The following is a 288,358-nucleotide window of genomic DNA, read 5'->3' as shown; positions in this document are numbered from 1 at the left end:
AGCTTAGCTTAGCCTAGAATAGCCTAGGTTAGTTAGGGAGAGGAGACCTTTGAGGACCTAGCATACCCTAGAGTAGCCTAGGTTAGTTAGGGAGAGGAGACCTTTGAGGACATAGCTAAGCTTAGCCTAGAGTAGCCTAGGTTAGTTAGGTAGAGGAGACCTTCGAGGACCTAGCTTAGCTTAGCCTAGAGTAGCCTAGATAGTTAGGGAGAGGAGACCTTCGAGGAACTAGCTTAGCTTAGCCTCGAGTAGCCTAGGTTAGTTAGGGAGAGGAGACCTTCGAGGACCTAGCATACCCTAGAGTAGCCTAGGTTAGTTAGGGAGAGGAGACCTTCGAGGACCTAGCATACCCTAGAGTATCCTAGGTTAGTTAGGGAGAGGAGACCTTTGAGGACGTAGCTAAGCTTAGCCTAGAGTAGCCTAGGTTAGTTAGGTAGAGGAGACCATCGAGGACCTAGCTTAGCTTAGCCTAGAGTAGCCTAGGTTAGTTAGGGAGAGGAGACCTTTGAGGACATAGCTTAGCATAGCCTAGAGTAGCCTAGGTTAGTTAGGGAGAGGAGACCTTCGAGGAACTAGCTTAGCTTAGCCTCGAGTAGCCTGGGATAGTTAGGGAGAGGAGACCTTTGTGGACGTAGCTTAGCTTAGCCTAGAATAGCCTAGGTTAGTTAGGGAGAGGAGACCTTTGAGGACGTAGCTAAGCTTAGCCTAGAGTAGCCTAGATTAGTTAAAAGAGAGGAGACCTTTGAGGACGTAGCTTAGCTTAGCCCAGAGTAGCCTAGATAGTTAGGGAGAGGTGACCTTCGAGGAACTAGCTTAGCTTAGCCTCGAGTAGCCTAGGATAGTTAGGGAGAGGAGACCTTCGAGGACCTAGCTTAGCTTCGCCTAGAGCGGCCTAGGTTAGCTAGGAAGAGGAGACCTTCGAGGAACTAGCTTAGCTTAGCCTCGAGTAGCCTGGGATAGTTAGGGAGAGGAGACCTTCGAGGACCAGGCTTAGCTTAGCCTAGAGTAGCCAAGGTTAGTTAGGGAGAGGAGACCTTCGAGGACCGAGCTTAGCTTAGGTTAGCCTAGAGTAGATTACCTTAGTGAGGCAGAGGAGACCTTTGAGGACATAGCTTAGCTTAGCCTAGAGTAGCCTAGGTTAGTTAGGGAGAGGAGACCTTCGAGGACCTAGTATAGCCTAGAGTAGCCTAGGTTAGTTAGGGAGAGGAGACCTTCGAGGACCTAGCTTAGCTTAGCCTAGAGTAGCCTAGGTTAGCTAGGAAGAGGAGACCTTCGAGGACCTAGCTTAGCTTGGCCTAGAGCAGCCTAGGTTAGCTAGGAAGAGGAGACCTTCGAGGACCTAGGTTAGCTTAGCCTAGAGTAGACTAGGTTAGTTAGGGAGAGGAGACCTTTGAGGACCTAGCTTAGCTTAGTTTAGCCTAGAGTACATTAGCTTAGTGAGGCAGACAAGACCTTCGAGGACCTGACTTAGCTTAGCCTAGACTAGCCTAGGTTAGTTAGGGAGAGGAGACCTTCGAGGAACTAGCTTAGCTTAGACTCGAATAGCCTAGGTTAGTTAGGGAGAGGAGACCTTCGAGGACCTAGCATACCCTAGAGTAGCCTAGGTTAGTTAGGGAGAGGAGACCTTTGAGGACGTAGCTAAGCTTAGACTAGAGTAGCCTAGGTTAGTTAGGTAGAGGAGACCTTCGAGGACCTAGCTTAGCTTAGCCTAGAGTAGCCTAGTTTAGTTAGGGAGAGGAGACCTTCGAGGACCTAGCTTAGCTTAGCCTAGAATAGCCTAGGTTAGTTAGGGAGAAGAGACCTTCGAGGACCTAGCTTAGCTTAGCCTAGAATAGCCTAGGTTAGTTAGGGAGAGGAGACCTTCGAGGACCTAGCTTAGCTTAGCCTAGAATAGCCTAGGTTATGTTAGGGAGAGGAGACCTTTGAGGACGTAGCTAAGCTTAGCCTAGAGTAGCCTAGGTTAGTTAGGTAGAGGAGACCTTCAAGGACCTAGCTTAGCTTAGCCTAGAGTAGCCTAGGTTAGTTAGGGAGAGGAGACCATCGAGGACCTAGCTTAGCTAAGGTTAGCCTAAAGTAGATTACCTTAGTGAGGCAGAGGAGACCTTTGAGGACATAGCTTAGCTTAGCCTAGAGTAGCCTAGGTTAGATAGGGAGAGGAGACCTTCGAGGACCTAGCATAGCTTAATTTAGCCTAGAGTAGTTTAGCTTAGTGAAGCAGAGGAGACCTTCGAGGACCAGGCTTAGCTTAGCCTAGAATAGCCTAGGTTAGTTAGGGAGAAGAGACCTTCGAGGACCTAGCATACCCTAGAGTAGCCTAAGTTAGTTAGGGAGAGGAGACCTTAGAGGACCTAGCATACCCTAGAGTAGCCTAGGTTAGTTAGGGAGAGGAGACCTTTGAGGACGTAGCTAAGCTTAGCCTAGAGTAGCCTAGGTTAGTTAGGTAGAGGAGACCTTCGAGGACCTAGCTTAGCTTAGCCTAGAGTAGCCTAGGTTAGTTAGGGAGAAGAGACCTTCGAGGACCTAGCATACCCTAGAGTAGCCTAGGTTAGTTAGGGAGAGGAGACCTTCGAGGACCTAGCATACCCTAGAGTATCCTAGGTTAGTTAGGGAGAGGAGACCTTCGAGGACCTAGCTTAGCTTAGCCTAGAGTAGCCTAGATAGTTAGGGAGAGGAGACCTTCGAGGAACTAGTTTAGCTTAGCTTCGAGTAGCCTAGGATAGTTAGGGAGAGGAGACCTTCGAGGACCTAGCTTAGCTTAGCCTAGAATAGCCTAGGTTAGTTAGGTAGAGGAGACCTTCGAGGACCTAGCTTAGCTTAGCCTAGAGTAGCCTAGGTTAGTTAGGGAGAGGAGACCTTCGAGGACCTAGCTTAGCTAAGGTTAGCCTAGAGTAGATTACCTTAGTGAGGCAGAGGAGACCTTTGAGGACATAGCTTAGCTTAGCCTAGAGTAGCCTAGGTTAGTTAGGGAGAGGAGACCTTCGAGGACCTAGCATAGCTTAATTTAGCCTAGAGTAGTTTAGCTTAGTGAGGCAGAGGAGACCTTCGAGGACCAGGATTAGCTTAGCCTAGAATAGCCTAGGTTAGTTACGGAGAGGAGACCTTTGAGGACGTAGCTTAGCTTAGCCTAGAGTAGCCTAGGTTAGTTAGGGAGAGGAGACCTTCGAGGACCTAGCATACCCTAGAGTATCCTAGGTTAGTTAGGGAGAGGAGACCTTTGAGGACGTAGCTAAGCTTAGCCTAGAGTAGCCTAGGTTAGTTAGGTAGAGGAGACCATCGAGGACCTAGCTTAGCTTAGCCTAGAGTAGCCTAGGTTAGTTAGGGAGAGGAGACCTTTGAGGACATAGCTTAGCATAGCCTAGAGTAGCCTAGGTTAGTTAGGGAGAGGAGACCTTCGAGGAACTAGCTTAGCTTAGCCTCGAGTAGCCTGGGATAGTTAGGGAGAGGAGACCTTCGAGGACCTAGCTTAGCTTAGCCTAGAATAGCCTAGGTTAGTTAGGGAGAGGAGACCTTTGAGGACGTAGCTAAGCTTAGCCTAGAGTAGCCTAGGTTAGTTAGGTAGAGGAGACCTTCGAGGACCTAGCTTAGCTTAGCCTAGAGTAGCCTAGGTTAGTTAGGGAGAAGAGACCTTCGAGGACCTAGCTTAGCTTAGGTTAGCCTAGAGTAGATTACCTTAGTGAGGCAGAGGAGACCTTTGAGGACATAGCTTAGCTTAGCCTAGAGTAGCCTAGGTTAGTTAGGGAGAGGAGACTTTCGAGGACCTAGCTTAGCTTAGCCTAGAATAGCCTAGGTTAGTTAGGGAGAGGAGACCTTCGAGGACCTAGCATACCCTAGAGTAGCCTAGGTTAGTTAGGGAGAGGAGACCTTTGAGGACCTAGCATACCCTAGAGTAGCCTAGGTTAGTTAGGGAGAGGAGACCTTTGAGGACATAGCTAAGCTTAGCCTAGAGTAGCCTAGGTTAGTTAGGTAGAGGAGACCTTCGAGGACCTAGCTTAGCTTAGCCTAGAGTAGCCTAGATAGTTAGGGAGAGGAGACCTTCGAGGAACTAGCTTAGCTTAGCCTCGAGTAGCCTAGGTTAGTTAGGGAGAGGAGACCTTCGAGGACCTAGCTTAGCTTAGCCTAGAATAGCCTAGGTTAGTTAGGGAGAAGAGACCTTCGAGGACCTAGCATACCCTAGAGTAGCCTAGGTTAGTTAGGGAGAGGAGACCTTCGAGGACCTAGCATACCCTAGAGTATCCTAGGTTAGTTAGGGAGAGGAGACCTTTGAGGACGTAGCAAACTTAGACTAGAGTAGCCTAGGTTAGTTAGGTAGAGGAGACCATCGAGGACCTAGCTTAGCTTAGCCTAGAGTAGCCTAGGTTAGTTAGGGAGAGGAGACCTTTGAGGACATAGCTTAGCATAGCCTAGAGTAGCCTAGGTTAGTTAGGGAGAGGAGACCTTCGAGGAACTAGCTTAGCTTAGCCTCGAGTAGCCTGGGATAGTTAGGGAGAGGAGACCTTTGAGGACGTAGCTTAGCTTAGCCTAGAATAGCCTAGGTTAGTTAGGGAGAGGAGACCTTTGAGGACGTAGCTAAGCTTAGCCTAGAGTATCCTAGATTAGTTAAAAGAGAGGAGACCTTTGAGGACGTAGCTTAGCTTGGCCTAGAGCGGCCTAGGTTAGCTAGGAAGAGGAGACCTTCGAGGAACTAGCTTAGCTTAGCCTCGAGTAGCCTGGGATAGTTAGGGAGAGGAGACCTTCGAGGACCAGGCTTAGTTTAGCCTAGAGTAGCCAAGGTTAGTTAGGGAGAGGAGACCTTCGAGGACCGAGCTTAGCTTAGGTTAGCCTAGAGTAGATTACCTTAGTGAGGCAGAGGAGACCTTTGAGGACATAGCTTAGCTTAGCCTAGAGTAGCCTAGGTTAGTTAGGGAGAGGAGACCTTCGAGGACCTAGTATAGCCTAGAGTAGCCTAGGTTAGTTAGGGAGAGGAGACCTTCGAGGACCTAGCTTAGCTTAGCCTAGAGTAGCCTAGGTTAGCTAGGAAGAGGAGACATTCGAGGACCTAGCTTAGCTTGGCCTAGAGCAGCCTAGGTTAGCTAGGAAGAGGAGACCTTCGAGGACCTAGGTTAGCTTAGCCTAGAGTAGACTAGGTTAGTTAGGGAGAGGAGACCTTTGAGGACCTAGATTAGCTTAGTTTAGCCTAGAGTACATTAGCTTAGTGAGGCAGACAAGACCTTCGAGGACCTGACTTAGCTTAGCCTAGACTAGCCTAGGTTAGTTAGGGAGAGGAGACCTTCGAGGAACTAGCTTAGCTTAGCCTAGAGTAGCCTAGTTTAGTTAGGGAGAGGAGACCTTCGAGGACCTAGCATACCCTAGAGTAGCCTAAGTTAGTTAGGGAGAGGAGACCTTAGAGGACCTAGCATACCCTAGAGTAGCCTAGGTTAGTTAGGGAGAGGAGACCTTTGAGGACGTAGCTAAGCTTAGCCTAGAGTAGCCTAGGTTAGTTAGGTAGAGGAGACCTTCGAGGACCTAGCTTAGCTTAGCCTAGAGTAGCCTAGGTTAGTTAGGGAGAAGAGACCTTCGAGGACCTAGCATACCCTAGAGTAGCCTAGGGTAGTTAGGGAGAGGAGACCTTCGAGGACCTAGCATACCCTAGAGTATCCTAGGTTAGTTAGGGAGAGGAGACCTTCGAGGACCTAGCTTAGCTTAGCCTAGAGTAGCCTAGATAGTTAGGGAGAGGAGACCTTCGAGGAACTAGTTTAGCTTAGCTTCGAGTAGCCTAGGATAGTTAGGGAGAGGAGACCTTCGAGAACCTAGCTTAGCTTAGCCTAGAATAGCCTAGGTTAGTTAGGGAGAAGAGACCTTCGAGGACCTAGCATACCCTAGAGTAGCCTAGGGTAGTTAGGGAGAGGAGACCTTCGAGGACATAGCATACCCTAGAGTATCCTAGGTTAATTAGGGAGAGGAGACCTTTGAAGACGTAGCTAAGCTTAGCATAGAGTAGCCTAGGTTAGTTAGGTAGAGGAGACCTTCGAGGACCTAGCTTAGCTTAGCCTAGAGTAGCCTAGGTTAGTTAGGGAGAGGAGACCTTCGAGGACCTAGCTTAGCTAAGGTTAGCCTAGAGTAGATTACCTTAGTGAGGCAGAGGAGACCTTTGAGGACATAGCTTAGCTTAGCCTAGAGTAGCCTAGGTTAGTTAGGGAGAGGAGACCTTCGAGGACCTAGCATAGCTTAATTTAGCCTAGAGTAGTTTAGCTTAGTGAGGCAGAGGAGACCTTCGAGGACCAGGATTAGCTTAGCCTAGAATAGCCTAGGTTAGTTAGGGAGAGGAGACCTTTGAGGACGTAGCTTAGCTTAGCCTAGAGTAGCCTAGGTTAGTTAGGGAGAGGAGACCTTCGAGGACCTAGCATACCCTAGAGTATCCTAGGTTAGTTAGGGAGAGGAGACCTTTGAGGACGTAGCTAAGCTTAGCCTAGAGTAGCCTAGGTTAGTTAGGTAGAGGAGACCATCGAGGACCTAGCTTAGCTTAGCCTAGAGTAGCCTAGGTTAGTTAGGGAGAGGAGACCTTTGAGGACATAGCTTAGCATAGCCTAGAGTAGCCTAGGTTAGTTAGGGAGAGGAGACCTTTGAGGACATAGCTTAGCTTAGCCTAGAATAGCCTAGGTTAGTTAGGGAGAGGAGACCTTTGAGGACGTAGCTAAGCTTAGCCTAGAGTAGCCTAGGTTAGTTAGGTAGAGGAGACCTTCGAGGACCTAGCTTAGCTTAGCCTAGAGTAGCCTAGGTTAGTTAGGGAGAAGAGACCTTCGAGGACCTAGCTTAGCTTAGGTTAGCCTAGAGTAGATTACCTTAGTGAGGCAGAGGAGACCTTTGAGGTCATAGCTTAGGTTAGCCTAGAGTAGCCTAGGTTAGTTAGGGAGAGGAGACCTTCGAGGACCTAGCTTAGCTTAGCCTAGAATAGCCTAGGTAAAAGGGAGAGGAGACCTTCGAGGACCTAGCATACCCTAGAGTAGCCTAGGTTAGTTAGGGAGAGGAGACCTTTGAGGACCTAGCATACCCTAGAGTAGCCTAGGTTAGTTAGGGAGAGGAGACCTTTGAGGACATAGCTAAGCTTAGCCTAGAGTAGCCTAGGTTAGTTAGGTAGAGGAGACCTTCGAGGACCTAGCTTAGCTTAGCCTAGAGTAGCCTAGATAGTTAGGGAGAGGAGACCTTCGAGGAACTAGCTTAGCTTAGCCTCGAGTAGCCTAGGTTAGTTAGGGAGAGGAGACCTTCGAGGACCTAGCTTAGCTTAGCCTAGAATAGCCTAGGTTAGTTAGGGAGAAGAGACCTTCGAGGACCTAGCATACCCTAGAGTAGCCTAGGTTAGTTAGGGAGAGGAGACCTTCGAGGACCTAGCATACCCTAGAGTATCCTAGGTTAGTTAGGGAGAGGAGACCTTTGAGGACGTAGCTAAGCTTAGACTAGAGTAGCCTAGGTTAGTTAGGTAGAGGAGACCATCGAGGACCTAGCTTAGCTTAGCCTAGAGTAGCCTAGGTTAGTTAGGGAGAGGAGACCTTTGAGGACATAGCTTAGCATAGCCTAGAGTAGCCTAGGTTAGTTAGGGAGAGGAGACCTTCGAGGAACTAGCTTAGCTTAGCCTCGAGTAGCCTGGGATAGTTAGGGAGAGGAGACCTTTGAGGACGTAGCTAAGCTTAGCCTAGAGTATCCTAGATTAGTTAAAAGAGAGGAGACCTTTGAGGACATAGCTTAGCTTAGCCCAGAGTAGCCTAGATAGTTAGGGAGAGGTGACCTTCGAGGAACTAGCTTAGCTTAGCCTCGAGTAGCCTAGGATAGTTAGGGAGAGGAGACCTTCGAGGACCTAGCTTAGCTTGGCATAGAGCGGCCTAGGTTAGCTAGGAAGAGGAGACCTTCGAGGAACTAGCTTAGCTTAGCCTCGAGTAGCCTGGGATAGTTAGGGAGAGGAGACCTTCGAGGACCAGGCTTAGCTTAGCCTAGAGTAGCCAAGGTTAGTTAGGGAGAGGAGACCTTCGAGGACCGAGCTTAGCTTAGGTTAGCCTAGAGTAGATTACCTTAGTGAGGCAGAGGAGACCTTTGAGGACATAGCTTAGCTTAGCCTAGAGTAGCCTAGGTTAGTTAGGGAGAGGAGAACTTCGAGGACCTAGTATAGCCTAGAGTAGCCTAGGTTAGTTAGGGAGAGGAGACCTTCGAGGACCTAGCTTAGCTTAGCCTAGAGTAGCCTAGGTTAGCTAGGAAGAGGAGACCTTCGAGGACCTAGCTTAGCTTGGCCTAGAGCAGCCTAGGTTAGCTAGGAAGAGGAGACCTTCGAGGACCTAGGTTAGCTTAGCCTAGAGTAGACTAGGTTAGTTAGGGAGAGGAGACCTTTGAGGACCTAGCTTAGCTTAGTTTAGCCTAGAGTACATTAGCTTAGTGAGGCAGACAAGACCTTCGAGGACCTGACTTAGCTTAGCCTAGACTAGCCTAGGTTAGTTAGGTAGAGGAGACCTTCGAGGAACTAGCTTAGCTTAGCCTAGAATAGCCTAGGTTAGTTAGGGAGAGGAGACCTTCGAGGAACTAGCTTAGCTTAGCCTCGAGTAGCCTAGGTTAGTTAGGGAGAGGAGACCTTCGAGGACCTAGCTTAGCTTAGCCTAGAATAGCCTAGGTTAGTTAGGGAGAAGAGACCTTCGAGGACCTAGCATACCCTAGAGTAGCCTAGGTTAGTTAGGGAGAGGAGACCTTCGAGGACCTAGCATACCCTAGAGTATCCTAGGTTAGTTAGGGAGAGGAGACCTTTGAGGACGTAGCAAACTTAGACTAGAGTAGCCTAGGTTAGTTAGGTAGAGGAGACCATCGAGGACCTAGCTTAGCTTAGCCTAGAGTAGCCTAGGTTAGTTAGGGAGAGGAGACCTTTGAGGACATAGCTTAGCATAGCCTAGAGTAGCCTAGGTTAGTTAGGGAGAGGAGACCTTCGAGGAACTAGCTTAGCTTAGCCTCGAGTAGCCTGGGATAGTTAGGGAGAGGAGACCTTTGAGGACGTAGCTTAGCTTAGCCTAGAATAGCCTAGGTTAGTTAGGGAGAGGAGACCTTTGAGGACGTAGCTAAGCTTAGCCTAGAGTATCCTAGATTAGTTAAAAGAGAGGAGACCTTTGAGGACGTAGCTTAGCTTAGCCCAGAGTAGCCTAGATAGTTAGGGAGAGGTGACCTTCGAGGAACTAGCTTAGCTTAGCCTCGAGTAGCCTAGGATAGTTAGGGAGAGGAGACCTTCGAGGACCTAGCTTAGCTTGGCCTAGAGCGGCCTAGGTTAGCTAGGAAGAGGAGACCTTCGAGGAACTAGCTTAGCTTAGCCTCGAGTAGCCTGGGATAGTTAGGGAGAGGAGACCTTCGAGGACCAGGCTTAGTTTAGCCTAGAGTAGCCAAGGTTAGTTAGGGAGAGGAGACCTTCGAGGACCGAGCTTAGCTTAGGTTAGCCTAGAGTAGATTACCTTAGTGAGGCAGAGGAGACCTTTGAGGACATAGCTTAGCTTAGCCTAGAGTAGCCTAGGTTAGTTAGGGAGAGGAGACCTTCGAGGACCTAGTATAGCCTAGAGTAGCCTAGGTTAGTTAGGGAGAGGAGACCTTCGAGGACCTAGCTTAGCTTAGCCTAGAGTAGCCTAGGTTAGCTAGGAAGAGGAGACCTTCGAGGACCTAGCTTAGCTTGGCCTAGAGCAGCCTAGGTTAGCTAGGAAGAGGAGACCTTCGAGGACCTAGGTTAGCTTAGCCTAGAGTAGACTAGGTTAGTTAGGGAGAGGAGACCTTTGAGGACCTAGATTAGCTTAGTTTAGCCTAGAGTACATTAGCTTAGTGAGGCAGACAAGACCTTCGAGGACCTGACTTAGCTTAGCCTAGACTAGCCTAGGTTAGTTAGGGAGAGGAGACCTTCGAGGAACTAGCTTAGCTTAGCCTAGAGTAGCCTAGTTTAGTTAGGGAGAGGAGACCTTCGAGGACCTAGCATACCCTAGAGTAGCCTAAGTTAGTTAGGGAGAGGAGACCTTAGAGGACCTAGCATACCCTAGAGTAGCCTAGGTTAGTTAGGGAGAGGAGACCTTTGAGGACGTAGCTAAGCTTAGCCTAGAGTAGCCTAGGTTAGTTAGGTAGAGGAGACCTTCGAGAACCTAGCTTAGCTTAGCCTAGAGTAGCCTAGGTTAGTTAGGGAGAAGAGACCTTCGAGGACCTAGCATACCCTAGAGTAGCCTAGGGTAGTTAGGGAGAGGAGACCTTCGAGGACCTAGCATACCCTAGAGTATCCTAGGTTAGTTAGGGAGAGGAGACCTTCAAGGACCTAGCTTAGCTTAGCCTAGAGTAGCCTAGATAGTTAGGGAGAGGAGACCTTCGAGGAACTAGTTTAGCTTAGCTTCGAGTAGCCTAGGATAGTTAGGGAGAGGAGACCTTCGAGAACCTAGCTTAGCTTAGCCTAGAATAGCCTAGGTTAGTTAGGGAGAAGAGACCTTCGAGGACCTAGCATACCCTAGAGTAGCCTAGGGTAGTTAGGGAGAGGAGACCTTTGAAGACGTAGCTAAGCTTAGCATAGAGTAGCCTAGGTTAGTTAGGTAGAGGAGACCTTCGAGGACCTAGCTTAGCTTAGCCTAGAGTAGCCTAGGTTAGTTAGGGAGAGGAGACCTTCGAGGACCTAGCTTAGCTAAGGTTAGCCTAGAGTAGATTACCTTAGTGAGGCAGAGGAGACCTTTGAGGACATAGCTTAGCTTAGCCTAGAGTAGCCTAGGTTAGTTAGGGAGAGGAGACCTTCGAGGACCTAGCATAGCTTAATTTAGCCTAGAGTAGTTTAGCTTAGTGAGGCAGAGGAGACCTTCGAGGACCAGGATTACCTTAGCCTAGAATAGCCTAGGTTAGTTAGGGAGAGGAGACCTTTGAGGACGTAGCTTAGCTTAGCCTAGAGTAGCCTAGGTTAGTTAGGGAGAGGAGACCTTCGAGGACCTAGCATACCCTAGAGTATCCTAGGTTAGTTAGGGAGAGGAGACCTTTGAGGACGTAGCTAAGCTTAGCCTAGAGTAGCCTAGGTTAGTTAGGTAGAGGAGACCATCGAGGACCTAGCTTAGCTTAGCCTAGAGTAGCCTAGGTTAGTTAGGGAGAGGAGACCTTTGAGGACATAGCTTAGCATAGCCTAGAGTAGCCTAGGTTAGTTAGGGAGAGGAGACCTTCGAGGAACTAGCTTAGCTTAGCCTCGAGTAGCCTGGGATAGTTAGGGAGAGGAGACCTTCGAGGACCTAGCTTAGCTTAGCCTAGAATAGCCTAGGTTAGTTAGGGAGAGGAGACCTTTGAGGACGTAGCTAAGCTTAGCCTAGAGTAGCCTAGGTTAGTTAGGTAGAGGAGACCTTCGAGGACCTAGCTTAGCTTAGCCTAGAGTAGCCTAGGTTAGTTAGGGAGAAGAGACCTTCGAGGACCTAGCTTAGCTTAGGTTAGCCTAGAGTAGATTACCTTAGTGAGGCAGAGGAGACCTTTGAGGTCATAGCTTAGGTTAGCCTAGAGTAGCCTAGGTTAGTTAGGGAGAGGAGACCTTCGAGGACCTAGCTTAGCTTAGCCTAGAATAGCCTAGGTTAGTTAGGGAGAGGAGACCTTCGAGGACCTAGCATACCCTAGAGTAGCCTAGGTTAGTTAGGGAGAGGTGACCTTTGAGGACCTAGCATACCCTAGAGTAGCCTAGGTTAGTTAGGGAGAGGAGACCTTTGAGGACATAGCTAAGCTTAGCCTAGAGTAGCCTAGGTTAGTTAGGTAGAGGAGACCTTCGAGGACCTAGCTTAGCTTAGCCTAGAGTAGCCTAGATAGTTAGGGAGAGGAGACCTTCGAGGAACTAGCTTAGCTTAGCCTCGAGTAGCCTAGGTTAGTTAGGGAGAGGAGACCTTCGAGGACCTAGCTTAGCTTAGCCTAGAATAGCCTAGGTTAGTTAGGGAGAAGAGACCTTCGAGGACCTAGCATACCCTAGAGTAGCCTAGGTTAGTTAGGGAGAGGAGACCTTCGAGGACCTAGCATACCCTAGAGTATCCTAGGTTAGTTAGGGAGAGGAGACCTTTGAGGACGTAGCTAAGCTTAGACTAGAGTAGCCTAGGTTAGTTAGGTAGAGGAGACCATCGAGGACCTAGCTTAGCTTAGCCTAGAGTAGCCTAGGTTAGTTAGGGAGAGGAGACCTTTGAGGACATAGCTTAGCATAGCCTAGAGTAGCCTAGGTTAGTTAGGGAGAGGAGACCTTCGAGGAACTAGCTTAGCTTAGCCTCGAGTAGCCTGGGATAGTTAGGGAGAGGAGACCTTTGAGGACGTAGCTTAGCTTAGCCTAGAATAGCCTAGGTTAGTTAGGGAGAGGAGACCTTTGAGGACGTAGCTAAGCTTAGCCTAGAGTATCCTAGATTAGTTAAAAGAGAGGAGACCTTTGAGGACATAGCTTAGCTTAGCCCAGAGTAGCCTAGATAGTTAGGGAGAGGTGACCTTCGAGGAACTAGCTTAGCTTAGCCTCGAGTAGCCTAGGATAGTTAGGGAGAGGAGACCTTCGAGGACCTAGCTTAGCTTGGCATAGAGCGGCCTAGGTTAGCTAGGAAGAGGAGACCTTCGAGGAACTAGCTTAGCTTAGCCTCGAGTAGCCTGGGATAGTTAGGGAGAGGAGACCTTCGAGGACCAGGCTTAGCTTAGCCTAGAGTAGCCAAGGTTAGTTAGGGAGAGGAGACCTTCGAGGACCGAGCTTAGCTTAGGTTAGCCTAGAGTAGATTACCTTAGTGAGGCAGAGGAGACCTTTGAGGACATAGCTTAGCTTAGCCTAGAGTAGCCTAGGTTAGTTAGGGAGAGGAGACCTTCGAGGACCTAGTATAGCCTAGAGTAGCCTAGGTTAGTTAGGGAGAGGAGACCTTCGAGGACCTAGCTTAGCTTAGCCTAGAATAGCCTAGGTTAGTTAGGGAGAGGAGACCTTCGAGGACCTAGCATACCCTAGAGTAGCCTAGGTTAGTTAGGGAGAGGATTCCTTTGAGGACGAAGCTTAGCTTAGCCTAGAGTAGCCTAGTTTAGTTAGGGAGAGGAGACCTTTGAGGACGTAGCTTAACTTAGCCTAGAGTAGCCTAGGTTAGTTAGGGAGAGGAGACCTTCGAGGACCTAGCTTAGCTTAGCCTAGAATAGCCTAGGTTAGTTAGGGAGAGGAGACCTTCGAGGACCTAGCATACCCTAGAGTAGCCTAGGTTAGTTAGGGAGAGGAGACCTTTGAGGACCTAGCATACCCTAGAGTAGCCTAGGTTAGTTAGGGAGAGGAGACCTTCGAGGAACTAGCTTAGCTTAGCCTCGAGTAGCCTGGGATAGTTAGGGAGAGGAGACCTTCGAGGACCTAGCTTAGCTTAGCCTAGAATAGCCTAGGTTAGTTAGGGAGAGGAGACCTTTGAGGACGTAGCTAAGCTTAGCCTAGAGTAGCCTAGGTTAGTTAGGTAGAGGAGACCTTCAAGGACCTAGCTTAGCTTAGCCTAGAGTAGCCTAGGTTAGTTAGGGAGAGGAGACCATCGAGGACCTAGCTTAGCTAAGGTTAGCCTAAAGTAGATTACCTTAGTGAGGCAGAGGAGACCTTTGAGGACATAGCTTAGCTTAGCCTAGAGTAGCCTAGGTTAGTTAGGGAGAGGAGACCTTCGAGGACCTAGCATAGCTTAATTTAGCCTAGAGTAGTTTAGCTTAGTGAGGCAGAGGAGACCTTCGAGGACCAGGCTTAGCTTAGCCTAGAATAGCCTAGGTTAGTTAGGGAGAAGAGACCTTCGAGGACCTAGCATACCCTAGAGTAGCCTAAGTTAGTTAGGGAGAGGAGACCTTAGAGGACCTAGCATACCCTAGAGTAGCCTAGGTTAGTTAGGGAGAGGAGACCTTTGAGGACGTAGCTAAGCTTAGCCTAGAGTAGCCTAGGTTAGTTAGGTAGAGGAGACCTTCGAGGACCTAGCTTAGCTTAGCCTGGAGTAGCCTAGGTTAGTTAGGGAGAAGAGACCTTCGAGGACCTAGCATACCCTAGAGTAGCCTAGGGTAGTTAGGGAGAGGAGACCTTCGAGGACCTAGCATACCCTAGAGTATCCTAGGTTAGTTAGGGAGAGGAGACCTTCGAGGACCTAGCTTACCTTAGCCTAGAGTAGCCTAGATAGTTAGGGAGAGGACACCTTCGAGGAACTAGCTTAGCTTAGCTTCGAGTAGCCTAGGATAGTTAGGGAGAGGAGACCTTCGAGGACCTAGCTTAGCTTAGCCTAGAATAGCCTAGGTTAGTTAGGGAGAAGAGACCTTCGAGGACCTAGCATACCCTAGAGTAGCCTAGGGTAGTTAGGGAGAGGAGACCTTCGAGGACCTAGCATACCCTAGAGTATCCTAGGTTAATTAGGGAGAGGAGACCTTTGAGGACGTAGATAAGCTTAGCATAGAGTAGCCTAGGTTAGTTAGGTAGAGGATACCTTCGAGGACCTAGCTTAGCTTAGCCTAGAGTAGCCTAGGTTAGTTAGGGAGAGGAGACCTTCGAGGACCTAGCTTAGCTAAGGTTAGCCTAGAGTAGATTACCTTAGTGAGGCAGAGGAAACCTTTGAGGACATAGCGTAGCTTAGCCTAGAGTAGACTAGGTTAGTTAGGGAGAGGAGACCTTCGAGGACCTAGCTTAGCATAGCCTACAGTAGCCTAGGTTAGTTAGGGAAATGAGACTTCAAGGACCTAGCGTAGCTTAATTTAGCCTAGAGTAGTTTAGCTTAGTGAGGCAGAGGAGACCTTCGATGACCAGGCTTAGCTTATCCTAGAGTAGCCTAGGTTAGTTAGGGAGAGAAGACCTTCGAGGAACTAGCTTAGCTTAGCCTCGAGTAGCCTGGGATAGTTAGGGAGAGGAGACCTTCGAGGACCAGGCTTAGCTTAGCTTAGAATAGGCTAGGTTTGTTAGGGAGAGGAGACCTTCGAGGACCTAGCATACCCTAGAGTAGCCTAGGTTAGTTAGGGAGAATATTCCTTTGAGGATGAAGCTTAGCTTAGCCTAGAGTAGCCTAGTTTAGTAAGGGAGAGGAGACCTTTGAGGACGTAGCTTAACTTAGCCTAGAGTAGCCTAGGTTAGTTAGGGAGAGGAGACCTTTGAGGACCTAGCTTAGCTTAGCCTAGAATAGCCTAGGTTAGTTAGGGAGAGGAGACCTTCGAGGACCTAGCATACCCTATAGTAGCCTAGGTTAGTTAGGGAGAGGAGACCTTTGAGGACCTAGCATACCCTAGAGTAGCCTAGGTTAGTTAGGGAGAGGAGACCTTTGAGGACGTATCTAAGCTTAGCCTAGAGTAGCCTAGGTTAGTTGGGGAGTGGAGACCTTTGAGGACGTAGCTAAGCTTAGCCTAGAGTAGCCTAGGTTAGTTAGGTAGAGGAGACCTTCGAGGACCTAGCTTAGCTTAGCCTAGAGTAGCCTAGATAGTTAGGGAGAGGAGACCTTCGAGGAACTAGCTTAGCTTAGCCTCGAGTAGCCTAGGTTAGTTAGGGAGAGGAGACCTTCGAGGACCTAGCTTAGCTTAGCCTAGAATAGCCTAGGTTAGTTAGGGAGAAGAGACCTTCGAGGACCTAGCATACCCTAGAGTAGCCTAGGTTAGTTAGGGAGAGGAGACCTTCGAGGACCTAGCATACCCTAGAGTATCCTAGGTTAGTTAGGGAGAGGAGACCTTTGAGGACGTAGCTAAGCTTAGCCTAGAGTAGCCTAGGTTAGTTAGGGAGAGGAGACCTTTGAGGACATAGCTTAGCATAGCCTAGAGTAGCCTAGGTTAGTTAGGGAGAGGAGACCTTCGAGGAACTAGCTTAGCTTAGCCTCGAGTAGCCTGGGATAGTTAGGGAGAGGAGACCTTCGAGGACCTAGCTTAGCTTAGCCTAGAATAGCCTAGGTTAGTTAGGGAGAGGAGACCTTTGAGGACGTAGCTAAGCTTAGCCTAGAGTAGACTAGGTTAGTTAGGTAGAGGAGACCTTCAAGGACCTAGCTTAGCTTAGCCTAGAGTAGCCTAGGTTAGTTAGGGAGAGGAGACCATCGAGGACCTAGCTTAGCTAAGGTTAGCCTAAAGTAGATTACCTTAGTGAGGCAGAGGAGACCTTTGAGGACATAGCTTAGCTTAGCCTAGAGTAGCCTAGGTTAGTTAGGGAGAGGAGACCTTCGAGGACCTAGCATAGCTTAATTTAGCCTAGAGTAGTTTAGCTTAGTGAGGCAGAGGAGACCTTCGAGGACCAGGATTAGCTTAGCCTAGAATAGCCTAGGTTAGTTAGGGAGAGGAGACCTTTGAGGACGTAGCTTAGCTTAGCCTAGAGTAGCCTAGGTTAGTTAGGGAGAGGAGACCTTCGAGGACCTAGCATACCCTAGAGTAGCCTAGGTTAGTTAGGGAGAGGAGACCTTTGAGGACCTAGCATACCCTAGAGTAGCCTAGGTTAGTTAGGGAGAGGAGACCTTTGAGGACGTAGCTAAGCTTAGCCTAGAGTAGCCTAGGTTAGTTAGGTAGAGGAGACCTTCGAGGACCTAGCTTAGCTTAGCCTAGAGTAGCCTAGGTTAGTTAGGGAGAGGAGACCTTCGAGGACCTAGCTTAGCTTAGCCTAGAATAGCCTAGGTTAGTTAGGGAGAAGAGACCTTCGAGGACCTAGCATACCCTAGAGTAGCCTAGGTTAGTTAGGGAGAGGAGACCTTTGAGGACCTAGCATACCCTAGAGTAGCCTAGGTTAGTTAGGGAGAGGAGACCTTTGAGGACGTAGCTAAGCTTAGCCTAGACTTGCCTAGGTTAGTTAGGTAGAGGAGACCTTCGAGGACCTAGCTTAGCTTAGCCTAGAGTAGCCTAGATAGTTAGGGAGAGGAGACCTTCGAGGAACTAGCTTAGCTTAGCCTCGAGTAGCCTAGGATAGTTAGGGAGAGGAGACCTTCGAGGACCTAGCTTAGCTTAGCCTAGAATAGCCTAGGTTAGTTAGGGAGAGGAGACCTTTGAGTACGTAGCTAAGCTTAGCCTAGAGTAGCCTAGGTTAGTTAGGTAGAGGAGACCTTCGAGGACCTAGCTTAGCTTAGCCTAGAGTAGCCTAGGTTAGTTAGGGAGAGGAGACCTTCGAGGACCTAGCTTAGCTAAGGTTAGCCTAAAGTAGATTACCTTAGTGAGGCAGAGGAGACCTTTGAGGACATAGCTTAGCTTAGCCTAGAGTAGCCTAGGTTAGTTAGGGTGAGGAGACCTTCGAGGACCTACCATAGCTTAATTTAGCCTAGAGTAGTTTAGCTTAGTGAGGCAGAGGAGACCTTCGAGGACCAGGCTTAGCTTAGCCTAGAATAGCCTAGGTTAGTTAGGGAGAGGAGACCTTTGAGGACGTAGCTTAACTTAGCCTAGAGTAGCCTAGGTTAGTTAGGGAGAGGAGACCTTCGAGGACCTAGCTTAGCTTGGCCTAGAGCAGCCTAGGTTAGCTAGGAAGAGGAGACCTTCCAGGACCTAGGTTAGCTTAGCCTAGAGTAAACTAGGTTAGTTAGGGAGAGGAGACCTTTCAGGACCTAGCTTAGCTTACTTTAGCCTAGAGTACATTAGCTTAGTGAGGCAGACAAGCCCTTCGAGGACCTGACTTAGCTTAGCCTAGAGTAGCCTAGAATAGCTAGGGAGAGGAGACCTTCGAGGACCTAGCTTAGCTTAGCCTAGAATAGCATAGGTTAGTTAGGGAGAGGAGACCTTCGAGGACCTAGCATAGCCTAGAGTAGCCTAGATTAGTTAGGGAGAGGAGACCTTTGAGGACGTAGCTTAGCTTAGCCTAGAGTAGCCTAGATAGTTAGGGAGAGGAGACCTTCGAGGAACTAGCTTAGCTTAGCCTCGAGTAGCCTAGGGTAGTTAGGGAGAGGAGACCTTCGAGGACATAGCTTAGCTTAGCCTAGAATAGCCTAGGTTAGTTAGGGAGAGGAGACCTTCGAGGACCTAGCATACTCTAGAGTAGCCTAGGTTAGTTAGGGAGAGGAGACCTTTGAGGACGTAGCTAAGCTTAGCCTAGAGTATCCTAGGTTATTTAGGTAGAGGAGACCTTCGAGGACCTAGCTTAGCTTAGGTTAGCCTAGAGTAGATTACCTTATTGAGGCAGAGGAGACCTTTGAGGACATAGCTTAGCTTAGCCTAGAGTAGCCTAGGTTAGTTAGGTAGAGGAGACCTTCGAGGACCTAGCGTAGCTTAATTTAGCCTAGAGTAGTTTAGCTTAGTGAGGCAGAGGAGACCTTCAATGAGCATGCTTAGCTTATCCTAGAGTAGCCTAGGTTAGTTAGGGAGAGGAGACCTTCGAGGAACTAGCTTAGCTTATCCTCGAGTAGCCTGGGATAGTTAGGGAGAGGAGACCTTCGAGGACCTAGCATAGCCTAGAGTAGCCTAGGTTAGTTAGGGAGAGGTTTCCTTTGAGGACGAAGCTTAGCTTAGCCTAGAGTAGCCTAGTTTAATTAGGGAGAGGAGACCTTTGAGGACGTAGCTTAACTTAGCCTAGAGTAGCCTAGGTTAGTTAGGGAGAGGAGACCTTCGAGGACCTAGCTTAGCTTAGCCTAGAATAGCCTAGGTTAGTTAGGGAGAGGAGACCTTCGAGGACCTAGCATATCCTAGAGTAGCCTAGGTTAGTTAGGGAGAGGAGACCTTTGAGGACCTAGCATACCCTAGAGTAGCCTAGGTTAGTTAGGGAGAGGAGACCTTTGAGGACGTAGCTAAGCTTAGCCTAGAGTAGCCTAGGTTAGTTAGGTAGAGGAGACCTTCCAGGACCTAGCTTAGCTTAGCCTAGAGTATCCTAGGTTAGTTAGGGAGAGGAGACCTTCGAGGACCTAGCTTAGCTTAGCCTAGAATAGCCTAGGTTAGTTAGGGAGAAGAGACCTTCGAGGACCTAGCATACCCTTGAATAGCCTAGGTTAGTTAGGGAGAGGAAACCTTCGAGGACCTAGCATACCCTAGAGTAGCCTAGGTGAGTTAGGGAGAGGAGACCTTCGAGGAACTAGCTTAGCTTAGCCTAGAGTAGCCTGGGATAGTTAGGGAGAGGAGACCTTCGAGGACCAGGCTTAGCTTAGCCTAGAATAGCCTAGGTTAGTTAGGGAGAGGAGACCTTCGAGGACCTAGCATAGCCTAGAAGCCTAGATTAGTTAGGGAGAGGAGACCTTTGAGGAGGTAGCTTAGCTTAGCCTAGAGTAGCCTAGATAGTTAGGGAGAGGAGTCCTTCGAGGAACTAGCTTAGCTTAGCCTCGAGTAGCCTGGGATAGTTAGGGAGAGGAGACGTTCGAGGAACTAGCTTAGCTTAGCCTCGAGTAGCCTGGGATAGTTAGGGAGAGGAGACCTTCGAGGAACTAGCTTAGCTTAGCCTAGAGTAGCCTAGGTTAGTTAGGGAGAGGAGACCTTTGAGGACGTAGCTTAACTTAGCCTAGAGTAGCCTAGGTTAGTTAGGGAGAGGAGACCTTCGAGGACCTAGCTTAGCTTGGCCTAGAGCAGCCTAGGTTAGCTAGGAAGAGGAGACCTTCGAGGACCTAGGTTAGCTTAGCCTGGAGTAGACTATGTTAGGGAGAGGAGACCTTTGAGGACCTAGCTCAGCTTAGTTTAGCCTAGAGTACATTAGCTTAGTGAGGCAGACAAGCCCTTCGAGGACCTGACTTAGCTTAGCCTAGATTAGCCTAGAATAGCTAGGGAGAGGAGACCTTCGAGGACCTAGCGTAGCTAATTTAGCCTAGAGTAGTTTAGCTTAGTGAGGCAGAGGAGACCTTCGATGACCAGGCTTAGCTTATCCTCGAGTAGCCTAGGTTAGTTAGTGAGAGGAGACCTTCGAGGAACTAGCTTAGCTTAGCCTCGAGTAGCCTGGGATAGTTAGGGAGAAGAGACCTTCGAGGACCTAGCATAGCCTAGAGTAGCCTAGAAAGGTAGGGAGAGGAGACCTTCTAGGAACTAGCTTAGCTTAGCCTAGAATATCCTAGGTTAGTTAGGGAGAGGAGACCTTCGAGGACCTAGCATACCCTAGAGTAGCCTAGGTTAGTTAGGGAGAGGAGACCTTTGAGGACCTAGCATAACCTAGAGTAGCCTAGATTAGTTAGGGAGAGGAGACCTTCGAGGACCTAGCTTAGCTTAGCCTAGAATATCCTAGGTTAGTTAGGGAGAGGAGACCTTCGAGGACCTAGCATACCCTAGAGTAGCCTAGGTTAGTTAGGGAGAGGAGACCTTTGAGGACCTAGCATAACGTAGAGTAGCCTAGATTAGTTAGGGAGAGGAGACCTTCGAGGACCTAGCTTAGCTTAGCCTAGAATAGCCTAGGTTAGTTAGAGAGAAGAGACCTTCGAGGACCTAGCATACCCTAGAGTATCCAAGGTTAGTTAGGGAGAGGAGACCTTCGAGGACCTAGCATACCCTAGAGTATCCTAGGTTAGTTAGGGAGAGGAGACCTTTGAGGACGTAGCTAAGCTTAGCCTAGAGTAGCCTAGGTTAGTTAGGGAGAGGAGACCTTCGAGGACCTACCTTAGCTTACATTAGCCTAGAGTAGTTTAGCTTAGTGAGGCAGAGGAGACCTTCGAGGACCAGGCTTAGCTTAGCCTATGACAGCCTAGGTTAGTTAGGGAGAGGAGACCCTCGAGGACCTAGCATAGCCTAGAGTTGCCTAGGTTAGTTAGGGAGAGGAGACCTTTGAGGACGTAGCTTAGCTTAGCCTAGAGTAGCCTAGGTTAGTTAGGGAGAGGAGACCTTCGAGGACCTAGCTTAGCTTGGCCTAGAGCAGCCTAGGTTAGCTAGGAAGAGGAGACCTTCGAGGACCTAGGTTAGCTTAGCCTAGAGTAGACTAGGTTAGTTAGGGAGAGGAGACCTTTGAGAACCTAGCTTAGCTTACTTTAGCCTAGAGTATATTAGCTTAGTGAGGCAGACAAGCCCTTCGATGACCTGACTTAGCTTAGCCTAGAGTAGCCTAGAATAGCTAGGGAGAGGAGACCTTCGAGGACCTAGCATAGCCTAGAGTAGCCTACATTAGTTAGGGAGAGGAGACCTTTGAGGCCGTAGCTTAGCTTAGCCTAGAGTAGCCTAGATAGTTAGGGAGAGGAGACCTTCGAGGAACTAGCTTAGCTTAGCCTCGAGTAGCCTAGGATAGTTAGGGAGAGGAGACCTTCGAGGAACTAGCTTAGCTTAGCCTAGAATAGCCTAGGTTAGTTAGGGAGAGGAGACCTTCGAGGACCTAGCATACCCTAGAGTAGCCTAGGTTAGTTAGGTAGAGGAGACCTTCGAGGACCTAGCTTAGCTTAGCTTAGAGTAGCCTAGGTTAGTTAGGGAGAGGAGACCTTTGAGGACCTAGCTTAGCTTAGGTTAGCCTAGAGTAGATTACCTTAGTGAGGCAGAGGAGACCTTTGAGGACATAGCTTAGCTTAGCCTAGAGTAGCCTAGGTTAGTTAGGGAGAGGAGACCTTCGAGGAACTAGCTTAGCTTAGCCTAGAATAGCCTAGGGTAGTTAGGGAGAGGAGACCTTCGAGGAACTAGCTTAGCTTAGCCTCGAGTAGCCTGGGATAGTTAGGGAGAGGAGACCTTCGAGGACCAGGCTTAGCTTAGCTTAGAATAGCCTAGGTTTGTTAGGGAGAGGAGACCTTCGAGGACCTAGCATAGCCTAGAGTAGCCTAGGTTAGTTAGGGAGAGGATTCCTTTGAGGACGTAGCTTAGCTTAGCCTAGAGTAGCCTAGTTTAGTTAGGGAGAGGAGACCTTTGAGGACGTAGCTTAACTTAGCCTAGAGTAGCCTAGGTTAGTTAGGGAGAGGAGAACTTCGAGGACCTAGCTTAGCTTAGCCTAGAATAGCCTAGTTTAGTTAGAGAGAGGAGACCTTCGAGGACCTAGCATACCCTAGAGTAGCCTAGGTTAGTTAGGGAGAGGAGACCTTTGAGGACGTAGCTAAGCTTAGCCTAGAGAAGCGTAGGTTAGTTAGGTAGAGGAGACCTTCGAGGACCTAGCTTAGCTTAGCCTAGAGTAGCCTAGGTTAGTTAGGGAGAGGAGACCTTCGAGGACCTAGCTTATATTAGCCTAGAATAGCCTAGGTTAGTTAGGGAGAAGAGACCTTCGAGGACCTAGCATACCCTAGAGTAGCCTAGGTTAGTTAGGGAGAGGAGACCTTCGAGGACCTAGCTTAGCTTAGGTTAGCCTAGAGTAGATTACCTTATTGAGGCAGAGGAGACCTTTGAGGACATAGCTTAGCTTAGCCTAGAGTATCCTAGGTTAGTTAGGGAGAGGAGACCTTTGAGGACGTAGCTAAGCTTAGCCTAGAGTAGCCTAGGTTAGTTAGGTAGAGGAGACCTTCGAGGACCTAGCTTAGCTTAGTCTAGAGTAGCCTAGGTTAGTTAGGGAGAGGAGACCTTCGAGGACCTAGCTTAGCTAAGGTTAGCCTAATGTAGATTACCTTAGTGAGGCAGAGGAGACCTTTGAGGAGATAGCTTAGCTTAGCCTAGAGTAGCCTAGGTTAGTTAGGGAGAGGAGACCTTCGAGGACCTAGCTTAGCTTAGCCTAGAATAGCCTAGGTTAGTTAGGGAGAAGAGACCTTCGAGGACCTAGCATACCCTAGAGTAGCCTAGGTTAGTTAGGGAGAGGAGACCTTCGAGGACCTAGCATACCCTAGAGTATCCTAGGTTAGTTAGGGAGAGGAGACCTTTGAGGACGTAGCTAAGCTTAGCCTAGAGTAGCCTAGGTTAGTTAGGTAGAGGAGACCTTCGAGGACCTAGCTTAGCTTAGCCTAGAGTAGCCTAGGTTAGTTAGGGAGAGGAGACCTTCGACGACCTAGCATAGCCTAGAGTAGCCTAGGTTAGTTAGGGAGAGGAGACCTTTGAGGACGTAGCTTAGCTTAGCCTAGAGTAGCCTAGGTTAGTTAGGGAGAGGAGACCTTTGAGGACGTAGCTTAACTTAGCCTAGAGTAGCCTAGGTTAGTTAGGTAGAGGAGACCTTCGAGGACCTAGCTTAGCTTAGCCTAGAGTAGCCTAGGTTAGTTAGGGAGAGGAGACCTTCGAGGACCTAGCTTAGCTAAGGTTAGCCTAAAGTAGATTACCTTAGTGAGGCAGAGGAGACCTTTGAGGACATAGGTTAGCTTAGCCTAGAGTAGCCTAGGTTAGTTAGGGAGAGGAGACCTTCGAGGACCTAGCGTAGCTTAATTTAGCCTAGAGTAGTTTAGCTTAGTGAGGCAGAGGAGACCTTCGAGGACCAGGCTTAGCTTAGCCTAGAGTAGCCTAGGTTAGTTAGGGAGAGGAGACCTTCGACGACCTAGCATAGCCTAGAGTAGCCTAGGTTAGTTAGGGAGAGGAGACCTTTGAGGACGTAGCTTAGCTTAGCCTAGAGTAGCCTAGGTTAGTTAGGGAGAGGAGACCTTTGAGGACGTAGCTTATCTTAGCCTAGAGTAGCCTAGGTTAGTTAGGGAGAGGAGACCTTCGAGGACCTAGCTTAGCTTGGCCTAGAGCAGCCTAGGTTAGCTAGGAAGAGGAGACCTTCGAGGACCTAGGTTAGCTTAGCCTAGAGTAGACTAGGTTAGTTAGGGAGAGGAGACCTTTGAGAACCTAGCTTAGCTTACTTTAGCCTAGAGTACATTAGCTTAGTGAGGTAGACAAGCCCTTCGAGGACCTGACTTAGCTTAGCCTAGATTAGCCTAGAATAGCTAGGGAGAGGAGACCTTCGTGGACCTAGCTTAGCTTAGCCTATAATAGCCTAGATTAGTTAGGGGAGGAGACTTTTGAGGACGTAGCTTAGCTTAGCCTAGGGTAGCCTAGATAGTTAGGGAGAGGAGACCTTCGAGGACCTAGCATACCCTAGAGTAGCCTAGGTTAGTTAGGGAGAGGAGACCTTTGAGGACCTAGCTTAGCTTAGCCTAGAATAGCCTAAGTTAGTTATGGAGAGGAGACCTTCGAGGACCTAGCATAACCTAGAGTAGCCTAGGTTAGTTAGGTTGAGGAGACCTTCGAGGACCTAGCTTAGCTTGGCCTAGAGTAGCCTAGGTTAGTTAGGGAGAGGAGACCTTCGAGGACCTAGCTTAGCTTGGCCTAGAGTAGCCTAGGTTAGTTAGGGTTAGGAGACCTTTGAGGACCTAGCTTAGCTTAGTTTAGCCTAGAGTAGATTAGCTTAGTGAGGCAGACCAGACCTTCGAGGACCTGGCCTAGCTTAGCCTAGAGTAGCCTAGAATAGCTAGGGAGAGGAGTCTGTTGAGGACCTGGCTTTGGTTAGCCTAGAATAGCCTAGGTTAGTCAGTGAGAGGAGACATTTGAGGACCTGGCTTAGGTTAGCCTAGAGTAGCCTAGGTTACTTAGGTAGAGTAGACCTTTGAGGACCTGGCTAAGCTTGGCCTAGGGTAGCCTAGGTTAGTTAGGGATAGGAGACCTTCGAGGACCTAGGTTAGCTTAGCCTAGAGTAGACTAGGTTAGTTAGGTAGAGGAGACCTTTGAGGACCTAGCTTAGCTTAGTTTAGCCTAGAGTAGTTTAGCTTATTGAGGCAGACGAGACCTTCAAGGACCTAGCTTACCTTAGCCTAGAGTAGATTTGTTTAGTGAGGCTGCGGAGACCTTTGACGACCTAGCTTAGCATAGTTTGGCATAGAGTAGAGTAGGTTACTGAGGTATATGAGACCTTTGAGGAACTAGGTTAGCTTAGGTCAGCTCAGCTGGGCTAGATCCTCGAAGGTCTCCTCTCCCTAACTAACCCAGGCTACTCTAGCCAAAGCTAAGCCAAGTCCTCAAGGGTCTCCTCTCCCTAACTAACCTAGGCTACTCTAGGCTAAGCTAAGCCAAGTCCTCGAAGGTCTCTCCCTAACTAACCTAGGCTACTCTAGGCTAAGCTAAGCTAGGTCCTCGAAGGTCTCCTCTCCCTAACTAACCTAGGCTATTCTAGGCTGAGCTAAGCTAGGTCCTCGAAGGTTTCGTCTGCCTCACTAAGCTAATCTACTCTAGGCTAAACTTCGCTATCCAGGTCCTTGACGGTCTCCTCTCCCTAACTAACCTAGGCTACTCTAGGCTAAGCTAAACCAGGTTCTATGAGGTCTCCTCTCCCTAACTAACCTAGGCTATCTAGGCTATACTAAGCTCGGTCCTCAATTGTCACATGTCCCTAACTAAGTTAAACTCCTGTAGGCCCAGCTAACTGAGGCTCCGCTCAGCTGGGTCCTGAAAGGTTCCATCTCCCTCAGTACCCCAGCGCAGCCTAGGTTAGTGAGGGAGCCGAGTCCTTAGGGGACCGAGTTTAGCTTCTCTACGCGTAGCTGAGCCTAGAGCAGTGTAGGTTAGTGTGGGTGATGGGACCTGGAGAACATATCTTACCTGAGCTCAGTCTGATGAGTAACAGAACCAGATGGGTGGACACATGCGACAGGCTGATGCTTCTCGGAGGGATGAGGGAAATGATTCATGTGAGCTCTTATGCCTTCCCTGTGGGCACAGACAGGAGCTTGAAGGCATGGGTGGGGCGGGAAGTGCTTGGAGAGGGGCAATGGGGGATAAAAGGGGCATATCTAATGCAACAATAAAGATTTTAAAAAGTGGGGAAACCCGCTGATTTCCTTCATTCCACAAGGAAATCTGTATGCAGCTCATCTGTTGGACTAAAAAACAAAAAAAAAGAAGAGGCGGGATTTGTGCCTCAGCGGAGTGAGTGTAGGTAGCCCTGTGGACCAGGAGGTCAGGGCGCTTCCGGGTCAGGGCACATGCCCGGGTTGCGGGCTTGAACCCCAGTGTGGGACATGCAGGAGGCAGCCCACCCACGATTCTCTCATCATTGATGTTTCTCTCTCTGTCTTCCCTCTCCCTTCCTGTCTGAAATCAATAAAAATATATCTTTATGAAAATGCAAGGATAAGGATTTTGTCTGGCCTGGGCGTGGAGATGGACGGGGAATCCCAGGGAGAGGGTGGGCGTGGGGGGGGGCTGGGGCCCATCTCTGCTGTGGTCCCAGGGGAAGAGGTCTCCAGTCACCCAGGCCCACCCAGGCCTTGCTTCTGAGCAGAACCTGGGTTTGCCTTTGCCTCCCTCCGGGCTCTGAGGCCCCTTCTGCTGTGGGCGCCTCCTGGCCCTCCCCTGGCCGCAGGTAGAGGCAGAGGCGGGCCAGGCCTGTTGCATCCTGGGAAGACCGAGGTGCAAGTCGCAGACCCAGAGAGAAACCGGGTCCAGATGCTGAGGGCGGGCCTGCTTCCTCCTGTGCTCACGGAGCCTGGTCCGTGTCCCCCAACACGGCCCTGAGCTGCGACTGCCCTCCCCAGCCTTAACCTGCGGCCCCGGAGGACGAGGCGCCAGGGAGCACCCCTACACCTACCCCCCCACACACCCCCATCGTCTTCTGGCCACGCGGGAAGGCACTTGGTTTCGCAGAAAAGTAGGTGGAGGCTCGGGCGCTGGGGGAGCAGCCCAGGTCTCAGGACCGCAGCTCCTTCCTGGCTCAGGTGCGGGATGCCTCCCAGAGCAAGCCACCTGTTGGTTCCCAAGGCAACGGTTACATCCGGGAGGCAGCGGCCGTCCTGGAGAGAGAGGACCAAGTGGAGCCACAGTGATGGGCGGTGCCTGCCATTCCGAGTCCCACATCCTGCCTTCCTCTCGCCAGCCCCCGACCCAGGGCGGCTCCTCCTGGCCTGTTATGCCCTCCCTCGGGTTTCAGCCCCCCCCCCCCCCCGCAGTGCCGTGGAGCCTCCCCGATTTGTGCCCCGCCCCGTTCTAGGCGCAGGAGTGGAGGCGCCCCTGTGCCCCCGAAAATCTCAGCCTTCATGGGCTGACCTGCCCCGGGGAGATGGGGAGATGCCCAATTCCCGGGACCCCCTCGGGGCTCAGTGCGCTGGTCCCAGCCTCAGCCTCACTCTGACACCGCCCCCCCCCCCCGCCTCCCAGGGCGGGTGAAGCAGCCCCCTGTACCCACCTTTCCTTCGGGGGGACCTTGAACTAGCCACGGGGATCGCATTCCAGGCAGCGGGGTGGGGAGGTCTCAACCTGCTGCGCTCCTGGACCCGTCAGAGGCTGTGCTGGAAGCCGGGGACCCTGGCTGGGGCGGGGGGGGGGGGGGGGGGGGGGAGATGGGAGGATGAGTCTGAAGTTTGCTCTCTGCTGGCAAAGTTGTGCGGAGCCACCACCGGCCACATGGAGGGAGGAAGGGCAGAGCGTGGAGCTGGCCCTCGGGTCACAGCCAGCGCACCCCTGGGGGAGGGGACACAGGCCACGAGAGAGAAGGGGTGCAGAGAGTCCACAGGCCCAGGCAGGAGGCCAGGCTGGCTCTCGAATCCCCGGGGCTGACCTCCGAGGCCGCGGAGGTCCCTGAGCCTGAGCGGGGTGGAGGGGGCGGCCAGCCTCGGACTCCCACCTCCGGCTCCTGCCCTGGTGCAGGAGCCCATTCCCTGGGGCAGTGGGTGCCCAGAGGCCAGACCTGGCAGAGCGGGGTGGGGTGGGGTGGCGCTGTGGAGCCACCCAAGCGTTGGGCGGCGGGAGAATGCGCGTTTACGGACACCCCAGGGCGCAGGCCTTGGAGGGCGGAGTTTACCCAAGGACCGCGTTTTGATTTTCCAAGTTTCTGCCATTCTGGCTCCTATGCCCATCCCTTCTTTCCTCTCAGCTGCCACTGAAGGCCGGTGGGGAAAGACCGCAGCCACAGGCACCTGCAGGCACCCCGCCCCCGGCGGGCAGCTGTGCCCCCAAAGGTGTTAGCGCAGCAGGTCAATCCCAGCGGCTGGCGTGGGCCTCGCGGCTGGGAAGGCGGTAACTGCCCGCGACCGACCTGCGCCAGGCGTGCGGCTCCCACACGGGCGTCACCGCACTCGTTACTTTGTATTTCCCTCTCTTCCCTCCAGTTCCCCGTCCTCTCTCCGCTATGCAGCGACTGTGGCTGGCTCTCAGGTTCATTGACGCCAAGCAGTTCAGTCTGTCTGGGCAGAAGCACACGGAGAGATTGGCGAGAAACCCTAAAACTGCACGTGGCGTCGTAAAGATCGCCGTCCCCGCGCGGGTGTGGCTCAGTGGTTGAGCCTCGACCTAGAAACCTGGAGGCCAGGGCACAGGCCCGGGTTGGGGGCCCAAACCCCAGTGTGGGGCGTGCAGGAGGCAGCCGATCCACGATCCTCTCTCACCATTGATGTTTCTCTCCCTCTCCCTTCCTCTCTGAAACCAATAAAAGTAAATTAAAAGGGGGGAGGGGGGTGGGGGGAAGGTCGCCTTCCTCGCGTTTCTTTCCCTTCCTGGCGGTCCCAGGTGCAAGGCCGCCTGGGAGCTGGGAGTGTGGTCACCTGGACGCTGGACTCCCCACGTCTGGGGCGCCTCGAGCCACGAGTTGGGGCTCATGACTCTCATATGGCCCGGCCTGCGGGCACTCAGCACCCAAAAAAGGCCGGTCCTCCTGGTGTGTCGCCACCTCGAAGTCATTGGCGCTAACCCACGCACTCGCCCACGGCGTCCAGCCCGCGAGCATTTCAAGCTAATTTTCAACTGCGGCCCCTGCAATGAGTAACACCCACCTAAAGGAGACCAGACGCCTGGAGGGGGCTCGGGGCGCTGTCCTCGTCCATTAAAACCCAGGGGGAGGGGGAGGAGAGGGGGAGGGAGGGAGGACTCTCCCCTGCCAGCCTGCGCGATCGCTGCAATGAAGGTGAAATTAACACGCGCGCCTTTGAAGTGAGCGCGGAGAGGACTTGAAAGAGGACTGCGTTTAGTTAATGTCCCATCGAAGCGGGAAGAAAGGCGTTGCGTGGCCTGGAGTGTTCAGTGTCGTGATTGAAAAAAACAGTAATTTCAGAAAAGGCCAAGACGCGAACACACGGGGGTTCCCGTTCCCGTGCGTTCTCGCGGCCCGTGGAGTCGCCTCTGCGGGCAGCCGGGGGCTTCCCACGCGGGCAACACCGTTTCCCCGCGCCGGTGGAAACGCGGCGGTTGGCGGGGTGGGGGGGGGGCGATCGCCCCGCTTCTCCCTCCGCAGACCCCGCCAGGCCCGGGAGTGTTCAGCGTTTGCGTCCTGAAGAGGCAGCGCGCGCGCGGCATAGGGGATGGGAAGGGGGCCAGCAGCCCAGGGTCCCTGAGCTCCCCACCGGGCCCCGCGCCCTCCTTCCCCGGTTGGCGCCCCCACAGGGTCCAGCAGATGCAAAGAAGGGTGCAGGCCGGTCCCCTGACTCGGGCCAGCCAGGAGGGGCGCGCGGGGTCCAGGCCAGGGTTTGGGGTCTGGATTATCCGGGGACAGAGCGCTCGGCTCCCAGGCGGCCCTAGACGCTCCGAGCTCGGGCCCAGGCGCGGCCGGGGGAGGGGGGGGGGGGCGTTCGGGCTGTTTGGGGTTTTCTTTGCTTTAAAACACGGAGGCTCGTTCTTCTCTCGAGGTTTGGGAAGCCCGTGACCTGCAGTTTGCAAATGCGTGTGGGTATCTGTTCGTTGTACAGCGAGGCTGGGACGGAGCCAGGAAGGGAAGTCGCGGTCCGCAGCGCCCAGGGCCCCGCAGTGCGCCCGGAGGCCACCGGCAGCCTGTGGCCTGGAGTTGGCGCCCCGGCCTGGGTTCCCGGCTCAGAGGTTCCGGGGGGACATGCGGCGCCCCGACGCTGGCCGGCGAGTTGCCGGGTTTCACTTCCCCTCTGGCCCAGGAAACCCTGGTCGTGGGCAAGGCGGCGGCGCTCGGGCCGTTTGGTGCTGAGGTTCTCACGGAGCCGCAGGCCAGGGAGGGGCCCCAGGGCCTCCGCATCCCACCGGGGGCCTCGGATCGGACCCTTCGCTCTCCCGCCCGGCGCTGGGGCCCGTCCCGCCTCGGGCGCGCCCGCCCCGGCCCGCGGTGGCGCGGATCTCGGCCGAACCCTCGGCGGCTCAGGCTCGGAGGCGGCTCAGTCCCCATGGGCCGAGGGCCCCCGCCTGCCGGTCGCCGCTTTCTTAGGGTTCTCCCGCCGCCCCCTTTCCCTCCAGTCTCTCCGGGCTCCTGCGTCTTTAATGCACAAAACCCCGCCCGGAAAGCCCAGTGGGGCGCCTCGGTCCTGCGAGGAGACGGAAGAAGAGCGAGGCCGAGAGAGAGCCCTGCGCGCGGCCCCTTCGCTCGCATCTCTGCTCAAGTTTTACCAAGTGTATCCCTAGGGCCTGCTCCCTGCGCCCCACTTTACTGTGGGCCTGAAAATGCACGTATCTGTGCGGGAACGGGTCTGAGGGCCGGGGCCGCCCTGGAGACCCCCCTCTCCGAAGCCTGGGCACGTCGGCGGCTGCGATCGGCCGCTGGGGTGTCTGCGGGGCTGGAGGGCCCCACACCGCGCACTTGCCCACCTTCCTCCCGGGTCCGCCCAACCCGGGCGCCAGCCCCCAGCTCCCCGCCGCAGGGCACTCCAAAGCCGGGGCAGCTGGGGCCTGTGGGGTCCCGTCCCAGCGCCCCAAGTCGCCGCGGCTGCCCCAACCGGCAGACAATAGGGGAATCAAAGCTCGGGACGTGTAACAGCAGCCAGAGTCACCCCGCGTTGCCCTTGCTGCGCCGGTAAGAGCGCGTGGATAACGCAGGCCGCAGGCCGCACTGCGCAGCGAAGTCTCCGAACACAGTTCTCGGCCCAACCTCCGCTCCCGGGCTCCGAGTTCATGAAACGCAACTGCAATTCAGAACGTTCCCCCCAGCACCTTGTTTGTGTGAGGCGGCCAGGTAGGCGTGACAGCTGGCGAAGGGGTGATACATTTATCATCCCCCCTCCCCAGCTTCCTCTAGAGTTTGCCAAGCCAGGAGAAATGAGCGTAGATGGGACCCACTTGGGGCCCAACTGGCATGAGTTCTTGGTGCTGGGAAAGTGGCCTCCAGCCCTGGCGGCCCTGAGTCGCTTCCTTTTTTTTTCTTCTTTTTTTTGTATCAACTCAGTCTAGTCCCATTTCTGAGTTCCTTGGTTTGATTTGTGTTCATAGAAACGCCCTCCCTCCCTTCCTTCCCAGTTTTTCTTTAAAAAAAATTTTTTTTTGTTAGTTTCAAAGAGGAAGGGAGAGGAAGAGAGAGAGAAACATCAATGATGAGAGAGAATCACTGATCAGCTGTCCCCCTCAAGTCCCCACACTGGGGATGGGGCCCGCAACCCGGGCATGTGCCCTGACCAGGAATCGAACCGTGACCTCCTGGTTCATAGGTCAATGCTCAACCACTGAGCCACACTGGCCGGGCCCCAGTTTCTCTTCTGTTCTCTCCCCGGTGGATCCATCCCAGAGACACTGACTTCCCTGTGTCCTTTTAGAAGCAGGAAGTGCTGCATGTTGCTGGGGGCTGGTGGTCACAGCCCTGCGCGCACACACACGGGTGAGTGTACAGACCCAGAACTTGCGCGCTGTGGGCCGTGGTAAGAGATTTCAGCGTGAGGCAAGCACCCGAAGGGAACGGGAATTCATCTCCACACTCCGGATCCACGCGGAGAGGAAGGGGACCTGAATATCTAGGAGCGGGTCATTCATGATGGAATCAGAAACCGTTTTGAGCTCTGGTCCCAGGCGTGTTCACAAATGATCATTCCGCCCCCCCCCCCCCCGCCCCATCATGGGCAATGAGCCCCTAAATTCCTTCTGACTGAAAGGGAGTTAGGAGACATGATGCAATTCTCTCTTCTCTGAGGACTGTCATCCAGGGGATCACAGCCGTGTCAGGGGCAGAGAGAGAGAGAGAGAGAGAGAGAGAGAGAGAGAGAGAGAGAGAGAGAGGGAGAGAGAGAGGGACCTGCAGCCTGTGGCCACCTCCACACCAGAATCGTCCAGACCTCTATTTCTGATCCCACTGATCTGAGTTTGAAATGCGAGCGCAGCCAAGCCCCTAAGCCCTAGCCTTCAATCGGGTGAAATTTTCAAAAGATCTCTACAAGCAATCGCGGCCGCCTGACCCCTGGCCGGTCCCTTTATTCCTCCCGCAGCCAGCACCTCGCCTCCCGAGGATCTTTCAAACCCGGTGCCTGTGATGTGGCCACGAAGGGGAGATCTCCGAGCTGCACAGAAAGCACCGTCTGAAACACAATATTTAATTTCCCGGCCCGAGTGCCTGCTTCTTTATTTGCTTTTCATTAGCTTAAATATTTTTCCACGTCTCCCCAGGTGGCACTTTGATATTTACATGATTCTCACTTTTAATCAGCTCCCCCCCACCCGCCGAAAAACCCCCCGCAATGTCACTGGTTACTGTGTCACTCGCTGGTCACTGGCAGTGGGCTCAGAGGCCGGGGCAGGCGAGGGTGACACAGCCGCTGGCTTTTACCCCGGGGCCTGGGCTGGGTCGGGACCAGTGACCAATCTCCATCTCCTTCCACCTCTCCTCCTGCGGGCCCTTTAGATGTTTTCTTATATTATTATGATTTTTTAAAATATGTTTTTATTGATTTCAGAGAGGAAGGGAGAGGGAGAGAGAGATAGAAACATCAGTGATGAGAATCATGGATCCGCTGCCTCCTGCACGCCCCACACTGGGGACCGAGCCCACTGCCCGGTTCCTAGGTTGATGTTTAACCACTGAGCCATGCTGGCCGGGCCTGATATCATTATTATTATTATTTTAAACAAAAACAAAGCCTTTAGCATAGGCGCCGGGGCAGCCTTAGCTGCTGGGAGTTGCCCCACTGCTGACGTCTCTGGCCTGGCCTCAGGCTCACACCCCCCACCCCCACCCCCATCCCCCATCACTCCGGCCTGCTTTCCTCCCCAGCGTCCCTTCCCACCGCCTTTCTGGGGATCCCACAATCCTGCTTTGTTAAAATGTCTCCTGCCAAATAATTTCCTTGACACCATTTGGGGGAGGGGAGACGGCCCACCCCTCGCCCCATCTCAGCCCAGGTCTGGGGCTCGGGATTCCAGAGGGGCACCAGGTGGGCCTGGTGGAGACAGAGCCGCACCCCACCCTGCGTCAGCGGGAAGTGACTCACCCTCATTCCCAAGCCCGGGGCGCGGGCCGAGGTGGGAGGCTGCAGCCTCGCCCTCCCCGCCCTTCTGTGTCTGGATGGGGCCGCGATGCTCTGATGAACTTATTAAACCCCCTTCATCGTTATTTTAATTCGCCTCGAAAAAAACAGTTTGGGCGGCCTGGCGGCTGTGTGTATCCATCTCCCCCCCCCCATCAAACCTGTGTTACAACAAATGTTACTTTTCTGTCTCCCGCACACGGCCCCTCCCTTTCTGAAGCCATTAGATCGAATGGCAAGTCTTTATGGAAAGCGCTTTGCATAATTACATACCAAAGCCAGAACAGCCACCCCCACGTTTTATGGGTCACAAACCAGCCACAATCGCCACATTATGGTCCGGGAAACCTTAGTCCCTTCAGCGGCGCAGCGGCTCCGGGGCCTAGTCTAGAACCGGGGAGGATGGACATCTCTCCTACGAAGAACCCAGGCCGCGTCCCCCCTGGCCACGGGTTCACATAGAAAGGCCGGGGCCGGGCCAGCGCCCTCCGGAGAGCCAGCCCCCCGCCGCCTCCCGCGGTAATTAAGATCTTCTCCTCCGGCCACTGAATAATATTCGCTCCTTTGATGTCCAACTTTTGACAGTTATCACACCAGCGCTGGGCAATTTAGCACAAAAGCGCTCCTTTGAAAAAAAATAAAGAAAAAAGCAAGCAAGCCCCCACGGCTTTGAAGAAGCCTAATAAGTGTGATCCGATCACCCAGCGATGGGAACCAGCGCGCCCAGGGCCGCGGGCTGGGCCTGGCGTTCCTTCGGTTGTGACAGAACGGAGCCCAAGTGGGGTTGGAGCTCCTGCAGAAGGGAGCCCCACAATACGGGCGCCCCCTTTCCCTGCCTCGGAGCGGAGGCCAGGAGGGAAACCGGCGGGAAGTCTAGGGGATCGGGGCAGGGATGGGGATCGCGGGGTGCGGGCAGGTGCCCCTCGCCCCAGCCCGGGAGCCGGGCAGCCGGGGCCACCCACACCCGCCGACGCGCCGTCGCTTCCCGAGCTCAGTCGCCAAATTTGGGAAGTGCCAGATGGCAGGCTTATCTGGGCGTCTGTTACCCGATGCGCGCGCGGTGGGGGCGGGGATGGAGGAAAGGCAGGAAGCCCCGGGACCACGCTGATGCCCCAAAACACACGCGCGCCCCGGGCCCGAGCCCTTCGGCAGGCGGCGGGCAGGGTCCGCGCCACCCCCGCCCCGCGCGCCTCTCCAGCGCCCACCGGAGCGCAGACGCGGAGCCGGGGAGGGAGGCGAGAGGAGAACCGGGAGGAGGCGGGGGAGCTGGAAGGGAAGGGGCAGGGAGGGCGGGCTGGGAGGGGTGAGGCTGTGACAGCGACACCTGGAAGGCATTGTCCCGGGAGCGACACCTGTCAATCTCCGCTCGGGGGTCTGGGCCGGGGGCGGGGAGGCCGCGGGCTCCGTGGTGATGTCACCGCCGAGTCCCAGCCCCGCGGCGGGAAGGCAGGGGGGGAGGGGGTGCGGGAAAGGGGGGGAGGGAGAGAGAAATAAACAGCCTGAATCCCACCGCGGGGCTGTGTCCAACCTGGAGGCCCGCTCGCCTTTTCACGGGGGAAGGAGCATGAGCGCTCCAGCCTCCGATCCCACCCAACCCACCACCCTCGGGGAGCCCGGGCACCCCAAAGCCTGGGAGGGTCTGACCCTCCGTCCAGACCCAGCGCCCGATTTTCCTGGCGGGTTTTCGGGGCGCGGGCTGCAGGCTTAAGGGGGCGCCCTCGGCGACGAGTTTGCAAAGTCCTGCCACGTTGCAGGGGCGAGGGGACAGGGAGCGAGGGCGGGGCGCGCGTCCTGGAGGCCCCTGTGGAGGCTGGGCTGGGGGGCTGGGGCGCCCTCAGAGGTTGGGCCCTGAAATGCTGCTCCCCCACCTACTGCGCCCCCCCCCCCAGCACCCCTGGACGCTCCATCCTCCCATTCTTCCCGGGAGCTCAGTAGCAGCTGCCGGATTCGTGGAAACGCTGGGGCGGGCGGAGGAGGAGTCTCCGGCCCCTCTGGGGGTCCCTGTGCCCTCGGGGAACTGAACGCTGCCGTCCCTCTACCCACTCTCCACCGGGGCTGCCCCGGGCCCCCCGCGCCCTCGATGCCCCGGCCTGGGATGTGGGAACCATGGCGGGGGGGGGGGGGGGGGGGGATGGCAGGTTCCAGCTCCCGCTGACCCCGGGGGCAAGCGGGGGCGATGCACCCTTGCCACGTCCCAGTCTCCGAAGCAGGAGGGGTGGTTACCCAGGTTGGCATCCCGCCCCCAGGCCTGGGGAAGGGGGGCTTCGCAGGCCAGGGTGGGGCGCAATGGAGCCGCCAGCTCAGTGTCCCCAAGTCGCTATGATCACCCCAGGGGAGGGCGTGGCTGACTCCCCCCCCCCCCCCCCAACACACACCGACACTGTTTCCTCCTAATCCAGCCTCCCGCCAGATTCGGGGAATTTCTAGCTGAGAGAACTCGGGCCACAGACCAGACCTTCTCCAGAGCCACCAGCTGGGCACTTGCCCCCAAACCAGCCGGGTCTCCCCGCCTTCCACGGACTGCTCTCTACCGGCGAGGAGGAGAGGAGGCTGAAGGTGCCCCCCTTTCCTGTGGACCCCAGAAATGAAGATGGGAAGGGAAGGGGTGCAGGGGTCAGGGGAGGACGCCCGCAGGACCTGGTGCTGGGGACCCTGTGAGGTGCCATGTGGGGTTGCAGGCGCTGGGAAGACACCCCCCCATGTCTGGCTATGACCTCATTGCAACTGTGGGGGAGCTGAGACCTCCAAGAAAATGTAAATTTTATTTTTTAAACCTTTATAAATATCTGTAGTGATGTCAGAGCGGGAGGGAGAGGGAGAGGGAGAGAAACATCCATGATGAGAGTGAATCACTGATCAGCTGCCGCCTGCACGCCCCCCACGGGGATGGAGCCCACAGCCCAGGCGTGTGCCCTGATGGGGGATCAAACCGTGACCTCCTGGTTCGTAGGTCACGCCGGGGGCCACCAAGGGTATTTTAAAGCAGCTGACCTCCTCAAGAGCCGTATCTGAGCTCCGTGAGCGGGCCGGTGCCCACGGAAACCCCGTCACACCCCCAGTGCTGCCGGGCCCATCCTGCCCTGGGCTCCCTCCCGACCAGGGCCCCTGATGTCACCGAGACCCGACCCCCAGGGCCGCCAGGGCCCCCGGAAAATGACATTTCCCGCGCATCTTTCTCGCCTTCCTCCCTGCCGTTGCCGCCACCATTTCCAAAAGGTTAGAAAGAGTCAGATGGGGGCGCCCCACCCCTGCGGGCCTGGCCCCTCGCTGGGAGCGGGGCTGCGGACCCGGCTAGATTGCAGCCTGGGTGTCAGCCCTGAGGCCCCATCTGTGCTGAGCGCTGGGGGCACCTGGCCAGGCACAGACACCCCGCGGTGGCCCAAGTTCACAGCTACGTCTACATCAGTGGGTCCCCCGTGGGGCACACACCCCTCAGGGGCGGTGGGGGGGCAGTTTGATGTTTAAGGGGGGCAATTCAAGAATGAGTCATTAACTTAATTTTTTTGCATTTCTTATGGTTCTAGGGGCCTCATGTACAGTCTATAAATACATATTGTGACATATGCATGCATTTCAGTTCTCTGTTACATGTTTTGAAACTTTATCTGCTATTTTTTCATGTCGCTTCATATTATTATTATAATTTTAACCATTTCTTAGTGATTTCTTCCTCAGTCCTTCCCCTGTCCTTCCATTCTTTCATTTCTCTCTCTCATGGATGCCATGTTCTATGGAAGCTTGTTTAGACCAAGTTCATGGCCTTTGAGGCTTCCTCCACGTGAATATGAGCTCACTTTTTGAATAATAAGAATTACAGGTCACGGGGGAGTGGGGGGGATCAGGATGTTAGAGATGCTTAGCTGGGGCGTGGCCAAAGAGAGGTTGGGGACCACTGGGCCACATGGGGACCTGCCCCCACCAAACTGTCACCTACAGGCAATGCCCCCGCCCTGCTCAGACGCCGGGATTTGAGGACCCTCCTCTCACACAGCAAACGCAGGCTCTCCTGAGCCCAAGGAGTTTTCCCCCTTCCTCTTTTTCGAAGTTGATTGATGGCCAGGGACAGGTCAGCCTCACCTGACTTCATGACTCCTAAAGCTGACTCACAGCCGTCCCCTTTCATCACTAAACCCCAGAAATGCTCCACGGGAGGGATTGGAAGAGACTTGCAGATCCTGCCTGTGATTCTCCGGCCCCGTCAGCGCTTCTAGGGGCCTTAACCCCCCTGCTCCCGCAGACTCCTAAAGGGCCCAAAATGTTTGCATTTTTCCTGGAAAACCTCGGGGAAGGTGCGGCGGCAGGGAATTGGGGGTGGGGGGTGGGGGGGGGGAGGAAGCCGGCTCCAAGGGGCTGCCCCCTGCGGCCCCGTGCAGGCTCAGCAAAGCTCTCCAGCTCCAGCTCCAGCTCCAGCCGGGGTCCAGGCCAAGTTCCCCGCCCCCCCCCCCCCCCCCCCGATCGGGGGGTCAGGGAAACTGCGGAACAGGGAGCCCAGCCCACAGCCCACCTCTCGCCCGGCTGCCGCCACAAGGGAACTCACAAGGAAATTCACGGGGCTGTCCTAGGACTGTCTCCCAAGTGGCTTTACAGGCCCCACCGGCCGCAGCCGAGAGGCGCCCAGAGGGGGCCGCCCCTTGGGGTGTTGGATGCGGAGCCTGGGAGGCGCCGGGGAAAGCGAAAGTGGACGCGCCCGCAAGGGCCTGGTGGCGCGGGGTCCACAGACCCAAGGCGCTTCCTCGGCAGGTTGGCTGCCACCCGCCCAGTGCCGGGCCTCGCAGGGCTGATGCTACTCTCTCTCTCTCTCTCTCTCTCTCTCTCTCCCTCCCCCACCCACCCACACAGAACCAGCTCTGGGAAGGTAGCCACAGAGAAAAGAAAAACAGAAAAGAAAAGGAAAAAAAAGGAGAAAAACAGAACAAAAAGGGATGTAAATTTACAGGAAAGGAAAGGGGAAAAAACCTTATCAAATAGGAAAACCGCCTAGTCTGGGGGGACAGCAATAAGATTTTCTATCCTTTTTTCCCCCTCTTTAAGCAGAAAAAGGTAGAAAGGAAAATAAAATTAAAAAAGAAGCGAAGTGTCCCGAACAGGGGTTGCAAGACTTGGGGACTTCCTCGGTGTGCTGGGCCCGGCCCTCCACGCTAGTGTCGAGCCTGACCCCCGCACTCCAGTCCCCAAGCCTCGGAAGGGGGTGGGGGGGTCCCGCACCCCCTTATCAGCTCCATCCTGGTCCCAACGCGACTGGAACTTCGCAGATTCCCCGGGAGTCCCCGCGCCCGGAGTGTGCCCCGCCTCCGCCGCAGCCGCCAGCCGCCAGCCTCCCCGGCCGTGGCCTCGGGCCTTTGCCCACCCGCCGCCCAACCTGCGGGTCCGAGCGCTCCCCGATTTCGCGCCCCGGCGTGGGAAGCCGGGGTGCACCTTGCTGGGTGGCCGCGGCCTCGCTGCGGGAACGAGGCCACAGCCGGGCGCGCTGCCGTGCCCTGGAGCGCCACCTCGCTGCGGAAACTGGAATTGCACGGCCATGCCTCCCAGCCTAACCGCACCATCCTGGGACTGTCCCCCCAAACCCCTAGAAAGACGTCAGTGCCCAGGCCTGCTCCCCACCGGCTGCAACCCGTGATGCACCGTGGCGTAGTGTCTGCATTGTGGAAGGGGGACAGAGCAGGACAAAGAGAAAAAAATATGCAGCCACAACTTCACCAAGTCTAAAGGAAATAGAGAAGAAATGTCTATCGGAGGCTATAGGTTCGCGCAGCCGGGTCGGGCCACTCCGCTGTGGCCAATGCAAATATCTGCCTATGAAGCGCCCCCCCTTTCCATTTAGGGTGCCACCGAAATCCACTCATCTGCCAGTCAGGCGTCCCAGCTGCCCTGCCCAGTAGCCAGGCTCCCCCCACAGCCCTTGGTTCTGCAGGCAAAATAACCCCAAAACGGGGCCCCCTAAGCCTGCGCACACCTCGGCGGGGCAGGCAGCCGCAGGAGCTACAAGGTCCATCGTGCGTTATTTCTCCGCAAAGCGCCACAGGCTGGGCGGCGGCCCTGCTTTACCCCTCGCCCCTTCAGCCCCTGAACTGAAAATACAGGCAGAACGTCAATCAGCTGCTCGGCGAGTCTCTGCTTCGATTCCTTGGAAAACTCGCTCCCCCCCCCCTCCCCCAGAGAGGTGTTGTAAGTAAAAGCAAATTCCCCAAAACAAGATTTCTCCTGCAAAGGTGCCCAACCTTATGTTAAAACTGGAGTGTCTGTCTTGTGGCCCCCTAAGGATTTGTGTGTTGTGGGGTTGGGGGGGGAGGTGGCTTTTTGGGGGGGAGGAGGTGCACAGAATCTTTTTCAAATGTAGTTCTGACTGCGTTTGTTTTGAGTGAAGGGGCTCCGGGGATCCCCCTATAATGCGGACCGAGCTGGGAACTGTGGGGCAGAGCGGGGTCCCGGCTCAGTCCTTGCATTTCACAGCCGGAGCCAGCTCAGCACCCAGGCCCTTCTGGAAATTCTGCGGCCATGGAGGGAGTTTCTCCTCTTGTAAGCAACACTCATTGCACTCTGCTCAGAAATTACAGGGCTGCGCCCGGAAAATAGCCAGGTTGGCGTTCTGGGTGGTTTGTCTCTTCTCCATCAGGCTGGGAGAGAGGGGGAGAGAGAGAGAGAGAGAGAGAGAGAGAGAGAGAGAGAGAGAGAGAGAGAGAGAGAACCAAATAGGACGGAGGCCTCAATTTCCTGCCAGGGACTGAATGCAGACCTCTCACCCCAGCCAACTGAGGAGGGGTGGCCAGGCCCCTGGGGGGGGGTGTCCTGGGGTTCGTGGCTGGAAGGGACACTGTGTTGGGGACAAGGAGGCTGCGGAGAGATACGGGGTCTAGAAAGTCCTGGTCCTCAACCGAGAGAAGCAGAGACAAACGCAGAAGAGAGTGGAAGCACAGAAAATGCTAAGCTTGTATCTACATGTCTCCGGTTTGGAGAAGTCTCTCAACTGGAAAGGTTTCGCTTCTCTCTCTCTCTCTCTCTCTCTCTCTCTCTCTCTCCCCTTTCCCTCCCTCCTCCTCCCTGCCTTCATTTTTATCTCCTCCACCCCTCCCTCTTCTCACGTTCAGATTTTCTCCCCCCCCCCACGAATAATGCCTGAAGATGAAAAATGATTTTTATTGCTATTACACTTCCTACCGCAAGACGCAGTGCAAGGCGGCGGAGTTTGTATTACAACTATGTCACAATGTTTCATTGATGAAAAACATGTAGCCAGAGGGTGTTGCTAATGACGCCTGGATCAGAGAGAGGGAGACTGGGAGCCGGAGAGGAGGAAGGGAGGAGAGAGGAATTTCATTAGAGAAGGGGGGGGGGTGTCACCATATAATCAGGCCTAATAATCTAATCAGGACGTTTGCAGATTTCACGAGATTTTTCCACGCTTGAGAGTGTGAACTAGAGAGAAACCAATCTCCTTTTAAAGGCCACAAAGCTTTTTTTGGTGGTCTTTTTTTTTTTTGCATGTTAATAACTATTAATTATGTTTACAGCTAGTTAACGGAAGAACTCTTCTTTGGAAAGAATCAAACTTCGGAAAAACGCTTCACATACATTAAAGGCTTTTGGGGGAACCCAGGCCGTTTGGAGGGAGGCGGGGACCAGTAGTCACCCTAGGAGGGTGTTGGGGTGCAATGCGGCCTGCGAAGCCTCCAGCCCCGCCCGCGGCCGTGCACACGCGTGTACACGCGCCCGGGACCGCCTGGTGGGGCCCCAGGGTTTGGTTTGGGCGCAACTGTCCCTGCGGATCCGGATCCGAACTCCCCGGGCGCCCTCCCCCAGGACCAGCCCTCCTTAGGGGGTCGGGCGGTTTCGCGGTCGGTTCCTACCGTGGCCCAGGCCGGTCCCACCGCCCTGCAGTCCGCTTCGGCCCCGGGCACGGCACAGCGAGGAGGGCACTCCCTGGGGCTGCGGCCCTTTGGACCGGACGCGCGGAGCTGGCTGGGGCCAGGCTGCGGAGCAGAGTGTGGGCGGCAGGTGGGGTGGAGGGGACGGGGGAGCGGGCGGGGTGGAGGGGCGGGGGCGGGCGCCGGGCATTTCAGCTTGGCTGTTTACCCAAACGAGTTTCCTTTCAGGCCCAGACGCCAATGAGACAAGATCAAACTCCCCTCTGCGGTGTGTGCGTGTGTGTGCGTGTGTGTGTGTGTGCGCGCGTGTGTGTGTCGCCTCCTCCGAGTGGGGCTTTGTGAATCGGGGCTCGGGGACCATGGCTGGGAGGAACCAGCCGACCCGACCCGGGCACCAGCGCCTCCTCCCGGGGGCTGAGCGCAGGGAAGGGCGCCCGGACGCACAGGAGCGCGGAACCCGGGCAGCCGGCGCCGGGACACCAAGGGCCGCGTCCCCCAAGGCCCAGCTCGGAGGCGCACGTGGGGGTGGGGGGATCCTGTGAATCACAGCCTCCTTCCAGGCCCTGACTTTCCCCCAAAAAAGCTGCCATCTGGCTCCTGAGGCCACTGGCTTCTTCCCGACTCCCTCGCTCCAGACCTGTTAGCTTCAAATTAAGCCAAGGTTTTGGCCGTGACAGCACAACGCGGGGCCGTGACACGCGCCGCCCGCCTGCGCCGGGGCCCTCCTCCGCTGAAGAATGATGGGAAAGGAAGAGGGACGGGATGGTCTGCATTGACAAGACATGTGTCATTTTTAAAGGGGTCCCTTTCCGAGAGGATCCCTCAGCCTGGGGGGAGGACCCGGGGAGGGGGACAGTCCCAGGGGCCCGCAGCAGGTGGGCCCGGCCTGGGCGTGGCTCCTGGACCGCCTCAGGGGCCGCCCCGCACTGATGTGCCATTTGCAAAATAATAAAAACAGTAACAGTGGTAATAGTGTTGTTGATGAGAAGAATATCGAAGGTGGAGTTTTATTTATTTTTTTTGGGGGGGGGGAGCTAAGACCCTGCTATCTGGCCTTGAACGTGGCACCTGTATTTTTTTAGTGGCTCCGTCTCCCCACACCGGTCCCCCTCGGCCCAGGCCCGGGAAAGGTTTCTCCAAATAACCATTTCTGGAAGAACTTGTCGTTCAGATGCTCCTGACTCAGCGGCTACCTGGGCCTGCCCTCCCCCCCACCCTCTCCAGCACACAAGCCTTTTCTCACAACAGGTCCCCTTTTTAAAAAATATGCATTTTTATTGATTTCAGAGAGGAAGGGAGAGGAAGAGAAACATCCATGATGAGAGAGAATCATGGATCGGCTGCCTCCTGCACGCCCCCCACTGGGGATCGAGCCCACAACCCAGGCATGTGCCCTGATGGGAATCGAACCCGGGACCCATCAGTCCACAGGCCGAGGCTCTATCCACTGAGCCAAACCGGCTAGAGCATAAGGTCCCCTTTTTGTTGTATTTAAAGTGTGGACCCACTATCCACTTTCAGGATGTTATTGACGGACAGGGCCCTCCTGGCTGACGGGGCAGGGCCAGCGAGGGCCACAGCGTCTGGGGCTCCGGGAGGCCTGGGCCTGGGCAAGCACCTGGGCCTCCTGGGTGCCACCCCCGTCAGGGGTGGAGCGGGCAGAGGCTGCTGGGGGGCCCTAGAGAGGAGACCAGCTGTGCCTAGGGTAACAAAGCGAGCATTTATTGAGTGCTTACTGTGTACCATTGTGTCCGGACCCCTGGGAGCTTCCAACCCTGAGAACCAACCACCGTGGAGGGCGGGCAGGTGGCAGGAAGGAGGCATGGTGTGTCTGGGGGTGGAGGTTTCAGAAGCGGGGGTGGGGGTGGGGGTGGGGAAAGCCAGGAGCCAGGCCGAGGTGGTCAGCACCCAACAACCCGCCGGCCCGCCCAGTGTGGCCACGCGCTGTGCGGGCCAAGGTCCCGAGTGGGGGAGCCCCCCTCGCGATGCCAGCGGGCGCTTGCCTGACCCGAGGCCTGGGCAGCTGAGCAGGGAGCTTGGGCCTTGGCGGCCTGATGTGCCCGGGACAGGGACAGGGACAGGGGCAGGGACAGGGGCAGGGACCGGCCAGGCCAGTGCCGCACCCCAGGCAGCAGTTGGGTTCCAGGCACGGCCCCTCCCGGGCCCTCCCTCCCATCCCCCCAAAGCGGGGCTCAGATGCCCGTGACCCCTGCCGCCCCCGGGAGGGTGGAGAGGCAGGAGGGGCGCTCCGTCTGGAGACAAAAGGCCGAGGGGGCGCGGGCAGGTGAGCGCCCTTGTAGGGGTGCCTTGCAGGAGCTGGACACCTCCAAGGGGAAGGACGTAGGCAGGCAAACAGCCCGGACATCTGCTCCAAAATAACAGTCTGCCCCCCCGCCCCCACTCACGGCCAGTTCCGCATCCAGCCGCCCCCCACAAAAGGGGGCCCTGGGCCCTGCGAGTCTCATTGCAAATGGCCAGGCGGCTAGAAAGCCCTCGTTTCCCAGCGACCTGCAAAGGTTACCTCTTTCCCTAAAAAAACAAACAAAACACCGACTCTGGTTTTTCTGCCACTAGATCCGAACGGGGATTCATGGTTTAAACATTAAAAAAAGAAATCCTTAAACTCTCCCCGGGTGTGAGATGTGGTTGGAGCTAATCTGCGAAGAAGAAATGGCCTTTTCCTACGGTCTATCGGGTCGGGATTCCAAACCACCGCCGGGAGCCCGCAATACCCCCGCCCCCAGAATATTGATAGATGATAGTAGCGATATTCACGATCGATCCTCTAATAGGCAGACGTCATCAATCATGTTCAATCCCCTGACAGCGCAGTACTTCACTTAATAATATAATTAAGATGAAAACTCCAGAGGTATCGGAGGCAGTGGGCATTGATGGCGGCAAAAATTGCATTCTGGACATGACGGTGGGGGGAAAAGGACCTCAGGGATACATCACCCCCTCCTCCCAACAGGGGATCTCCAGGGTCCCCTGTCGCCAGAGCTCCTGTGGCCACACACCGTGCCCTCCCCACCCACCACCAGCAATCCCATCTCCCGCTCAGCACAGGGATCCAGGAATAGGAGAGACAGGGCTGGGTGTGGGTGCATTTTCTGGGTTTAGGAATTTAAAAAAAAAAAAAATCCCATTCCTGTAGCCTTGAATCTGGAGGAAAAATATATCAGGAGACCTGGGAACTGATGGCTTTGGTTCTTTCCACACAATTCATTCGCTCCACCTTGTTTTCAGAATGACACAGAAGTCCGAGCACCCCGGCAGGTCTGCCAGCCGGCTGGCTCCTGGCGTGCAAGTGCCCCGTGGACTGTTGGGGCGTCGCTGGCCAGGCCCAGTCCTGGGCCTCGGGGACGGAAAGCAAAAGTTCACGGTGCAGAGGGAAGCCGGGCCGGCCGGGCAGGTCCGTGCAGGGGTGAGGGGCGAGGAGTGGAGCTGCTTGTCAGCAGCGGCTCAAATGATCTCAGAGAGCGGAATCTGAATCAAATCAATCAAAGCTGACAAATGGGAAATATCTGAAAGTCGGCGGTAATTTACAACTTTGTTATTAGCGCGAGGCGGCCGCCTTGTAGCGGTAATTAATAACACTTAGTGAGGAGCCATTTGGAAATCCCCTCCCGTTTTGTTTGTTGTTTGTTTGTTTTTTCCTCTGTCCCTTAAGGAAGGAAAGGGAGAAAGGAAGCAAATGGGTGAGCGGGAGAAATCAGGAAGATCCCCGAGACGGTGGGGCCACGGAACAAAACTGGAAAATAGAAAAGAAAGGGGGGGGGAAAGGTTAGCCCCCCTCCGGGGAGGCCATCAGGAAATCGAGAAAATGTAGGAGGCGGGGTGGCAACTGAGAAAATGAATTCTCTGGCCATATCCCACGAGCTAAAGGTTGCATTTCCAATGGCCCAGAAACCCCATCCAAACGAACAGTGTTGTTGCTGAAAAAAATCTTGAAAGTAGCTCAGCTCTGAATCCAAGCAGAGCTCGGGGCATCGCGTGTGTCCTTGTTGTTAACCATGTATTTCTTGATGGCCCGGGAGCGGGCGTGTGCGGCCTCTCTCCCAAATTCCATCCCCGGAGACCCAGTAGCTTTCATGTTCTGCTGTGAAGTATCTTCCCCGGCAGCGGCGACCCCTCCCCCAGGCCCGCACTGATGATTACATTGTCTCGGCCCCACCTAAACAACACGCCGAAATGATGACTTGTTGAAAAAACGATAAATCATGGCAGGGTCTGAGCCTGGAGAGCCACTTCAGGCAACAGGCTCGCTGTGGGGAGGGAAAGGGACCCCCTGGCATGGCCTCTCCAGGGAGAGCCGCCGCTTCCCTGCACTTCCATTTGCTGGATGGGGGGATTTTCCCGGGTTGGTGGGGAAAGGGTGCAGGGGAGGGGGAAAAAAAAAAAGAATCGGTTTGGCAAACTTTATCTGGTCTTTGTCATAAGCCCCCGTCTCGTCTCCTCGGACGCAGGCTGGGTTTGGGAAAGGTAGCTGTGTGGGTCCCCACGTGAACAGATTCGTTTGATAGAGGAGGTTAACTCAGAGTCCCCACAGCGTCCGGCTTGGGCAAATGCCTCTCTGTCTGCACAAAAGTGGTTCAAAGAAATCTTACACACACACACAGACACAGACACACACACACACACACACAGACACACACACACACAGAGACACACACAGACACAGACACACACACACAAACACACTCGCCTACTTAAGCCCCAAACGCCACTCTCTTTTCTTTGTTGCTGCGGCTGTTGCAAACCTCCCGCTTCTTTCTGGGCGGCTGGGTTGCCTGGCTTCCCCCTGAACTTTGCCATTTTGTATCTTTTGCGTTCACCAGCAGCCCAGGAGAAAGGAGGGGGAGGGGAGGACAAGGGAAGAGGTGAACTCATTCTAGGAAGGCGGCGGCAGCACCCACCAGGGTGGGGAACAGAGAGATGTGCGGGGGAGATGTGCTCTAGGGGAAAAAAAAAAAAACACAAAAAAACCCCCAAAACAGGCAAAGTGGAAATTGACGAGATGAGTTTTCAGGGCTCAGCCTAAGGATCCCAAGAAAACCTGGCAGAATGTAGGCCTCGGGGAGGAGGCTGTGAGGGGAGCAGGGAGAAGCCAGGCTAGAACCCCAGATCCCAAGCAGGGAGCGAGCTATGCAGATGCTAATGGGGGGATAAACCTTGGGGTTGGGTCGGTCTGAAGGCCCCATCCAGCGCCTGCAGGCCGCTAGCTCTGCACCAGAGAAATGAGATCATCGCTCTGAAGCCCCCAGCCTGGGTGCAGAGAGCCCAGCACACAGCTCCCCCGCCCCCCAAAACAAACAAACAAACAAACAAAAAACGCAGAAAAACAAACGCAGAGCACCCAGAACTTGGAGCAGGGGCAGATGTGGGGCACCTGGGCTTGAACTCGGAACCCCCTGCAGGCGGGCTCCGTGAAGGAAAGGGGTGCAGAGCCTGGGCACTGAGAAACGGCCTCATTCCTGCCCTCCAGCCTGGGAGGAAGGCCCCATAACCGGCCTCCTCAGGGCACCCCGGGGATAAATGGATTTGAGCTCCAGGATCCCCGGGAGATTACTGCTCAGCCAGAGAAAATATGGGGGTGCGGTGGGGGAGGGGTACAGAACAGAGATGAAGAGGACAGACACCCCCAAACAAACAAATTCTAAGAGGCATTTTGGAAGTGGAGTGGCTGTGGAGGAGTTAAAAACACACACACAGGGATTTTATTAACCAAGCAAGCCACCGGCCCAATGCACATGCAGAATGCAGTCCGAGGAAAGGGGGTTTGGGCAGATTGTGGGGTGCTGGTGGGGACCCTCCTGGCCTTTATTACCGTGGTCTCTCTTCCTCTCTCTCTTCCCAGAAACCCTGACTTCCCTGCGGACACGGGGCCTCCCAGGGGCTGGGCAGGGAGGGCTGCCTGTCGGAGGCGCGGGGCTCATATTTCCAAGTGGAGACATCACCAAACCACAACCTTAGTGACAGTGACAGCCCAAAATTATGTTTAATGTTGCCAGGGGGAAGGGGAAATATAAAATTAGCGCGAGAAAATGTTTCCCAGACCTCCCTCCCCAGGAGGGCAGCGGTGGAGGGATGGGCACGCGGTGGGCGGTGGGCGTGGAAGCCAGAGGCCCCGGCAGGGCAGGGCCGGGGCACCGGGTGGAGGCCAGGCTCCTCCTGACACCTCCCCCCCCCAGGAGGCCTCCTCCCTTAGGAGGCAAAGGAAGCTTCTGGAAAGAGGTTAATGCCACCGGGACCCATCACTTCACTTTCTTGGAGGAGAGAAGATGGAGAAGTCCATCCCGGTGTCTAAATGGTGATGAGGGTGGTGGAGGGGTGGCCGGGACTGGGAAGCAGAGAAGGAAATGGGGGGCGGGTGGATGCAAACCCCTGGACTTCTCCCCCCTTCTTTGGGAAGCTATGGCTGTAGGGAGAAGATGCTAAGGGGGACTAAATCACTGGATAAATTAGCTAGCCCCCTTCTGGAACGTGCTGTCAGACCTGGTCAGCTGCCCCGTCCAGGTGGGTAGGATCTCACAGCATTTAAAGATCCTGTCTCCATAGGTGTACCCCCCAACCCCGTCCCCACCCCTCACCCGCCCCCAGCCAGGGCCAAGGGCAGGCACAGGCCGCCAGGCAGCCCAGGGGATTGGCTTGGAGAGAGCCGGGGAGGTGGGGACCGTGGCATTTTCAAGGAGGAAGCAGTTTCTGTTCGCAGGAGATTATTTCTTAAGATGCTTATTTAAAGAGACAGAGACGAGAAAGAGAGTGGGGAGTGGGGGCGCAGAGAGAAGAGAGCCTGTATCCCCCTATCCTCATCCTGGTTATAAAGAATATAGTTTTGCTTTGTCTGGACACTGTATTGCTGTGATTATTAAACGACACACTTTCGCTTCTCAGTCGCAGGCAAGGGGAGGAGGGATGAGGGAGGGTGATGGGAAATTCATTTTCAAACGATACAAATGAGAAAGACATGCATTGGAAAGTAGCAACCTGGCTGAGGGAGGCCAGGAGGGAGACAGAGCGCCCAGGGGAGACATAGCACCCAGGGCGGTTGTTCTAGGTTGTTCTAAAGACCAATCCAGGCAGCATAATCCAGTAAAACCATGGGGGAGGCCACTATCGCTTTCCATGTGGTCACCCCACAATTTTTGGGGGGAAAGGGGAAGCAGCTATCTGTGGAGGCTGCTTTCAGCAACAAGTATCAAAAGATCCAAACGAATGGATGTGTCGAGTCCCTTGGCCCATCTCCAAAGAGCAATATAGATGTAATTGTATGTTGCTTCAAACTCCACTTCTCCACCAGCGTGAGACGTGTAATAAAAGTCATAAATCCTACCGGGCGCGTTCCCCCTCCCCCCGCACAAGCATGAACACCCCGATGACACTTGCAAACCACAGCTCTCAGGAATGGGTTAAACACACACTCACAACAGGCACCTGGGCGGGGCGGCCACATCTAAAACCTCAACTGTGTCAGCCACTTGAACTCCTGCAGGAAGGACCTGCGGGTGCGGGTGCGGTGCGGGTGGGACGCTTGGCAGAGGAGGGGGGTCGGGTGAAGAGACCCCCCCCCGCCCCCGCATCAGACACCAGACTTGTGCTAACGCGCACGCGCTCCGGCTAAACCCCACTCCCTTGGAGCGAAGCAAGTCGTGGCCTTGCACACACACCAGCACTATCTCCATCCGGGAAAAAGCAGCTCAAAGTTGCAGCCGAATTGCCTGCCTCCAAGCGCGCTCGCTCTCTCGCTCTCTCTCTCTCTCTGTGTCTCTCTCTCACCGAGAGGAGAGACCAAGAGCCTGGGAAGCCACTCGGAGGCCGCCTGCGCTCAGCCCAGCTTCCCCAGGAAAGCGAAGGGGCAGGAGCCGGGCAGGAGCGCTCCCAATCGGCTGCACCGCTCCCCCCTCGGCCCCTCCCCGGCAGCCTCCCCGCTGTCCTCCGTTTGATCCCCGAGACCCACAGTGGCTGGTGGCGTCTACAACCAGCCCCCTGCGCCCCCCTGCCCGGGCCTGGGGCGTCTGGGAGCAGGGCCGCGCCTCAGCCCCGCCTGGGCTTCGGCCCCCGATCGGCCGCTGTCGCCAATTTCTCGGCCACGCGGCGCGGCTGCAGGCGGGGACCCGCAGGAGCCCACGTGAGCCGCCCCCGCCCCGCCCCCGCCCCCGACACGGCGGCACGGAAGCCGGCGGAGGTCCCCCGAGGTCTCCGAGTGTGACAGTACTCGGCGTAGCGGGTAGATGGCACAATTTTCTAACATTTAGAGAGAGGAGCCCACGCTGGGAGCAATAAGTCCATTTAAAAGCCCTTTATTTAAAAGGAACAAAGATAACTGACAGGCGAAGTACAGAGACATCTCAATGAAATGTCCAAAGAAGAAAGAGAAATCCGAGGCCGGGGCGAATGCGAACCCGGGCCTGGCGGAGCAGGCGGGCACTTTGCTCCCCGCGGGAAGAGAGGGGACAAAAAGGAAGAGGCGGGGGGCGCAGGCGCCCCTTGCCATCCGCCGATCGCCGCCCCAACCCCCGATTTAAACACCCACGGCCACGCGCGAACTTCACAGCGGCCGGTGCGCTCTGCTGGGGCGGAAGCCAGCTGGGTTTAGGGGTTAGAGACTTGGAAGGCTGGCCCCCACCTCCAGGCTATACCCCAAATTTGGACAACAGCAGCCCCTGCTTTAACTCAGCGGGGTCCAGTGGACCCCAGGAGGGCGGGCACCCACTCTGGGCACCCACAGCCCCTCATAGTGTCAAGGGCACCCAGCCTCGGCCCTCCAGCCGCCTCCCTTGCAATGGTGCCCAGGGCTGGGCTGCAGGCCCAGCGGGGATCCCACGCCCCCAGATTTGGTGAAAGCCAGGGCCCTCCAGAGCCCCCTGGCAGACGCGAGGCGGAATCATCGCTGCCCCTTGCAAACCAAGAGGGCAGGGCAGGAGGGTGGCCATGGACGGCTCCTGGCAAAGCCCTTAGCCGGCCACCAGCTGCTCCCCGCCCCCAAACCGACGTGGCAGGCCCCCCTCAAGCCCTCCAAGAGCGGAGACCCCAAGGCACAGAGGAGGGGGCCGGAGAGGGGCGGCGCTGTGGCCCCCCAGCCCGGCCCAGGCCCAGGCCCGCCAGGCGGGTGGGGAAGGGGTGAGGTGGCGGCGCCCGCAGGGGACCCCGTGATTGTATTTGGGTGGGTCCTCCAGGCCGTATTTGCTGAGTAAACCTCCCTCGCTGTGCGGAAGGCGAATCCCCCGTTGATAAATCCATCATTACCGTTTGGATTCAGGGAGGCCGCAGCGCCACTAAATTCATCTTACATTTGTAGCGCTTTAATAGACATTTATTAAATGCTTTTAGAGAGAGGCATGGGGCGCGTGATTACATCCTAGTTATAGACAGAACATAAAGACCCGCGTTAACACCCATTTGCAGGAAGGAAGGAAGAGGTGGGGAGGGGGTGGGGGGCAGAGGGGTGCGGCCGGGAGCGGCGGGGCGGGCAGGGCAGGCGGGGGCGCCGAGCCTGGGCGGTTAGTCAGGGCTGCCTGGCGCGAGCGAGCCAGGCGAGAGCCGGGAGTGGCGGGCCGCTGAGCCCTGTCCCCCCGCAAACCTCGCAGTTCCCTGGGCGACCCCTTCCCTGGCACCCCTGTCCCCTCTCCGCGTGGGGGGCTCCTGTTCTGGACGCCAGGGCGCCAGGCAGGGGCGCGCTGCCTCCGATGACCCCGTTCTGCCCTCACTCCTGCTTTGATTCCAGGCCTTTCCGCCTGAGCCCCTGTGGATCGGCCAAACCGGAGAGGGAAGGGTGGCCCGCAGGTGAGGACCCCCCCGGAGCTTTCTTACAGCATCCTTTCTGCTCACCCCCCACACCCCCACCCCAAGCCAGTGAGCCAGGGACCCCCGCCGGCGCTCCCACCGCACAAAACACACAGACGCCTTGGCCACGGCGGGAATGGCCTCGCGGGCGCGCGTCCCAAGGGCTCCTGGGCCAGACAGGGTCTGCCTCTGGGTCCCCAAGCCCCGTGCCAGGAGGGACCCAAGCCACCAGGCACCTCTGGCCATCTCGCGCCTTCAAGATCTGCGCTGGGCTGGCCCCGCGCCCCTCGACCTCAAGCTCAGGGAGCTGGGCCTGCAGGCGGGTCTGAGCCTCCGAAGGGCTAGGGCCTGCCTCATCGCCCCGGGGCCTCGCTTAAAGGCCCAGCTGCCTGCGATCGGTCAGTTCTGTGCGCGCCCTCGCTCCCCCCTCCTCCCCCGGGGATGCAGCCAACGACCCGGGCCGCCAGACAGTCGTGGCCAGGACTCCTGGCCCCCTCCCTGGCTCTCCGCTCCCTCCAAGTTGCCCTAAGAAAATAAATACAAGTGACACGGTGCGAGGCCAAAGCTCATTAGTTCGTTGTCCAGGCCTAATAAACGAACAGAAGCGCAAATTAGAGAGCTCAGCCTGCACACACGCTCTGTCACCCGACATCAACGGACCTCCAGCCTGATTCCGGGGGCTCCGAACTTGCTGCGCGGCCCGCCCCACCCCCTCCTCCCCTCAGGCAGGAGGTGGGGTGGAGAAATATAGTTCCAAAGGGGGTAATGATCAAGCTTTTCCTCTCGGAAGCCTGCGCCACCTCATTTCCCATCAGTAATCCCAATAAAATTAACGTCGTGGCTGCGATTGAAAAGAGGAGGGCCCGCGACACCCCTGAAATAACACACTCTCCCCCCCCCCCCCCGCAGCCAAAGGTAAAAACCCAAACGGCCCTTTGTTCGTCTAATTAGCGAAGGCCCAGCTCCGAAAGCAGATGTGTTTTCTTAGCTAATCACAAGCATGATTCTTTCAAGGAACTCACTTTCAGGGGGCCGCTTGGGGGGGGCGGGAGGGATGACATAGCACCCCCCCACCCAGGCCCTCTCTGCCTCAGGGGTGTCTCACCCCAGACTAAGATTCAGAGGCTGAACCCAGGCAGCCCATCTCCCACACCCTTGACCCCACCTACCCCCACCCCCCAGAGGCCCAATAGACGCACCTCGCCACTGGCCCCAATTCCAGACCTGCAAGACTCGAGGGGGGAAAATAATAAAAGTTTTAACGACACAGATGCCATATTAAATGAGGCAGCTTTACAATTCCCTTTGAATAGGACGCTAACTTATTGCAATTGTGTTATCAGAAGGACGGTAACGTTTGTAACTCCAAGAGTCAGCTTTTCGCCTTAATGACAGTGCGTGTTCAGCGAGGGAATCTGTTCTCTCTGAGACACCAGGGCCCCTTCCCTGTTTGGGGGCACCCACTGATATGTTTGGGGGGGCAGACCCCAAGCCCCCTTTGTGTCCTTTGCCCTTTGGTTCTGAAGCCGGGTCTCCTGGCTGATTAAGTACCTGGCTCAGCTTTACAGGGTGAGTTTGGGAGAGAGAGAAAAAAAAGGGGGGGGGGGTCCTAGAAGAGGGATGGAGTTGGAGGTGAGAGGGGGACAGTTCTCAGCCCTGGGGTTCACGCAGCCAGCCAAACTGTTCCCCAGTCTCACTCTCTGCCCTGCAAGAGATGGCTTTCCCCTGCAGTAAGCAAACTTGGAAAAACTGGGGTCCTATTACCAACCAACGCCCAATACTAACTGCTTTAAAATTACTGCATAATTAGATTTAGCTGAATTTCACCATTAATTAGGCAGCCGCGCTGCAGGGAGCCTTTGAAATCTGAGAAAATGGGAAAAAATCATCTGAAGCACGTTTTGAGAAACCCAACTTCAACAAATCTTGACGAGGCCCAGCATTCAGCCAGTCCCCACCTCCGTCCCCTCCCAGGCGGCTGAGGGTCGGGGCTGGGGCTGGAATTGGACCGACGGGGCGGTTTGGCCCGCGGCTTGCGAGCTCGGCCCGGGCCCAGCCCCTGCACAGGGCCTGGCAAGCCCCTCTCCCGGAGGGCAGGTTCGTCCCAGGAGCGGCTTCGCGGGTCCACACGTTTCTAGGGCCTGCGACCACCCGGTCCCTCGGCCCCGGCGCGCCCCCCGTCAGCCGTCGCCCCGAAAGCCACCTTACCTAGAGCCCGGACCTGCCCGCAGCAAGTTCTGCCCGCGTCCAGCGGCGTCCGCGGCGCGGCCCCCACCCCCCAGCGCGGCCCGCACCGAGCGCGCGCGGCCCCTGCGTTAATGAGCGAAACCACCTACGGGTGTGTGTGCACAGCCTTCCCCCCGACCATGAAAACATTCAAGATCTGCTGAGGATCCAGACTTTTGCTTCCCCTACATGGATGCTCGAAGGGAGGGGAGACGTGAAATCAACTCCCCTGATTGCTGGGGAGGGGGGCGCAGAGAGAAGGGGGCCCGGCGTTGCCACGACCCCCCCCCCCCAATCCTGCTGCTTTAATTACAGATCATCGCGCACCGATCGCACTGCCCGGCCGGGCAGAGTTTAGCAGAGGGTTTTCTGCCTGCAGATGGAATGGCCTTTGGCCGCCCCCCTCCCCCCCCTTTTTTTTTCTTTTTGGGAATCAATGTGTTTCCTATTACCCGGCCCTGCCGTGCCCGGCAGCCGGGCGCGCGGAGCAATGGGAGACGCCATGTTGGCTCAGCTCACAGGATCGAGCAAAGCAGCTTCGAGGCAGTTTCACACGCTCGGGCTCCCCGACCGCCCCCCGGCCCCTACCCCCGCCCCGCCCGCCGCCGCCGCGCGGTGCACAGCCCCGCGAGCAGCTCCGCGCGCCCGCACCCCGGACCTCCCGGGGGCGCGGGCGGGATTCCGCCACCGCCGCGCGTAAGCGGGGGGCGGGGGCAGGGGGCCGGCACTTTCCGCGGCGGCTGCCAACTCCAGGCCCCCGTCCCCGCGGCCGCCGGATGCTCCCCCGGCGGCTCCGCGGAACCAGCCCCGGACGCCGCCCGCTAACTCTGGGACCAGCCCCTGGCGGCCCGGGGACCGCTCGCGGTGCAAGGCCGAGGCTGGGCGAGCGCGCGCCCAGCGATCTGGCCAGGAGCCCCCCAGCGCAGGGTTCCCCCGGGTTTGTTTGAAAGTGGCGATCGCCCCCTCCCCGCCCCCCCGCTCGGACTATTGTTGCATTTCGCGTCTAACTGGGTTCTCTTACACCCCCGAGCGCCGCGAGGAGGAGGGGGAGCGGGGCTGGGAGAAGAAATAAAGCGAGCTCAGATCGGATGAAAAAAAAAAAAAAAAGCAGCAAGGAAAAAGAGACACTTAAAGGGAAAGAGTCGCCATGTTTAGCAGCTTTTTTAAAGATCTCGTCAAATTCACACAGAACACACCCGCTCGGTTCCAGCCCTCGCCTTTTGTCCAATTCAGTCGCAGCAAAGATCTTTTGTTCTAACTCAGCGTGAAAAGAAAAACTTTCTTTAAATGCAATAAACTTAAACCAAGCTCAAGAATCTAAACAGATCCTCCTCCGGCCACTCTAAACATATACAAGAGGTTTGGTTTTGACCGTTTGGAAAATGTTGGGTCCTGTGTGGCTGCCTCGCAGACCCCAGTCTGCTGCAACTTAGAGAGAGAGAGAGATAATAGGAGCCCGGTGCCCAGGGCACATGCTGGAAGCAGAATAACACAGGGACCGTCTTTTGCTTTGAAAATCATAAATTACAATTTAATGCCAATAATCATGTACAACAAATGGCTGTTTGCAATAAGCTCACACATAACAAGGAAGGAAGCGGGCCTGAGCTGGACTCACTGGGCAAACTTCACACACTCGCACGGGCAGCACTTGCTGGGAGAGGAGAAAGGAGACACCGACCCACAGAGCCTCGACCCAAGAGGTCAGGGCTGTCCTGCGTCAGAACATGCTTATGCTCATGCATGTGCACATCTACACACGGGAGCGGAGGGTGGGATGGGGCACTGCCCAGATGCACACATCACACGAGAGAGTCCTGCTCTACATGTATGGCCTGGAACCTGAGTCTCCAAGTTTCATCGACTTTGCAAAATGACCCCTTTTCTTCCTCCTCCCCTCCCCACCCCGTTTTTAAATTAAACCACAACACAGGGAAATAGGGGGTGGGGTGGGGTGCTGGAGAGCCTCAAGAAGAACAAAATTGCAAGCTCCCAGGAGCTGAGCTTTCTCCACGCTGGGGGGGTGGGGGAAGGGGGTGGGGTGGGGAGGAGGGAAGAGACCCCAAACAAAATAGCTCCTACTTCCACCTCAGCACACCCTGTCACGTTTCCTTCCTTCCTCCTTTCTGTCTCTCTCTCTGTCTCTCTCCCTCCTTTAATTTCGCTCCTCAGGACCAAGGATCCCAAGAGCAGTGCAGACTGACTCCACACCATCCGAAATGCCAGAGGGTCCATGTGTTTTATGTACAGAACGCCAGTGGCAAAGCCTCCCTGGCCCTGTCAGGGTCCCCCAGGAGCGGGGAGGGGACAGGCAGTTGTCACATACACATTCAAAGCAGACCCTTCGCCCTGCACACCGCCTCCCTGCACTGGAACCCTCTCAACCACCACGCTAGAGAAGAACCACAGAATACATCTATTTGAAATCACACCTACTTCAGGAAAAACTCCTTGCACACAGACTCCCGCCTACCTGTCAGAAATGTACAAAACACTGTTTTTTTTTCTGATCATAAAATAGATACTGATCTCCAGATTTCTAATACTTTGCACAATACCTTCTCTTTCCTAAGCAGGCACTTAAGTGTGACAAATATAAGGGCCTTTTTTTTTTCCCTGGAAAATCCATTTTTAATTAAAAGGAGGATTAGGTGAATGGGGGTGGTTTACCAAATCAGTATGGCACTTCCTAACCATAGATAAACCATTAACTTCAGATTTCCCCTCCCCCCCCATACCCAAATTAAAGCAGGCAAAGACACTAGTCCACTTTGGAACAAACCGAAGATCGTCAACAAATGGCCCCCAGCCCCACTGGGGACAGCTCTTAGGGGCTCTCGCCCATAGCAAGTCAGGAGTGAGTGGGGACAGCCAAACAGGTTTCAGATATCAAATAATATTTTAATTTCTGAATACTTTCAAATTTTCCTTGGAATAGAACACACAAAGACTCGACCAAACAGTTCAGTTATTATAACTTTTACAGTATACAGAAATGTTGCACTTTAAAAAAAAAAACCTTCAGTTTTTTTTAAAACACAAACTGTAAACTCTAAGATACTGAATCAATCACATTATCTATAAGTGCCAACTGTTATTTTGTCATGCTGATTTCAATGGGTATTTTTTTTAAAAAGGGAATATCAACAGTTATAATACAAAGGGTTTGCAAATATACAAACAGATAGAGGGTTCTTCATAACAATTCAAGAACTAAACGGGACCCAATTCAAATTACAAAAGTTCACTTTTTATTCAAAACCTCAGCATATGTGTCTCAGACACATTCCTTGGCTGCCAATAAATTCCACAGTTCATTCTCTTTCTTAAAATATTTTTTAAAAAGCTAGGTTTGTCTTGGTGTCTTTTTTTTGGGGGGGGGGTAGGGAGGGAGAGTTAAGTGTTGTATGTGGTTCCTGCAGAACTCAAATTAGCTCAACTTCACCTAAAATTTTTGGCCACCACCTATAAGTGCGTTCCCATCATCTCTGTTTCCTTTTAAAAAGTTTTATGTCTTCCTATGATATTCTCATGGACTCAGTTTTAATTCTTGCAGAACATATATTTTAAGGATACACAGTTTTTAAGAAGCCAAGATTATATCAAAACTTATTATAGAACCACAGAATAAACTGGTTTAGAACCAGGAAAATACAAAAAAGAACAGCTAGAGGTACAGACACAGGACAATGAATAATTTGGAAAAAAAAAAAGACTTACTTTCTCCATTCTGCTAATTTTCTCCCAATCTCCTTAAATGCACTTTTAGCAATATTTTTCAAAAATTTACCAAAAAAAGAAAAAAGACTAATTTCCTTTTTATACAAAAAAAAAAAATGATAAGTAGCAAGTTGTTCTGACCGACACAGGACTTTTTTTTTTTAATGCATTCTGTAAAAGTTCATTTGACAGTCTCTTAATTTTTTGGAAATTCACAGTCCATTAAGTTCGTCCCCTCTCTTCTTTTTTAGCAAACGTGTAACATCCTTTTACATCCTTTCTTAACAGGAGGAATTAAGCAAACAAACCAGTCTTTCGCCTTCGCTTTCTCTGTTTCACTCCCCCTTCTTATTTCCATTTTTTTTTTTTTTATTGAATTGCCATATACGGCCAGTTAAAGCTGCTGCCGGACAGTAACATATCCCGGATGAGGGTTTCGATGGGGGTTTTACCTACCAAACGGACGAAAAACAATTGCTCTATGACTGAGGAGGACACGGTGCGCAGGGAAGGGAGGCGAAGCAGAAGCTTCCCGAAACGCGTTGGCTGGTTGGGGTACTGGCTCCGAACGTACTCTTCCAAAGCACACTGGGACTTTTCCTGCAAGCTCTCCACGTGGGCTACATCAGACAGACCACAGGCATCTGCAAGAAAGTTAGGGGAAAAAAAAAAAAAAAAAAGGAAAGGAAAAAGAAGAATTCAGTCATCAGATTAAGAGGTTTGCAATGGGTCACATGAGGTGTGTATACATTGCTCCGTCAAGCTGCCCCCACCTCCAACTCCCCCAACAGGAGTTGGAGGAAATGCCTAGGACTGAAAACCTGGGGGGTAGGGGGGGTGAGAGGGGAGCTGGACATGGTCTTGGGGTATCTGCGTAGAGAGAAATCCCAGCTCTCTAACCCCCCAGGCTTCCCTGCCCCAGCCCAGGCTTGGGCACCGAGGCCCAGGCACAGTGCACTGGGTGAAATCTGGCTCAAGTCAGTAAACAGAAAGACAAACAGAAGAAATCAGAAGTGCCAGTGCTCCTCCCCCCCTCCTCTGTAAATAATAGTTAGGCTTATAATTATAGAGTGGGGGGGGGGGCGACAGCCTGGCCCGGCGCGGAGGAATGGCGGCCACGACCCAGCCTCAGATTGTCCCCAAAGAGGGCGACTCATTTTTCTCCGGTCTTTGAAACTGATTTAAGTGGCCCTTTAAAACTGATCTTGTCAGTTTAGCCCATTGAAGGGCAGCCATGCAAACTGTGATCTCTCTGTTCATTTGAGCTGTTTCTTTCCCCCCTTTCTTCTCTCTCCCCTTTTCTCTTACCCCCTTTATTTATTTTTTTTTAAAAAACTCAGGCCCCTCCAAAGAGAACCCCCCCCCTTCCCCGTTATCTTCAGGAAAACACTTTTCTTTTTCTGATACGTAAAGAAATACAATAAGTGCCTTTGAAATGAGAGGCTGCTCGGTGGAGGCGGTGCAGGTTGTGACCTGACCTTAGGGGGCTCCCCAGACAAGACTGGGGCTGACACACACACATTGTGCATCTTAAAACGGGGCTTGGAAATCGGCCTCCTCCACCCCAAGACCCAGAACACACATGCAATGTTCTCCTGTGTGTCTCGGGGACCCTGCCTGCCTGCCTGCGCCCCGACTCGGTGCCTGTGGGCAGGAATGAGAAGATGTTTGCCTGAGACTCCTCCCTGAGCATCCGCACCTGTGGTCCCCCTGTGCGCAGATAAGAGGAACCTTTATCTCCTGGTGGGTGATTTGCATTCCCCACACAGGCCTGTACGTTTTACAAATAGTAATAAATTAAACTGTTACGGCAGTATCAGGCATTCCTTCCCTTGAAAGACCAAGGGGGGAGGCGAAGACTAACAATGATAGCAAGAAATTCACAGCCACCCCCATGGTCTGGGAACGGGTTTGGGGGTGGGGGACTGGTGGAAGGAGGGTTCGGGGCAGGGGGCCATCCTGCTTGTAGGTTTGCATCAGGCAAACGGTCCAGTTCTGACAGGTCCCCCTAGGGAAAAGAATCCAGATTCAAGCCTCTGACATCGCCATTCCTTGCCCAGACACTGCCCTTTAATTGATCACCTACGGACTTCTGAAGGCACCGTCTGGGGCGGCCGTGAGGGGGTTTTAGGAAAAAAGCAGCAATATAGAAAAGACTCAGAACCTGTCATAGACTGGGTCCCCAGCTTTCCTTCCGACAATGAGGAAGAGACTGCATCTTTTTGTCTGCCACCCCAACCACAAAGCTCTCCTGTCCCGACTGGCAGCTGAAAACACAGTGGGTGACCAGGTCCCCAGCCCCAAACCCCCGTCCAAGGGGTTGGTGTGCTGAATTGGGAACTCCTTCCCCCCCTCCTCGGCCTTGACAAAGGGATCAGCTGACAACTTAGCACACAACAAGGTGGAGAGGCCAGAAGGCTCAGGTGTGGGCCAAAGTGGAAAGGCAGGCACTTGCAAAAATCATTTGGCCTCAAGAGTTAATTAATATGAGATCTATTACTCACACAGGTTAAACTACATGCAAACTAATTAGATTTCATCATGCAGCCAGTGATGGTTTTATACCGCCAGCAACCTGCACACGCAGCCCAAGTTGGCAGCCACTCGGAGTTGTTTGAAAATTGCCTTAAGTGTTTGCCTGGACGGGGGGGAGCAAGAGGTCGGACTCCCCAACCCCACCCCCCTCCCCTGCCCCGAGACACTCTGAAGAGTTATGATGGCCCCTTCTCCCTCCTGCCCCTGCCTGGCGGCTGGCTCCCCTCCCCTGGCCGTCTGCATTGTCTTCGTAAGAATCTGATTTTCAAAATTGGTGCCCTCGAGTTGGGTTCGCCTGGAGCTGCAACTCCTACTGAGTTACCAGGCAAACTTGGCCCTGCCAGAGGCTGCCAGGACCGCCCCCGTGCCCAGGGCATCTCCGGGAGGCGAAGCCAGGGTGACAGAGAGGAGACCCCACAGGCTCAGCGGGCCCAGGGGGCCTGGGCTAGGGGAGGGTGGCAGGTGCTCACAGCCCAGCCTGGCAGGAGGGCAGCAGGCCCCGAGGGCGGCCCCTTGGCCCACTTGGAGAGCGTGTGTCTGCAGCATCCTGCCTGCAGCCCAGCCTTCCTCTCCTCCCCAGACGGGCCTGCTGGGACCCCGCAGGGACTCCAAGTTCTCCTCCAAGCAGCACCCAACAGCCTGGCCTTTCGAGGGGGAGGTGGGGCTCACTCGGGGGGCTCCCTGGCGGCCTGGGCCCTCACTCCGGGCGCGAGAAGGCGAGGTCCCTTCCTACCTGAGGTGAACAGGACTATGGCCTTGAGGCAGCTGTACTCGGCGGAGTCCACGTGCAGGGCCTTGAGCTTCTCCACTTGCTCCTGGAAGATGCGTATGTGGTCCATAAAGGCGACCACCCGGTCGGCGGACATGGGCGAGGCGTGGAGGCCGGCGGCGGCCAGGAGCGGGGCGACGTGGAGGGGCATGGAGCACTGGGCCGCGTTGAGCACGAACAGCTCGCTCCAGGTGAGGCGGAGCAGGGCCACCTGGTCGGTGATCTGCAGGTCGGGGAAGAAGGGGATGTTCCGGGCCCACTCCACGGCGCTGAAGAGCATCCGGGCGGCCAGTTCGCAAATGTTCTCGATGCCCATGATGTTGTTGGGCTGCATGCACTGGCTGCCGAAGCGCGACGTGGGGTACGGCTCGGCGCGCAGCAGCAGAGAAATATATCCCGACAGGTACGAGTGGCAGTTGAGGGGGTCCCCGTTGGTCAGCGCGAACTGCCCGTGGGTCGGCTGGGTGGGCGGCATCCGGCCCCTCTGCACCGCTGTGGGGGGGAGAGAAGACACTCGGGTTAATGCCCGGCCGTGGTCCCCGGCGCCCCTCGCAGGGCCTGCCCCCAGCCCGACCCCCACCTGACCCAGACCCCGCGCCGCGCCGCAAGACCCGGCAGGCCTGCCCCTCCGGCGAGTGCGCCCCGGAGTCGCCGGAGCCGCAGCTCCCCTCTGCCATCAGCTCCCCTCTGCCATCCGCGCCCAGGCCGGCTCGGCAGCCACAGGCACACTCGCCTCCCAGGCCCGCTCGGAGCTGGGCCCGGAGCACCCGGGACTGGCCGCTCTGCCTCGGGGTCCTGGCGCGGCGGGCGGGATGGAGCATTCTGGGGGCATCTTTCTTCTTTATTGCTAAACAGCTGATATTTCTTATTGATTGGAGGAGAGGCAGCGGGAGGGGCGAGTCTGGGGTGAGGTGGGGAGGGAGAGACGCTTTTGCAAAAGACACAAGGTTCATTCACCCCAGACGGCCTGTGGCCGCCCCGGAATGACTCTCCCCCAAACCCCAAAGCCTCGGCCCCAGCTCCGGCTCCGGCCCCAGCTCCGGCCCCGGCCCCAGCCCGGAGGGGGACTCCCGGCGAGAAACGAGCCGAGAGCCGAGATCCGCCGGCAGCCTGATCAGAGTGCTGGGAGAGAGGAGAGGGAGAGGGCGGAGAGAGAGGCCGGCTGCGGCGGGAGGAAGCCGGGGAGAGGCGGGAGCAAGCGGCCGGCGCAGCCCGCGTAGGGCCCGGGAGGGCCGGGGAGAGCCGGCGGGGCTCGGGCTGGGGCTGTTGTCTGCCGCCGGACGGGGAGATCCGCTCTCCGGAAACACAAAGAAACCCCGGCGGCCGCTCGCCCCGGCCCGGAGCCCGCGCCGGGCGCCCAGCGCGCCATTGGCCGAGCCTGGCTCGCGGCGCTCGGCGAATTTTCTATCACAAAGACCCAACTCGCGCAGAGCGAAAGCAGCCGCCCAGGGCCCTCGCCCACCCTGCCTTGACTCCCTGTCGCGCTCTCCTCCTTTCAAAAGTGAAAGGAAAAAAGAAAACGGAGGATTTTTTTTTTTTTTAGCAGAATGTTAATCCACGGAGGGTCACATGAGCGCAGCCCGGGCGGCAGCGTTAATACGGCGAAGTGCATAAAATTGCCATTTGTAATTTGAACCTCCTGCACAAAAGTAAATCTCAGGTTGGGTTTTTTTTGAGAGGGTGGGGGCTGGGGAGAGGTGGGGAGGAGGGACATGTGTTGAACATGCAGGAAAAACCGGGAGAGAGAGAGGAACGGAGAGGAGAGAGAGGGGAGAAGTAAAGGCGGCTTTAAAACAACAACAACAAGCAAACACCACCCCATCCCTTGCAGAAAGGCGACTCGAAGGAACTCGCAATCCACGCCAAGAACAGGAAACCGGGCCAAAGGAGAGAGTGAGGAGCAGATCAGCCGGCCAAAGCATGCGGATCTGGGGGGTCTGGGTTCCGGTGCAGAACGGGCTCCTAGCAGCAGCCCCCTCGGAGCTGCAATGGCAAAGCAGAGCCTGGGGCTCCGGCGTCCTGACCCAGAGCAGGCTAGCCACACGCACCCAGGGCCCCCACCCCGGGCGAGGGGGGAGAAATGAGAGGCCGATACCTTCCCGTCTCATGCCCACTTTGAGGCACTTTTTGAGGCGACAGTACTGGCACTGGTTGCGGTGGTGCTGGTCGATGGGACAGTTCCGGTTGGCGCGGCACGTGTAGCTCAGGTTCCTCCGCACGCTGCGCTTGAAGAAGCTCTTGCAGCCCTCGCACGTGAACTGGCCGTAGTGCTTGCCGCTCGACTTGTCCCCGCACACCACGCACTCGATGTGCTGCTGCTGCTGCTGCTTGTCGCCGCCGGGACCGCCGGGGCCCCCCTGGCCGCCGCCCGCCGTCTGGGCCGGGGTGCTGGCGGGACCCCCTTGGCCGGGCGTCTGCGGCGTGTGCGGGGCGCCGGGTGGCGGGCCGGGCACGGGCGGCGCCTGCGAGGCCTGGCTGCCCTGCGAGCCGGGCACCTCGTCCTGGGGGTCGCGCCACGTGCTGACTACCATTGCCATATCTATGGGGGCCGCGTCCGGACTTCCTGCTCCCCTGGCTGCGGGCGGGGGCGGCTCCCGGGTCGCGGGCTCCGGTGCGCCGCCTTTTGTGTGCGCGAGGGTGCGGGAGGGCGCCCCGGGTGGCTCGGGGGGCTGGTTGGTTGAGGTTGATGAGTTTTTCCTTTTTTGTTTCTGCTTTTGCAAAGTTTGGTCGATGGCTTGTCTGGCCGGTGTGTTTGTTTTGTTTGTGTCCCTCGGCTCAGCTTTGTCGGTTTCGGGGGGCTTTCCTCCAGGAGGGGCGGGGAAGGGCCAGGGAGAGCGAGTGGGAGCAGAACGTGGAGAGAGGGAGGGGAGGGAGAGCTGCAAGTCGATTGTCTGGCTTCACGAGAGAAGTAGGAGGCAAAAAAAAAAAAAAATCTCTCCAAAGATCTCGCTCGCTCTCACTCTCTCCTCCCTCTCTCACTCTCAGAGCTGGTGTGCCTAGGAGTTGGAGGAGGAGGTAGAGGAGGAGGAAGAGAAGGAGGAGAGGCGACTGTCCGGGGGCCAAGTCCAGGGCAGCCCACAGTCAGCCATTCAGGAAAGCCATCGAAATCAGGAGGACTGGGAGAGCGGAGGCGCCGGTCGCAGGCGCGCCCAGAGAGCCGGGCAGGCCGGGGCGGAGGCCGGCGGCCCGCGGAGTGGCCGGAGCGCTGCCCGGGTCCGGGGGAATCAGCATGAAAGTGGTCCGCGTCGGGCGCTGCGCGGCGTCGTCCTGGCGCTGGGCCGCCGCCGCCGCCGCCGCCGCCGCCTGCCCCGGGCGCCCGGCTCGCTCCGGCCGCCGCCGCCCGCTCGCGCCGGATGGAGGCCGCTCGCCGATCCCTGCGGGCCGCCCGGGCCGCCGCCGCCGCCGCCGGAGTCGCCGCCGAAGCCGCGGGGTCGGGCCCGGAGCCGCCGCGTCTAGCGCCGCCGCCGCCGCTGAAGCCGCTGCTGCCGCTGCTGCCACCGCCGGAGCCGCTGCTGCTGCTGCCGCCGCCGCCTCACACACATAGGGAAAGAGTCAACTCGCCGGCGGCGGGGGAGAAAGGATAAAAGAGAGAGAGGAGGGCAGATCACCACCTAGAAGCACATCCTTCGTGCGCAGCGCGGGGAGGAAAAAAGACGGAGAGAAAGAATGAAAGAGGGAAAAAAAGCCAGCACGGCACCCGGAGAAAGGAGGCAACTCGGGGAGAGGAGGAGGTGGAGAGGAAAACACACACGCGCGCACGCACACACACCGCGGAGAGAAAAGAACAGAGAATCAAAGTGATCAAATATGCTAAAAAGGGGGGCGCGGGAGGGAATGCGATTTATAGGCGCCGGGGCTGGCAGAAGTGGCTTCTCCGCGATCAGCTCACTGAGCTCTCTATATAGTGAACTTTGACACGACTGCTGCAACTTAGCGCACGTTGCCATGGCGACGGCGCGCCTTATAAGGCAGCCGCCGGGGTTGGCCTGGCCCGGCGCGCGCGCGCCGCCCCCTCGCCGTCATTGGCCGGAGCGCGGCGGCCCCGCCATGGCGGCCGCGGGTTCAGCTCGGTCCTAGCGCGAGCGTCGTCGCGGCCGCGGCTCGGGGCGCGCGGGGGGAAACGGGGGGACCGGGTGAGGGCGGCCACGTCCCCGCCGCCGCCTGGCGGGGGATGGGTCCCGGCGGCCCCGGGCGCGCGGCCCCCGCGCACCCCGCATCGCGCACCCCGCACCCGAGGTTTCCGCCCCGGCGCGGAGAGGAGCGCGGCGCGCAGACAAAACGCCTCTTAAAGGCTCCGCGAGAGGCTGGGGATGGGAGCGAGGACTTCGCCTCTTTGCAACTTGGCGATGCCACGAAATGCGCCGCGCGCGCACCACCCGGGACTCCCGGCGCATCTGTGTGCCCGCGACGCCCGAGAGAGAGAAAAGTCCCCCGTTTCTTCGCAGAGGGGTAGTGGGTGGGGGTGGCAAGGCGCCGCGGACCCAGCTCGCGGGCAATTTTTAAACGAAAGATTTGGCCAAATCCGGGTGGCGGCAGACCCTTCTCTTAATCAACTCCGATCACTTGCTTGGGTTGGTGGCTTTTTTTTTTTTTTTTTTTTTTTTTTAAGAGGGGAAAAAGCTCTTTAGGGTCTGTCTTTTCCTTGTAGGGTTAACATTTCACAGGTATGTGGCCTGACATTTTAATTGCTCAAATAAAGCATCTCGGATGCTGAGAAGCAGGAATAGACTTCATCTCATTGTCATGACGCAATTAAAATAAATTTTCCTCAACTTTATCCTCTCTCCTTAGTTTTGACTAACTCGCAAGCCAACATCCTGCCTCACACCCAGTCAGGGCGAGAGGGGAAAAGACCGATTTTTGCCCGCTGATGGGCAAGCAGAGGCCGCCTCCAGCCTCCCCTGTGTGTACCCTCTGCACACACATGTAAGTGTACATGTATGAGATGCACATTTGTCAATGTACACAGACAAAGACTTCAGCCACTACACTTCTAGGTCCTGGAACAGTTAAGTGCGGACTTCATTGTTCCTTAAGTTTCCTTAAAAGCATTCACATAGCCATTAAAACACACCCAGAGATTCTGCCCCAAATTGGGAGTAAGACCAGTACACTCACAGGAGCCACCCACCAGCCATATTCTATCCCAGGAAATCGAGTGCAGTAAGGCCAACTTCACGGTTTCTGCCATCCTGTTCCACACGCTGTGTCTCTGAATTCCAGGGCGCTGGGTTTTACACATCTAACATCTAGAATTGCAACCCCCCCACCTCCCAGAACACACACTATTCCCACACACCTCTGTGTGATTAGGAGAAGTTAGTGGATGATGGTTACTCCATATTTATGAAAGAAAACTGTCACTCCGTCATACACACTTCGCACCAGGGAAAAAACTGTACACTGGTCAGCCAACCAGGTTTCTGAACAATTAAAATGGTTCACACACAACATGCCGAGCTGCAGTAAACGTGGACACACAGAAATAGTCAGGAGCGACCACAAGAAAGCATCCTTGATCACTCAAAAAAAATAAAAAGGATGGAGAATGGTTTAGAGAAATTCGCCACACGTGAAACTGACATGTGTAGGTTGCATTTTGCATTCCATACCCTTTACACACACAGGCAGAAGACAAGGTGGGGACTAAGTGGAGATGTAGGCAGACAAGGGCTAGTTTTAAGGGAAGAAAAAAAAAATCCTCTTTCCGCTTCATTTCTGAAACCTTCTTAGCTCTCACCCTTTCTCCGCTGAAACCACATATTTCACGAAACAGTGAATGTTCTGGAAGGTGTGGGGGGGCAATTCTCGATGTTGGACGCAGGTGCTGGGATTATTTGAAAGTTGTAAAAAAAAAACAAACAAAAAACCCCCCACTAACCTATGGTGGACAGTGAACTGTCCTAAACCTGGTGTGTAATGAGGTTGCCACAGAGCTAAGGCAGGCTGAGGATTTCAGGCTGATTACAGGCACAATGTAACTTTCTCCTGAAGGGAGCAAGAAGCATGGAAAAGAAATTATTCCAGGGAAATAGCCCCCCCTTTTCAACCTCTGTGATTCCAGAAACTGCCTAATGCGGCCAATGTCAGTGGATCAGGGACACACTCAGTAGAGTTGTGGTGGGACTGGGGTTGAATAGGCGATCTGAGGGGCATTCCCATCTCGGTTTAATGGATGATAGAATAATTGATGATGGGGAATCTTAATCTCGCCTCTTGTCCAGACACTTGCACAGCAAGAGCCACCTTTTACAAACAGGCAGGGGGGTGGATTCTGAGGGGGAAGGGCTTCCCCAGTCCAGTTAGAGAAACTGGGTGTTTGAAGTCCAGTTTGATGTCCTCAGATTTAAAATGGAGAATTTCCCAACCGGCCCCAACAGAACCAGAGCCTGCTGGGCGCAGGACCTCAGGGCTACCAGAAAGTCAGAAGTGTTTTCACTCTGTATTTTGGGACCCATTATAGTTATGCAGAGGCTATTAACAAGCAAAAAAAAAAAAAAGTATTAATTGCAGTTAATTTTACTGTATGAAAGGACTGCAGACCGAGAAGGAAAAAAAAAGAGAAATAATTAAAAATGTCTTCCTTGGAGATGCTCATTTCTCTGAAATACAACAGCTCTAAGACTAACCGATAAACATCAATATATTGTGACCGTTTGGGAAAAAAAAAAATAAACCCAGCCCAGGCTTTTATTGCAGATGTAAATTTATTTTAATGAGAGGAATGGCAAGCGTTCACTTGGCCGGGGGAAAGTTGGAAAAACACTTGTCTTACTCTGGGAACCCGAAGCCAAGCAAAGGGAACCCACCCAGGAATATGATTTCATTACAGCAAGTGGCCTGACGACTGTAACTCTCCACAGACGCAGTCACAATGTGCAGACAGACCCCAGCAAACGCCGCGTTTCACTCCGCACTCAGCAGCGGCCAGCCCTGTCCACCAGGATGCATTGAATCCCTCCTTCCCCTCAATGTACTCCTGTGTGTTTTTCCCTTCCACCACACTGGAGCTCCCTGAATGGGAGAAGGGGCTTCCATTGTGTGCCTCTCAACTTCCAAGTCAATGCAATTTTTAACCACTGGCTTGTGGTACTTTGAAAATCACCAGGGGCTGTCAGAGTTGGATCCCCTGAAAAATTTACAGTGCTAAATCAGAGCATATGCCGGGAGGGAAAAAATTGCTGGAGATTGGAGCAAGTGCAGTATCCGTCTGCCCCCTAGTGTAAGAGTCCTCGCTGCCTAAAATCCAACTTTAAGAGAAAAGGGGTTCTTAAAGGGAAACGACTTGAGGCTCACGTAGGCGCAGGAGAATGAAACTTCTGGGCGTTTTAATCGGAATCATTTCCCGGGATTTAAAATTAATTGGCTCTGGCTTGCTTCGACCGGACCCTCATCTCGCCACCTCTTGCGCCTCCCGTGTCACTGGCGGCGAGGTGATGATTTTTCTCCCTCCCCCCTGAACTGGGTTTCTGTGCGTCCCTCTCACCCCCTCCTCTCTTTTTCTTTCTCTGTCTCTGTCGTCTCTCTCGCTGGCTTTTTAAAAATGAGGACCCGTGCCTTGAACGTTCTGGACACAGCCCAGAACGGCTTCCTTAAGTCAGCCCGCCGCGGTTGCAATAGACAGCAAAAAGGTACACGTTTGCCTGAAACCCGCGCGCCAGCTCCACCACCCTGCCGGCCGGATGGTGAGTACCCTGCTTCGTCGCGATTGTCCTCCTAGCTTAGCCGAGCGCTGCCTCCCCAGCGGCGGCCGAGCTCGCCTCCCTCCCCGCCCGCCCGCCCGCCGCCGCCGGCTGTCAGTTGCACAAGGTTGCAAAATGCGGCTCAGCGGCCGATCGACCGGGAAATTCTGAGCTCCTTTGCTAGCAAACCGAGGCACCTCCTGCCCGGGAGAGCAGCTCCCAGGACTGGCTCGCTCTCCCGGAGGCAATGGGTTGGAGCAGGCAGGAGGAGGCGAGGGGAGGCTCCGCAGTCTGTCCCCTTCGGTTTAATCATATTTTGGCACCGTCGCGATCGTATTTTTCCCCCTCGCTCCCCCCACCACCACACACATGTAATAAAATATGGCAATGCATTGAATTGACTGTCCCCCCCTTCCCCAGACCCCTTAGACCACAACCCGAGGCATTTCATACACGTTAGCAAGACGGTTTTTTGAGAAAAAAATCCCCAAGTCATCCCCAACCCCACACGGCACAAGGAGAAAAGTGAGAAAGCAGAGAGAGAGGGAGAGAGAGAGAAAGAGAGAGAGAGAGAGAAGGGAAAAAAAAAATACTGTAAGCAAACATACCAAAACCATATTTGCCTTGTTCAAGATCCCAAATCGCTTGCATCTTCCTTCTAAAACTGCAAGAACTCTCCTTTAGTTTGGCGGGTGGAATACGCGCTTTGTTGGACCCCTGAAATGATGTGTCTTTGATAATTAAAGAGACTCTCTTCCTCGGTGTTTATCTAAGCGATTGTGCAAACTGATAAAACAGTAGGCGCTCGCCTGCAGGGAACCGGAGGAGAGGTGAAGGGAGCGCTGGTCCACCCCGGGGGGGAAGTGCCTGCCGCGTCTCAGGCGCGCCGAGCCTTCGGAGAACCCTGCACACCAACTTTAGAGAGAGGAGCTTTCAGGGAGCTGGTACATAGCTGCTGAGGAATGCGAGCCTCGCCTTTAAGAAAAAAAAACCCCCAAACCGTAGGTAGGAGATGTCTAGAGTGATCCTTGTCTCTCATCTCATTCCTTAGAAGGAAGAGTGCGTTGTTACACCTTGTTTGGGGCTGGAAAGACGAGACTTTCAAAACACCCGTCCAATTGGGAAAAAAAAAAAAAAATCTCCCAACTTAATGAGTTTAGTCGGAGGCTGGGAGAAGACTGCTCAGCCCCAGAGAAGCGCCAGCAACTCCAGGCGATACTGCGAGGCAGGGGCGAGCGAGGCGCAGCCAGACTCCACTGTTTTGGGGTCGAGAGGGATGCAGGCTAAAGCAAGTTGGGAGAAAACAGAGGTGGGAGAGGAGGGGGGCAAGGCAGCAGCCTCCTGGGTCAAAGATGGGGCTGGAAATAGGAAGGCGATGTTTTTCCTAGGAATCTGGGGGAACCCTCATTTTCCTACTTCTCACTCCCCACTGATTTTCCCCTCTCCCCTGCAGATCCGTGCCCCCACCCCCCCACCCCATTCCCAGTCCCCATTCTAGAACTTTCCTAAAGAGGAAACCTGTTCCTTTGGGGGGGAGGGGTTCCCCATGTCTTGTCATCAGATAATGAATGCTTGATTCACCCCCTCCAGGCCCCCACCCTCCCCAGAATGAATAAAGGAAGCAGGAAAACAGTGACTAGAGAAAGCGAGAGTAACGTATGCCGCCGCTTGCAGTTTAATACAGTTTGAACTAATGGATTTTTGTGTTTTGTTTTAAGAGAAGAATAATGGGAAACACGGATCCTTTATTTTAGGAAACTGTACGGTGAGATGTATGTCAGACTTGACAAATGGAACGCAAGCTTTTCGGCTGCTTCTTGTCCTTGACTTAAACAGGAATTAAGTTAAACACAGCGCTGAGTGTTAATTACATGTTTACTGGCTAATGGAAATTACAAATGGGTTTGCACCTCAAAAACAACGATGAAAACCCAGAAGACACTGTAATTATATACTTTGAGGGAAATAACTCCGAATATTGATCATAAGAAGTGTAAATCTTTTTTTAACTATTCATTAATACCATAAATAGGGGCTACAGAAGTTTTGCCTTGCGGTTTAGCTCATCCGTTACACCGAGTGGATGGATGGATGGGGAGGTTCCTTGCGGAGGTGGTGAACTCATTCTCTCCAAGAAGGAGGCCACTTGTGTAATGGGGGGGGGGCCCTCCTTTTCACCCCCGCCCCCTTTAACCCCAGCACAAGGTCGAGGGAGAGTTGAACAGGGGGGCTGGGCTGGGGCAGGTGAAGGTGATCCCAACCCAGCCTCTCCCCTCCCCTCCCCTCTCCCCCCTCCCCCCTCCCCTCTCAGCCAGGTCTGATGGATGACCGCCTTCTCCGGCCCAGGCGCCTGGCGGATCAACTGGCATTCAGGCCCCTAATGGAGGACAACTCGCTGCAGCCGGGCCACAGGCGGCCCTGACAGTTCCCCCCTCTGCGGGCGGCCAGGGCCGTTCCTTGCAAACAGAGGAAAAGAAAGTTGCGGGCGGAGGTGGCTTACCGGGGAAGGTGGCCCAGGCGGGGAAGCAGACCTGGCCTCCCTGGGTTTGGCAGTGGAGACATATTTGGGGGGGGGGGGCTTTGTTTTGTTTTAACTTCGGCCTGAGGGATAGCTCCGCACCCTCTGGCAGCCACTGCGATCTTGGGGGTCAAAGGTGAGGGCTGCACTAACCCTAAAAGGCTGGGCTGGCCGGAAGGCCCAGGCAGGAGGAGGAGGGGGCGGTGAGCCACGCAGCCTGGCGCTTCCGAAGGGGGTGCCTGCCAACCCCCGCGCTGGGGGGCACACCATCGAGAGCGGCTTTGAGGGCAATATCCAGGATTTTTTACAAGTGCCCTAGGCTTGTGGGACTGGAGTCCCCTTTTCCCCTGAGAATTCCCAAGCGCCGGTCTTTGTCTTAGAAGGAATGGGGTTTCTGAATGGTGTGAAAGGGACAGAGAGGGTCGCTTCAAATCGATTTTACTTGTCCTTTCTGTCTTTTCGGATCAACGCCCTTCAATGGGCACAGAGGTGCTCTTTCAGCCAAAAACTTGTGCTACATTTTCTGCCTGTATTGGCGCTAACGACAGTGCGCGCCGGGCAGATTCCTTTCTTTGCTCTGCAAGGCAAGAAAGAGCCCTAATTAAATTGTTTTATATGGACAGTCAGGACGGGCCAATTAAGTATGCATTAGTCTAAAGATATAGTCTGCAGATAAGGCGGTTTGGAAAATCACGTGTAAGACAAAGGAGAGGGCGCGGCGCCGGGGAGGGTGCGTGGACCCAGCAGGGTCGCTCACCTTCTCCCCGGGGCCAGGGATCGCCCAGGCCCGGCCTCAGGTGAGAAGGGAGCAGGCCCGCTAACAGGTGGGTGGCAGCTGGCGCCCCAGGCCCGCGCCTCTGGCCGAGGCAGCTCGGGGGAAGCCCAGGCGGTTAGTACGGCGCACACCCTCCTCCCTGGACTCTGTATCCGGCAGGGGTGGCGGGTCCCGCAGGGGGTGGCGAGTGCGTGCTTACCCCACTTTGGGTCGCGCCCTTTGCTGGGTGGCAGGCCTGGGATAAGGAAAGAGTGTGCGCTCGGGGGAGGCAGGGAGGGCCCGAGGGGCACAGACGCTGGCCCTGTCGCGGCCGCAGCCCCCTGGAAACCAAGATCTGGGTAGGAGGCCCCCCTCCAACACCTCCCGACTAAGCGCCTTTTCGCTCCTAAGGAAACGGACGCTTCTCGGCGTGGAAAGTCAAGTTTCCATCCGACGCCACCCGGCCCGAGGGCGTCGAGGCCCAGCTGGGGAAATGGGGGAATGACCGAGGGCAGGAAACGAGGGGTCCAGGAGAGGAGCTCCGGGTTCTGCGAAGGCGGCTCAGGGGTTTCTGCACCCCTCTGCGCCCTCTGAGTGTGGGCGGGCGGAGTGCTTCTGGCCCGAAGGCGACGACCCCCGGAGCAGGGGCCTGGGCCTCCCCAGTCGCGGCGCAGGGCTGTGATAGGTGGTCCCCGGGCGCGGAGGCGCGAGCGCAGCGCGCGGCTGCACCGAGGGCGCACGGGGCGCCCCGGGTCGGGGCGGGCTCGGGGGGAGCAGGGGCGCGACTTGGCGCCGGGGGAGGCGGCTGAATGTCAAAAGTAAAAAGGTTGAAAAGCCAATTTTCCAGGCGCGTCTTCGCCCCCCTTTGCTGGTTGCGGAGGCCGTAAATCAGCGGCCGGCGGCCAGGGCGGGAGGAGCCCCCTCGGGCCCCGCCCGGGCCGTGCGCACCTCCCGGTGGGCCCCGCATCGATCGGGAGCCGAGCCGAGGATGTCACCGCACTAAATATTTACTGATCACACACAAATAGCCGCGGCTCGAACGATTTTCCTCTGTGCGGAGCGCGCGGAGAGAAGGGTAAATCATTTTATTAGTGTGGATAAAGCCCGGAGCACACTCCAAGTGTTTTAAGATGTGTCTTCAACGGGATGAGCAGAGTTAGGGAAATCGATACCGGGTGATTAGGAGCCCCTGGGGTGACGAAGGGGGCCCGGGCTTTCAGGGGTTTGGCAAGGCGGGAGGGGGGGAGCCAGCCCCGAAGGGGGCGGCCCGACCACCGCCGGAGAGCCACCGGGCGCAGGCCTGTGTCCTTCCCTCCTCGACGGGCGACGCCGGGGCGCAGGCAGCGGCAGGGCCTCCGCACCGGCCGGATGAGGGCTGCACGGGGGCCACAGACTCCCCGCCGTGAGTGGCAGGGCCAGGTGGCTACGGGAGCGGAGCGCAGGCCCGGCGCGGGGACCCGGGCAGGTTCCGCCACCGCGCAGCCCCTGGGGCCGCCTCCTGGAGTCGAGCTGTGGCCCAGACGCGGGTATTTCCCGCACACCGCCCCCCCCCCCCCCCCGCCGCATCCTGGCGCGTTCTCCTTGACATCCCTGGCCCTTGGCTCCTTGAATGTTTCTAGAGAGGATCCGGCGGCCCGGCCGGAATGGCTGCTTCTCCCTGCCGCCCACCCAGTGTCCAGAGCGGCCGCGGGGTGGCGGGACCAGCTGGGGAGCGCAGGGCCCGTGGATTCCAGGTTCCGGGCTCCTGGGCAGGTGGGAGGAAGGCTGAGGAGGAAGGCAGGGACAGGGTGACACACACCAACAATGCCCCCAGGCTGGGAATCTAGGCTTAGGGGTATCAGAGCCACCCCCCAGCGATGGCATCACGCTGGGGCCCCAAGGCTGGGTGCAGGCGCCCGAAAAGCCAGAGGGTTGGTGGTGGTGGGGGGGGAGTTTGTTCCCCAAACTCAAGCAGCAACTGGCTTTGCAGTTCTGGAAGCGGGAGTCTCTCTCGCTACTGTGGACCAACCTTGAGGTTGGAGGCAGCTGTACAGAATCCAGAGGGCACTGATTTTGGGGGGGAAGGAGGGGTGCAAAGTGAGGAAAGGGGAGCATCTTCTTTCTTTCCCCTCCCCTGACTTTTTCCCAAAAATCTGCTTTTCCTGGAGAAACTGATAGCTTGATTATCTATCAATCAATCAATCAATCAATCAGTCAGTCATCTCCTCACTCCCCCAGTTGGCAGCTGGGAGAATGCAGAACAGGCTCCTCCGTGCAGCAGGAACTAAGACTGCAGATCCAATGAGTCGTTTTCCAGAAGGGAGGATTTTTAAAAACATCTGTGAAACCCAAAGCACTGGAGCAACATGTCATGTGTGAGGCGACCGGGACCTCCAGGCCCAAGCTCAGTCACCTAACGCCTGGCATGGAGGCTCCGGCCGGAGCAGCCTGCGCTGACCTGACCGGGAGGCTGCAGGGCCGGGGCTCCATTAACCCTTCTCCGTCTGGACCAGCGAAGGTTAACTGCACTAATAGACCAAAGGGGCTGCAGAAAAAAAAAAAAAAAAAAAAAAAAAAGGAAAGAAAGAAAGAAAAAAGGGAAGGCAGGCAGGCAGGCAGGGAGATGCCCTTTAGTTGAAGGCGTTTAGAGCTCTCTCCTCTTCCCTGCCCGCCCCCCGCCCCCCTTCCTGGGAAAGCAGGTTTCCATTCAGAAAGACAACAGTCTGGCCCATGACGGCGGCCACTTCCTGCACATGGGCTTTGGGAAATATGGAAACACGACGTGGCGAAGCGTTTTCTTCCATGTACCTGACCCCCCGGTTCGCTTTAGCTACATGCACACAATAGATGGTTGTGGGAGGGGGTTCCCCCAGGCCCCACACCCAATATCTAGTTCACCCGCCTTCATTTAGGCTCACTGAGAGCCTTGTCAGTCGCCCCATGACAGCCATGCACGTTGGATGAAAGCAGGGAAGTACATGCTGCTGACTTCAAACCTGGTGGCGTTGGAACAGCAGCCACGCCATGCGCGTGAAGGTGTGCGCGCCTGGGTGCGAGAGGGCCACGCTGGGTTCCAGGTTCAGCCGCGCCGGCTGCAGGGAGAGGCGGTCACTCGTGTCCATGTGGAGGTCTGGCAGAAGGCAGAGCGGAAAGGAGCTTTGCATGAGCTGTGGGGGGACAGCCTGGAGCCACTCGGGGAGGGCCAAGCCATTGTGCCGGGCACAGCCACAGAGAGCCCCGTGGAAGGGACACGCTGGTTCCAGCCTGGTAGCTTTGCCAGGGCATTTAGACACACGGTGAGAATCTTTTGCCTAGCGTATTTATTTTTAAATTCCGGAGTATGCTACTCTGTTTATTTTACTTTTCAGTGAATTGAAGGATATGCAGAGAGTAGGCTCTGGGTAAAGATGGTAGTGTAACGGGCTTGCTAACCATGTAGCCGAGTCTGAGGTGGGCTGGCCAGGCTTTTCATGTCCTATTCCCCTGCTGAGAAAGTTCTACAGACGCCCACAGCCAGGTGGACATCAGTTCTTATTTGGAAGTGAACAGCGTGAGGAAAGATTGTCTCATTCTATATGCTTTCTCTTTCTCAAGAGCCTGGTGATGAAATCTTTAAAGTGACAGTTCATTTTCGGTCTGTGAGAAAAAAGCCTGGATCAAATGGTATCGGGGCCAGTCCTTTAAGTGGGAAGGTGTTCGCAAGGCAAACATCCAGATCAATTAATATTGCTCATTAGCTGTATCCAGGCACTTAAATAAGACATAAACAGCACAACAGAAGAAGTTACCTGATTTAACTGCCATTAACCACAGACTCAAGGTGAATTTCAGGAGAGAAAGAATTAAAATAGGGTTGCTTTTCAGAAGACTCCAAGTGCCCCAGTTTCAATATAAAGCATATGATTAGAGAAGTTAAGTCCATGGACAAAGACAGACACACTGACAGAGCAGAAAAACATTACGCAGGGATTTAGGAAACAGAACTAATTATTTAATTACCAACTGCATCTCTCCTCTTAAAAGGCTAATTGCTTGAAATGTTGAAGGTACACAAGCCAAAATAAAGGACCTGGACGGAAAATGAAGAGGAGGGGGTTGAATATCATAGTCAGCTTCTTGACCAAAGGAAGTACCCGTTTGAGAGGTTACGAAGTGTAACGTTTGAATAAAATGGACACTAGGGTTTTTTTCTTAATTTTTATTTTGAATACAGGATAGAGAAAGGCACCTTTCCTCTTTATCCCTGGCAATTTTGAATATATTAATGGTCATCATTGGAGAGATTACGATGTGCTTGGCGGAGGGAAATAGATGGAGATGATATCACTTAAAATAGTTGAAAGCAAAAGTGAAAACGTGGAAGGCAGGGAAGAGTGATTCCTGACAAGGGCACGTTGGGTATTTCTCTACACCACGGCCCACGTCAGGGGGAGGAAGTTACAAAAATCAGGCCCCCCGATTTCTCTGCAGAATGTGCAGTAATAGCTTACTTATTGGCTTCCCATGGTATGCTGCACGTTTTCACCTCGCATATACTTTTGTGGCCATGTTACCAAGCAAGCGAGAGGAGCTGGCTAGCGCTGTGAAATCTACATGGGGGGGGGGGGGGAGTGCTTTAAAAAGGTATTTTTCTCCATAGAATCCTCTGAGTAGTAAGGATTCTATGTTTGTTTATTCATTGATTTTTCATACGACGTTGGTTAATTAAATGGATTTTAAAATGATCTACTATTTTGCCAAAGTCTCTAGCGTTTATGAGATGAAAACAAATTCCAAGGCCAGAGACCTTGTTCACAAAGTGTAACTGGCCAGACGTTAAAGAGCTACTATCTAAGTCTCCCAGGTCCCATTACACACAAAGACACCCATCAACACCCAAACCTAGTTTTCTTTCCTAACAACATTGCAACTGGGTGCCTGTGGATGAATATTTGATGTGGGAGTTTTTAACTCTCTACCTGTTTAGCCTGGAAATGCCTTCAATTTGCCTTTTACGCTTACAAACTTAAGAAAGCATTAGCTGATATGCAGGTCCTATTCACCCCTTTTAAAAAACCAGGGAATAAAAAAATCTAATTATAGAAAAGAGGTGTGATGTTTACTCTAAAGTTACAGGAACATATAAAGTTTTCTTAATAAACTGGAAGAAACTCTATCCTAGATAAACTGGAATCGGGCAGTTTTATATCCTTGTTCTCTGCCTTCTGGACGTTGGCTCCTGTCGTCATACACTGCCTATTGTTAAGAGGGTGAATTTCTGATTAAAAATTATTAAAAATTATTTTCCAATTGTCCGGCCTTTATAGCTTGTTGATGCCTTATTAAACGGAAATGCAATACTCATTTCTGTGTTTAAGTTTTGTATGTACAGGCAGTAATGAGGAGGTGAGATTCTCCACCCCCCCCCCCAAAAAAAAAGAAAAGAAAAGCAAGAAAAACATTCTCTATATAAGTTAAAGAGGAAAAAAAAACCCCTTAGGATTCAGTCTGTTGAAAATACACACACACACTGTTTGCCCAGTGGAGCTCTTAATAAGGTTTTTTTCATCTTAACCATCTACCAAGACGGATGGCTTCAGTTTTAAATAGAATTTTTGACTCTTAAGCAAGTTTGAACAACTTGCAGGCTTTCAGAAGTGAAGGAAGGGCTGAAAAAGGAGCGTCCGAAAGAAAGACCCGGGAAAGTGACGGGGCGGGAGGGCGCGCCTCCGTTTTCAGTGATGTGACACCATCTTTACTTTCAAAATGACAGCAGCATGCTTTTCGGAGAGCCTCCAACAAGGTGATCGCAGGAGAAGAAAAGCCAAAAAGAGATTTGGCCCTCTCCCCCCCCCCAAAAAAAAAAAAACCAACCAAAGCAACAAAACTAAAATCAAGCCCCCACCCTACACCGCGCCTCCTAAGCCCCTTGCCACGGTGGGAAAACTCCTGTGTACGTTTCCGGTGCATTTCCCAGTTGATGTACTTTCCAAAGGCCCCGGTTAGACGGCTCTGAGCAGCCTGGCAGCCAGGAGAGGAGGCAGGCTGGCAGGGGACCGGCCTCTTAGAGAGAAACTTGGGAAATCAACTGTTGCAGGTCCACCTCTCCGCTCCAAAGGAGGGCTGCAGGGGCTGGGCCCCGAGAGCTGATCCAGCCACTCTCATTCTTTGCCAAGGCGCCCCTAACTTTTATGATGACCCGCCCCCCCCTCCTTCCTCTCCTATCTGTCTCTGTGCCTCCGGGGCCAGGGGGAGAGCAGGGCGAGGACTAGATTGCTTTCAGAGTTTGCCTTCTCTGATGATGGATTACCATGTCAATTTAAACGGCATAGGATTAATTTGTTTCAATGATTTCTCTTTAGGCTGAATGCCAGCCGGTTTTCTCTCTCTCCCCTTGCTCTTCAGAACCACCACTACCAAAAGAAGGAAAAAAAAAAGGAAGAAAAGGAAAAAAAAAAAAGCCTTCTTCCCATATACTAAGTTCGGAGACAATAATAGAACTAGACAGGTTAGGTGTAATGTTGCAACACAGTCATAGGTCTGAGTGTTTTTATCTCTGCCTAAGAGGCCGGAACGTACAGTCAGTCACATTAAAATGAAATTGGACTCAACATTTATTCAATAAATACTTGTCTTGTAGATAATCCAGTGCCGAGTGCTTTTGACACATAAGGACTTAATTTGTCTTGGATAACAAGTTATTAATATGGTACATTTAAACCTGCCGACTACAATCAGGTTCCTAAGATCTGTGACACACTCCCATGATCATCGGGGAAAATCATTTGTATGAGGAGACATTTTTGAGACTGTCTGTCTTGGTCACATGAATGGGTACACATACACACGTGCTAGTAACATGTATATCTCATATCACATAGGGACAAAAAAGTCCAATGAAGTTAAAAAATCTGATTATTATATATTATATAAATCTGATTATTATATTATATATTACATGATACTATATATTATATTGCATATTATATATATCATATTATATATATTATATATTACATTATATTATTCATTGTATAGCTGTGCCTAATCTTTCCAAAAACGAGCGTGTGTCAAGGAGTTTTGTCTTTGGTAAGATTTCGAAAGTGCACGAGAAAAACGCCGTGTGAACCCTATTTCTCTGCAAGACCAAACGCAGAGGAGCTTGGAAATAGCACAACGAGGCAGGCCCCTGCACATTTCTCACCTGGGCTCGCCTCGCGGCCGGAGAGACCCGCTGCTGGTACCAGCAAGGCCTCTGAGGGCAATAATCTCTCTCTAGTGGATCAATAACCTATCCCTGAAGTGGTTCCTGTGTTTCCCTCTCTGACGGAGGTCCTGGCCAGATGCGGTGGAGTCTGGATAGCTAAACCCAGGGCGTTGCTTTCTCATCCACCCCCTTTTCCTAAATGCCTCTCTTCTTCCCAGCAGTCCCTGCGCCGAAATTAACATCCCAGTTGAAGGTAATGAATTGCCTTGTGCCTAGGAAGCCGGGGGGGGGGGGGGGGGGACGCTGCGGCCTCCCCCCTTTCCTGAGCCCTCCCGGTGCACAGGCGGGCTTTATGGACACATGCACTCCGGGGCCGGCGACTGTCAGGCCTGGAGTCCTGGCCATTTTAATTTGTCGAGAAGTTGGTGGTGGTTAACCTTGGGGGAGACGGAGCATCGCCAGGAAACCGACTCCCTGAGAGCTCCCTCTTGGAAACGCCAGGCAAGGGAGGCTAATTGAATGAAGAGGGAGAATTAGGTTAAAAAATGGAGGACACTCCAGTATCACGTTTGCACGGGTGTCGCTGGAAATGAAGGTGTCCCCGAGTCGCGGTGATGCCAGAGTGTTTAGATGTTGGCCACAGATGGGGACACCTATTGAAATGTGTCTCAGGAAGATTAATAGGGCTTGTCACTGTTGGGAAAGCATGCTTTGCTGTAAATTTCTACCGGCGCAAGATGAATTACCGATGAATGCTCACTTATCAACCCCATCACTATCGTTCGACACTAAATCAAATTGAGGAGTTATCTGCAATCAGAAAATTTCTTTTTAAAATAGACACACACCTTTGGGCCCCAGACTCTTTAATAATCCCGCTCTGAAAACAATTCCCCACCCCTGATGCTTCTGTAGCTTAAACAAAATGACACCTCAATAATGAACATGTGTTTTTTAATTATATTTTTCTTGATTTCAGAGAGGAAGGGAGAGGGAGAGAGAGAAACGTCAATGATGAGAGAGAATCATTGATTGGCTGCCTCCTGCACGCCCCCCACTGGGGATCATGTGCCCTGACCGGAAATCGAACCGTGACCTCCTGGTTCCTAGGTCAATGCTCAACTACTGAGCCCTGCTGGCTGGGTAATAATGAATGTTTTTATTTTATTTTTTATTTTTTTTTATTTTTTAAAATATATTTTATTGATTTTTTACAGAGAGGAAGGGAGAGGGATAGAGAGCTAGAAACAGCGATGAGAGAGAAACATCGATCAGCTGCCTCCTGCACACCTCCCACTGGGGATGTGCCCGCAACCAAGGTACATGCCCTTGACCGGAATCGAACCCGGGACCCTTCAGTCCGCAGGCCGACGCTCTATCCACTGAGCCAAACCGGTTTTGGCAATAATGAATGTTTTTAAGTTCGCACCAGGGACAGCTGGTTAATAGCAAAGTTTGACAGCGTTTTAGGCTTGGAAGCCATTATTTAATGTTTCATAAAATGTGTTTTCTTTCCTCTGAGATATTTCTCTCTTTTCCTGGAAGGCAGAGAAGAAAGTAGGCTGCATCTTCCCGTTCCCAACCCTGCCCCTTGACCCAACTGTCATCTAATTCTCTCGTAAAATACGACTAGGAGAGGATGGCCAGCTCAGGTAGAGACCAGTAGAATAGGATGAAAGGAATGACGACAGTCAAGGAAATGCATGTTTTCTTTTACGATTTCACGGTGTTGGGCGTATCTCATTTCGAAGGTGGTTTGTTTCAGAAATAGATCGGTGGTATCATCTCTGCTAAGCACCCACAGACCTTTCAATGTGGGAAGAATCATCTTTTGATAAACCACCACCCCTGTATTTCCATAGGGTTTAAAAAGCTATCTCCCGTGCCCGATGCATTTGATTTTTACTGAAATCCTGTACATGCAGATATTCTGAATGCCCATTTTGCTGATGAGTACACTGAGGCTCGGAGAATTATCCGAGGCCATGGAGGTAACAGGAACACAGTCAGAATTTGTACCTAGGTCTCCCAGGTTCCTTGCTTCAAAAAAAAAATTTTTTTTAATTGATGTCAGAGAGCAAGGGAGAAGGAGAGATGGAAACATCAATGATGAGAGAGAATCATGGATCCGCTGCCTTTTGCACACCCACACTGGGGATCGAGCCCGCAACCCGGGCATGTACCCTGAACCGTGACCTCTTGGTTCATAGGTTGATGCTCAACCACTGAGCTCAGGGTCTTCCTACTCCAAGTCATTATGTAAATGAAGAAGATGATGGTGGTACTAACAGCAACTAACCTTTACTATACTGTATGTCAGAACTGTGGTCAACATGTTACTTTATTTAATCTCTGCACAACTCTCCAAGCTACGTAGATACTGTTATTACTTCCATTATTTAAGATAAAAACCCAGCAATACTCCTGGCGTTTAGGGACTTGTCTGAAGGCGACATGGCCACCAAGTTGCGGACGTGATATTCACATGCAGGAAGTCTGAATTGGGAGCCACTGCCCATGCTATGCCCTTTCCAACTGCCACAAGAAACCCCGCTTCTTCCTGGGATCTGAAAATCGGGGCCAGTGTGTCACAGCACAACAGAGCTTGGCTGGGAGGCCTGGGTTTCAGCTGTGGTTTTGCTGGCTCCGAAGTCTGGGCTCAGCCTCTCTGGCCTTTATTCGCCTGATCTCTAAAAGGGGGCGGTGTGCCAAAGGCGACTGTTGCTTTGGGGTGCTTCCTTCTAAGAGGGAGCAGAGGCCCAGGGAGGCCACGCTGCCTCTGAGGATGTGTGGGGCGCGTGGAGAAGGGGTGGTTTCTGTCTCAGGGACTGGCCTGCGGACACTCGGCATGGGGGGCGGGGGGGCCGTTGCCTTCTGCTCTGCAGCCCGCGGCAGTTCTTAAGAAAAGCCAGAGCCTTGAACACTCACGGAAAAGGCTTACCTTTCTCGTTTCCCAGGTAGAAAGCTAGAGGAGCCGGCCGGTGTGGCTCAGTGGTTGAGCATTGACCTAGGAACCAGGAGGTCACGGTTCGATTCCCTGTCAGGGCACATGCTGGGGTTGTGGGCTCGATCCTCAGTGGGGGGCATGCAGGAGGCAGCCCCGATCCATGATTCTGTCTCATCATGGATGTTTCTCTCTCTCTCCCTCCCCCTTCCTCTCTGAAATCAATAAAAATACATTAAAAAAAAAAAGCAAGAGGAAAAATCAGAGGCCTGCAGAGGTCAGGTGACCGATGGAATGTCCATCACCCAGCTCTTTGGTGACCAAGTTGAAACTAGACCCCCTTTCTCTTGGCCCCCAAACCAAGTACCCACCCCACTCCCCCAAACGTCCCCCCGCACTATGTCATGTCCAGATTATAGCTAAGCCACTGCTCTATTTTCACCTTGTATGTGTTATTGTTGGTTGCAATATGAAATCTTCCTCAATCCCTCCCACCACCGTTTTTCATAAAATCGAGGAAGCTAACGAAAGAGTCAAAACCGCAATGAAGAATCGCACGAGGATAAGAATATTCCCTCATCTCGCCAGGCCGCTCCGCTATTCCAATCTGTATTTATTACCACCCTCCGTGGATACTTCCACAGCCCAGACTGCTAGATCTGGACTGTCTAATGGTTCCCCAATGGGAAAATCGGTTTTATTTTATTTTTTTTATCTTCCTTTTCCTGTCCTAAATCACCCTCCCATACCCACTGCCGGCGATGGGAACCCCCGTCTGGGTTTAATCAGAAGTTGCGAGGCAAAATGTGCATTATTAAGAAATATAAATATTTTCAGAAGCAATCAAAGGGATGAAAGATTGATTCAGCGTGTAGATTGGGCCTAATTCGAAGCAGCTTTTTTCTAATGAGGGCTACTGGGGTAGAGTCGGGCTCCGTGGCGGCTGCCCGTCGGGGAGGGCGCACGTCACAATGTCAGGCTTCTCTTGGTAGGTAGGGGTGCGGAAGTCATTTTTGCGGGGTGCCTTCTCCAGTCTTGGGGGTAGGTCACCTTTTCTGCTGCCCTTAGGGACTTGGAGTGGTTATCTTTTTTATGTTTTAATGTATTTGTATTGATTTCAGAGAGGAAGGGGGAGAGAGAGAGAGAGAGAGAGAGAGAGAGAAACATCACTGATGAGAGAGAATCATGGACTGGCTGCCTCCTGCACGCCCCACACTGGGGATCGAGCCTGCAACCCGGGCCTGTGCCCTGATGGGGAATCGAACCGTGACCTCCTGGTTCATAGGTTGCTGCTCAACCACTGAGCCACGCCGGCCCGCTGAGCTGGAGTGGTTATCTGAGAAATTATGACTAATGCCTTCTCTTTAGAATTTACATCAGGGAGTCCCTCCCCTTTCGCAACTGGGGAAGTTGGTTTAGCGTTGACTTCCATAAGAACACCGTGGCCGGGAGGCACAGGCGGTATTAGAATCGCTTTCTTGGCTTAATAAAAGGTATCGCTTTATCTACCTGGTCCATCTCTACTGGCTTTCAACACAGAGACATGGCAAAACCTAATAAGCCTCATTAGGGTATCTGCTTTAAAAACAACGGGCTGCCTCATTTAGCATGTTGCTTTGAAATGTCCCCGAGGGAGCTGGGTGGTCACTGCTCGAATATAGGTATTGCTAATTTGGGATCTTTGTCAGTCCCGCTAGCTCTGGGAGGGGGGGAAAAAAAAAGCAAAAAAAAAAAAAAAAAAAAAGCAGCCTAATGTGTCGGTGGAATTTTAATACACAAGGGATCAAACCCCGATTGTTGTCTTTTGTTTTTGCTTGCTTTCTTTCTTCCCTTTAATCCCACTTTTTGTCCACATGGCCGTGTGCGAGAGAGGGCTCGATTTCCCTGATACGGCTCCCCGGCCACAGCTGGATGGGTTGCCAGAGCGGCCTGGAACTGTCCTGAAAACCCACCCAGCCCCGGAGCCTGAGAGAGCAAGTTTTCCTTTGTTGTCGGCTAGAGTATTATTTGCTGTAGGTTTTTTTTTTTTTGATATACATTCTAAATTAGGCCTGCAAAAGCAGGCTTCATCTTTAATTCATCACTCTCAGCTGAAAGAGATTAGCGATGTCTAGCACACCCTCCCCCCCCCCCCCCCCCCCCGTTCCGTGCTGACCTCACCAAGTATGGCCTGAAATTAAGTAGCCTCATTCATTCCGAATGGAGAAGGATAATGGAGCAGCATTTTCGCGATGACCATCACAAATTGTAGGCAGCATATTTAAAAGGCCCCTATTTTCAAACCGTGTAGATTACAATTCTCTCCCGGGCTCACAATATGCCCGTCAGGAGCAGCCGGGGCAGGGCCTGGCAGGTTTCGTGTGGCATGTTCGTGTGCGCGCATGCGTGTGCGAGCGTGGGGTGCTGGCTGTGTGTGTGCTAGAGCCGTGGTTAGCGGCTCCGCTGTCTACGAGGACACCTTGGAACACGTACCCACGGAAATCTGACGATACCTGGGCTTTTTTCTGGTTCTTACCATGAAGACATTTTTCCCAACCTCTTCATTTAGACACAGAAAAGCCCCCTTCAAAAATGCTCGGTTTTGCTATTTTGAGATATTTTTGAAACAGTCTGTTTTTTTTTTTTTTTTCCCCCCTCGGTCCCTGCTGTTTGATCATATTTTAAAACATGATGGAGGGCTAACTTGGATTACAGAATTAATTAAAATCGCCATCTAAGATTAGCTGGCTTCGCCCCTATGGGGACTGAGCCAGGGAGGCCAACTTTTTGAATAGCAAAACTGCTTTCTTTTCCGGCCAAAACAAATCTTGACCGGGGTTCTTTGAGATTCTCCAAGATGTTGTAAAGTTTATTTTTGTGAGCAGTCGTTTGGGGACTTACAGATTAGAAGAAGGGGGGTACCCTACCCCCCCCCCCCGACTTTTTGGGTTTCAGATTTTAATTTGTAAACTAATATAAAATGAAGTCAATTTATAAAAAGCTATCAGGATAGTTTGGGGGAATTTCACTCAGTGCAGATTTCTTAAGAATAAAAATTACCCCAGAATAACTTTGTTTAGTTATTTAAAAAGTAAATATTCAAAGTAATATTTCACTTAACTGTTGGAAGGAAAAAATGTCATTTTAGGCAAGAAATCTTTGTAGAGCTCACTGATATATTAATCTCCGCATTAAGTTACTTAAGATTAGTTTGTCTTATAATTAAACTGGAAGCGTGTTGCCTATATTTCCGCAAGCGGAGGCGTTGGAAATTTCTCGAAGCTCACTTTGGCCTAATCGTCTCACCCCAGAAGGCCCGCTGATCTAATGGGCATACATCACTTATATGAACAAGATCGTCAATCACGAACCGTGAACCTATCATTTGGACGTACAAGATGCAGTCTGAAGTCTCCCCAACCTCTAGCATATAATTTCAGGAAATTAGCCAGCTTAAAGTCTGGGCGCCTGACTTCTAGGGGATGAAACGCGAAAACGGAGACAGCTTCAATATTACAAATTTGATTTTTAAAAGTCACAGTTTAACGGAGCCAGGATTAAAAGATGAGGCGCTGCAGGTCTTTCAATGTTGGCAGAAAGAAATACTTTCTGTTAAGTATAATTTGGAATTTCCTGGCTAATATGCAGGGTATGAAATAAAGGCGATTAGTTGCAAAAATACGTAGCTTGACTCATTAAAGCACACGTTACCAGAAGTATATTTCCCTAATTTACTATCGAGACAGAAATGTATACATTGTAGAGTATTTCAATTTGCTCAAATACTAACCAGCAAGTCTTAATTTTTAATAAATTTTTTTTTTATCCACTGAGGTGAAAATGGCAGAAAACCCATAAATATAAGGATTAAGGCTGCATGCAATTCGAGTTCATTCCAATGACAAACCCGAAGTAAAACTCAGATGAACTTAGCAAATTTCGTTTGGTACCTGCCTGAAACGATAAATCCTCGTTGGGAGCTTCGGAGTCGAAGGAGGTTCAACGAAAATTCAAACCAGGTTTCCCCAAACCGAACCCAGACTCGCTCCGTTTAGGGTAAACTACAGTTGTGTTTGGGGTTCATAAATAATAAAGCTTTCATCCCACTTTAGCTAATGATGGATAGATGAGGGGCTGGGGGAGAGCACTGGAAGATGTGTTTGGAATGACTGTGTTTGCCTATTTGATTTCATATTTCCTGTAATACCCTGAAGTACGGAAAGAACAGTATATGAAGCCAATTTCCAATGATGTATGTGAAAGGTGACATGTGAGAGCCCGGTGAGGACAGTGACAGTTAAGTACACACAAAGGTTTTGTGTGTGTGTGTGTGTGTGTTTGAAGAGAGAGAGAGAGAGAGAGAAACATCCATTTGTTATTCCATTTATTTATGCATTCACTGGTTTTTAAAAAATATATTTTTATTGATTTCAGAGAGGAAGGGAGAGGGAGAGATAGAAACATCAATGATGAGAGAGAATCATGGATCGGCTGCCTCCTACACTCCCCCTATTGGGGATCGAGCCTGCACCCAGCCATGTGCCCTTGACCAGAATCAAACCCGGGACCCTTCAGTCCACAGGCTGATACTCTATCCACTGAGCCAAACCAGTCAGGGCTGGCTGGTTCTTTTTAAACATTTTTTAAAAATATTTTTTAAATTGATTTTTTAGAGCGAGAAGAAGGGAAAGGGAGTGAGTCATTGGTTGATTCTTGTATGTGTTCTGACCCAGGGATCAAACCCACAACCTTGGTGTATTACAACCGAGTACCCGGCTGGGCATCCGTAGTTTTTTTTTTAATCAAGGAGAGCCTAGATGAAATACTAACGAACATTTCTGGAGTGCTTACTGTTTTAAGCTCTGTCTTAGCTCAATTCAGTTGACAGTAACACTAGCAGGCAGTCCGGCTGGTGTGGCTCAGTGGTTGAGCGCTGACCTATGAACCAGGAGGTCACGGTTCGATTCCCGGTCAGGACACATGCCCGGGTTGTGGGCTCGGTCCCCAGTGTGGGGTGTGCAGGAGGCAGCCGATCAGTGCTTCTCTTTCATCACCGATGTTTCTCTCTCCCTCTCCCTTCCTCTCTGAGATCAATACAAACACATTTAACGAAATAAAAGCGGTGGCAGGCAAACACTGCTATTTCCACTCGGCAGCTGAGAAAGACGAGGCCCAGGGAAGCGCCATCACTCGTCCAAGGTCACCCTGCTCCTTCGAGGGAGCTGAGCCCCGGGATGTCTTGTTCTGGAATCTCTGTAGAATGCGGTCACGGTGTTGTCCGGGGAACACGTTGCTACACACCGGGAATGAGACAGACGTTTCCCAATTTATTTATTTTTCTTTAACTCTGGAGGACAGTGAGTAGTAAACGCGATGGGAGAAGCCCAGGGAGAGAACGCTCACTCCTGTCTAACCTTCTTCCCCAGAAGGAGGGAGCTGGCTTCCCAAATCTCCCAGAAGCCTTTGCTGTCTCCCCTTAGAATGCCACCTATGTGGGCCACGGCAGGGCAACAGGGGCAGAGGTAAGCCGGGTGGCATTCAGAGGAAAAAAGGACAGAAATGACAGGGCGAGAGTGTGACTTGGGAGGAAAGGTCAAAGGAACGAACCTGGCAGGACGCAGAGAAGCAGTGGCTAATGTAGAGCTCAAGGCCATTCTGGAAGTATTCAGGAGGACAGCGAAGGCCGGGCAGTGTCAGGAGGAGAGCGGAGGGATGCGAGGAGGAAGGTCTAAGAGAAGAACAAACGATGGAACCTTGGACTTCGTCCTGGTCTTCCAAGACCCATGATCAAGGCTATGTTTTCTTGGATCTCGAAAGCCCAAACCAGCACTTCCCCAGGAAAAAAAATTTGTGCCCCGACTTGTGTAGGTCGAAGCGGAAAAATAGCCTTCAGAAACAGGGTTTCAAAAATGCTTTCATCAGAGTAATATGTGCAATACCCTCACAGCCTTTATTTTGTTATTTTTTATTTTTTGTTAATCCTCGCCCAAGGATATTTTCCCATTGATTTTTAGGGAGAGAGGGAAAGACAGAGAGAAACATCGATGTGAGGGAAACACATCGATCGGTTGCCTCCTGCACGAGCCCCAACCAGGGCCCGGGCCAGGGAGGAGCCTGCAACTGAGGTACATGCCGTTGACCGGAATCGAACCCAGGATGCTTTGGTCCACAGCCCGACGCTCTATCCACTGAGCCAAACCGGCTAGGGTTCTCATAACCTTTATAGTCACTTTCTCATTTCATCCTCATGCTGAGTTTGCAAGGGATGTATTACGTCCACTTTACAGACATGCAAACTGAGGCTCAGGGAGGTTGTTACAGGCCCAGGGTCCTCCGTAAGCCTGGACCCCTCCCGGAATACCACCCTGTCTTTTCTCACAACATCCCCGTGGCTTTGCCCTGAAGACAGTGTCACTGAACATCTGGTTTGCAGCCAGGTTTCATTAAGCTGCGTTAACCCTCAAGGAACATACCGATAAGAACACATTACACGGGAATGAGGCCCGGCCCCGCTTCTGCAACCTGGCTGCCATCCTGCAAGAGGCGGCTCAGTCCCCCGGCTCTTGAAGAAGCTGGTTATGTTAAGGAAAGCTGGTCGAGGGAACATCCCACCGTCGGCTGGGATGGGGGAGCCACCTATAGATGGTTAAACACCCCCCTCCCCACCGCCCAGCAGCGAGGCCCCCAGTGAAACCGCCTGCCTGTTTACAGGAGTCTCGGTGCTGATGAAAACACTGACTTATGCCCCAAACTTCTCCCTGCCAGAGGAGAGAAGTTCCAGGTTCTTTCAAAGTATGTGAAGCATCCGATCTGAAGAGTGGCAACAGCATTTGGGACCAATTACCCAGATTAAGAGGCAACCATGTTCTGTTTACAATGTGAAGCCAAGAGCTGTTTTGCCCTGGCCCACAGGCTGGAGACTGTAAATTACAGACATTTCAGCCTCACGCTGACTCCTCTTTTGACCCGTGTGTCTGAGCGTGGAGCAGAGCAGGTAGGAAAAGCCTGTTGTTATTTGCCCTGAAATTGCAATGAATAGGGAGCTGAATATTCTCTTCCAAGTAAGACGCCCACCGCACCGATTCCTGCCCTGGCAGCCTGGACTTCTCACCCAGGGAGAGTCTAATTGTATCTGACGTGTCAGGATGTGGTTCTGCCGTTTGCCACTACTGGTAAAATGATTTTTTTGCGACAGAAGTTAGAAAATAAAGGCTTTCTGGCACCTTTTGCTTAATTACCTTGCACTCCAATAGCACCCCGTTTTTCAATAGACAGTGGGTTAGTCAGTAAAAATGATAGCTCGTCTGGTGTGGCTCAGTGGTTGAGTGTCGACCTATGAACCAGGAGGTCACAGTTCGATTCCCAGTCTGGGCACATGCCTAGGTTACGGGCTTGGTCCCCAGTGTGGGGGCGTGCAGGAGGCAGCCGATCCATGATTCTCTCTCATCATTGATGTTTCTCTCTCTCTCTCTCCCTCTCCCTGTCTGAAATCAATACAAATATATTTTTAAAAAATGATAGAGTGGAGTTAGTATCGGAGAAGCTGTGCTGCTGAGAGTGGTTAGACCTAGATCATGGCAAATACAGTCAAGTGGGCAAAAAAAACCCCAACCCCATAATTTGGCCCAAACTTGGAGGCTGATAGGGGTTTGGATTTGGGCCTCAGATTAGGGCCTCAGATTAGGTTTCCTTTTACAAAGAAAGACCAGTCCCCACTTCGTGCAACGCGGATCATTCCCAGATGAGTATTTGGGAAAATATTCATCTTAAATCTTTGAACAGAATCCTGATGGCCAGGGCTTGACCTTGGCAGGGGGGAAGGAACCAGAGGTCAAACAGCAAGGGGGAGCAATGAGACAGGCCGGCCAGACGCCGCCAAGTGGGAAAGGCTAGTCTTATCTCCCCGCTGGCTGTGGTGCCTACGTGTTCAGAGATTCGACGAGCCACCCTCAACACCACGTCTACACCCGTGAGCTGGGTAACGCACAGGCAGGGAGCGAACGCCTCTGTTCAATGTTCTATAGGTCGGAGGTCATTTAGATGAAACCGTGACTGAGGTTCTGAGGGTGGCGTGGGATGGAATCTTGGAAAGTATTTTTATCCAAGAATCCAGTGTCCACTTAATGGAGGGAGGGCTGCCCTCTGAGGGCGCTCATATTTGATGTCATTCCAGTCCCTTCCCATGCCAACATATTTTCCTGATAGAAACCGATCGAAAAGCCAACTCCACTCAATTCTGGAGTTCTCTAACCTGGGTGTATCTCCCCATCATGGACATTTTCTGCCGTGCCGGAGCCTCCTGACACTTACAATTAACTCACAAATTAACTTAGAGATGACAGTAAGCTCCCAGCTAAATGATCCCGTGGCCACTGGGGAGCAGACCAATTTTCTAGAATAAGGTTAGGACTGAGTCGCTCGGTAGCAGTGCTGAGGTTGGTTGTATAGAGGGAAGAAGGAATCCAGGTGTGAGAGGGGAGATCGTATCTGCCTGTAATTCTGTCCTTGCTCAGCCCTCTGATATTTCTTCAGCCATGAAACAGGGACAACCGGTTTTGAAAACATTCTGGAATTCAAGGCTCCGGAATAGAATCAGGAAGTCTTGGGCCCGGCCGGGGTGGCGCAGTGGTTGAGCGATGACCTATGAACCAGGAGGTCATGGTTCCATTCCCGGTCAGGGCACATGCCCGGGTTGCGGGCTCCATCCCCAGTGTGGGGCGTGCAGGAGGCAGCCGATCCATGATTCCCTCTCATCATTGATGTTTCTCTCTCTCTCCCTCTCCCTTCCTCTCTGAAATCAATAAAAATATATTAAAAAAAAAAAAAAAAAGAAGTCACAGATTCTTCCCCTCAAAAGACCTTGGAGAACCAGGGGGCCAACTTCCCCCTGAGCTGGGATGGGCAGATGGCTAGGCAGACACAGCGGCAGAAACTTCCAGGAGGTGTAAATTCGAGGCAGGTGACATACACATAGGAAGGTCTGGGGGAAGGCCGCCAGGTGGGCCAGGGCCAGCCACCCCAAGAGAGGGGCGGGTCAGGGCTCAGGGTCCCCAAGGTTACCGCTCTTGGGGAGCATTGCTTTTAGGAAGTGGGGTTCCTTCGATGAAAGCAGAAATCTGTGTCTGGGGCATCTTTCTGGAGCAGCTGTCTCCTTTAGCACCCGGCGGACTTTCAAACACTCAACAACTTTCCTTCTCCCCAGCCCTCAAGCGACCGCGCTTGTTTTACTGGCTAAACCCCCCAGGTGCCCAGATGATGTGGACATAGAGGTTTTGCTTTCCTGGGTTTGCCAGAGTCTCTCTCTCTCTCTCTCTCTTTTAATATATTTTTATTGATTTCAGAGAGGAAGGGAGAGATAGAAACATCAATGATGAGAGAAACATCGATCGGCTGCCTCCTGCATGCCCCACACTGGGGAGAGAGTCCGCACTCCGGGCAGGTGCCCTGACCAGGAATTGAACCAGTGACCTCCTGGTTCATAGGTCGATACTCAGCCACTGAGCCACGCCGGCCAGGCTGCCAGAGTCTCTTAAGAAATGCCCAGGAACAAATAAAATACTGAGAGTGACCAGGACCGTCCACCAGGCCTCGTGACTGGCTGCAGACAGAGACAGGGAGGAGCCCACACAGGGGAGTCAGAGCTCAGTCATCCGGGTCTCGCACAAGGGGGTTACTGCATTGAAGAATGTCTCATGTTTGTCCCCGTTAAATGGCATTTTGTTTTGGCTTTTTGGTAGCTTTCAGAGTCTGTGTGTCATCTTTTACTTTTTTTAAAAACAAACTGACTAGTGTGTCTTTTACAGTTTTGCCCAATCATCGATCTAAATAGCGCAGAAGCCAGCCTTTCTGGGGTCTTAGGGTCTTTGATGTCACCAGTGATTATGTGGGAAATTGTTATGGGTTTATTCCTTCAATTAGCTCATAAGCAGCGGCTAATTGTAGCGTCTCTGGAACTGGGTTAAACCCTGGTCCTGCCAATATACCAGGTGTGTGGCCTTGCGCATGCTGGTTTGTCTGAGTCTCAAGTTTCCTCATCTGTAAAATGGGGATCATAATGCAACTACAGCATTTATGTTTCTTTGGATGGTTAAATGAGTTAATACAGTGAAATACTTAGACTGGTGGCAGGCACATAGCAGGCACCAGTTATTATACAAAGCAAATAAATCAAGACAAGACCCCTAAAGACAGTGTCGAGAAGACTATGGAAACTCATCCATTCATATGCCCAATATATTAGCCCCAAAGATGCTCTAGGCCAGCCGTGGGCAAACTACGGCCCACGGGCCGGATCCGACCTGTTCGGCTGTTCTATCCGGCCCGCGGAGCCGAAAGAGCGGAGCGTTCTCTTGCTCTCCCCTCCGCTCCTTTACTTTGAATTTATATTCGTTCACACAAACACTCCATCCATGCTTTTGTTCCGGCCCTCCGGTCCAGTTTAAGAACCCATTGTGGCCCTCGAGTCAAAAAGTTTGCCCACCCCTGGTCTAGGCACAGTGTTAGTCTCCAGAGAAACAAATATTTAAAAAAACATGTTTTTAATTGATTTTTGGAGAGAGAGAAAGGGAGGGGGAGAGAGATATAGAAACATTAATGAGAGAGAAAAATAATGGAGCAGCTGCCTCCTGCACCCCCCCACCAGGGACTGAGCCCACAACCTGGGCATGTGCCCTGCCCGGGAATCAAACTGGTGCCCTCTTGGTTCCTGGGTCGAGGCTCAACCACTGAGCCACACCGGCCAGGCGTCCATGCTAACCTAAACACGTTCGCTCTTTTCCTCCTGTATTAACACAGGCGAGCTCCAAGAAGCAAATCCACCAGGGGTTTCTTTTTGTGTGTGTGTTCACCAGCTCCCCGTGAGGCCATTACCCACTGGGAGCGGTGGGAGGAGCACTGGGGGGGCCGGTGGGGGGGCACGGGTAATGTGATCGCTGGGTGTGGAGAGTGGGAAGGGCTCACACTTTTGACAGCGGCCGTCCTAAAGGGTGTAGCGAGTCATCTGGAATTTGTACACAGCCTGCCCTCTCCATTCCGCACCGCCCGTATCAGACCCGTGCTCTCCGAGGAAGATATGCTGTTACACTCAGCGGGCCAAGGGCTGCCCCAGCTTACACACACAACCCCCCGACCCCGCGCCACGGGGGCGCTTCGGTGGGCGGTGTCAGGGGCACACATTCAGCCCAGTCGCGCCACAGCGGGCGCAGCCAAACACGGAGACCTGGCCGCGTGTGAAAAAGGCCGAGGGCGGATTAAAAAGCTGCCGGTTTTCCGAAGAAAGCCTCTCCCTGGAGCAGGAAGCACGGAACCTGATCCTCTCCACGCGGTCCTCGTCCCGCAACCCGCTGATCTCAGGAGGTGGCCAGGAGGCAACTCAGGAAGATGGGCATGAGACAGGCGGGCTGCTACCGGGCATCAACCGGTGTCTGCACCCAGGGCGAGGGCAACTCCTCCTCGGAGATCCTCAGACCTTTATTTATCAAACCTTAAAGGGCTCTCTTGGATCCAATGACCCTCTCTTAGAGTGTTTAAAATGCACGAAAGCCCGGCCGGTGTGGCTCAGTGGCTAAGCGTCGACCTAGGAACCAGGCGGTCACGGTTCGATTCCCGGTCAGGGCACATGCCCGGGGTTGCGGGCTTGATCCCCAGTGTGGAGCGGGCAGGAGGCCGCCGATCAATGATTCTCTCTCATCATTGATGTTTCTATCTCTCTATCCCTCTCCCTTCCTCTCTGAAATCAATAAAAATAAATCAATAAAGAAAGAAAGAAATAAAGCACACGAAAGAAAGGCACAGAGATGCCACGCTTTTCAAAGTCACTAGTCTATTCTGAACCTCTGCGTGTCATGGGCGTTCTACCACATAACATGGTATTGTCATGCGAATAGGACAATATACAAATCAGTCCTTTCTTCATGTTTTCCACAATGTTATCTAATGAGACTGTCTGGGTCTTCTTTGGCCTCTCAGACACCCCCAGATCAGACCTCAGAAGCGAGCAGGTATCACTGACCGCAGGCCCAGCCCGCAGCAAACTCCAGATTTCATCTTACTTTGAGCCCTCAGCGTCGTAAAAAAAAACCAAGTCTCTTCGTGATCATCAGCTTCGCCGTAGGTTGCAGGGCAGAGCCTGGGTTTGACTCCTGGCTCTCACTGTGTGTCTCAGGCATGTTACCCAACATCCCCAAGCCCCCGTTTTCCCACTGCTCCTTGAGGTTAACAACATCTTATTTTCCCATTGATTTTTACAGAGCATGGAAGAGAGAGGGAAAGAGAGAGAGAGACATCGATGTGAGAGAAACACATCGATGGGTTGCCTCCTGCATGCCCCTGACCAGGGCCCGGGCCAGGGAGGAGCCTGCAACCGAGGTACGTGTCCTTGACCGGAATCGAACCCGGGCCTCTTCAGTCCCTCTTTAGTCTGCAGGCCGACGCTCTATCCACTGAGCTAAACCGGCTAGGGCTCACACATCTTCTTCACTGCGATGCTGTACAAACGGCACCAGTGAAGATGTGGAGACATGGAGCACAACAGAAAGGCTCTATGAACAAATGATGCAGATGTCATCCCCTCTGGTACATAGTAGGCGCTCAATTAAACTTCTTCCTCCTCCTCCTCCCCCTCCCCCTCCTCCTCTTCCTCCTCCTCCTCCCCCTCCCCCTCCTCCTCTTCCTCCTCCTCCTCCTCCTTCTAATCTTTCCCACTACAGCCCAGTAAGTCCACACTCACGCAAGCCTGTGTACAGTAGCAAAAACACTGCCCTTAAAGAAGGTGACTTAATTAAGTATTCTCCCATGAATGACAAATGCCACAGACCCACAGAACACATTTAAAGGTATAGCCACCCCTTGATGGTTATTATGGAAAGAAAATAATGAGCTCTTCGAAAAGGAGAAAAAAAAAAGAGTAAGCAAGGAATGGAATTAGACACTCACCAAGGCTGATGAACGGCTAGTCGCAATGGAGATTTTAGCTGAGTTTAGCATCCCTGCCTCTCTGTGCCGCGAAGGGGTGACCATTTAAACAAGTCAAATGTTGAATTCATTCAAAGTCACATCGCTTTTCTTTCTTAGTTTGGGAAGACCAAAAGCCAGGCGTAATTTCTGTTAATGCTATAAAACGATTATGTTTCAGGATAATGAATTCAGATATAGAAAACTCTTTCTTCTGAATAAATTAAATTCCTTGTCATTTCTTTATTTTTTTTCCCATTTCTACAATACGGGGGCTGTAGCTCAGACTAGAATGACTCCTGTGTTCAAAAATGACATCACTCTAGATGATGCCCCTCGTGCTAGGAAAGGTGGGCTAGGTCACATTACAGAAAGAATGCGTTCCCGAGCGGGGAAAGTACAATAGGTTAATTTGAAAAGGATGAATAATTCAACAAAGAACCACGCATAGCTTGTTACCTATTTCCCCACGTTCAGAAAAATGCTGCTCTCCGGCACTCGGAGCTTCCTGAGCGCTCTCAGGGAGGAGGGGCGGGTTTGTGTTTATTAGAGGACAAAGAGAACGGAAATTTCATAAATTTGGGAAAAGCACATGCAAATTGGTGTGTGTGTGTGTGTGTGTGTGTGTGTGAGTGAGTGTGTGAGTGAGCACGCGTAGGAGGTGACTTTTCTTGTTCACAGTTATCTCTGGTTTGAAGTTGCAGTTGGAAAATGTCAAAGTGAAAAGAAATTGGACAGGATCTGCATCAAGTGCAGGGCTTTACAGAGCGTGCGTGTGTGTGAGTGTGTGAGAGAGTGTGTAAGTGTGTGTGTGTGTGTGAGTGTGTGTGTGTGTGAGAGAGAGTGTGTGTGTGTGAGTGTGTGAGAGTGTGTGTGTGTGAGTGTGTGTGTGAGTGTGTGTGTGAGTGTGTGTGTGAGAGTGTGTGTGTGTGAGTGTATGTGTGTCAGTGTGTGTGTGTGAGTGTGTGTGTGTGTGTGTGTGTGTGTGAGAGAGGGTATGTGTGTGTGAGTGTGTGTGTGTGTGTGTGTGAGAGAGGGTATGTGTGTGTGAGTGTGTGTGTGAGTGTGTGTGTGTGAGTGTGTGTGTATGTGTGAGTGTGTGTGAGTGTGTGTGTGTGTATGTGTGAGTGTGTGTGAGTGTATGTGTGTGTGTGTGAGTGTATGTGTGTGTGAGTGTGTGTGTGTGAGAGTGTGTGTGTGTGCAAGAATTTGGTAGTGGTGACAATGAGGCCACTTCTTTTTTTTTTTTAACCCTCACCCGAGGATATTTTTCCACTGATTTTTTTAGAGAGAGTGGAAAAGAGAGGGAGAGACAGAGAAAGAAACACTGATGTGAGAGAGACACATCCATTGGTTGCCTCCTGCATGCGCCCTGATCAGAGCTGGAGATTGAGCCTGCAACCGAGGTAATGCCCTTGCCCAGAATAGAGGCCATGAAAGGTGCTAAGAAAGGTGGGCTAGACACACAGCTGGCCGACGCTCTATCCACTGGGCCACTTCCATTTGTGTAAAACAATCAGCAAAAACAAAACAAAAAACAACAACAACCAAGATGTACTCTAAAGAGAAGTTTAGGATGTAAGTCAAGCTCTAAATCGGGTAACAAAATTGATACACACACATCCCAACGTGCATGATCAACTCTTAAAATTCTTTTTGTTTCTGAAAACCTACAGGAAAATAATAAAATTCAGAGCCGCTTCCTTTTCTAGGGCTGATCGCAGTCGCCTCTCAAGTCTGGCTCATTCTGTGGCCCATGAATCTAGTTGAACAGAAATTCTTTTTAAAAAAACAGGGTATCCCCCCGCCCCCCGCCCCCACGCTCATCCACATTTTGTCTCCATTTTGCTTATTCCCTCCACCCTCCAGCACATGTCAGATCCCAGTATCGTATCAACCTGCATCGAATCGATTTAGGACACTAAGCATCTCACCCACGTTTAAACGCCCCATGAAAACGTAACAGCACCACCAACACGAGCGCAGCACCATGGGAAACGGGCCAGCGGGGAGCTGGAAGGAAGGGCGAATTTTTTTTTTTTTTTTTTATCAGAAAGACGGGCAAAAGGGTCAGGCAGAACGAGGAGCGAAAGAAAAAGCAGGGCAGGAGCAGAGACGGGACCTAAATTAGAACAAGAGGCTATGTTTATTAATAACCCTGCTGACCCACAGGCCCCTGACACGAAATACATTAAGTATTGTTGGGACACTCTGCTCTGTCACTCAAAGGAGGAGTGAAGAAAAGGGTGTTGGGAAGTTTTCGAGAACAGCCTTTCCAAAAAAATAAAAAATAAAAAATAAAAAATAGAAATAAAATAAAATAAGGAGAAGGCATAGACTCACAAGGTTGAGAAGGCCCGTGGTCTGGGTTCCGCTTTAGTCTTGTTCTCTCCGGTCGCATTCTCTGCGGGCAGCCTTCTGTATGTTTCTACACTCTCAGCACACTAGGATTTAAAACACAGAAGAAGAAGAAAAAAAAAATATATATATATATATACACATTTTAAAAATGTATTTTTATTGAATTCAGAGGAGAAAGGAAGGGGAGAGAGAAATAGAAACATCAATGATGAGAGAGAATCATTGACTGGCTGCCTCCTGCACGCCCCACACTGGGGGTCGAGCCCGCAACCCGGGCATGTGCCCTGACCGGGAATCAGACTGTGACCTCCTGGTTCATAGGTTGATGCGCAACCACTGAGTCAAGCCAGTCGGGTGTGGCTCTTTGTTTTTTTTTTTTAAACATTTAAATTTCTAAATTATTTGAAATTTATTCTAGTCTTTGTTAAATAAGAATCTCTTTTCGAAAATCCCTTTTTCTTACTGATCTCAATATTGTATGTCACTGGGCCTGTTTCCTTGTTTTTAAATTTTATGTCAACATCTTTTTGGTCTCATCACTCCGTTTGCCAAAACCCTCTTTTTTTGTTACAATTTATGAAGATGCTTTTGTATCTAGTAATGCAAATTCTTCCTCATTGCAGTTCACTTTCTGGATTATACTCCCTGTTTGTTAATCCGTAAGAACTTATCAAATCCCAAATAGAAGAGAATACAATTTATACACGAATATGTGGGAATTTGAGGTATTTTAATACTGAGTTTTCTCATGTAGAAATAAAGCATGCCTTTTCATTTCTTTCCATATAAACTTCTGTGCAGTTGTGGTTTCCCTATGGAATAGAGTCTCAAATTCTCAATATAGTCTTAAATTTATTCACTGCTACTGAGAGCAGAATTCCTCTATTAAATTTTATAAGTGTTTGCCGAGGGAAGGTATTCACTTAAGCATTTTTATTTTGTATTTGCCACTTTACTGGTTTCTTATTCAAATAGTTTGCCCGTTGATTCTAGCCATTCATTGTCATCTGCCAATAATGATACATTTGTCCCCTTCCTCTAAATCAGGGGTCCTCAAACCACGGCCCGCGGGCCACATGCGGCCCGCCGAGGACATTTACCCGGCCCGCTGGGTGCCGCTGCCTGTCCTGCTTAGCAGCCGACTCATCCTGGGCCCGCAGTGCGCATAGGAATTTGTTCATAGTTTTTTTTTTTAAAAACTATAGTCTGGCCCTCCAATGGTCTGAGGGATAGTGAACTGGCCCCCTGTTTAAAAAGTTTGAGGACCCCTACTCTAAATTATATAATTTCCCCATTTCCCCCCATCTTATAGCAAAAGATGAGAACTTGCAAATTGTTTAAAAATATTCTTTACTCAGAATGCCTCCAATACTTCACTACCAAGTATAATGGCATGATTACAATGTGTTTCTGAGAAGTTCTGGTTATTTTTCAAAGGTTTATTCTTTAAAAAAAATTATTTTTAGCCCTAACCAGTTTGGCTCAGTGGATAGAGCGTCGGCGTGCGGACTCATGGGTCCCGGGTTCGATTCCGGTCAAGGGCACGTACCTTGGTTGCGGGCACATCCCTGGTGGGGTGTGTGCAGGAGGCAGCTGATAAATGTTTCTCTCTCATTGATGTTTCTAACTCTCTCGCCCTCTCCCTTCCTCTCTGTAAAAAAAATCAATAAAATATACTAAAAATTATTTTTAATCGGTTTGAGAGAGAGTCACACACATCAATTGGTTGTTCCACTTATTGATGCATTCATTGATTGATCCTTGGATGTGCCCTGACCGGCGATCAAACCTGAAACCTTGGCGTAGTTGACGATGCTCTAACCAACTGGCCTAGCCGGCCAGGGCCTGAAAAGTTCTGACTTGTACAATGTGTTTTTGGCCTCAGATTTTTTTTTTAAAATATATTTTATTGATTTTTTACAGAGAGGAAGGGAGAGGGATAGAGAGTTAGAAACATCGATGAGAGAGAAACATCCATCAGCTGCCTCCTGCACACCTCCCACTGGGGATGTGCCCGCAACCAAGGTACGTGCCCTTGACCGGAATCGAACCTGGGACCCTTCAGTCCACAGGCCGATGCTCTATCCACTGAGCCAAACCGGTTTCGGCTGGCCTCAGATTTTAATCAGCCTCCCTGAATCCTCCGGCCACTGGGCCCCTGTCTATCTCCCAGGGGGCACAGCCCTTCTGCCCAGTATTGACGAATCTGACCCTTTTACCATATGAGAGTCCTATCTCTATACAGAAACCCCCATCACGTGCCCACTGATGCTTCCTGTCTAGTCGAAACCCCTCCGGTTTACTGTAGAAAGGCCCTCTTCCCATTCTCAGACCAGCACATTACAAATCGGAACCACAATGGTTTTATTTGTACATCAGATGCAACTGCAAGGCTATATTCTGCCAACTGAAAACTCCGATTTTTTTTATATATTTGCATTTTAACAAAATGCCAAACTATTTTCTCACATAGAAATTATCACTGCACTTGAGACGGCTGACTTTTTGCCAGCCCAAAGTAAAAATAACCGGTTTGATTTTGCCTGTGCCGTGCAGGCAGGATCGGTCCCATGGGTTGGAGTGGTTAGAACAATATGTGAACAGAGGTTGAGGAAGTTCGCCTTAGTGCCAAGTCACCTACGGGGAGGGGGAATGGTGTTGCGGTGGGCCAGACCTCATCAGGTGGGACTATGGACACAGCTCTGTGTCAGCCGAGCTTCGTGTCCTCATCTCTACACGGAGGCTCACCACCAGCCTTGGAAGCATAATGTAAGCCTGAGAGACCACGTGTGTCAGGCGTTTGTTAGGACACGTGGCACCTAGCAGGTGCACTAAGAGGACCTGTGGGCTCCTGGCTAGGTGTGACGGCAGGAATATGGGCCGTAATGTAGATAACAAAATGGAAGAAAGATAGCTTTCTCTACTATAACTTTCTACGGAGAATTAATCCCGTACATTAAAATACATAATATTTTTTTTTTCTGGTTAAACCTCACCCGAGGATATATTTCCATTGATTTTTAGGGAGAGTGGAAGAGAGAGGGAAAGACAAGAGAAACATCGATGTGAGAGAAACACATCGATTGGTTGCCTCCGACCAGGGCCAGGGAACCTGCAATTGTGGTATGTGCCCTTGACCAGAATCAAACCCACAAGCCTTCAGTCCTCGGGCTGATGCTCTATCCACTGAGCCAAACCGGCTAAGGCGAGACCTGCAGGATTTATCCAATGAGGTGCACTGCTAAGGGACTCCCTCTCACCCCTGCCTCTGCCCCACCTCCCCCCGATCCTCCTCTGTCAGGCTTGGCCTTGGCCGTGAATGCCAAGCATCACCGGACCCGGTTTCTGTCTCACATCCTGAGGGACCATGGTTTTGTCTTCCTCAGGGCGGGGGGACTGGAAAGACTCCTCATGTTGGATTATAATGAAAGAGTCACCGTGGCCATCAGCCTGGCATTTGAAAGCTTCCTTCTCAGCACGCCTTCATGTTTCCAATCTGTCAGCCTGGAAAACATCCTCACTGGCCTCACACTTAGGCCGTGACCAGGCTGTTTTCTTCTGTCTTCCCGGAAGCGAATAGAGTTGTTTTCTTTGGTCTTTCCGGAAGTGAAGATACAAACCTGGATTTTTTGGTTTTCACTTGGTGGGAGGTTTCGTGTTATTATAGTTTCAAATCAATTATCCTTTACTCCCCATTCCTCGTCTGCTGTTTATTTGATCTGCCCCGATGTCCCAGAGGGGCAGAATCAAGGCCCCATTTGGCTTTTATTAGCGTCGTCCGTTAATAGGTGTCCCATAATGCTTTACTTATTGTGTTAATTTTCTGTAGTTATGTCCAGAGGCAGCTTTCTGGAATATCACATAAAAAAAAAAATAGAGGATCTAACTTATTTCTTCTTTAATGGGTCCACTTACCATTTATAGTTTCAGTTAAGGTTATTGAACACTATTGATTTACAAGGTCACGGAAAATGTATATTCACGGCAGCTATTATTTGAAATAGACCTATGGTAAGCCTGAAAGTTCTACCAGTTGGTAAAGGCACGAATATGAACTTGAGTGTCTCGGTCGACACTGGTGTGTCACACCAGTTCTTTGTGCTGATTATGTCAAAGGCATGGACATGCGCTGTGCCGTGTATGACCTGCCAGTCACTGTGCTGGGTTGCAGAGGTGGCTAACTTCCGCCCCAGGGACCATTAGCCAGTTGCTTCTGGGAGTTTTGTGTTTTTTTTTTAAATAAATTTTTATTAATTTTGGAGAGGAAGGGACAGGGAGAGAGGAAGAGAAACATCAATGATGAGAGAGAATCATGGATGGGCTGCCTCCTGCACACCCCACACTGGGGATCGAGCCCACAGCGCGGCATGTGCCCTGACCGGGAATCGGACCGGGGACCTCCTGGTTCATAGGCTGATGCTCAACCACTGAGCCACACCATCCGGCTGTGGGAGTTTTAATGGTAATAATGTACCTTACATGATCATTAGTATCCATGGGAGTGGTCCTCAAATTACAACGGGGCGTCAGAGTGGGGCATAGGGATGAAGTAATTTGCCTGAAGAATAACAGAAGCGATATTAACTCAATGTGGTAGGTTGAGCCCGATGTTAGGGTGTGTTTCTCCTTATTTTTTTCAGCCTGAAATTCTTCATAATTCATGTGTATAAACGCTTGATTGTCAGTTCCCTGATGCTGAAGGATGAATACTATTCTTTATTTTGCATTCACAATGCCTGGCACAAGTACTCAACATTTAATAGATTTCCACTAAGTGTTTATGAAATGGAATAAAGATAGTTTGTTAATTAAAAAAGAGTTGTGGGCCCATCCAGCGTGGCTCAGTGGTTGAGCATCGATCTATGAACCGGGAGGTCATGATTCGATTCCCAGTCAGGGCACAAGCCCGGGTTACGGGCTCGATCCCCAGTGAGGGGTGTGCAGGAGGCAGCTGATCAGTGATTCTCATCATTCATGTTTCTATTTCTCTCTCCCTCTCTGAAATCAATAAAAATATACAAAAAAAACCAAACAAACAAAAGAAAACACACAATACATTCACTTCATCAAAGAGGGTGCATCAGTCCATCTGCCTATAGTTCCTTTCTGACAGTAACTCTGTCCGGAGCCTTTGGAAAGTGACATCGCCTACCCACACTCCTTTACGCAGTGAATAAACACGTGGGAACACGGCAGAATAAGGCGCACCGGTGAAAGTCCTATAACTGAAATCATTATTGCTTCAGACCCCATTGCTTTCCTCAGTCCGATCATAAATCAATGCTCTGCACAGGGAGGGTTGCACTAAAGTGCCGTTCAGTAGATTGGGCCCCTGAAGAGGCATGACGCAATCGGGAGGCTCCTGGAATGGACAAGACAGTGGTTTCTGAATGGATACACTGGTTCTTGCTTTTTTATCTTCCACTCAATTAAAAAAAAATATTCCCTGGTCTCTTCTTAGGAATGGCAGATCGGAGGTCTCTAACGGCCACGCCTGTCCCCCATTAAAAACATCTACTCCCGGGAACAGTTCCTATTGGGCATTTAATTGCTCTTTCTGGTTGGAGAGGAAAATGTGTTTTTCTCCTTCCTTTCTCGTTTTAATATATTTTGGTTGATTTCAGAGAGGAAGGGAGAGGGAGGGAGAGACAGAAACATCAATGACGAGAGAGAGTCATTGATCGGCTGCCTCCTGTACGCCCCCCTCCCACTGGGGATTGAGCCAGCAACCCGGGCATGTGCCCTGACTGGCAATCGAACCTTGAGCTCCTGGTTCATAGGTTGATGCTCAACCACTGAGTCAAGCCAGCCGGGCTTCCTTCCTTTCTTGACTGACTTTTCAGAAATCACCTACTTTATAAAGATGGAGCTGATTTTCAGTGGGTCAAGTATTTACACACGCGTGTGTGTGCGCGTACGAGGCCACAGAAACCTCCCCAGTCCTTTCCTCAGGAGAAGTCTACAAGGCAGGTGCTACGATGTCCCCTCCACAAAGAAAGCTGCGAGGCTCAGAGAGGCCGATCGCTTGCATAAGGTCACACAGCTAGCAAGCGATGGGAAGCTGTCATTCCTTCTGCATCCGGGTGTGCCGCGTACCAGGTGTGCAGAGAGCCACGGCGCCAGGACCAAACATCACGCCAGCGTCCCTGTGGGTGGAGGGATTCATTGTCTCCGCAGCACTAGAATCTGGACCAGGGGTCCTCAAACTTTTTAAACAGGGGGCCAGTTCACTGTCCCTCAGACTGTTGGAGGGCCGGACTATAGTTTAAAAAAAAAACTATGAACAAATTCCTATGAGCACTGCGGGCCCGGGACGCGTTGGCTGCTAAGCAGGACAGGCAGCGGCACCCGGCGGGCTGGATAAATGTCCTCGGCGGGCCGCCTGTGGCCCGCGGGCCGTAGTTTGAGGACCCCTGATTCTGGACTTTAGCAAATGACGCCACGCCACCCGCAAATGCAGAAAGGGCCCCACCACGGCTTGTGCCTTTTCGGCGAGCACTCCGTTGTGAAGGAGCCGGGAGCGGAGCTGAACTAGGCTCCTAAGTGACAGCAACTTACACGCGGTTTCTCACCAGAGACTTCGAAGTGGACGAGGAGGGAGGTCAGGCGTTGTCTGATTAGAACATGGCCACACAGATTTCAAACGCGGGGCTCCTCAGAACTTGCATCAAGAGAAAGAAGGGATGAGCCCTGGCCGGTTTGGCTCAGTGGGTAGAGCGTCGGCCTGCGGACTGAAGGGTCCCGGGTTCAATTCTGTCAAGGGCACGTACCTCGGTTGCAGGCCCCATCCCCATCCCTGGTCGGGGAGCACGTGGGAGGCAACCCATGGATGTGTCTCTTCCCATCCATGTGTCTCTCTCACATCGATGTTTCTCTCCCCCTCCCTTCCACTCCTCTAAAAAAATCAGGGGAGAAATATCCTTGGGAGAGAATTAACGACAACAGTAACAACAACAACCAACAAGAGGAAGAGGGGCCAGAAGGACATGGGTGTGGAAAGGGTGGACAAAGGCCCCTGTGGGTCCCCGGCAGTTAGAACACTGCCGGTGCAACCGTGTCCGTTCCCCGCCTTTCACGTGCCGTAAATTCACCACCAAACGCCAAGGTGTTCTCTTTCTTCTCTTTCCTTTTTTTCTCTCCCCACAAAACCGGGTATTATTCAGGTCTCTGGCAAAGCTGCCCAAACCAACGGCTCCTCCTGGGATTATCGCTCTCAGAGCTCAGGGATCGGGCGCATTGGGTTACACCGTCTATGTTCTGTGGTCAGAGGTGGGCTGTGCTGTTCCAGTGAATCCCCCTTCAAGAAAATATTTGTGCATTAGCCTCCCAGGCCCCATGTCCTCTGGGAATGGTCCTGCGTGCACGGTCCCCACGCCGGGGGCGGGCAGCTGGGTCGCCGGCCTTCCCGGGACCGCTGGCCATCTGCCAGGAAACCAGGAGCCATCCCTTCCCCTCTGTGGCTCCCCTCGCCAGGGAACTACACGGTGTGACTGCGGGTTGCATTTTGGAGACGGTAAGGGTTTGGAAGGAAACTGGCTGATGTTGAGGGAATAGACATTGGCACCATTCACACGATGTCTTTTTTTCGAGATCTGGAAACACCAACGCTTACTTGTTATTTCTGTTATTTTTTTCTCCCCCTTTTTATTCCTGGAAAATAGCAATTTCCATTGTTCACCCAGGCACGGTGAAACCGGTACTCATATGGCTGGGGTAGGGTATGTGGGCAATACCATTTCTGGAAACCCATTGGGCAGAGTGCATAAAGAGCCTGAACACTTTTTACAACCCTTGGCCAACTACTAGTAACTGTACTCCTGGGCATCCATTCTCAGGACCAAAAAATGATGCACAAAGATGTTCATTGGGCTATTGTTTACAGTAACTGGAAACTAAATATGAACCTAACAAGATGGGAAATGGAACTATAAAATATTTTCCTGATGTTGATTGCTATGTGAACGATGTAATAATATGAAAATTGGGAGTATATATATATATATATATATATATATATATATACTCCCAATGGTTATCAATATGTAGGCGAAATATGTACCATCCTAATAATAGGTAACGTATTATCTACTTAATCGATGATTGCTAGTGTGTCAAATACTTCATACTCACTGTCTCCTTTAATCTGCTCACCAGAGTAAGCCAGATTTTATTTTATCGCCATTTTATAGATGAGGAAAGGGAGTCACAAAAAGATTACACTGCTAGTTTGAACTTTGACCCAATCCTGATGGACTACGGAGCTGACGCTCGTAATTCCTCTGACTACGTGGTTCATTTGAAGTAAAAATCAAACATTAACCACCACCACCAAAACCCTAACCAAAACCAACTCCACACCCACCAACAAAAATCTGCCAATGCCCTAACCGGTTTGGCTGAGGGGGATAGAGCGTCGGCCTGCGGACTGAAGGGTCCCAGGTTCGATTCCGGTCAAGGGCACGTACCTTGGTTGCGGGCACATCCCCAGTAGGAGGTGTGCAGGAGGCAGCTGATCGATGTTTCTCTCTCATCGATGTTTCTAACTCTCTATCCCTCTCCCTTCCTCTCTGTAAAAAAATCAATAAAATATATATTAAAAAAAAAATCTGCCAAGTTCTACTTGATGATAATCACAGGAAAAAGCAAGGAGGAAAGCTCGCCCGGAGAAAGCAGCCGGCTTGCAAAGGCTTATCGAAGAGCAGCTGATAGAATGACAGGTTAGCTGTGTGAAGCAGCACTCACATGTTGTACGCTCTGTTCTCTGGGTGGGGATGGGGTGCTCTATGTGTGATCTTACACGGAGAGGATCTAATTCATATTACGCCGTCAATGTAAGGAAGCAAATCCTACACGCATATGGGGAGCACATTGTTCTGAACGACTTGAGACTTTTCCCGTGGACTGGGCCCCAGACCACTGGCTCTTAGCTTTTTCTGTGTGATAACGTATTTGAAAATATTAATGGCATCTATAGTCTCTTTCTCTCTCCCTCCCCCTCTCTCATTTCTGTCTCTCTCTCCAGAAAATAAAAGCACATCTATTAACATCAATACACCATTTTGTGGGATATCTGTTGACTTTTATTCAGGCATCTTTGAAATCTTTCGGATACACTGTTGGTTGTGACTTAAATGTCCCTTTTGCAGAATGTTCCTTTTTAAAAATATTTTTTATTGATTTCAGAGAGGAAGGGAGAGGGAGAGAGAGAGAGAGAAACAGCAATGGTGAGAGAGAATCATGGATCGGCTGCCTCCTGCACGCCCCACACTGGGGATCGAGCCCACAACCCAGGCATGTGCCCTGACTGGGAACTGAACTGTGACCTCCTGGTTCATAGGTCGATGCTCAACCACTGAGCCATGCCAGCCAGGAGTGAAATATCTCCATCATCAGCAAGAAGCACATTATTTCGACTATTTCTGTTTTCTGCTATTTAGAGTCCTTTCAGGCAAGAATCCCAGAAGGCTTTGTGTGATCCCCTCCCTCTTACTGGGGACTGCGCAACAGGAAGACAGAAATGCCACGTTCAAGCCCGTCCACACGGGGACGTCCCCTGGGCAGTGGTCTCTGCCTACGTTACCAATGAGCACGGAAAATAAAAAGCAAGAAAGAAAGAAAGGAAAAAAATAGCCACCACCCATCTGGCCAGCATCTGCACTGCTTTATGGCAGGGAAATGCCTTCCTCGCCCCGGCTGCTGACCAGCTATGCCCCGGAGCCTGGGACGGAGGACTCTTTGCCTGGTCACTCTTTAACCCAGACCGTGGGCCTGCCAACATCATTCCTATTCACATACATGTCTAATCCGCTCTTGAATCTTGCTGCGCTATTTGCCTCAATAATATCCCGCGGCAGTGAATTCCACAGGTAGATTATACGCCGTTTTAGAAAACCATTCGCTCTTATTCGTTTTAAATTTGTTACCTTTTAACATCACAAGATGGCCCTTGTTCTGGCAGTAAGCAGCCCAGGGCATGGCATTGCAAACGGCGCTTTAATTCGTTTCAGCACTTTCTTTGCCGTGATCCAAACCCGATCTCCTTTGTGTGTTTTCTTTTTTAAAATATATTTTTTACTGATTTCAGAGAAGAAAAAGGGAGAGGGAGAGAGAGAGAGAGGGACACATCAATGATAAGAGAGAATCACTGATCGGCTGCCTCCTGCACGCCCCCTACTGGGAATTGAGCCCACAACCTGGGTCTGTGCCCTTGATCAGAATCGAACCCGGGACCCTTCAGTCCACAGGCCGATGCTCTATCCACTGAGCCAAACCAGCTAGGGCTGTGTATTTTCTATTGGGCATATACACCCTTCCTTAAGTCAGACGATTGGTGTAAACACATAGTAGGACTGGAGAAAAGGCTCTCCTTGAGACAAGTAGTTACTGAGCACCTACTGTGTGCAAGAACTGTTTTATGTATTGGAGAGACAGCTTTGTTCTGAAGGAACTAATTTTATTTTCTTGTTTTAAAAAATATATTTTTATTGATTTCAGAGAGGAAAGGGGAGGGAGAGAGAGACAGAAATATCAGTGATGAGAGAGAATCACCGATCGGCTGCCTCCTGCACGCCCCACACTGGGGATGGAGCCCGCCACCCGGGCATGTGCCCTGACTGGGAATCGAACCGTGACCTCCTGGTTCATAGGTCGACGCTCAACCACTGAGCCACGCTGGCCAGGTTGAAGGAACTAATTTTCGACAGAGAAGACAAGCAGTAAAATAGTGAATAAAGATATAAACTACATGGCTTCGGATGGTCTTAAGGAATATTGGGAAATTAGAAATGGATGCAGGCTTTCTGGGAAAGGGGACAGTGGGCGGCATCGATGTGAAATCGCAGTAAAGGTGAACCCCGGCTTCCAGAAGCATGCCTGGCCCCAGCCCCGGCTCCATCATCATTCGCCGAGTGAAGGAATGAATCGAGGTTGAGGAGGAAAACCGTCGTTACAGAAATCGTTTAGTGAGTTACCCAAAGACCCAGGAGTAACACGGCTGGGGTCTCTGGGTTCTGTAGCTCTGAAGGCCGTTTGGAACTGAAAACACAACAACCAGGGATTTAGTTAATTAGACTCGGTTTCAAGACCTGCCCGCATCCCCAGCTGTCTGACCTTGGCCAAGGCACCGCATCTCTCGCCCAGGTGCTCTGTTCGTAGAAAGGGGAGGGGAGCGGCCTTCCTCCCGAGGGCTGGGAGGGCTGGAGGTCGAGTTGTGGGGCCGATCTTCATAAACGGCCAAATGGTGGAGAGACCGTCGTTTTTAGGGGAACCAGTTCTCAGAACTAGTTTCACCCTTTCTGTTCTGCTTCCTTCTTTTCTCTGCTCCCTACTGGACGCCCGCCTCCGTCTAAACCAGCCGTGGGCAAACTACGGCCCGCGGGCCGGATCCGGCTGTTCTATCCGGTTCTCTTGCTCTCCCCTCCGCTCCTTTACTTTGAATTTATATTAGTTCACACAAACACTCCATCCATGCTTTTGTTCCGGCCCTCCGGTCCAGTTTAAGAACCCATTGTGGCCCTCGAGTCAAAAAGTTTGCCCACCCCTGGTCTAAACTCATCAGCGGCATCATGGCACTTCGCTTTCCGCCCCCGAGGTGGCTTCAGCAGCGGGGATGGGCCTTCAGGACATTTTGGTACATTTCTTAAGAATTTTAAAAATGGGAACAGAAGGCACCATTGCCGGTTAAAACCGTGGACCGGTCTGGCTCAGTGGGTAGAGCGTTCAACCTGCGGACCAAAGGGTCCCGGGTTCGATTCCGGTCAAGGGCACGTACCTTGGTTGCAGGCTCCTCCCCGGTTTGGGCCCTGGTCGGGGCACGTGCAGGAGGCAACCAATCCGTGTGTTTCTCTCACATCGATGCTTCTGTCTCTCCCTCTCTCTTCCACTCTCCGTAAAAATCAATGGAAAAATATCCTCGGGGGAGGATTTAAAAACAAACAACAGTGGCCCGGAGGCCTGTTTCCAGTGTGATCACTTGCTTTTCTTCAGTTTACTGCTCACTCTCTGGGGCAGGATAACCTCCACCCCCCCCCCCCCACCACCACCACCATAGAGACAGCGGCCTGGCCTGCATTTCTGCGGGAATCGGCCCCACAGCGGACACTGGCTGGAATGCGCGGGTCACACGGCGGATGGCAGGTGCCGCTTCCTCCCGCTGCATCTGGTTATTTCTGTTTAAATGCCCCTTAATTCCCCTTTCTCCCCCGTGCAGGCAGTGTGAAGTGCTCAGCTCTGCATCGCAACGTCTTAGGAAGGCATTTCAAGGAATACAGGATCAGAATTGTTTGCGCGCATGGTTCACATTTACTGGCGAATGGCTCGGCCTCGGTGTCACCAAGTGGCTGCCAGCGAGGCTGCTCCGGGGAAAGTGAAATAGGAGAAGCTGCTCGTCGGTGCCCTCGCCAGCACTTCCTGTGCCCCGTTCCTCTCCTTGCAAACCACCCCCCCTCCTGCCCCGCGCAGCTCCCAGAGGCTGGCACGCCTTTGGCATGTCCATCTGAAGGCATTTCCTGGGTCCCCCACCCCGATCGGCCCCCAATGAAAACGAGGTGCGCTCGGGGATCAGTCTTCCCGGGATAATTTTAGAGCCTGCGGCAACTGGGCAGGGCGGCTATTTTGGGCTGTGGGGCTTCTCCTTGACCTGAGATGAGGTGACACCCGGGCGCGGCCGGCCTGGGCTGCTTCTCCTTCTCCGGGGCTCTCGGAGCGTGAGCAGGGCGGCCTCTTCCAAAGCAGCAGTGCCAGGGTGTGGGTGGTCGGTGCGCACCCACCGGGGGACAGCACAGGTGGGACGCACTCCCCTCCACGTGTGCGGGGACAATTTCTGGTCTGGTTTTTGCTGGCCCTCAGCCTCCAGGCTTGATCCGTTGCTCAGTGACCCGGGTCACCGCCTCTCTGAGCAAAGTGAGCCGGGCGGGCTCCAGGCCTCTGTGTGTGAGCAGCCCTCATCCAAGGCCTCTCTCTCTCTCTCTCTCTTTTGGTTAATCCTCACGCGAGGATATTTTCCCATTGATTTTTAGAGTGGAAGGGAGGGGGAGGAGGAGAGAGAGAGAAACATCGATGTGCTAGAGACACATTGATTGGTTGCCTCCCCAAATGCGTGTGTCCCCTCTGGGCCGGGGATCAAAGCTGCCCTTGACAGAGAATCCAACCAACATGCACAGGCCGATGCTCTAACCACTGACCCACGCCAGCCAGGCCTAAGGTCTCTCTCTTTTTTATAATATAATAGAAGCCCGATGCATGAAGATTCGTGCAACAATGGGCCTTCCTTTCCCTGGCTGCCAGCACTGCCTTCGCTCCGGCCACAGAGCCGCCTCTTTCCGCTCCGGCCCCGCCTTCCCACGCTGCCCAGAGGCCCTGAGCGGCTGGGCCAGTGCGGAACACCTGCATCATCGCCATGGCGATGACACAAGCATCCCACCCCGCCCCGGCCGCTTGGCGCCTGCATATGCAAATTAACCCACCATCTTCGTTGGGTTAGTTTGCATATTTATTCCTGACTGGCTGATGGGCGTCGCGAAGGTACGGTCAATTTGCATCTTTCTCTTTTATTAGTGTAGATTTTGATTGATTTCAGAGAGGAAGGGCGAGAGAGAGAGAGAGGAACATCAATGATGAGAGAGAAGCATGGACTGGCTGCCTCCTGCATGCCCCTTACTGGGGATCGAACCCACACACAGGCATGTGCCCTGACTGGGAATCAAACCATGACCTCCTGGTTCATAGGTCAATGCTCAACCACTGAGTCACCTCGGCCAGGCTGTACTCAATATCTTATTTTCCTGTCACCTGTGTCATTTCCCCTGACCTACCTTGGTGCCACCAACCTTTCTTTCAACTACATGCTTCCATAGTCCTAAATCTCTCAATCTTTTCATCTGGCCTGAACGTCACTCGATCCTTTCTGTGCATGAGAAGAATTACTTCTATTCTCCTTCCTGGTTTATTTGCTACTCCACTGACATTTTTTCAGTCCAGTGATCTCTCCCAGCCCTTCCCTGTCCACTCCTCACTTGAAGTATCTGTTTTCATTTCATTTTCCTTCTTATGGCCACTGTCTCTTGCCTTCTACAACCATCCTATCTAATAAAAGAGTAATATGCAAATTAACCACCACTCCGCTACACCCACCAGCCACGCCCACCAGCTATGCTCACCAGCCAATCAGGAGCGAGTATGCAAATTAACCCAACCAAGATGGCTGCAGCCATGGAGAGAGCAGGAGGGAGGCTTGGGTTTCCCCTGGGTCACTGGGGGGCGTGGCCGGCCTGCAAACCACCACAGGCCCCTCGCCCAGGCCGCCCCATGCCCCAAGGGAACCCCCACCCTGATCTGGGACACCCTTCAGGGCAAACCAGCTGGCCCCCACCTATGCACCAGGCCTCTATCCTATCTAATAAAAGAGTAATATGCAGATTGACCATCACTCCAACACACAAGATGGCTGCCCATGTGGTCAAAGATCCTGCCCCCATGTGGACACAAGATGGCCAGCAGGGCAGGGCAGTTGGGAGGGACCAGGCCTGCAAGGGAGGGCAGTTGGGGGCGGTCAGGCCAGCAGCGGAGGGCAGTTAGGGGCAATCAGGCTGGCAGGGGAGGGCAGTTAGGGGCAATGAGGCTGGCAGGGGAGGGCAGTTAGGGGCAATGAGGCCTGCAGGGGAGGACAGTTAGGGGCAAACAGGCTGGCAGGGGAGCAGTTAAGCATTAATCAGGCTGGCAGGGGAGTGGTTAGGGGGTGATCAGGCTGGCAGATGGAAGCAGTTAGGGGCAATCAGGAAGGCAGGCAGGCGAGCAGTTGGGAGCCAGCAGTCCTGGATTGTGAGAGGGCAGTCGGACATCCCTCGAGGGGTCCCAGATTGGAGAGGGTGCAGGCTGGGCTGAGGGACACACAGCCTCGTGCACTAATTTCGTGCACCGGGCCTCTAGTCTATAATAATAAAAGTGTAATATGCTAATTAGACCAGATGTCCTTCCAGATGAAGCCAGGGCTGCAAGGAAAGCCTGGGTGCTGGGTGCCAGAGGGAAGCCAGTGCCGGCAGCCGGGGGAAGGAAGTCCTACTCTTGTACGAATTTTGTGCATCGGGCCTCTAGTTTCTATATAATTGATTTCAGAGAGAAAGGGAAAGACAGAGAGAGAAACATCAATGATGGGAATCATTGATCAGCTGTCTCCTGCACACCCCACACGGGGGATGGAGCCCACAACCCGGGCATGTGCCCTGACCAGGAATCAAACCCTGACCTCCTGGTTCCTAGGTTGACACTCAACCACTGAGCCTCACAGGCCAGGCAAGAACCATTTCTTATATTCCATGTGGCTTACGTCTTTCTTTCTGCTCTGACTTGTCTTGTTTTAGGTGCTGTTTGCCCAGCCAAGTGTCACAGGGCAATGGGCCCTGGGGACCGAACACCCAGCATCTCCATCAGATGCAGCAGGGACACCCTCATGGCGGGGCCCGCACCACATCCAAGGACTTGTCAGTGGGGTTTGCCGTTTAGCTGCTAACCTTCCTTAGGTAAGCCTTTCCTACATCCCATCATCACTAAAGATACTTGTTCTCTTCATCCGGGCCTTCTGTCTCCAACTAGCACCCATTCTAGACATTCATTTTTTAATTTAAAAAATTATTTTTATTTTTAAAAATATATTTTTATTGACTTGAGAGGCAGGGAGAGGGAGAGAGAGAGAGAGAAACATCAATGATGAGGGAATCATTGATCAGCTTGCCTCCTGCACACCCCCTTCTGGGGATCGAGCCTGCAACCTGGGTATGTGCCCTTGACCGGAATCAAACCCAGGACTCTTCAGTCCGCAGGCTGACACTCTATCCACTGAGCCACACTGGCCAGGGCTTCAGACATTTGTTTCTGTCTCATCGTATCTTCTCCTTGATTACAACTGTGGTGACCGCGGATGTGCAAGGGGTCATGGGTGAGTGCTGCTTACGCCCTGGGGTTAAGTAGCTCTGAGTTCAAATGCTGCCCTGACACTGTTAGCCGTGTGATTCCGGCAAATTACTCAACACCTTATGTCTCATTTGTAAGATTGATACAACAATATGGTTAAGTGATATCGTGAACCTAACAATCCCAGCACATAATCTGTCATATAAGTAAGGGGTCAATAGATTTTGCCCATCATTAGTAGTCTCATCATCATAAGGCCTCTGCTATTGCTCACTTCATAGCCCTCATCATTCTCAACATTTAAAAAATATATATCCTTTTATTTCAGAGAGGAAGGGAGAGGGAGAGAGAGAAACATCAATGATGAGAGAGAGTCATTGATCGGCTGCCTCCTGCACGTCCCCTACTGGGGATAGAGCCCACAACCTGGGCATGTGCCCTTGACCGGAATCGAACCCGGGACCCTTCAGTCCACAGGCCGATGCTCTATCCACTGAGCCAAACCAGCGAGGGCCTTGATATACTTCACTGTTTTTGCATTGCTGAGCAGAGTACTTTTGTAAATGCACGAATCCCCAAGTGATCCCTCTCAGATCATTTCTCCTTACGTATGCATCCTAGAACTCGGAGGCAAAGTTAAAACACTTTTCCTTTTGAAAAGACGAATGTAATTTCTTGACACCATCTATCTGAGAACACGAAGCAAAGCAAGCCTGGGACGTTGTTTCGCAGAGGCAAACCCTTTAAGAGTCAATGTCACATTTACTGCTATAAAATATTTTTCTCTCTGTTAGACATCTGCTCCCCATTACACGCTGTATTGGGTACTTGAGTTCACCGGCCATTCTGCATACCAAGCAGCGCACATGTGAAATCCCACCGCCAGGGCTGGTGTGGTTCGGCCCGGGCCATTTTACTTGCGTTTATAACACAAGCCCTTCCATCACCACTTCTTCCCAATACGCTCTCGAGGCTGTTTCGTTTCCAACTTCCCGTAAGGACCCAATTGCCTACGTCTGGGAAATGAAGTTCCAAATGGGGGAGGCTTTGCTTTGCGTTCTCCTAAGATCCAACTGTCTCTAATCCAGCGTCGAAACCCGCGGAACGTCTAAACTCGAAGTCTCTACTTCCTAGTAACACTGACCCAGAAATGAGAAACACAATCCGGAATGTTTGCTAATGAGTCATGAATTTCACGATAATTGCTTCCATATTCACAGAGCTTCCCTAAACCGGCTAATCTTGACATATCCCGCAACAATCCCATGTGTTGTAAATGATTTTGTTTTATTTCTTAGGTTACTGTTAAAGGCTTATTTTATGGTTCATTTCGTTTTCTTAAAGGAAACCACACACACACACACACATACACACACACCCATTGGATGGAGCTTCGGGCTCAATCTGTATTTTTTTTTTTAAATAAAATAATTAAGAAACCAAAGGAGCCATCATCCTTTGCTTTGGAAATAACAATAAACACATTTAGGAAGAAGGTGGAAATGTGGTCTACCTTTCTTTTTTTAATATTTTTTAAAAATTGATTTCAGAGAGGTAGGGAGAGGGAGAGATAGAAACATCAACGATGAGAATCATGGGTCGGCCGCCTCCTGCACACCCCACACTGGGGATGGAGCCCACAACCTGGGCATGTGCCCTGATGGGCATGGAACCGTGACCGCCTGGTTCATAGGTGGACACTCAGCCACCGAGCCACGCCGGCCGGGGCAGTGTGATCTACTTTCAATTCGGGTCTCTGAGAATTAAAACCAGGATCGACGTCTCAGGAGGCAGCAAACCGCCCCTCACTTTCTGGACTTAAGAATCTGTAACTGAATGGATGGACGCCACCTGCATTCCGTACAGTAATAATGGAAAATTAAATGCGACTTTTAAAAACGGCTCACATTATCCAGTGATCTATGAGCACGATCCGACTTCAGCACTTCAGAGAGACTGATTCTAATTGCACGCCTCGGCCCATGGCAAGCATTAAAGGGCTGTCCAATCTTGCGGGCACTTTCTCTCTTCTGGGATGTTTTCACGTGAAATTGGCTTCGGAAGGAAGCTTTGTCCCCGCTACACAGAAGATAGTGCGGCGGGAATCTCTGGGTTCGGATGGAACCGGAGGTAATTATCGTTTCTTCTTCTTTGATTCATGAATCAATAAGCCAAATATTAAAAAAAAAAACAAAAAACATACACACACATTCTTGCATTTTCCTCCCTTTCCTTTACCAAGGGAGACTCTGCCTTTGCGGCTGGTGGATGGGATGCTGGGGAAGATGGCTGCCCTCCCCTAATGAGTGTTCCTAGCAATCAGCCAGGCATTCTTCCCCTGCACCTGGCTAGCCCGCTGCATCCTTCGCACGCCACCCTGGACCAGCCCGCGGCCGCTAAGGCGCCGACGCACTGCGGTACCCACGCCAGGCGCAGTTTCAGCAGGTTCCCAGGGACGCGGAGCCCCGGGGGCCCCTGAGCAGGCACAGTGGGGAGATGGGCCTAAGAGCACGCAGCTTCCAGAGAAGGAGGAAGACCGCGGGGACTGGCATTCCTGTTTTGAATCGGACTCGCTGTGCGGAGGAGCCACGGGCTTTCTCGTCGTGTTCATCATCCGGATTGCAGGAAGCTTATTAGCTGAATGGTGTTGGAATTTGCAGCTCTTTATGCAGGAGGAGTCCTCGTTGAACTTGAATGTTTAAGCACTTGCAGCTAAACTGAAATTTTAGCTTAATCTACATGCATATGGACTTCTATTTTTTTTTCCCCAATCCTCACCCAAGGATACTATTCTATTGATTTTTAGAGAGAAGAGGAAGGGAGGGGAGAGAGAGAGACCGGGGTGGGGTGGGGGGGGAGAGAGAGAGAGAGGAACATTGATGTGAGAAAGAAACATCAATCTGTTGCCTCCCACATGTGTCCCCACCGGTGTTGAAACCCACAACCTAGGTAGGTGCCCTGACTGAGAACTGAACCCACAACCCTTTGGGGCACGGGACAACACCCCAACCGACTGAGCCACCTGGCCAGGGCACATCTGAGTTTCTTGGGGGTTTCAGATCTCCCAGTAGCAGAAAAATTGCCTGTGTGCCTCAGACTCCTGACGTCCCAGCCACTGTTATCCGTGGAACTGCCCGTGTGGCTTCAGCACATAGGTAAGAACCCAGAACACTCCGGAGCCTGAACAACCACCGTTCTGAAACTGACACTGTTTTCTACAAGGACAGAGCTGAGTGGGAAGGAGCGTAAAGGCACTCTGGCGTCTTTTGAGTTTTACAGAACAGTTCCCTGTCGCTTGTAATTGCTCTCTCTCTTCCAAAACCTGGAGTCAGCAGAAGGGAGCTGAGATGCTTGTTACTGACCTGAATTAGGATACAAGGGAAAGAGGAGAGAAGATTGCAGCCATTCGTGCTGTGTTTGGGAAAACATCATTTTGAGGATGTGCCTGAATCAGGCAGCAGTAACGCACTGCCTTCTCCCAGCATGCTTTAAATGCCAACCTGGCCAGACCAGAGGGGCAGTGCCCAGCACTGGGGCATTACCTCTCCTGCATACCACTGTGGCGCACAATACCTTCATCTCATTACTATTGAAAGGTAATACTATGAGCCCAGCCCGTGTGGCTCAGTGGTTGAGCACTGACCTATGAACCAGGTCACAGTTTGATTCCCTGTCAGGGCACATGCCTGGGTTACGAGCTTGATCCCCAGTGTAGGGTGTGCAGGAGGCAGCTGATCAATGATTCTCTCTCATCATTTATGTTTCTATCTCTCCCTCTCCCTTCCTCTCTGAAATCAATAAAAATGTCTTAAACACAAAAAGAAAGGTAATACTATGAAATGTTCTAGAAATATATATATACATATAAATTAAAATATAATTTTTTGTTCTTAAAAATGTTGTAATATTGGATTTAAAACAGTTTTAAGACACCCGGGAAGTTTTAAAAATAATTCAGAGATTTCTAATTCCCTTCACTCAGTTTCCCCCCAAATGCACATCTCACGTAACCCTGGGAGCTTGTCAACATCAGGAGATTGATTCAATACTGTTAAACCAGCTACAGACCTTATTTGGCTGCAACAGTTACATGCATTCTCGTTGTGGGCGTGTATTAATATGTAGGAATGCATGAACCACCGTTGTTGAGGGGTCCTCTCTCAGCAGTGAATACCGATGGTATGTAGGGTTCCCAGATCCTGTGTTGTTTTTTTTTTTTTACAAGCTGTGGCAGACTACAGAGGAGGGAGATTGCTTGCATTAATAAAGATCCTTTAGCCAAAGCCGGTTTGGCTCAGTGGATAGAGCGTCGGCCTGGGACTGGAGGGTCCCGGGTTCGATTCCGGTCAGGGGCACGTAACGTGGTTGCGGGCACATCCCCAGTGGGGGGTGTGCAAGAGGCAGCTGATCGATGTTTCTCTCTCACCGATGTTTCTAACTCTCTATTCCTCTTCCTTCCTCTCTGTAAAAAAATCAATCAATAAAAATTAAAAAAAAAGGAAAAAGTATTTAAAAAAAAAAGATCCTTTGTAATAATTGCTTTATCCATACATTAATTAACCAAAAAATCAATCAACCCTATTATCAGGTGCCAACTGAAGATACAACGTTGGCAACATTGACTCTGCTCTCAGAGACCTCACAGAAAGAGGAAAAAAAGCAACACAGCACAGTGTGTTGGGTGCCATGGTGCATGTGGAACAAACCAACCTTCCAGCTGTGACCGGCCTTAGCAATAAAGGGGTCAATGTGACGCATGCCCCCCCTGTCCTGTGGCTCTCACTGCTGAGTGGAGACAAGGCCATTAACAAGTGACGACAACAGGGTGCTCTGACCGGGGGCGGGGGTTTTAGAGAGGGGAGGTCTTCTCCAGGTCAAGGGGTGTAGGAGAGAGCGTCAAGCACATGTCATATAGCATTGGTCAGCATTTCAAGATGTTGAGCCGGACTCCTTAAGGGAGATTTGGATCAGTTCCTGCTCCATTTCATTCAGAGCCTGCACAGCATCCTCCAGCTCTGCTGTAGGGCATTAGCACACATTTTGCCATACGAAGAGCAGTCCTTGTTTCTCAGAAGGACTCAGAAGGTTTTTGATATTATACCTGATTAAAGGCCCAGTGCATGAAATTCGTGCATGGGTAGGGTCCCTAAGCTTGGCCAGAAATCAGGGCCAATCGGGGCCTTCCTTCTGGCTGCTGGCCAGGCCTCCCTTCATTCCGTGCCGCCTCAGTGCATGTCATAGCGAGCGATTGAACTCCCGGTCGAACTCCCGAGGGGACACTTTGCATATTAGCCTTTTATATATATAGATATGCCAGATCTTTCCCACTCACCACTGGCAGGCCTGGTGCTGGCTCGTGTAGGACGTGGGCTAGAGACGGCTCTGTTTTCTAGGAGTGAAGGGGACGTGGTTCCCTAGAGCACGGTTGGTAGCCAGTGCTAGAAACATAAAATACTGTGTGTTTCTTTACTAAAAACTGAAGCTCCTTATTCCAACTGTGACATCACTGTCACCGTCTGGCTCACTGAACCTATGACCGAGGGCCTCTCCAGCTGAGTTGCTCTGCATTGGACTTGAGCTGGCGTCCAACATTCCTACTGCGGTCTGCAAGGCCCTACATGTCCCGGGCCGAGCTATGTGCGCCCTCACCCTCACCGCATTCCATCTTACTTTCAGCTCCCAGCGGCCCGGTCACGCAGGCCTGTTTCGTGTCCTCTGACTTGCTTAGCTGGGTCCCACTCCAGGGCCTTTGCACATTCTGCCTCCAGAAATGCTTTCCTCCCTTCCCTGGATCTTCATCTATGATCTCACTCTTCAGGCTTCTCCTGGAAGGCTTTGCATGTGGAAGCACTTATCCATGTCAAGTTCCCACCAGGAGTCCCATTTTGCGCTTACTTATACTTCCTGCGTGTAGGGAGCAATCTTATATTCAATCTTGTGTTCAATCTTATATTCAATCTTGTATTCAATCTTATACTCAATGTTTATGGTGATTATCTGTTTGTTTCCCCCATTAAACTGTGAGTTCCGTGAGGCAGCAATGATGTTTATTTTTGCTCAGTAAGTATTTGTGGAATGAACTATTTTTAAAAAATATATTTTTATTGATTTCAGAGAGGAAGGGAGAGGGAGAGAGAGAGAGAAACATCAGTGATGAGAGAGAATCATTGATTGGCTGTCTCCTGCCCGCCCCACCCCAGGGACTGAGCCGCAACCCAGACATATGCCCTTGACTTGGAATCGAACCCGGGACCCTTTAGTCCACAGGCCGACACTCTATCCATTAGGCAAACCGGCTAGGGGTTGAATGAATTATTATTATTATTATTATTATTGTACCTTACTTTTTCTTCTTTATTGATTAAGGTGTTACATATGAGTCCTTATCCCCCCATTGCCCCCCAACCCCCTTGAATGAAGTATTGAATGCTGGGTAAGTGAATGAAATAATGACACATCTCCTCATTTCTTTGATAAGTTGAGATAATGTCCCAGCTGGGATTTGGAGACATTTATACATTGTTTTGGGCCCATTCCTGGGTCTTTTTATTTTTCTCCTTTCTCAAGCACAGGCAGGAATAGCTTTTCACAGGAAATCATGGCTGACGTGAGCTTTGTCTTTGATTTTTGCCTACACCACTGGCTTCTGCTTTGGATGTTTTATCGGGCGGAGCTGTCATTTAAACGCCACTCCAACAAGGGCAAACCATGGTCAGCTGCCTGTCCCTCATCAAAATGCTGGCCATTCCTTTGCAAAACTAGCCTGGGGCCGCGGTGTGAACCTCAGGGTTCTGAGCGTGGCTCCTGGCGTTTTGGGGCCCTTGAGAGTGGGCCCTTCAGCAGGTGGGTCTAGTACTCCCCTGAAAGCGTTGGTACCTGCTGGATTCTAGATCCCCCTCCGGTCCTCACTGGCTTCCCGGTGGGAAAGGCCGTGACTGGGATGAAGTGGGCTCACTTAGGGAGATGGCATACAAAGGTACTTGGAGGAGGGATGGAGGTGGAAACCAGGTGTATCTCCAAGAAGCGATCTTTGAGCTGATTCCAGAATGCTGGGCAGGGTGAGTTGGTTCAGCGGGGAAATGTGACACAGGCTACGGGTGGGGCAAGAGGGAGCGCCACGTGCAAAGGTCTCAGAGAGACATTTGCCGAAAAGACTCAGCATCATCCCTGGAAAATGTGGCTACAAACCCATGTCTCTTGAAAAGAAGTGGTCCTCAGCCTGCCTCTCAAACTGGAATGATCTGGATAATTGCTTCAGTTTTGTGGCTAACTGCTCAGGCTAAGCATATGTTGGTAATCAGATATCGACGGTTTATTTTAAATCTAGGTCCGTAGGTAACACTGCAGTATGAATTCCACCTTTTTCTTTGTAGATTAATATATACATACATACATATGTGTGTATATATATATATATATATATATATATATACACATATATATACACACACACACACACACACACATATATATATATAATTTCAGAGAGAGGAAGGGAGAGGGAGAGAGAGATAGAAACATCAATGATGAGAAAGAATCACTGATTGGCTGCCTCCCGCATGCCCCACACCGGGGAATCAAACCAATAACTCCGGCATGTGCCCTGACCGGGAATCAAACCATGACCTCCTGGTTCATAGATTGACACTCAACCACTGAGCCACGCCAGCTGGGCTCTTTGTAGGTTTTTAACAATGTGTGTGTGTGTGTGTGTGTGTGTGTGTGTGTGTGTGTGTGTCTATACACTCAAACGTCAGTCCTGCCCAGGTATAAAGACACATCACCAGCCCTGTGTGTGGTGAGGCTGTGAGATCCTGGAGAGCTGCTGCTCATGGCGAATGTGTAGCCAGTGGCGAGGCGGCGTGGCTGCCAGAGGAGCTCCAATTTGGGAGCTCCAGGCCCGGGGACGAGCTTCAACGTGGCGCTCACCGATGTGTGACCTTGGGCAAGTCACTTAACCTTTCTGGGCCTCAATCCCCTGCCCTCCCCTCCCCCCATTTTAGGGTGATAATAAAATTATTTGCTTCGTTTATCTCATAGGATTACTTCCATGATGTCGTTTATATGAAAGAGCTTCCAGCCCTGGCCGGTGTGGCTCAGTGGATAGAGCTTCAGCCTGCAGACAAAGGGTCCCGGGTTCGATTCCGGTCAAGGAGCCTCAGTTGCAGGCTCCTCCCCTGCCAGGGCCCTGGTTGGGGTGCATGCAGGGGGCAACCAATCGATGTGTTTCTCTCACATCAATGTTTCTGTCTGTCTTTCCCTCTCTTCCACTCTCTCTAAAAATCAATGGAAAAACATCCTTGGGCAAGAATTAAAACAATAAAAAAAGAAAAAAAGAAAAGAAAGCTTCCAAAATTAGGAAGCCCTCTGTGAACAGGGGGCATTACTGGTATAGGACAAACGTGCTTTTCAAAAATGTGACCAGTAGCCCTGGCTGGTGTGGCTCAGTGGATGGAGTGTTGGCCTGTGGACTGAAGGGTCCTGGTTCAATTCTGGCCAAGGGCACATGCCTGGGTTGCGGGCTCGGTCTCCAGTGGGGGGACGTGCAGGGGGCAGCCGATCAGTGATTCTCTCTCATCATTGATGTTTCTGTCTTTCTCTCCCTCTCTTTTCCTCTCTGAAATCAATAAAAATATATTTAAAAAAAAATGTGACAAGTAAGTGCTGTAAATGTGGAAGATGTTTCCCTAGGCTCAAAGTCACTTGCAAGCTTATTTCAAAGATGGCAGCAAGGTGGCAGCCAGACAGTCAAACACTTCTAATTATGTCGCAGATTGATCATTTACACAGCAGTTCACAGTTGTAAAAATTAAAGAGGAAGTCAGCTCCCAAATAAAGACTGGTAAAAAAAAATGTTTGATTTTTAGCAAGCAAGGCATCCCATCCATTTTCCGAAACTATTTCTGGATAGCTCGTTTTGTATTATTTGGGGACATTTTTTAACATCAGAACCGCTTTTCAGGATAAGGTAATAAACTCCCCCAAAGGTTTTCTTTAACCAGGAAGTGACTAGAGTCACTGGGAAGAAATGCAAACACATTTTATATGTGACAGACGAGAGACTATCTCGAACATTAACTTCAAAACTTAACAAATTTTAGAATGCACATGCAGTTCAGTATTAAGAAATCAGTGAGATCCTTTGATATAAAAGTGCTTTTCTAGAAACTCAAATAGAGTCCATAGTAAAGAGGAGCGGCCTGGATTTATTCAGACAACACAAGCGCAGGAAGGGTTGGGGGGGTGGTGCAAACTGGGTTATTGGTGAGGGGCAGGAAATCAGAACATCAACCAACATCTTGCTAAGTACTGAGAGAGAGACAGAGAGAGAGAGAGAGAGAGAGGGAGAGAGAGAGAGAGAGAGGGTCAGAGAGCCACATAGACCAGGATAGATCATTTGTTTTCTTTTTTCTATTTCTATCTTTCCAACTGGGACACGGTTCTGTCCTTGTACTCTTGAGATGCTCACAAACGAAAAGAAAACAAATGTTTTGGGCATAAACTATTGCCAAAGAAGAGCACCAGCCACGGTGGAAACGCACCGGGTCCACATGACTGGGCCACTGGCTGGCTGGTCACGACCGCGTCAGCTGGTGCGTGGAGGAAGGTCAAGAATGTGTGCTTGTCAGCTCAGGAGATCAAAGTTTTGGATGTTGAAAAGTTAAGACTTTTGGGGGCGGGGTGCTGCAATTCACTGAAAAATGGCCGTGTAGCCCTAGCCGGTGTGGCTCAGTGGACAGAGCGTCAGCCTGCGGCCCAAGGGTCCCCGTGTCCCGGGTTCGATTCCGGTCAAGGGCACGTACCTCGGTTGCAGGCTCCTCCCCGGGCTGAGTCCTGGCCGGGCGAGTGCAGGAGGCAACCCATCGATGTGTTTCTCTCTCACATCGATGTTTCTCTCCCTCTCTCTTCCCCTCTCTGTAAAAATCAATGGGAAAATATCCTCGGGTGAGGATTAACACAAATAAAAAAAAATGGCTGTAGAGGCCACTGTGTAGGGCTGATCTCAACCACAGGAGACTGGAGCTGCATGTGGTCAGCTGGCGTCGCGCTGGGCACCGTCACCGCAGGACACGGACCCCGAGTGCTGCCATTTGTCCTTTGTCATCTCATCCACCCAGCAGCCCAGCAGCCAGGTGGCTCTTGAGTGTCAGAATCCCGCGCTCCCTACTCCCTGTGGGGGAGTCCTCTGCCTGGAGGTAAACCCCAGCCTCAGAATGCACACCCTGCATCTTTAAGAAAAGAGTTCACGTGTGAATCAGTTACGCGTACGGGACAAAGCAGCCGTTACTTGTGCATTCCTGCGTACCGGCAAGGTGAAGATAATAGAATAAACATCATATCCTTCACTATGATATCGCTTTCCACTTCCAGGGACACACACACACAAAAAAGAGGCCATTTCATCAAGCTAATTGCCTGAAAGTAAAAGAGAGAGAGAACTTTAGCTATTAGTCTATGATGGGGCTTTTTTTCTTAATCACAAATAGGGCCCGTGTGTCCCTGGGGGGATGTGTATTCTAATTTACAATTGAACTGCGGATCAGAGCAATCAATCTTGGGCAGCATTTTACAGTGTAATTGCTAAAACACAACAAATAAAAGAAGAAGAAGCAGCAGCAGCAGAAGAAGGCCTCAGCTGAGCTTCCGTTGGAGCTGGAGGTATTTCCAGGCTCAAGTTCAGGGTGGGAGGGAGCAAAGCAACGCCACGGACATGAATATGCAATGAGGGCTCATTAGCGGCCTAGTGTTGCCATGACGAATGGCATTATCCCCGGCCTGGTGCTGCCTAAACATGAATTTTATAACGATCCATTTATCATGACTTGTCACGGGCTCCTGTACTGTACTTCCCTCCAGCTCACACACCTTTCGCCGTGACGATGCCAGAAATCTTCCCTTTTATTATTACTCTTTCCTTTCGTATTGATTTCTGGCTCTTGGAAGTAGTGTTCAAACGGAGCAACATGCTAATGAGCGATGTGTGACTTTGAAAAGTTGGAAGAACTAAAACTTGGTTATTCATCCCATCTCCTCCACAGTCACGTAATTGAGAAAAGAGTTGGGACTAAACTTTTAAAGACATTTCTGAACGTGGGGGCTGTGACTGCTGGCGCCTTCTGATGTTGCAGATTTTTAAAAAGTTAAACTAGGTTCCTACCTTTCATTAATTTTATTCCCTTTTTTTTGTTCTTCGAGAACCTTTCAATAGCTTAAAAATAGAATTCAAAAGTTTTGTGGTGTTTTTGGTTTTTGTTTTTCAAAAATTTTGGAGACATGACAAAAAAAAAAAGTATAAAGTGCTGGAGTGATTTTGTTGTTGTTGTTAATCCTCACCCAAGGATATTTTCCCATTGATTCTTAGAGAGAGTGAAGGGAGAGGGAGAGACGGAGAGAAACATCGATGTGAGAGAGACACACTGATTGGCTGCCTCCTGCACGCACCCCGACCAGAGCCAGGGATCAAGCCTGCAACCGAGCCCTGACCGGTTTGGCTCAGTGGATAGAGCGTCGGCCTGCGGATTCAAGGGTCCCAGGTTCAAATCCAGTCAAGGGCATGTACCTTGGTTGCGGGCACATCCCCAGTGGGGGGCGTGCAGGAGGCAGATGATCGATGTTTCTCTCTCATCGATATTTCTAACTCTCTATCCCTCTCCCTTCCTCTCTGTAAAAAAAATCAATAAAGTATATTTAAAAAAAAAAAAGCTTGCAACCGAGATACGTGCCCTTGACCAGAATCAAACCAAGGACCCTTCAGTCTGCAGGCCAATGCTCTATCCACTTGGCAACACCGGCTAGGGCTTGAATGGTCTTTAGTGTTAGCATTTTACAAGTCCATGAGTTGATTTCTCATTAGAAACTCTGACATTACGAGGTGGAAAATTGGCCTGCTCTTGGACGACAATCTCCCAGGATGCACATTTTACTAAAAGCAAAAAAAAAGCTCGAAAGCAAACTCCCTTGATAGAAATCACCAGGTCTCTTTGAATATTTTGGAGCCACAAAATTGCTGTGTGCGAAGGCTTGAGTCTCTACCGTTGGCCGGAGGAGTGTGTGAGGGTATGCAGGTTAAGTCTACCAGTTGGCCGAAAGAATGAGTCTAAACTGGCGGAAGTGCTTTATTGTGATAAAGACCCAATCAATGGGCTGTATGGTCAGTCTGTTTAGTTACCATAAAGAGAGCACCCCTAAACTATTTCTTCTCTCAGCGAGGTGAAGAACAGAGGGCACAGGAGTACAAGGGAGAATTGGTTTACACACCCAATGATGACCGGTACAGTCATTCCTGTGTATAATCTGTAAACAGTATTTGACCAGATCTTTTTGAGTGTGACTCTCTCTATTGGGCCCTGGATTTCATATTAGCACTAAGGATGCTTTTACATAGGAACGTTTAGATATTAATTATGCATAAAATGGATAAAAATATTTTGCATATTAATGAGGACTTTATATTGGCAGCCATTTGCCATTCCGAAGTTCTTTTCATCACATCCTCAGGTGAGCTGGGTCAGGAGCATTCGTTCATTAGACCCATTTTAAAGAAGACGACACAGAGATTCAGAGCGTCAGTGACTAGCTCAAGGCCACACGGTTAGAAAATGGAGGTGCTAGGACCCAACATCCAGCACTGAAACTCTCAGGTCAGTGCCTTTGCACACCCAGAGTCAACAGAGCAGAAAGGGTTCCTAAAAGGTCAAGCCACCTTTCGTGGGACTTAGTAATAAGGGAGTGAGTTGGGAAAAAACCCATTGAGAAGCTGGCCCTCACTCACACTCCCTAGCCTGCTACTCTCCGAAACTAATTACTAGAACTGAAATTAGCACGTGCCTGTCAATGAAAATGGAGTTGCCATTTCAAACCTTGAAGTTGAACTATCTTTCGCCATTTGAAACCACTGATAGGCCTGGCCAGTGTGGCTCAGTGGTTGAGCGTCGACCTATGAACCAATGGGAGAGACTCAAGAGGTCATAGTTTGATTCCCGGTCAGGGCACATGCCTAGGTTGTGGGCTCGATCCCCAGTAGGGGGCATGCAGGAGGCAGCCGATCCATGATTCTCTCTCATCATTGCTGTTTCTATCTGTCTCTCTCCCTCTCCCTGCCTCTCTGAAATCAATAAAAATATATTTTTAAAAAATAATAAAAATAAATAAAACCACTGATAGGAAGTGTGTTTCAACCTAAAGATGTGGGCACCATCTTAGCTGGTGTTCTCGTGGTATGAGTCTGCTGGGCATTCTATTTTTTGTTTCTGGGAAAAAAAAAAAAAACTTAGTCCTTCCCCCGCCCCTGGGGATGAATTAAACAGAAGGATTTTTAGAGATATTTGGTGGAGAAGGAATTCAAATATTGGCAAATGACATTAAAGAACATTGTGATTATGACGGAACAGATTAAGACTGTGTTTATATGACACCAAACATCTGGCTGGAAAGGGAAAAAATTAGTAAAAATCCTTGATGTTTTGTTTACTTGACACCATACATCTGGATCTTTGAAAACATCTGGGTTTTTGACTGTTTTCTCCCAGGTTTTATCTGGGTGTTTGGCATCATATACAGAAAGGTAAAAACACACACACAACAACCAAAGCCTTTAATGCCATTATTACTGAATTAGGAAGAATTCCTGTATTTAATTAGTCTGCAGATATTCACTAACTATTCTGTTAAACATAGTATGTAATGAACAAAATTCTCTACCAGGCAAATACAGACAGAATATACTTAGGTGGCTTTTTAAAGAATAAAAGCGGGCTTCAAGCACATTTAAATCTTGGTCATAGTTGACTAACGGCAATTTCCTTGGGCAAAAATCTTTTTGGGTTCTCAGACAGCAATATCCTCTCCCAGGGAGGGGTTTCGCCACGTATTATGAGGATCCCTTCATTTATAATGTGTTTTGACAATAGTAAAATTTCGCAAACACTAACTAACACGGGAGATACATCTCATAAGAGACGTTTTCTCTGCCAAGTGAATTAGGCCGTCTGATAAAATCAGTGTAAACCCACTCTCCGAGCAAGCCTTCTGACATGCCCGGGGCTGAACCCCAAAAAGGAATCGGCTGCAGCAGGACCTCAAAGACTCGCTTGCAATGAAAAACACCTTCTGTGACTGACGTTTCTGTGTGATCTCATCTAAAAAAGTTATCATAATTATTGAACATTTCCTCTGCAGCCTATTCTCAAGCCAGTCACTTCTAATGAAAATAGTCTGCTTGCTTTTTCGATCCTCAGGTTTCCAGAAGGCTCGGTGCTCCTTGAGAGATGCCATTAATTGGACACACAGCCCGGATGAAAAGCCTGAGACCCCAGAGTAAATAAAAAAACATAAGGTTGTTGCCATTCAAGTGCCTTCAAAAGGTCTAATTTGATTTTTAAAAGCAATTCTGCAGATGTGAAAATTAAAGGCAGGCAGAAGCAAGCTGCGGCTTAATGAATGTGCAGGTTAAGAAACACTTAGAGATTTCATAGCCTAATTCCAAAAAAAAACCAAAACTTTTTTTTTTTTTTTAATTTAGCTGTTTGGTTGAAAAGATTGGGCCCCCGACACAATAGGAATTGCTGAATTTTCTGGGTTGCTATTTCTATTTCCTCCTTGAATTGCCCCGTCTTTCTCACCCAACGTATTTCGGAAGCAACGTGGTATTTCTGTCTGCAGTCTGCACCCCAGCACTTGTCCAGCAGACTTGAAACTGTAATAACAGAACAGAGTCTCTGTCTACCCTGGCGTTGTCTTAGCCATTTCAGCAGTGAGCTCAGCTCCTCCCTCCATGAACAAATTGTACACTTATCCCCACTTAAAAAAAAAAAAGAAAATAAAAAACACACACAGCAAACCCTTCCACTAGCTCTAATGACATCTTCAGTCATTAATGAGTTAATAAAAACCTCCAAGTCATCTGGGGCCAGATAAGGAGGAAGAAAGAGAAGCTTTGTCCTGGAATGGCAGGCCCCTGGCTGCCCTGGGAGATGTCATGGGTCAGTCATGTTAAGAATGTGTGCGTCCAATGACCTGCTGATTCTTATCTGCCGGCCCCGCAGCAGAAACTGACAAGGGCCGGTTTGGGAGTCGTGATGAATAAACAATGACTCTCTGGATTGTCGGGGGCCATGTCCTAGAGTGAGGGGTTTATATCTACTAAAACATGATGACACTAGCAATCAATATGCCAATTACCCAACAAGTTATTGGATGGGGCATGCACGGGGCCCAGCCTCCGGGCCCTTTGAAGAGGCCTTGAGTCGGGAGACTCCTGGACTCAGAGGCAGGCAGGGGTCCCAGGCCCTGATCCGCAAGGTGAGCGCTGTGTCTCAGGCTGAAGGAGTCCTGGCTGCTTGGAATCGCTTGGGGCGTTTATTAAAAATAGAGATTCCCGCCCTGGCTGGTTTGGCCCAGTGGATAGAGCATCAGCCTGCGGACTGAAGTGTCCCGGGTTCGATTCCGGTCAAGGGCACGTACCTTGATTGCAGGCTCCTCCCCAGCCCGGGGCCCTGGTCGGGGCTTGTGCAGGAGGCAACCAATCGATGTGTTTCTCTCACATCGATGTTTCTCTAACTTTCCCTCTCTCTTCCACTCTCCCTAAAAATCAATGGAAAATATACCCTCAGGTGAGAATTAAAACAAAACAAGACAAATACAGATTCCCGAGTCTCCTTCTTGGAAGCTCCCCTGAGCGCTCTGGGGCAGGGCTGTCGGTTGTGTTGGTAGCTTTGATCGAGCAGGTGAGGGAGCTGGTGGACACGGGAACCCCCCGAGTGGGTCCCAGACCAGGAGGCTCCACATCCCTGGGAGGTTCTAGGAGGAAGGCGATTTCTCGAGCCTCAGCCCAGACCGGCGGCAGGGGACCCACTGGGGGTGAGGCTCAGAGATCCGTGTTCGAACACAGCCTCCGCGTGCTTCTGGCGCATCCTCCAGTTGGGGAACCAAGGCCGGAGAGCAAAGACCTTTGCCAAAAGGTTGCAACTCAGCGTTACCCTCCATCTCCTTGGAGTTGCTAGTGGGTCATTTGTCACTCATCCAAGCTAAGAGGCTGAACTGTGCAAATGGTTTACATAAAAAATTAAATGAGGGTGTGGCTCAGCTGGCTGGGCGTCGTCCCTGCCCTGAAAGGTTGCCGGTTGGATTCCCAGTCAGGGCACATGTCCAGGTTTTGATCCCCAATGGGGGGGTGTGCAGGAGGCAGCCGATCAATGATTCTCTCTCATCATTGATGTTTCTGCCTCTCTCTCCCTCTCACTTCCTCTCTGAAATCAATAAAAAAATCTATAATAAAAATGTAATATGCTAATTAGACCGAAGAGCCGAACGACCTTCCAGACGTCCTTCCGGACGAAGCCGGGGCTGCGAGGGCCGAGCACCTTGCACGAATTTTGTGCACTGGGCCTCTAGTGTATGTGTGTGTGTGTGTGTGTGTGTGTGTGTACATATATATATATATATATATATATATATATATATTGTGTGTGTGTGTGTGTACACACATATATATATATGTGTGTGTACACACACACACACACACACACACACAATAACCTTGCAGAACTAGTGTTCTGAGCAGTACGCTTTAGGAAACAGGGATTCAAATCTTTTAAGCTGACACACACCGGTGGGTCGATGCTAGTTTATTCTATATGTTACATAATAAGGAATGTCTTTCTTTGTTATGATTTGTGAAACCCTCCATGTCTGGCATCAACATTAATTATGTGGTGGCTTGAAGCCATCTAGGAGGTTCATGTAACATCACCAAAGAGTTAAATAAATTGTCCAGCTGTTGATGGTCTGGTTAAATCATCCCTGAATTGTTGGCAGATCTCCCAGAACAGGTACTGATTAAAAAAAAACCTGGATTTTACTAGTGAGATTACATTGTATTTTCACAAACGAGAGATGTTGTCATTGCGACTCCTTGCGTGGACCGAGAACCCCTCCCGGAAGCAGACGTGTGCCTAGGCTGATGTGGGAAACTCTCGCTGCCCACTGACGGCATTGCCCTGGGTAGGCTCACTGCCCTGGGTCCCAGGGGGCCGTGGCTGGCGCAGCATCTTGCTTTCCTCATTGGCTAATCCCGAAGGTGATAGGACGTTGGGGGCATGAACTACAGAGGTCAGGCCAGTCGCATCTTAAGCACATCCTATGTTGTAAAACTCTCCTCTTGAAGTGTTCGCCAGGGCTGTGTGTTAACGCCAAATGTTGATTCTTGCTGGGGACATGATGTCTTATAAATGTTATGAGGGAATATCATTTTCCCCGGAGCAGTGAAGGCACTTTTAAGGCCATGCTAAGAAAGGGATTAGCTTCCCCAGTAACATCTGTAGGTCACATGTTTGCCTATAAATCACCTCTTTGCTAAAATATTCCCTGATTGTTGCACAAGGCTTGGAAGGCTGAGACAAAAAGAAAGATGTGTCAAGATTAAAAATAAACAAACAAAACAACCTAAAAATAAACCAACCCCACCAACCCGTGCTAATATTTGTCATCTTTTCTTTTTTTTTAAAATATATTTTTATTGATTTCTGAGAAGGGAGAGGGAGAGATAGAAATATCAATGATGAAAGAGACTCATTGAGGGGCTGTCTCCTGCACACCCCACAATGGGGATCGAGCCCACAACCCGGGCATGTGCCCTGACTGAGAATCAAACTGTGACCTCCTGGTTCTTAGGTCAACGCTCAACCACGGAGCCACGCCGGTCAGGCTGTCATCTTTTCCACATTGTCCTACAAGTCTGCGCAAGACTTGGAACTCATGAGGATGTGTCTCTGCACTAAAAATAATGGAGCAGACTAGACTTGGGAAGGTCTTGAAGCCCTTTTCTCATCTCTTCTGTAAATGTATCTTTGTGGGCATCACATCTGCTCCCAACTTCGGAGACAGAAGACAGTGCTACGAGCGGACTCCACACCCTTGTGTGAAAGAGCAGTTCACTAGGGCTAGCTGGTCTACCCGCCACTCATCTGGCTCGCTCCGCAGTTGGCTATTTCTCCCCTTCCCATTCTTTGAAATGTTTTGAATTAAAATAGCTCACTCAAGGTCACTGGAGGCATATGGTCCTGCTCAAAACTTTAAACAAAACATTAGTTTTTACAACCTTTTGTAATTTGGTATTGTATACAACATGGTTATATGCGGGGTTTCTGTAATCTTTTCAGTGGGTGACAGAAATATGAGAAGCGAATTTATAAGCCATTTAGTGAAGCATTTAATCAATTTCATGCATAGGAAATAACTGCGATTGCTCTGCTTTATCAATCTTTCTCTCTGGGAGAACTCCAGTCTACATGCTCTCCAAACATTGGCTGGGGATGGGGGTGGGGGTGGTCGAGAGCAGGACAGGGATGGGGAGGGTGGAGCGTGCGCACATGTGCTTTGAGACGTCAGGGACTTCTGAAGTCTGCCCACAGGGTCGCCAGCATCTCCAAGCCCCCTGGAGGCTGTTAATGTATTTCAGAAAGAAAGCACAGATCTAATGTTTAGAGAGGGAGTTTTCAAGGCCTTTTCACTGCAAAGTTATTCATTAATCACTCTTTTCCCAGAGTGGCTCTCACATGCTCAGGAAGACTGTCTTCAACTTCAGATGAACAAAATTCCTATCTATTTGAAAAGCCCTGTTCAGTGGCTGTTACTTCTATTTTTTAAAAATATTTTTATTGATTTCAGAGAGGAACGGAGAGGGGGAGAGAGAAAGAAACATCAACGATGAGAGAGAATCATGGATTGGCTGCCTCCTGCACATCCCACACTGCGGATCGAGCCTCCAACCGGAGCATGTGCCCTGACCGGGAATCGAACTGTGACCTTCAAGTTCATAGGTCAACGCTCAACCACAGAGCCACGCCTGCTGGGCCAGTGGTTGTTAACTTTTAAAACACATGAAAAAATAAAAAGACTTACATTAAAACTTGCTCCTGAATTAAGGAGTTAAAACAACGTGACTCAAAGAACTAAAAATTCACCAAAGTGGCCCGTTACAAGTAGACATATTTGGGGCCTTTTTCAAACTATTTGACCTGTTTCCTAGGGTTCATGTTCCAATTCTCTGTTCAATTGCTTCAAAGATTAATCCAGCTCTTGACTACACAGTGGGTTAATATTTTCTTTTCTGTCATGTGCTAGAGTCCCTCTTGTAACACTTGACCCCAACACCATCAGGTTCTTAAGTGAAAAGGTCCTAAGGGAACAAAGAAGATCTTGCCATAATCACTATCTGCTAAACCAGATGAAAATCACATTAGCTCTACCTTGTCCTCTAAAACTGAACCTGATACAAGAGACTACAGACGTGGTTTCTAATTTATTTATTTTTATTTTTAAATATATTTTTTATTGATTGCAGAGAGGAAAGGAGAGGGAGAGAGAGAAACATCAATGATGAGAGAGAATCATGGATCAGCTGCCTCCTGCACGCCCCACAATGGGGACCCCCTGACCGGGAATCAAACTATGACCTCCTGGTTCATAGATCGATGCTCAGGCACTGAGCCATGCTGGCTGAGCAACGTGATTTCTAATTTGGAAAATAATTTGCTTTCATTTGTTTCAGAACCTAGAAGAGTATTTCAGGGAATAAATTCCAATCGAGATTATTTCGTTTTGATTTTAAATCAGCTCCATTCAAGGTTCTCACCTCAGGCAGATATGCTGTTTCACACTCCCTTTTAACTGATGCCGTGCGCAGGGATGTTCCTGCCTTGTGATTCAGTGCTTTGCCATTTGATATTTTGCCACATCATTAAGCTGTGGGAGATGCACAGTTATATCGAACAAAATTGCCTTGGTAATCCTGCATACAATTGATACCTCTAATGGAGATTAGTCAATGGGAGGTTTGCTTGTCTATCTATATATCATCCACCCACCCATCCATCTATCCATCCATCCATATGTCTATCTGCCTATCTATCTATCTATCTATCTATCTATCTATCTATCTATCATCTATCCAACTATCCGTCCACCTATATGTCTATCTGCCTATCTGTCTGTCTATCTATCCATCCATCCATCTACCATCTATCCATCCATCCACCCACCTATATGCCTATCTATCTGTCAGTATATCTATCTTCCTATCTGTCATTTATTCATCCATCCATTATCTATCACTATTCAACCATTAACTCCTGGATTAACCAACACCTCATTGACTTTAAAAAATAAATTATTTTAGAGGAAAGATGTCTTGATAAAAGATATGATATTTGAAAAAAATAATTCCTTAGGACCAAGGAATTTCAGATTTTCAAATACATTTTGAAACGCAAATCAATGACCCAAGACTTAGTCTCCATCCTATCTAATAAAAGGGTAATATGCAAATTAACCATCACTCCATCGCAAAGATGGCAGCGCCCAGTCCTCTCAGCCCCGCCAGAGTCCCCCAGTCCCGGGGGGGCGGCCTCTGAGAGCGGGCAGCGTGCACGGCCTGGCGGAATGCTTGCTTCGTCACCGCAGCGATGAGGCAGGAGTTCCACCCTGGCCGCGAAGGGCCTCTGGCCAGGCCGGGCACAGATGGGCCTCTGGGCCGTGGAGAGTCTCTGGGCAGCGGGCGCGGAGTGGCCAGGCCCCACAGAGAGCTACTGACGCGCAGATTCGTGTGCAGGGCTACTAGTGTAAACATACAAGTATTAGAAGATAAGGCTCATGCCCTGCTTGCCCCCTCAGTTGCTTTCCACCTTCCGCACTACGACCTACGTTAGCAAAGGTGTGCATCTTTCCAGTCCTCTTTTTGTCTGAACAAACCTCTAAACCAGCGGTCGCCCACTGTGGTCCGTGAGGTCCGAAAGGCTGGCGACTGCTGCTCTAAGCCATGTGTCTTGTTGGACGTATGTGTGCACTTGCTGTTTGTCCTCATCAGTGTGTGGGAGAGCTCACCTTGTCAGCAGGAAGAGCTACACGCACCCCATGCCCTCTAACTGCTTCGAGCATTTCCCACGGCACAGCCATACCAGAGCTCACCGAGTTACCGTCATACATAGTCATGGAGACTCGGTCCACATTTTTGTTTGTATCCACAGCACTGCAGAGCGTAGCCTTGTACATACTTTCTTATGTACGCGAACATTTCTCACACATTCATGTTCATAACATGCATAACATTCACCTGCAATGAGCATTTTTCTAGCATGGATCGTACAGTGAAAGTGCTGGGCATGCATGTTTTATGTTTTACTAGTTACTGCCAAATTATCTAGCATCTTAAATTTTAAGTGGAAGTCCTACCAGAATGTCTGATTATACTTCTTCTCTACTCTACTCAAATCTCCATGCCACTCTGCCACTCCTATTTGTTAAAAATTTTGCCTTTTTTTTCCTCTAAGAAGTTAAAGACCATCCAAAGTGCCTTTCCCAAAGAAGAAAAATGTTACTAGTTGCAGATGACATGATACTGTATATAGAGAACCCCAAAGGTTCCACCAAAGAACACTATCAGAACTGATAAATGAACTCAGTAAAGTAGCAGGATACAAAATTAATGTTCAGAAATTGGTTGCATTTTTATACAGTGATAATGAACCATTGAAAAGTCTAACTAATGCCCAGCCGGCGTGGCTCAGTGGTTGAGCATTGACCTATGAACTGGGAGGTCACGGTTCGATTCCAGGTCAGGGCACATGCCTGGGTTGTAGGCTCAATCCTCAGTGTGGAGCATGCAGAGGGCAGCCAATCAATGATTCTCTCTCATCATTGATGTTTCTACCTCTCTCTCCCTCTCTGAAATCAACAACAGCAACAACAAAATATATATATGTATGTATATGTGTGTGTGTGTGTGTGTGTGTGTGTATTTAAAAAAAGAAAAGTCTAAGAAAACAATCCCATTTACAATTGCATCAAAACTATAAAATACCTAGGAATAAATTTAACTAAGGGGGTAAAGGACCTGTACTTGGAAAATTATAAGATATTAAAGAAAGAAATTGAAGAAGATACAAATAAATAGAAACATATACTATGCTCATGGATAGGAAGAATCAACATAATTTAAATACCAGTTCTACCCAAAGCAATCTAAAGATTCAGTGTAATTCCTATCAAAAGTCCCATGGCGTTTTTCACAGAACTATAACAAATGATCCAAAAATTTATATGGAGCTACAAAAAGACCACGAAGAGCCACAACAATCTTGAGAAAGAAGAACAGAGTTGAAAATATGGCGCTACCTAATATCAAATTATAAAAAGGTCTCCATAACCCAAACAGCAAGGGACTGGCATAAGAACAGACACACAGATCAATGGAACAGAACAGACAGCCCAGAAGTAGACCCATGCCTTTATGGTCAATTAACCTGTGACCAAGGAGGCAAGAATGGACAATGGAGAAAAGGCAGTCCATTCGATAAATAATGGGCAGATACATGCAAAAAAAGGAACCTAAACCACATTCTTACATCATATCCAACAATAAACGCAAAATGGTTTAAAGGCTTAAATGTAAGACTCAAAACCATAAAACCACTAGAAGAAAACATAGGCAGTACAATCTCTGCCATTTCTCTCAGCAGTATTTTTCCTGCCACATCTCCTCGAGAAGGGGAAGCAAACAAACAAACGAGACCACACTGAACTAGAAGTTTTGCAAAGGAAACTATCAACACAATGAAAAGGCCTGCTGAATGCGCCAGCTTTCCTTTTCCTTTCAGAAGAACTGTCAAATGTTGGGATTGAACCGCTAACGCCTCCAATGTTGGCCTTGAGCATTTATTTCTAATCACGAATAACTGGACGCCAACTCTATGTCCAAGAGTAGATTGAGTGCATACACACAGCGACTCAATAGTGCGATATTATGTGGGCATGAAAATGTGCTGAAGTCTTCAGCAATACTGAACAAGTGTGTAGGACATAGGCTTAAGGTATGTTCAAAGGCAAACCCAGATGTAGCCTTAACTTGACATGGACAGGAACCTTGAACTTGTCAGGATGGCTGACTTGCAAGTAATTTTATTTCCCTAAAATTTCTCCGAATGGACTACAAAACCCAAGGTCACAGTAGCAGTAGGGACCCTACCTGAGTGATGACCGCTGGGCTAGACGGGGAAGATTCCTTCTTTCTTTGTCCCATGATGCCAGGCGGCGGGCTCCCCCTGGATAGGAGAGAGTACACATTACATTTAAAAACAGGGAGAAGCTGCCGAAACCGGTTTGGCTCAGTGGATAGAGCGTCGGCCTGCGGACTGAAGGGTCCCGGGTTCGGTTCCGGTCGGGGGCATGTGCCTTGGTTGCGGGCACATCCTCAGTGGGAGGTGTGCGGGAGGCGGCTGATCGATGTTTCTCTCTCATCAGTGTTTCTGGCTCTCTGTCCCTCTCCCTTCCTCTCTGTGAAATATCAATAAAATATATTTTAAAAAAAAATTTAAAACAGGGAGAAGCTGCCCCCGTCCCCCTCAAAGAGCCTGGTGTAAACAAACACAGGTTGGAAGCTCCTATGAACACTCCCGACTCCCCTGATCTTGATGCCAAGAAAACCAGCAGGTGGGATGGCCAAAGGGATTGGCCAAGTTACTGGGCATTTAGAAGGTTGCAAATGGTCATTTACATTCCAAGATGGTTTGAAGGTGCATTTTGGAAAGGCCTGAAACAATAGCTCCTGCATTGGATGTTGAGTTTCAACATCATCTAACTGGATGTGTTGTGATCGTTTAGCAGAGGGTGCTGGGGAATCCAGACCCTTAAATGGGGAAAGAATCTGGAGATGGAGCCCTAGCTGGTTTGGCTTGGTGGATAGAGCATCGGCCTGCGAATTGAAAGGTCCCAGGTTCGATTCCAGTCAGGGGCACATGCCTGGGTTGTGGGCTCCATCCCCAGGGGGGACTTGCAGGAGACAGCCGATCCATAATTCTCTCTCATCATGGATATTTCTATTTCTCTCTCCCTCTTCCTACCTCTCTGAAATCAATTAATATATATATATATATATATATATATATATATATATATATATATAAATAAATAAAAGCATTTGGAGATGGAAACAGATCTCACTTGGACCCCTCCTGGGGTAACAAGAACAGTCTATGTCAAGCTCTTTATTATTATTTGCTGTTGTTGTCGAATGTACAGTAGGAGAGGGAAGCTGTAGCGCAGAGCTCTTTGCTGCACTGAGATCGCCCGGGGATATCCTGAGTCAGGGTGCCTGGGTGGGGTCTGGATTCCTCAGTGCCCGGAGGCTCCTGGTGACCCTGCTCCGAAACGCACGCTGAGCATCAAGATGTTCGACTCTGAGCTCCAAATATGGCTCGGTCCACACCAGCCGCCTGTGTCCTGTGGCCGATGTTCCCGATTCGGTCAGCACAAGACTATTTCTTCAGGCCTCCCAGGGCATTCGATTGTGCAACCTCCTAAGTCCACCAGCTTCAGACCCTGCACAACAAGCCGTGATATCATTCGGGTTCTGATTACAGCACAGATAGGTGTCTTTGTCTCTGCCTGAACCTTTAGTGGATCCCAGATGAAATGGACGCTTTCCCTCCCGGGCCTGGGCCCTGATCGGGAATCGAACTGTGACCTCCTGGTTCATAGGTTGACGCTCAACCACGGAGCCACGCCGGCCGGGCCCATGTGCCTATTTCTAGTCCATGTTCACCAGGCCCTGCTCACCAACACACCCTTGGACTCTGTGTCCTCGGTTACTTCCTTTTGACCCGAATCAAGCCCTCTTTCTGTGCCCCAGAGCTTCAGGCTCTGAGGGGTCCAGGGACGTGAGCTTATCTTCTCTGTCTCTTTGGGGAGAATGAAATGAGGAGGAGCCTGAACCATGTTCAGACTCTGTGAGGCCAGGTTCTATGTTGTTCTAGTCCAGCCGTGGGCAAACTACGGCCCGCGGGCCGGATCCGGCTCGTTCGGCTGTTCTATCCGGCCCGCGGAGCCGAAAGAGCGGAGGGTTCTCTTGCTCTCCCCTCCGCTCCTTTACTTTGAATTTATATTAGTTCACACAAACACTCCATCCATGCTTTTGTTCTGGCCCTCCGGTCCAGTTTAAGAACCCATTGTGGCCCTCGAGTCAAAAAGTTTGCCCACCCCTGTTCTAGTCCAATGTGATGTGGCTTCAGCCAGGTCATCTGAGGTTTCTGACCCTCTCTCTTTCACCAGGAGAAAAAAGGCTTTAAAGAGTGTGACGAGCTAAAGAAACTTGAGAGGTTTTTATTATTAGTGTAGAAAAATACATTACTTTAAAAAATATATATCTTACTGATTTCAGAGAGGAAGGGAGAGGGAGAGAGAGAGAAACATCAACAATGAAAGAGAATCATGGATCGGCTGCCTCCTGCACGCCCCACACTGGGGATCGAGCCCACAACCTGGGTACGTGCCCTGACCGGGAATCGAACCATGACCTCCTAGTTCATAGGTCAATGCCCAACCACTGAGCCACGCGGGCCGGGCAATCCATTACCTTTTAATTGGGTCAAATGAACATCTATAATTAACTGACAGCACTTAACGAATGTGGCATTGAGTTTTATCTGGATCCTCCCCATTCGCAGAGTTCGTTATGAGTATCTGTGATGGGTCCACGGCGTAAAGGCTCTATCGCTAATGGTTTCCACCTTGTACATGTGCTGAATCGCCACGATTCTGGTTGGGGGGCACCTTCTGTCCAGCCTCAGCTGCCACTCGGCAGGTGAGCACAGCCAGCCACCAGCCCTCGCCAGGATTAGCGTCTTCCAGACCTGTTGGGCTTTGGCTGGAGAAAGAAGCCAATGACTGCGTGTGGACTGCCCGCCGCCTCCAGGGCCACCTTATGCTGGGCTGTGACATCAGCATTCCCATGATGCTAATCTCATTCGTCCCATCTTTGCCTAAACATTCTTCTATAGTGAATTCTTTTTTCTTTTTTTTTTTTCTTTTTTTGGTGAATCCCCACCTAAGGATATTTTCCCATTGATTTTTTAGGGAGAGTAGAAGAGGGGGAAAGATAGAGAGAAACTTTGACGTGAGAGAGACACATTGATTGGTTGCCTCCTGTATGAGCCCCAACCAGGGCCCGGGCTGGGGAGGAGCCTACAACCAAGATACGTGCCCTTGACCGGAATCGAACCCAGGACCCTTTGGTCTGCAGGCCGATGCTCTATCCACTGAGCCAAACCAGCTAGGGCTATAGTGAATTCTTTTTTTTTTTAAATATATATTTTATTGATTTTTTACAGAGAGGAAGGGAGAGGGATAGTTAGAAACATCGATGGGAGAGAAACATGGATCAGCTGCCTCCTGCACACCTCCCACTGGGGATGTGCCCGCAACCAAGGTACGTGCCCTTGACCAGAATCAAACCCAGGACCCTTTGGTCTGCAGGCCGACGCTCTATCCACTGAGCCAAACCAGCTAGGGCTATAGTGAATTCTTTTTTTTTTTTTTAAATATATATTTTATTGATTTTTTACAGAGAGGAAGGGAGAGGGGTAGTTAGAAACATCGATGGGAGAGAAATATGGATCAGTTGCCTCCTGCACACCTCCCACTGGGGATGTGCCTGCAACCAAGGTATGTGCCCTTGACTGGAATCGAACCTGGGACCCTCCAGTCTGCAGGCCGACGCCCTATCCACTGAGCCAAACCGGTCAGGGCTATAGTGAATTCCTGAGAGAAGAGATATAGGCAACGATTTTTGTTTTTAGGGTTACTCTGCCTAACTGGAGCCTTCTACTGAAGAAAGTCCAGCTAACTCCATGTAAATATGTTAACTGCTCAAGGACTCAGAGTAGCGGGCCACTGAGCCAGGAAGAGGTGAGTTGGCAACAGTGAAGGCACAAGAGAGATGGTGGGTTAAGAATATGGTCTCTGGCCCAGCCAGTGTGGCTCAGTGGTTGAGTGTCGACCTATGAACCAGGAAGTCAGGGTTCCATTCCTGGTCAGGGGCACATGCCCGGGGTCGTGGGCTCGATCCCCAGGAGGGGGCGTGCAGGAGGCAGCCGATCCTTGAATCTCTCTCATCATTGATGTTTCTACCTCTCTCTTCCTCTCTGAAATCAATTATAAATATATACATATATTTAAAACAATATGGCCTCTGACGGCCTGAGTTCTTACCCTGCTTTCCTGTTTTCTCACTAGGTGACCCCAGGTAGGTGACCTCACCCCTCTGAGCTTTGGCTTCTCTCTCGGTGCAGACATGGTTAAAGGAGGCCATCGATGCTGTTAGACTCTATGGCGGGAGCAAAGCCTTTGCTTCGCTCCCCAATGCACTCCAGATACCCAAGAACGTTCCCCGAGCACAGTAGGTGCCGAATTAATACTTGTGGAATGAACAGCTTCCTTCCAGAGCGACAGGAAATACCCGTCCTTCTGGAAGTTTCCTCAACGTGCTGACTTCATTCGAGTGGTCTGTTCTCTGGCTCTCTGACAGCTAAATGGCCCGGGATCGTGCGGACCCTGTCAGACGGGAACCAGAGGCACGGTTAAGTCTGAACACTCCGTGGACTTTCCGATGGTCTGAAGTGTTTATTGACTTGAGCTAAAGTAGATGCAACCATTTGAAGCTTTAACCAAGTTTGGCCTGCTTTTATTTCACTGTTTATAAAACAAGGTATTTTATAGATGTAATTTATACATCGAATAGAAGAGGGCTATTCCCAATATTATCTTTATCTTCGAGACATAAATAACAACTCCAGTAATCAAAATTTACTACAATTGTAATAGATTTTGGCAGAGTTTATGTATTGTGTGCAACGCTGACTTCCAAGGATAGAGGCCGGGATTTCTAGGCTGGCTTTGTTAAATGGAAAAACACACACACACACCTACTACTGCATTTGTAGTTTTTACTACATTCAAGAGATTAATTCTCGTAAATAAAATTGCTTAGACTGGCTTCCAATCAGAAAGTTGAAATTATCTGTGGCAATGTAACCACTAAAAACTGGTATACTATGAAAATATTTCAATAATTAATGCATGCTCCATCTAGAGTAATTGACAGGAGGTCATAAACGTAATGGGCCATCTGTGTTTGATTTGTACATGAAAATGCTTAAAGGGCCAGGCAGGTAATTCAAGCTTCCCTGGCAAGGAAGAGTGGTTCCTCTAGGTAGCAGGGCCATTTACTAGAATTTTTCCCCCTTAAAGTCTTTTCCAGATTTCTACTTGAGCTATGCAAGTCTCACTGCTTCTCATTCTATCTAATGCAACAATTCCTTTTAGAGATTTTTTTTTTTAAATCCTCACCAGAGGATATTTTTCCATTCATTTTCAGAAAGAGTAGAAGAGCAAGGGAGAGACAGAGAGAAACATGGATGAGAGAGAAGACACATCCATTGGTTGCCTCCTGCATGTGCCCTGAACAGGGTCCGGGCCGGGGAGGAGCCTACAATCAAGATACGTGCCCTTGACCGGAATCGAACCCGGGACCCTTTGGTTTGCAGGCCAATGCTCTATCCACTGAGCCAAAGCAGGTAGGGCCCTTTTAAGAGGTTTTGATGCCCTTGTGGAACCCAGCCATGTTCAACATTTACAGGTGGCTCTCCTGACCACTGCAATAGCAACGTGAACGACACTGTCTCAAATATACCAGAGGCTCCTTCTATGCTATGGCTCTATCATTCATTCTGCTGGAAGTGGCCACTCCACAAATTTACGTTGCATTTCTCTGACTCTACCAGTAAACAACCCTGATAAAAGTAATTAGTAATGAGTAGTGAGACCGTTAGGACTCTAGAAGGGGACCAGAATCCCTGTGTTTCTGGATGTACAATGGTCAGTAGACATCAGAGGAGGTTCTGAAATTTTCTGGGCGAGGAAACCAAAATGTACTTGCAGAGTGATAAGGAAAATGAGAGCTTTGAAAATGGTCAATGGCCCAGCCGGCGTGGCCCAGTGGCTGAGCGGCAACTTATGAACCAGGAGGTCACGGTTCGATTCCCGGTCAGGGCACATGCTCGGGTTGCGGGCTCGGTCCCCAGTAGGGGGCGTGCAGGAGGCAGCTGATCACTGATTCCCTCTCATCATTGATGTTTCTGTCTCTTTCTCCCTTGCCCTTCTCCTCTGAAATCAATAAAAATATATTTTAAAAAAAGAAAAAAAGGGGGAAAAAAAAAAAAAGAAAATGGTCAATGAATGTGGTCCCTCAGGGGTCCTCAAACGTTTTAAACAGGGGCCAGTTCACTGTCCCTCAGACCGTTGGAGGGCCGGACTATAGTTAAAAAAAACAACTATGAACAAATTCCTATGCGCACTGCGGGCCCGGGACGAGTCGGCTGCTAAGCAGGACAGGCAGCGGCACCCGGCGGGCCGGATACATGTCCTCGGCGGGCCGCATGTGGCCCGCGGGCCGTAGTTTGAGGACGCCTGAGGGGTAGCTGAAGAAACCCCACTTAGAGCAGGAAGAAAATGTCAGGCAGTGAAGAAATCTGCATTGTGGTCATGTGTTTTATGATTTTTTAAAATCCATTTTTATTGATTTCAGAGAGGAAGGGAGAGGGAGAGATAGAAACATCGATGAGAGAGAATCATTGATGGGCTGCCTCCTGCACGCCCCACACTGGGGATCATGCCCGCAACCCAGGCATGTGCCCTTGGCCGGGAATCGAACCCTGACCTCCTGGTTCATAGGTCGATGCTCAACCACTGAGCCACGCTGGCCGGGCTGGGTTGTTTTAAACATGACTGAGGGCCCTCAGAATGCCACGTCTGTGAGACACGCTGGCAGGGGACACAGGCCAGGCCTCTGTTTCCCCTAAGCCCGTGGTCGGCAAACTGCGGCTCGCGAGCCACATGCGGCTCTTTGGCCCCTGGAGTGTGGCTCTTCCACAAAATACCACGGCCTGGGCGAGTCTATTTGGAAGAAGTGGCGTTAGAAGAAGTTTCAGTTTAAAAAATGTGGCTCTCCAAAGACATTTCAATCGTTGTCCTGTTGATATTTGGCTCTGTGGACTAATGAGTTTGCCGACCAGTGGGCTAAGCTAACCTTATGAGGTGGACTTGCCTTCAACACACAGAACTGGTTGCTTTTCCCTCATCCCAATGATCAGAAGAATTGTTGTGTGTTTTTCTGTTCGTTCAAACGCTAGAAAAATGCTATCAGACAGCTCCCGTCTTTGCCACCCAGATGTTTAGATTTCAAAGCAAATAACAGTATGACAGGCCAGAGACGACTGAGCCATCCATCACCCGAAGGCACAGGCCGATGAGACAGCAGATTAAAGGGCTTACCCGAGGAAGACGTTTCAGCGGGTGCAGACAGCGCCCATCTGTGTTCTCCATCAGAATGGACTCTCTCCTGTTGTGTGCTGATATATCCAAGTACCGTTTACTCGTTACAGAGGAAAAGCAGAGTACACACGGCAAAACTAAGAACACCCAGAAATGCACTTGCCCTTCCGCTGGAATATATTCTTACACAGACATAAAATCGCACCCTGCTCTACATATACTTTTTAAAAATATACGTGTATTCATTTCAGAGAGGAAGGGAGAGGGAGAGAAAGAAGCATTGATGAGAGAGAAACATTGATCGGCTGCCTCCCGCACGCCCCCTACTGGGGGTCCAGCTCACAACCCAGCCATGTGCGCCCTGACTGGGAATCGAATCGGTGACCTCTTGGTTCATGGGTTGATGCTCAACCACTGAGCCACACTGGCTGGGTGACATATCATTTTTTTTAAAGTTACTTAAGAGACGGGCTTATTCACAGAACATTATCACTGAAACTGGCCATAAATGAACGGTTCTAATACTTCACTGACAGACACCATTCAAGAGGCAGGAGAGGCAGCAGTTTCAATGGACACGTGAGTTCGTAACCCTGACATTGCTTCCTAAGCTCCTGGGCACGGTGTTGCTGGTGGTAACCACAGAGGCACCCCCGTTCACCCTGATTTTCTCGGCTTACCAGGGGGGTGTCTGCTGGTTGTGCCCCTCTTAGTGCAGAGCCTCATAACCCCACGAAGCCTGCGGATGCGTCCTTTCCACCCAGCACAGCTCTCTCTGGAGCCTCGTGGGATGTGGGGGAGGTGGGTGGGTCCCAAGGGGAGGGAGCCCTTTGGACATACCTCTGCCGCCAGGCAGCCTCCGAGTGCACCCCTGTGAGGGTGCTGGTGGCCTCCCTGGGCTCTGGCGGGGCCCGGGAGCTGCTCTCGGGTTCCCTCCCTCTGTCTGCCCCGAGAAAGAAGATTCTGCGCCCCAGCTATCCCCCTTGAAGACCCGTGTCTCCCTCTGAGGGAAGGAATACCCCTCATGGTGCAGAATAGCGGCCAAGCAAACTGGCTACAAGATGTGGCTAAGGAAGCGTCAACGGAGCGGAACTCTGGGCCTCCCAGCCGCAGGCTCCGGAATCGAACAACGTGGAGTAGTAACTATCAGGGCAGTGACTGCGAGTCTGTCCTATAAACAAGGATTATGAGGTTTAAGCAGGGCTTTGCCGCACCGCAATGATGTCAGCAGCCAATGGCGAGAGCTGGGAGCCTCCCTGTCTTTCGGCTCCTCCGCTTAAAGTGACAGCAACCAGCTCCCCACTCTGCATCGATCATGAAGACACATTGATTTCCTCTCTGGAGAAACACATATTTCTTTTCTCCCGCTGGAAAGATAAATCTGACAGATTTTAATCAAATGTAGTTGTTCACAACTACAGAAATGCGTACCCTGCCCCGTAAGAAAACAAAAGTATGCCAGCAACAAGGGAAAGAGTTCTGTGGCCAAGTTCATTTGGGAAAACACTTGAATTAAGAGACACACACACACACACACACACACACACACACACACCCCCCGTCCTATCCAGTTTGGCCCAGTGGATAGAGCCTGTGGACTGAAGGGTCGTAGGTTCAAGTCCGGTCAAGGGCACCCATTTGGTTGCAAGCTTGATCCCCTTCGGGGCCCCTGTGGGAGGCAACCAATGGATGTGTCTCTCTCACATCCATGTTTCTCTCTCTCTCCCCCTCCCTCCACTCTCTCTAAAAATCAATGGGGAACATACCCTCGGGTGAGGATTAACACACACACACTCACCCTCATCCTCATGCAGCTGTGACGCCTCCGAGTTAGTTAACGTTTTTCAAGCTAGTGTGTAATGGGTTGTGACATCAGTCATTATTGGTTCCCATTAAAATTTCTGCTGAAACCGCACTGTCCAGGTTCTCTGTTTAACCCTACGAAGCTGGACTATTAGGACTTGGTCTTTACAATGAAGTCTTTCCCACGATGAAAGTCGGCTTTTAGAGGAAACACACATGATACAGAGAAATGAAGAATCTGCGATTCTCATCAAGCAGGCGCGCATGACTATGTTTGGAGCATTTATATTATTTTATACATTTATACACTGAGTAGCTCTTATTTTCCTTTTTAAAAATATTTTCGTTGATTTCAGAGAGGAAGGGAGAGGGAGAGAGAGAGAAACATCAATGATGAGAGAGAATCACTGGTCAGCTATCTCCTGCATGCCCCCCCTAATGGGGATCGAGCCCGCAACCCGGGCATGTGCCCCGACAGGAATGGAACTGTGACCTCCTGGAGCAGAGGTCAACACTCAACCACTGAGCCACACCGGTCGGGTGTGTAGTTCTTACTTTCTTCCATGTGTCTATGGACAGCCACACTGTTTATATCTGTATGTTTTTCCTTCTGAATTTAGACAGACACTCAAACAGATTAGAGAACATTTGTTGATATTAAAAAAAAGTCTTTGAAAGAGGGACTTACATCTCCTTCATTGATTTGTTCAGTTCCAGGTCTCATTATAAGCTGAGCTCATTTTAAAGGTACTTTCCTAAGTATTTCAGTTTTGGCCAGGTTTTGTCTTTTTTCTCAGTATAGATGTGACTGATGGCATTTTCATTACGATGGAGAGATTGGATGTCTTTTGTTCACACCTCGTGGCAATTTCCTGCCCAGATATCTTGGTGTAATATATTTCATTTCGGCTAATTTTCAGAGGTGAAAAAGCAAACCCACCTGCCAGTGGGAGTGTGGATATAGTTCTAATTGACCATCCATCCAATCCTGCCTTGAATGGGCCATCTTTCAATACATTTTTTTCTCTCATTGTATCCTCATAATTTTGAATGTTGTATTAAGATGTATGCTTCGAAAAGAATTGTATTTGAAAATAATCGTATTGAAAGGATGTTCATAATCCTACATAGTGATTCACAGTGTGTATGCATATGTGATGCCATTGCATTTCAATGGGCAAAAATAGAGAATTAGTTCTCTTTTAAAATGCGAGCTTAAAAATTTTCCCTTTAATGTGCTTCCACTGGCATTTCTGAGTTTGTAAAAATCACAAAAACTTATTATTTTATGATAATGTGCCCTATAAGGGCATTATTGGGTTCATTTTGACCACACTGGTTCAAGAATGTTTTCACAACTCTGATATTTGCCTTTGATGTACCATTTACATATATATATATATATATATATATATATATATATATATATATATATATATATATATATCCTATTTAACAAAAGGGTAATATGCAAATTAACCATCACTCCATCACAAAGATGGCGGCACCCAGAGCCACAAGATGGCGGCGCCCAGTCCTCTCAGCCGCGTCGGAGTCCCCCAGTCCTGTGGGGTGGACGCCGAGAGCGGGCAGTGTGAGTGGCCTGGCAGAATGCTTGCTTCATCGCCGTGGCGACGAGGCAAGTGTTCCACACCGGCCGTGGATGGGCCTCTGGGCGTGGAGAGCCACTGGGCAGCGGGTGCGGAGCGGCCAGGCCCCGCAGAGAGCTACTGACACACGGATTCGTGCACAGGGCTACTAGTATATATATATACACACATACATATATATATATATATACACACATACATATATATATATATATATATATATATACACACACACACACACACACACACACTGAGTGGCCAGATGATGATGATCTCTGAATGCATAATGATCTGGCCACTCAGTGTCTATCCTATCCTATATAATAAAAGGCTAATATGCAAATTGTCCCCTTGACCAGGAGTTCTACCAGCAGGCAGGCCAGCCAACCACCCATGTCCCCTCCCCCTGGCCAGGCTGCCTGGACCCCACCCATGCACGAATTCATGCACCGGGCCTCTAATATATATATATATATATATATATATGTGTGTGTGTGTGTGTGTGTGTGTGTGTGTGTATCTACACACACACACTGAGTGGCCAGATTATTATGTGTTCAGAGATCATAATAATCTGGCCACTCAGTGTGAGTGTGTGTGTGTGTGTATACGTATATGTGTGTGTGTGTGTGTGTATATATATATATATATATATATATATATATATATATATATAAAATATTTATTTTTCTGGATAACATTGGATGATATGAATAAGAGGAAAGATAAAGAGTGGACAAATCAGAAGACACCTCGCAAGAACAGTATTAGAAAATGCTGGCATTTAAATTGTAAGAGGAATACATTAGCTTCTTCAAGGAAAAAGTAAGACAAGGAAGCCAGTAAAAGTGGGGGAACTGGCCTGAAAAATGACGGTGTCCTCATTAAGCCTCAGACCCGTGGTTATAAATGTGTCCCAATCTCTCTGTGGTGCGGGTGTCCCTGGGAAGCTGAACCCCAAATGCAAGGCCGTTCCGACACAGGAAATATGGGATGCTTTCTTGAAAAAAATATTTGTGATGCCCCAAACTACAGACAGTAGGAGCTAGGAAGGCAAGCGCACAATAGTCTCTGAATCATGATTTATACACACCGAACGGACTATAAACTCACCGCCCTCCCTGGCCTCCCCAGAAAGTGCTGCCGGCTAGCTATAACTCCCGCACAGTATTTCCAAGCCATCTTTCCCCAAGTTTTTTCTTATTTACAAAAGAAGCAATTCATTTTGTAGGACATTTCACACTGGCAAATGGCCAACAACAATTTTGACCGGAGCTGGGTGCAAAAGGTATTGCAAACACAAAGGGAAAGGATATTTAGGAATGATGCAGACAAAAAGGAAGATTATTCATCCTTCCATAGGGCTTTTTAGAGCCGGTTCCAATTATGGACTTTTTCTGGTAGTTTCTGTTAAGTTGCGGGCCATTGAACAGGCGGAAGACTAAATAAGTTTGTGAATGCATCACACAGGAGAAGGGATTCGGCAGGACAATGGAATTTAGCTGGTTGTTTGAGGATCTCAGTATGATAATGACAGTGAACCAGGAGAAAGGAATCTCATTTGTTTTTCCACGAAGGGATTTCAAGGACTTCACCAAAAATTGAAGTCCTGTCCTAGCTGGTTTGGCTCAGTGGATAGAGCATAGGCCTGTGGACCGAAGGGTCCCAGGTTCGATTCTGATCAAGGGCACGTACTTGGTTGCAGACTCCTCCCCCACCCCGGGCCCTGGTCAGGGAGCATGCAGGAGGCAGCCAATCAATGTGTTTCTCTCACATCGGTATTTCTCTCTGTCTTTCCCTCTCTCTTCCACTCTATCTAAAAATCAATGGAAAAATATCCTCGGGTAAGGTTTAAAAAAAAAAAAGTCCTAGTTATAGGGTGAAATGTAAACATTAATTATCCCACCACAACTATGCATCTGATGGGGAAGGTACTTCGTGTCAGAAATCTTAAGCCAGTTCTTGTTTGTCTATCTGGCATGCATGGAAATGTATTTCCATAGAGTGTGCATTTTGCAACATGTAGTTAGATAACTTGATACAAAACACAGTTTAAATCAGGTGACATACTGCTAATTCATGCCCTTGGCCTCTTACGGTCCAACTGGAAGGCTATTTCTAGACATTTGAATCCTAAAAAGGATTCTTAGAAGTTTCAAAGATGCCAAGACTTTCTTGGAAAATTCCAGCTAAATTAGAAGACATTTTATTTATTTATTTCATACGTATTTTTATTGATTTCAGAGAGGAAGGGAGAGGGAGAGAAAGGGAGAAACGTCAGTGATGAGAGAGATTCACTGATCAGCTGCCTCCTGCATGTCCCACACTGGGGATTGAGCCTGAAACCTGGGCATGTGGCCTGACCGGGAATTGAACCATGACCTCTATGTTCATAGATGGACTCTCAACCATGGAGCCACACCGGCCGGGCTGAAAGACATTTTAGTTGTCAAATTATTCACAGATCTTCACAAACAACCCCACATCCCCAAAACACACTCATCCCGTGTCTTCGAGATGAAAATTTGAAAACCTCTCTATTGGGGCTGACTTTCCATTTCTGTTGGAAATGATCTTTGGAACCCTGCCCAAATTCTCTGGAGCTCCCCAAATTCTCTGGAGCTCCCTAACATCGGGAAGTCAAAGCATGGACTCTCCTTATGGTGACACTAACGTTGGACTCAGAAAAACCCGAGGCTGAGTCCCAGCTTGGCCAGAGTCTAGATCAGCCGTGGGCAAACTACGGCCCGCGGGCCGGATCCGGCTGTTTTATCCAGTTCTCTTGCTCTCCCCTCTGCTCCTTTACTTTGAATTTATATTAGTTCACACAAACACTCCATCCATGCTTTTGTTCCGGCCCTCTGGTCCAGTTTAAGAACCCATTGTGGCCCTCGAGTCAAAAAGTTTGCCCACCCCTGGTTTAGATGCTCAGTAACTGGAGACAAGTGACTAACAACACTTTTCAGCCTTAACTTTCCCACCTGGAAAATGGGCAGGACCACGCCTAACTCATAGGACTCACAGGCACTAATGCCGCTAATGCATTGAGAAGCGCCGGAATAGAACTTACTGGATCATAGCGAGCTGAGGACGGAAGGAAGTGGGAGACTGACTGGTGGCGCTGAGACTTTTTCTCTGTCACCCTATTCTTTCGTTTCTGCGCATTTGATCGGCCAGGCTCTCTACGCACATGGACGTGTGCAGATCCTTGTGACACAGCCCCTGCTCGGCTTGTTCCAGACCAGCGTCAATTTCACCCAGCATTTGGAGAAATGAAACCTTCCCTGCAAAGGAGTGACTTGGCGGGGGAAGTCTTTCCGGGTGTTCCTTAGTCAGCCGGCTCTGAGGCAATAAAGGGCGCCCCGGAGGCGGCTGTGCTGCCCACGGTCCCAGCACCCTCCCCCCCCCCCCCCCGGATTAGTCACTGGGCCGCCTCCCTGTGCAGCTTACTAACTCGGCGATAATCATGTTACCGAGATGCCGTTTAATCTGCAGTTGGCATATCTCAACTTTTCATCTTCATTAATAGAGCCATCAAAGTTGCACTGGGCTTGACGGGTGTGGGACACACGCGGGCTTCATGGGGAGGGAGGTGTCGTTTGCCTGGAGACACTCTGCTTGCCAGATGGCAGCTGTTAATCTGCCCACATCAAAGGTGCGAGGGGGCCTGAGCTCGCTGGCCCCTGGCCAAGGGGGCTGTCCCTGACCTCCCATGATGCATCGCTGCGCACCCCAGGCTAGGGGTGTTGGGCCCTGGGGCAGATAGGGCTCCCCGTGCATGTGGGCTGGGGAAGGGGTGCCTGGTGGAGGGAGGGATCGTTTTTCTGGCCCTCCTGTCCCTGAAGCCTCTAACACAGGCCGTGGAACTGAACGTCCCCCGTGGAAGGCAGCGTGGTACAATGGGAGGATGCACACCGGGAGGGAGTCAGAGAAACGTGCATGGATTCCCGACTCTGCCACTCAACCAGCTCCGTGGAACCAGGCAGATCAGTTCGTGGCTTTGAGCCTCCGATTCTCCTGTTTACGTGATGGGAGCCGGATAGCGTCACCCAAGTCTAGTCAGGACGGGGGGCCAGGTGGAGACCAATCGTGAAGTCTCTTGACCTGGTTGGCCCACTGCTGGGCACAGAGCTCAGAAAACGCTCCTCCTGGTCCCTGAGGCGGCTGGAGGGGATGGCCCCGAGGAGCTGTTTGTGGTGGAGAAGACGGTGGTGACTAGGGAGTTCATCACCAGGGAGACGGGTAATAAGAGGTCAGGAGGGCCCGGCCGGCCTGGCTCAGTGGCTGAGCGTTGACCTATGAACCAGGAGGTCACGGTTCGATTCCCGGTCAGGGCACATGCCTGGGTTGCAGGCTCGATCCCCAGTGTGGTATGTGCAGGAAGCAGCTGATCAATGATTCTCCCTCATCCTTGATGTTTCTCTCTCTCCCTCTTCCTTCCTCTCTAGATCAATAAAAATACATTAAAAAAACAGTCACGGGGAGGAGAAGGTCTAGTAAGAAGTAGTGTTGTGGGGGATTCAGGATCAGGGCATGAGGAACGCCTCTCCATTGGGTGTCCTCTCTCTCTCTCTCTCTCTCTCTCTCTCTCTCTCTCTCTCTCCCAGAAGTCAAGACTTCTTCAGAAAAATGTGAGCCTGGAATGAAGCTAAGTGCCCAACACACTCGCTTGCTCTTATCTGAACTCTCCATCGCCACAGACCCTCCCTGCCTGGGGCACTTCCCTAATTTTCCCCAGTTCTCATTTTTTGAGGCTTATTCACTGGAGAGCTGGGAGAAGGTGTGGTGCCCATTCTTGTTGAACCAGTTGAGCATTTCCGGGATCCCCAACCCTTGGGCCCTGCACATCAGCGCAGCCGCTCTTCCAGTCAATGAGACCGTTGTGTGCCACGGGTCAGAGGGACGTTACTGTGTGAGGAAGGACCACAGGGGAACTCTCGCCCTTGTCCCCGAGTCTGAGAAAAGAAATATAAGCACAGCCCACTCTGCAGTCCCCCTTGGTCAATCTGTGGACCGGAAGAGGAGTGTGGGTTTATTGGAACGGTGTGACGGTCACTGGTAAGGACCGTGATCGGCACCAAGTATAATGAGGCAGGGAAAGACACCAAAACCTTGCTCCCCTTAGAGTTGTGTCCATTTGCTAATGAATAAATGAAGAAGCACACAAACAATCTCAAAAGGAGGGTGGAACGATCTATAATCCACTTCCGTTATCAGAAGCGAAACTTGGGAGGTAGCATGAAGATAAAATTAGCAAGACACCTCTGGGCGAAGAAAGGCTCCTCTTGGTACTTCTGTTGATCACCATCCCCTTCTCCTAATACTCCTCCTCCTCTCTTCCCTTCCTCCTCCTCCTCCTCCTCTTGGTGGGCCAATCAGATGCCTTATCCCTCTGAAGGTAGTCATCAGCTCAAGGATGGGTACAAGACCCAGGCGAAGCCAATTCAAGGCTTCTCTGGGACTTTGGTGGGTGATATAAAGAAAGAAATACTGCCCTAGCCAGTTTAACCCAGTGGACAGAGCATCAGCCTGTGGACTGAAGGGTCCCACGTTCGATTCCGGTCAAGGGCATGGACCTGGGTTGCAGGTTCCCCGGCCCTGGTCAGGGGCATGAGGGAGGCAACCAATCGATGTGTCTCGCTCATCAGTGTTTCTCTCTGTCTCTCCCTCTCCCTTTCAATCTCTCTTAAAAAAAATCAATGGAAAAATATCCTTGGGTGAGGATTCAAAGGAAGAAGAATTGCTCTCCTTTCTAGATTAGCCATATGCAGTCCAGTGACAGCTGGTGAGGCGAGCCCAGGGGAGAAAAGGCCAGCGATGAGCGGAGCAGAGGGAGAGCGAGAGTGAGATGGAGAAGCCCTTGCCTGTAGCTTGCATCCCGCCCTGATCGGAGCCAGAGCTTCTGGACTCTGCACTGATGGTAAGGGATCCCGTCCTCCCCTGATGTTAGCCGGTTTGAGTTGGCTTTTTGCCATTTGTCTTAGCGGACGGCTTAGGCCTAGAGTGATGACTTGGTCTCAAAGGGTAGATAAAGCCAGAAGTTTCAGGAAAAGCTGCTTCTGTGATTCTCTGCTTACTGGACGCTTTAGAAATTTACTATTAACCGATGATGGTTGTAGATACAGAGACCATCACAGAAAGTAAATAGGAACTTAAAGAAATCTGGGCCCTGGCTGGTGTTGCTCAGTGGTTAGAGTGTTGGCCCATGAACCAAAGGGTCATGGGTTTGATTCCCGGCCAAGGGCAGGGCTTGAGCAGGAGGCAACCAATTGATGTGTCTTTATCATATCACATCGATGTTTTTTTTCTCTCTCTCTCTCTCTTTTTTTTTTTTTTTTTTTTTTTAAAGAAAAGAGCCCTAGCCCGTTTGGCTCAGTGTATAGAGCACCGGCCTGCGGACCAAAGGGTCCTGAGTTCGATTCCGGTCAAGGGCAGGTACCTAGGCTGCAGGCTCTTCCCAGACCCGGGTCCTAGTTCGGGGTCGTGCAGGAGGCAACCAATTTGTTTCTCTCACATCGCTATGTCTCTCTGTCCTTCCCTCTCTCTAAAATCTATGGAAAAATATCCCCGGGCGAGGATTAAAAAAACCAGAAATCTTGGAAAGATCAGAAAAACCACCTCGCCGTGCCGATCCCAGATCTGAGGAGACGTGCTTGGTAGTCAGGGCTCCCGCCTGGCATTTGCATAGAGAGAACTTTCGAAAGGTTACATGCCTTTTCCACTTTCCTATTTTGTGCGAAGGTTACAGGCGCTCACTGGCAACATTGCAGATGTTATTTTTGCAAACTCCAACTCCTCAGACGCGGTCGGATGGAAATTCTGAGCTACGGCAACAATAAATATGCTTTATGTCTCTGTAACATTCAAGCTGTAGTATGCCTGAGAGTCAGCGATGGTTGCTTTTGGCCTTGAACTCTGAGGCTAAAATCACACCCACCCCAACTTTTGTTTATAAGTTTCAGAGATTTTTGTCTTTGCACTTAACACAAAGTCAGATGTAGATATAATCCACGTTAAGCACTTTGGGCAAAATATCAAAAATGCCTGTTTTTTGGATAAGGGGCTAAAACACTTGTCATCAACGCAAGTCCCCTACTCAATGTCACAGTGGCTGACTTGTGTCAGCCAAGCTGTGAACTTGAGACCATGGATCCTGCCCAGGAAGTGAAGAATCAGATATGGAATCTGGGGCATCTGATCCATTTTAGTTTGGTCTGATTGTGAATTTCACATAAAGGCCCCTGTTTCTATATTCTTTATCCATCTCTTCTAAAAGGGAAGCTGTTTCTATCCTTATTGGAGGGAAATGATCTGAGGGTAGTCAACATCAAACAGAGATGACTTGATTTGGGTCTCAGTGTGTTCTGTATTGGATTCCTTTACCAAGATATTTGATATCAGGACAATTGCATGTATACATGTACATGAATTTAAAAAATATATTTTATTATTGATTTAAGAGAGGAAGGGAGAGAGAGAGAGAGACAGAAATATCAATGATGAGAGAGAATCATCGACTGGCTGCCTCCCGCAAGCCCCCCACTGGGGATCCAGCCCACAACCCAGCCATGTGCCCTTGACCGGAATCGAACCTGGGACCCTTCAGTTCGCAGGCCAACACTCTATCCACTGAGCCAAACTGGCCAGGGCTCATAGACTCTTCTTTCAGAGAGGCTTGGTCCTCTGCTTGCCCGTGGCCTCCAGAGCTTGCCTTGGGGAGGCACAGAACACGGACACTCCGTTCAGCCACACTTAGCTTCTCAACTGCTACAAACGCCAGGAAGGGGATTGGAAGCTCGGGTGGGAGCAAAACACATACGCGAACTCAGCATCCTTGCCAAACCTCTCTACCTGAAGCCCAAGTGGTTTGGGTCCGTACAAACAAGCGGATGCCGTAGAATCGCCTGGTGCGGAGTGCACCCCTGCTTTCGTCACATCCCCTGGGCCTTAACATGGAGAGCTTGCACAGTCCTCCACCCCCAAGCACTATCTCCCGGACGTTCTCCAAGCGCAGCAAGTGAAGCTCAGCGGATTAGAGCATCGTCCCGACACCCCAAGGCTGTGGGTTCAGTTCCCACCAGGACATATACAAAAACCAACCAACGAATGCACAACTAAGTGAAATAAGTTGATTGTTACTCTTCTTTCCTCCGTCTCTGAACTCAATTAAAAAAAAAAAAAAATAGAACATCAGGTGGCCCGATTTGCCCCGGAGCGGTGTACGAAGGTGCACGTATAGAGACAGCGGAGTGAGGCTGAGCTAGTTGCTCAGTAGCTTAGTCCGGGATAATCTCCCATGAAGGTGTTATCACATCTCACTTCACCGAGGGCACATGGAGGACGGTTTTTAGCCAACGATATGCTAAATACTCCTCAAGTGGAGGAGAAACTTAAGAGGCTTAACAATGGATGTGGAAATGTTATCACCAGCGACTGGGGTACAGGCTCAGGCTTTGGGAAATGAAGACAGCACAGGCGAAGCGTGCGGGCTTAGAGCGTCTAAATGTCAGCGAGTCGAGGAGAAGAAGCTGCTTAGCATAAAACCTGTACGCGCATCCTCTGCTTTTTGGGCTGAATCCGACGAGGACCGAGGCACAGGTGCACATGGCCAGCGGCACAGCGCGAGGCAGAGCTACCCGAAGCGGGAGAGGCCAGCACTGGAGGGCGAGAAATTGCTTCATTCTTTGCACATGGACAACGGACGCCAGGCCACTTCTGGGATCAGAACCCGGCCCTGCCTCCATCGTGAAGGGGAGCCATTTAAAAAATATAGATTTTTATTGATGTCAGAGAGGAAGGGAGAGGGAGAGAGATAGAAACATCAAGGATGAATCACTGATGGGCTGCCTCCTGCACGCCCCACACTGGGGATCCAGCCCACAACCCGGGTATGTGCCCCGACCGGGAATTGAACTGTGACCTCCTGGTTCATAGGCCGACACTCAGCCACTGAGCCACGCTGGCCGGGCAAAGGGAGCCACTTCTCAAGGAGAAAAGCTCTGCTGCCTTATATCTAGTCACGTAAACAGAGCCGCCGCTCCCCTCCGAACACGGCATCGATGTCCAAACCTGGCAGGAAGGTGGCCCGATTCTTCCTCAGCACATCTGCTGCGTTCAGACGCCAGGCAGTGGACCGCTTCCCCTCCGGCCCCCACGGTGAGCCGCATGCCAAGGCCCGATGTGAACGGTGCTGAATGTTCTCCAGCGTGTCAATCACCCGGCGGCTGCCAGGGCAAGAGGAACGACCCTCCTGGCACCATTTCCGTTCTCCCTGGCACCCAGCTCGCTGTGGCCATCCTGCGGAGGCCCTCCACACTGGGCGAGGGGCAGCGAGTGCAGGGGACAGGCCCCCACAGATCTCAGGATGCCCGCTGGGTGGCCACACGTCACCCACTAACACATGACGGTCCTTTCCCTGCGTCTGGACACGGGCGCCCCTTCATCTATGGGGAGGCTGGGAGTCTTGCCATCACTGACATGCTTGTCTTGCTCAAACACTGGCGAAGGGGTACCATCCCCATGTTCATGGGGACCTGGATGCCGCTGGAGATAGGATGGATGACTCTCTGCTCTGGAAACTGGTGGCCTGGAGCTTTAAGACGGATCATTTGGAGTCAATTGTCACGGCTGGTGCTTTCTGGATTCCTGCAACTGACGTGCTCCTGGTTAGAAACACCAGTTCCGCCCCCCGGCGTGGCTCAGTAGTTGAAGAGCAACCTCTAAACTAGGACAGTGGTCGGCAAACTCCTTAGTTAACAGAGCCAAATATCAACAGTACAACGACTGAAATTTCTTTGGAGAGCCAAATTTTTTAAACTGAAACTTCTTCTAACGCCACTTCTTCAAAATAGACTCGCCCAGGCCGTGGTATTTTGTGGAAGAGCCACACTCAAGGGGCCAAAGAGCCGCATGTGGCTCGCGAGCCGCAGTTTGCCGACCACTGAACTAGGAGGTTCCAGGCTGGATTCCCAGTCAGGGCACACGCAGTGCTCCATCCCCAGGCGGAGGCAGCCAATCCATGATTCTCTCTCATCACTGATGTCTCTCTCTCTCCCCACCTCCCTTCCTCTCTGAAATCAATTAAAAGAAGAAGAAAAGCAAGAAAAGAAAAGAAACACGAATTCCATTACCCTTATCTCAACATCCCCAACCGTCAATGTTGTTCTTGCTCGTCAAATTAGCCGCTTCCTCTCGTTTCAGATCCACTGACAGTCCGGGGTGGTTTGAGCTGAGTGGGTTGGACAGGGGGAAATGGGCGATTTCCTCTGCCTCTCGTGGAGTTAATCTCTCACCCAGATTCTTCTAAAGCTTCTCTTTCAACAGCCGTCTCTGCTCCTGGCTCACAGCAGCCCCGTAAAGAACCTGCTTCTCCTGAACAATGCTGCGAGTCTGAGTCTGCGTGACAGATGGCTTCCTGGTCGTGAAGAAGACACTTAAGCGCTTACATCTCTTTCAACCATTTATCCCAGTTGGCGGGAGAGGGTCTATTTCCCCTGAGCGTGTGGGGCGAGCCAGTGCGGTGCGTACCGACAGCCATCTCTGGCATCTCTTCAGGTGGTGGGTGGGAAGAAGGGCCTCGGAATAATGCTCCAGCCACAAACACTCTTGTCCTATGTCCATCATTTGACAATCGGGGTCTTCCCTCTTGTCTGCACACATTTCCTCTGTTCTTTAAAGTCCCTTTTGGGTCTGATGAGAGAATAGACTTTCTCACCATGGATCTCTGGATATTTGTTTAGTCTACCCTGGATCTTTTATTTTTATTTTTTAAATATATTTTATTGATTTTTTACAGAGAGGAAGGGAGAGGGATAGAGAGTTTGAAACAACAGTGAGGGAGAAACATCCATCAGCCTCCCGCACGTCCCCTCTTGGGGATCGAGCCCGCAACCAAGGTACATGCCCCTGACCAGAATCAACCCCTTCTTTAGTCCGCGGGCCAATGCTCTATCCACTGAGCCAAACCGGTTAGGGCTGGCTCTTTTTTTAAGTATGTTTTTATTGATTTCAGAGAGAGAGGCATGGACAGGAAGAGATAGAAACATCGATGAGAGAGAAGCATCATAGATCGGCTGCCTCCTAACTGGGGATTGAGCCTGCATCCCAGGCACGTGCCCTGACTGGGAATTGAACTGTGACCTCCTAGTTCATGGGTCGACGCTCAACCACTGAGCCATACCGGCCTGGCAGGTCCACCCTAGGGGTTTTTTTTAAATATATTTTTATTGATTTCAGAGAGGAAGGGAGAGGGGGAGAGAAAGAAACATGAATGATGAGAGAGAATCATTGATTGGCTGCCTCCTGCACGCCCCACATGGGATCGAGCCCCCAACCTGGGCATGTGCCCTGACTGGGAATTGAACTGTGACCTCCTGGTTCATAGGCCAACGCTCAACCGCTGAGCCACACAGGTCGGGCACGCCCACCCTAGTTCTCAATCTTTGCATTCCTTTGTTTTACACCACCCCCCAACCCCTGCCCACCAAATAGTTACTTGGGTTGCTCAGATGGCCAAGCTGGCCCTGACTCTAGAAGCATCCACAGCTTGTTCTATCCCAGTCCCACCCCCTCCCCGCCAGGTAAAACATTTGTTCCAGAAACAGGTTTTGTTGAGCACATCCTAGCTGCTAAAATGATGTTGGTGTGGCTGTCTGACCACAAGCAAGCATTTGCCCCCATTTTCACCAAGGGCCCCTCTCCTTTCCCCCAGCAAAAACAGAGCTAAACCAGCACATGCCTTTTCCTTCTAGAAGGCGCTCCTTGTCTTCCTGACCCGCAGGAAGGCGCCTGCCTGCCCGCCTTCGCTACCCAAGGGGGGAACACTGCACCCTTTGCCATCTGCACTCAGCCCACAGAGGCTCAAAGGGGCTCTAACACCTTTGCGCAGCGTGGAGAGTTTAATCATCTTGTGACAGCTTCTCCGACTGGCGGGTCTTCAGGGAACAGACCTGCTTCTTCCGGGGGAGCCCCTCATCAGGGTGAGGCCTGCCCCGCTCCTGCGTTCCGAGTGCGGGACGAGAGTCCAGAATCCAGACGCTGGACCTTCCAGGAACGTGGAGCCGTCCCAAGTCTAAAGAGGAATCACCGTCGCTCAGAAAACTTCTAGCAGCTTCTTTCTGTGGTGCGTGACCGGGAGACCCATCTCAGCAGAGCGTGATGAGGAAATTCATGCCCGCCACGAACCAGCAGCTGCGTGCGGACGGCCGCAGTGGCTAACTTCTGAGAGATGCTACAGAAAGGTACTTCCTTCAAGCCAAAGCGTCCCCTTCGCGCTTTAATATCCCTGCGTCTCCTGCTGGCCCCCGAGGGGTACCTCGTGCCTCTGATGGGATGGGGAACCAGGACCCGGGTTAGTTATGGCTCCTATTAAGGAGGCCGGCTGGACGTGTGGACAATCTGTCCATAGCTATTCCTGGTGGGCCCCTCTGTGGGAAGGCGTATTTGAACAGAAGACAGAGAGGCCGGCCTGGGCCTTGTGACAGGTGCCCAGGATGAAGTGTGTGGTGAAGCAGATCGCCTTATTGGCAAAGAAATGAAAGGCCTGGGGGAGATGGAAGGGGCGCTGTCCCCGAGGGCTTTCCTGTCTCCTGGTGGAGTATGACAGTGAACCTGGGGAAGGGCCGTGGGCAGGCGAGAGCCGAGAATTCAGCGAGTAATTCCAACTTCTGCCTGTCTGTGAGACTCAGAGCGGGGAGTCACCAAGCTCTGGAGGGTTGGGGGGAGAAGGTGGGGTGGGGAGGGGGAGCCGGGTCGGGACTGGGTGATGTAAATGAGGCCACCTGAGAGCCAGTGACTCCTCCCACGTGACACCGAAGGTGTTTCCTGGACCTGCTCAAAAGATGCTGGTTCTCTAGCCTCCCATTTCAGTTCAGTCCAAGAAATACTTCTGGGGCCCGAGCTGGTGTGGCTCAGTGGATACAGCGCCGGCCTGTGGACTGAAGGGTCCCGGGTTTGATTCCGGTCAAGGGCACATGCCTGGATTATGGGCTCGATCCCCAGTAGGGCGCGTGCAGGAGGCAGCCGATCAATGATTCTCTCTCATCATGGATGTTTCTATCTCCTCCCTCTTCCTTCTTCTCTGAAATCAATAAAAACATTTTCTTAAAAAATAAATACTTCTAGGGGGCCTTCCATGCGCCAGGCACCATGCTGGGCATTGGTGATCACTGCCGAACACCACAAGGTCCCTGGGCCGAGCCTCACTCCAGTCACCCACGTCTCTGTCTTCCTTCTCCTGGGTCCCTCCACCTTGGGAGGACATGGGACCTTGGGGGTCAACTAGCTGCGGGGTGGCCTGGGCTGGGTTAATGCACTTCTCCGAGGCTCCTTCTCCTCATCTGGAAAAAGGGGCGTCAGACTCCTGCCTCATAGAGTTGACCGCATCTTTTTTTAAAAAATACATTTTTATTGATTTCAGAGAGGAAGGGAGGGGGGGGGAGAGAGAGAAACATCCATGATGAGAGAGAATCATGGATCGGCTGCCTCCTGCACGCCCCACACTGGGGATCGAGCTGCAACCCGGGCATGTGCCCTGACCGGGAGTTGAACTGTGACCTCCTGGTTCAGAGGTCAGCTCTCAATCACTGAGCCACGCCGGCCGGGCCGCAACGGCATCTTTGTGCTTGCCAAGAAGGCTAGAGCAGGAACACTAAAGGGGGAAGCGGCGGCCACCCCGTTTAGCCGTTACCCCGTAAGGACTGCTGCTTGGGGCATCCGTATCACCGCCACGGAGCTGATCTGCCATTAGGTTACATGCTCCCCACGTCCCCAGGCGCTGGAAACTTCTGTCAAATATGGTCATCGGAGAGCTGGGCCCGGGGCAGGTGAGTTCCAGAAGGCCACTCTCCTCCAGGCAGGAGTGGCCGGCACCAGGGTTTGGTGTGGCAGGAGCAGCAGCTGGATTTTAGCTGCCCCGTCCCCTGGGCACCGCTGTGCTGGGTTCAGCCTACACATCTGTCCGCGGTAGCCTTCATGCCGTGCTGGGCCCGACGTACACGCTCAGCAGATGTTTCAAACTCAACTTATTCCCGTCACTGTTGTGCCCGGAATGAGGGCATTGTATTTTCAGAGAGAACGTTAGTCCTTGAAAAGACTTAATGGATGACATGCGGTCACCACAGGAGTATTCGCTTGTCTTCTTGAAATGTTTCTTCCCTGGAGTTAATCATAGAAAAGAACACAGTGTTTCTTTCATTCCTTCTGAGTTTGCTGGACACAAACCCTAAAGGTGTCTTCTTTCTTTTCCTTTCCTTTCCTTCCTTCCTCCCTTCCTTTTTTTTTTTTTTTTAATATATTTCATTGATTTTTTTTACAGAGAGGAAGAGAGAGGGATAGAGAGTTAGAAACATCGATGAGAGAGAAACATCGATCAGCTGCCTCCTGCACACCCTCCATTGGGGATGTGCCCGCAACCAAGGTACATGCCCTTGACCGGAATCGAACCCGGGACCCCTCAGTCCGCAGGCCGACGCTCTATCCACTGAGCCAAACCGGTTTCGGCTTTTTTTTTTTTTTTAAATATTTTTATTGATTTCGGAGAGGAAGGGAGAGGGGGAGAGAGAGAGAGGGAGGGAAACATCAATGATGAGAGAGAATCATGGATCGGCTGCCTCCTGCACGCCCCCCACTGGGGATAGAGCCCGCAACCCGGGCATGTGCCCTGACTGGGAATCGAACCCTGAACTCCTGGTTCATGGGTCGATGCTCAACCACTGAGCCACACTGGCGGGGGACTTCCTCATTCTTCCTTTCCTTCCTCCTTTCTTCTCTTGGTGACCAGAAGACCCATACACTGCAGGGAATCAGCAGCCGCGTGGGTGAGGAGAAAACCAGAGAAAAGGAGGCGACACAAACTATTAAAGCGGAGTATGTGCGCTCCACACGCACGGGCCTCCTCGACGTGGGTCTGGGGAGGACAGAGGGACACTGAGAACCGTGTGCAGGGAAAGTTAGCTGTGACAGAACAGTCCTGGGTGTAACTATTTTTCCCTTCGGTGGTGCAGACGCTGAAAGTAACACTTAACTGATGGAAGGTGAGCGCCCTTCCTTTTCTTCTTCTGTCCCAGGTTGTGAAGAGCAATTTGAAGAACTCCGATCTTCCTCGCTTTCCATTTCCCCCTGGACCTATGGGGCGCTGGTCATGACTCCCCACAAGGGGGGTCCTCTTGAAATGCAAAGCCCCGGTGGCCAATGCTTTCTCTATGGGGCGGAAAATGCAAGTGTCCCTAGAAGGAAGAATGCAGGACCGAGGTGGGTTTTTTGGGGTGAAAGACGGGATAAAACGGAACTGAAAGAAGGCACTGCTCTGTTTGTGGGGCAGCTGCCTTTAGTGAGAGCCTAAGGATGAAAGCGCGTCGCTTGTAGATGTCTATCGCTTAGGCGGGCTTGAGTATCAAAGGAGAAAGGATTTCCAGTTTGAATCTGGAGGTGCAGGCGCGGCGGAGGGGGGAGCAAACGGGGTTCACCCACAGGAGCAGTCCATGGCTTCATCGTCGCTTCGTGGGGGATTTGGTTCCCCGGCTCCTTTATTTCCCTTTGAATTTGCATTAAATTCGTCGCGTGCTCTCCAGGGAGAGAGGCTCTCTCCAGGGTTTAATCGAGGCTGTGAGATGCGATGAAGAAAGGAGGCGGGATTTAGGAATTCACCGTGGCTCCACTGAACGGAACACCGGCTCATCTCAATGTGCCCTGCTCCGCCAGGAACTGCGCAGTCTCCAAGGCCTTTATTAACTTGATCTTGGGGAATAGTGTTTTAATTTTTTCCCGTAATCATCATGCAAATGGATCATGATAATCTCTGGGAAGGAAAAGAAGTGAACCAATGGCTTCATTAACTCCAATGCCAGGAGGACCCGCGTTCCTGAGAGCGGGTGCCCTCACCCCACAGGGGCCCGGGCCTTCTTTGTGAGTGTCCCGGGTGGGAGCATGGCTTGCTGCTCGCCTGGGCTGTTCAATTGCCTCATGCATCATACTCCCTTACAAAACAACGGGAGAACAATCCGCAAGGTCTCAACCTCACAAAGGGATTGCGCCTTCGGCCAGATTCCCACCAGGATCTCCAAGTCTTGCGATGCATCCTGACTTCATTTCACAGCCATCGGGGCCTCCAATCGCTAAACTCTGGATCGTAAGCCGAGCCTGTCGGTGTGAAAATGTCCATGCAGCTCAGATACATACTTCTGAGTGCTGTTCTGCTGATTTAGGGGTGCTTTGGAAGAGTGTGTTTTAATTTCAATTTAACGGGGAGAATGGCAGAGACAAATAGATCTGTCCCAAATACACTTAGCAATGGATCTGTGAGTTGGTTATTAATTTCCTGTAAGTGGTTCTTCTCCTTATTTTTATCAATTGCACCATGCAGGAGAAAGCAGAATCAAATGTCACTGATTGCCTGCTGTGTGCCAAGCAAGGTGTTAAATGCTTTTGAGGGCTGCCTCCTGTATCCTCATGCTTCAGACGAGGAAAAGGGGTGAAAGAGGCGATACTGCTTGTCCAGCTAGAAGGCGGCAGAGTCATTTACAGATCTGCCTCATCGTTAAAAAATGATCAGCGCAACTGGCGAGGCTCAGTGGTTGAGCGTCGACCTATGAACCAGGAGGCCACGGTTCGATTCCCGGTCAGGGCACATGCCCGGGTTGCGAGCTCGATCCCCAGTGTGGGGCATGCAGGAGGAAGCCGATCAATGATTCTCTCTCATCACTGATGTTTCTATCTTTCTTTTCTTCTCCCTCCCTCTCTGAAATCAACAAAAATATATTTAAAAAAAAAAAAGACTGGATACAACTCTTTGAAAATGAACTTCTTCAGAGCTACATAGAGCTAGAGTGTTTCTCAGCAGACCCTGCCCTAAGCAACTCCAAGAACTCTTGAAGCCATTGACTACCCTAACCCTAACCCTGCCCCTCCCCTGCCCCCCGTGAGGGCAGTCACTCAATGGGTGTCCACCACCACGCCTGGTGTCCATCTTCCCCTGAGTAACTCTACTCGCAGCTGCAAGTTCTCTCTCTTCCTCTTTGGGGGAAGACCGTCCCCTTCTAGGGCGGTAACAGATGGAGGAGGTACGCAGGAAGCTGGGAGTGGGGAGGAATAACCAAGTTGCTAGATGGACTAGCTGATCTAATCTCGCCTCTCAAGACAGAGCAGGCCCCCACACACAACAACTCCCTTTGGACAAATCCCTGTATCTCAGCTGCCATGAGGGATGGATTACATATTTTTCAAAGTCCCTTTGACTTCTCTCCAGAGATTTTATAATAAATATGCACTGAGACCTGCTATCTGTAAGGTATCAGATTCAATACAGTGAAATGGGTCTTCAGTCCACACTGGTTGAGTGTCTGCTGCATGCTGGGGATTGGGCTGCATGCTCCAGATAGAAAGCTAAAAGGGCCTAGTGATCCTGTAGGGAAGGGAGACGTAGGAACAGATGTGGGCACGTGAGGAAGATGATCCAAGGCAGAGCAAGCAGAAGGAGCAACTGAGGAAGGCGTCCGAGAGCTGGGTCTTGCAGTTATTAGCGAGAGTTCTTCCGAGTGAAGGTTGGGGAGAGTACATTCTATATGGAAGCAGGTTCACATTGAACTTGACCAAACGAGTATGTTATTGCCTTGGCGATAGCCATAGACATGCAATTGGTTTAGGAAGGTGGTGTTCAACGGAGGAGAGTTGGCCCTACAGGTTCGTTATCTGGTAGAATGGTATTTTCTCAAACTGTGCTTCAAAGGACACTAGTTCCTCGAGACCTTCACTGACTGGTATTGTCTGGGAAAGCAGGGGGTTTTCAGAGCAAATGACACGTGGAGAACGCTGGGTTAGGCTGTTACAGGGGATTCTTTCTTGCAGGAGTTCTCAGAGCCTCAGTACGCTACTCGGTGTTATACATTCCCAAGAGCTTGCCCTGAACCCATGTGTCCTTCCCTTTGCACAGTTCTTAAAGGGTCCATGGACCTCACCCTGGAAGACACTGCTAGAGGGTAGAGGCAGCTGCCAGCAGCCTTTAAGAAGCGCCTGGTTTCCATTTCAGAAGGAAACTTTGGGGAGCTGGGACGAAGAATGCCGGTGGGAAGAGACTGGACATGACCAGGTTGCTAATTCTTCTGGGCAAAGGAAGTAAGGATCAAAAAGGAGACACTGAACATAGAAAGGAAGGCATGGAATGGAAAGATACTTAGCAGGGAGAATGGACACTCCATGACCGTATGGAGGAGGAATGTGGAAAACGATTTGAGGGCAATTTCTTTGTTTCCGGTTGGGAAACTTGGACAGTGAAGAGAAATGTTGGGTAGAAGATGAGAAATTTAATGTAACTGGGGACGTGATATAATTGAAGTACCTGTAAGACTTATGGATACAGCTGGTCCTCTCAGACAGCATTTGGGATACAGTGTCTTAGGGGGCGTTGGAATTATTACTAAGTATTGCTTGACCATAAATGTATGCTAGATATGCAGGTTATAGAGAGCTGTGTTTAATAGAAAGCTGAAAACAAGCCATCTATTAACTATATTTATAGAGATACTAATATGTGCCTAGCACAGCCACAGAGCCTAAGGAAAAAGCAAGCCAATCTATATAAAGGAACAGCTACCACCTTTGCTCAAGGAGCCTATTATCTTAAGATTACAAATACATTACAGGGGTCGCATTACCTATGTTCAGATTCTACTTGCTAGATGACCTTGGGCAAGCTATACAATTTTTTAAAACTTGGGCTTTCTCACTTGTAAAATATCATTGGTAGAATAACAACTCATTAAGAAATTGTGAGGATTAACTAGGGTTAAACAAAAATGTATTTACTGTATTTTGAAGGTATAAAATAAATTTCCTTAGGAAATAATGTATGCATTGTAATCTATTTAATAAATTTTACCATTACTTTATTTGATTTCCAGTTAATACAAAATAATAACCTATTTGAATTGCAAAAAATCAAGCTGGTTTGAATTAAAAAAGTGTGAAAACATTCTTTGGTTGGCAAAATATGTAACACTTTCATCAATTAAAAATAGGTAAAATGTGTTAAAAATAATGAAAAGTTCATACTTTAATTGAACTGGCTTTTTCATGAGCTTATATTTTTATGAAGCTTAATGAAAGAAAAACTGAAATGGCCCATTATGAAATCTGCGTTAATTGTTATTATTCCCATAAAATTCCCATGATTACAGAAAGTTTTGCAATTATGCCAACTAAAAATGTACAGTGCCTCCCTTTCATTTTCTCTGGATTTATTTTTGGTAAGAAAGACCAATATTCACCTTGGCAAACAGAGCATTTGCTAAATTGAAAACTTCCTTTAAACACACCCGAAGCTTTGGACATCAAGACTGCCAAAACTGCAGGGTGTTTTTGACCATCTGACAAAACTTCCTTTGTTCTTCGTGGCGTTGTCAAGGGTAAGACTGTTTCTCCACCAACTGTTACTCCAATGCTATCATAATCTTAACTATCGTTGTGCTAGAAGGCATGGCAATATTAATTAAAAATATAGTCTAATTATTTACCCTCGTTGGTTTCTACAAACCTCTACAGTATAATCAGCGGACTCCCTAAGGGGTTTCCCGGTATTTTGGAGTGAAATAAGAAGGTCTGTTACTGACTTACTCTTGCCTTGGGAGTGTAATTAAGTGTAACCTACAATTCACCTTGAGGTCATAAGATCAAATGTAACTTATCTGGGCAATGTCCTAAGTATGTGTTGATGTTGACTGATTGCTGTTGGGGCGGAACCTTTAATTGACCTCCAGGCATCTCAGAGAACATTCTGGGGGCTTCTGGAGACAGAGGATGGCCAAATTGGTCATTGTTTTAGACAGTCCTCTAGACAAAGGGCCATAGACCAGACCCCAGCGGGCTCAGCTGCCGGAAGGAAGGTGTTCCGTGAGGGCCTCTCCCACTTGGGGCTGCAGGCTAGTCTAGTCACGGAGCAGTAAATACTTCCTAGCTGTCAGAGGTGTGGTGTGAAGACTCCTGGGCGTGCCTGGGGCTGAATGATCCGGAAGGCTGGCCTCAGGAGGATGTTTCCAGGCTCAGCCAGGGCAGATCTGTCTTTACATCTTTATACCTTTGGGCGTAGGTGGCGTTTTTTTTAATAAGGGAGAATTTCTCCCAGAAGGAGGTGCGGAAGGCCCGCTGGCCTCCTCCACGAAGAGAAGGGCAGCAGCCAGCCTGCCTTCATGGCCTACAATGTCCAGGTGTCACCCCACCGCCACCCTGACAATTCCACTCAGTGACGATGGCCCTTCTCGGTCTGAACCATGCAATTGGCCGGACTCAGGAAGAAGCCAACAGCCCCAGCCAACTCACAAAACGGCAAAAGACTCTGGGGCCTGGGAAACAGCGGTAAAAGGAAGATCAGATTTGGGTCTAGATAGTGAAGCTCATTAGAGCTCAGGGTGGCTGAGCTGTGCCTTCACTGAGAGATACTGCGAAGATAAGGAGGAAAAGGCAGTGCAGGCTAGATGTGGAAGGTTGTCAATAGCTCAGGTATCCTGGGAGCACACAATTGGCGGAGTGAACCTACATAAGCGATTCAAGGGGGATGTCTCATTTCCTCCAGAGTCGGGGCAGAGGGGGGCGGTGGGGGGAGGAAGAGGGGGGCAGGAATTTGCTATGACTTCCATGATTGAACTCAACCTGAAATTTTGGCTGAGGAAAGTTAAGAATTCAGAGTAGAAATGGACTCACTTGTTTTTTTTGTGTTTTTTTTAAAATGTATATTTTCTTGATTTCAGAGAGGAAGGGAGAGGGAGAGATAGAAATATCAATGATGAGAGAGAACTATGGATCGACTGCCTCCTGCATGCCCCACACTAGGGATCGAGCCTGCAACCCAGCCATGTGCCCTGACCTGGAATTGAACCGTGACCTCCTGGTTCAGAGGTTGGTGTTCAACCACTGAGCCACCGTAGCCTGGCCTAGCCTAACTTGGTTTCTTTCAATAGATATTAGCAGCCTAGAAGGTAAATGAAGATATGCTAAGGGTTTGCATGACAAACACAATAGACAACTGCCCCCCCTCACCCCCCAAGCCCAGGGGTGCTCTGTGAATAGGAAAAAGGAGAAAGCAACCAGGCATTGGAATGTTGGGGTTTTTGCCTGCTGAGAAGTGATGAATAGGATCCTTGCCAGCTGTAGGCTCTGGCCCACAGAAGCCTGAGAGGCCATATGAGATAGAAACTCAAACAGTTACGCGTGCACAGAAGGGTTCTATCTTATAATGTGTTAATCTTGACGTTGGGAATTGGGCTGGAAGCTGGTTGTACCCACTAGAAAGCATTCCAAAATGCACATCTGCTCCAGTCGCTCAGCTGTCCATCCATCCATGCACCCATCCACCCATCCATCCACCCATTCAACATTTATGGAGGTCCTACTATGTGCTGGACGGGCACTGGAATCAGCAAAAAGAGATGTATCCCTGACTTCATGGACCTTGCAGTCCAATGAAGTGGCCTGGGAGGGAGGCACTTGCTGTCCCACGGGAAATGAGGGCAAAGGGGGGGACAATGAAGCGTGCAGGAGAGGTGGCCACGCCAGGTCACACAGGCCCTTGTAGGACAGGGACAGTGTTTTCCTTTTAATACGAAGAGAAATGAGGAGCCATGCAGTGGCTTTAGGGAGTCAGCATCCTCACGGGGTATCTAGATGCCCCAATTCTCCCTGCTGCCCGTAGCAGCCACTGTAGATGCCCCCATTCTCCCTATGGCCCGTAGCAGCCTCTGTAGATGCCCCGATTCTCCCTGCTGCCCGGAGCAGCCTCTGTAGATGCCCCGATTCTCCCTATGGCCCGTAGCAGCCTCTGTAGATGCCCCGATTCTCCCTACTGCCCGTAGCAGCCTCTGTAGATGCCCCCATTCTCCCTATGGCCCGTAGCAGCCTCTGTAGATGCCCCGATTCTCCCTGCTGCCCGGAGCAGCCTCTGTAGATGCCCCGATTCTCCCTGCTGCCCGGAGCAGCCTCTGTAGATGCCCCAATTCTCCCTGCTGCCCGGAGCAGCCTCTGTAGATGCCCCGATTCTCCCTGCTGCCCGGAGCAGCCTCTGAAAATTCATGAGGGCACAAGAGCTGCTGTGAGGGAAACTGGAGAAATGGAAATGGATGAAGAGGCTCCTTTTTCCAGTTGAGTTTGGACCCTCACGACCTTCCAGCTAGTGCTCAGGGGTTGCCTGGGGCCAGAGGCTGCCCTCTCTGATCATGCCATGTCTGTGCCCGGAAGCCTTCGCCAGCTCCCAGGGGCTGTGACTACAGAGCTGCTGAACGGGACAACCGGGCCCTCATGGGATCCCCGTCACTATTTCCGGAGCTGTTACCCATGATTTTTGCACAACGGCACTTCCCAAACTGGTTCTACAGAAGGCCAGTTTCCTGAGACGTTATCAGATGCACTGTTAAAAAAACCACTACCAGAAAATGAACAAACTAAGTAAGAACAACAACAAAAAAGAAAACCAAGAGTATGGAGGTACAAGGTCTATTAGTCAAATAAATTGGTCCAACAAACCCAGCGTATACTAACATTATCATTACTATTAGGGTCACTTCTGTTATTACTGCTACAGAAAATCTCCCCTTCCCCCCCCCCTTTTTTTAATATATTTTATTGATTTTTTACAGAGAGGAAGGGAGAAGGATAGAGAGTTAGAAACATCGATGGGAGAGAAACATCGATCAGCTGCCTCCTGCACACCCCCTACTGGGGATGTGCCTGCAACCAAGGTACATGCCCTTGACCGGAATCGAACCTGGGACCCTTGAGTCCGCAGGCTGACACTCTATCCACTGAGCCAAACCAGCTGGGCCCCCCCACTTTTTTTCTTTTTATCATGACTGTACATGTCCAGTACTCCAGGACATCTACACTTTGGAATATTCGGGCTGCCTTCTCCTTTGCAAGCCAGGAACAGAGGCTCTGCTTCCCAGAGATGGAGGGCCCGTAAGAGCCATACTGTCTGGATTTTCTGGTCCACCCAGATTTTCCTTGTACATTCCATCAGCAAACAGGACTTAGCTCAGGGCCTCTGATTTCTGTTTCCACGTGAACGCCGTGTTGTTTGAAGAGGTGCTTGGTTCCTCACCCGTGGCTGACTGGCCTGCCTGGTCTGGGTGGCCTGGACATCCGGGAACATACGACCCAAGGAACTAAGTGATCCAAGGAACTAAGGACTAAAGGAAGAGTCAGCAAAGGAGGAGCCACAGATCCCTGGAGCCGGGAATGGCCTGGTGATTGAGATGAGGGCCCTGCAGTCCAACCCCCTGGCTTGAGTCCGGACTCCGCTGCTCAGACGTCCGTGACCTTGTGCACGTTACCGAGCCTTGCCTCGCGGTGCTGTTGGGAGGGATGAGATGCAGTGCCGTATTTAAGATCTTCAGCACAGCGCTCTGTGACGCTCCGTGAATGACAAATGTGGAAAGATGGGAGGGTCGCTGAGCTCAGAAGCACAGGTGGATGGAGCTGGAGAGGGGGGGCATCCCTTGCAGAAGTTCACTGGGAAGCAGGCCTCAGCTAGCTGCCTGCCTGGGATCTGCTGTAACCCTACACAGCCCCAAGCCCGCATGCCCTCGGGGAACGCAATAAAAGGTGTTTCCCTCCCTCCAGGACCTGCTGGGCTCAACTGATACAATTTAGAGGCTCAAATTCCAGAGCGTCATTGTTTGTTCTCCTTACAAGTCAGCCCAGCTCAGAACACCTGTGGGCCAGTTCTTTTGATGCACTAAAGCCTGTCTTTTATTAAGCTCTTTGCAAGTAGTCAAAATAAGACCAAGAGTCCATGTGTCGCATAACGAGCACGTGGGCATGAGACAAACCAGCGTGAGGACTGCACGGTGAGCGGGTGGAACGGCAAGTGACTGTCGGCTGGGGCCCTGGAGAATTCCGTGCTGAACGCCACCAGAGTGACATATACAATCAAATGAACTATTTCATATACATACACAGAAACTTGCCTACACACACATAAAACCCCCTATTAGTCGGACTTGACGTTGAGCCGTGTTGAATCGATAAAAAATGATTTAGGGCGGATGGTTTTCAGCAGCTGGCTGAGCTCTGTCTTCCATAAAGAAGTTAAAATTAATTTTAATATGTTGATGGTGCTTATTGATGATAATATTCATAATAAATATCCATCGGAAAAAGTCGCTGGCATATCCATGTGACGGAGAGGTCAAGGATGTTAATGACAATCACAACTACGGAATGCAATTCAGTCAATTACTTTAATTAAATCTAAAACTATTTTATGTCTTCTCATTTACAGAGTAAACTGATAGTGGGGAAAAGAGCAGCTTCTTTATCTGGCGCATTTTAGAGTCCAAAGATGTGGCCTCAAACGGTGTTTTAGCAGTTGTAGCTTTTATTTTTAAAAAAATATATTTTTATTGATTTCAGAGAGGAAGGGGGAGAGACAGATAGAAACATCAACGATAAGAGAGAATCACTGATCAACTGCCTCCTGGACCCCTCCTACCGGGGATCAAGCCTGCAACTGGGGCATGTGCCCTGACCGGGAATCGAACGGTAACCTCCTGGTTCAAGGTTGATGCTCAACTACTGAACTAGGCCGCCGGGGCTCATTCGTAGCTTTAATATCCTTGCGGAACATTTAAGGTAATGATGGGTCTTATGAGTTAGACTGCCACTTCCATACGGGAGAAAAGGTAGAGATTTCCTTTTCGGCGCAGTTTTACAGAGAAAAGCGTTTCCTTGAATTGCTAATCTTATATTTAGACTGGGTTGTATTGGGTAGAGCCAACATTCCAGGGTAAATGGAAAAATGGTCTCCATTTCAGTGAGTCCTTTTTAATGGTACTGCCTGGGATCAGGAAAGAACGCAGCTGTCTGCAGTTCTCATAGCCACACAAGTTCAAGTGCTTACAACTCAGTCGTTTAAATCATACAAAACGTTTTTTTTGGTTAATTGTGGTTTTCTACAAAACTCTGTTTTCCTTATGCATTTGTTGTTAAACTTGGAGATAGAAGGATATTTTTAAAAAATGAGTCAATCAATGAATTAACCATTGATTCCTCTTTCAACAAATAGCTATGTGCCAACTAGTGCTGGGAACCACACAGACAAAATCCTGTTCCTGCACTTGAGGGGTTAAATTTTAATTAGAAGGAAGAGAGAAAACAAACGAGTAAATTAAGTTATGTAAGACAGTGCACAGCGCATAAAAACAAGGCAGGATAATGATACGATGTCCAACTTTTCCAAGTTTGCCCAGCACTGTCCTGGTCTTAGCACCGAAAGCTCTGTATCCCAGGAAAGCCCTCAGTTCCAGGCAGACTGGAGGGACTGGCCACATGGCAAAGAGGGACTCCGAGGGGGTTTCTTCCAGACGGGTGGTCAGGGAAGTCCTCCCTGGGGAGGTGACATTCCTTAAGTCTTTTCAGAGCAGGCTTTGTGTATTATATTACATTTTTGAATTTCCCACTACAACTAGCATAGGTCATTGTATCTACACTAATACAAGAGTAAGAGGCAAATTGACCATACCTTTGTGATGCCCACCAGCCAATCAGGAGTGAGTATGCAAATTAACCCAACAAAGATGGCGGGTTAATTTTCATATGCAGGTGCTGAGCGGTCAGGGGCAGGGTGGGATGCGACACAGGCATTCCGCACCGCCCCAGCTGCTCGGGGCCTCTGGAAGTGTGGGAAGGTGGAAAGGCGGCTCCGGGCTGGAGAGAAAAGGTGGCTTCAGCCAGAGCGCGGTGCCAGCAACCAGGGGAAGGAAGGCCCATTCTAGCATGAATCTTCGTGCATCGGGCCTCTAGTGTAGTATAAAATCCATAAATGTTGCTGAGGATCAACATTGGTATCCTAATGAAGTTAAGATGATAATTTAACTTATCATCAAATATTTGGAGGATCGGCATTGGTATCCTAATGAAGTTAAGATGATAATTTTAAGTGATTTTCTACAAGAGCATTTCTGAAGCAACTATTTTCTGGGTCTGGCTAACAACTATTTGGACCTCAAAAGGAACAGTATCCCTTACCATAGTTGTATTTTAACCCTTGTTATGATACTAATGACCTGGTGCATGAAATTCATGCACATTAAAAGAGGATTAATTAGAGGAAATAATTTAATATTGCTATTTGCCTTTTCTCTATAATAGAAGTGTCAGAGATGAAAGAAAATTAGTAAAATGTATATGAAAACCTTCCTCCTGTCAGAGTCTGGGGCTCACCGAGGACCCAGAGTCAAGTCCCTGCCCACTCACATGCACCTCAAAATCGCCTGAGACCCAGACCCGGCCAGCCCCCAACCCCCGCCATTGGGCTAGATCCAGACCCGGCCAGTCCCACCCTTGTCAAGCCCTGCCGGGCAGGGGGCATAGCCTCAGGTCCCCTGGCCCAGCTCCAGGATGGGGGGCAGGGCCTGAGGTCCCCCAGCCCAGACCAGGGTGGGGGCATGCCTTGAGGTCCTCCGTCAAACCCCACCAGGTGGGGGGGCACAGCCTCAGGTCCTCCGTCAAGCCCTGCTGGGTGGGGGTGTGGCCTGAGTTCCCCCGATCCAGCACTGGGGGTGCACCTTGAGGTCCCCATCAAGCCCCGCTGGGTGGGAGGCAGAGCCTGAGGTCCCCAGTCAAGCCCAGCCAGGCAGGGAGGCACAGCCTCAGGTCCCCTGGCCCGATGCTGGGGCAGGGGGCACGGCCTGAGGTCCCCCGTCAAGCTCCGCCAAGTGGGGGGTGTGGCCTGAAGTCCCCTGTCAAGCCCCACTGGGTGGGGGGCATGGCCTGAGGTCCCCCAGCCTGGTGCTGGGGCAGGGGAGCAGCCTAAGGTCCCCTAGCCCAGCACCAGGATGGGAAGCACACCTTGAGGTCCCCTGTCAAGCCCTTCCGGGTGGGGGGGCGCAGCCTGAAGTCCCCTGTTGGCCTCAGCTGTGGGTACAGCCATTTTTGTGACAGAGTGATGGTCAATTAGCATATTCCCTCTTTATTAGATAGGACAGTGGTCGGCAAACTGAGGCTCTCGAGCCACATGCGGCTCTTTGGCACCTTCAGTGTGGCTCTTCCACAAAATACCATGGCCTGGGTGAGTCTATTTTGAAGAAGTGGCGTTAGAAGAAGTTTAAGTTTAAAAAATTTGTCTCTCCAAAGAAATTTCAATCATTGTACTGTTGATATTTGGCTCTGTTGACTAATGAGTTTGCTGACCACTGAGATAGGATGATGAAAAACTTGTAAGTTATAACTTTATTTAGATTAAATTACAAACACGTGGGGCAGCAATCCTGGAATGATAGAGTGAGGGTGTAAAAAAACCACTCCTCCTTAAAAACAATAGGAATACTGGCAAAAATTATCAATGGCAACTTTTTCAGAACTCTGGGAGGTAAAGGCTTGAAAAAAAAATCTAACAAGTGTTTACTCAAGAAAGATGGTTAACTCATATTTAGAACAGCAAGCATTGTAGCATTTTAACTTGCCCTAGTCCTATCCCACTTTCCCCAGTCCTATAGAAGCCTTGAAAATCCACAGCATGGTACTTGTGCAATTAAAACAAGCACCCCAGATACCACTGAAGGGAGAATGGGTTTGAAGCTCCCCCAAAACTCCACCCCCCAAAACCTGTCACAATATGACCTGTCTCAAAGATGGTCTTTATTCGACTCGACTCAGATCCAACTCTATACAAATAGCGTTTCACTAGGGTGTTTGCTAAAAACTATTAATGGCGATTGTTTAATATAGCAGCTGTCTGATGTTGGAGCTACCAAGAGACAAAGCAAAACATTAAAAAGAAAAAAATTGGGCCCTGGCCGGTGTTGCTCAGTGGATAGAGCATTGGCCTGCAGACTGAAGGGTCCCAGGTTCAATTCCGGTCAACTGCACATGACTGGGTTGCAATCCCCAGTAGGGGGCATGCAAGAGGCAGGTGATCAATGATTCTCTCTCATCATTGATGTTTCTATCTCTCCCTCTCCCTTCCTCTCTGAAATCAATAAAAATATATTAAAAAAGAAAAAATGGGGTAATGAAATGTCTACAAAGGGCTTTGAAAGTTCCAACATAATTCTGGGAATCTAGAAACCCACATGAAAGTGCAGGGGTATACACATGCTCAGGAAAGACCTGAGGAGGCTCTAATCTCTCACCTTGGCTGACCTTGAGGCTCTGTATAAGCAGGAAGTAAAGGCTAAAGTGAAATTATCAACTACCTGACTGAGCCCACCCTTTTCAGAGCTCCTTGGTAAAGGCAGGGAGATTTATTGATCAAACCATTTAAGGAAATATCTCTCTAATTATTAGCTGACTCCTAACTATTTTCATTGGCTACACATGACAAACACTGCAGACTTTACAAAATTAGTTCAAGAAAGTCACTAAAGAAACAAGCAGTAGCGACAACAAAGTGTTCAACAACAAGGGTGTGTGTGTATGTGCAAATCTTATTTCCATAGTAGCCACATTATATATTTTTAGATGTTCAATTTTCAAAAGAAACAGAAAAGTATGGTCTACCTGCACAAATAAAGAAAAAGCAGTGAATAGAAACTGTCCCTGTAGTAGTCCAAAGTTGGACTTACTAGACAGAGACTTAAATCGACTGCTATAACCAAATTTAAAAAACTAAAAGGAAGTATGAGAATAATGTCTCACCAAATGGAAATACCAATACAGAGATATCAATTATAAAAAAAGAAACAAATAGGAATTTTAGAGTTGAAAAATACAAAAATTTAAATAAAAAATTTGCTGAGGGGGCTCAACAGCAGATTTTAATTGACAAAGAACCAGTGACTCTCAAGACAGTTTAAATTGAGATTATTTTTGAGGAACAGAAAGAAAAAGAATAAAAGTGAACAGAGCTGCAAAGGCCTTTGGGACACTATTCAGTGTACCAAAATGTGCATAATGGGAGTCACAGAAGAAGAAGAAAAGAGAGAAAAAGGGGCTGAAGAAATAACGGCTAAAATCGTTTCCAATTTGATGAAAAACATTAACTGCACATTCAAAAATCTCGACAAACTTCAAGTAGGATAAACTTAGAGAGATCTACACATAGATATATTATAAATTAATATAATATTTTAATATAAAATTATTCCTAGATTAACAAAACCGGAGAGGTAGTGGCTAGAAGACCCGCTCTACAAGAAACAGGAAGGAAATTCTTCAGGTTGAAATAGAATGATATTAGACAGTAATGTAACTACATAGGTCAATGTAAAAGACAGTTTAAATGTATTTTTACTTGTAAATATTATATTCTCTTATTTTATTTAAAAGTTAACTGCATATAGCAAGACTTATTAAACTATGTTGATGGGCTCATAATGGATAAAGATTAAGTTGTACGACAATAATTGCATGGTGTGGGGAGGTAATGGAGCTATATTAGAGCACAGTTTTCATATACTATTGAAATTAAGTTGGTATTAATACTTACAAACTACATTGTTGCAAGTTAGAATGTTGATTATAATTCCCAGGACAACCACTAAAAAAGTAACAAAAAATCATAAATCAAACTCAAGGACATTAAAATACTGTGCTACACAATATCTAATTAACACAAGAGAAGGCAGCTATGGATAAATAGTGGGAAAAAAGACATAAGGTATGTAGAGAACAAATGGGAAAATAGCAGATATCTTACCTTGTCAGTAATTACTTAATATAAATGGAATAACTTCTTCAATCAGAGGCAGAATTTGGATAGAACAACTAGATAGGTCGACAAGGCAACAGAAAACTCCAACAACAATAGAAACCATATAGGCATAACATGTATCTGTAGAACATTTGTGGAATACAAATTTATCTCAAGTGCATGTGAAACAATCTCCTGGAATTATATTAGGTTATAAAAAAATCAACCTCAATAAATTGAAAAGGATTGACATAACACAAAGTACATAGGAGGATTGGAGTGAGACCATGAGGATGGGGTAGGTGAAGGTAATGACTTCTCATCCCATTTTGTAGGTTCTTATGCTCAATAATGTATTTTTGCATCTTGATACTGTGTAGGTATTTTCAAAAACTTTTTATTTTGAAATAGTTTAAAGAGTTATAGAAGAATTCAGAGGTAGTACAGAGAGTTCCTGTACACCCTTCACTCAGCTTGCCCTAATGTGAACCTCTTACATAATCCTGACACTAAGAAAGTTAATATATGTATATATAATCTTATATAATAAAAGAGTAATATGCAAATTGACCATCACTCCAACACACAAGATGGCTGCCCCCATGTGGACACAAGATGGCCGTCACAAGATGGCCAGCAGGGGAGGGCTGTTGGGAGGGACCAGGCCTGCAAGGGAGGGCAGTTGGGGGCGATCAAGCCTGCAGGGGAGGGCAGTTAGGGGTGACCAGGTCAGCAGAGGAGGGAAGTTGGGGGTGACCGGGCCTGCAGGGAAGGGTAGTTGGGGGGTACCAGGCCTGCAGGGGAGGGCAGTTGGGGAGGGGACCAGGCCTGCAGGGGAGGGCAGTTAGGGGTGACCAGGCCTGCAGGGGAGGGCAGTTAGGGGCAATCAGGCTGGCAGGGGAGCAGTTAGCATCAATCAGGCTGCCAGGGGAGTGGTTAGGGGGTGATCAGGCTGGCAGGTGGAAGCGGTTAGGGGCAATCAGGAAGGCAGGCAGGTAGGCGAGCAGTTGGGAGCCAGCATTCCTGGATTGTGAGAGGGATGTCCCAGATTGGAGAGGGTGCAGGCTGGGCTGAGGGACACACCACCCCCATGCATGAATTTCGTGCACTGGGCCTCTGGTATATATATATAAAAGCCTAAGCGACCGGACGACCGGACGGATGGCTGGTCGCTATGACACGCATTGACCAAAAGGGGGCAGATGCTCAACACAGGAGCTGTCCCCTGGTGGTTAGTGCGCTCCCACAGCAGCAGCACCGCTCAGCTGACAGATGGGCGCCAGATGCTGGGCTGATGGCTGGCGAGTGCAGCGGTGGCAGCGCGCGCCCGAGCGGCGGTGGTGGCAGGCACAGCGGGGCAGGGATGAGTGGGAGCGGTGCGGTGCCCCGCCTGGGTTGGGCTCCTCCCCGGCCGCCTGCCGCTTCATGCACTACGTCGTGTTGTGTGGGATCGATGCACACAGCGGACAAGCTGGGCAAGGCCGGGCTGCGATGGCTCAGAGGTCCATTGATCCCCGCGTGCCAGGCCAAGGGACCCGACCTGTGAATGAATCTGTGGACCGGGCCCCTAGTTTATATATGAATAAGTATAATACTATTAACTAAACTCCAGATTTGATCAGATTTCACCAGTTTTCCGATGCCATTTTATTTATTTTTTTGTTCCAATTCAGGATCCGAAATCACATTTTGTCTTTAACATTAAAAAACAAAAACATTTTAATTTATTTCAGAGTGGAAAGGAGAGGGAGAGAGGGATAGAAACATCATTGATGAGACAGAATCATCAATTGGCTGCTTCTTGCACTGGGGATGGAGCCCACAACCCGGGCATGTGCCCTGACAGGGAATCCATCCGTGACCTCCAGGTTCATAGGTTGACACTCAACCACTGAGCCATACCGGCCAGACTGGTCTTTAAGTTTTGAGACCCTCCTTCATCAGGCTCAGATAACAGGATATTCAAAAAATCTCTCCAGTCCACCTGAAGTCAAGAGGACTAGAGTGGGACCTCCTGTTTGAGGCCTGGGTCTGTCCTGAATGAAACCCTAGGCCTAGGTCAAGTGCACGGCTTGGGTGGTTATGGGGATCAGACATGAAAGCACCTGGCAATCATAAAGCACGATCCTCCAGCAAGATCGCTTAGTCATTCACTAAGCACTGGGAATTCCCCTCCTGAGCAGCCCTCGCTTAGACACTGTGTTAGGCAGGGGTCCTCAAACTTTTTAAACAGGAGGCCAGCCGAAACCGGTTTGGCTCAGTGGATAGAGCGTCGGCCTGCGGACTGAAGGGTCCCGGGTTCGATTCCGGTCAAGGGCATGTACCTTGGTTGCGGACACATCCCCAGTGGGGGGTGTGCAGGAGGCATCTGATCGATGTTTCTCTCTCATCGATGTTTCTAGCTCTCTATCCCTCTCCCTTCCTCTCTGTAAAATATCAATAAAATATATTTAAAAAAATAAAAAATAAAAAAAAAAATAAACAGGAGGCCAGTTCACTGTCCCTCAGACCGTTGGAGGGCCGGACTACAGTTTAAAAAAACAACTATGAACAAATTTCTATGCGCACTGCGGGCCCGGGACGCGTCGGCTGCTAAGCAGGACAGGCAGCGGCACCCGGCGGGCCGGGTAAATGTCCTCGGCGGGCCGCATGTGGCCCGTGGGCCGTAGTTTGAGGACCGCTGGTTAGGCATGGGGTCACGTAGCACGGGATTCCCACTCATGGCTTGCTGGCATTTCTGGTCTTGGTAAGTCTGATGACTAAATATTTATGGAAGGCCCACCATGGGCCCTATGAGGTCCATTATGAACTTTCCATTACAGTGCACGCCATGAATATCCTAGTACAGGCCTGAAAGAGTTAATGCGCTGCCCCTCCCCCCTCCCCCAGCCTGGGGAGGCTGGCCCCACTGTGTGAAGGCTATTGATGCATTAGGCTCCAAGGATGTATTTTCTTTTCCCCTCTGTTTATGTCTCTGTTTTCTGGAAAATCTCCTAAATTGCAGCAGTATCTCCCAAGTTCTCTGACAATGCCATAAATTTCATTAGGAAGATGAAACCTTATGGGGCAATTAACTCCCAAAGTGGTACAAAGCAATGGCCAGGAGATACGGCCTGTAGTACTTAGCACTTAGCTCCGAAGCGGAGATAAGACCTATCAGCTGGGGGTTGTGTTTAATGTTCGCTGCCGCGTCCACGGCCGGCTACAACCTGGCGGTCACCGTGTTAACACTCCCCAATATCTATTACAATTAGTTTTTGATTAAGAGGCCTAACGTGGCTTAGGAAGCCTTTTATGTTGTGTCAAATGGCTGGTGATGGAGTGAGAAGCGCAGACACCTCCCAGTAACACAGCGTCTTGTAAAATGTTTCAAGTGAACTATTTTATCATCCTAATGGAAAGCAGATGACTTCCCCCGCCCCCCCTTAATTTCAACTATTTACCCAACAGTCCTTGTTTTGAATTACTTAAGGATTTATTCTGAAATGACTGCCCCATGCATTAAGGATGGCTCATACGGGCCATTTGGAATTTGGGAAGGCTTTTAAGATGACTGAGGCGCGTTTCACAGAGGGCTGATTTTCTTTTCTTTTTTCTTTCGATTTTTAAAAGAGCAAACGCCGGTGCCCTCCCCTAGGAGTTAGTTATTGTTTTCATTACGGTTCGGGAGGCCTGTCTCTGTTGAGTTCTGCTTTCTCCGCTGGGGTTCCCGTCCACAGTCTGGGCTGATTTTATGAGAGAGAGGACACTGGTCTTCCGTGAGGGAGACATAACTGTTTAGCTGTGTAAGATGTGTTCTGTGAGAAGGGAAAATAGGTTTTTTTGTTTGTTTGTTTTTAAAATATGTTTTATTGATTTTTTTACAGAGAGGAAGGGAGAGGGATAGAGAGTTAGAAACATCGATGAGAGAGAAACATCGATCAGCTGCCTCCTGCACACTCCCTACTGGGGATGTGCCCGCAACCAAGGTACATGCCCTTGACCGGAATCGAACCTGGGACCCTTGAGTCCGCAGGCCGACGCTCTATCCACTGAGCCAAACCGGTTAGGGCAATATGTTTTTTTATAAAGCTACATTTGATCAAACAAAGGAGAATTATTTAAAAACGTATATGAGCTGTAAAATGTCTTTGTAAATTTAATGTAAATGGCATATCAGTTCGACCTGATTTGTGAATGTGAAAGTACTAGCTTTTTATTTATTTATTTAAAAATATTTTTATTGATTTCAGAGAGGAAAAAAGAGGGAGACAGAAACATCAATGGTGAGGGAGAAGCGATCGGCTGCCTCCTGCACACCCCTCACTGGGGATCGAGCCCACAGCCCCGGCACGTGCCCTGACCGGGAATTGAATCATGACCTCCAGGTTCATAGGTCGGTGATCCACCACTGAGCCACACCGGCCGGGCTGGACAGAGGATTTTCATCGATTCAGACCGAGGTGAGTGAAGGAGGGTTGACTACTCGGTCTGGTGGCATTGGGGGCTTTGCCGTCTGAGGGGTGACTCTTCACATCGGGTCACATACGTCATTTTAGGTTGTCTACTCAACAACCCTGAGCCTGGCAGGGCACACATCATCATCCCCACTTTACAGTAAGGACACCAAAGACCCTAATCATTGGGTCTTTTATTATTGCAAGTCAGACAGTTTGTAGGATCTTGCGAAGTAAGACTTGCCATCACAAATGCCATGCGATGCTCATGTGCAAAGATCCAGATCGAGACAGAGAGTGAGAACAGATTCAGTCATTCCTGTTTACTCAGCATGTCTCTTTCCTCAGCTCTGCTGCTCTGAGTCCATTCATTTCATTCATTTACTCGGTCATTCAACACTCACGTGCTAGATCCCTGGCGCGGGGCTAGGGGAGGAGGCTCAGAGATGAAAATAGTGGCCCCCGTCTCGACAGGGAGATGGATGTGTGTGTGCATTCTCAGCACCCATGACTGTGGTGCGAGGTAGGTGCCAAGACAGAGGGGGGTGCTAGGCAGAGGGGGGTGCTAAGACAGGTGCTCCAGGGACCACGAGAGAGGTACCTGGTCACGTGGACAGGGGTTAGGTGAGACTTCCGGGAAGAGGAGGTACTTGACCTTGGTTGAATTTGATAGGACAGATGAGGAACTGCCTGTGTCGGAAGGGAGGGCGATGTGGAGATGAGGCTGGGAGAGGCTGGGAGAGCTGGGAGAGCTGGGAGGGTCGGGAGAGCATGGCTCACTGTCAGTGGCGACAAGAATCCGTGGCGGGGTACGTGGCTGTGGCGGACAGACCGTGAAGCACTGGAGCAATGTTCATCTTCCCATCACAGGGTCAGCAACGAGCTCCCGTTCACCGCTGGAGTTTAGGGGGGTTAGCGTCTACCCCACAGCGAACTAGCCAACGAGCCCAGGCCCTTCTCTCAGGGGTCCTCAAACTTTTTAAACAGGGGGCCAGTTCACTGTCCCTCAGACCGTTGGGGGGCCGGACTATAGTTTAAAAAAAAAACTATGAACAAATTCCTATGCGCACTGCGGGCCCGGGACGAGTCAGCCGCTAAGCAGGACAGGCAGCGGCACCCGGCGGGCCGGATACATGTCCTCAGCGGGCCGCATGTGGCCCGCGGGCTGTAGTTTGAGGACACCTGAGTCTACCTCCTCCCAAGCCCTCCCCGCTCGCTGCCTTTGACTGGCCTGCTTTTATCGCCCACCTCGGCACTTGGTTAGAGGCCGTTATGGGTATAACCAACCTTAAATAATTTGATTTTCAGGTTGGGCACGTCACAATGTCTCCTGTGGGCTTGCGAGTCAAACTCCACATTTATTTAAAAATTGGTTTCTTTGCGTTATATTTAAAAGCAATGCTAGCCGCTCATCCATAAAGTGTTAGGGCCACGATATATAAAAGCATCTCATCTACCTGTTACTCACACAGCTGTGGGAATAAGGTGGCGGTCCTTAGAGTCCAGTTCTCCGTTAAGTGTATCGGCCGTTTTATTAATTTCATTTTATGTAATATTCCTATCGAGAACCGTGTATTTATTGGAGAAGAGAGACTGTATAATAAATGTTAAACATACACTTAGGTTCTCTTCCTCCTCCGTACATTTTTGGGGATTTTGGCTTGTTTGTTGTTTATTTTTCATTTAGACAAAACCTCTAAACTGGCCACAGTAAATGCATATTGTTTGACCCGGCCATGGTTTCAGTTAGTTGCCAATATTTAAAAGTCCAGAACTGTAGAGCTTTCACGTAAAACCTGGCTCCTTTAAAAAAATCAAAGCTATGATGCTCACGACAGACACTCTGTGGGATTCAGTCGCCTTTCTCTGTTCCTCAAGGTCCTGTCAATGGTCCCTGCCTGCCTTTCACGCCTTTGCCTTCATCACCCCAGACCTGGCTTTGGCTTTTCCCAATAAAAAACATGGATAGGCTGGCCGGTGTGGCGCAGTGGTTGAGTGCCGACCTATGAACCAGGAGGTCACGGTTCCATTCCCGGTCAGGGCACCGGCCCGGGTTGCGGGCTTGATCCCCAGTGTGGGGCGTGCAGGAGGCAGCCGATCAGTGATTCTCTCTCCTCATTGATGTTTCTCTCTCCCTCTCCCTTTCTCTCTGAAATCAATAAAAATATATTTAAAAACAAAAAACAGGGATGAAACATATCCACCCAAGAACCTGCACATGGACACTTATGGCAGCTTAATCGTAATTGCCCCCACTTCCAAGCAACACGCTGTCCTTCAGCGGGTGAGCGGACAAGTAAACTGTGGTACAGTTATTACATTACTACATTATTCAGAGCTAAAGAGTAATAGCTATCAAGCCCTGAGGAGACATGGAGGAACCTGGAATGCGCATTATCACGTGAAAGAGGCCAAGTTATAGGGGTGACACTGCTTGATTCCAACCCCATGACGTTCTGGAAGAGGCGAAACTAAGGAGACAGAAAAGGGTCAGTGGTTGCCAGGGGGCGGGCCAGGGCGGGATGGACAGGTGGAGCACGGAGCACGGTTAGGGCAGTGAAAATGCTCTGCTTGGGGCTGGAACGGTGGGTACAGGTCCTCACAGTTACCCAAGCCCACAGAATACGCCACGCCAGACCCTCACGTAAACTTGGGTGGTTTTGATGTGTCCATGTGGGTCCATCAGGTGTAACCAATGTCCCACTCTGGGGATGCTGATAACGGGGAAAACTCTGTGGGAGCAGAGGGTATATGGGCAGAGGCATATGGGAAATCTCCTACCTTCCTCTCAATGTTCCTTTGAACCTAAAACTGCTCTAAAAAAATAGGCTCTGAAAAGCAACAACATGACCATCTCAAGCTGGTTTGGGGTGAGAATATGCGAAATGCAACCAAGGAGCAGTAACTTCTCACTCTGTAACGACCTGAAATCACCACTGGGCTTCCCTCATCCCCTTGGGGGGCGGGGAGGGGGGGTCGTCCCTAGGCGCCCCCTCTCCTGAGCTCGGTTGAAAGTGCTACTGTAAGTGCTCCCTGGTGTTAATGATTAATGTGACCTGTTTATGTACCAGGTACCCAGCTAACCATTAATATCTGTTTACTCATTGATGACCTTTGCAATGTCGTACCTCTCTCCCGGCTGTAAACATCAACCTCTCTTTTTTGTTCTTTCTTTCTCCCCCCCCCCCCGGCCCCCCCGATATGCACAAGGTTTTCTTCCTATCGGCTGCCTACCTGAAGCAAGTCCTTCACAAAGTAAAATAACAGCAGCAACTCGAAGGTCATCGTGATGGAGTTGGAAAGGAAGACAAGAGCTGGTATTCAAGAGGATTAAGACACAGAACTTTCTGTTGTGAAATGAGCAAGAAAGAGACACAAATGGCCAGTGCAAGGATCCTTGGGAAAAGGGGACAAAAACTGACGACCCCCCAAAAGTTCTTTTTTTTTTTTAGTCCTCACCAGAGGAGAGAGGATACATTTCCCATTGATTTTTAGAGAGAGTGGAAGGGAAGGAGGAGAGGGGGAGGGAGGGAGGGAGGGAGGGAAGGAGAGGGAGAGAGAGAGAGAGAGAGAGAGAAACATCAACATGAGAAAGACACATGGATTGGTTGCCTCCCGCTCTCGCCCCAACGAGGGCCAGGGATTGAACCTGCAACTGAGCTGCATGCCCTTGCGGAGAATCGAACTCGAGACCCTTCGGTCCACGGGGCGACGCTCTAGCCACTGAGCAACCAGCCAGGGCCAAAAAGTTCCTTTGCTTCTGTGTGTGGAGAGAAAACCAAGGAAAGGACTCTGGACCAGTCCTGGCGAGTGGAACCCAATTTTCCTTTTTAAAAAATGTGTTAAGTATTTGCACCCTCAGGCCAACCTGTAGGATTTATCTCTGGCTGCCCAGTGAGGCTACATTAACCCCCACACAGCGAGACGTCGTCACTCTGCTCACTTGTAAAGGCCAAGGCTGAGATGGCTCCATGTCGCTGGATTCGGGCTTCAACGGGTGACCCTAATTTTATCCAGCGCTGGCGTCTGTATTTTTGACTCATCGTAATCGCATTTGCCTAATTTAAACAGACAATGGCGGCCCAAGAAATATTTTCACTCCCAAACAATAAAAAATAAAAGGAAGAACTTTTGCTTGGATATTAAGCACAGGACGGTTACTTAATAACAAAAGCAGCCCCTATCTCTGTCCCGTGTGCTGCTAACAGCAGCACAGGGCACTTTCAACAATAAAGATTAAAAAAAAAAAAAAATTAGCCGGTTTGGCTCAGTGGATAGGGCACCAGCCTGTGGACTGAAGGGGTCCCAGGTTTGATTCTGGTCAAGGGCACGTGCCCCGGTTGCGGGCTTGATCCCCAGAGGCAGTACCGAGATCTAGTGGGGGGCGTGCAGGAGGCAGCCGATCAGTGATTCCCTCTCATCATTGATGTTCCTCTCTCTCTCCCGCTCCCTTCCTGTCTGAAACCAATACAAATATATTAAAAAAAAATGTACAGTGAAGGGAAATTAAGCTATTTCTGACAACGGGGGAAAACCCATGGATACATTGTTATCTTTGCACAGCAGGACAATCTTAACCTCTCAGGGCACTTCCCTATTGAAACGATTTAAAATATTAACATCATCTCAGCCATAAATAACCGTGACGGCATCTGGAGAGATTCAAGTTCCTGAGTTATGCCCTCGGTGTGTGCTCACGTTTTCTCGTTCACGGAGTCCTAACTTCAGGAACATTCGTTTTTGCAGATCCGGCCCCGCATGCTCGCTGGGACTGCCGCCTCAGGTTGAATTGATCACAGAGCGCTTAAGGCGGACGACGGGGAGCAATCTGTCAGCAACGCTTGCATTGGGAATCTTGGAGGGCTGGGATGGGGCGGGGAGAAGGTGAGAATTCCAGAGCCCTTCAAAGTGGCGGGGACCACCGATTCAGAGTGTGCTGGCGTGGACCGCGATGCCGCGGCTGCGAGCCTGTCTGTCGGATGGCTTCGCTGCGCTCTCTGCACATAAATACCGCCCAGGGTTTCCCGCGAAATGGTAAGTCAGCTTGTCTTTCCCAGCGAGCGCTGGAATAAACAGATATACGGGCCGGACGTGGGGCGCTCGGACTTAGTTAGATCCTCTAGCACGGTGGTCGGCAAACTCCTTAGTCAACAGAGCCAAATATCAACAGGACAACGATTGAAATTTCTTTGGAGAGCCACATTTTTTAAACTTCAACTTCTTCTAACGCCACTTGTTCCAAATAGACTCGCCCAGGCCGTGGTATTTTGTGGAAGAGCCACACTCAAGGGGCCAAAGAGCCTCATGCGGCTCGCGAGCCGCCGTTTGCCGACCACGGCTCTAGCATCCTAGACTAGACAAGTGGACTCGATCATTGCGCCAGCAACAAAACACAGGTTTTCCAAGGAAGTGTGGGGACCCTTTTTTCTTTTTTCCTTTTTAATCCTCACCCAAGGATATTTCTCCATTGATTTTTAAGGACAATGGAAGGGAGATGGAGAGACGGCGACAGAAACATCAATGTGAGAGAGACGCATAAATTGGTTGCCTCCCACAGGGGCCTGACCAGGCCTGGGGAGGAGCCTTCAACCGCGGCACATGCCCTTGGCCGGAGTCGAACCCGGGACCCTTCCGTCCCCTGTCTGACATTCTATCCACTGAGCCCAAAAGGCTAGGGGGGGGGACCCGGCTCTTATGTGAAGTTTATAATGACAGCACTGAGAAGCAACTCGAAGGCGAGCTTAGAATCACAACTCCGTGGCGGTCCCGAGCGTCTCGGGAAAAATACGGTCAGACGGCACGAACTTTTCTTTGAAAACCGAACGTCCGACAGGGACATCAGAAAGGAGGGGTAAGTGCAGCGGCTGAGCCGGGCCGGGATCGCGGGGACGGTGTGTTTTGCTCTGGGAGCGGAGAGGAGTGCGTTCCCAGCCTGCCCGGTGGCGCTGTATTTCTTTCCCTGCCGTGTGCCAAGGACGCGCTTCTGCACCACCTCTGGGTGTGGGACGCCGGGTGCTCCTTTCAGATCTCTATCTGGGTATCAAAGTCAGAGGCTCCGAACGGTGCCAATCGGAATCCCACATGGACATTTCCTCTTTGTGTCACATGGGCGACCAGGTCTCCTTCCAGGCGGCCCTGGGAAGCTGGGTTTCTGGAATGCGCCGGCAGCCCTGAGCTGTCTTGGATTCGCCGCCGCTGGCTTGGTCCTCGGCCCAGTGTGATGCAAGTTCACATTGGCTCAGAAGTCTGCAGCGAACTGCGGGAGCTGGACCAGGAGTGTGCGTGGGCCCGGAGGGGAGGCGGCCGAGTGGGGAGGCGCCTAGCTCGCTGCCCACTGTTTGTCAGGACTCAGGCCATGAAATTCCGCAGGAAACCTGCCCTCCTGCCCATCTAGGGCTGGCCCGGGGCCCCATGGGATGCTGGGATTATCCCTCGGCACCCAGCACAGTGCCTGACACACAGAGACACTCAGTGAAAGCAGCCGGGTTTGGAGAAGGCCCTGCGTCGAGGCACCACGGTCTCGTTGGAGGAGAGTCATTGCAGAAGGCAACTGCAGGGCTAAGCAGGCCCGGCCAGTGGGGATGACGATGGGGATGAGAGTCATGATAACAGCCCTGGCCGGGCAGCTCAGTTGTCAGAGCATCATCCCGATGCTCCGAGGCTGCAGGTTCGATCCCCAGTCGGGGCACATACAAGAATGAACAAATGAGCGCATGAATAAGTGGAAGACAGTGGCCCAGGCCTTGCCACTGTCCCCCTTCCAACGGCACCCGGAGTGCCTTGGTGTTGTGTCTGCTTTGGCCTACGCAGCAGGTCATTCTTAACACTTTACAGGAGATGGGTGGCCTTTTTAAGTATTTCTGCCCGCACTGACTCCTGGCTTCACCGGGTCCTGGCTGTGTGACCTTGGACAAGCTGCCTGCCTTCTCTGGGCCTCAGCTTCCATGTCTGCGTACGTGGGGAGCCACTGTTCTAACACCTGTCAAGACCAAGACCCGCGCTTGGCGTGGTCTCTGGGCACAGACGCCGGGTGTTGGGGTGGGTGTGTCGCTCTGGCCCTGTGTCCTCGGGCCGCCCTGTCCCGGCCTGCAGGCCATCACACATTTGTGGCTGTGCTGTCCCTGGGGGCACTGGGGGCAGGGACCCGTGTTGAAATGTTTGCTGAGCACAGTGATGGGGCCTAGTGATCCAGATGTGCCTCAGAGCCTCCACTGGGTGGCCCGGCCACTGTTCGAGGCGGGGGGTGGGGTGGGGAGGCAGGGGGAGGGTGGTGGAATGGATGGAGGCCAAAGCTTTGCTAGCTGCCGGGTCCTCTGGCCTTCACCCCTTCCCATGTAGCAGAGTCCCTCTCTCCCCTGCTCCCCTCCTCCCTCTCTGCTCTCAAAGGCCCCGCTCCCTCCTCCTGGCAGGAATGATCCCCTCCCAGAGCCAGGGCTTTGGGGAAACAAAAGCCAGGTGTCTGGGCTTTGGCCTCTTCACACAAACCTCCCCCGAGGCAGGGGCCCGAGAGCGGGCCAAGGCGCAGATAAAAACACAAATTAATATATCAGTGACTTATCCTCCAGGCCCCGGCACTCTCTAATCAGGGAGACAGTGAAACCCGGGGAAGGTGCCAGCAGAGACTGTGGGGGAGCGGGGAGGAGCCCGGAGACGGAGGCTCCAGTCAGAGCGTTGCCCCTGAGGTGCCCCCGAGTGGGCGGGGAGGGGGGCTACCAATGCCCATGGGTGACAGGGAGAGGGGTGACGAAGGACACAGCTTGGAGGAACCCAGGAACAAAACGGAGGCAGGCGTCACCGGGTCCTGGCTGTGTGATCACAACAAGGAAGAACTGGTGACTGAGGGCAGACATTACTGCAAGCTTGCCATGGGCTTAGCCTGGACACCCATTTTTTAAAAATTAAATATATTTTTATTGATTTCAGAGAGGAAGGGAGAGGGGGAGAGAGCTAGATACATTGCTGATGAGAGAGAATCACGGATCGGCTGCCTCCTGCACGCCCCTACTGGGGATCGAGCCCACAACCTGGGCATGTGCCCTGATGGGCATCAAACCGTGACCTCCCGGTTCATAGGTCAATGCTCAACCACTGAGTCACGCCGGCCGAGCTGGACACCCTTTGACTGTCCAAAATCGTCACAACCCATAGTGGGGGCGTGCTTCCTGTCATCCCCATTTCCTTTATTTTTTATTTTATTATTTAAAAATCCATCTTTATTGTTGGAAGTATTACAGATGCTCCTGCCCCCATTTTAAAGACAAAACGGAGAGGGGAAAGGCTGAGTGGACAGACCCAACGTCCCACATCCAGGAAGTGATGGAGCCGGGTGTTCAGCCACAGAATTTGGGGTGCACTGAACCCCTGCGTCCCTTTCCTCTCGGGATCCCCACTCACAAGTCTGAGCTCTGATCAAACAGCGGAAGGGAGTGAGCTGATTCTCAGCTGGGAATGTGGGGAGGTGTGTGGAGAACAACAAAGACCTGTTAGGATGAGACGAGAGTAACCCTTTGTACGCCATAAGCGGCTACAGACGCAAGCAGCGGACCTTCCCCACACGCCCCGTGCGTCTCTAGCCGCAAACCTCGCCCGTCAACACCGGTCGCCCAATTTTAAAATCAGACTTGTTGGCGACATCTGTGGGTTTGTAAAGAAAATTACGGTAACTTAAATTCGTAAATACTCCAGCGCATATGGAAGAACGGGGATGGTTTCCGTTTTGGACGCGTGGCAGTTAACGGGTTAAGACCATAAAAGAGAAGGAAGCGCTACTTCCAGGACTTGGCTGTGGACAAAGCTCTCCAAGGGACGGCATGAGGCTGTTCCAGCCGACATCCCAGGAAGGGGGTGGGCCAACGTGGCCTCACGGGCCCCACCCAACCCTGCAGGGCAGATCAGGCTCCGAGTATTGTTGCCATTTCACAGATGCGGAAACTGAGGCGCAGAGGAATGAAATGGCTGGGCCCAGTAAGAGGCAGAGTTTGAAACTGAGCACAGATCTCCGGGTTCAAATTCCAATGCTGACGGGATGGGGGACACGATCAGCCAAGGTGGCCACACTCGGGGGGCAGGCAGAGAAGGGGGGTCCAGCAATATCCTTTGACTCAGCAAACACGGATGTTGAAGGTCAAGTGTGGGGGGGGGGCATACTGATGGGAAGGGAATGGGGATTCGCAGCTCAAGCATTCGAGCTGGCGAAGAGGAGAAAGAGCTGGGGTTCAGGGTACGAACCCCAGAGGAGAGCAGAGCAGAAAGCGGTGCAGAGCTGGGGGATGAAGGGGAAACGCAGGAAGGACTCAGAGGCGGCGTCCGGGCCTAGAACGCTGGCCATGTGCTTTGGGAGGGAAGAGATGGGAAAGAAAGCAGGAAACGAAAAGGGAGGGAAGCGGAGGAGAGAGCGAACATGTGGGCTGTTTGGAAGGTGTCCTCAGAAGCTGGAAATGCCGCCTGGAACGGGTGCAAAGCCTACCGCTGGGTGAGGGCACACAAAACGGAGGAAACACCTGGGGGAAGAAGGGTGTGGGGGAAGTCAGAGCCACACCCCGACCAGGAGGTCCAGGCAGACAGCATGCGGACGAGGGAAGAAAACACCATCGGCAAACTTCAGCCAAAACCCAAGGAAAAAAGAGAGAACGGGAACGGAAAGGACAAAATAAAAAACCAATCTTCTTTTTAGAAGTTGCCAGAATCATAACAAAAAGGTTGAAGCATTAACTATTAGACCAGTATTTCCTGAACATGTCTGATAACAGCCCCTCCTCTTTCTAATTTTTTTAATTTTTTAAATATATATTTTTATTGATTTCAGAGAGGAAGAGAGAGATAGAAACATCAACAATGAGAGAGAATCACTGATCGGCTGCCTCCTGCATGCCCCACACGGGGGATCGAGCCCACAACCCAGGCATGCGCCCTTGACCGGAATCGAACCTGGGACCCTTCAGTCTGCAGGCTGATACTCTATCCACTGAGCCACACCAGCTAGGGCTCCTCTCTTTTCTTTTTAAGGACCATCTTTAATATCTAGTGGAACTATAATTTTATTTGTCGCCTTAAGGCCTTTTTGGCCCCTAATTCTATCTTTCCAAATTATAGTTTGTTTTGAGTTCGGAATGGAGGTGAGAATTCCTCGCATTCTTGCTGCTTTCCCCATGCCTGCCTGTGAGCCACCTGACCTAAGGTCTGAGCTGGAAACCCAGGCTTGTGAGAACTGTCCCTACATAAATACCATAAGATTTTTAATGTTGGCTTTCTAGACTCTTCCAGGAGCAAACACGTGAGCTGATGCTCTCAAGAGTTTTGACTACATGTGCGATTTTCCTTGCTTACTTCCTCGGTGCTTAGCTTCCATTCCGAAAGCAGAATTTTCCAGCTAATTGACCTTCACATAGTTGCAGCATGATTGTGTTACTGCTGCTAATATTGGCATTGCCTAAAAGCAACAGAATCGGCCTGCAGATTACACACGGTAAAGGCCCCTTAAAGAAACAGATAATCCAGAGATTAGGGGCAGGTTTTGAGGACTTTTGCAAACTTTTATCATGCACACATGCTCGTCTGATGTCTGTAACAGTGATGGGCATACTGTCCGTCACGTGATAGTGAACCGTAGTAAGAGAACCCGTGACAACCTACTGGGGAGGTTGAAAAGGCCAGGAACTCAGCCTCCATCAAATACATGCCTCTTGTCCCTGCCAACTCTACAAGGTAAGAGTATAAATTCACGGTGGAATTTCCATTGCTTTCCACTAGTGAATTGGATGGATGCATCTCACTGGGGATGTTTCTGTGCCTTTATTTTATGCATCTTTTTAAAGATAGGGATTTTATTGATTTCAGAGAGGGAGAGGGAAAGAGAGAAACATCAATGAGGAGAGAGAATCATGGATCGGCTGCCTCCTGCATGGCCTCTACTGGGGATTGAACCCACAACCCGGGCATGTGCCCTGACCGGGAATAGAACCGTGACCTGCTGGTTCATAGGTCAACGCTCAACCACTGAGCCACATGGGCTGGGCACAAAATATTATTCTTACTTTGATTTTTTTTTCCAACCATCTGAAAATTTGAAATCCATTCTTTGCTCAGGACCCATGCAAAAATGGGCCCTCGTTTGCCAACCCCAGATATAAAGAACTCTCCCACAGTGCCATTGGGGTCCCGGGACCTGTCTGCGGCTTCAACAGCGTTTGGATGGGACAGACCCAGGGACGCCCCTTCTTCCAGCCTGGACCACGCTCCGGCGTCTTATCCAGCCGCCACCTTCGGAACCACGCCAGCCATCCTGGGCCCCGGAGACCAGCCGCCGCCGCTTTTGACTTTAACCCCTTACAACCACGAGCCGAACAACCACGAGCCCCCAAATTTCTCAGAATTATTCCCCGAGGTGGCGGCACCGTCACCCGCCTGGCCACCTGCCTCTGCGGGCCTCGCACACCTACCTCTGGCTGGGCTTCTGTTTCCATGGCGACCAGGTGCACAGTGACAACGTGGCTCTGGAGGATGAGGCCACGTCTTCCTCGAGGCAGCGGCGGAGAAGCGCGAGGCCCGAGCGTCTCTTAAAGATGCAGACGCAGCGCAGTGGCCGCGTTCTCTCCAGGACGAGCTGCCGCCTCCCCAGGGGAGTGGGGGACACTCAGGACCCCACGGGGCCGCCCTGGCCTTGGAGGGGACCCTGACCCGGGCCTTTGTGGAGCCGCAGGCCCTGGTTCTGCCTTGCAGACCCGCGTCCCTGTGACTTCTGGCAGAACCACTTCTGGGGGAGGGGTGAGGCTCATCAGGAGGATGGACAGCACCTGGATAGCCTCGCAGGTGGCCCCCAGGCGGGGCGGGGAGAGTGTCTGTCTGAAAGGCTCCCCATCAAGCGTGACCAGGAGCATCCCCTGGCATCTCTGGCTTTTGCCTGAGCCTCTCCCCAAAACCCCTAGCCCAGGGGTGGGCAAACTTTTTGACTCGAGGGCCACAGTGGGTTCTTAAACTGGACCGGAGGGCCGGAACAAAAGCATGGATGGAGTGTTTGTGTGAACTAATATAAATTCAAAGTAAAAGAGCGGAGGGGAGAGCAAGAGAACCCTCTGCTCTTTCAGCTCCACGGGCCGGATAGAACAGCCCAACGGGCCGGATCCGGCCCGCGGGCCGTAGTTTGCCCACGGCTGCCCTAGCCATTCTCTTAACCACCCTGGAGCCCACTCCCATGCATTGGACCAAATGTAACGATGACGTTTTTTGCAGCAGAAAAAACAACTTTCCAATTGACAGAGGGATTCTGTTTAGTGGATACTAGGAAGGCTAAAGGAGGCAGATTTTGCTCAGAAAACTGAAGATCTTTCCTATGAAGTGAGCGATCCTCCCTTGCCCCAACCGGTGGGCAGAGTATGACGTAACCAGCGTCTGCCCCCGGGACATCCCCAAGACATTGAACCACCAATCAGCGCGTGCCCAGTGCCCTGGGGCCCCACCCCTTCCTGTTCCTCCCCCCCTCAAAAGGCGTGTTCACTGCTGCACGTGTTGCTGTCTCCCCAGTCTGAGAGGCAGTCCGGCTGGGCCCTCCTCCTCCTCCCCCCACTCCCCCTCCTCTAATCCTGGTTTTTCTACCTCCTCTGTAATGAGTCTCGCTCGTTAGTGTGGAATAAACTTCCTCTTTAATATGCCTTGGTCTCCGACTCCCGTTTCCTGTGCCTCGAACCTCACATGAAGCAGTACTGAAATAGATTCTACTAGTACAGTGGTCGGCAAATTCATTAGTCAACAGAGCCAAATATCAACAGTACAACGATTGAAATTTCTTTGGAAAGCCAAATTTTTTAAACTTAAACTTCTTCTAATGCCACTTCTTCAAAATAGACTCGCCCAGGCTGTGGTATTTTGTGGAAGAGCCACACTCAAGGGGCCAAAGAGCTGCATGTGGCTCGCGAGCCGCAGTTTGCCGACCACGGTACTAGTATGTCCCCACCCTGTCTCCCTCCCCTGTCCCCATTGGGAGCACAGGATTAAAGAGACAGGCTCCAGGGCTAGGCTGTTAGTTCCATTCACCACTCCCCTCTGTCTAGCTGTGTGACCTCCTGCAACTCATTTAACTCCTTCCTGTGGCTACTGATCCATGCATGAAATTAGAGGCATTGCAAGGGTTCGAGATGTTACTATACATACAAATCCTACAGACAGTGCTGATGGTCCTCGGTGTACTTGGCACAGTGTCTGGCACACAGCACATGTGAAATGTGTGCTTGTCACTAGTATCATTAGAGTTAGCATCATTTTTTTTTTTTTAAGGTAATCCTCACCTGGGGACATTTTTCTTACTGATTTTTAGAGAGAGAAGGGAAGGGTAGAGACAGAGAAGCATCAAAGTGTGGAAGACATTCGATGGGTTGCCTCCCGCAGGCCCCCCAATGAGGGCGGAGGTACATGCCCTTGGCTGGAATCGAACCTGGGACGCTTCAGTCCGCAGGCCAACGCTCTATCCACTGAACCAAACCGGCTTAGGGCTCATCATGGCTGTGCCGGGGGGCTGCTATGGCCATCACCCCTGAGAGGCTGGCTGGGCATGGGGGAGATTTTGTGGAAGGAATCCCTACTTTTCACGGAGGCCGAACTAAGAGATGCTTTCTTGTTCTAACTAACAATCAGTGTTCTCTTCAGTGCAGTGCCTGAGGCCTCAACCCTGAGACGCCATTGTTGTTGCAATCTGAGAGGAAACTGCTCCATAGATATTTTAGTCGTTATGTTAGCTACAGGACCCGCTAAAAGAGCATTCGTTCCTGCTTGATTCCTCCTGATCTCAGATCTTGGACCTACCTGTCCGGGGCCTTCTGTGGATGCTGACTGGGAATAATGCTCCTTAACTTTCTCTCCATGTGAGCAGGTGGGAGGAGGAGCTTGGCTTTGTCACGGGAAGCTGATCACACCAATAGCACAGGACTAGGTACCTATTTTTTTTTTATATATATTTTATTGATTTTTTACAGAGAGGAAGGAAGAGGGATAGAGAGTTAGAAACATTGATGAGAGAGAAACATCGATCAGCTGCCTCTTGCACACCTCCTATTGGGGATGTGCCCGCAACCAAGTTACGTGCCCTTGACCGGAATCGAACCTGGGACCTTTCAGTCCGCAGGCTGACGCTCTATCCACTGAGCCAAACCGGTTTTGGCAGGACTAGGTACCTATGAGGCAATGCTGGATCCTGGGGAGCTGTGCCAGGGGGTCTGGGGGCCCTCTGACCTTGTATAACTGCACCTGGAGCCCATCATGATTGCTGCCAAGAGGAGAGGAACGGCCTGGCTGGTGGTGGCTCAGGGGTTGAGCGTGTATCTATGAACCAGAAGGTCACGGTCAGGGCACATGCCTGGGCTGCAGGCTCCATCCCCACAACCCGGGCATGTGCAGGAGACAGCTGGTCAATGATTCTCCCTCATTACTGACGTTTTTCTCTCTCTCTCTTCCTTCCTCTCTGAAATCAATAAAAAAATATTTTTTACAAAAGGGGGTCGAGGAGTGACCTTCCCATTGACTACCAGACCCCATTTGCACCTTGTCACCTCCAGTTAAAAGTCCTCCCCCCCCCCCCCGCCCCAGTTATAACTCTTGGGCTGCTTTGTGGTCACTGTTTACTTGGTCTCTGACGGTGATGTTCCCAGGCCTGCTTATCTTTACTGGTGCCTGGTCTTTCTGGAGCCTTCCCCTGTCAGCTGGCTGGAATGGTGGCCCCGATGTCCACAAGCGGACAACACAGTATGAAGCCACAAAAGAGCTCTGGAAGACCCCATTGGACCAGGGCGCGTACCTCGGTTGCAGGCTCCATCCTGGCCCTAGTCAGGGTGCATGTGGGAGGCAACCAATCGATGTGTCTCTCTCACATCGATGTTTCTCTCTCTCTGTCTCTCCCTCTCCCTACCACGCTCTCCAAAAGAAAAAAAAAATCATGCCTAAATATCTGGAAAAGCATCATAGCCCCTTGTATAAGATACTATGTATGCTAATGACCGATTCATTAAAAACACACGCAACCTTTCGAGGAGAATAAAGAGTCCTGTTGTACAAACAAGTGGAAGGTATGAAACTTGTTGATCCTGATGGAGGCTCCGAGATCACACGTGCCCATTAGGGTGATTCGCGCGGGGTCACAGAAGGGTCTGCCAGAGACAGCCAATTAGACGTCTGTTTTTCCTTTCAAAGTCCCGTGCGGTTCCCCGCCCCTCTTCAAACACCCCCAAATGGACATACACATCCTGAGGTCAGAGTAGAGCAAAAACAAAAGAAAGTTCAGAAAAGAGGAAGACAAAACAATGAGAATCTTCTTTCCTTAGCCGATAATGCGTGCATTTTAAAGACCCACCATTATCAGGAGGGAAATAAGGCCAAGGGTCTGATAAGATGTCAGGATTTCTGTCTCGGGCAGCAAAAGGAAAGGAATAAAATAACTGATTTCCCACCGAGGGAGAAAGATGGCTTCCAAGTTGCGGAAGAAGTCTGTGTTCAGAGCCGGGAGGACCCGGACTTGGTGGTGTTTGTGGTGGAAAAAATGCAACAACACAGGCCTATCTTTTGGGGAAGGAATGCACGGTTCAGGGTGTCCTTAGCAACCTGAACTCCCAGGCCACATTTTTCCCTCTCCTAGAAGCAAGTGGGAACTTGCAAAGTATGTAGCATGTTGTGAACAGGGAGCGGTGAACTTTGCCCAGGTCTGCAGCCAGCGCTGAAATCTGAACCCTCAGGAGATGGGGGTGGGGGTGGGGGTGGAATTTCCCCCCTTCCTTTGTAATCCCTGGATGCCTGGACTTTACAAAGTCCCTGGGTCTGGAAGCAGGGAAGCCCCACTCCTAAAACAAACTCCTTTTCTCTCTTTTTTTAAAGAAATCCTCACCTGAGGATATTTTTCCATTGATTTTTAGGGAGAGTGGAAGAGAGAGGGAAAGACAGAGAGAAATATGGAAGTGAGAGAAATACATGGATTGGTTGCCTCCTGCCCTGACCAGGGCCTGGGCTGGGGAGGAGCCTGCAACCCAGGAACGGGTCCTGGACCGGAATCGAACCTGGGACCCTTTGGTCTGCAGGCCGGTGCTCTATCCACTGAGCCACACCGGCTAGGGCCAAACCCCTTCTCAAAAAACATCACATTAAATCCATCTCTGTGATAATCACATTTAACCTCGTTTTCTGTATCTGGAGGAATATAGATTTTTTTTTTTGGCATTCATCTTAAAGCTAGCCTTCACCATTTCTGAGATATAGAGATGATCACTGGCTGGGAAGATTCCCCTTATATCACTAGGGATAAAAAAAAAAAAAAAAAAAAAAAAAGCAAGTCACACAATGTCCTGCCTCGGGGCTGCCTGTGGAATGAATCCCTTCACAAGTTACTGGGTAACTTGAGCCGTGTTCGTTCCTGAAATTCTTTCACATAATTGAAGATTAATTTGATTCCCTAGATTGTCCCGGGGTTGTTGACAGTGGGGGGGGCCGGGCTGGGTGGAAATAGATTATTCAAATCACAAAGAAGTAGGTGTGTCTTAAGTGACTGTTCCATTACTGCTCGGAAAGAAATGTTTGCCTTCCTGAGCGCGCCCCGGCCTCCGAGCTGGGGTTCGTGCCAGGAGGGTGGTGAGGGCCCCGCCAGCACTCAGAGAGCAGGTGAACCTCAGAGAAACCCAAAGCGATTTCTATGTATTCACGGCGCCTCCAGGATCCATTAACGCCCAAGCCAGCCAACACGCTGGCTCTGGCTCTCTCAAGTGTCTAATGTCAACAATATGAGAGTCAATAGCGGGGACATTCCAAGATACTATTAACGCGATTGATTTATTGATGGTTGCACAATGGGGGGTTATCTTTTGTTAATTGACTGGGTAAATAAGCGCAGAGGCAGCAGGGGATGGGGGGAAAGTACCTGGTGGAGGAAAAGGTGAGGCACCTGGATGATGAGTTTTTTCAACTCCCAGCCTGTGTGGGTCAATTCAAACACCACTTCCGCTGCCCAGCCCAATCACCATTTAGCTATGTAGCTTCTGTCCGTGAGGGAAGACTCAAAGGTTGTGCATTATTATTATTATTATTATTATTATTGATTGATTTCAGAGAGGAAGGGAGAGGGAGAGAGAGAAACATCGATGAGAGAGAATCACTGATCGGCTGCCTCCTGCACAGCCCGCACTGGGGATGGAGCCCGCAGCCCAGGCATGTGCCCTGACCGGGAACGGCACTGTGACCTCCTGGTTCAGAGGTCGACGCTCAACCCCTGAGCAACACCAGCCGGGCCCTGCGTCTTTTATTTATAGTCCGTGTGCTCTAAGCCTTGCCTCTCAACTAGACAAACAAATGGCCCAGGGTGAGCATCCAGCTCGTCTGTGGGAGGAAGGAGTGAATAAGAGCATGTCTTTGCCTACTACTCCGCTCTTCTTCATCATAATCATCTCTGATCATGCTATTTCCGGACCCAGAAACTGTCAGCGACTACCTCCTGAATTAAGTGTCAGCTAGTCTTTCCAAAACACCCACAATTTATATATATATATATATATATATATATATATATATATTTGTTTGTTTGTTTGTTTTCTCTTCTGCCAACTCTGGAACATCCTGTGCTTACTACAAAATATTGCTCGGCCCTGACCGGTTTGGCTCAGTGGATAGAGCGTCACCCTGCGGAGTGAAAGGTCCCAGGTTCGATTCCGGTCAAGGGCATGTACCTTGGTTGCGGGCACCTCCCCAGTAGGAGGTGTGCAGGAGGCAGCTGATCGATGTTTCTCTCTCATCGATGTTTCTAACTCTCTATCCCTCTCCCTTCCTCTCTGTAAAAAAAATCAATAAAATAGATTAAAAAAACAACAACAAAAAAACAAGAAACAAAACATTGCTCGTTTTCCCCTAAATGCTTCAGATCTCTCTGCCTTTGTATCTTAGGTCATCCTCATTTCTTCAACCGTCTTCCCAACTTCAGTTTTTGCCTGGTTCTTTTTTAAAAATATATTTCATTGATTTTTTTTTACAGAGAGGAAGGGAGAGGGACAGAGAGCCAGAAACATCGATGAGAGAGAAACATCGACCAGCCGCCTCCTGCACACCCTCTACTGGGGATGTGCCTGCAACCAAGGTACATGCCCTTGACCGGAATCGAACCTGGGACCCTTCAGTCCGCAGGCCGACGCTCTATCCACTGAGCCAAACCAGTCAGGGCGTGCCTGGTTCTTAAGGTCTAACTCAAATGCCACCCATTTCTTCATGGAGCTATTTCTCGTCCTGTATGCCTAAGCTGGATGTGTGTTCAGTGTGGGTCGGAGGTATTTCTACACTTGATTTAGCTCCTCCAGTGGAAGGTAAACACTTCGGAGGAAGCAGCTAAATCTTCCCTTTTTTCTGTGGCTAATTCTCAATGTCTTATAAACAGTAAGTGCATAGAATAATATCACTGGATGACACTGATTTTTTTTCTTTCTCACTATGGCAAGATTTTTTTTCTTTCTCTTTCGATTGTATGCTGTTGTTCGGCATGGTGTGTGTGTGTGTGTGTGTGTGTGTGTGTGTGTGTGTGTGTGTGTGGTGTTTCACCAATGGCTACCCCAGTCACCTCCCTCAGTCTTGACATATGCATTTGTTGAGCATTATTTTAATTAAGAAATATGTTTATTGATTTCAGAGATGAAGAGAGAGAGAGAGAGACAGAGAGAGAGAGAGACAGAGAGAGAAACATCAATGATGAGTAAGAATCATTTATCGGCTGCCTCCTGCATGCCCCTATTGGGGATGGAGCCCACAACCTGGGCATGTGCCCTGAGCGGGAATCGAACCAGTGACCTCCTGGTTGATAGGTCGACACTCAGCCACCGAGCCATGCCAGCCAGGATGTTGACTCTCACTTTAAAACTGTCTTCAGGATGAACTGAGGTCTGGGAGAAAAGCCCCATCAACGTGGACCCAGGCAGCTGGCTCCAGATCACCCAGTTTCCGCTCCTTCCCGGCCTAACGTCTGGGAATTAGTTCCACTTAAGTGTCACTGCGCCCAGAGCTGCCTGCCGCTGGCGATGCCAACTCCAACACTGGGGCCACTTTCTGGAAGCCTGTAGTCACGCAGTAAACAAAGGCACCCCTGTGTCCCCTTCCCCATCACAATGGACACGTCAGATGAATAGAATCTTTACATTCTGGACTAATGCTGGCGGAAGAGTTTGTGTTTACGTCCACTCGGAGGAATACTTTCCAAACCATAAAGGTCACCCGAGAAATAAGGGCGCGAGAGAGATGGCATGTGGCTTGTGGATGCTGGTAGATTTTTGGAGGATGGCCTGTGCCCTTTGCAGTGTGTTGTGGCTTTGGAGCTGCTTGGCACGGGGACACGCTGTGATTTACTCCCAGGAGGCATTTCCTGGGCAAGGAATCCCCTTTGTTGAAGGGACCTGGCTTGGGGAAGCGAAGGGGCCTCGGAGGGGGAGGGAGGGGTTTCTCAATTCCCATCCTAGGGCCCACTTAATGAATGTAATGTCGCTAATGGGATTTAACCACAACGCCTATCTCTAACCTTGTCACCAAAAAGGTACTCTACATGCGTCTGTTTTCACTGCCGTCTGCCCGGTCGCTGTGTAGAAGTCTGTTCTCCCAATTTTCTGAGTGGTAATCCTAGAATGATCTTGGCTCAGAAATAAATGAGGAACTCGTGTCCGGGACTCAGATTTCCCTACCGGGCTTGTAAGAGAAACACGGGTTAAGTACCGTCCATACCGCAGTCTATGGGAGAAGGCCTGGGTGGGTCTCTCCTTTTTCTAAAGCAGGAGATCAAGTTTGGGTAGGGAGTAAAGAGCAAGGCAATGTAGCTCCTTTAAAGGCGCGCTGGTTGGGAAAGACGGAGCTATATTTAGCACTGTGACAGTCCTTCCAGAAGTAGAGTCTACCAGGTATTTCAATGGTACATACACGGTGTGTGTGTGTGTGTGTGTGCGTGTGTGCGTGTGTGTGAGTGAAGGGGTGCTCACAGAAGGAGGGCAAATGTGGGGAGATGACACTGTTAGCCTTAGCAAAGTATGTTCAGGGAAAAAAATGATTCATGCAGATAAAGCAGTCCACCTGTGGCACATGTCAAAGGTCTCTTCTGAGTGGTGTGGACGGGGCCCGAGTGACTCTAAATGAGCTGATGGCTTATGCCCCCATGCCCCTGCCCCCTCTGTACAGTAACAATATTAATAAACGACCTGCTGTTTCTTGAGTGACTACTACATACCAAAGTAATGCTCTACTTTTACGACATCATTTCCTCTTGACAATTGGGCTCTGAGACACAGATGAACCCCAGGTCATGTAGCTGCTCAGAGACAGATTTGAATCTAGTTTTCTTCCTGACTCCGCGTTAGGTGCTTCTGTGACCCGCCTCCACGACCACTCTCTGCTATACGGGTGTTTCGTGTTTTTTTTTCTTGCAAATATATTTTTACTGATTTCAGAGAGGGAGGGAGAGGGGGAGAGAGAGAGAAACATCAATGATCAGAGAGAATCATTGATCGGCTGCCTCCTGCACGCCCCACACTGGGGATCCAGCTTGCAACTGGGCATGTGCCCTGACTGGGAATTGAACCATGACCTCCTGGTTCATAGGTCAATGCTCAACCACTGTGCCACGTCGGCCAGGCTATTTCATGGTTTCCAGTTCTCACATGGGAGGCCTCAGACCTTCCTGGAGAAAGGCATGAAACACACACACACACACACACACACACATACTGCATGTGTAGTCTATGTCTGAATGTGCATTTTAAGTGGAGTTGATATTTTTAAAAAAGGAATAAGGAGGGACTCTGATTTGCATTTTAATTTACATGTAGATCTCCCAGAACTGGGAACTTGCTTTTCTCTTTTTAAAAAACCCCTTTCCTGCCCTAACCGGTTTGACTCAGCAGATAGAGCATCGGCCTGCGGACTGTAAGGTCCCAGGTTCAATTCCAGTCAAGGGCACGAACCTTGGTTGCGGGCACATCCCCAGTAAGGGGTGTGCAGGAGGCAGCTGATCGATGATTCTCTCTCATGGATGTTTCTAACTCTCTATCCCTCTCCCTTCCTCTCTGTAAAAAATCAATAAAATATATTAAAAAGCAAAAAACTCTTTCCCTTCTTTTATTTATGGTGATCCCTGGGGATTGTACTATGTGCTCATAAACTCCTAGATAGGTGATCACAGGGGTGGGGCAGAGATTAGAGAGAGAGAGAGAGACACATTCCGGGGAAAGAAATAGCAGGGTAGAGCTGAGTGGCTGCCCCCCACCCCCCTTTTAATGTTTTTATTGATCTTAGAGAGAGAAACACTAATGCGAGAGAGAAACTTCCATTGGCTGCCTCCTACACGCCCCCTACTGGGGATCAAGCCTGCACCCGGGGCATGTGCCGGGAACCGAACAAGTGACCTTTTGACTCATGGGATGGGCACTTAAGCAACTGAGCCATTCGGGCCCGGCTTTTTCTTCCTTTTGTATGGCAAACCCAAGGCCTGTTCACTTGGCAGCTTCAAATTCAAACCCTGGCGGGGGGTGGGCGGGAGGAGGTGGTCAAGAACTCCTGATGGGAACTGTGGATTTACAGGGCGGTGAGTAATCTGACTCCGTCTGAACCAAGGACTCTCTTTCTCAGGGTTGAGTGTAAAATCCCGGGGCATTTGAATCCAAGGTGACTTTTTTCACATTTATGCTCGGCTAGAGGGAGGCGCGACTCAAGGACTGCCTCTGGGAAGTCAGTCTGTAAATTTGGAACATCAGTTCATGCTCTCGCATAAACAAGCAGCCCGTGAATGAGAGGTCTATCTCCTTGAGTGACGTAGTGGTTAGTTGAATGCCGTATGTGAAGAAGGGATTCAAGAGTTATTTGCAAGATCAAATTTAGAAATAAACCGTTTAGGGATGGAGAGCCCTAGTGAGGTTTTTCTCGAAGTGGACAAAGGAACGTGTTCAATCTTTTTGGACCTTTTGGGCCTCCGTGGGCAAGATCACCTCTCAGACCCTGGGTGGTGAGCTCAAACATTCTGTGAATCTCGGTTTGGTATGGTCAAGGGCACACGCCCAGGTGCAGGCTCGATCTCCAGTGTGGGGCATGCAGGAGGCAGCCGATCCGTGATTCTCTCCCATCATTGATGTTTCTCTCTCTCTCTCCTTCTCCCTTCCTCTCTGAAATCAATTTAAAAAATATGTTTAAAATGTGGTGGCGGATATAAAAATCGAGGCTCATTACAGAGACCCGGGAGCCACTCAGGACGATGGCCCTGTTGCTGTGTATCTGGATGACTTAATTACAGGTGACTCGCGATTTTCGGTGGCGGGGAGAGATGGAGAGGAAACGCAAAACATAGCTGTGGCAACATCGCGTCGATTGGCTTGGGACTACTCCATAGGGTTCTCCCCCTGGAAATTTGCCTTCCTAATTATGTTGTGCTTAGCCTGATATTAGAAATGAGCTGGTTTCCCCGGGGTAGTGCTGCAGTGGAACTGCGGAGGGACTTGGTGGGGAAGCGTGCCCATTGGAGTCCGGAGGATGAAACACTGCGGGTTCTAATGGAGCCCAGCACTCCCCAAGTTATTTTAATGTTAAAGAAAAGCTTAATTTTGAGCACTTTACCACAGCCTTCATACGGCCTAAAATGCTATCAACATGGATAACAATTACATACGTGAGAGTACTTGTACGTATGTGTGCTTTAACCTTGAGACTGTAATGTCCTACCCCCACCCCTCGGGGAAGCTACAGCGAACAATAAAGCAGATCTCTCGGACGCCAGCACAGTGCCCTGCACATAACATCAGAAATATCTGTTGAATAAACAAATGCTCCTGCTTAGCTATAGCTTCGATTTGAAGCCTTAGAGCTAAGGGTGGCTTGGGAATTAAAAAAAAAAAATTATTTTATTGATTTTTTTACAGAGAGGAAGGGAGAGGGATAGAGAGTTAGAAACATCGATGAGAGAGAAACATCCATCAGCTGCCTCCTACACACCCCCGCCCGCACTGGGGATGTGCCCGCAACCAAGGTACATGCCCTTGAGCGGAATCAAACCTGGGACCCTTCAGTCCGCAGGCCGACGCTCTATCCACTGAGCCAAACCGGCCAGGGCTGGCTTGGGAATTTTGGATGCTTTAGGCTACCCAGTTGTTATCAGAGGGGTTCTTCACCAAGTTTCTTCCTTCCTTCCTCTAAATTTAAATTATTTCAGCCCTATCCGGTTTGGCTCAGTGCATACAGTGTCGGCCTGTGGACTGAAGGGTTTGGGGTTCGATTCCAATCAAGGGCACAGGCCTGGGTTAAGGGCTCGATCCCCAGTGTGGGGCATGCAGGAGGCAGCCGATCAATGATTCTCTCTCATCACTGATGTTTCTCTCTCTCTCCCTCTCCCTTCCTCTCTGAGATCAATGAAAACACGTTTTAAAAAATCATTTCATATTCTAATATTACTTAGGTATGTACACACCGGAAAGTGGACACACTCCTGAAGTGTATGGCCCTGAAACAATTTCAAATCCAAAACAAATTTGCAGATGGAATTCCAACCAAGTGACAAACACAAGATTCAAATGAGCACATCGCTTTACCAGGACGGACGCTGGATTGCGAACATCACATCCCCACTCACGCCATTGACACCGTACCAACGGGCGTGCTGGAGGCGGTTTGGGTTCGGCAGGCCTGTATTTCCATGGGACGTAGCCAGCGATCCTTGTGGCACTTGTCTCTACAGCAAAGCTATGGCCCACATCGCATCCTGGGACATCAGCTGACTTCCACTTGGCAGAAACCCATAACTTATTTACTGGGGCAGGTCCAGGTTCTAAGGGGTCTGAATAGCATACAATTTGGGGGGCTTCTTTTTATGAAAATTAATAGTGCCCCTAGCGCCCCTCCCAGGGGGCGTGCACATGAGAAGTCTCGAAGCTCAAGTTCAATGACCATCATGCTCATCTATCTGCGTTCAGGTATCCGGTTTGCCATTGGCTCCCTTTGTTGCCAGTGAAGCAGTACGATGGGGCAACAACCGTGAGTGGCTCTTTAATTTTATTTTAAGGAGATCAACTTCAGCCCAGCTGACATGGCTCAGTGGTTAAGCGTCGACCTATGGACCAGGAGGTCAGGAGGTCATGGCTCGATTCCCAGTCAGGGCACCCTGGCTTGCTCCCCAGTGTGGGGCGTGCAGAAGGCAGCCAATCAATGACTCTCTCTCACCATTGATGCTTCTATCTCTCTCTCCTTCTCCCCTCTTCTCTGAAATCAATAAAAAATATATATTTTTAAAAAGAGATAAACTTTAAGGGACATATTTATGCTCTTAAGATGATTCTCAAAATAAAAACAAAATTAAACATTCTTCTTGGCGACACAGAGACGGTTGAGAAAGATATGTCTATTGGATCTTTTTCCCCTGATAAATTCCTCAGAGGAGAGATACCAAGACAAGATGGGTTCGTGCTCCGCTTTGCCACGGCGGACTTCCAGGGGCCAACACCTGGGATGGAAATGGCGGGGTCAGCAGCTCCCCGGAAGCGCTCGGGCCAGGCCGTCTGGACTCCTGGAGCTGTGAGCCACACCCCCGTGAGTCTGCAACCCTGGGCTCCATGTATCTTGTCCGGTTCCTGACCTGATGTTGCGGTTGATAAAAACCTGTGGGCAGGTAGGGTCACAGTGACCTGGGGCTAGTACATATCTGGGGGCCAGAGGCATAAACAGAACCCAGACATCAGGATGGTTTCAGAGACAAAGGGTTGGGATCAGATGGGCTGTGAGTCAGAGCCTGGGGGCCATCACACAGGTCATGGGGGGTGGGGGGGTATGAAAGGGCCAGAGAGACAAGGGAAACTGGGGTCAGGAAGAATTTGGAGCTAAGGCTTCCATTAGCCTGCGGGGCAAGTATTAATATCACCACTGAGCACGTCTCATGCTTTGGCTGGGTTTGGGGGGGGGGCGGTCTTCCTGCCTCCTTCCCCGGTAGGATTCACGTCTAGACTTTTGGGGCTCATGAATGCTGGGTCTGAAACCCCGTATGAGGACAAGCAATGGGTGTGGCACTTTCTGAGTGGGGAGATTGTGGAATTACTTTTATTAGAGCTGATCGAAGAATACAATATGATAGCTAAGCCCTGTTGGCGTGGCTCAGTGGTTGAGCATCGACCTATGAGCCAGAAGGTCAGGGTTTGAGTCCCAGTCAGGGCACATGCCCAGCTTGTAGGTTCGATCCCCACTGGGTGGCGGGCAGGAGGCAATCGATCAATGGTTGTCTCTCATCATGGATGTTTCTCTCTCTCCCTTCCTCTCTGAAATCAATAAAAATATATTAAAAAATATGATAGCCAAGATCTGCTCTCCCCTGACCCCAGGTCTCGTCCTTCTAAGACTAGAGAATCCTCTGAGAGACCCTCACAGGAGAGATTGTGGGGTGCTTGGATCTGGGACACACATTCCAATGAGCTTAGTTCCCAGAAGATGTTTATCTTGGCAAGTTTTGAGGCTTGTCATAAAACCCCCAAACTTTCTATTTCCCCGCCTTTCGGGGACTATGAAGTTCACTGAGGTTACACGTGTGTATGAAAGTGGTTGGCACTTGGTGAGGAACCTGTAATCCCACTCCTTCCCATGAAGGTGCTGAGTTTTGTCTCCCTGGATTATTCTTTTTAGGTGAGACTATCTTGTCTGATAAGTAATTTTTTTTTGTTTCTTCTCTGTTTCACTGTCTTTTTTAAACATTAATTTTTAAAGAGTTTTAAAAGTGATTTTTAGAGAGAGGGGAAGGGAGACTGAGAAACATCCATGTGAGAGCAACATTATCAACTGACCCAGGCGCGCCCCCTACCGGGGATCGAGCCCGCAGTCCAGGCATGTGGCCCGACTGGCAGTCAACTGGCACCCTTTCGGTACACGGGACGTCGCTCCACCAACCGAGCCACATGGGCCAGGGCCGTTCTGTGTTCTTTACGTTTTTGCCGCTTTTCTACGTGGTGAACAATGATTCCACTGGAAAATTTTGATCAGAAAAGTATTTTTAGAGATGGGAGGGCTTCTCAGCTCTGAGACAGAACTTTTGAAAAACTCAGAGCTGTTGGAGCTATTAAATAAGCCTCTTTGTCGAATCAATAAAGCCTTTTCCTCCAATGCACTCAACTGACGTCTGGTGGACTATGCATTCCCACTCATCAAGGTCTCTTCAGCCCTAACCGGTGTGGCTCAGTGGATAGAGCGTCGGCCTGCGGACTGAAGGGTCCCAGGTTCGATTCCGGTCAAGGGCATGTACCTTGGTTGTGGGCACATCCCCAGTAGGAGGTGTGCAGGAGGCAGCTGATCGATGTTTCCCTCTCATCGATGTTTCTAGCTCTCTATCCCTCTCCCTTCCTCTCTGTAAAATATCAATAAAATATATTAAAAAAAAAAAAGGTCTCTTCACTTATAACAAAGAGGCAGAATCAGCACTTCTGCCCTGGCCGGTGTGGCGCAGTGGACAGAGCATCGGCCTGTGGACTGAAGGGTCCCGGGTTCGATTCCAGTCAAGGGCATGTACCTCGGTTGCGGGTTCCCCAGCCCTGGTCGGGGTGTGTGCAGGAGGCAATCAATCCATGTGCCTCTCTCACATCGATGTTTCTCTCTGTCCCGCCCCCCACAGCCCCCGCTTCCACTCTCTTTAAAAATCAATGGAAAAATATCCTCGGGTGAGGATTAACCAAAAAAAAGAAAGAAAGAAAAAAAAGAGTCAGCACTCTGTGTAAAGGGACAGCCATGAGCTCACTGGTTTTCCCTGAAATACTTGGGGGACCTAAAAGCCTCTGAAGTGAACAGGTTGTTTTGTTCAGGGAACTTCCCTGAAAAACGGAGCAGGGTCCACCTGATGACATCAGCTTTGCCAGAATTCCCATGATGCCCAGGGCACGCCGAGCCTGGCACAGACAGGGCACTGCAGGCCACGGCCCGGACTTGGCAGGCAGCTCCTGCACTTGGCATCTGTGCACCACCTCGTCACAGCGATCCCAGGCCGCAGCCTGCTCAGGCTGCCTTCACTGAGGCCGGGAGGCGGACGGGGGCGCGGTGGCAGGGGCAGGGTGCCGCCAGGGCATGGGTGGGCCTCCAAGGGAATAGCATGTGCCCCAGACCAACCTGCCATCGACGGGCGCCAAAACATGAAAGCATTAGAGCAAACGTTTTCTGTTGTGTGTGTGTGTGTGTGTGTGTGTGTGTGTGTGTTTTAGGATGTTTTAAAAATAAACTTAATTTCTATTTACCGCCTTCTGCCCAAGCTTTCCAGGTCTTCCTTCTTTCCTTCCTTCCTTCCTTCCTTCCTTCCTTCCTTCCTTCCTTCCTTCCTTCCTTCCTTCCTTCATTCCTTCTCTCCCTCTCTCCCTCCCTCCCTCCCTCCCTCCCTTCCTTCCTTCTTCTTTCACTCTTCCTCTCTCTCTCTCTTCTTTGGTTAATCCTCAGCCAAGGATATGTCCCCATTGATTTTTAGAGAGAGTAGAAGGGAGAGGAAGAGACACAGAGAAACATCCATGTGAGAGAGACACATCGACTGGTTGCCTCCTGCACGCACCCCAACCAGGGCTGGGGAGCCTGCAACTGAGGTTCGTGCCCTTGACCAGAATGGGACCCAGGACCCTTCCGTTCAACGGCCGACGCTCTAGCCACTGAGCCACACCAGCCAGGGCCAGGTATGCCTTTCTTCTAGCACCTTTTTCATTGCTCATGGGATTCTCAGCTGCTCCGTGAAAGGAGTCGGGTTTACCCAGCAACATCACCGAATAAAGATGAGTTTGCATTTGGAAAGGGAAACAGCCGGATGGCCAAAGCCAGGGAGGGACGCAGCTCTTGTTTCGTTAGCGAAGGGTCGTGCGAGGGCCCGGGGAGAGCTCCTGGGCGGGCGGCCATGTGGGAGAAGCAAAGGAAACACGCCATCACAGAGAGCTAATCATGAGAAATGGAAAGCGAGCGCCGGCCAAGAACAACAAGCAATAAATAGACGTGAGACGGTGAGGCGGGAGCCGGAGCCACGCTCGGCAAAGGGGCAGCGAGAGCGTGGGCCTTCCGGCTGACAAAAAAGAAAAAATTAATGGTTCTGATAATCAGCCCTGACCGGTGTGGCTCAGTGGATAGAGCGTCGGCCTGCGGACTGAAGGGTCCCGGGTTCGATTCCGGTCAAGGGCATGTACCTTGGTTGTGGGCACATCCCCAGTGGGAGGTGTGCAGGAGGCAGCTGATCGATGTTTCTCTCTCATCGATGTTTCTAACTCTCTATCCCTCTCCCTTCCTTCCTGTAAAAAATCAATAAAATATATTAAAAAAAATAGTTCTGAAAATCATTAAAAAGTCCTACAGAAAAATTTTTTTAAAATATATTTGTATTGATTTCAGAGAGGAAGGGAGAGGGAGGTAGAGAGATTGAAACATCCATGATGGGAGAGAAAATCATCAAAAAGTCCTATAGAAAATGTTTTTTGTTTTTTTTAAAAAAATATATTTGTATTGATTTCAGAGAGGAAGGGAGAGGGAGGTAGAGAGATAGAAACATCCATGATGGGAGAGAATCACTGATTGGCTGCCTCCTGCACGCCCCCTACTGGGGATCGAGCCCACAGCATGTACCCTGACTTGGAATCGAACCGTGACCTCCTGGTTCGTTCATAGGTTGATGCTCAACCACTGAGCCACACTGGCCGGGGCACTAGCTTTTTTTATTTTATTTTAAATTAGTTTCAATACTAGCATTTGTTTAAGAGGAAAAGTGCTGGGTCGTGAGTTCTGTAATGTCCATGCATCTTGTTAATGACACGCTAGTTTGTGGTGGGCAAGACAGGACATGGGAATGCACCTGTTTTTCAGTGGTAGCCAGGGCACCGGCGTTACATGGCAAACGCATGAAGCCCTCACCAGTTTGGCTGAGTGGATAGAGCATCAGCCCACGGACTGATGGGTCCTGGGTTCGATTCCTGACAAGAAGCACATACCTTGGTTGCGGGCTCGCTCCCCAGTAGGGGGCATGCAGGAGGCAGCTGATAGGTGTTTCTCTCTCATCACTGATGTTTCTAACTCTCTCGCCCTCTCCCTTCCTCTCTGTAAACAGTCAATAAAAATATATTAAAAAAAGAAAAAGAAAAAAGAGAGAAAGTGCATGAAGACAGGAGACAGGATTTCCTATGATTTTATGTTGTCCTTAATTAGGAAGCATACTTTCAACCAATGCCCACATGTGTTAGGACAGGGGTGGGCAAACTTTTTGACTCAAGGGCCACAATGGGTTCTTTTTTTTTTTTTTTTTTAAATATATTTTATTGATATTTTACAGAGAGGAAGGGAGAGGGATAGAGAGCTAGAAACATCGATGAGAGAGAATCATCGATCAGCTGCCTCCTGCACACCTCCCACTGGGGATGTGCCCGCAACCAAGGTACATGCCCTTGACCGGAATCGAACCTGGGACCCTTCAGTCCGCAGGCCGACGCTCTATCCACTGAGCCAAACCGGTTTCGGCCACAATGGGTTCTTAAACTGGACCGGAGGGCCGGAACAAAAGCATGGATGGAGTGTTTGTGTGAACTAATATAAATTCAAAGTAAAGGAGCGGAGGGGAGAGCAAGAGAACCCTCCGCTCTTTCGGCTCCGCGGGCCAGATAGAACAGCCGAACAGGCCGGATCTGGCCCGCGGGCCGTAGTTTGCCCATGGCTGTGTTAGGATGTTCAGTTGTGGCCAAATAAATGCTTTCAAGTACAACCCCGAGTCCCTTGCCTCGCCAGAACCCCTGCGGCTCTGCTCCTGGTTGTCCAGTCTCTTTACCCGTCACCTCACCGGCCCATCCTCTGTTGGCTTCTGGGCCAAAACTACTTCCCACCCCTCAGGCCCTCCAGGCGCTCACTCGCTAGGAGCACATGGCCTGGGACCGCCTCTTCAGCTCCTTTTCTGGGCTGGCCTCTCCACGCGTCAGCCCCTCCTTCTGGAACATTCTTCCCCAATTTTTAAAAAATATATATTTTAATGATTGATTTCAGAGAGGCAGGGAGAGGGAGAGAGAGAGAGAAACATCGATGATGAGAGAGAATCATAGAGCGGCTGCCTCCTGCACGCCCCCTACTGGCGATCAAGCCCGAAACCCGGGCATGTGCCCTGACCGGGAATCGAACCGTGACCTCCTGGTTCATAGGTTGACGCTCAACCACTGAGCCACGCCAGCCCAGCTCTTCCCCAACTTTTGCATGGCTAGTCCTCACCTCCTCCAAGTCTCTTCTCAGGCGTCAGCTCCCTAAGCTGTCCCTGACCTCTCCACCTCTCTCCCTCCTCTGTAATCATCCACTTATCTCTGTTCAATCAGCTATTTTCTCTCTCCTCTCGAATGTACATTTCAAGAGAGAAGGGAATGTATTCTGGCTTCTCAGCTACGCCTCAGGGCCTAAGACAGCGTCAGAAACATAGAAGGTGCTCAATAAACTCACAGGCCCTGGTGAGGTTGTTGTTACTTGTTAAACACCCACGGATGGCATTTTCAAAGCCTTGGAAATTAATAAATCATTTTCTGCATTTCATATTTAAAACGCCTGTTATTCTTAATAAAAGTCAGCCATGTATTTAAACTGTTTTGTTTTCTTCATAAACAACCCCACACAGGATATGACTGAAAAAAAAATTAACAAAAAGAGTGAGACTGTACAAAACCGCATTCATTTAGTGGAAGGGGACTTTTTTCCCTAAGTTCTTACATGAAGATCTTTTAACCAATATATCAGATCTCTCCTAAACCGTGAAATGAAAGGACTGGCCATCAGAACTAATTTGGAGAAGAAAAAGTGTCATCTCTGAAGCAGTAAAAATCTCCATAAAACGGTGTAAACTCATTACGGGGTTAAGTAAAATCACTGGAATATATGAGGACCTTCAGATGTCCCCAGGGCAGACATAACACCGCAATTTCCCAGCAGTCACTCCGGGAAGATGCTGTCATGGGCAGGATGAAGTCAGTCTGATAGTATCACTTCGTTTGGGTCCTGAGACTTGTGAAGACACCACTGGTGGCAGATCACACGTCCAGTGCTGGCCCTTTGAGGCCTCTGGGAGGTGAGCTCAGCGGAACTTAAATGGAGAGGACACCCCCATTTATTCAGCTCTGCCTTTAAATCGATTCCCATGTTTCTTTTCACCTCTCCTCACCGAAGGAAGTAGGAAGTGTTTTGTAGACAGTGCTTTTTATTTTAGGTTATTAGATTATGCGTTTGCATGTGGGTAACAAGATAAGAGCAAAATGCACTGGATGCCTCAAAAGAACAGATGTACAGTCTGGCCGGTGTGGCTCAGTGGTTGAGCGCCAACCCATGAACCAAGAGGTCACCAGTTTGATTCTGGGTCAGAGCACATGCCCCGATTGCAGGCTCAATCCCCAGGGGGGAGCATGCAGGAGGCAGCCAATCAATGTTTCTCTCTTTCTCTCCCTCTCCTTTCCTTGGTCTCTAAAATCAACTTAAATATATATATATATATACATATACACACACACACACACACAGACAGACATGCAATGGAGGACCTCCTGGTCCTTTGCATAATACATCTCTCCATTATTTCCATATTTTGAAAAAGCATGTTGATAATCTAGGGTAAGTCACTAGGATTGGATAAACTCATCCAAAATTTGAATGCTTACTTTATTAGGTAATTTTACATAAATGTGTATTGATATAAGCTATAGATATGCTGTATATATATTATATGTATAAGTTTGCTTGGTCATAGCCCAGTTTTATACTCAACACAGAGGATCTTCACCCTGGATGACAACGGGCTGTTTATGCACATGCCTGTCTCATACTCCAGGATCCTTGAGGATGAGGGTGGGCCCTGGTGGCTTTACGTCCTGTGGTCCAGTTTGTGGAATGAGTGGATAACCTTTATCAGAAACCGAGCTGTGACTCCCTTCACACCATCTTGTCCTAGACCAGCCGTGGGCAAACTACGGCCCGCGGGCTGGATCCGGCCCATTCGGCTGTTCTATCCGGCCCGCGGAGCCAAAAGAGCAGAGGGTTCTCTTGTTCTCCCCTCCGCTCCTTCACCAGCAGCAGTGTTAACATGGCAACGTCGGGAAACACGGCCGCAGCTCCTTCTTCTGAGTGGGTGGATTTATATCCGCCCATTCAGTAGAAGGAACAACCTCTCAATCTTCCAGAGGCTCCTTGGAATGCCCGCGGACGCATCCCCCGACATCACCTGGGAATGCGTAGACACGTTATCGTGGTGATGTAGGGAGACACGCCCCTGGAGAGCACAGTATCAGAGCATTAGCTACAAAGGAGACCAACAACACTGTTCCCACTGAAGTGGATGTTTTAAAGACCAAAAACCTTTCAACCCAGTCTACATTGCCATCTACATCTACGTCCCGGGCATAATTTGGAAGGTGCACTAAAGAAAACGTTTAATTTACTGTTTACACATTTTGTTCTTTTCTATTTGTTTTAGTTTTAAATTATTTTATTATATTTAAGTTTAATTTGAAAGGCTTTTGTACCTTTCCTTTGTTAGGCAATTTTATTTTGCCTTTGCCATCTTCAATATAAGGTATGTTATTGTGCTATGACTCCTCCATTTTTTGAAGTTTCAAATTATAATAATTAGTGTTTACATTCTTCTTGTTAAAATGTTTGAAATGAATAAAACTATTGAAATAAAAAAAAAAAGACCGTACCCTTTTATGTAACGATGTTTACTTTGAATTTATATTAGTTCACACAAACACTCCATCCATGCCTTTGTTCCGGCCCTCCGGTCTAGTTTAAGAACCCATTGTGGCCCTCGAGTCAAAAAGTTTGCCCACCCCTAGGACCTAGAGGCATGAATCAAAGATAAGAATCAGAAAGGCAGTTTCACTAGACCCCGAAGTGATTTCCTCGCACTGGCTCAAGGCAGGGATTGGGGGAGGAGAGCAGCGTGATCTCTCAGGGGTGGAGAGTGTCAGAACATAGCTCGCAGGCTGGAAACCGAGGCGTGGGGGTGGGAAGGCACATTAACACGGACATTAGAAGCTGGGCCCCTTCCAATGACATCCAAGGACCTCCAAGGGACACCTTCGTGCTGGTCCAGTTCTGGCCTCTTTGTCTGAACCTGCCATTGCCTGGCTGGTCTGGGGACCCCTTGGAATTGATAATGAGGTTCAAGAGAGAGGTGTAGCCCTCGCTGAGCACATCGCCCCTATTTAGCACCTTTCCCAGGATGGCAGCCACGTTGCTTTATGATGTCCCTGATCAGCTGTCACTCTTCATAAAGTAATCACTGCCATTAACACGTCAGGCCTCTGCTCAGTATGGCGCATGCTGAGCGGTTGGTGGCAGGCTAAGCAGGTGTCACCTGAGGATTGACAGGACTACAGTAAAGGTGGGAGGGCATCGAGGTGAGAGAGGATATGTCATGTCCAATAAGGCTATTTTGTGACATATTACAGTGCCATGGGCCGCTTGCATAAGGTTAAAAGAAGAAGTTAATTGAGATACTTAACTTGCAATATTGCTAAGTTACAGAGACAAAAATGGTGTGGAGACTCTCGACAATAACCTCTAGATTGCGACAAGACTATTGACTTAAACGTGCAGTCCATCCCAGCCGGAGTGGCTTAGCTGGTGGCGCATTGTCCATTGCACCAAAAGGTTGCAGGTTCGGTTCCCGGTTAGAAAACATACCTGGTTGCAGGTTTGATCCCCAGTCAGGAAGTGTATGGAAGGCAAGTGATCAATGTTTCTCTCTCACATCCATTATCATCTATCTATCTATCTATCTATCTATCTATCTATCTATCTTTCCATCCATCCATTCATTCATCTATCAATCATCTATCTATCTATCCACCCATCTATCTATCCACCCATCCACTCATCTATCTATCTATCTATCTATCTATCTATCTATCTATCTATCATCTATCTATCTATCTATCTATCTATCTATCTATCTATCTATCCATCCATCCATCCATCCATCCATCCACCTATCCACCCAACCAGGCACCTATCCATCTATCTATCTATCTATCTATCTATCTATCTATCTATCTATCTATCTATCTATCTATCCATCCATCCATTCACCTATCCACCCATCCATCCATCCAGCCACCTATCCATCTATCTATCCATCCATCCATCCATCCATCCATCCATCCATCATCCATCCATCCATCCATCCATCCATCCATCTGTCAATCATCCATCCATTCATCCATCCATTCATCCATCCACCCATTCATCCATCCACCTATCTATCTATCAATCTATCTATCTATCTATCTATCTATCTATCTTTGTCCATTTTTTTTTGGTCCCAAGTGCTCAGCTTTTGTGTTATCCTTCCAATAATTTTTCTCTTTGGTTTTGGTTCACTTAGCTGGAGTCCAAGTACTGGAATAAATATGCAAACACAGACAAATATCCACAAATGACTGAGCTAATATCCCAGAGAGCATTTTCCCATTGAAAACACATATTTTTTTAAAATATATTTTTTGATTTTTACAGAGAGGAAGGGAGAGGGATAGAGAGCTAGAAACATCAATCAGCTGCCTCCTGCACACTCAATGGGTATGTGCCCACAACCAAGATACATGCCCTTGACCGGAATCAAACCTGGGACCCTTCAGTCCGCAGGCCGACGCTCTATCCACTGAGCCTAATGAATCAGGATGAAAACACATATTTTTAAAGCACATACTAGGTGCCAGGTACTAGATTCAATGACAAACAAAAGGCAATACTGCGAACACAGATGCTCTAACAGATACTGGGAATTGGACTTGCAGAAACTCAGTAGAAACTAATGACATTCCTTCAACACTTCATACAATTTTATATATGATCCTCTGTGAGTGTCTAATAGATTTTTTAAAAACATTTTATTGATTTTTTACAGAGAGGAAGGGAGAGAGAGAGAGTTAGAAACATCATTGAGAGAGAAGCATCAATCAGCTGCCTCCTGCACACCCCCACTGGGGATATGCCCACAACCAAGGTACATGCCCTTGACCAGACTCGAACCTGGGACCCTTGAGTCCGCAGGTCGATGCTCTATCCACTGAGCCAAACCGGTCAGGGCTCTAATAGATTTTTCAAATAGATTTTTTTATTGATTTCAGAGAGGAAGGAAGAGGGAGAGAGATAGAAACATCAATGATGAGAGAGAATCATGGATAGGCTGCCTTCTGCACGCCCCCTATTGGGGATCGAGTCTGCAACTTGGGCATGTGCCCTGACCAGGAATCGAACCGCAACCTACTGGTTCATAGGTCGATGCTCAACCATTGAGCAACACAGGCCAGGCTCTAGTAGATTTTTAAGTAAAAAGTATAAGAACATTAACAACCACCCAAATATACCTTTTTGAAAAGAATTCTTCCCGGGAAGAGCAAGTGAAGTGCTGACTGAAATTTCTGAATGATCAAAGTGTTAAAGTCATTCGTTCTGAATGGGGCCATCTATAAAACACATCCATATAAACAACAAAACCTGTAAACGTGTAATGGACAAAACACAATAAAACTATCAAAATAATGTATTTTCTTTTTACCAACTCTGTATCTATTAATTTTTTACAGTTTTCTCCCATGTAACATTACCCTTCATAAAAAATGGTATTTTAAAATGAGATGGGCTTGGCAAAAGACACAACGGGTAGTTAATGAAGGAGAATTGTAAAGCTGTGCTTGGCTGGAGGAGGGAGAAGGGAAAATAGAATTCATCTGGGCTTTCTCTGAACCAGAGGTCATGGTCCACAGCCTTGAGAAGGGTGAGTGATGCTCAGAGCTAAGGATTTTTACATCTTTATTTGGACTATTTTGTTTCTTTTGTCTCAGAAAATCAAGCACAAGCTATTTGAAATAATGAAACCCATTCTGACAGAACTCTGTAAGCAGCATTGGGAATCTCATACGTACTAATAAACATTTCAAAAATGGGCCAGGGAGTCTCGGATGCTCCTATAATCTCCAAACTCAACACAATCGCGTTCTCGCTGGAGGCAGCCTGCTGCAGCGGGAAGGCTGTGGGCTGACGTTCTCATCCTGACGGCTGCACACTTAGAGCCGTGTGACCTCAGGCAAGGGATTTGACCTTCCCGGGGCTGAACTTCACCTGCAAAGCTGAGATTACAATTTCTAGCAAGCAGTAGGGCCCCGGGATAGGACGGGTCCTCTCTGATTCTGATCATCTTTCCAATTAGGGCGGGACACAGCTTACTGATAACTAGGGGTCCTGACAGTATTATTAAAAGAGTCCTCCATGCCCGGCGGGCGTGGCTCAGTGCTTGGTGATCACCTATGAATGAGGAGGTCACGGTTAGGTTCCTGGTCAGGGCACATGCCGGGGTTGTGGGTTCGATCCCCAGTAGGGGGCGTGCAGGAGGCAGCTGATCGATAATTCTCTCTCATTGATGTTTCTCTCTCTCTCTCCCTCTCCCTTCCTCTCTGAAATAAATTAAAATATATATATATTTTTTAAAAAGAGAGATTACAATTTCTAACAAGAAGTGGGGCCCTGGGATAAGACAGCTCCGTCCAACCACATCCTGGATTCTGATCATCTTCCCAATTAGGGCGGGACACAGCTTACTGATAACTAGAGGTCCTAACAGTATTATAAGAGAGTCCTCTTTAAAATGTGTAATATCCTTTGATATTACGCGTCAATTCGGTAAAAATCTACATGCTCGCAATTCTAACAAAAAGGAAAGTTGGTTTTCTTTTCCTGATGTTAGAATGAGAAGCCACACTGTAGGCCAGTGTGGGGGAAAGGAATCATCTTGGAAATGAATGCCTTATGTCTCCCTTTAGTCAACAAACACTGAGCCCCAGGATGGGCCTTTAAACACACAAGGTCAAATAAGACATGACTCCCAAGTTCAAAGAGCTGGAGAGCAGGGTGTAGCTCACACGTGGAGAACCCTATGCAGTAAATGTTGGGTGGGGTGGCTTATGGAAGGGCGTGGGCGGGAGTCCCAGCGCTCAGCGCTGTGGTACCCAAGACCGGAAGCTGAGGAAAGAGAATGATGCTATTGGAGAGACAAGCAGAGGCCAGATCATAGAAGTTTCATTTTCCAGGCCACGTTGCTTAAGCTTCAGGCAGTGAAACATCGGAAGGCTTGGGCAGAATGGAAATATCTGTGCCCAAAGCTGTGGGGAGAATAGCGATCGGGCTGCTCAAGTCCACCAGGAACTCGTGCCGTGGTCTGGGGTCCAAGACAGGCTGGGAGGGCTGGAGCCAGGTGGGTGCTGTGGGATGCAGACCAGGGGGCGGAGGGGGAGCGTGTGGGAGTGAGGCCTGGGGACATGAGGCAGAGGGGAGGGTCTAGGGAAGGGGTCCTCAAACTTTTTAAACAGGGGGCCAGTTCACTGTCCCTCAGACCGTTGGAGGGCTGGACTATAGTTTTTAAAAAAAACAACTATGAACAAATTCCTATGTGCACTGCGGGCCCGGGACGAGTCGGCTGCTAAGCAGGACAGGCGGGCCAGATAAATGTCCTCGGCGGGCCGCATGTGGCCCACGGGCCGTAGTTTGAGGACACCTGGTCTAGGGTGACTCATAGCCTTTCTCCGCCGCCCCCACCCCGCCCCAAATATATTTGTATTGATTTCAGAGAAGAAGGAAGAGGTAGAGAAAGAGAGAAACATCAATGATGAGAGAGTTATTGACTGGCTGCTTCCTGCACGCCCCACACTGGGGATGGAGCCTGCCACACTGGCATGCGCCCTGACTGGGAATCAAACCGTGACCTCCTGGTTCATAGGTTGATGCTCAACCACTGAGCCAAGCCGGTCCGGCAAGACTCCCCACTTTGAAGCTTTGGTACCCGAGGTGGTGCTGTCTTCGGAGATTAGGGAGTATGTAGATATGAACGAGGTTTAGGGTTCAATCTTAGACATTCAATGAAACAATATACAAAAGGTGTATACCAGCGCAGTGGTCGGCAAACTCATTAGTCAACAGAGCCAAATATCAACAGTACAACGATTGAAATTTCTTTGGAGAGCCCAATTTTTAAAACTGAAACTTCTTCTAATGCCACTTCTTCAAAATAGACTCGCCCAGGCCGTGGTATTTTGTGGAAGAGCCACACTCAAGGGGCCAAAGAGCCGCATGTGGCTCGCGAGCCGCAGTTTGCCGACCACTATACTAGCGGATTGTGGGCCCACCTGGGAGTTTGGTACCACAGCAGAGTGTTGTTGGTATGAGCTGCATTTACCGTTTCTCCTGTGCGTGGAGAAGGCCAGCCATGGAGAATTGCGGAGGTGGCAAGGCATGGACAGCTTCGCTGTGCCTCTTGTAGCTATGGGACTGAGGACAGTCTTTTTTATTTATTTTTAAGCTAGTAGCCCTGCGCACGAATTCATGCACCAGTAGGTCGCTGCTGCCCTCCTGTAGCTTCCCCCTTTCCCCCCCCCCAATAGCTTGCTGCCCTGCCCCCTCCTATAGCTCTCCTGCCCCCTTGTAGTTTGCTACCCCACCTTCCTGCAGATCCGGTTGTTACCCGGTTGGTCGTTACACCTCAGGGCGTAATGGACAATTAGCATATTTCTCTCTTATTATATGGGATATTTTTTTAAAAATTGATTTCAGAGAGGAAGGGAGAGGGAGAGAGATAGAAACATCAATGATGAGAGAGAATCACGGATTGGCTGCCTCCTGCATGCCCCCTACTGGAGATGGAGCCCGCAATCCCGGGCATGTGCCCTGACCAGGAATTGAACCGTGACCTCCTGGTTCAGAGGTCGAAGCTCAACCACTGAGCCACACCGGCCAGGCATGCCCAGACTTCTTGCTCCCCACTGATAGAAGGGCTAGATTTGACACACAATCTCTCATTTTATAAAAGCTATTTTAATTGGATTAATTAGAAACCACTTCATGTGGTAATCCTTCATTTCAGCCCCCCAGTTGTGCTAAAGGTCCCTCCCCCCAATTGATGATGCCACGAAGGGGTTTCCTGAACTCTTACGGGAATTCTTAGCTCCTTCCCACCAGAAACTGCTTGCAAGTCTTAGACAATGTGAATAACCCTTAGGAATGCATGTCCCACGTACAGAGGCACGTAACCAGACTAGCCCAGGGGCCCGAAGCTCCGGCCCCCTCCCGCGCCAACCGCCCAATCCAAATAGCGGGCCACTTGGTTCTGACATGAAGGGGCGCATTACAAATGAAACAGTGGGTTTTCCAAATTAGCACACATACCCATGAGGTGTGTTTACTCAGGGCGCCTTAATGGCTTTCAAAGAGCCATTAGGCTCAAATCAGTGGATATTATGCATTACCAAAACGTGCACACTGTACCCTAAACTAGGCCTTTGACCTGTAAATACATTCATAGCACAATTTCTCTTGGAGTTCTCCTTCCCTCCTTTTTGGCTAAGTAATGTTCTTAGCTCATTTTAGAACAAAGGGATACATTTTTCTAAGGTTTACCTGTTTGCCTGTTCTGTTCCGAAGCTCAAGGAATACATAAGAAATGCATTAATCTGCTGAGTGGGTCTATGTGAGGGGTGTTCTCATTGATTTTCCTTCCTTTTGTTTAAAAAATTAAATATGTTTTTATTAATTTGAGAGAGAGAGAGGAAAGGATAGATAGAAACATCGACGAGAGAGAGAAACATAATCTATCTGCTGCCTCCTGCACGCCCCCTACTGGGGATGGAGCCCACAACCCGGGCATGTGCCCTGACCGGAAATCGAACCACGACCTCCTGGTTCATAGGTCAATGCTCAACCATTGAGCCACACCAGCTGGGCTAGATTTTCCTTCTTAACAGAGGCACCAGCAAAGCATACAAGGTCTAAGGCAGCGGTGGGCAAACTATGGCCCTCGGGCCGAATCTGGCCCGTTCGGCTCTTCTATCCGGCCCTCGGGACCGAAAGAGTGGAGGGTTCTCTTGCTCTCCCCTCCGCTCCTTTACTTTAAATTTATATTAGTTCACACAAACACTCCATCCATGCTTTTGTTCCGGCCCTCCGGTCCAGTTTAAGAACCCATTGTGGCCCTCGAGTCAAAAAGTTTGCCCACCCCTGGTCTAAGGAGATGAATGAAAAAAGGAAAAGGTCTACAGAACAGAACCACCAACCGCCTTAGAAGAAACACAACGCAACAGCCCTCCCATCAATTCGAGTTTGAGGCACTTTAATCTGACAAAGTCAGTGTTTAACTGGGGAATCTGCCCAATTCCGATCCGTCACCAGAGGAAGCAGAAGCAAAGGGGTTAATCATTGCTGACCATTTAAAAAAACAACAACAAAAACCTAGCAGTTTTACTGCAGAAATGGGAATCGAACCGGAACGTTCCCAGTCAGAATGGAAGGGCAGACAAACAGATCTGGAAGAGTCTCTATTGCATGTGCACAGGGAAAGATTGCAGGGGTTTAGGCCAAAGAAAGGGGAACATTCGAGAACATAGTTTAATTTCGATTTTTCAGGACAGTCAGCAAACATTCAGCATCCACGCAGCGCGCTGGGCAGAAATGGCTAGTAGCTCCACGTGATAACAGAGGCGAGCATTCCTGGGTGACGACGCCTTGGACGGCTGTCTCCAGGTGCTTTCGCAAGAAGTCAATGTGTAATGTAATGTATTGACTCCTATTTCTAAAGCATCTTGCTGTTTACCTGGTTATCTTAGGGGTCACTGTTCCACCTTGAACCCTGATGGGGAAAGGGCACGTGTCAGCCAGTGTGTGCCTTCTGACAGTTTCCAGATATGTACCTGGAGGCGCCCAGAAGATAGAACTCATCAAGTCTCTGCTCGTTCCAGGGGTCCTCAAACTTTTTAAACAGGGGGCCAGTTCACTGTCCCTCAGACCGTTGGAGGGCCGGACTATAGTTTAAAAAAAAACTATGAACAAATTCCTATGCTCACTGCGGGCCCGGGACGCCTCGGCTGCTAAGCAGGACAGGCAGCGGCACCCGGCCGGCCAGATAAATGTCCTTGGCGGGCCGCATGTGGCCCGCAGGCCGTAGTTTGAGGACCCCTGGTATGGGGCCAGGTGGGACCTGACGTATTGGGGGGAACACTTCGGAAAGCAGATGATTGTCTAACTGCTATGCTGCAAATCTGAAACGAATCCAAAGGAATGTCGCATGCAAACTGTAATAAAGAATAAAATGAAAAATAAATGTGTGGCCCGGCTGGCGTGGCTCAGTGGTTGAGCATCAACCTATGAATCAGGAGGTCAAGGTTCGATTCCCGGTCAGGGCACATGCCCGGGTTGCGGGATCCCCATCAATGACTCGCTCATCATCATGGATGTTTCTATCTCTCTCTCCCTTCTTCTCTAAAATCAATAAAAAAATATATTTAAAGTAAATAAAGACAAATAAACGAGTGGCCCCGGGGGATAGCTTACTCCAGGGTTCTCAACCCCAGCTGAACAAGAGAACCGTCTGTGGAGTCTCACACAGGCCCCCAGGTCCCTGGCCACGCTGCTGGGTTATGGCTCAGGAAGGCTCACACTGGATCCTCATCTGCAAACTAGGGGTACATTTCCTGTCCATTGAGAGGGTGATGGAGACCACACCAGCACCATCACTGAAAGAGGCTCACTTTGTTTTCTCCTGGTGGGCCTTGGCTGTTCTGGGTCAGAACTCCCCAAAGTGGGAGCAGAGGCCCCGTGAGATGCTCAGTGGGAACACCCACCTGTCAATCATATTTGGCAGCCATATGCTATGCCTCCTTTGAAACTGTCCCTGGGACCGTTCGCTCATGAAAGCTTCTGAAAAGACCGGAAGTGAAAGAACTGGCTTCTCAAAGTGATTTAACCACCAGATTCCTTTTCAAGAGGCGATTATTAATTGATGTTCAACAGAACATGTTTCCAGGGTCACTCCACGCTATGATCGCTAACTAATGTTCTCAAGTTCTATAACCTCCCCCTGGGAATTGACTGTGTGCTTCGCTCTAAGATCATCCTGAAGAATACCTGCTCTTTTTCTGAGCTGCTCACTGAAGTGAATTTTCAGATGAGAAACCACTCCATTGCCCAGCTGGTGTGGCTCAGTGGTTGAGCGTTGAGCCATGAACCACGAGGTCACTGGTTCGATTCCTGGTCAGGGCACATGCCTGGGTTGCAGTCTTGATCCCCAGTAGGGGGTGTGCAGGAGGCAGCCGATCCATGTTTCTCTCTCATCACTGATGTTCCTATCCCTCTCTTCCTCTCTCTTCCTCTCTCTCTAAAATCAATAATATAACATATATATTTTTAAAAAAGCAAAGAAACCATTCTATGGAACTATTATAGTTTTTCCTTGAATGTCTGTGCTTACCAAGGCAGGACACAAACAATGCAGAAAGGAACGAAGCCATCAAATTTTTTTAAAATATATTTTTATTGATTTTTACAGAGAAGAAGGGAGAGGGATAGAGAGTTAGAAACATCGATGAGAGAGAAACACCGATCAGCTGCCTCCTGCACACCTCCTACTGGGGATGTACCTGCAACCAAGGTACATGCCCTTGACCGGAATCGAACCTGGGACCCTTCAGTCTGCAGGCCGATGCTCTATCCACTAAGCCAAACCAGTTAGGGCCAAAGCCATCCATTTAGAAATAAAATTAATAGCTAAACAGTAAAAATTCATAGTGCATGGTTGTTAAATAAAGGAAAGCTAGCTACATTTTGCGAGATCATACCTCACCCTTGAAACCAGTGGGACGGGATAAAATTAGAAGTGCAAGTTATGATTAGGGCTAAATTAATCCAAGTGTCAAAAATAAACTTGGTAGAAATTTATATAGGTGCACTGAAAAAAGATTGAAAAAATGGGGGTTAGAGGATAGATAGGACTATTTCCTTTAAGCCAATAACTTAGGAGCTTGGAGGAAACAATACAATTCGGTAGTTTTTTTTGGCAACATCATTTGCCTGGTGTGTATTCTTAGCTCAAGTGGAATATTTGGATTCTAACATGTCCACGTGGGAGTGAAAAGTGAAGTGGCCAAATGAATCTCTGGTGAAGGTGTGTTTGTAAAAAAATAATTTACTGCCCTAACCATTTTGGCTCAGTGGATAGAGCCTCGGCCTGCGGACTCAAGGGTCCCAGGTTCGATTCCGGTCAAGGGCACATGTCCAGGTTGCAGGCTCGATACCCAGTAGGGGGTGTGCAGGAGGCAACCAATCAATGATTCTCTCTCATCATTGATGTTTCTCTTTCTCTCTCCATCTCCCTTACTCTCTGAAAATCAATAAAAATATATATTTTTAAAAAGAGCATCACTTACTCATATAAACATGAATGGACGATGATGCACATACATGGTCTCGGGATGGAAGGGTTTGTAAATTTCACAGTCAACGTGGTCAGAGTTCACAGTAAGAATTTGCTTCAGGCCCAGCCAGCATGGCTCAGTGGTTGAGCATCTACCTATGAACCAGGAGGTCACAGTTTGATTCCCAGTCAGGGCGCATGCCCAGGTTGTGGGATTACTCTCCAGGGTGGGGTGTGCAGGAGGCAGCTGATCGATGATTCTCTCTCATCATTGATGTCTCTCTCTCTCTCTCTCTCTCTCTCTCTCTCTGTCTCCCTCTCTCTTTCTTTCTCTCTTCCTTCCTCTCTGAAATCAATTATATATATATATATATATGTATATATTTAGAAAAAGAATTCGCTGCAGATAGCTACTTCAAAACCCTTTTTCCCAAGCATCTTGTTCTTGCAGGGTTGGGAGGAAAACGTGCAGAACAGCCTTGCTCGGCAGCTTTCCGGTGTTGCTCTCGGGCCCCAGCCAGAAGCGCTGCGAGAACACCCTTTCGGCTGGCATTTGAGCCCTTCTGCCTCCACTCCTGGCTGCGGACCAAAGGGAGCAAACACCGCCCAACATTTCAGGGCCTCAAAATAGTGAACTAAAAATGGCTGCTCTGCCTCGGGTTCTAAAAATGACCCAGAGCCTTGTGCCAAACCATCTGGTTGATCCATTGCTAATGGATTTTAGAAACCATTGAAGAACATTTTTTTTTGATTGATAACTTAAAGCAAAACAAAACTCTACTCGATCTAAAGGGTTGTCATACGTGTAGACGGTCACTATAGCGGAGGCCAGAACTGATGAACATGCTTTATGCTCCAGTGCTAAGTGACATAAGTGTTTGGAACAGGACATCTGGGCTTCCATGCCAGCTGAGCGACGAGGGCACATTTGTGAGTCTGTGTTTTGTGGGTGAGATTCCTAAGAAAAATGAAAAAATGATTACACCCATTTTAAGGAGGTCATTGTGAGGAGCAAAGTATTTTCAAAATCCTTTGACAATTGCAATGTCCAGGATGTTATCTAAGTTAGGGATTCACAGTTACTGGAAGTTTGAACTTTCTTTTTTATTTATTTAAACTTTTATTTTATTATTATTATTTTTTTGAGAGAGACAGGACCATCAATTTATTGCTCTACTTATTTATGCATTCATTGGTTGATTCTTGGATGCGCCCTGACTGGGGACTGAACCCGCAACTTGGTGTATCGAGACAATGCTCTAACTGAGCTACCCAGCCAGGGCCTACCTAGGAAGTTTGAACTCTCTGATCCAATATATCTGGGTACAAATCCTTATTCATCTGTTTTCTAGCTCTGTGATATGAACAAGGTAACAAAATACCTTTGACCATCATTTTATCATCTGTGAAATAGAGATAGTGTTGTTGGGAGAAGCAAATGAAATTATCTTTCTATCTGTCATCTATCTACCTATCTATCTATCATCTATCTATCTGTCATCTATCTATCATCTATCTATCTATCATCTATCTATCATCTATCTATCTATCTATCTATCTATCTATCTATCTATCTATCTATCTATCTATTATCTATTCTCTATCATCTACCTCTCAGTTTATCTATCTATCTATCTATCTATCTTCTATCTATCTATCATCTATCTATCTATCTATCTATCTATCTATCTATCTATCTATCTATCTATCTATTATCTATTCTCTATCATCTACCTCTCAGTTTATCTATCTATCTATCTATCTATCTATCTATCTATCTTCTATCTATCTATCTATCATCTATCTATCTATCTATCTAATATTTGGGCACATCGTTAATGCTAGAAAAATGAGTGGCCACTAATAAATGTATAAAGTAATAGTGATGACAGTGACGTTATATGCTCATTAATTCCAGGAGCAAGTCCCAATGCAGACAAGTGAAACTCTGCAGACACCCTTGTGACTCTGGGCCCTTCTCCCATAAAGTTACATCCTCTGGGCCCTTCTCCCATAAAGTTACATCCTCTACAGAGTCTTACTGTGTGAGCTGACTTAGTAGGGGATGCTTCGAGTCTGGGTTAGCAGTATTTCCATAACTTCCTTGGTCCGACCTAAAATACGGGCCGGGCTAAATGTAAGGATGTAAGGGAGGGAGTGAAAAGGACTTGCTGAGCCATTGTCAAGTATGAAGCAATGCTGATCTTGGCAATGTTTAGCATCTAATTTTCATCAGGAAAGAGAGAAAGATGAAAGAGTATAAATATATCCAAAGGCCATAATAAAATTGTTGTGGGGTTAAAACATTTATCTCGTGGCCTCTTAATTCCAAAATAGCATATTGTTTCTGCAAGTTATTTCTGTATTAAGAATTCCCATAGGATGCTTGTGGGCTTCAAAACAAATATTCACTACGGAAGCCTGACTGGCCCCAAACAGGACTGGCAGGTTCTTGACTTGGATTTCCTATGCACATTAAATGTAGGAATTTAGTAAATGTCCGATTGATTCACTATTTAAAAGTCACAGTTTTATCCAATGAAAAAAATTGTGTTTTTAATCTACCATGGAGAGATGTTAGCCTGCTGCCCCTTTAAGGTAATGGTCACATGGTATGTTCTTGCCCTTTGACTTCTCCTTCAAGGATTTAGAATCCTTTGCTCTCTCCACCCCACGTATGGAAGCTGCATTAAAAAAATATATATTTTATTGATTTTTTAACAAGAGGAAGGGAGAGGGATAGAGAGTTAGAAACATCGATGAGAGAGAAACATCACTCAGCTGCCTCCTGCACACCCCCTATTGGGGATGTGCCCGAAATCAAGGTACATGCCCTTGACCGGAATCGAACCTGGGACCCTTCAGTCCACAGGCTGATGCTCTATCCCCTGAGCCACACCGGTTAGAGCTGGAAGTTGCATTTTTATAGACACTCTGACTTTCCAAGGGCCACAGCCAATGACAATGTGTGAAAAACCCTTCACCACTGTGCCTCATGGACTAGCTTCTTGGAAATGCCTCCATAGCCATCGATTATTCTTTTCCTCCCAATTCTGATGACTTCTTTCCAGGGGCCACCAAGTGCTAGCTTGGATTTCTGCCCTTTACCATCTTCTCTTTGGCCAAGGCTTGATCTTGGGGTGATCCACTCATTCCTGCCACTCCAGCTCTCTCCTCCACCCCAGGGCTGGGCCACCACTGCTTTGCTCCTAAACTTGTTTTCTTTGCCTGGATTTCCTCAAACTCCGTGTACAACGTCAGAACTCATCCATCTTCTCCATGAGCCACATCTGCCATGCCTTCCTTAGGGTTTGCCGATTTTGTTTGCACATGAATATAAATGACTCGTGGTGTTAAAACCTGAAGACGTCACTGTTATCTTTGTCTCTACCCCCTTGTTTGACCCGCAGATCCTAGCACCTTCCCAGGTTTATTTGTAAGCCCTGTCAATTTTATCTCAGGGGTTGGTCACAGTTAGAAGATAGACAGACAGATGTTAGGTCTGTGTGACACTGGGATGGCCGTTCTCATGTTCTCAAGATAAATGCCCGAGCTGCCGCCATCACCTCTGCATTCCAGACAGGAAGGAGGGACATCACAGGACCACGGGGCACCTGCCAACGGAGGCAGCTTTCCTGCAAGTGGCCCCCCAAACTCTTTGTTTGTGCCTGAGCCAACATGCATGGCCACGGGATCTACAACAAGGGAGGCAGAGAAACGCAGTATCCAAAATGTGGACACAGTTCTGCTCCGATGAATTAGAGATCAGTTGGTAAGAAAGACAGTGGGAATTGATATTGGGTAATCTCTACAAACCTCTTCTCCTTACTTCTCTGTATTTTCTTTTTTTTAAAATTTTATTTATTTTTATTTATTTTTTTATATATTTTATTGATTTTTTTTTACAGCGAGAAAGGAAGAGGGATAGAGAGTTAGAAACATCGATAAGAGAGAAACATGGATCAGCTGCCTCCTGCACACTCCCCACTGGGGATGTGCCCGCAACCAAGGTACATGCCCTTGACCGGAATCGAACCTGGGACCTTTCAGTCCACAGGCTGATGCTCTATCCACTGAGCCAAACCGGTTTTGGCACTATATTTTATTTAAAAAATATTTTTATTGATTTCTGAGAGGAAGGGGGAGGGGGAGAGAGAGAGGAACATCAGTGATGAGAAAGAATCAATGGATCGGCTGCCCCCTGCACGCCCCACACTGGGGATTGTGCCCTCAACCCAGGCATGTGCCCTGACTGGGAATCGAAACGTGACCTCCTGGTTCATAGGTCAATGCTCAACCACTGAACCATGCCAGCCGGGCTACTTCTGTACATTTTCTTAAAAGAAACTTCCACTGTCTTTGGTAGCATGGAAGAGCCTGACACACCTTATTTCCCACCATCATCATCTTAGTTCACGTCCTTGACTTAGTGTGGCTAAGATGGTTGTCAAGCCAAATGGACTCAGTGTACCCATACATCATAACCACTATTGCACCTGTCGATCAATCCATTTACTCAACAAGCAAGTACTGAAACAGGGATAAGTGAAACCATGATCTTTTGCTTCAGTTCATTTGGGGAGACCATCCCAGCACCGGTTTATTCCAACCCAACACGCCAAGGGACATAACAGAGGCAGACACAAAGAATTGTAGAAACACAGAGAAAACCGAGACTCATTCAGCCTGGAAGTGGCTGGGAGGACTTCTCAGAGGAGGAGACGCTATGAGCTGAGGTGGGTATTATTTTTTTTTAAATATATTTTATTGATTTTTTACAGAGAGGAAGGGAGAGGAATAGAGAGTTAGAAACATCGATGAGAGAGAAACATCGATCAGCTGCCTCCTGCACACCTCCCACTGCGGATGTGCCCACAACCAAGGTACATGCCCTTGACCGGAATCGAACCCGGGACCCTTCAGTCCACAGGCCGACGCTCTATCCACTGAGCCAAACCAGCTAGGGCTGAGGTGGGTATTATTAAGAGTTTCTCAGGATAACCCAGAGAGAAGTCATAATAAATATTCTGCTTTGTAAACTAATTATCAATGAAAAGCAAAGTGGGTATACTTGACCTCGGTCTGAATTTAATTTTTGAAGAAAGCCGTCATACACGGAGCAATTTTACACCTGGCGTCACAGGGCACAGTCCTGATTAATGAGAGGAAAACTGGTCTTAAAGAGCGTCCCGCTCACTGACCAGGCCCTGAAATTAACTGGGGACTCATTTGTCCAGCGGGCGTCTACCCTACAGAGAATTCTCCCAATTAACATCAGACGCGGTCGTTCTCAACCTCTCATGCACTGCAAACATCATGTCTGCACCCAATGTTTCTGTTCATCATCCAGGCTGCCCTTTATGGAAGTTACTGCTAATTTATCACCCTGCATATTAGTGAAATGAGTGAATGAATGAATGAATGAATGAATGAATGAACGAATTCGCTCTGGGTCCAGAGGCCACATTTATTTGTTGGCTTCTGGTTCCCATGGGGTGTTCTTTTGGTCTCCGAGACATTTCACTCCGCAGTTTCTCATACTTTGCGATATTTATTGGCAGCTACTGACAGCATGTGTTGGTACGCAGGCACCGACAATGGCTGAATCAGAAGAGTGGTCTTTTTGGGATTAGTTATGTTCTGAGAATGTCAGAGAAGTCACTGTCAGGCTATATTAAAAGGCAATGCAATATAAAAGCTTGGGTTTTATCAGTCCCAACAGTACTCTATTGTTACAAAAAGCAGAAATCGGGATATACTAAGTGATAATACATAACGCTGGTGAGGCTAAGGTAACATAGATTGATACCCTCATAAACTGATTGAAGATTGATACCTTCATAAACTGATGATAATGACCCAGGGGGGCATTACCACCTCTTCCCCTCAATAAATGGCGGCTTCTATGATAATCAACCCATCTGTCCTATGCAATGACTTTATAAAATAGACTTTGCTCCCATTTTACAGATTAAAAGATTGGGGCACAAAGCAGGTAATCTCCTCGAGGCCAGTCTCGTGGTATATTACATGATCCCTAAGATATTTATATTCTTTGGTCCTTAATTCTACTTGCAAGAACGGACCCATGGCGATGATTAGAGACTTAGACTTGTGGACCGGTCATGGTGTAGAAGGATGGCTATCGGAGCACCAAGTCATCTGCAGACTCTCCAGGGCCTAGAATATCATACTTGTCAGAGCTGGGTTTTCAAATAATTTTTGGAAAGTGCCCACTACGTTCAGTGAAATGAAAAAGACGACAGTTTTATTAAGGTTTAATCTCTCTTTCTATCTCTCTCTCATTTATCAACCTATCATCTACCTATCTATCCATCCATTATATCTATATATCTACCTATCTATCTATATTCTTTTTTTTAAAAATATATTTTATTGATTTTTTACAGAGAGGAAGGGAGAGGGATAGAGAGTTAGAAACATCAATGAGAGAGAAACATCGATCAGCTGCCTCCTGCACACCTCCTACTGGGGATGTGCCCGCAACCAAGGTACGTGCCCCCGACCGGAATCAAACACGGGACCCTTCAGTCCGCACGCCGACGCTCTATCCACTGAGCCAAACCGGTTTCGGCTCTATCTATATTCTATTTATCACATACAAGCACAGATACACACACACGTGAATGATTTGCCTCAGAATGTTAACATGCTCTAATGAACTGATTTCTATTATCATCCTTACACTTTACATCCTTTACACTTCTCTAAATTGTGAGTTGAGAAGTATCTATAATAATAAAAGTATAATATGCTAATTAGACTGGACGACCTTCCGGACGAAGCTGCGGCGGTGGGGGCCGAGCCCCTTACATGAATTTTGTGCATCGGGCCTCTAGTGAATTTCATCATCAGGAATAAATCACTCTTAAAAGAAAATCCAACAAGAATCAGGTAGTAGCCCTGGTTGCTTTGGCTCAGTGGATAGAGTGTCGGCCTGCGGACTGAAGGGTCCCGGATTCGATTCAGGTCAAGGGCACATGCCCAGGTTGCTGGCTTGATCCCCAGTGGGGAGTATGCAGGAGGCCGCTGATCAGTGATTCTCTCTCATCATTGATGTTTCTATCTCTTTCTCCCTCTCCCTTACTCTCTGAAATCAATATATATATATATATATATATATGTATATATATACACACACACACACACACACACACACACACACACACACACACACACACTGAGTGGCCAGATTATTATGATCTCTGAAGGCATAATAATCTGGCCACTCAGAGTGTGTGTGTGTGTGTGTGTGTGTGTGTGTGTATGTACGTGTGTGTGTGTGTGTGTGTGTGTGTGTGTGTGTATATATATATTAGAGGCCCGGTGTATGAATTCGTGCATGGGTGGGGTCCAGCCAGCCTGGCCAGGGGGAGGGGACATGGACGGTTGGCCGGCCTGCCTGCTGGTCAAACTCCTGGTCAAGGGGACAATTTGCATATTAGCCTTTTATTATATAGGATATACACTGAGTGGCCAGATTATTATGCGTTCAGAGATCATAATAATCTGGCCACTCAGTGTACACACACACACACACATATGAATCAGATAGTAGAGGATGAAGGAGCAAGTATCACAGTCACTCGAGGGTCTGTTAGGAAAACTGCTGGGCCCCTCATTTAATGCGTCTGAGTAGATCTGGGGTGATGCCTGAGGACATCCATTGCTCCCAGGCTCCCAGGCGCTGCTGCTGCTGGTCTGGGGACCACACTATTGCGCCTGGCCATCAATCCATTTACTCAACAAGCGAGTCTTGAGGACAGGGATGAGTAAAACCATGATCTTTAGCTTCAGTGAGAACCACTGCTTCTCAACAATGGGGAGAAATGAACTAACGTAAATGAACTTCCACCTTGCAGTGGCAGACAGAACACAGAAGTTAGGATCACAGACATGGGCTTGAATTTCACCTTGGCCACTAATTGCCTAATTGCTCGAACAAGTTCTGAACCCCTCTGAGTCTTCATTTTCTTACCAGAAAAAAATGGGGGCATTATTACCTTCTCCCCAGGGCTATTTCAAGAGCTATATATGAGATCGTGAGAGCGCAATGTATGGTTGCTACTGTGATAGTCAACCCATCTGTCCTATGTAACAACTTTATAAAATAGACTTTGCTCCCATTTTACAGATGAAAAGATTGAGGCACAAAGAGGGCCGATAACATACCTAAAGTCAATGGCAAGCCTGAGACTCCAATTCAAGTCGTTTTGATACTTTCTGCTCTACCCGAATGCAGCACATTATATGTAATGCACACTCCAAAGAGTTCCTAAAGTTGGATTTTCATATTTCTTTGTGTGAAATTCACCACTGGCAATGCCACATCTCAAAACAGCCTCCTGAGCTTTCAACTTAAGAAAAAAAAAATCAGGTAGATAAGTAAAAGTAATTACTATTATTATTATTTTTTTAATATATTTTATTGATATTTTACAGAGAGGAAGGGAGAGGGATAGAGAGCTAGAAACATCGATGAGAGAGAAACATCGATCAGCTGCCTCCTGCACACTCCCTACTGGGTATGTGCCCGCAACCAAGGTACATGCCCTCGACCGGAATCAAACCCGGGACCCTTCAGTCCGCAGGCCGACGCTCTATCCACTGAGCCAAACCGGTTTCGGCATACTATTATTTTTTAAAATATATTTTTATTGATTTCAGAGAGGAAGGAGAGGGAGAGAGAGAGAGAAACATCAATGATGAGAATCATTCATCGGCTGCCTCCTGCACGCCCCCCACTGGGGATTGAGCCCGCAACCCAGGCATGTGCCCTGAGCAGGAATTGAACCGTGACCTCCTGGTTCATAGGTCAATGCTCTACCACTGAGCCACTCCAGCTGGGCAGTAAAAGTAATTATTAAAGACAGAACTAGCATCAAAAAATTTAAAACCAAGTTGACTAGGCAAAGTGTCTTCTTACAGTGCTTGGTTCCTTCAGGAACATTAGAAAATATAGCTGAACTGTCTTTTACTGTTGTTTTTCTTGGGGGAGTGGAGGTATTTTTTATTATAGATTTTATGATAAATAGCTTGATTTCAACAGCACTTTTAAATTTGCTAGACATTAAACAATAGAGAAAGACCATTTTATAAATTGAAAATTCGCATGTGTGAACACTAAATGCTAGGATTTGATTTTGTTGTTTCTATAGAAACAAAAGAAAATTGAGATGAGACTAAACTAAAATGGATTCGAGGTTTATGAAACAGATAAAGGAGCTTATTTTACGTGTTCTCAGTCTAATGTAGAGTGAAATACAGTTTCTATTTAAACTCAAACTATCTGTGGACATTTCTGTTTTGGGGGAAAAGTTCAGTTGGGGGAGGAAGCCTGACAATGAGAGGGAAGGGGACATATGTGATGTCAGGAGGGAGTGTGCCCACGTATGTGATGTTAGGAGGGAGGGGGACATCCACATATGTGATGTCAGGCGGGAGGGGGCCCACATATGTGATGTCAGGAGGGAGGGGGACATCCACATATGTGATGTCAGGAAGGAGGGGGACATCCACATATGTGATGTCAGGAGGGAAGGGGGACACCCACATATGTGATGTTAGGAGAGAGGGGCCCACATATGTGATGTCAGGAGGGAAGGGGGACACCCACATATGTGATGTTAGGAGGGAGGGGCCCACATATGTGATGTCAGGAGGGAGGGGGACATCCACATATGTGATGTTAGGAGGGAGGGGCCCACATATGTGATGTCAGGAGGGAAGGGGGACGCCCACATATGTGATGTCAGGAGGGAAGGGGGAGACCCACATATGTGATGTCAGGAGGGAGGGGGCCCACATATGTGATGTCAGGAGGGAGGGGGCCCACATATCTGATGTCAGGAGGGAAGGGGGACGCCCACATATGTGATGTCAGGAGGGAAGGGGGAGACCCACATATGTGATGTCAGGAGGGAGGGGGCCCACATATGTGATGTCAGGAGGGAGGGGGCCCACATATCTGATGTCAGGAGGGAAGGGGGACGCCCACATATGTGATGTCAGGAGAGAGGGGGACGCCCACATATGTGATGTTAGGAGGGAGGGGGACATCCACATATGTGATGTTAGGAGGGAAGGGGGATACCCACATATGTGATGTCAGGAGGGAGGGGCCCACATATGTGATGTCAGGAGGGAGGGGGACACCCACATATGTGATGTCAGGAGGGAGGGGGACATCCACATATGTGATGTCAGGAGGGAGGGGCCCACATATGTGATGTCAGGAGGGAGGGGGACACCCACATATGTGATGTCAGGAGGGAGGGGGACACCCACATATGTGATGTCAGGAGGGAGGGGCCCACATATGTGATGTCAGGAGGGAGGGGGACACCCACATATGTGATGTCAGGAGGGAGGGGGACATCCACATATGTGATGTCAGGAGGGAGGGGCCCACATATGTGATGTCAGGAGGGAGGGGGACATCCACATATGTGATGTCAGGAGGGAGGGGGACACCCACATATGTGATGTCAGGAGGGAGGGGCCCACATATGTGATGTCAGGAGGGAGGGGGACATCCACATATGTGATGTCAGGAGAGAGGGGGACACCCACATATGTGATGTCAGGAGGGAGGGGGACACCCACATATGTGATGTTAGGAGGGAGGGGGACACCCACATATGTGATGTCAGGAGGGAAGGGGGACACCCACATATGTGATGTCAGGAGGGAGGGGGACATCCACATATGTGATGTCAGGAGGGAGGGGCCCACATATGTGATGTCAGGAGGGAGGGGGCCCACATACGTGATGCCAGGAGGAAGGAGGAAGGAGGAAGGAGGAAGGAGGAAGGACGATGTCCAGCCTCAGAGGAGGGCCGCCCCAGCCTGGGCACAATGGTCAGGAACGTTCGCCTCCCGCCCTGGCCATAGCTCAGCTGGTTAGAGCCTTATCCCGATACACCACGGTTGTGGGTTCGATCCCTGGTCAGGGCACATACAAAAGTCAATGAATGGATGCATCAATACGTGGAACAACAAATCCATGTTCCTTTCTATCTCCCTCCTCTCTCCCCCCTTCACCCCCCACAACCAATAAATAAAAATGTTTTACAAAGGGAGAGCATTCGCCTCCCACAAGCCAGGTGCTTTCCAGTTACTCAGGACGCAAGGTGCCTGCAGACACGCGGAGAGCCTTCGGGAGTCCTGGGCCAGAACACAGCGGTGGGACGGCGGACAGCACTGCATCGAGCCGAGTGCTCAGTGCGCTGCCCCGGCGGCGTCTGCCGCGGTCAGAGAACTGGCGTCCCCCGTTCACTGCTGAGCCCAGACTCCCCAACTCCAGGCAGAGAGCACTGACACGGGGCTACCTTGTCACCATTGCCCGCAAGTTAGATAAAGCCAGGGAGCATGTGACGTGTGCGCACACTTGCACACAACTCATGCAGTACTAACACACACACACACACACACACACACACACACACACACACACACCATGAAGTACTCTCCTCATGCAAGTGTGGCCACACAATTAGTCCAACCACTTAAATTTTCCGCTTGATGAGGTGACAGTCCCCTCCCTCAGGTCCCTGTGGCTAAAAGGATCACAGTTTGTAGATTTAGTAGGAAGTGGGAAGCATGTTGTCCAGGGACCCGTGGGGGTCAGGGTGAGTAGCTGGTAGCCCTGTGGTACTTACTATTGAAGCGATTGCCACCACACCACCCATGAGCATGTAGGGAAACATACAAGGGAAACAGCTTTCCGTTAAAAAGAATTTGTAGCCCTAGCCGGTTTGGCTCAGTGGATAGAGCGTCGGCCTGTTGACTGAAGGATCCCGGGTTCGATTCCAGTCAAAGTTATGTACCTTGGTTGCAGGTTCCCCGGCCCTGGTAGGGGTCCGTGCAGAAGGCAACCAATCAATGTGTCTCTCTCACATCGATGTCTCTGTCTGCCTCGTGCACACCCCCTACTAGGGATGTGCCCGCAACCAAGGTACATGCCCTTGACCGGAATCGAACCCGGAACCCTTCAGTCCGCAGGCCAATGCTCTATCCACTGAGCCAAACCGGTTAGGGCTCCCTTCCACTATTTCTAAAAATCAATGAAAAAATATCTTCAGGTGAGGATTAGAAAAAAATAGTAAAAAAAAAAAAAAAAAAGGAAAGAACTGATCTTTAATTAGATAAGGATTTCTGCTCTTGGTTTTTCTTCCGGCGCTGGCCCCACTCACCAAACCGGTCGGCCTGCACGGCCTGGTGTTGACACAGATTGGCAGCGTGCACCTTAAACTGCTGTAAACACCTATAAAATGTGGCCTTTACCCACACGGTCAGTGAGGAGGCCTTGACAGCGTGACACCTGTCATCTGATAAGCCGGGGTCAGGGGTCACAGGATTGCTGTGCTTTTTCTGTGGATGTCCAAGAGCCAGAAGCTTTTAATGTTCTTAATAAGTGAATCACCCAAACATGCGCGGTCCTGCCGCGAGTATTAACTCATCAGAGGCCGAAGGCAACGCGAGCGGCCCCTCAGAAGGTCAGGGCCATTGGACCTGCTGTGTTGTAACCGTGAGCCCAAGCTGTGGTGGGAGACATCCGGGTATCTGAGATGGATTCTGGAGGGCTGGCGTTGCCCGGGGGGAGTGGAGCCCTTTTGAGCAAAGAATCACAGGGCATGATTTTAGGTGAGTGGTTGGATATTTTTCCCGTGTGGACAAGGTCTATCCAGCTGTGGGCAAACTACGGCCCGCGGGCCGGATCCGGCTGTTCTATCCGGTTCTCTTGCTCCCCCCTCCGCTCCTTTACTTTGAATTTATATTAGTTCACACAAACACTCCATCCATGCTTTTGTTCTGGCCCTCCGGGCCAGTTTAAGAACCCATTGTGGCCCTCGAGTCAAAAAGTTTGCCCACCCCTGGATACCCTAGCGGAGTTATCCTAGGACTTTCATTAAGGAAGAGTAGTTTTCTTACAGCAAAATAAATATTAGTGTTTAAAATAGCATTTCAGTTCATTGTCTTGTATATCATGTCTGTTTTATACTGTCTTGGAGATTGAGGTAACCACACGTTATCTTTTTTAAATATCTTTTTATTGATTTGAGAGAGAGAGGAAGGGAGAGGGAGAGAGAGATAGAAACATCAATGATGAGAGAGAATCATCAATTGTCTGCCTCTTGCACGCCCCTACTGAGGAGTGAGCCTGCAACCTGAGCATGTGCCCTGACCGGGAATCGAACGGGTGACCTCTTGGTTCATGGGTCAGTGCTCAACCATTGAGCCACACTGGCCGGGCGGCACACATTCTTTGTGCTGCTCTTTGGAATTTAGTGAATGTGAGACCAGGTGGCTAGGCAAAAGGACAATAAATTACAACAAGAGTCTCCCCCCTCCCCCGCCCCCCCCCCGACCCCACACAATCACCATGTGGAAGATGTCTTATTCAATGAGTCATACACTCATGAAGGGAAATGCCTGGGTAATGGAAGTTTTTAATTGATACGGGTAAATCTTTATTCTCTTCCAGGTCTCTCTTATATAACTGAGGGTGGGAGAGGGGTTGACTTGTAAAACAAATGTTTCAATACGTTGTATAAAGTACCGAGAGGGTATCCTAGACTGTTTGGCTCGGTGGATAGAGTGTTGCCCTGTAGATTGAAGGGTCCCAGGTTCAATTCTGGTCAAGGGCATGTACCTTGGTTGCAGGCTCCTCCCTGGCCCGGGTCCGGGTCCTGGTCAGGTCTCTTGCAGGAGGTAACCAATCGATGTGTTTCTGTCACATTGATATTTTTCTCTGTCTTTCCCTCTCTCTCTCTAAAAATCAATGGAAAAATATCCTTGGGTGAGGATTAAAAAAAATAATTAATTAATTAATTTTAAAAAGTACTGAGAGTAAAGAAAGGGACATGGGATGTTGGAGATTTTCCTTTGCTTTTCTCTTCTGATCTCTCCTTATGTTTCAATCAATGCTAAAAACCAACCAGGGCATTTTTAAGGTTTGGGGGAATAGCTGTCTATTTATAGGCTTAAAATTTGGCACTTATGTAGGCCACTCAAAGCATGTAATCCTCCAAGATTTCAGGGCAAATCATTGTACTTTCCATACTATTTCCCCATCGATCTGATCATACTCTAATCTAACACCACCTTTGCCTGCCTCCTGCACGCCCTCTACTGGGGATCGAGCCCACAACCCCGGGCATGTGCCCTGTCTGGGAATCAAATGTGGTGTTGCTGGCAGCCATCATGGGGGAAAAGGATTCCCTTCATGCACCCCAAAGCCAGGCTTTCTTTGCAACCATAGATTCAAATCCGACAGTCTGTGATCCAGGGAGACTTCTAGCTTGGGCCTGGCAGAGACGTCTCAAAGAAACAGAAATGAGTGTTGAGGCAGAGGCCAATTCCGTGTGGACCAGTCCAACAAGCCCAGGCTCTCGCTACAGGAGACAGGCAGCCAGCTCCAAACGAACTGAAAATTTGGCAATGCTTTTTGTGCCCACGGCTTGAGTCCATTCTGAGCCAAGACAATTTACAACCAAGAACGGGCAAAAACAAAGTTGATTTTTAATCTCCGGACCACTGAAGGGCTGTCTCATCAGCAGGAGGAGATGGGAATTTCTATCCTTTATTTAATCTTGAACACTCCGGCTTAATGCTGGGGAGTGGCGGTGGCCCAGTTTCTAGCACTGCTGTCCTCTTGAAACGGTGGTTTCCTTCATTATTTACAAAATACGCTCCCATCCTGGCTCCAATTCCGACTAATCTGGAGGTTTTCTGCCTTCAAAGCCGCTCTGCATTTAACACACACATGAGCCTGACAACGCAATCTGCTGGAGAGACGTTGTGGAAGACGGTCGCCGTCTGCATATGTTACATCGCTTTCTTGTTTCCGTGTCACAAATTGTGATTAGACATAATTTACAGATTCATGTGTGTTTTTTTTCCACATATCCTTTAGGAGTTTATTTTTTAACTAGAGGCCCAGCGCACGAAATCATGCGTGAGTAGGGCCCCTAGGCCTAGCCTGCGATCAGGGCCATGTCTGCCACCCTGCGACGCCCCATGATGCTTGCCACTGCTGCTCCTGCCCCATGACGCCCTGAGCCGCTGCTCACCACTGGACGCTCACTGCTGCTCGCCACCCACCGCCACTCAACAGTCTCCAGTCCCGCCCCGCCGCCACCCTCCGTTCACCGTGGTTCCCCGTTTGCCATGCTGCGATCAGAGCCTGCAGGGAAGGGGGGAGGGACCAAGAGGTGGTCAATGCACCTCATGGCAACTGGTCAAACGGTCGTTCCGGTCATTACGCTTATGGTCCTGGCCTTTTATAATATAGGATTATTTCCTGCTTTACTGAAATACCATTATTTTTTAATTTATAGGTATAATTTTTTGTTTATTTAGAGAGAGAAAGAGGAAGGGCGAGGGATAGAGAGATAGAAACATCAATGAGAGAGAAACATCAGTGATCGGCTGCCTCCTGCACACCCCCTCCTGGGGATCAAGCCCACAACCTGGGCATGTGCCCTGACTGGGAATTGAACCCCTGGCCTCTTATTCCTGGCTTGATGCTCAACTGCTGAGCTATATCGGCCGGGCCATTGAGGTATTATTCTATATAATAAAAGCCTAATAGGCAAATTGTCCACCCGACTGGGAGTTCAACCAGGGGGCGGGGCAGGTCAGCCAACTGCCCGTGGCCCCTCCCCCCAGCCAGCCCGGCCTGATTGGGGTGGGCTGGCCGGACCCCACCTGTGCATGAATTTGTGCACTGGACCTCTAATAAGACTGAGGTATACAATGAGATGATTTGATATACATATATATTTTGAAATGATTATCATAATAAGGTTAGCTAAGACTGCCATACTCTCACACAATTGCCTTTTTTAAAGATCTGCTCTCTTGACTTGTAATATATGGCACAGTGCTGTTAACTATAGTCACCATGCTACATCAGATCACCAGAGGTTATCCATCTTATCACCGGGAGTTTGTATCATTTGACCACCATCTCCCCTGTTCCCCAGCCTCTGGCAGCCACCATTCTATAAAGACTCATTTCCACAAAAAATTTAACCAACTAAAGGTCGGTATTCATGGGAATTGGGTATGATTATGAGGTGGGGCAACACATCTAAGGTTTGACCTTGCGTTTCTTGTCCCGTGGGACTTCCCAAAATTGGCCTTGTATAAACCATACAAGGGATGTTTGTGAACTTTCACCCCCCAGGCTTCCTCATCAAATATACTTCCCCCATAAGAATATCCAGTGTCATCTAAGTGGATAGTTAACACTGAAGGTGCGAGGCCCATGTCCACAGGATGAAAAGTACGTGGGAAAGGAATAAATGAGTGTAAGACTGGGTTTTGTTCCTTTACAAAAAAGTCACTGAATTATGCTGTCCAGACATCCCCCTAGCTCAGCCGTGGGCAAACTACAGCTCGCGGGCTGGATCCGGCCCGTTCGGCTGTTCTATCCGGCCCGCGGAGCCGAAAGAGCGGAGGGTTCTCTTGCTCTCCCCTCCGCTCCTTTACTTTGAATTTATATTAGTTCACACAAACACTCCATCCATGCTTTTGTTCCGGCCCTCCGGTCCAGTTTAAGAACCCATTGTGGCCCTCGAGTCAAAAAGTTTGCCCACCCCTGACTGCTGCTGATGCCTTGATAGATGGAGGAATAGACAGTCACATTAAGATGATCACAGCATCATTTGCAATTCTCAAAGTCAGTATCCGGAATCAACAAACTATGAACTTTCTCCCAAATTAGGAGGTAATAACCCAGCAGTAGCAGCAGCAACGTGCTCAATTGGAGAGAGAAACACGAAAGACATACTGGTCACGCTTAAGAGCCTTTAGTCTAGGGAAGTATTTTTCAAATTAAGTTAGCGGAGACCCACAGAAAGAGATATATTTTACATTGCAACACAGATGCAAATGTATGTAAGTGAAACAAACTTTTCCAATGTGATGCTTAATTTCCAACCCTCAATGTACACTGATATTTTCTAGCATATTCTATGTCACTTATAGTTGCAAACCATAAAACTGGTATCCCTAATAGGCTGGGAGCCACCGTTTGAAAAAGAGTGATTTCGTTAGTCTACATTTTTAAAAAAATATATTTTTATTCATTTCAGAGAGGAAGGGAGAGGGGAGAGAGAGATAGAAACATCAACAATGAAAGAGAATCATTGATTGGCTGCCTTCTGCACGCCCCCTACTGGGGATCAAGCTGGCAACCCCGGGCATGTGCCCTTGGCCGGAATCGAACCTGGGACCCTTCAGTCCACAGGCTGACGCTCTATCCACTGAGCCAAACCAACTAGGGCTAGTCTACATTTTTGATGAATGTAGTGGATGGATTAAGAAGCTTTCCCCAAAATTCGTATTCATAAGCTGCGTGGAACAAATACTAAATACAACCCTAAGGGTACAATATGTGGCATAGGATAGTGGCTCAATAAAAATATGATGAAATAATTACTAGAACATAGTGGAAAAGGAGAAGGTAGGACAGTTCAGCTATAGAAGATAAACAAATTAATTTCTATTTTGGCAGTGACGTTATTGTTAAAATTTCATTACTTTATATTCTTGTAATTTAATTATTGTACTAAGGCATATTTATTTCTTTTGGGTGAGAAATTTATCAGAATTTTAAATTGTTTTGAACAGAATATTCAAGGGATATAAGCACTTCCATGTTTATTGCAGCATTATTCCACCTAGCCAAGTCATGGAAACAACCTAAGTGCCCATCAATGAATGAAAGGAGAGAGAAGACGGAATATGATGAACAACCTAAGTGTCCATCAATGAATGAATGGAGAGAGAAGATGGAATGTGATTCAGTCATGGGGAGAAAGAAATTCTGTCATTTGAGACAACATTGAGTGGACCGTGAGGACAGTATGCTTAAATGGGACAAATCAGACGGAGAGAGAAATGCTATATGTTATCACTTACATGTGGAATCTAAAAAAAGCCAAACTCCTATAAACAGAGAGTAAAATGGCAGCTACCAGCGGAGGGGAAGTTGGAGGACAGGATAGATGTCTATGGATACAAACTTTCAACAAGTAGTAAACAGTCCTGGAGATCTAATACACAGAATAATGAATATAGAGAATAATATTGCATTACAATCATCAAACTTGCTAAGAGATTAGAACTTAATTATTCTAACCACTAAAAAGAAATGATTATGAGATGTAATAGAGGTGCTAATGACTGCTACAACCGGTCACATTGCAATATATAAATGTATTAAATTACCATGCTGTACACATTACATTTACACAAAGTTGTGCGCCCAGTATATTTCAATAAAAAAATGGAAAAAACTCCACATGCATTAATGATGAATAAACATATTTTTTGAGCAAGTGAGGCTGGTTTTCAAAGTCTACTGGTTGGACCGGGATAATTCAGACCACAAGATGCTGGACACCTGATTAGTTCAGTCAACTGGGACAAACAGCTGGTCAACCCCGTGCGTAATGCTATCTTTTCTCCCCTGAAATAAGAAGACATGGCAGATTCTTAGGGTACCCGACATTCTCATCCTGCCTGGTGGGACTGGAGGTGAGAACTGGCAGAGGTCAGCCACACGCTTTCACTGCGCAGGTGCCAAAGGAGAAAGAACTGGCATTCATTCTCTGGTTAAGGCACCAGTTCTCTGTTCATTTCTTTTTCTTTTTTTAAAATATATTTTATTGATTTTTTTACACAGAGGAAGAGAGAGTTGGAAACATCGATGAGAGAGAAACATCGATCAGCCGCCTCCTGCACACCCCCAACTGGGGATGTGCCCGCAAACCAGGTACATGCCCTTGACCGGAATCGAACCTGGGACCCTTGAGTCCTCAGGCCAACACTCTATCCACTGAGCCAAACCGGTCAGGGCTCTCTGTTCATTTCTTGATTAAGTCTAGGGAAGGGTCAACCTAACTGGCCCTTCCAGCATTCCCCGCGATGAACTGCCAGAGACAGAAAGCAATATAATATTGCCTATAGTAGATGAGCAATGAAAATTTGGTGGAGGGAATTGAAGACAAAATTGTATCTCAGAGTCTTTATGGTATCATTCCTCAGCAAGAGTGAACTAATGGAACCGCGTGTCGGGACCACTGGTCATTATTAATTCAGCCAAATTAGCATCTAAACATGCTGCATTTTTCACTCTTCGGCCATCTATGCCATCATTTCCAAGATAGATTTTTATGATAAAAAAAAATGGTGAATGGGAATGAGGAAAAGTGCAGTGAAAGTTATTATAATCCAAGATAGTGAATGGATGCTTCTAGATGCTCAGAAGGACAGTTTTATAGGCCCCATCTGATGAGATGTGAATCCATACACAGGACAGATCGGTTTATAGTTGCATAAGGGGCGATGCAACTATTTTCACATCAGCACCTGTTGAATGAGAGGTATCAGCACCAGTTGATTTTGCTTGCGCATGCGTTGTTTCCTCCTTCCTCGCTGTGTTACCACCTTTCTTGCCTGGAAGCTAATATCTGCCGACTGACAGCCTGGACCACGTACTCAGCAGTGAAATCTTGGAAACCATCTCACTTGCCTGGTCAGAACTCACGTCTCATCCAACCGCACCCCACCGAGGCCGGGCCTGGAACGCAGAGGGCAACTCCACACGTATCTGTAGAATGAATGAAGCTGTCCATTGACCCAGGTCAGTGGTCCACACTGATATTCAAAAAAACACCATGTGTGCCTACCCTTCGGTGGGTACCGTGCTAGGTATTGGGGAACTGATCCATTCCCTGCCCTTAAAAGATTTTGGTAAGAAATACAGACAAGCAAGTGATTGTCATGCATACGAGGGTGTGAAATCCAACAGATAACAGACCAAAAGCCCTATGACCTCCAGGCTCTTTGTCCAGAACATCTCAGAGCCCTGTCCAGCTCATATCGCCATCTGGAATTTTCTCCCCCAGGCTCCACCTTATCTGAGAATCCCCTGCCTTTCCTTGCTTCTGGGTGTACCCGGGTCTCTCTCTGGTCTTATTTGGCCCTGGGTGTGGGGTTACCTGCCCGCGGGTGTGATCTGGATCCTACAGCGTCAGTGGTAGCTGTAGCAGCTGTCTAGACACGTCTGCAAATGAATGAAATCTATTCTCTAACCTTGGACAGGCAGGAAGCTGGGTCTGCAGCCTCCCTTCAAGGGAGGCGTGAGAAACCCAGCGATCTAGGGTCCAATTAAAACTCTCCCTAAACAGAGGTGAGAATTTCAAAGGCCAATAAAAGGTATTGAGTGCAGGAGCGCTTCAGGGCCTGGATGGTCAAGCAATGATCCCTTTTCTCCATTTTGGAAAGAGAATTGTCAATCTGGAAAGAACAACTTTAAAGAATATACTCTCACCTGGCCCACGTGGCTCAGTGTTTGAGCGCTGACCTAGGAACCAGGAGGTCACGGTTTGATTCCCGGTCAGGGCACATGCCGGGCTGGACCCCCAGTGTAGGGCAGGCAGGAGGCAGCCGATCCATGATTCTCTCTCATCATTGATGTTTCTGTCTCTCTCTCTCTCCCTCTCTCAAATCAATAAAAAAATATATTTTTAAAAACACACTCTCTTAAATTAATCTAGCCATGTTTGGCTAAGAGGCAGCGTTATAGAGATTATTTTCTGCTAAGTAACACCCCACTCTTTGGAAATGGCTGAGGTGTAGAAACATCTGGGGGTGCTTTTTGGCAGCAATGAGAAACCTGGCCCCCTTCATGCAAGGTTAACTTTCTCGGGATGAGACCATGGCTATTCAACTCCTTATCACTCTCTCCAGAAATCCTCTAGGCCAGTGGTCGGCAAACTCATTAGTCAACAGAGCCAAATATCAACAGTACAACGATGGAAATTTCTTTGGAGAGCCAAATTTTTTAAACTTAAACTTCTTCTAATGCCACGTCTTCAAAATAGACTTGCCCAGGCCGTGGTATTTTGTGGAAGAGCCACACTCAAGGGGCCAAAGAGCCGCATGTGGCTCGCGAGCCACGGTTTGCCGACCACTGCTCTAGGCGGAGCTCATTTACATTTCTCCCTCCCTATAGTCATTCTGAAATTCCAGTGGTCGTTTCAGGCGTAAGTCATTGCGGGCACATTCCCAGTGGGGGGTGTGCAGGAGGCAGCTGATCGTAAGTCGTACCATGCAAAGTCATCTTCATTTTCAACGACCACTTGCATCTCCCAAGCTGTGCTACGGAGTCTTCTCAGTTTCGACGTGACCATTCTGGGCGGGGTAAATTTAATGTCTAAGAGGCCAGTTGGAAAGTTAAAACGCTTTTGTATTTTTCCCACTGGGTTCCTCTGTCTGAGCAAGGAGACCTCCCTCTGTCTGACCGCTAATTTCCGTTTCCGGTGTTTGTAAACTACAACGGGACACGTGTCTTCTGCTGAGCCCGAGGGGGAAATGAAATTTTGGGGACTTTGGGAACCTTGGCAAGGATCCCACCGAGGTGTACACCAAAGGGGGCGGGGGGGGGGGGCGCTGAGAGAATGGCAAGTATTTCCCTGGGCGGGGGGAGAGTTACTGGTGGGAAGAGCCTTTTGGGGTGCAGACAGACCTGTTTGGAGCCCAGCTTGGCCACTGAGGCATTCAGTGACTGACCTAAGATAGTGGGGTGAAGGTATACGGTCCCCCTGGCTGTTGTGTGATCAGTCTGAGCAGGGCTTAGCCCAGGGGCTGGCCTATTGGGAAGGAGGGATAAGTGGAAATGATTACGATCGCTTTCTCTTTTGACCTGGTCCCCCTGGGTCATTCTAATCTTTTTGTTGAGAAATGAGCACGCCCCCCCCCCCCGGCCCCCACCCCCCAGATCCACCCTTTAAGTAAGTGCTTGCACAATGCTGACCGTTTCCGGGACTGGTCACTGGGTGAAACATACTTTCCATTTGGACAGTCAAGTGTTGCTTAGAACTGGAAATAGCGAAGGGGCAGAAACTAACTAGAAAGCCAGATCCCACGGGTAACCAAATAGTCCCGAGAATAAAGGCTGGATCCCCAAATCAAAGAAGCCTTCTTTTGTTCAGTAAGTAGTTAATTACTTAACATGTGCTGGACTTGGGGGAGGGGGGCCATACAGACAGTGGATTTAAAAGTTAGTCAGTACTAATACTTTTTTTCCTTCTCCGTTGATGCGGTCACTTAACTTAGGAGCGGGAAGATGGGTAGGGGTGTTGCATTTTAAGAGAAAAGTCCCAAGTATGAACTGAGCTGAGGGATAGTCCATTCAAAGTCTCAGAGGCGGGATCAGCAGGAAACTTAGCCTAAGGAACTTACCCGGCTCTTCGGGATTTAAAGTCAAGATGGAACGATGAAATAAACTGAGGAACAAACAGATCCAGAGACACGGAAGCATGGAACAGCCTGAAGAATCTCAGAGGGAAGGGGAAGAGACCAACCAAAGAACTAGTCTGCATAGACACAGAACCCAAGGACACAGACAGTAGCGGTGAAGGCCTGGGGAGGGGGCAGGGATGGGGTGAAGGGGGTCAATGGGGAAAAGAGGGGACATCTGTAATTCTTTCAACAATAAAGATAAATAAAAATTAAAAATACACATTTTAAGATGTTCAAAAATAAATAAATAATATCAAGGACACGAATGTCTCCCCTAAAAATGCATGATCTTTTTAAACAAAATATATATATATTATTGATTTTTTTACAGAGAGGAAGGGAGAGGTAGAGAGAGTTAGAAACATCGATGAGAGAGAAACATCGATCAGCTGCCTCCTGCACACCTCCCACTGGGGATGTGCCCGCAACCAAGGTACATGCCCTTGACCGGAATCGAACCGGGGACCCCTCAGTCCACAGGCCGATGATCTATCCACTGAGCCAAACCAGTTAGGGCTAAAAATGCATGATCTTAAGGAGTGGCTATTGGAGCCATGATGGCCCAACCCACCTGGCCTGCAGACACAGTCCTATTTCCAGGACATCGAGACACACCTGCTGGTATGTTTGTAGCAAAATTACCCACATTATTGGGCCAGTAATCTCTCTCTTTTTTTAAAAAAAAGTTTTTATTGATTTCAGAGAGGAAGGGGGAGGGCGAGAGAGAGAGAAACATCAATGATGAGAGAGACTCATTGATCAGCTGCCTCCTGCACGCCCCCCACTGGGGATGGAGCCCACAACCCGGCCATGTGCCCTGACCGGGAATCGAACTGTGACCTCCTGGTTCATAGGTCCACCCTCAACCCCTGAGCCATGCCAGCGGGGCTGGGCCGGTAATCTCGACCACCACCTCCAGGAAGCAGGAATTTCCCATCTGCGCGAAAAGCACACGTGTCGCCTCCCTGAATAGAAATGGCTCCGCGTTGCTGGACGGTCCCGATGTAACAGCATCTTTATCCGAAAGCGGCCCCCTCCCCCCCGTCTCCGCAGAATAGCTGACATTCTTCCCTTTTCCTTTTAGAAGGAGGATTAGCAGCACCTGTCTCAGCTCACATTCATGGGATTCAGCAGGAAAAGCAGCATTAGGAGGGGAAAGCTCCTTTGAATGTCCTACTTAGGAGTGTTTCTGCGGCTGCTAAACTGCTACCTTTGTATTCAGAGGTGATGAGACATTCTCTGGCTGGGAGACAGGCCTGGCAGAAAGGTGTCAACTTAAAAGGAAGCTGGTGAAAAGCCAGGAGGCGCAGCCTTGGGAGGGCCAGCGATGGCTGGGGAGCTTTGCTTCTCACTGTTACAGTTGAGGGAGGGATTGCGGTCGCCACCTCGCTGCCCCATGCCACCCCTTCTTCTATGGGAGGTGTTAACCTGGGCTCTCAATCCAACTGGTATTTGCTAACCAGGCTTTCAATGGCTCTCTCTGTGGAGGGAAAAGGGGGACGGTGCTGAGCCTGGAGGTTCACAGGGCGGTCTCCCTGAAACCTGTTCTTGGAAGTGGCATTCAGCAGGCCGGGCGGTTAACCTATTGCTGTCTGTGTCGGCCCCTTTTCTCGGATGGAGGGAATGGGGTTCTCTCGCAGGAGCCTGGGAAGACTAATGAGTTAATGTTTTGTGAAGTGCTCTGAGATTCGCAGATGAAAGGTGCTACATAATAATTATGATAACACTTTGTTCTTACAGAGTGCCTTTCTTCCAGGGAGCTCAAACTGCTTTACAAAAAATTATTTCATTAATCCTCGCTGCATCCCCCCATGGCAGGTAGCAATTATTATCTCCCCCCGGCTCGCAGCAGGAATCTGGGGTGCAGAGAGATCAAATGACTTGGCCAAAAGTCATTGGTGATTTATTGGTTAAAAGTCACCGACTGAATTCAGGTCTTCATTCATTCATTCATTCATGCATGCATTCAACAAATATTCCCCCCCTAATTATATGCCAGACACATCAGCTATTTGATAGAGGAGGGGGAGATGTAAAGTTAATAAAAAATACATTCCTTGCCCTGCTGGTGTGGCTCAGTGGTTGAGCATCGACCTATGAACCAGGAGGTCACGGTTCGATTTCTGGTCAGGACACATGCCTGGGTTGCGGGTTTGATCCCCAGTGGGGAGCGTGCAGGAGGCAGCCGATCCGTGATTCTCTCTCATCATTGATGTTTCTGTATCTCTCGCCCTCTCCCTTTCCTCTCTGACATCAATACAAATATATTTAAAAAAATATATTCTTTGCCATTGGAGAGATTGGGCGAGTCCACGTGGACAAGTAACTAAACAATTAGGAGGGGAAATAGCAAGCATATCATATGACGTCATAATGTGAACAGGCCTGCGGATTGGTACCATGAGGGGAAGAAACGGCATTGGCTTTACCAAGGAGATGTCCCAGGAGCAGCCTTGAGTGATGGGTTCACCAGGGGAGGACAGGAAGCTGAAGAAACATGTCTCAGGGAAGAGACTGGAAGGGCACCATACATCGGGGAGTCAGACCCCAGGGCATGCTGGGAATAGAGGTATTGAGGAGAGGGGAGTGGGCTAAGTCTTAGCCGCTACAACATTTGAACTTTAGGCACCAAGTGATTGAGAAACTCGAGGCTGTTCAATTAGAAGGAACGAGCCGTCTCTCTCTCCCTCTCTCTTCCTCTCTGAGATCAATAAAAATATATTTTGGAAAAAAAGGAGGAATGAGGTGAGCTTTATATAGAGAAACCTCGCTCTTGTGCGTGAGCATTGGAAAACTTAGATGCAGAGGAGACTGGAGTCCAGTGACAGTCCCCTGACTCATTCTCAGTGGTGTATATGCTAGACCTCCAATGTTGTCTGAAAATCCTGCACAGTCTTTCAAGAAAAAGGCGATCACACTGCTCTTTTGTGGCTAGGATGTTTTCTCATTTCGGAGAGCATTCAAATGTCTTACAAAAAACCACCACAATCATTTGGACGCAGCTTTTCAATGATGGTGCCGCGAGTGACTGTCACTCTTCCGCTCCGAAATCCATCAGGCAAAAAACGGCTCCGTCTCCATCAGTTACTTATTATAATAGAAAGAAAGCCTTTGTCATGCTATTTGTTAAGTATCTCTCCGAATTAGATCCGAGAGAACGATCTTCAATGCAGAAGAGTGTTCATTTTTATTTCCCATGATAAACCATTCTTTGATTAGACATATTTATTTTATTTTATTTATTAATTTTTTAAAATATATTTTATTGATATTTTACAGAGAGGAAGGGAGAAGGATAGAGAGCTAGAAACATCGATGAGAGAGAAACATCGATCAGCTGCCTCCTGCACACCTCCCACTGGGGATGTGCCCGCAACCAAGGTACATGCCCTTGACCGGAATCAAACCCAGGACCATTCAGTCCGCAGGCCGACGCTCTATCCACTGAGCCAAACTGGTTTTGGCAGACATATTTATTTTATATATATATGTATATTTTTAATTGATTTCAGAGAAGAAGGGAGGGGCAGAGAAGGAGAGAAACATCAATGATGAGAGAGAATCATTGATTTGCTGCCTCCTGCACACCCCACACTGGGGATCGAGCCCGCAACCTGGGCATGTGCCCTGACCGGGAATCGAACCATGACCTCCTGGGTCATAGGTCGACCCTCAACCACTGAGCCACACTGGCCAGGATAGATAGATTTATTTTTATTTTACCCATCGTTATAAGCATGGACTCAAATTTAAGAATGGGTCCTGAGGACTTGTTTTTGTTGTACCAAAATCTCTTTTAAGTGTCTGACGGTGAAACTAGTAGAAGTCCTTTGCCTTTATTAAAAGCTCTTCGAATGCCTTCTCGGCTATGGATGGCTGCAGCCTCACAGGCTACCTGGGGGGGGAAGAGGATGGTTCATTGGATCCTCAGCTGCTCTGGATGGGTCCCTTGATGGTCACTACTCATGGGCAGTTGTGGGCTTGGGAAAGTCAGGCATTCTCAATACTCTCCCAAATGAAAGTGCTGACAGATGGCTGATTAAACTATTCGACACCTGGTGGACACACACACGAAAGGCTTCTGGACTAGCCAAGAGTTAGCTCATTCCGAACTGATGCATCTCTTTGAGCAACGCTGGCTTCACAGTGGAAACATCATCTCTGTCCTTAAGTTGAATGAGGGTATCAGAACAGCTCAAATTAGGCGGCAGTAACCACAGTCAATTTCACTGCATAGGAATTGTGGGTTATTTGGTAATGCAATCCAATTCTTTTCTTTTAAAATATATGTTGTTTTTTTCATTGATTTCAGAGACAAAGGAAGAGAGAAATAGAAACATCAATGATAGGAGAGAATCATAGATCAGTCGGCTGCCTCCTGCACTGGGGATGGAGCCCGAAACCCAGGCATGTGCCCCGACTGGAATTGAACTGTGACCTCCTGATTCAGAGGTTGATGCTCAACCACTGAGCCACACCGGCCAGGCCTAATTCTTAAGATATCATTCTACAACTTATTTGAAGAAATTCTGCGTCTGATCGAAATCTGTAGGGTTCTCTAAATATTATGGGAGAGTGAATCGTTGGGCCAGGCATACGGCATGGAACTATACCTTCTCTGATAGAAAATCAGCCTTTCCAAACTGGAAGGACTCGTGGTAAATTTTTGAAATTTGAAAGCTGAGCTCCCGTGCGGATGCTCAGCGGGGCGCTTCCCTGAAGCCTGCGCACACTGGCGGGTCGGCGCACCAGCCTCTCCAATAAATCTGCTTGCAAACACAGGGCAGGCGTGCCGTTTAAAAGCTGGTGAAAGCTGATTGCTAGCCTGGAAGGAAAGAAGCCGAGTTTCGTCGGGAAAAACAAGACCCTCCCCGTTTGACTGAAACGCACGAGACAGGAAAGAGAGACTATCTCTTGTAATTGTCAGCAGCTTGGCAATCGGACATGGAATCTGGCAAACCTGTCCTTAATTGCTAAAATATGACTTCCTAGCAACTACAAGTATGTTCTGGCAATGTCAAGTTATCCCAAACCACATGACTTGACTTCTGCTGTGGAATGAAAATGGGAGATTTATCCCAGGTTGAGGCGGTGCCTCACGCACTCTGCAAGGACTCTGTAGGCGGCAGGCAGGGAAACGGGATATCGTTAAAGCGCGGCGGTGCCCCAGGGGTCAATGTCAGATACAATCTAATTTAACATCTTTATTAAGGATCTCGAAGAGGGAGTAAGCCACATATTAATGAAATGTGCAAATGATATTAAACTGGGAGCTGGTGTAACCACCAGTAAGGACAAAGAAATAATAGAAACGCACAAGAGGTTAAAACTATGAGCAGGAAATTATTTCACGAAAATCACCTTCTTGGGGTTGATAGCTTTGGATATGAGCCCTGGGAGTCAGAAATCTCCAAGTTTGGGGGCTGCATCCAACGGGGAATTAAAAGAAAAAGAGGGCAACCTTGAGCCAGTATCTAATTTAGACACCAGTGTAAACACTTTGCATTCCATTATGTAAATTTATACAGTCTTTAAAATCAGAAAGATCATCAACTCTAAAATTTAGATCCAAGCCAACTCGAGTGTGGGAACTTAACGAAATAAGCCACAGAGAGCTATTAAAAAGGACTAGTGCATGAATGATATGCAGAATGTAGGAAACAGACCAGCTGGTGGGGCTCAGTGGTTGAGTATCGACCTGTGAACCAGGAGGTCATGGTTTGATTCCTGGTCAGGGCACTTGTGTGGGTTGTGGGTTTGATCCCCAGTAGGGGACGTGCAGGAGGCAGCCAGTCCATGATTCTCTCTCATCATTGATGTTTCTCTCTCTCTGTCCCTTCCTCTCTGAAATCAATAAAAATATATATATTTAAATAAAATAAATATAAAAGCTCCCCTCATTTCCATGATCTTGTGACAACGGGACCTCTTTCCACCATTCTTTTCTCTGTTTTCATCTTCCTCTTCTCCATTTTCTAACAACTGCAAACATTGTGTCTGTTCTCACAATAACAGCACCTTATTCCTCAAAAATCTGAAAAGATCTCTCAAGAACTTCTTTTCTCCCACATTGGGGTTAAATATAAAAATCAAGTGTTTTGCTTACAGGTGCTAACAGAAATTTTTGATGCAGATTTAACCAAACAAGTTCCAACCATAATGAGACAATTTTCTCGAGTTGATGCGGATTGTAACTGTTCCTTTGGAGATACTATTTTCAGCGCGATTATCCCACCTTCATCTTTTGTTGTTGTTACAAAGTAAAGACTCTTCCCCCTTCGGTTGCCTGTCACCTCTGAGATGGGCAACATGATGAATTGTGGCACGTTACCTTTGCTCGGCTTTCTCAAGCTCGTTAGAGATGATGCATGGTCTGAACTTTACGGAAGGGAAAAAAAATCCCTGGACACCCTCTCTCTTATCTTCTCTGTTTACCTCTGAAATGGTGCTGTTATATATATATCGATTTCAGAGAGGAAGGGGGAGAGAGAGAGAGAGAGAGAGAGAGAGAGAGAGAGAGAGAGAGAGAGAAACATCAATGATGAGAGAGAATCACTGATCGCCTGCCTCCTGCACGCCCCACACTGGGGATCGAGCCTGCAACCTGGGCATGTGCCCTGACCAGGAATCAAACCATGACCTCCTGGTTCCTAGGTCGATGCTCAACCACTGAGCCACGCCGCCGCCGGGCAAATGGTGCTGTTCTATTTGTTGCACAAACTGGCCACCTCCTGAGAAAGAAAGGAGTCTTGTCTGTAAGACTCATGGCTTTCCTCCACAATAGCCCTAAACTTGGGCTGAATGGGTGAAGAAAATGTGGTATACCTACAATGGGATATTACTCAGCAATAAAAAAGAATGGAAAAAAAAAAGTCGTTTCTTTTTGTCACCATATATTTGACCCCCTTTACCCCCTTCAGCCTTCCCCACCCCATCCTCTCCGTACTATTGTCTATGTCCATAAGGTTGTTGTTTTCAAGAAACACTAGGTTTGACAGTTTCTCAAAACTACCAACTCACATCTGATCACAAGACATGCCACCTTTTGTAAAGGCTAAAGTAAGCCTTTTGTCTTTATGAAGAAGTTAAAGGATCATGTGGCTTTAAAGCTCCTACCTGCACAGTAATCTATATATATAAAAGTCCAACGATTGGAACGGCGGAACGACCAGAACGACCAGTGGCTATGATGCCCACTGCAGCAGCCAACCAACCTGAACCGCCCGTGGCCCCTTCCCCCTGCCAGCTTGGCCCGATGGGCACCCTTTGGGGCGGACCGGCCGGATCCCACCCGTGCATGAATTTGTGCACCAGGCCTCTAGTGAAGACATAAGAATGCTATGCAGGGATAGTGGCTATTTCTGTTTAGGATACAGGAGGAACATTTCCACAGGGATTAAAAATATAGAAACACATTTGGTTCTAACTCATTACAATTCGGGAAGACCATGGATCTCCATCGAGGTGCTGAGGGTCAAGGGCTCCAGGGTTAAGGTGGAGACTGTTTCTATAGTGTCCTTTGTGCATTAGAACTCGTTATATTTGGTAGGTATGGGGGGAAGAAGTCCTGTGGGGATTATAGTAATTGATTTTATATGGTGTGAAGAGATGCACAGTTGCAGACCAAATGCCATCATTGTTACGTCCTTATCGTTGGCCTTTCGCTTAACGACATTCCAGGGGTAAACAGCCCAATTGACTCCCCATTGAATAATTAATAAGCCAGGGCATATGTTAAGCAAATCTTGTTTCTTTTGTACTGAAGGAAAGCTCAGCATCTCTCCCCACCTTTGAGTATTTTTTTTTAACAGGAGAGAAAATAATAAATACAATTATTTAAATACTAGAGGCCTGGTGCACGAAATTTGTGCACGGGTAGGGTCCCTAGGCCTGGCCAGCGATCAGGGCTGGCCGGGGCCTTCCTTTGTTCCGCGCTGCCCCCTGGTGGTCAGCATACATTAAAGCCAGAGGTCAAACCCCTGGTCTGTCGAACTCCCAAGGGGATAATTTGCACATTAGCCTTTTATGATATAGGACTAGTGGCCCGGTACATGAAATTCGTGCATGGGGGGCTGTTCCTCAGCCCCGCCTGCACCCTCTCCAATCTGGGACCCCTCAAAGGATGTCCTACTGCTGGTTTACAGGGATCAGGCCTAAACCAGCAGTCGGACATCCCTCTCACAATCCGGGACTGCTGGCTCCAGCCGCTCACCTGCCTGCCTGATTGCCCCTAACCACTCTGCCTGCCGGCCTGCTCACCCCCAATTGCCCCCTGCCGCCGGCCTGCTCACCCCCAAATGACCCCCTGCCAGCCTGCTCACCCACAACTGCCCCCCCTGCTGGCCTGCTTGCCCCCACCTTCCCTCCCCACTGGCCTGCTCACCCCCAACTGCCCCCCATGCTGGCCTGCTTGCCCCCACCTTCCCTCCCCACTGGCCTGCTCACTCCAAACTGCCCCACCCCGCTGTCCTGATCACCTCCAACTGACCCCCACTGACGGCCTGCTCACCCCCAAGTGGCCCCCCTGCTGGTCTGCTTACCCCCAACGGCCCTGCCCCCCACCAGCCTGATTACCCACAACTGCCATCCCATCCTGGCCTGATCATCCCCCGGTGACCCAAGCTCCCAACCCCTCCTTTTTTCTTTTCTTTTCTTTTTTTTTCAGCACCTCTTTGAGCGGAGGCCAGGGCCGGCTGGAAGCAGGTATCTGGGATTTATTTATCTTCTATAATTAAAACTTTGTAGCCTTGAGCAGAGGCCAGGGCCGGCCAGGGCGGGCAGGGAGCTTGGCTTCCTCCATCGCTGGAGCAACCCAAGCCTCCTGCTCGCTCCAGCTCTGTGGCCGCCACCATCTTTAGTTGGGTTAATTTGCATACTCGCTCTGATTGGCTGGTGCGCATAGCGGAGGTACGGTCAATTTGCATGTTTCTCTTTTATTAGATAGGATATCTGGTCAAGTCAAATTTATTCCAGAGAATGAAACAGCAAGAACAAAAGGAGTTTTCCTTCCGCTTGTTATTCCTCTGTGTCATGGCTCCGAGTAGCGTTGCTTTGAGGATGATGGGATTTGTGTTTTTCCCCTGCTCTCTTCCAACAGAAGCTGCAACTCCTTTGCCAGCTCCCTGTGCTGCCCTTCCAGATGCTTCCAGCTCAGTGCCGGGATGGAGGTGGCAATGCTTCTGTAATGGCCTCACTGCTGAGGATGACAGAGCTTTCCCAAGGGGACTGGGGACACTTCCCACTCTTGCGAAACCCCTGCCCGTCAAGTCTTTTGATGCTCCACTCAGAGAGAGACATTTGGGTGACTTAGGGTGTTCGCTTGGATGTGCTATATTCCTTGGTTTCTCTTTTTCCTGCTGATCCCCTCTCCTGCCTACGGACTGGAGCCCAACTATGCTTGCTTTTAGGAAAGGAAACTTTTATTTTTATTGAATTTTTATTGATTTCAGAGAAGAAGGGAGAGGGAGAGGGAGATAAAAACATCAACGATGAGAGAGAATCATGGGTCAGCTGCCTCCTACACGCCCCCCACTGGGGGTCGAGCCTGCAACCCGGGCATGTGCCCTGGCCAGAAATCGAACTGTGACCTCCTGGTTCATAGGTCGACGCTCAACCACCGGGGACAGCTTTTAAATGATCTCAGAGAGGAATGAAGGCTCACCAAGGTGTTGTAAAATAAAAACTATTCTAAGACTTCCTCTTGCCTTCAAAATGGCATGAAACCTGAATTTATTTAGTGTTTCTACCAGGGGTGGGCAAACTTTTTGACTCGAGGGCCACAATGGGTTCTTAAACTGGACCGGAGGGCTGGAACAAAAGCATGGATGGAGTGTTTGTGTGAACTAATATAAATTCAAAGTAAAGGAGCGGAGGGGAGAGCAAGAGAACCCTCCGCTCTTTTGGCTCCGCGGGCCGGATAGAACAGCCGAACGGGCCGGATCTGGCCCGCGGGCCGTAGTTTGCCCACGGCTGATCTAGACGGAGCATGGACAGTGGGAGGGATGGTCAAGTGACCCTGTTTGAAGATGCATTTATTTCAACCAGGACGTAACTTCTGCGGGAGCTTTTCCTCTTCCTCACTCTGCTAGCTGCCCTTTCTCCTACCCAGATGGGGATGAGAAAGTGGGCTTCAGGTCTGGGCCCGCTGAGCGAGGGGACTATGTGGGCATCGCATTGAAAACCACTGGATTTCTGCTCTTCGAATGTAGGAAACCTAATTACATCCTGGTAAATTCTCTCCAGTCTACCAAACACAGGGGGGGCAAAACCACAGTGGCAGAATCTGAAAGGCCAGCAGAGAGAAAAGAGTCCCTAAGACCTAATGAATCCTAACTAAACACCTCTCCACAGAAATGTCAAACATTTCTCTTAGCACAAAGCAAGGCTTTAGAGAATTCCCTGCCTTTGTCTCCGGCCTAATTCCTTAAGCAGAGAGGGGGATTTTCCTGGGCGAGTGTTATTTCTCAAAGAATGAAACAGCAAATAAACAAAAGACTCTCAAAAAAGAGAGAGAGTATAAATAAAATTCATGACTCTTTAAAGAGTTTACACTGAAAGAATGTGGAGGATTATTTACAATTAAAGCACAGCCTCTAGAATACAGTTATTATATATATTAAACAAAGAATAAGAGTTCATTTCATTTTGTTCGCACGAAAGTGCACCTGGATTCTGAGTCTAAAAAAAAAAAATAGGCAACTTAATTCTCTCAAGATCCTTTAGTTGCTTTTTATTTGGGGTTGGATATACGTTTAAAACGTTTGCGTATTTAACAGAGCATTTTATAACTCATTTATACATTATTTTTTTAAAGCTACTGGTGATGGGAGTTGTTATTTGATTAAAAAAAGAAATTAACCTGTAAGGCGAAGTTCCAAGAAAAAAAAAATTCATTGTACATTTAAAAGGAATTTTCTACATTTAACAAACACTTTTAAAGTGAGGGTGTTCAGCGCGGAAAATATTCTTCGGGTTGAGCAAAAGAAAAAGTGTAAGCGATTAAGGGAAAAAGTTGGGAGGAACAAGAAAGAACACATTTAAAATTATCTAGTTTCTTGGCAAATCATCTGATAATACAATGGGTAGTTAATAACAGAAGTAAGGTTAGAGCAGGGCTAAGGTGATTATGAAACAAATGTAAGATTTCGGTATTAATGTAATAGGCAGCCAGAAATAAATGGTTATTGAGATAAAAAAAGCAAAGCTTAAAGAAACCACTTGATTATAAATTACTGAGCAATTAGCCCTCTTTTTAAGTGTGTGTGTGTCTGTGTGTGTGTGTGTGTATCAGGTATTTGAATTCTACTTTGAGTATGACTTTAAAAATGTCCATAATAATGTTAAAAGTCACATTATCAGGGCCACTCGGGCACATGGAGTTTAAAGGGGCAGTCCCTACTAAAAGTGTTCCTGCAAGTTTAAATCGTGGGCCTGGGAGATGGTCTGTCGAGTTTGCAGCAAAGTTCAGATTGAGTCTTACCCTGTGCCTTGCCGGATCTGAAGCATTTGGCCCCACGAGATTAAAGGAACAGTGCTTATATTTAGCATCTGCTGCCCCCCACCCCAACTTTGCTACTAAGAAAATTCAGCTCTATGGAAAAGAATCTGAAATCCAGCTGGGCAGTTTTCAAAATAAGATGAAAAGTTAAGCAGGCAATTGGTGTGTATTTAGGGCTCAAAACACCTTGCCCCCTAGAAGACCTGAAGGAGTTAATCCCTTCTCAAGATAATCCACTAAAGAGTATCCCTCATTATGATGTTAAAAGCAAGGATCAGTGCCTGGGAGTCTAACAATGGGACAGGGGCTTTTTTGCTCCAACCACATTCTTCCCAGGTCAGAAACAGAAACTGCTGTGATTCTGCTGAAAAATAGAGCGAGCAGAGACTTTCTTGTGCGAATATTCTGATAGAAGGAAGGGGGGAAATCTCCCACATTGACTAAATTCCTCATTGGATAGGTTTTCCTAAAAAAAGAATGTTTCTCAATTTTTTTTTTTTTTTTTTTTAAAGAATGAATCGGTTTAGAACTCAATGGTGACAAATTTGGAAGTCCTTCTGATCTCTGACAAAAGTGAATTTTGGATGAAATGGCACTCAGTTGCCTTCCTCGACTCCCTGCCCACCATAATATATTCATTCCATGAAAACAAAAACCACCATAAACTTGTAGCAAAGCTGCAAGCCACAGTTGTTAAGTGGTCTCAATTTGATCCCGTTGTAAATTTATGGCCAGGCTTTATTTATTTATTAAAGATTCTTAATTATCTCCCGTAAGTAACAAGACAAAGTATGCAGTGTTTGTAAGCAAATGGATCTAAAAAAAACCCAAACCCAACCTGACTTCAAATCGTATTTTTACTACATTTAGAACGTTGAGTGGTATTGGTAATACAATTTACTGTTTGTTGTTGCTTTCAAAATATTGCATAAGGAGGTAGTTTTAAAAATAAAAATAGATCCCTATAAAAATCTTTAATATAAGCCCATATCTTAGGTACATAAGGATGGCGACATTGGCCATCCCAGGCTATACAGGAAATGTTTTCTTTTCCTTTTATTAAAGGTGGGAATACATTTTTTGGAAAGGAATATTGGTTTTTAAGGAACTTTATTTTTAGCCAAATTGAGACAAGGCAGGGAAAGAGTTTAAAAAGTGTGTTTCAAGGGGAATCGGCTGTGACTCGTGAAAGCGTGTCAGTGTGGGCTGGCTCACACGGTCTGCTTTGTGCTCCCACGGTGTTCTGGGCAGCTGGGCTCTGGAGACCAAGCTGGGGTTGCTGCCTTAAGGGCCTGGAGGTGAACAAGCACAATTGGGGGGCGGGGGGTGTGCTTAGCCATGTGTTGGGTGGTAGCAAATCTTGGAAGATTCTTTAGAAGAGAATGAGGCAAAGGTTGCTATGATTTGGAATTTTAAAAAATAGGTATTTTCATTGATTTTTAGACAGAGAGGGAGAGTGAGAGAGAAACATTGATGTGAGAGCACAACATCCATCAGCTGCCTATTGCACGCCACCTACTGGGGATCGAGCCGACAACCCCGGCATGTGCCCCGACCAGGAATCGAACCGTGACCTCCTGGTTCATAGGTTGATGCTCAACCCCTGAGCCACGCCAGACGGGCATACAACTTGCTTTTTATGTATCGTCCCCTCATTTAATCCTCTCAACATTCATGTGAAATAGGAGTCCCAGCTTTTATTTTAATAGATGAAGAAACGGATGAATGTGTTGAAAGGCATAGAGCGGGCAAGAGGCAAAGCCAGGACTTGAACCTCCAGGCTCCTGCTCCGGTGGGAGGGGGCGGGGGGGAGTGTCGTTTCCAGAAAGCCCCGAGGCGGCACTGAGGTCTTCCTCCAGGTTTTCCAGTGCCTGCCCCTGGGAGGTCCTAGGAGATGCTGGTGGCCTTGGACCTTGTTATGAATGAAGACTTAGCTGCTTTGTGAATGGAGACTCCACCACTGTTCTGACTTGCTTTACACACATCGTTTACTTGGAAACTATACCTACTCCTTCACTATTTGGACGAAGGCTACCCCCCTGGGGGCACCAAGCCATTCTGCTAAGGGCCTAAACCAGGGGTGGGCAAACTTTTTGACTCAAGGGCCACAATGGGTTCTTAAACTGGACCGGAGGGCCGGAACAAAAGCATGGATGGAGTGTTTGTGTGAACTAATATAAATTCAAAGTAAAGGAGCGGAGGGGAGAGCACGAGAACCCTCTGCTCTTTCGGCTCCCCGGGCCGGATAGAACAGCGGCCGTAGTTTGCCCAAGGCTGGCCTAAACACACTTCATGTGCATATGCCAGAGGGCAAGATGTTCCAGCAGTGAGTGAGTTAGACTTCTGCCTTGAGGAGAAAGTGTGTGTTGGGTTGGAAGAGCGCCTTGACATTGCTTAGGAAAGTGTGTGCCCTGGCAAGCAGGCTAGGGATTGGACCTGCGTAGTTTTCGCCTTCCCTGAGTGACACGCGTTGGGTAAGTGTTCAGCAACTACTAACTGAATCTGTTTGACAAAATGAAAGAAGAGAAAAAACGTGGGCCAAGGAATCTTAGGTTAAGAAGCGATCTTGAAATCGCACTTAGTCAAGAATGATTTGTGGATTCATTACTTCCCAACTTGAAGTCAGTGCTGCTGGCTGCTTAGTTATTTTTAAAGTTTACTAGGTACATAAATAGTTTCCTCTTTAATGTGAATGAAGCTGGGTATTCTGTGCCTTATCATTAAATTACATTTTAGTCACACATGTTTCAGTTTCTGGTTAGCCCTTTTATTATTATTTATTGTTATTTTTAATATTTTAAAAATTGATTTCAGAGCAGAAGGATGAGGGAGAAAGAGATGGAAACATCAATGATGAGAGAGCATCATGGATCGGCTGCCTCCTGCACGCCCGCTACTGGGGATCAAGCCCGCAACCCGGGCATGTGCCCTGGCTCATAGGTTACTCAGGGAAGGTGAAGAATACTCAGGTAGCCTGCTTGCCAGGGCATACACTCAACCACTGAGCCATTCAGGCCAGGCCTAGTTAGCCCTTTTCAAACATCATTCAGTTATTGCCCTTTTTCTGGTATCTATAATAATAAAAGGGGAATATGCTAATTAGACCAGGAGTCCGGACATCCTTCCTGACAAAGCTGGGGTGGGAGGGAAGCGGCCGGGGTCCTGGGTGCCTGTGGGCGGCCCGGGGGAAGCCGGCCCGGATCCCGGGTTCTTGCCAGCACCAGAGGAGGGAAGCCTGGGTTCTGGGTGCCTGCAGGCGGCCGGAGGAGGGAAGCCCGGGTCCCGGAGGTAATCCGGTGCCGGAGGGAAGCCGGTGCCGGCAGCCGGGGAAAGGAGGGCCTAGTTTTGCACGAATTTCCGTGCATCAGGCCTCTAGTTCTAAAAGAAAAGTTAAGTTCAAGGAGAAGAAGCGCTTACTGCCAAAAGAGACAACACATTTCTGTCAGCTGACCAATAATTCAAGCTGCTGACTACGGCAATTAAAAGTCAATTTTGGGGCAAGTGGACAGCTCTGGGCTCCGTCTGCCATCAACCACTGATTACAGCCTTTATGGATGGACTTTTATTGCAGGTGCACAAAATCATTGGCCAAACATGGAACTATTACACAGATGTTAGAAAAATGGGACATTGATAGTCACCAGAAAGGTTTCCACTCAATATGTCTTTTCCATCAGTTCTCCTTCCTTGGGATTATGGTTCCACACATGCCATTTGAATGTGTTCTTGAAAGAAGGTGATAGAAATATTTTTCAAATAAATGCCATTTATTACCAATAATACAATATGCATATCCCATGATTACTACTGCTCACATCTACACTGAGTGGGCCAGATTATTATGATCTCTGAACGCATAATAATCTGGTCACTCCGTGTGTGTGTGTGTGTGTGTCTGTGTGTGTGTGTGTGTGTGTGTATATATATATGTGTATATATATATATATTAGAGGCCTGGTGCATGAATTCGTGCATGGGTGGGGTCCGGCCAGCCTGGCCAGGGGGAGGGGACATGGACGGTTGGCTGGCCTGCCTGCTGGTCGAACACCTGGTCAAGGAGACAATTCGCATATTAGCCTTTTATTATATAGGATATACACTGAGTGGCCAGATTATTATGTATTCAGAGATCATAATAATCTAGCCACTCAGTGTATACTGTGAGGCCAAAGTTAAGTTAAATTGCAGCAAAAGCCATGTTTTAATAGGTAAATTTTGTTTTCCTAAAAACATAAATCATGTGGTGAGTTAAAGTATGTACATACTGGCTGTCTACCAATTAAGATGTTTTAAATTCATTTAAATATTAAATTATACAAGCCACAGGGGCAGTGTGAGGATTCTTTATAACACCCAGCCAATTTAAATGTTTTTTTGAAAATTACAAGAATATCCAAAGCAGATCCATTTTTATAACTAAAGAAATTAAATAATTTAAAACTAAGGATAATTAAAAGATAAACTATTTTCCCCACAACTTTGCAGAAATCCCTGTCCCATGTAAATGCATTTTACCAGCATAACTCAGATTATTTTAACACCCCCAACCACAGACCAACCGTGGCAGGCAGACTGTATACAATGGCTACCAATGATTCCTGTCTCCTAGCATTAACACTCCCCTAGAAGGTGGGCCTGTGACTCACTTTTAACCAATGAGAATACAGCAAGATTGTTGGGATATCACTACTGTGACTACATTACCTATGATGATAATTTCTGTCTTGCAAGCTAACTCTCTTCCTTGCTGGCTGGGATAAAGCAAGGGGCCATGTTAGAGGGCAGCCTTTGGCCAATAGCCAGTTAAGAACTAAGCTTTTTAGTCCAAAACCCCAAAAGAAATTAAGCGATGGCAACTGACAACTACATAAATGATCTTGAAAGTAACTCCTTCCCCAGTTGAACCTTCAGATGAGATCCCAATCCAAGTCAATATCCTGAAGCAGAGGACTTGGCTAAACTCTGTCCTAACCCACAGTCTGTGACAATAAATATGTGTTTCTTAAGCTGCTAAATTTCTGGTAAATTGTTATACAACAATAGAGATCTAATATGACATAGACAGACACACACACACACACACAGACACACTTTAAAAATGTGATGATTTAAAAAAATTTAATTTCTACTTTCTTTTCTTTTTTTAAAAGGACTTTTAAAATTGATTTTTAGAGAGAGAAGGAAAGGGAAAGAGAGAAAAACATCAATGTAAGAGCAAAACATCAATCAGCTGCCTCCTGCACACACCTACTGGGGATGGAGCCCGCAACCTGGGCATGTGACCTGACCAGGAATCAAACCGGCAATCTTTTGGTATAAAGAATGATGCTCAAACCACTGGGCAACACCAGCCAAGGCTACTTAGTTTTCTTGAAGAATCACATGTGACCTGTGTTAACTTAAGGTTTACCTAGAGCCCTTGGTTTCCTACTTGGGAGAAACAAACATCTATTTTGCCATTCTAATAACATGTTTACTCCTTGATAGAGTGGGAAGACTCACGTGAGGAGACATTTCATCACAAAGTCACTACCCAAACAAGGTTCACCTTTATGAGCCTAACATTTGTCTATGAATGGGAATATTCCACTAATCCCGTAATGTAGCTGAGATGGTCTATGTTTCTCTACCGGGCCATGCCATCTTCTCACCCCCAGCCTGGACCACACTTACTCCCCAGGGTTCATTCCTTAGCATCATGGATTTGAGCTTTCATGTGTGGCTCTAACACTTTATTTATTTTTTAAATATATTTTTATTGATTTCGGACAGGAAGGGAAAAGGAGAGAGAGACAGAAACATCAGTGATTAGAGAGCATCCACTGATCGACTGTCTCCTGCACGCCCACTGCTTGGGATCGAGCCCACAACCCAGGCATATGCCCTGACTGGGAATCGAACCGTGACCTCCTGGTTCATAGGTCGATGCTCAACCACTGAGCCACACCAGCTGGGCTGGCTCTAACACTTTAGCAGAGAAAGTACTGGCGTGCTTCCCAGAAGAACCTGTTGTATCAGACCACCGGTCTCGCTGTGAGGCCACCTCACCAACTATTTCCATTGCACATTCCTGGGCGAACACTGAATATTTTACTGAAGACAAGTACCCAGAACACTGCCTGCACAATGGAGGCTTTCCCCCACCAGCTTCAGGAGTGAGTGACAAGAATTTTATTAGGCAAGGAGGTGTCTATAGAAGCAACGCAACAGTGATTTTATTGCTGCCTAAGTGGGCAGCTTTATTGTGTAGGCATTTGTTTGCTTTTAATCATTCTGTGCTACCTGGTGGGGTGGTAGAGAAATGCAAAGATAATTTTTTTTTGAAAAGTTCAAATGACTGTTTAAAAACATAAAGGAGTGAAACTCAATTAACGGAAATAAGTTTCATGGATAATGTAGCCCATCTTGAAAAGATTTTCTTATTAATTATTAATATCAATCATTAATTGTTATAGCCCTTAATCTGGAAGGGAAAACAAGAAACCTGCCATACATCACAAACAGCTGCTTCTGTTCATTTGAGATTTCAGTATAGAAGGCACGCCATGAATCTCGAAGGCTGTCTTGTCTTACATGGATATGTCATATGACTGCATTTTTTGGACACCAAGGAAGGTCATGGGACCGTCTTATCTTCAGAATGTCATTGCACGGTCCAATGAGTGTTTTCCTTTCAGACACTGTCTGAAATGACAGATTTCTCCCCCTCCCCAAAATCCACAATGCTTGTTAATCAACAACTTTCGAGGCATCTCATTTTATCCCAATTACCTCTCAGTCTGAACGGTATCTCTTTGGTACTCCACACATGGATCATTTCAAGATTCAGTTCTCAAGTCTGATAAAACTAATAAACCCACAGTGCCAGAGGTGGCACATTAAGCTGGTAAAATGGTTTTCATCTTAATTGGATATGAGCACTGTTATCACTAATAACCCCAGGATACTTCTAATTGGACTCTCTCCTTCTCGCTTTCTTTTTATTTTTGAAACACTAATCTCATTGACCAGCCTTAATTTCTCCACCCCCACCCCTCCCTGAGCCCAAATCTTGAACTGCAATATGGAAATATTCTCATTTCAGGAGGTTATTTCAGTATTATTTCCTTGTATTAAGACAAAAACAAAGGTGAATGGTTTTGTAAAAAGAAATGCTTCCTTTTTAAGTGTTCAGGGAAAAAAAAGAAATTACAGGAAGACTACGTTCTTGACATTGCAATTATGTCATTAGTGCATGTTACCAAGGTGCCAATTTCACCTAAGGACACGACCATTCTTAATTTCCAGTCATTTTTAAAAGAAATGGTCTCCTCTATTGAATTATTTATTATTATTTTCATGAAAGTTATATATAAGAAGGAACACTTTTTAAAGTTATCACATACGTAAATCCTGGATTTTTGTTTTATCTTGATTTTACAAATATTGATGAACACACATGAAAATGATGGGGATCTCCTGAAACCGGTTTGGCTCAGTGGATAGAGCGTCGGCCTGCGGATTGAAAGGTCCCGGGTTCGATTCCGGTCAAGGGCATGTACCTTGGTTGCGGGCACATCCTCAGTGGGAGGTGTGCAGGAGGCAGCTGATTGATGTTTCTCTCTCATCGATGTTTCTAGCTCTCTATCCCTCTTCCTTCCTCTCTGTGAAATATCAATAAAATATATATATATATATATAAAAAAAAGAAAATGATGGGGATCTGGGGGACAACATAGTAAAGAGATAAATGGATGGAACGAGACTCCTTTCACGGGGAGATGCAGTTTGGTTTCTGCAAAATGCATAAGAACATGAACGCAATTGGATTCCGCTCCCCAAAGCATCCATTTTCTTTTTTCTTTTAAAGTATATTTTATTGATTTTTTACAGAGAGGAAAAGAGAGGGATAGAGAGTTAGAAACATCGATGAGAGAGAAACATGGATCAGCTGCCTCCTGCACACTCCCTACTGGGGATGTGCCCGCAACCAAGGTACATGCCCTTGACTGGAATTGAACCTGGGACCCTTGAGTCTGCAGGCTGACGCTCTATCCACTGAGCCAAACCAGTTAGGGCCAAAGCATCTATTTTCAACAAAATTTTGTCATGTCAAATAGGCTACAATTGTTGTTGTTACTAGTCTTTTCAGATTCAGTAGGTACATATTGCCACCGAAAGAATAAGACAATAAATAAAAGTTCTAGGTTAGTAAAACTACAACAACAACAACAACAACAACAACAGAAAAAAAAAATCGGATCCCCCCAAACTAGCAATTTCCCCCCAAAAAAGGATTAAAAACAGAAGACTTTCCTTGTCTGTGTTTTCATTGTTGAAAAATGTTATGTGAGCCATTCACTGTCAGAAAGAATTCGTGTTTAGTGAACAATTTTTAGCAATATATATTTTTTCAGCTGAGTATGGGCCTTTAGAATTACTATCACTATTCCCGTATCATTAAAGACTTTGTGTAGATATCATTAAATAATTATGGATGTGCACAAAAAATGCTTACCAGATCTTTAATTCATAAAATAAAAACTGAAAAAACAATGACTTATTAATTCATATTGACATTTCTGGCAATTAAATTAGCAACACGTGGGTCACAGATGAAGGCAGGTCAGGGCTTTCGTTCAAAGCCTTTTCTAATAGAAAAGCTATCGTGAAACCACGTGTGCTTTCAGGGTGGCTTTAAAAATTATGTATTCCTGTGACTCCAAAAGGCTGCCAAACGCCCAGTCTGGAAACACGCGTATATCCTGTTATATACAGGAGATAACGTTCATGTTATATACACATATATGTATGTGCGTGTATATATATGACATGCAAAATGTATATAGAGAAAAGTGTATATACATATAGTATAAAGCAAACATATATGTGAATGTACACACATATGAGGGTGATGATAATGATGATGATTTTATAACTAGCAAACATTTTAGTTCTTTCGGGACTTTATTCTTGGTTTTCTTCAGTTTGAAAGACCAAAATCACATGATTTCTTCATGAGATTTTTAAAGCAGTGAAGCATATCCAAATCCCAGCTTCAGGAAGGGTATTCGTCTCTCCTTTGTATGTGCACATTGTTTTATATGTGCATATATCACTGTGCATGTACATTTTATTTACCTATCCTACCCTACCCTACCCTATCCTACCCTACCCTACCCTATCCTAACCTACCCTACCCTATCCTAACCTACCCTACCCTACGCTACCTATCCTACCCTATCATAACCTACCCTACCCTACCCTACGCTACCTATCCTACCCTATCCTACCCTACCCTACCCTACCCTACCCTATCCTATCCTATCCTATCTCATTCACGGAGAACCTAGCAGGCACATCTGTGGGCTGGTTGCAACCCCTGAGCTCAGTGGGCATCTTTGGGGCATCAGGTCCATAGTCTGTTCAGGGTTGGTAAGAAGAGCCCAGAGCTGGGGAAGGGTTAGGATAGCTCAGTAGTCGGCAAACTCATTAGTCAACAGAGCCAAATACCAACAGTACAACGATTGAAATTTCTTTGGAGAGCCAAATTTTTTAAACTTAAACTTCTTCTAATGCCACTTCTTCCAAATAGACTCGCCCAGGCCGTGGTATTTTGTGGAAGAGCCACAATCAAGGAGCCAAAGAGCCGCATGTGGCTCGCAAGCCGCGGTTTGCCGACCACTGGGATAGGGCATCTGGCTCTTCAGTCCTCATCCCAGGAGGTCCTGGGTTGACCTAGAAGCTCATGTTCCTCCTCTGGCTTCAGCTGGGCATCCCTAGGGCTCATCCCAGCACTAAGGCTCAATGTTGCTAAAACTGAACAGTGAGCTGCTCACGGGAAATGGGGACCACACAATGCTCTTCCTACCTCTTCCTCCCACCTTGGGAGCACTGACCCAGCTCAAGAATGAATTCTTTAAAACACACACACACACTGAGTGGCCAGATTATTATGATCTCTGAATGCATAGTAATCTGGCCACTCAGTGTATATCCTATATAATAAAAGGCTAATATGCAAATTGTCCCCTTGACTAGGAGTTCGACCAGCAGGCAGGCTGGCCAACCGCCCATGTCCCCTCCCCCTGGCCAGGCTGGCCGGACCCCACCCATGCACGAATTCATGCACTGAGCCTCATATACATACATACATACATATATATATATATATATATATACACACACACACACACACACACACTGAGTGGCCAATTATTATGCGTTCAGAGATCATATGTGTGTGTGTGTGTGTGTGTGTGTGTGTGTGTGTGTATATATATATATATATATATATATATATATATTATTGATTTCAGAGAGGGAAGGAGAGGGAGAGAAAGAGAGAAACAACAATGATGAGAGAGAATCATGGATCGGCTGCCTCCTGCACACCCCACACTGGGGACAGAGCCTGCAACCCGGGCCTGTGCCCTGACTGGGAATCGAACCGTGACCTCCTGGTTCATAGGTCAACCCTCAACCACTGAGCCATGCCAGCGGGGCAAGCACTTATTCTTTATGTAACGCCCACAGCCTTCCCCCTGGTGCGTCCATTCACACCAGGAAGAGATGCTTGGTAAGAGTACAAATGCGTATGGCTGAGGGGGCATTTTCTGCTTCAAAGGGTCCGTGCCCTTACAGAAAGCTGTAGAGGGGGGTGAGAACACGTCCCCGCCTCCCACCCACACACCTCCATCCGCCTCCCGGGCGTTATTTTGTTTTATACTGAAGCTCTGAACAGTATGTCCTTTGAAAAGGGGTTTCTTGCCCAGCCGAGTGGCTCAGTGGTTGGGCAGATGAAGCAGGAGGTCACAGTGAGATTCCTGGTGAGGGCGCATGCCTGAGTTTCAGGCTCAGTCCCTGGTGGGGGGCGTGCAGGGGGCAGCCAATCGATGATTCTCTCTCACCATTGATGTTTCTAACTCTCTCTCCCTCTCCCTTCCTCTCTGAAATCAATAAAGAAATATTTTTACAAAAAAAAAAAAAAAGGGTTTCTTTGGCACTGAGAAAAATTATCTGAAAAAAATTAAATCCCAACACGACCGTTTTAAACATCCATTATTTTTCATTTCAATTTTCTGCCTCAGCTGGGTGTTTTTTTCCTACTCATGGATAAATGCTAGGAAAATAAAAAGAGGCAGAGAGTAGCCACGTTCCCCGCCAGCACGGAACTGTAGGATCCAAACTCCTTAGCGGGGAGGATATCCTGGCCTCGTCAGCCACCCTAAACTACCGACACGAAGCGCACACTGTCTTCCTGGCACCGGGGCCTGGGGCCCATCTGCTCGGAGCCCCTGCCAACCGCAGGAGGAGAGGCAGTGGCGCTGGGAGCGAGGCGCAGTCCCTGCGTCGGGCAAACCTGATGACAAGAGATCAGGATTGTGGATACTGCAGGTCAAGAACCATCAGCAAACATCCCGATCCGGGGCCCACTCCCCAGTGCATCTCCCCTCCGGGAATCAGACCCGGCTGAGGGAGATGCCCGAGATTTCCCTGATTGATTGCAAATTTCCTTCTTCAAAAAGGAGCGCTGGCTTCCTTTTCTTCCCCTTTGGCAATGCCAGGAAGGCACTTTCTCCAGCCCCGGGCCGGGATCCTGGGCCTGTCACTGAATCTCCGTCTATTATCAGGTTAGGTCAGGTGTCCCCAAGCTTTGAGAAGTAAGTAGGTGTGGAATAATTCTAGAAACTTCTTTGCCTTTTCTCTCTTTGTCTTTTCTTTTATTCCTCCCCCCTTTCCTTTTATTTTTCGTTTATGGACATGTGAGAGCTCTTGGCATCAAAGGCATGCCTTTTCCTACCCACAGGCTGAATGGTTATCGATAGTCTGTGAATTTGGGACATACATGTGGCCATGTCAATTACATACAGGCAAGCACATGTTCTCCACAGCTCTTCAGACCATGCTGTATGCTATAGTACAAGGGCCCTAACTTTTGTTTAAATTTATATTTATTGATTTCAGAGAGGAAGGGAGAGGGAGAGAGAGATAGAAATATCAATGATGAGAGAGAATCATTGATCAGCTGCCTCCTGCACACCCCCTATCTGGATTGAGCCCACAAACCCGGGCATGTGCCTTGACGGGGACTTGAACCATGACCTCCCGTTTCATAGGTCAATGCTCAACCATTGAGCCACATCAGCCGGGCAAGTGTCCCTAACTTTTTTGAAAAAAAAAAAATAAAAATCAAGAACCCCTTTAATTATCTGCTTCTGACTCCCCAGGAATCTCATTCATTAAAAAATATTCCACTGCATTTATTAAGTACATCGATCACGTTAACTGATGATGAATGTGGGGTTGTGTAGGCTTTCTGAAATGTAGGAAGTAGTTTAGGCTTTCCAGGGCTCCCTCTGGGAATTCTCAAGAGCTATGAGGACCCCGATTGGGGGCTGCTGTTAGAAATGATGGTGGGGCCTTACCGGTTTGGCTCAGTGGATAGAGCGTCGGCCTGCGGACTGAAGGGTCCCAGGTTCGATTCCGGTCAAGGGCATGTACCTTGGTTGCGGGCACATCCCCAGTGGGAGGTGTGCAGGAGGCAGCTGATCGATGTTTCTCTCTCATCGATGTTTCTAGCTCTTTATCCTTCTCCCTTCCTCTCTGTAAAATATCAGTAAAATATATTATAAAAAAAAAAAGAAAGAAATGCTGGTGGGCTGGACAAGGAACCCAGAGATGGGGACTCTGGTGGAGCCACAGCTGGGGGCCTGTTCCAGAGACTGTATCTCGCCCTCTGTAAAGGGAGGTGCAGAGGAGATGCAGAGTATGGTTTTGTTTGGACCCACAGTTCTGCCCCTTCGGGACCTGGGCCCGGGGGGGTGGGGGGCAGGGGGCAGATGTGTATCCTGTGGCCTCCTCAGGTCCCCAAGCCTCCAAGCACTTGTGCTGCGAAGCTTAGAGTTCTGTCCCCATCCCAAGTATCCAGACCAGCCGTGGGCAAACTACGGCCCGCGGGCCGGATCCGGCTGTCTATCCGGTTCTCTTGCTCTCCCCTCCGCTCCTTTCCTTTGAATTTATATTAGTTCACACAAACACTCCATCCATGCTTTTGTTCCGGCCCTCCGGTCCAGTTTAAGAACCCATTGTGGCCCTTGAGTCAAAAAGTTTGCCCACCCCTGATCCAGACCAAGAGAAGGGCCTCGGAGAACCCCAAAGGAAACCCCAGAGGCGGCCCAGGAGGAACTGGGGCCGGAGATCAGATCTGCTTCTCTGGGAAGCATCCATGCCCAGCAACGCCCATTTCTGCCTGGTCGGGCTCTTGGGGATCCGATGGCTTTGAAAATGGCTCCATCAAAGACAAAGCGAGCAGGGTGGGGCCTCGCTGTGGGTCTCGGATACCTGTTATCACTACTTAAGCATTTCTTCAAACACGGTATTGAGCCCAAGAGTCTGCTTAATTACTATTAAACTAAAAACATGTTCCGTTCCAAGGATATTTTGGAAACAATAGGTTCTAATATTTACTGGTGGCCCCCGTCATCTCACCAAACCTGTATTTAGGGAACAGCTGCTGTCTGCAAGCCTAAACGACAAAGCTGGTGTTTAGGGATGACGCTGATAATTCGCCCCCTCTTTTGTAGGATCGCACTCAGGCAAAGATTTCACCCCAGCCCGTCTCATGCCAGAGCCGCCGAGATGCACAGACTCGGAAAACTTGGTGACATGGATGTACCATTTTTGTGTGCTGGAGAAATAAACAGCGGTGGAGTGACTACGTACATGGAGAAAATCTGACTGCAGATGGGAAGTGTGTGTACTTTAAGAATAACATTGGTTATGTAGATCTTGTTAAAAATCCCCCAGTTTAAATCTAGTGGAAAATTGTCTTCTTCAGGGAAGAGTAAGTTTTTTTAAAAAAATGTGTTTTTAATTGATTTTAGAGAGGGAGGAAGGGAGAGGTATAGAAAGATAGAAACTTCAGTCGGCTGCCTCCTGCACACCCCCTGCTGGGGATCAAGCCCGCAACCCAGGCATGTGCTCTGACCAGGAATCGAACCAGCGACCTCCTGGTTCATGGGTTGATGCTCAACTGCTGAGTCACACCGCCTGGGCGAGAATAGTAAATTCTTAACCTGTTAGATCAGTTTTACTGGAATCAACAGAAAGCGTCTTTTAGCTTTTTCTCAAAACTCTGCATTCTGTGATTCTATGTGGACCCAATTTTTAAAAACGTTCCATTGCATATGTATGAGTGGTGTAATCCTTGTTATGAATGAATCAGTTTTGGCCTTAAGACACAATGTTTTGTGTTCAATTCATGTCTCCATAAAGAAGTTCTAGTCCGGCCAGCATGGCTCAGTGGTTGAATGTCACCCTATGAATCAGGAGGTCACGGTTCAATTCCTGGTCAGGGCACATGCCCAAGTTTGGGGCTCCATCCCCAGTGTGGGGCATGCAGGAGGCATCCGATCCATGATTCTCTCTCATCACTGATGTTTCTATCTCTGTCTCCCTCTCCCTTCCTCTCTGAAATCAATAAAAATATATTAAAAAAAGAAGTTCTAATTTTAACTACCTAAAATGACATGGGCACAATGTAGTGTGACTACAGGTTTATGTAATATACACAGAGAGATGTACATGCACAGCACACCTCTCCAATCCCATCCTGATGGACATGAACCAGACGAACAACTGTCTGGTGACCTTGAGCCTTTGATGCTGAGAGGTCAGGTGGAGAGAGAGGGACCCTGAGGCTTTGGTCGAAGGTACACTCCCCACGGCAGCCCTGATCATAAGACCACGTGGCCTACTCACCCCAGCACAGTATTTAAGGTTAGAGACACACAATTCAGGTTCGAATCCTGATCATCTCTGAGTGATTTCAACCAGTACCTCCGTCACTCTAAATCTCGGTCCCTTTATTTGTAAGCAGGTGATTAAAATGGCCTTTTTGTGGCTATTAAATGAGAAGATGTCCCACAGAGTGGACATTTGAGAAACATGCTAAGATTAATATTATCGTCTGTTTATTTTACTTACTTATTTGGGGACTAAATGAAAAATTATCTGAGCCCTTGATAAAAATGTCCCTGATGAACTTAAAATATCGCTGGTGGTAGAAATATTTTTCTTCCTCAAATTAAAACTTTTTCAAAACATCAATGAGAAGAGAGATCATCTATAAAGGCTTGAAACCAAAAGTTTTTATTTTTGGCATGACTTGGGACTGCTTATTTTTTCTGTTTTGTTTTTTAATATGTTATGACCATCAGGGAATTGGAAAAAAGATTAGACAGTCTAAAAATAATACCAGCTTTATAAATCCAGTTGAGAATGACTTTCTGAGGCAACTGGCCTTTCCAAAATAAATGTGGGATCTGTATCCTTATAAAAGATTAGAATTTGGCGAGGCAAAAGAATTCGGGCCGTATCAGCTTGTCATTCCCAATTTTAAAATATTTAGTCTTATTGCAAGATAAATAGCAACAAGCGAACTGAAGCAACTAAGAAAAATAAACACACAACTTCTTGAAAATGTATAAATAACTAGGTGGCTTAAAAAATAGGATCAGAAATGTCTTTAGTACTAGCAAGGTCTAAGTTAGACAATAGCCACAAATAATGTTTGTTCCTTGCATGGCCACCTGTACAGGGCTCTGTCGAGCCTGGGGGGAGCCAAGATTTCAGTTTCTTTCTTTCTTTCTTTTTTTTTAAATATATATTTTATTGATATTTTACAGAGAGGAAGGGAGAGGGATAGAGAGTCAGAAACATCGATGAGAGAGAAACATCGACCAGCTGCCTCCTGCACACCCCCCACTGGGGATGTGCCCGCAACCAAGGCACATGCCCTTGACCGGAATCGAACCTGGGACCCTTGAGTCCGCAGGCCGACGCTCTATCCACTGAGCCAAACCGGTTTCGGCCAGTTTCTTTTTTTTAAAAAAGTATATTTTTATTGATTTCAAAGAGGAAGGGGGAGAGAGAGAGAGAGAGAGAGAAACATCAATGATGAGAGAGAATCACTGATCACCTGCTTCCTGCACACCCCCCTCTGGGGATTGAGCCTGCAACCGGCCGGGCATGTGCCCTGACCGGGAATTGAACCGTGACCTGCTGGCTCACAGGTTGACGCTCAACCACTGAGCCACACCAGCTGGGCAAGACTTCACTTTCATAGGATCCCATGGATGGAGGGGCCCCAGCTGTCTGCCAACCAGAACCTGGTAGGTCTTTGGCAAGATGGTCAAGAGCTTGTACTTTGAGACCATTGGGAAAGTTTGGGGAGAAGGTCAGAGGTGAATAGAGCAAGAATGGTTGGATAGGATTATGTTATTCCCTCCAGCTGCAATAATTATTCTGTCTTCCTCTTTCCCACTCCCTTACAACACCACTGTCCTCGGGCTTAAAGGCATGAAGTTAGGAAACCATGCGCAGTCATGGGAGACAGGTGGAAGGACGGGAGAGGGAATAAGGGGTGTAACAGACCAGGAATGTACCGTGTGAGCTGCCTTATTGATGCATAATTGTGATGGGAAAGTCACTCTGCGGCTGACAGTTCTAACATGGGATGAGCAGCACAGAACCAGGATGGAGGGGAGTCTAAGGGGGTATGATGTCACCTTGTCCGCCTCAGGTTACCAGAGGAAGCATATGGCTCTGGAGGGAGGCTTGCATTCACATCTCTCTGTCATCTGTTGCCTATGGACCCGGGCCACGTGTATGCGGTGTGACAGGCAAAGTCACATTTGTGAAGTGTGCATATACGTATTGGATTGCTGAGAGGCTAGGCAATTTATTATGGTGATTATGTAACTACGTACTATTTAATAATAATTCTTATTATTTTGAGTCTGTAGTATGCCAAGTACATGGTCCTGAAAGGTAGTTTTATTTATGTACGATTATTTATTCCATATCTAAGTTTCTCAATGGACTCAGCTAAAATCGCAGGGCCACAGACCTATGTCCTCCGATATCCCTTTAAATCTAGGACATTTTTTTTTTTTTCAAATAGGGAATATTAAAAAAAATTCAGGAACCTCTATTATCAGAGTTTAATTGGGTAATCACTTCAAGGAATACCTAGGGTTGTTTGGCTCACAGGAAATGGGTTTAAAGGAATGCTTTGAGGGACATATTTCTTTTTAGTTCGATTCAACTTTCTAGCATCTAGCGCTTCCATATTCAGATTTATTCTCCAGAACAGCATTAAGATGTACAGAATTAACCATAGCATAATGATGGCTATGAAAGAGTTTTTATAACATTTTTAAAAATACAAATTTTGAATGACTTCCTGTTGTCTTGAACCTCATAATGTTTTTGAGTTCTAATAGTAACTCATTACTGAAGGAGTTCACCCAGTAGATCCTTTGTCCGTTACATCCTCCATCCTTCCACCACGCTGCCTCCTTCTGGGGACTCGTATTTGTGGTCCCCTCTTTCCGGAACATTCTTTACCCCAGATAGTCTCATGGCTCATATCTATGCTTTATTTGGTTTTCTGCTCCCAGGCCACCACCTTGGACAGACTAATGCGGAATAGTATATACACTCCGATGTTCTCTGTAGCTTTATTTACAACAGCCAAGATATGGAAGCAACCCAAGTGCCCATCAAGAGACAAATGGATAAAGCAGTCGCTGTACATGTGTATACAATGGAATATGACTCAGCATAAAAAAGAATGAAAGCTTACCATGTGCAACAGCAGGGTTGGACCTAGAGCAGCCGTGGGCAAACTACGGCCCGCGGGCCGGATCCGGCTGTTCTATCCGGTTCTCTTGCTCTCCCCTCCACTCCTTTACTTTGAATTTATATTAGTTCACACAAACACTCCATCCATGTTTTTGTTCCGGCCCTCCGGTCCAGTTTAAGAACCCATTGTGGCCCTCGAGTCAAAAAGTTTGCCCACCCCTGTCCTAGAGGGTATTATGCTAAGTGAAATAAGTCAGGTAGAGAAAGACAAATACCATATGATTTCCCTCAAAATAACCAACAAAATAAACAAAACTGAAACAGACTCATAGATATAGAGAACAGACTGATGGTTGCCAGAGGGGAGGGCGGTTGAGACTGGATGAAAAAGGTGAAGGGATTAAAAAGTACAGATTGGTAGATACAAAATAGTCAAGGCAATGTAAAGTACGTCATAGGGAATGAAGTCCACAATCCTATATAATAAAAGTGTAGTATGCAAATTGTCCCCTCGACCGGGAGTTCTTCCAGAAGTTCGACCAGGGGGCGGGCCCCTGAGGGAAGGGAGGGAGGACCCCACTGGCAGCTGGCAGCCACTAGGGACCCTACCATTGCATGAATTTCGTGCACTGGGCCTCTAGTATTGTAGTAACTCTGCAGGGTGCCAGGTGGGCACTGGAAATGTCAGGGGGACACTTTGTAAAGGACATGACTGTCTAACCACTACGCTGTCCACCTGCAACTGATACAAAACAATAGTGAATGCCAACTGTGATTAGAAATAAAATTTAAAGTTCTTTTCAAAAACCAACTCTCCTTAGGACAAATCACACCAACTTCTTCCCCACAAGCCTGGAGCTGTGAGGCTGAGCGAGGCAGAGCGCAGAGAAACGCCAGTGATGGTCGCAACTGGCACTGCTCAGTTCTCCTTGTGACCCGAGCGCTTCCTTCTAGTCACGTGTGAGCTATGTGTACCGGGTCGGCGAGCAACTACGAAAGAAACGTCATGGGAACACGGCCTGCCTCTGACCTGGGAGAGTCTCAAACAAAAATGAAGAGCTGGGGTCTTCCTTCATTTTGAGGATTCCACCACAGCCGCATTCAGAATCATAGAGTCATACTTGCATTAAACATCACCCAGTGTACAGACTCCTAATCCAAAATGATTGCCTGAGAACTACGTGGAAGAAAGCAGGCGGTGATCGCTTCGTGTTGATGCACAAGGACAGCCGCGATCAGTACAGGTGGATTGGAAGGAAAGGACAGCAAGCCTTACCTGCACCTCCATTTCTGCAGAATCTGCGCAGGAAGGACGATCATATTTTTCTAGATTCTGAGTTGGCTGTGCTCTCGAGGCACCGGAAGGTCCTCTTGCCTGCTGTCTTCCAGCCCGTCCTGTAGGGTCAGGAGAACACACGTGGGCTCCATGCAGCTGGCCCTGGATTCAAGTGTTGGCCCTGAGGCTTAATAGATATCTGACCAGCTACCTTCTCTCTGCACTTTAGGACACTGAGCCCCAGGGAAGTTACTGCTGCCCTTGCCAAGGTCTTGAGGGGATTCACCCACATCGAGGCTGGGATGTGGGAGGCACTAAAGAAATACCAGCTGCTACTATTATTGTTATCATGCTCTCAACTGATGTCCTCTCAGGAAAAGATGCGGGCGGGTGGGGAGCTGTCATTCTCTGCCTCTCTATTTAAATGAAATAAGCTAAACAATGTAACCAGCCTGACTCTGGTACACAATGTCAAGGACTTTGGTTCGCATGAATGAAGACATTTTAGCAACTTATTATTATTAAAATATATATATTTAAATATATCTTATTGATTTTTTATGGAGAGGAAGGAAGAGGGATAGAGAGTTAGAAACATCAATGAGATAGAAACATCCATCAGCTGCCTCCTGAACACCCCCTACTGGGGATGTGCCCACAACCAAGGTACATGTCCTTGATCAGAATCGAACCTGGGACCTTTCAGTCCACGGGCCAACACTCTATCCACTGAGCCAAACCGGTTAGGGCTAAAATATATTTTTATTGATTTCAGAGAGGAAGGGAGAGGGAGAGAGAGATAGAAACATCACGATGAGAGAGAATCATTGATCAGCTGCCTCCTGCATGCTCTCTACTGGGGATCGAGCCTGCAACCAGGGCATGTGCCCTGACCAGGAATGAAACTGTGACCTCCTGGTTCATAGGTGACTCTCAACCACTGAGCCCTGCGGGCTGGGCTGATGACGTATTGTTTGTAAGTGTAATTTTAATTTATTTTCTTGTCTTGCTTATGGCCTTTTTCACCAGTTAAACGCTTAGCTACCCAAAGATAGGAGCTTCAGGCTTTCCAGGGGTCCTCAAGCTTTTTAAACAGGGGGCCAGTTCACTGTCCGTCCGTTGGAGGGCCGGACTATAGTTTAAAAATAAAACTATGAACAAATTCCTATGCGCACTGAGGGCCTGGGACGAGTCAGATGCTAAGCAGGACAGGCAGCGGCACCCGGCGGGCCGGATAAATGTCCTCGGCGGGCCGCATGTGGCCCGCGGGCCGTAGTTTGAGGATGCCTGCTAGACGTTCCTCCTTTAGGACTTTATCTAAAGCACCTACTTGGGAAACCTTCTCAACTGTGTTTTTTTTTATAACCTCTGTTCACAATTGGATCCTTGAAAGAACCTAGTATACACTTTTCAACTATAAATTATATTATAGATAAAAAATGTGACTGAATGATGGGACGCACTCACCATGTACCATTGCTCATAAAGTAGGGAGATTCTGCCTTCTCTGGTATGTAATGTAATGAGATATGCTAAGCAATGGACAATTCCCTTAACTGGTACTCATTCCAATTATTCATGTTTACTGTAAATGTCCTTACTGCACAAAATGTGCTCCTATCGAATTAAATAAAATTGTATTATTCAAAGCATGGTTTAAACCTGCAAAATAAACAAAAATATATCAAGTTCTCCTGATCCTGCCCAAGACATAATAGATGCGTAACAAGTATTGGTTCTGTTTGCCTTCACATTCTATGTAGCACGTTCACAATAATTTTAAGCCATTTAAATCGAGCTCATCAGCTTTTGAAGTATTGACTGCAGGGAATACAGTTACTGAGATGGTTAAAATTGTTGGGTATGTTAGTTTTCTAGGCCCCTGCACTGAAGTACCACCAACTGGGGGGCTTAAACAACAGAAGTCTGTCGTCTTATAGCTCTGGAGGCCAGAAGGCCAAGGTCACGGTGTTGGTAGCTTTGGTTAATTCTTAGGGAAGGATGTGTTCCAGGCCTTGCTCTTGGCCATGGAGAGGCAGTCCCTCCCCTTGTCTCCACATCTTCTCCCTCCTATATGTACCTCTACAATTACCTGTGTATGTAGGACACCGGGCATGCTGAATTGGGCCCATCCAGATGAGCTCATTTTACCTTGACTCCCTCTGAAGGCCCTCTCCCCACGCAAGGCCCCATCCTGAGGTGCTGGGCTTCAGCAGACAAAGTTAGGGGAAGACAATTCAACCCCTAACAGTTGATGATGAAGGAAATGCCACAAAGAGATCATAAGCTACATTTAAATCTTGTAGAAAGAATCCTAGCTAATAAAGACGGAGTATGCAAATTGACCATAACTCTGCGACAAAGATGGCGGTGCTCACAGCCAATAAGGAGGGAATATGCAAATTGACACGACAAGGTGAGAGGTGGAAGGTGGCTCTGGCCAGAGCGAAGGTGGAAAGGCGGCTCCGGCTGGAGCGAAGGCGGTGCCGGCAGCCAGGGGAAGGAAGGCCTATTCTTGCATGAATCTTCGTGCATCGGGCCTCTAGTACTTTTATAATACTGCGCTATCAAGAGAAAATGGTGCAGTCTCTATAGTTTAGAAATATGAGTGCTGAGCCTTGGGTTAATGTAGACCCCTGGGGAATACTCTACAGGAGTTTATCCTTAAAAACACCATAAAGAACCCTGCTGAGGAAATTGCTTAGGTCAAAATGTTACCACCTTTCTTCTGTGCACCTTAACATACTTTGCCTGCCTTTTATTAGCTTACTTATTTTTCCTCTCAAAAACTCTAGAGTCAGCTGGGGGACATCCTATAGGTGAAAAGACAGGTGAATGAATGTGAGGTCATTTGTTTCCTACCGTCTGCACTTTGTTACTATCTATTATTTTTTAATCGTCACCCAAGGATATGTTATGAAAGGGAGAGAAGGAGAGAGAGAAATATCAATGTGAGAGGGAAACATTGGTTGCTTGCCTCCAACACTTGCCCCTACTGGGGGCTTGAACCCATGACCCTTGGGTGAGCGGGAGGACGCTCCAACCAACTGAGCCACACCGGCCAGGGCACCATCGGCACTTTCTAAAAGGAGAAATCAATTTGTTCTGTGCATTTGCTTTATTGGAGGCACGTCTGCTTGACTGGTTAGAGCATGAAAGGGATTATGGGATTCCAGGTTTGTTGATCTTCAAATGGATTGTCTTCATGAACTAATCAGGGCGGACGTGGGCCTTGAGGGAAGCCAAGGATCTACCCGGCTGGGACCTGAGCCAGGTGAGGGCTTTGGCTTCCTCTCAGCTTGGAACGCACTGGAAAGCTGCTGTCTGACAACTCGATCGGGGCAGGAGGAGGAAATTTAAAGAGATAGACCATTGTGTATCTCCTTGTATGCATTTCCAGATACAGATCTTTACATTTCCTCTTCCTAGCCCCACGTGTGTGTATGCATGCTATGTAGGTGTATTATAAAATGTGTATAATATCTGTATCTCCCTGTCTGTGTGTTTGAAAAGGATGGTGGACAGGGAGCTGTGGCCAAACTTGCTCAGTGGCTGTAGGCAGCACCTTATCCTTGGGGACATCGGCTACCTGAGCCGCCAGGTCAGAACGTTAGCCTGGGTGCCACCCAAGGGCCTCTACATCGTCACAGTCTCGCGAGGGACATGGTTCCAAGTATTAAAAGCGACTGGCATGTGGTTAAGCCTCAGTGACTCCGCAACCTTGTCCCTGGCACCTTCATTTCAGGGACTTGATGGGGGCGGGGAAATGTCAGTGGTTTTCAAACAAAAGGATGAATTCTCCTGGACACCTAGCGCTGACCTCACCCTGCCCCCAGCTGCCTTTCCTGTCCCCTGTCTCCCCGCCTGCAAGACGCATCAGTTGGCCAAGGGCTGACAGGTGACCTCTCAGGCCGGAGAGTGAAAACCTCTCATCCAGAGTTTGCCTCTTCTGATCAGAAGTTATGGGAGGATCAGGGGCCAGGACCCGAGTCTTTAAACAGAGGCCTCTTTATCTGCGGCACCCCGAGCCAGCGGGGCAGCCTCAGTTATCAGTGTCATTAGCGGGGACAGCTGCTGGTAAACACAGAGGCTGTCGACAACCGCCTGGGTCAACAGGAATTTCACTCGGATCTGTCCCTTGCTTAAAGCAACACCACCCTCGTTCTTTCCCTCCCGCATTATCATTTATTTATCTCACACAGAAGCCTTGGCATTGGCTGGGGAAACCCCGCCGGGAGGGAAAATTAATAAGGTGCTAGGGACATTCACCCTGGGTCAATCCGAGGGGACCCAGGGAGCGAGGGGACTTGCGGGGACTTCCCCGCTTAGCTGGAGACCGACCGTGCATATTAGAAAGGTGGAACTGGACAGCGGCCAAGCGCCTGCGTTGAAGTGATTAACAAATGTTTCTCTTTAAGTGGACACCTCTTGTTCTAAATATATTTGACAAGAATGCAGGGAGTCAGCCGGAGGGCGCGGAGGGCGCAGCGCGGGTCCTCCCCAGCGAGGCCAGGCGGCGCGCTCCCTGCTCCCCAATCGCTCTCGGTGCCAGCCGGGTTCACGTCGCCGGTGGGCAGCCTGCCAGCGCCAGCGGCGCCCCGCTGTTTAACAACAATGGATTTACTGCTTCTCTGCATATTGCTGTTATTTTGTATAAACAAGGTTAACACTCCTTTTAAATTAAATGCACCACCTGGTGACTGAATGGCTGACCTTGCCAGCTTTCTTCACCTGGCGGGGGAGCCGGGCTCCGGCTCTGATTTCAACCTGTGGCTCCGCTTGGATTCTTTGCTTTTCACTTCAAGCGGCTCCCGGAGGGGGCTGGCCGGTCCTGGCGCTCTGACCCGCAGGGACACGCAGAATCTGGGGTGGTTGCAGGTGCGCCCCGTCCACGCATCTCAGTGGCGCGCAGGTTGGATCAAGGTGGTGCCCAGGTCTGCGGGCTGCCACCCTCGGGAGCTCCCGGGACCGCCCTGCTCCGTGTCACCGCGGAGTGACAGCCAGCCGGCCTTGTGGGCCCTGCCAGGCTGCCTCCGAAGCAGCGCGCTCCAGAGGGGGCCCCCCCGCACCGTGAAAAAGGTTCTTTGTGCTGCGCCCCAGCGTGGTATTGATCTAATGCGAGGCTCGGGGTTCCCCCGCCCTCCAGGAATTTGAACACCTGGAAAAATTCTCCGGGCTGCACATATGAGGAAATTTAATGGTGTAAAGCGACGCAGCAGGAAGTCCCGTTTGATATGAGGAGGCGGGGATCTGTGCTGCCTCGCTGGCCCGGCTGGAATCCCTGTGCCTGGGCAGGGCCTGGCCACAAACAGCTCAAGGGGCTGTTTCGGAAAATGGAGATACACAGCAGTGTTTTGGAAGCATCTAGAAATCTCAAGCCAAATAAACTTCACTTACTCATTTAACGGAAGGCACTGCCTCACCCCTTCCTTGCTATTTGCCACCTCCTAAGTGGGGCAGGCGTATTCAGCGGTCTTTGCTGTTCCGGGTTAGCTTGAATCCTAGAAAGTTCGGCAGCCCTATCAATGGGTGCAAAAGGAACTCAGACCTGGAGAGGTGCAGTGAGCACCCCCCCCCCCCCCCACTGCACCCAGGGCCACCTGATCCGGAATCCAGGTCTCCAGGCCCAGAAGGCCAAGGTCATTACTGCCGCGTTCTGGGGAGGCCCGCTCTATCTTCTCAGAAATACCAGTGAGCTTAAATGGCTGGAAATTTGGGTTTATTCTTAGGGACATAGAAATAACTGCTTAAGTAGTATCTGCTTAAGGTTTCCTCAGCAGCTCCAATTGGAGTCATGGAACTATCTCTATAAATAGGCTGAGGAAAGTAATTCCAGTAAGGGATCTGATTTTAATTGCTGGAATCCTAACCCTTTTATATCAACTTTACCAAAAAGAAGTCCAACTACAGATGTAGTAATAACTTCCAATGCATGATGTAAAATTTTGGAAAAATATATCCTTTCTTTCAAAATCTCTCTACATGGTATATTGTGTATGTGTGTGTGTGTGTGTGTGTGTGTGTGTAATGAAACAACATAACATCTATATAATAAAGAGGTAATATGCTAGTTCAGCCGTGGGCAAACTACGGCCCGCGGGCCGGATCCGGCCCGTTCGGCTGTTCTATCCGGCCCGCGGAGCCGAAAGAGCGGAGGGTTCTCTTGCTCTCCCCTCCGCTCCTTTACTTTGAATTTATATTAGTTCACACAAACACTCCATCCATGCTTTTGTTCCGGCCCTCCGGTCCAGTTTAAGAACCCATTGTGGTCCTCAAGTCAAAAAGTTTGCCCACCCCTGTTCTAGTTGGTCCTAACGGTGTCACAGTCACGACCAGGCTGCACACGCACAGGATTTGGTGGGTGGGGACAGGGGCGGGGAACTTGTGCCACCAGGACATGAGGCTGCCGCAGGGGGTGGCCCCCTGGCGGAGGGGTGTGCAGTCCTGCGGTGCTGCCTGGCCTGGAGGGGGGCATCAGGACAGGGGCAGGACCTTGGCGGAGAGCCCTCAGCACTCCTGAGCTGGGGTCTGAAGGCATGGAAAGAAAGGGAGAGCACATAGGCAGTTAGGGGGATCAGGCCAGGAGGGGAGAGCAGATAGGCATTTAGGCGGATTAGGCCACGAGTGGGGTGCAGATAGGAAGTTAGGGGGATCAGGCCAGGAGGGGAGAGCAGATAGGCAGTTAGGGGGATCAGACAAGGAGGGGAGAGCAGTTAGGGGGATCAGACAAGGAGGGGAGAGCAGTTAGGGGCATCAGGCAGGCAGGTGAGCACTTAGGAGCCAGTGGTTCTGGATTGTGAGAAGGATCCCAGATTGGAGAGGGTGCAGGCCAGGCTGAGGGACACACCCCCCCCATGCACGAATTTCATGCACTGGGCCTCTAGTTAATCATATCCATCGGCCATACTGGGTATGTGTTGTAGCCCGTTCCTAATAGGAAACATCTAGTGTGGACATACAGGTGCTTAGTGTTGGGGGCACAATGATGAATAAGGCACAATCAGTAACTCGGTGAGTTAAGGACCGAGGGAATGACTGTAAGTAAAGAACCACAGGGGCGAAGGGAGCCTGGAACTGGGACCACGTGCCCCAGGGCATCTCCGAGAATTTCCCAGAGCAGGCGCTGCTGCGCCCCAGGCAATTCCATTTGCTGGGAAGCAAATGCTGGAGAATGATGTTCACCTCAGTTCTCAAAAGGATCACTGCCCGGCAGTCTCCTAAATGCCTGGCATAGCCTAAGAACCGTATGAAGCAGACACTGTCATCAACTCCACTTCCCGTGGGGGAAACTGAGGCATGGAGGACTCACGTCACTTAGCCAGGTTCACAAGGAAGGAATTCACACCTAGGCAGCCTGGTGTTGCCTGGTCTGTGTTCGGTTTTGTTTCCGTGCTTCTACGTCATATCTGCTGAGTTTTCCTGTTACGTTACAATTTCGAGGTTAATAAAAAACACTGGGAAAAGTAGGAAGATAATCACTGAAAATTCCATTACTGACAGTATTTTGACATGATCTCTTACAGTCTTTTAAACTAACATGTATGTTTTTTCTTAGGAAAAAACACACACAATTAGAATCACTGTCATGCAGTTTTGAATGTTACTTTTTCACCCCATAAATATTTTTCCACTATCAAATATTCCTTAAAGTTTTTATTTTTAATAATCACATAATATTCATTATAATTATTTACTATAATCTACACTAATAAAAGAATAAGATGCAAATTGACCATACCTTTGCGACCCCCACCAGCCAATCAGGAGTATGCAAATTAACCCAACAAAGATGGTGGGTTAATTTGCATACACAGGCACCAAGTGGCTGGGGGGGGGGGGGGCGGGGCAGGACACAGGCGTTCTGCACCACCCCAGCTGCTCCGGGCCTCTGGGCAGCGTGGGAAGGCAGAAAGGCGGCTCCAGGCCAGAGCGAAAAGGCGGCTCCAGGCCAGATCGAAAAGGCAGTTCCGGCCGGAGCGAAGGTGGTGCCGGCAGCCAGGGGAAGGAAGGCCCGTTCTTGCACGAATCTTCATGCATCGGGCCTCTAGTTTTACATAATAAAGATTAGTAATCCCCTATTCCTGGTTAGGTAGGTTCTAATGGTTGCTATTATAAATCATCTTGCCTATATATTTTGGCTGCCTATATGACTTTTCCCCCTTAGATATATTCCTTAAACGTGGAGTTATTGGATCAAAAAGAATGCATTTTTACTGTTCCATCAGGAATATGGACATGCCTAGCATAAGTGAGTTTGGAAGGAATAAGATAAGATTGGAAGGTTGTTGCATTTGCAAATTTTGTGTTTATGCTTGTTAATTTCTTTTTTAAAATATATTTTTATTGATTTCAGAGAGGAAGAGAAAGGGAGAGAGAGATAGAAACATCAATGATGAGAGAAAATCAATGATCGGCAGCCTCCTGCATGCCCCCACCAGGGATTAAGCCCACAACCCAGGCTTGTGCCTTGACCAGGAATCAAACTGTGACCTCCTGGTTCATAGGTCGACACTCAACCACTGGACGGGCTGTTAATTTCTATTTAAAAAAAAGTATAAAAACTATATACACCACATAAGGCCACAAAGCGGTATCAGGAGAAGACAGTGTCATCGGCACAAGTAGAAAATTCTCAGAACGTTCCTGCAACCCCACGCCTGTGCTGGGAACTCAACTTTGCCATCCCAAGCTGGAGGCTTATGTTGCCCCCAAAACCAACAAAACAGAGGACCCATTGGGCATTGGAACCAAATTCTCATCCGGGCATTTCATGCAGAGGGCACCTGGGAGATGCAAGGGAGGCTGGGAATTGAAGTCCTGGCATCTGTCCTGGGATTGCGGGGGGGAGGGTCATGGTGCCGATTCTTCAGCATTTGCTTTCCAGCACAAACATTTATTCAGCAAGAGATGCCTTCCCAATTCTAGACATGAACTCGCCAGCCCGCCAAGGGCTTGAGAGCCTGGGCTTTAGAATGAGCCGGATTCCCGCACCAGCCCTGCCTGGGACTCTCCGAGTGACTCCAGGCAAGTCACTCGCCCTCTCTTTCTTTTCATCTGAGCCTCGGCTTTCTTATCTGGAAAGCACACAGAATACTCGGCTCCTCCGAGGTTTGTGACAAGAATTTAAACAAGCGTGTATGTAAAACTCTTAGTACAGATCTTCATACTGTAGTGAACATTCAATATATGGTGTGCAGTCTAATAACTAGTAAGAAGGCAGAAAGTATATTGTTTGAAAAGGCAAACAACAACAACAAACAAACAAACAGAAATCCCAACACGTATTCCCCAAAGTCATTTACCCAAAGTCATATGTTAACAATAAAAGAATAACCCTACGAATAGCAATCCAAGGTATTTCAATTCATCCAAAGGATTATAGGGCAAGAGCTGAACAATGGGAAAGTTTGAGGTCAGATGCTTCCTCAACTGTTTCCAAAATAAACAGTTACAGGAAGCTCACTCCCCTCTGCATTAAAGCTGGGGCGGGGGTGGGGGTGGGGGGCTCCCCAAGGAGAAGGCTCCGTTCCTCCAACCTCTCTACAGGAGGTGTGGGCGCAGATCAATTCGCGGTGAAGTGTTTCAGCTGCACTTTGATTACATCCGACAGCGACGACCCCACAGTGGGCACTGGATACAATGACTAATGCCCACGTTTCTCGGTCTCACACACCCTGCTCCCATTTTTCTCCTGACCCACCCGAGAGGAAGCCAGTCACAGGAAAAGCATGCCGAGTGGGAGTTCGGAGTGGCCAGGGCCAACATTCCCCGTGAATTCCAGAATCGCAGAGGGGACCCCCGGGCCACAAAAGGCTCCATGCTCCGCGGTTCATAGTCAGATCAGCTGGGAAAGGCCTGCTTGGTTACACAGCTACATTTTTTTTTTTTCCTTTTTTAAATCATCAAACCATTTCTTTCCCATGATGTGGGCAGAGCTCACGGGAGACGCGGTCAGGGAAAAGAAACTGCAGATTTACAAAAAACAACGCGAAGCGTTTTGTCTTTCTTCCTTCTTTTCCAAACGCTTTCACTCAAGCAACTTTTCGAAAATCCTACGTGGATGCCACCCAGTTCCACCTCTGCCCGGACACCCAGATGTTTCCACTTGGAGGAGAGGCCCGGCCAGCAGCGTCCAGATGTTGTGAGCGGGCAGCGGAAGTTCTCACTTGTGGCAAATCGCGGAAGGGAAGATGCACTGACTCATGTAATATTAATCCTCCTACACGGGGGGTGTGGAGCCAAGCGGCTTGCCCACTTTCCCAGTCCTGTGTGGGGTCACTTAAGGGGTGGGGCGGTGGGGGGCCCGTTTGGCTGGGATTCTGAGCAGATGGCACTGGATTTCCAAAATGCCTACCAGTTTCTGATGAGCCCCATGCAACTGTTTCTGTCCTTTTTAAGGACAGTTTGGTGGAGCAGGAGGAGATTTCAGGGTTTCCTTGTAATTGTGGACTCTATGGGGGGAGGGGGCGCAGGCTGACGCTCTAACCACTGAGCAACACCAACTTGGGCTTGGCTGCTTCTCTAGAGGGGATAAACTTGGGCCCTGCGAGAATGGTGGTGTACCGCTCTATTGCTATTCAAATTTCTGAAAAGTTGTAGCACATGTTTTGGGAGAGCATCGTTGTTTTTGTGTATGATCTCATAACAAAGACGAGAGGGTGGATGCATATCCTAAAATGACCCACTTACCTTTTTTCTAAAATCCTCACCTGAGGATATTTTTCCATTGATTTTTAGAGAGAGTGGAAGGGAGAGGGAGAGACACAGAGAGAGAAACATCGATGTGAGAGAGACACATCAATTGGCTGCCTCCCACATGTGCCACGATCAGGGCCCGGAGCCTTGGCCGGAATCCAACCCGGGACCCTTCAGTCCGGAGGCTGATGCTCCATCCACTGAGCCAAACTGGCCAGGGCTAACCCACTTATTGCTGAATCGGAAATTCTTTTCATCAAAATGATTTTCCACTCAACAACATATATTTTCTGTGTGAAGAAAAGAGCAAGGATGAGGCCAAAATCACATACAGTGCCCTAAGGAAACGCAGGGAAACCAAGTATTAGCGATGGATACACTTGCTCATCATGACGAAACTGTTGACCTAAATTCCCTCTGATTATATTCAGGCCAAAGGAGAGCATTTCAGACCCGTAATAGGCTCTGCGATCTTTGACACAGAAACACACCAACTTGCCCTAGCCCGTTTGGCTCAGTGGATAGAGCGTTGGCCTGCGGACTGAAGGGTCCCTGGTTCGATTCCGGTCAAGGGTACATGCCCAGGTTGTGGGCTCGATCCCCTGCGGGCTCGATCCCCAGTAGGGGGCTTGCAGGAGGCAGCCAATCAATGATTCTCTCTCATTGATGTTTCTATCTCTTGCTCCCTCTCCCTGCCTCTCTGAAATAAATAAAATATATTTATTTATTAGAAACACAACTCAACACGTTTTTATGCGGGAGTTTCACATCTGACAATTGCACTTCAAGAAAGGGAAAAAGCTTTGCAAGTCCCTGTCCTTGGTTGAATGATGCCCAGAGAAAAGGAGAAAACGAAATCCAATCTCCTTTTCATTTAAGCAGCTTTAATTCCCCAAGTTAAACAGAGAAAATAAAGATGTGTAATTGGCAGTCCAAGGCCATCCATAGCTTTTCTGCTGAGCGGTGCCTCTATACACATCTGCCCGGATTTCCTGAGTGTTAGCATTTCAATAGGACAATCAATGTTCACCTCTTTTTATATTTGGACCTTGATGGGATAAAGGGAGGTGGTACACAGTCTATGAAAATAGCACAGATAGCAAACAGTTTGTTTACAATTTCTACATGTATGTATTTTGTTGTTGTTAATAATTATACTACAACTGAAAATACGCCCCCCGTCTTCTGAATGGGTCTTAAAGGATGCTCTCATTTGCTTACTTGTGCTTTTTTCGGAAATCGGTTGCAAAAACAATCTTTTGGCGGAATTTCAAAGATCTCTTTTGTAGGGACCCTGGGATCTTGTAATTGGTTGAGTAGGACTATCCGTTCTGAGAGGATGACCTTTCACCCCTAACCCAAAAAGAACACTCTGGAGAGAGAGGTGCCCTAATCTGGGGGATAAGGCTTCTTCCCGAGGTGCACAGAGCCTCTCTCCCGTGCCACACACACACAGTGGCAATTCACTGAGCGCTTCCCTGAGCGGCTCTTGGGAAAATCTCCCCCCGAAGAATGAAGAAAGGACCTTTCCTGGGCGCAGCCCGGGGATCGTCACAATCAGTCGTAGGAAACTGCCATGAGGAACGAGGGAAAGAAGATGAGGGCCCAGAAGCCAGCATGTTCTAATTTGGTCCTAGAATCGTGGTATTTCCACCCCTTAAGTCATTTGCTGGGACAAAGGCTGAATCCTGGCTTAGGGTACCAAGGGGTTCGCTTCTCCACAAATGAGGGGACAGCCCAGCCAGGGTGGCTCAGTGGTTGAGCGTCAACCTATGAACCAGGAGGTCACGGTTCCAATCCCTGTCAGGGCACATGCCTGGGTTGTGTGTGTGCAGGAGGCAGCTGATCAATGATTCTCTCTCATCGTTGATGTTTCTTCCTCTCTCTCCCTCTCCCTTCCTCTCTGAAATCAATAAAATTATGTATTTAAAAAAAAACACCACAGGAAAACAAATAAGGGGACAGAATTAAGAGCTCTATCTGACTGCACAGAATTTGTAGAACTACGATCGGAAGCACATTTATATCTGGTTCCTGAAAAATGATACTATAAAGCGAATGTCCTAAAATTTTGTTAATGGAAAGACGAATGTTGCATAGAATGAAAAATCCACATTTGCAATGCTCAATGCAAAGCCAATTAGAATAAGAAATTAAAATAAATTTAGCCTT

The 288,358-nt window shown here is 49.5% G+C and overlaps 1 protein-coding gene across 7 annotated transcripts; it reads right to left on the bottom strand.

The window, feature by feature from the left end:
* Nucleotides 1-55,540: 55,540 nt before the first annotated feature.
* On the bottom strand, nt 55,541-280,468 carry NR2F2 (nuclear receptor subfamily 2 group F member 2). 7 transcript variants are annotated; one of them, XM_080651828.1, is made up of 6 exons: nt 280,205-280,468; nt 275,492-275,610; nt 134,965-135,040; nt 96,021-96,121; nt 59,649-60,176; nt 55,541-57,024 (listed from the first exon to the last, which is right to left on the bottom strand). In XM_080651828.1, the coding sequence occupies exons 4-6, from the start codon at nt 96,076-96,078 to the stop codon at nt 56,750-56,752; spliced, it is 861 nt and encodes a 286-aa protein (XP_080507954.1). In that variant the 5' UTR covers nt 96,079-96,121; nt 134,965-135,040; nt 275,492-275,610; nt 280,205-280,468; the 3' UTR covers nt 55,541-56,749. The 7 variants fall into 7 exon arrangements, with proteins under 7 accessions (XP_080507954.1, XP_080507958.1, XP_080507957.1 ...); XM_080651832.1 differs by lacking the exons at nt 96,021-96,121; nt 275,492-275,610; nt 280,205-280,468 and having other exon boundaries at nt 134,965-135,008; XM_080651831.1 differs by lacking the exons at nt 96,021-96,121; nt 134,965-135,040; nt 275,492-275,610; nt 280,205-280,468 and adding an exon at nt 93,660-93,708.
* Between the last annotated feature and the right edge of the window lie 7,890 nt (nt 280,469-288,358).

This window comes from Plecotus auritus (genome assembly GCF_963455305.1).
Source record: "Plecotus auritus genome assembly, chromosome: 15".
In the NCBI taxonomy this organism is placed as follows: domain Eukaryota; kingdom Metazoa; phylum Chordata; class Mammalia; order Chiroptera; family Vespertilionidae; genus Plecotus; species Plecotus auritus.
This window is presented reverse-complemented; position numbering and strand designations above follow the sequence as displayed.

Excerpts from the sequence above, each read along its gene's own strand:
- NR2F2 (XM_080651826.1), bottom strand. The coding sequence starts at position 62,221 with ATGGCAATGGTAGTCAGCACGTGGCGCGACCCCCAGGACGAGGTGCCC. Across the intron at positions 60,177-61,779 it reads AGTGGGCATGAGACGGGAAG|CGGTGCAGAGGGGCCGGATG; the intron begins GTATCGGCCTCT and ends TCCCCCCCACAG. Across the intron at positions 57,025-59,648 it reads CATAGTCCTGTTCACCTCAG|ATGCCTGTGGTCTGTCTGAT; the intron begins GTAGGAAGGGAC and ends ACTTTCTTGCAG.